The 288,358-nt window shown below is 37.1% G+C and overlaps 3 protein-coding genes, 1 long non-coding RNA gene and 1 other non-coding gene across 9 annotated transcripts; 2 read left to right on the top strand and 3 right to left on the bottom strand.

Moving 5' to 3' along the window:
- Positions 1–40,873: 40,873 nt before the first annotated feature.
- On the bottom strand, positions 40,874–83,526 carry IL33 (interleukin 33). Of its 2 annotated transcripts, XM_030294161.1 has the most exons (10): positions 83,482–83,526; positions 74,584–74,685; positions 61,829–61,988; positions 59,009–59,115; positions 48,626–48,748; positions 47,955–48,086; positions 46,247–46,354; positions 45,417–45,467; positions 44,378–44,475; positions 41,237–43,020 (listed from the first exon to the last, which is right to left on the bottom strand). In XM_030294161.1, the coding sequence occupies exons 4-10, from the start codon at positions 59,103–59,105 to the stop codon at positions 42,823–42,825; spliced, it is 807 nt and encodes a 268-aa protein (XP_030150021.1). In that variant the 5' UTR covers positions 59,106–59,115; positions 61,829–61,988; positions 74,584–74,685; positions 83,482–83,526; the 3' UTR covers positions 41,237–42,822. The 2 variants fall into 2 exon arrangements, with proteins under 2 accessions (XP_030150024.1, XP_030150021.1); XM_030294164.2 differs by lacking the exons at positions 61,829–61,988; positions 74,584–74,685 and having other exon boundaries at positions 40,874–43,020; positions 83,482–83,523.
- Positions 83,527–132,488: 48,962 nt separating this feature from the next.
- Positions 132,489–136,784, top strand: RANBP6 (RAN binding protein 6). Of its 3 annotated transcripts, none has more exons than XM_030293598.1 (2): positions 132,489–132,718; positions 133,834–133,990. In XM_030293598.1, the coding sequence occupies exons 1-2, from the start codon at positions 132,583–132,585 to the stop codon at positions 133,902–133,904; spliced, it is 207 nt and encodes a 68-aa protein (XP_030149458.1). In that variant the 5' UTR covers positions 132,489–132,582; the 3' UTR covers positions 133,905–133,990. The 3 variants fall into 3 exon arrangements, with proteins under 3 accessions (XP_030149458.1, XP_030149456.1, XP_030149457.1); XM_030293597.1 differs by having other exon boundaries at positions 132,610–132,718; positions 133,243–136,784; XM_030293596.1 differs by having other exon boundaries at positions 132,503–136,784.
- Positions 136,785–140,995: 4,211 nt separating this feature from the next.
- Positions 140,996–276,574, top strand: KIAA2026 (KIAA2026 ortholog). Of its 2 annotated transcripts, XM_030294259.1 has the most exons (8): positions 140,996–141,612; positions 162,940–163,140; positions 204,894–206,308; positions 216,284–216,363; positions 232,041–232,130; positions 247,912–248,027; positions 270,166–270,353; positions 271,456–276,574. In XM_030294259.1, exons 1-8 carry the CDS (start codon positions 141,020–141,022, stop codon positions 275,085–275,087), a joined length of 6,315 nt encoding a protein of 2,104 aa, XP_030150119.1. In that variant the 5' UTR covers positions 140,996–141,019; the 3' UTR covers positions 275,088–276,574. The 2 variants fall into 2 exon arrangements, with proteins under 2 accessions (XP_030150119.1, XP_030150118.1); XM_030294258.1 differs by lacking the exons at positions 140,996–141,612; positions 162,940–163,140; positions 232,041–232,130 and having other exon boundaries at positions 204,875–206,308.
- Positions 225,972–236,105, bottom strand: LOC115499974. The gene is made up of 3 exons (XR_003964331.1): positions 236,095–236,105; positions 232,568–232,570; positions 225,972–226,096 (listed from the first exon to the last, which is right to left on the bottom strand). It is a non-coding gene; the product is annotated as an uncharacterized LOC115499974 (long non-coding RNA).
- LOC115500220 lies at positions 267,888–268,026 on the bottom strand. Its single transcript, XR_003964457.1, has one exon. It is a non-coding gene; the product is annotated as a U4 spliceosomal RNA (small nuclear RNA).
- Positions 276,575–288,358: the final 11,784 nt, after the last annotated feature.

The raw sequence follows: 288,358 nt of genomic DNA, 5'->3' as shown, positions 1-288,358 counted from the left end.
GTTTTCTTTTTCAACCTTACTTTGGCTATTCAGGGTCTTTTCTGATTCCATATAAATTTTAGAATAGTTGTTCTAGCTCTGTGAAGATTGCTGGTGTTATTTTGATAGGGATTGCATTGAATACGTAGATACTTTGGGTAGTAGCGACATTTTAACAATATTTGTTCTTCCAATCCATGAGTATGGGATGTTTTTTCCATTTTTTTGTGTTTTTATTCATTTTCTTTCATAAGCTTTCTGTAGTTTTCAGTGATAGATTTTCACCTCTTTGGTAGAGTTTATTCCTAGTATTTTACAGTTTTTTGATGCAATTGTAAATGGGATCGATTCTGTAATTTTTCTTTCTGCTGCTTCATTGTTGGTGGTATAGAAATGCAGCTGATTCTGTACATTGATCTTATATCCTGCAACGTTCTGAATTCATGGATCAGTTCAAGCAGTTTTTTTGTGGAGTCGTTGGATTTTCCAAATTGAGTATCATGTCATCTGCAAAGAGTGAAAGTTTGAATTCCTTCTTGCTGATTTGTATGCCTTTTATTTCTTTTGTCTGATTACTGAAGGTAGGATTTCCAACACTATGTTGAATAACAGTCGTGAGAGTGGGCATCCCTGTCGTGTTCCTGATCTCAGGGGGAAAGCTCTCAGTTTTTTCCCCATTGAGGATGTTATCAGCTGTGGGCTTTTCATAAATGGCTTTTATGATGTTTAAGTATGTTCCTTCTATCCCGACTTTCTTGAAGGTTTTAATCATGAAAAGATGCAGTATTTTGTCAAATGCTTTCTCTGCATCTATTGAGAAGATCATGTGGTCCTTATCCTTTCTTTATTAATGTGATGTATCACATTGATTGATTTGTGGATATTTAACTAGACTTGCATTTCAGGAATAAGTCCCAGTTGATTGTGGTGAATAATTCTTTTAGCATATTGTTGATCCTGTTTGCTAGTATCTTGTTGAGAATTTTTGCAACCATGTTCATCAAGAAAATTTGTCTGTAGTTCTCCTTTTTAGTGGGGTCTTTGTCTGGTTTTGGAATCAAGGTGCTGGCCACGTAGAATGAATTTGGACGTTTTCCTTCCATTTCCATTTTTTGGAACAGCTTCTAAAGAGTAGGTGTTAACTCTTCTTTAAATGTTTGGTAGATTTCCCCTGGAAAGCCATCTGGCCCTGGAGTCTTGTTTGTTGGAAGATTTTTGGTTACTGATTCAATTTCTTTACTGCTTATGGGTCTGTTCAAATTTTCCATTTCTTCATGTTTCAGTTTTGGTAGTTTATACGTTTCTAGAAATTTGTCCATTTCTTCCAGATTGCCCAATTTGTTAGCATATGATTGCTCATAATATTCTCTTATTTTCTTTGTATCTCTGTGGTGTTGGTTGTGATCTCTCCTCTTTCATTTGTGGTTTTATTTATTTGAGTCCTTTCCTTTTCTTTTGGATCAGTCTGGCTACTGGTTTATCAGCTTTGTTAATTCTTCAAAGGACCAGCTCATGGTTTTATTGATCTGTTCTGTTGTTCTGATTTCAATATCATTGATTTCTGCTCTAATCTTTATTAATTCTCTTCTTCTACTGGTTTTGGGGCTTTATTTGCTATTCTTTTACAGCTCTTTAAGGTGTAAGGTTAGGTTGTATATTTGAGACCTTCTTCCTTCTTTAGGAAGGCCTAGATTGCTATATACTTCCCTCTTGTGACTGCCATTGCTGCATCCCAGAGGTTTTGAACTGTCATGTTTCATTTTCACTGGCTTCCATGTACTTTTAAATTACCTCTTTAATTTCTTGGTTAAATTTTCTCTTTAATTTCATTCTTTAGTAGGATGTTCTTCAACCTCCAAGTAGTCACAGTCTTTCCAATTTTTTTGTGGTTGATTACAAGTTTCATAGTGTTGTGGTATGAAAATATGCAAGGTGTGATTTAGATCTTTTTGTACTTGTTGAGGTATGTTTGTGTTCCAGTATGTGATCTATTCTGGAGAATGTTCCATGTGCACTAGAAGAATGTGTATTCTGCTGCTTTAGGATGAAATGAGCTGTGGCAATTTCTTAAGGTAAGACAATAGTGAATTTTGCCATATTGATTCCTTTCATGAAACTCTTTCTTTGCAGCATGCAGTGCTGTTCCATAGAATTTTACCACAGTAGAATTTCTTTTAATATTATAATCAACCTTCTCAAAACCTTGTTGCTACTTTATCAACTTAGTTTATGTAATATTCTAACTCCTTTGTTTGTCCTTTCAACAATCTTAACAGAATCTTCATCTAGTACAGATTCCATCTCAAGAAACTACTCTCTGCTCATTTTTAAGAAGCAACTCCTCATCTGTTAAAGTTTAGCCATGAGTTTGCAGCAATTCAGTCACATCATCATGCTCCACTTTTTTTATTTTTATTTTTTATTTTTTTATTTTTTAACTTTAGAATTTATTTTTGTGTTTTTTTCAATATATGAAATTTATTGTCAAATTGGTTTCCATACAACACCCAGTGCTCATCCCAAAGGTGCCCTCCTCAGTACCCATCACCCACCCTCCCCTCCCCCCCATCAACCCTCAGTTTGTTCTCAGTTTTTAAGAGTCTCTTATGCTTTGGCTCTCTCCCACTCTAACCTCTTTTTTTTTTCCTTCCCCTCCCCCATGGGTTTCTGTTAAGTGTCTCAGGATCCACATAAGAGTGAAAACGTATGGTATCTGTCTTTCTCTTTACGGCTTATTTCACTTAGCATCACACTCTCCAGTTCCATCCACGTTGCTACAAAGGGCCATATTTCATTCTTTCTCATTGCCACGTAGTACTCCATTGTGCATATAAACCACAATTTCTTTATCCATTCATCAGTTGATGGACATTTAGGCTCTTTCCATAATTTGGCTATTGTTGAGAGTGCTGCTATAAACATTGGGGTACAAGTGCCCCTATGCATCAGTACTCCTGTATCCCTTGGGTAAATTCCTAGCAGTGCTATTGATGGGTCATAGGGTAGGTCTAATTTTAATTTTTTGAGGAACCTCCATACTGTTTTCCAGGGTGGCTGCACCAATTTGCATTCCCACCAACACTGCAAGAGGGTTCCCATTTCTCCACATCCTCTCCAGCATCTATAGTCTCCTGATTTGCTCATTTTGGCCACTCTGACTGGCGTGAGGTGATATCTGAGTGTGGTGTTGATTTGTATTTCCCTGATGAGGAGCGACGTTGAGCATCTTTTCATGTGCCTGTTGGCCATCCAGATGTCTTCTTTAGAGAAGTGTCTATTCATGTTTTCTGCCCATTTCTTCACTGGATTATTTGTTTTTCAGGTGTGCAGTTTGGTGAGCTCTTTATAGATTTTGGATACTAGCCCTTTGTCCGATATGTCATTTGCAAATATCTTTTCCCATTCCGTTGGTTGCCTTTTAGTTTTGTTGGTTGTTTCCTTTGCTGTGCAGAAGCTTTTTATCTTCATGAGGTGCCAATAGTTCATTTTTACTTTTATTTTTTTTTTAATTTTTTTATATATGAAATTTATTGTCAAATTGTTTCCATACAACACCCAGTGCTCATCCCAAAAGGTGCCCTCTTCAATACCCATCACCCACCCTCCCCTCCCTCCCACCCCCCATCAACCCTCAGTTTGTTCTCAGTTTTTAAGAGTCTCTTATGCTTTGGCTCTCTCCCACTCTAACCTCTTTTTTTTTTTTCTTCCCCTCCCCCATGGGTTCCTGTTAAGTTTCTCAGGATCCACATAAGAGTGAAACCATATGGTATCTGTCTTTCTCTGTATGGCTTATTTCACTTAGCATTACACTCTCCAGTTCCATCCACGTTGCTACAAAAGGCCATATTTCATTTTTTCTCATTGCCACGTAGTATTCCATTGTGTATATAAACCACAATTTCTTTATCCATTCATCAGTTGATGGACATTTAGGCTCTTTCCATAATTTGGCTATTGTTGAGAGTGCTGCTATGAACATTGGGGTACAAGTGCCCCTAGGCATCAGTACTCCTGTATCCCTTGGATAAATTCCTAGCAGTGCTATTGCTGGGTCATAGGGTAGGTCTATTTTTAATTTTCTGAGGAACCTCCACACTGCTTTCCAGAGCGGCTGCACCAATTTGCATTCCCACCAACAGTGCAAGACGGTTCCCGTTTCTCCACATCCTCTCCAGCATCTATAGTCTCCTGATTTGTTCATTTTGGCCACTCTGACTGGCGTGAGGTGATACCTGAGTGTGGTTTTGATTTGTATTTCCCTGATAAGGAGCGACGCTGAACATCTTTTCATGTGCCTGTTGGCCATCCAGATGTCTTCTTTAGAGAAGTGTCTATTCATGTTTTCTGCCCATTTCTTCACTGGGTTATTTGTTTTCGGGTGTGGAGTTTGGTGAGCTCTTTATAGATTTGGATACTAGCCCTTTGTCCGATATGTCATTTGCAGATATCTTTTCCCATTCCGTTGGTTGCCTTTTAGTTTTGTTGGTTGTTTCCTTTGCTGTGCAGAAGCTTTTATTTTCATAAGGTCCCACTAATTCACTTTTGCTTTTAATTCCCTTGCCTTTGGGGATGTGTCGAGTAAGAGATTGCTACGGCTGAGGTCAGAGAGGTCTTTTCCTGCTTTCTCCTCTAAGGTTTTGATGGTTTCCTGTCTCACATTCAGGTCCTTTATCCATTTTGAGTTTATTTTTGTGAATGGTGTGAGAAAGTGGTCTAGTTTCAACCTTCTGCATGTTGCTGTCCAGTTCTCCCAGCACCATTTGTTGAAGAGACTGTCTTTTGTCCATTGGATATTCTTTCCTGCTTTGTCAAGATTAATTGGCCATACATTTGTGGGTCTAGTTCTGGGGTTTCTATTCTATTCCATTGGTCTATGTGTCTGTTTTTGTACCAATACCATGCTGTCTTGATGATTACAGCTTTGTAGTAGAGGCTAAAGTCTGGGATTGTGATGCCTTCTGCTTTGGTCTTCTTCTTCAAATTCCTTTGGCTATTCGGGGCCTTTTGTGGTTCCATACAATTTTAGGATTGCTTGTTCTAGCTTCCAGAAGAATGCTGTGCAATTTTGATTGGGATTGCATTGAATGTGTAGATAGCTTTGGGTAGTATTGACATTTTGACAGTATTTATTCTTCCAACCCATGAGCACAAAATGTTTTTCCATTTCTTTATATCTTCTTCAATTTCCTTCATACGCTTTCTATAGTTTTCAGCATACAGATCTTTTACATCTTTGGTTAGATTTATCCCTAGGTATTTTATGCTTCTTGGTGCAATTGTGAACGGGATCAGTTTCTTTATTTGTCTTTATGCTGCTTCATTATTAGTGTATAAGAATGCAACTGATTTCTGTACATTGATTTTGTATCCTGCAACTTTGCTAAATTCATGTATCAGTTCTAGCAGACTTTTTGTGGAGTCTATCGGATTTTCCACGTATAATACCATGTCATCCTGCAAAAAGTGAAAGCTTAACTTCATCTTTGCCAATTTTGATGCCTTTGATTTCCTTTTGTTGTTTGCTGATGGTAGAACTTCCAACTTTGTGTTAAGCAACAGCGGTGAGAGTGGACATCCCTGTCGTGTTCCTGATCTGAGGGAAAAAGCTCTCAGTTTTCCCCATTGAGGATGATGATTAGCTGTGGGCTTTTCATAAATGGCTTTTATGATGTTTAAGTATGTTCCTTCTATCCCGACTTTCTCCAGGGTTTTTATTAAGAAACCTTGCTGAATTTTGTCAAATGCCTTTCCTGCATCGATTGACAGGATCATATGGTTCTTCTCTTTTCTTTTATTAATTTGATGTATCACGTTGACTGATTTGCGAATGTTGAACCAACCCTGCAACTCAGGAATGAATCCCACTTGATCATGGTGAATAATTCTTTTTATATGCCATTGAATTCGATTTGCTAGTATCTTATTGAGAATTTTTGCATCCATATTCATCAGGGATATTGGCCTGTAGTTCTCTTTTTACTGGGTCTCTGTCTGGTTTAGGAATCAAAGTAATACTGGCTTCATGGAATGAGTCTGGAAGTTTTCCTTCCCTTTCTATTTTTTGGAATAGCTTGAGAAGGATAGGTATTATCTCTGCTTTAAATGTCTGGTAGAACTCCCCTGGGAAGCCATCTGGTCCTGGACTCTTATTTTTTGGGGAGATTTTAGATGACTGATTGAATTTCTTTGCTGGTTATGGGTCTGTTGAAGCTTTCTATTTCCTCCTGATTGAGTTTTGGAAGTGTGTGGGTGTTTAGGAATTTGTCCATTTCTTCCAGGTTGTCCAGTTTGTTGGCATATAAGTTTTCATAGTATTCCCTGATAATTGCTTGTATCTCTGAGGGATTGGTTGTAATAATTCCATTTTCATTCATGATTTTATCTGTTTGGGTCATCTCCCTGTTCTTTTTGAGAAGCCTGGCTAGAGGTTTGTCAATTTTGTTTATTTTTTCAAAATACCAACTCTTCATTTTGTTGATGTGCTCTACAGTTTTTTTAGATTCTATATTGTTTATTTCTGCTCTGATCTTTATTTATTCTCTTCTTCTGCTGGGTTTGGGGTGTCTTTGCTGTTCTGCTTCTATTTCCTTTAGGTGTGCTGTTAGATTTTGTATTTGGGATTTTTCTTGTTTCTTGAGATGGGCCTGGATTGCAATGTATTTTCCTCTCAGGACTGCCTTCGCTGCATCCCAAAGCGTTTGGATTGTTGTATTTTCATTTTCATTTGTTTCCATATTTTTTTAATTTCTTCTCTAATTGCCTGGTTGACCCACTCATTCTTTAGTAGGGTGTTCTTTAACCTGCATGCTTTTGGAGGTTTTCCAGACTTTTTCCTGTGGTTGATTTCAAGTTTCACAGCATTGTGGTCTGAAAGTATGCATGGTATGATCTCCATTCTTGTATACTTATGAAGGGCTGTTTTGTGACCGAGTATGTGATCTATCTTGGAGAATGTTCCATGTGCATTCAAGAAGAAAGTATATTTTGTTGCTTTGGGATGCAGAGTTCTAAACATATCTGTCAAGTCCATCTCATCCAATATATAATTCAGGGCTCTTGTTTCTTTATTGACCGTGTGTCTCGATGATCTATCCATTTCTGTAAGTGGGGTGTTAAAGTCCCCTGCAATTACCACATTCTTATCAATAAGGTTGCTTATGTTTGTGAGTAATTGTTTTATATATTTGGGGGCTCCCATATTTGGCACATAAACATTTATAATTGTTAGCTCTTCCTGATGGATAGACTCTGTAATTATTATATAATGCCGTTCTTCATCTCTTGTTACGTCCTTAATTTAAAGCCTAGTTTGAAAAAAATAAAAATAAAAAATAAAAAAATAAAGTCTAGTTTGTCTGATATAAGTATGGCTACTCCAGCTTTCTTTTGACTTCCAGTATCATGATAAGTAGTTCTCTATCCCCTCACTCTCAATCTGAAGGTGTCCTCAGGTCTAAAATGAGTCTCTTATAGACAGCAAATAGATGGGTCTTGTTTTTTTATCCATTCTGATACTCTATGTCTTTTGGTTGAAGCATTTAGTCCATTTACGTTTGGTGTTATTATAGAAAGATATGGGTTTAGAGTCATTGTGATGTCTGTATGTTTTATGCTTGTAGTGATGTCTCTGGTACTTTGTCTCACAGGATCCCCCTTAGGATCTCTTGTAGGGCTGGTTCAGTGGTGATGAATTCCTTCAGTTTTTGTTTGGGAAACCTTTATCTCTCCTTCTATTCTAAATGGCAGACTTGCTGGATAAAGGATTCTCGACTGCATATTTTTTCTGTTCATCACATTGAAGATCTCCTGCCATTCCTTTCTGGCCTGCCAAGTTTCAGAAGAGAGATCCGTCACGAGTCTTATAGGTCTCGCTTTATGTGTTAGAGCACGTTTATCCCTCGGTGCTTTCAAATTTTTCTCTTTATCCTTGTATTTTGCCAGTTTCACTATGATATGTTTTGAAGAAGATCAATTCAAGTTACGTCTGAAGGGAGTTCTCTGTGCCTCTTGGATTTCAATGCCTTTTTCCTTCCCCAGATCAGGGAAGTTCTCAGCTATGATTTCTTCAAGTACACCTTCAGCACCTTTCCGTCTCTCTTCCTCCTCTGGAATACCAATTATGCATAGATGTTTTCTATTTAGTGCATCACTTAGTTCTCTAATTTTGCCCTCATACTCCTGGATTTTTTTATCTCTCTTTTTCTCAGCTTCCTCTTTTTCCATAATTTTATCTTCTAGTTCACCTATTCTCTCCTCTGCCTCTTTAATCCGAGCCGTGGTTGTCTCCATTTTATTTTGCAGCTCGTTTATAGCATTTTTTAGCTCCTCCTGACTATTCCTTAGTCCCTTGATCTCTATAGCAATAGATTCTCTGCTGTCCTCTATACTGTTTTCAAGCTCAGCGATTAATTTTATGACTATAATTCTAAAATCACTTTCTGTTATATTGTTTAAATCCTTTTTGATCAGTTCATTGGCTGTTGTTATTTCCTGGAGATTCTTTTGAAGAGAATTCTTCCGTTTTGTCATTTTGGATAGTCCCTGGAGTGGTGGGGAACTGCAGGGCACTTCCCCTGTGCTGTCTTGAATAACATGGGTTGGTGGGCGGGGCCACAGTCAGACCTAATGTCTGCCCCCAGCCCACAGCTGGGGCCACAGTCAGTCTGGTGTGTGCCTTCTCTTCCCCACTTCTAGGGGTGGGATTCACTGTGGGGTGGTGTGGCCCATCTGGGCTACTTGCACACTGCCAGGCTTGTGGTGCTGGGGCTCTGGCGTATTAGCTGGGGTGGATAGGCAAGGTGCACAGGGGCGGGAGGTGCAGGCTCAGCTCGCTTCTCCTTTGATGATCCACTTCGGTAGGGGCCCTATGGCAACAGAAGGAAGTCACACCCACCACCGGAGGGATGGATCCGCAGAAGCACAGTGTTGGGTGTTTTGGGTGTTTGCGCAGTGCAAGCAAGTTCCCTGGCAGGGACTGGTTCCTTTTGGGATTTTGGCTGGAGGATGGGCGAGGGAGATGGTGCTGGCAAGCGCCTTTGTTCTCCGCCAAACTGAGTTCTGTCGTCCAGGGCTCAGCAACTCTCCCTCCCATTATCCTCCAGCCTTCCTGCTCTCTGAGCAGAGTTGTTAACTTATAACCTTCCAGATGTTAAGTCCCGCTTGCTGTCTGAACTCACTCCGTCTGCCCCTCAGCTTTTACAAGCCAGACTGGGGGGTCTCTGCTTGGCTGGCGGGGTGCCCCTCTGCCCTGGCTCCCTCTCTCCAGTCTGCGTAGCACGCACCGCCTCTCCGCCCTTTCTACCCTCTTCCATGGGTCTCTCATCTGTGCTTGGCTCTGGAGAATCCATTCTGCTAGTCTTCTGGCATTTTTCTGGGTTATTTAGGCAGGTGTAGGTGGAATCTAAGTGATCAGCCAGACACGGTGAGCCCAGCATCCTCTTACGCCACCATCTTCCTCCACTTTTTTAAAAAAAAATATTTTTTTATGTTTATTTGTTTTTGAGAGAGACAGAGAGAGCAAGCACAAGTGGGGGAGGGGCTGAGAGAGAAGGAAACATAGAATCTGAAGCAAGCAAGCTCCAGGCTCTGCGATGTCAGCACAGAGCCTGACAAAGGGCTCAAACCCACGTACTGTGAGATCATGGCCTGAACCTAAGTTGGATGCTTAACCAACTGAGCCACCCAGATGCCTTTTTAATGCTCCACTTTTAATTCTAGTTTTCTTCCTATTTCCACTACATCTGAAGATATCTTCTCTCCTTAAGTCTTGAGGGTTGGAATCAACTTATTCCAAACTCCTCCTCCTGTTGATATTTTGACCTCTTCCCATAAATTACAAATGTTCTTCATGACACCTAGGATGGTGAATCTTTTCCAGGAGGTTTTCAATTGACTGCCAGATGCATCAGAGGAATCACCTGTCTATGGCAGCACTAGCTTCATGAAATGTATTTATTACATAATAAGATTCGAAAGTCGAAATTACTCCTTAATCCATAGACTGCAGAATGGGTTTTGTGTCAGCAGGCATGAAAACAACATTACTCTTTTTGCCCATTTCCATCAGAGCTCTTGGGTAGCCATGTGCATTGTCAATGAACAGAGGTATTTTGAATGATTTTTTTCTCTGAGAAGTGGGATTAAATATTCAGTAAATTATATCATAAGCAGATATGCTGTCATCCAGGTTTTTTTCTTCCATTTATTGAACACAGGCAGAGTAGATTTAGCATAACCTACTCTGTAAGAATTTTAGAATGGTAAATGAGCATTGGCTTCAACTTAAAGTCACTAGCTGCATTAGCTCCTAATAAGATAATCAAACTGTTCTTTGAAGCTTGACACTGACTTCTGTAGCTATGAAAGTCTTAGATGACATCTATTTCCAACATCAGAGTGTCTCATCTATATAGGAAAATCTGTTGTTTTAGAAATAACTTCTTTCTTTATACCTATGGATTAACCTCTGTTAGCTTCAAACTTATCTTCTGTAGCTTCCTCACTTCTCTCAGCCTTAATAAAATTAAAGAAAGTTAGGGCCTTGCTCTGGCTTTAGTTTAAGGTAATATCGTGGCTGGTTTTATCTATCAAGACCACTAAAACTTTCTCCATCTCAACGGTAAGGTTGTTCTGTTTTGTTTTTTTTTTTAATTTTTAAAAAATCATTCATGTGTTCAGTGGTGTAGCACTTTTAATTTCCTTCAAGAAGTAGTCCTTTGCGTTCATTACTTGGTTAACTATTACAGAGGCTTAGCTTTCAGTCTTTCTCAGTTTTTGACATATCTTGCTCACTAAGCTTAATCATTTCTAGCTTTTGATTTAAAGTGAGATGTGTGACTCTTACTTTCACGTGAACATTTAGAGGCTTTTGTAGGGTTATTAACTGGTCTAATTTGAATATTGTGCCTTAGGGAATAGAGAAACCTGAAAAGAGGGAGAGAGATGAGGAAATGGCCAGTTGGTAGAGAGGTCAGAGCACACACATTTATCTATTAAGTTCATTATCTTATATAAGTGTGGTTTGTGGTGCCCCAAAACAATTACAATAATAACATCAAAGATCACTGATCACTATAAAAATATAATAATAAGGAAAAGTTTGAGATATTGTGAGAATTTCCAAAATGTGACACAGACACAAAATGATGACATACCTTTAGAAAAATGTTGTTGATGGGCCTGTTTGATGCAGGGTTGCTACATTTCAATTTGTGAAAAATAAAATATCTGGTAAGCACAATAAAACAAGATATGCCTGTATTGAAAATTATTATTAATTAATATCCATAGTTGACATTAGAGTTTACTCTGTTGCACAGTACTATGGGGTTTTACAACTGCATAATGTCATGTATCAACAATTATAGTATCCTACAGAATAGATTCATTGCTCTAAAAGTCCCCTGTGTACCATCTCATATCCCTTACTGTTCCATTTCCTTCCTGAGCCTCTGCTATCATTGATCTTTTCACTGTCTCCATAGTTTTGTCTTTTCCAGAATGTCATATAATTGGAATTTTACAATATGTAGCATTTTAGACTGCCTTCTTTCACTTAACAATATGTATTTAGAGTTTCTACATGCCCCATTGTGGCTTGATAGCTTGTTTTTTATTGCTGAATAATATTTCATTTTATGGATATATTATGCTTTTTTTTATCCTTCACCAGTTGAAGGACATATTTGTTGCTTCCCACTTTGGAGCAATTATGAGTGAAACTGCTATACCCATTCATATGCCAGCTTTTGTATAGACTTAAGTTTTCCAACTCATTTGAGTAAATACCAAGGACCAAGATTGCTGGATCATATGGCAAGACTACATTTAGCTTCTTAAAAAGTGGCCAAACTGTCTTCCAAATCTGCTATACCATTTTGTATTTCTACTAGCAATGAATGAGAGTTCCTGCTGCCTCACATTCTCATTAGCATTTGGTATTGTCAGTATTTTGGATTTTAGCCATTCTAGTAAGTATATAGTGATATCTCATTGTAATCATTTCTTTCCTTTAGCCACTCTCTTCTACCACCTCTCACTGGAAACAGTTTATCCTCCTGTTATTCTAGGCAAGAACAAATTCCAATTTTACTGAGGAATTTAGCATTCTGACAAGTTTAAATCAGCTTTTAATGAAAACAACAAAATAAAACAACCAAAACACCATTGTATTTTCATCTCTAAAAAATGCTAAATGGTTTCACTTATAGGCTGGCAGACTGAGTTTACACTGCATGGTATCAGGCCAATTGCTGTTTGACTTTATTATTTTAGTCACATTTATCGAGGGATAATTTTCATACAGCAAAATTCACTTATTAATTGTACAGTTTGATGAGTTTTGATAAAGCATATAGATGTATAATCACCACCTCAGTCAAGATATGAACATTTTCATCACTGAAAGAAGTTTCCTTATTGCCTTTTGTAATCTATCCTCATCTTAGGCAACCACAAATCTAATTTCTGTCTATATAGTATTTGACTTTACAGAATGTCATATAACAAATATCATACACTATATGCCCTTTTATTGATGGCTGTTTTCACCTAACAAATGCTATCGAAATTCACCCATGTTGTTGCATGTGTTAGTAGTTTGTATTCTACTGAATGGATATATTACATTTTGTTTATCCATTCACCAATTGGTAGACTTTTTGGTTATTTCCAGTTTTTGGCTATTATGAATAAAGTTGCTATAAGCATTTACAAACTGCTCTTTATGTGGAAATATGTTTTCATTTCTCTTCAGTACTCAGGAGTGGAGTATTTTGTAAGAAACTGACAAATTATTTTCCAAAATGGCTGAACAATTTTGCATTTCTTCTAGCCATGTGATAGAGTTCTAGTTACTCTTCATCCTTGACAGCACTTGATATTCTTAGTCTTTTAGATTTTATCTATTTTAATAGTTGCATAGTGTTATATAGTAGTAGTTGGTATGTCAGTGTGGTTTTAATTTGCATTTCCCTGATGACTAATGGTATTGAGCATTTTTTTCATGTGCTTATTTGTCATCCGTATATCTTCTTCAGTGTCTGTTCAAATCTTGTGTCCATTTTTATTTATTTATTTGTTTTTAATTTTAATTTTTTATTTTTTTAAATTTACATCCAAATTAGTTAACATATAGTACAACAATGATTTCAGGAGTAGATTCCTTAGTGTCCCTTCACCATTTAGCCCATCCCCCTCCCACAACTCCTCTAGTAACCCTCAGTTTGTTCTCCATATTTATGAATCTCTTGTTTTGTCCCCCTCCCTGTTTTTATATTATCTGTTTCCCTTTCCTTACGTTTATCTGTTTTGTCTCTTAAAGTCCTCATATGAGTGTAGTCATATGATATTTGTCTTTCTCTGACTAATTTCACTCAGCATAATACCCTCCAGTTCCATCCATGTAGTTGCAAATGGCAAGATTTCATTCTTTTTGATTGCCGAGTAATGCTCCATTGTATAGATATACCACATCTTCTTTATCCATTCATCCATCGATGGACATTTGGGCTCTTTCCTTGCTTTGGTTATTGTTGATAGTGTTCCTATAAACATGAGGGTGCATGTGTCCCTTTGAAACAGCATACCTGTATCCCTTGGATAAATGCCTAGTAGTGCAATTGCTGGGTTATAGGGTAGTTCTATTTTTAGTTTTTTGAGGAACCTGCATACTGTGTTCCAGAGTGGCTGCACCAGCTTGCATTCCCATCTTTTGTCCATTTTCAATGGGTTATTTGTACTGTTGCTGTGTTGCAAGAATTCTTTATATTTAATTCTGAATATGAGTCTTTTACCAGATGAATGTTTTGTAAATATATTTTCCAGTCTGAAGCTTATCTTTTTATTTTCTTAATGTCTTTTGAGGAACAGAGGTTCTTAATATTTGTTACCTACAGTAACATTTTTTCTTTATGGTTTGTGTTTTTTGTGGGTTTTATCTAACCAATCTTTGATTGACTTATTGTCACATATTTTGTGTGTGTGTGTGTGTGTGTGTGTGTGATGTCTTAAAGTTTTGTATTTTTAGCTCTTACATTTAGGTCTATGATCTTTGCAAATTAATTTTTGTGTCTGGTGTGAAATAGAATCAATTTTATCCCCTCTTCCTTCCTTCCTTCTACATATGGACATTCAATTGTTCAAGCACTATTTACGGAAAAAAAACATCCTTTTTCTGCTGATTTAAATCTTTGTTGAAGGCACCTGATCTCGGTTATTATATATAGGTTACATATATGTTGATTAAAATCTCTACCACAATCATGGCAGAGTTTTGAGAAGCTGGTTCTAAAATTGACTAGATGCCTTGGTGCCTGGGTGGCTCAGCCAATTAAGCATCTGATTGATTTTGGCACAGGTTATGATCTCATGTTTGTAAGATCAAGCCCTGAGTTGGGCTCTGCACTGACAGAGCATGGGTTGCTTGGGATTCTCTCTATATATCCCTGTCTCACTTGCATGGATGCTCTCTCTCTCTCTCAAAATAAATAAACATTAAAAAAGATAAAAGGGAGAAATCGGTGAAAGAGAAAACAAAAAAAAAAGGAAAAATCAAAGATGCTAAAAACTGGTTTTTTGAATAGCTCAGTAAAACTGATAAACATGTCACGAAACTAATCAAACAACAAAAAGAAAACCCACATTATCAATATTGGAAATGAAAGAAGGGACATCATTATAGATCTTAAAAGATAAGAGAATATTTTGAACATCTTATTGCTGATACATTTGATAGCTTAGATAAAAGGAACACATTTCTTGAAATAAGTTAATTACTAAAGATAACATGAATAACAGCATATCTATTAAAGAATTGAATTCATAGTCCAAAATGCTGCCACAAAACATCTCCAGGCCCAGATTGCATCACTAGTGAATTCTACCATGGAATTAAGGAAAAAATAATAATAATTTATACAAAATCTTCCAGGAAATAAAAGAGGAGGTAACACTTAGCCACTCATTTAATGATGACAGCACTATTCCCAGTAGCAAAGTCAAATAAAGATATAAAGAAAATATACTAACCAATATCCCTCCCAAACCTAACTCAAAAAACTTAAAAAAAATTTTTTTTAACTTTTTATTTATTTTTGAGAGACACAGAGAGACAGAGCCTGAGTAGGGGAGGGGCAGAGAGAGAGGGAGACACAATCTGAAGCTGGCCAGGTTCTGAGCTGTTGGCACATAGCCCAACATGGGGCTTGAACCCGTGAACTGTGAGATCATGACCTGAGCCAAAGTTGGACACTTAACCAACTGAGCCACCCAGGCCCCCCCTTTTTAAAAAAAGTTTTTTTTTTTCAAAAATCTGAATAAAGTACTGGTAAATTAAAATGAGTAATAAAAACCTGAGAAACTCAACAGAAGACCAGGGGGGAGGGAAAGGGGGGAAAAGAAAGTTACATAGAGGGAAGGAGGCAAACCATGAGATTCTTAAATATTGAGAACAAACTGAGGGTTGATGGGGGGGGAGGAAGGGGAAAGTGAGTGATGGGCATTGAGGAGGGCACCTGTTGGGATGAGCACTGGGTGTTGCATGGAAACCAATTTGACAATAAATTTCATATAAAAAAATACTTCAGCAAAAGGAAAAAACCCAGATTAAAAAAAACCAGTAATATACAAAAAGATCATACATCATAAAGTAGGACTTATCTCAGTTATACAATGTTAGTTCCACATTTTAAAATCAATTATTGTAAGTTACTATATGAACAGAATAAAAAAGAAAATTATATCATAATCTCAATATGTACAGAAAAGCATTAGCAAAATTCAATATTTATTCAAAATTTTAAAACTCTCAGCAAACTAGAAATAGAAGGAAACTTCCTGAACCTGATAAAAAAATATCTACACAAAACAGATTTAACTTTATTTTTAATCCTGAAAGGTTTAATGCATACTTTCAGACCACAACACTATAAAACTTGAAGTCAACCACAAGAAAAAAATTTGGAAAGACCACAAATACATGGAGGTTAAAGAACATCCTACTAAAGAATGAATGGGTCAGCCAAGACATTAAAGAAGAAATTTTTAAAAAGTACATGGATGCAAATGCAAATGAAAACAACAGTCCACTTTGGGATATAACAAAGGCAGTTAAGAGGGAGGTATATTACAATACAGGTCTTAGTCAAGAAGCAAGAAAAGTCTCAAATTCACAACCTAACTTTGCACCTAAAGGAGCTAGAAAAGGAACAGCAAATAAAGCTTAAAGCCAGCAGGTGATGGGAAATAGCAAAGATTAGAGCAAAAATAAATAATATAGAAACAAACAAACAAAAAAACCCAGTAGAATAGATCAACAAAATTAAGAGCTGGTTCTTTGAAAGAATAAAATTGATAACCCCCTAACTAGACTTATTAAACAGAAAACAGAGGGGTGCCTGTGTGGCTCAATCAGTTGAGTGTCTGACTTTTGATTTGGGTTTGGGTCATGATCCCAGGGTCATGGGATCAAACCCCACATCAGGCTCCACTCGGCAAGAAGCCTATTTAGGATTCTCTCTCTTTCTCTGCCCCTCTTCCCTACTCGCATTTGCTCTCTCTCTATAACAAAACAAAACAACAAAACAAAACACCCAAATAAATTAGGCCAATTTAGTTGAAAGTGTTGCATATTTTCTATTTCCTTACTGTTTTATTTTTTTTCTTTTGGTCTGCTTGCTCTGTCGTATACTGAGAGAGAAGTCTTATGTTTTCAACTCTGTGATCATCCTACATTCTTTCCCAAGTGTGCCTTTTTTGGCTCAGCAGTACAAAGGCAGGGCCTGTAGTAGAGCAGGCATCAGCCAGGCAATTAAATGTCAGTCCCCTCTGGCAGGCTCCCAAAATTTATCAGCGATTTTATGGGAAATGTTTACTTTTGGTTTCTAAGAGATGAAGGGAGGGGATTGTTTTTCTTCACGAGTTTAGCATTCCTCGAACACTTGACTTTTCCATCCCTTATCAGTCCTCTTTTGCATTGAAATGGATGAAATGGTTTGTTCAAATAACTGAATTTCAAATATTGGGTAATTACTGGTTTTCTTTCCATCTATGGGGTCTTGATGACAATTCAAGGAAAAATAGGAAAAGTTCTGTTAAATAAGTTACACTTGCATGGAACTGAATACCAAATCAGTTCATACTGATTTGCTTAAAATCCTATATTGCAATTAATAAGACTTCTCAGGGCACCTGGGTGGCTCAGTTGGTTGAGCATCCAACTTTGGCTCAGGTCATGATCTCATGGTTCGTGAGTTCGAGCCCCACGTCAGGCTCTATACAGACAGCTCAGAGCCTGGTACCTACATAGGATTCTGTGTCTTCCTCTCTCTATGCCCTCCCCTGCTCATGTTCTGTCTCTCTCTCTCTCAAAAATAAACATTTAAAAAAAAGACTTCTCACTGAGGAAGGACTGTTTATGTCAAAGAGGTGGTGTGTAAGCTGAAACTCATTCCAAAATTCCCAAGTGTTTCCTTAGAGAATGTAGAGTAATCACTCTTTTAATAGAAGAAAAAGCCAGTATGGTGCAATGGTAGTATGTTATCAGCAGCAAAAAGCAGAAATATATTTATTTTTCTTCTTGTCTTTGTTTAATTTTACAAAATGCCTCTAATAATGAGGCAAACTAATAATGAGGATCCCATTCAACTGCAAAATTCTGACCTGATTTAACAAGTTTTGTTTGTTTTCTTTGAGTGTGGTTCTTTGAAAAGTATGCCTCCCTTGAGGAAAAAAAAAAGTTCTATTGGATATTAAATTGCAAATGTATGTCAAAAGGAGGAAATAGGATTAACTTTTGTTGATCCCAATATAGTCCAGACACTGTGCTAGGTGCTTACAACCATTTCCTTATTCCATCTTCTCAAGATCCCTATCTGGGAGATATATTAGCTCTATTTAACAGGCAATGACACTGAGATACAGAGCAGTGTGAGGTCACATAGATGGCAGAAATTAAGATTAGAACCAAGATCTCTCTAGTACCAAAATTCATACTCTTGCTGTCCATCATGCTTTCATTAATATGGAGGCCTGACACAAAAGTAACCCATTGCTGTTTTTACTGATTAGTTCTGTGGTTTCTGAAATGGTTTCATCTAATTGTAGTTGGCATAGAATGAGATCTTTCTCTTTATATTCATTGTATTAGGAAAGCTTTGATCATACCATGTACTTTAAACAGAACTTGATATTTTGGTCTTTGATAAATTTGACATTATACAATATAGACATCTCTTTAGACTTCAGTCTTTGCAAATGTTAGGCTTACTGTGAGGACTGAGCAGAGGGCATTTTAGGGCCTTTGGTCTAGGCAAGGAGGGACAACTAGGAAAATTCAAAGAGTGTAGCAAGATTGGTCAGTAGAAATGAGGAAACTGGCATGGAGGCAAGTACAGATATCAGAATTCAAGGCAAAACAGATATCAGAGACCCAAAAGAACTTGTTACAAGAAAGAATAATCATGCAGAGAAATGATTCCAAGCATAGGTCATCAGTGATGTGGTTTGAAGTGTTGAAGTTTGGAGCCGATGGCTAAGAAAGAATTCTTGAGATGTTTTTGGTGCAGAAAGGTGGTTTTATTAAAGCACAGGGACAGGACCTGTGGACAGAAAGAGCTGCACTGGGGTTGTGAGAGGTAACTGATTATACACTTGGGAGTGGGGGAAGATAAAGGGAAGGGGAAGTTTCCAAAAGGACTTTCCTATGTTAAATAAGATTCACAGGATCCTGGAGGTCTAGATATTGTCAAGCTAAAGTTATTTTTCCCTCTAGCAAAGCATTAACATTAAGACAGTTGGGAATTCCTGGAAGAATGTCATACTCTGCCTGTCTCAAGTTATACGCCAATGGGCTATGGGTTAAATGGAAATTTAATTTTATCTACAGTTCTTCTGCCTTTGTTTCCCCCATTAACCAGTGGCCATGCACTTGTATGAACTGGAACATTGATTTTCAGATATGATCCTCTGACCAGCAGTATTGCCATCACATATTAACTTCTCATAAATACAAATTCATGAGTTCCACTTTGATCTACTGGATCAGGATTTCCATGACTGGGACTCAGGAAACTGTGCTTTAACAAACTTTTCAGATTATCCTTATTCATGTTAATATTTAGGAACCTCTGAACTAGAGGTACAGAGCATCAAGTAGCAGGAAAGAATAAACTAGTCATGGAGCCTTGACTCACTCCTTCATATACTTAATAAAAAAATTATTAAAAGTGCCAGACACTGTGTTAGGTACTGGTTATACAAAGATGAAGGCATAAGAATGACTTTGTTGATGAGATAGAGGAAAAGAATACATTTAGTCAGAGTTGTGTTAAGTTTGAACAATCTAAAGTACATCTAAATGGTAGTGTCCCATAGGCAATAGGAAGCACAGTTGGCCTTTAATCAGAAAAGATATCTTGTCTAAAAAGTTACCAGTCCTTAAAAGAAGAGCTAAACTTCTGGGAGCTAATGGCCTTGTGTGGGGTGGGGTCTAGTTGGGGGCTGGCAATGTGGAGTGAGGAATGAGAGGGTCAAATGTCTGAGATTCCTTGAGACCTTGTTAACCACTCCATTCCCAACCAGATTCCCTGCCAGATGTTCTACCTTCTATTTACTCTATTAGTGAAAGGGGGAGATTATTCCTTGCCCTAAGTAGTATGAGATGCCCAAACACGCAATACCTGACATGATCAGATGAGATCAGCAATAGTTTATTAGTCACATATACTCACAGCCTGGGGAGAGGAGGACACGATATGCCAGGGCCCACAGGGGTTTCTCTTGGGAGCAGAGTGAACAAGCAGGGGCTATGGGAGGCAAGATTTATAATGACATGAGAGTGAGGTGACCCTTGATCCCTGTTGGAGGGTGTGGTTTATTTGAATAGTAACTTGGGCTGTCAAAGAGATGAAACCTGTTAGGTTGGAGAGCCGGGTAGTGTGTAGCTAGCTGGGCTGACAGGTGAGCTAGCTGGGTGGGGAGCAAGGGAACTCATGGTAGGCCTTTGGGATTCTGTGAGGCTTAAAGCTGTCAAGGCAGCACATGGAATTTCAGATTTTACAATTCACCAGCATACATGGGAAGTGCACTTCAACAACCGTCTTCTTTTAAGGGAGTTTATCTGGGCTAAAGCCTTCTTGTTCTCTTTTGGTTTTCATTCCACAGCCTGATATCTCTCTGCCACCTGTTAGAAATAAGCCCATCGACACAACCAAACAAGGGACACAGAGGGAGCACAGTGAAGGGAGGCTTTAATCAACGTTCTTGCAAGAGCAGGTGTCTGATGAACAGGCACACTTAGGGCAGTTACAGCAATTTATCTCCTAGCATGCAAGTCCCTCCCCTGGTTCCTCTTTGGCTGAGTACTACAGAGGTTACAGCCTTACCCATGATGAGGTTTTGGGGTGATGGTGGGGGGTCCAGAGCCAATGACCAAGAAATAATTCTTGAAGACGTCTTTGGTGCAAAAAGGTGATTTTATTAAAGCACAGGGACAGGACCCATGGGCAGAAAGAGTTGCGCTGGGGTTGTGAAGAATGGCTGGTTTTATACTATGGATTTGGGGAGGTAAAGTCAAAAGAGAGGCTTCCAGAGGGACTTTGATATGCTAAAGAGGACTCTTAAGGTACCTGAGGCCTTGCTATTGTTAAGCTAAGGTTGTTTTTCTTCTGGTAAGGCATTAACATTAGGACGGTAGGGAGTTCCTGGAGAAATTTTATACTCTATTTGCCTCAAGTATTTGTCAATGGGCTGCAGGTCACCAGAAAATTTAATTTTACCTGCCATTTCCTTCTTGCCTTTGTTCTCCATATCGTTATGGAGGGGTGATGTTGGGGCCCCAGGAAACTGAGTCCATAGGTTTCTGGAGATTAGGCTTTTTCTTGCCTAATAAGATTGCCTTTTTCTTGTAATTTATTAAGATAAAATCATGGAGACCAATGTCCTGTATGACTGTGATCTCTATCAGTTGGCCATTTGTTTTCTTTCCTTTCCTTTGTCCTGGGGCAGACAGGAGTGCCTGAAAAATATCACACATCCACCTGGGGGGGGGGGGTTGAGTGTGCTAGCTTGCACTTGGTCAGCCCGCCCCATGCTCCCTTATCACCTGGATGTCACCCATGCCCATGTAAGACAAAAAGTAGTCTGATTGGAACAAATGTACATTCACTAAGGTGACACAGAGATTTTCAGTCCTTCCTCCCTTTGTTCTTTGGTGCATGCTCTTTGCAAAGCCCATGAAAATAAATCCGGGAAAATAAGTCCACGAAACAGAGAGGGGAAGAAGAACCAGGAAGTGAAGAGTCTAAGGGTTTGGGACTCCACTGTGGTGGGGAGAAGTTGTACATATTTCCAATAGGTTGTAAACCTACTGTTAACTAGACAGCACAGCTTTTATTTGGTATTTCTGAAAATGAATCATCTCCCTTCTCACACTGTTATGGAATCAGGCTGGAATGCTGGCAGAAAAACCAAGCAGCACTTGGAGACCCTGGTGGATTGGAGATTTACTTAACACCAGCGGGCTCAGAGGAGATCGTTTCTCCAAAGATCTGAGCCCTGAATGCGAACGGGAAGGGTAATTTATAATTATCAGCCTTCATATTTGTGTGTGTGTGTGTGGGGGGGGGTGGTTTTCGCGCGGGCAGCAAAGGAAGAAGAGCCCGGAGGAGGGGGTCTCTAAGCTAGAGACCAGAGTTTGTTTTAGTCCAATCAGCCATCTTTGGTGTACATTATCCACTTCTCCAAAATTCCCCCCTTTGATGCCTTTAAAAAAAAAAAACTTTTAATAGGCATCACCTTTCAGTTTTACAGGTTGGTACTCTCAGAAGGCTAAGATATGTGCAGTAGTTTGGCAAGCAACAGTGTTTTCAATAAAACATACCATGGCATTCAGTATACAGGAGCCGATGGATACAAGTAAAATTATGGAGAGGAGGGGCCCTGCCAGGGCAGGAAGCAGGATGCCCAATCTGTGAGATCCCATCCTTTCCATTGATTGATATTTTCCTATTGTTTATGTTGAATTCTTTCCTTGAATTTCTTAACCTTAGTTGTAACTATTCTTGACTGGTTTAGGAGATAGCAACATTCCTCCCCCCAGAAAGATGCAAGTCCCTCCTTTTTCCGAAGTGAGGAGGTGGAGGGCTCACCTATTTTGGAGGGTCACTGCCGCCAGAGAGTTTATTTGGCTTTGTAAGGTTACCAGAGAATCTGCCACCTGTTCCATGTCTTCATTTAGCTCTTGAGATAGTCTATGGTATAGTCCCACGGATGAACCTATGCCCCCTATTCCAGTTCCTATTCCTGTCTCAATTTCTGCTCATATCAGAACAGGTAGCAGGACTGCCTGTTTAGTCTGGGACTTGGGGCTAAAGGCTGTTAGGAGCTGATCTTCAGTGTATGCGGATATCTCTGGGGTTAGGAAGATGGAATAACATCTGAGTCCAGTTGGCTTCTAAGCATCGGTAGCTGAAGTAGAACATAGATAGAACACCCTAGGGGTTGAACATAGGGTTGCATTCCTTTTTAAGGTTATATTTCTTCGTTATAGAGAGGTACCATTCATACCCTCAGGGACTGTACAGATTAGATTGTTGGCATTTGTGAAACGGAGCCCAGTGGTCAGGATCCAATTAAGACAGAAGTGTTGGATTTGAGATTTTCAGGAGCTTCCCAGGTCAAAGGGATAGGAGTGGCTAAGCAAGCCCTCCAGCTGAGGGGCAAACACATCCAGCAGGTATGGGTGTGATCATCTATTTGATGGAGGACTTTAGAATAGTGTTAGTCCAACGCTGGAGTGGGGAATTGGTAAGCATCTGACTAAGGGCTGAAAGCCTCAAACCCTGGTAGGCTGCTGGGGGAGTGGTCGCCTTTATGGCTTATATTACCCTATTCTGGGTATCTTTTATAAACTTTTGAAGGGCCCTGTCTTGCATTCCTCCCCTGTCTGAGATCCCCCATTGAGGAAGCTAAGTGTAGCAAGCTTCCCTCTCTGGAGGCCCTTGTTGTGACATGGGTTTCTGACATTTTGGGTTATCCCCATAGTCCAAACCTTAGTCCTTGGGGCCCCAGGGGGCCTGACAGAGAGTGGGTGTTTTTCCCTTGTAGCAATCTTTGTGGAGGGAGGTGAAAGTGCTGAACGACCTTGACCCCCTTATTGTCATATAACAATCCTGGGGGCAAAGTGGGTAAGTGGCAGTTGTGAAAGTGAGAGAGGTTATCATAATATACAGACAATACCCATCTAGAGGAGGTATATGAGATCCAGCATACATCTTTTGTCCCATGTCCAGCTTGTTGGTGCAGTCTCTATCAGCCCAACAGTAAGAAGTAAGATCAGGGCTATGACACCAGTGAGAGGCAAGGGCTGGCAGAGTTGTATCCAAACCCCTGGGTTCGGTGCATATATTGATTCCTCAAGCTTCTGCCATGCACAGGCCAGCCAACTTCTGGGGTGTGGTTGAAGCAGGGCTGGAGATCTCAGGGGCCAGTGTCTTTTTGAGGGTCAGTTTAAGCGAGTTCCCTGGATCTGGATCACTTCGCCAGGTTGAAGGTTCTTCTGAGTTGGCCTTCTTAGCTCTGGAGTGATGGACCCATGGGGTGATACCTGAAACTGAATCCTCTATTTGGTTGTATGTCTGTAAAGTCCACCTCCAAGTCTTCCAAAGGGATAGGTTTCTGGTAACTGTCAGATCAGGTTTAGGGAAGATATGGTTTGCATATTTAGAGATCCATAGTGTTTTTCAGTTGTTTAAATAATCATATGCCCATGGGGTCTTATTATTATCCCCATAGTATAACAAGCACAGAAGATTGCCTATATATGAAATACTGTGACAATTTTCTGAAGTTTATCTCAAGTTGTCTAGTTTAGGCAAACAACAAACATTTAAAGGCAATCATAACTAGAATTTAACATCCATAACGGTGCATTGTTGAAACATAGTTGTTCTCTCTAAACACCCCCCCCCCCTTTCCAGAGATAGCCAAATTGAGACCAATGCATTTGTAGAACAAATCCAGTCTTAACAAATCTGGCCTAATTATTTACATAAGCTCAGCAAGAATGGCGATTGATCATGAGGATCTTTTAAAGTTTGCTTTGTTGGAACCTTTTATAAGGAATCCTCAGGTTGAACTTTTAGTAGCCTCTCCAGGCCAGAAGTCAAGCCAAATACATGCCATCAGACAGGCCTGCAATACATGTAGAATTGGGCGAATTCCTCTTCATGAGGTCCCCAAGATATCCTCAGGTTCCTGCACCTGCCAGGAAGTGACTTTCTTTACTTACCTGGTGAGACTGCTGGTAACTCTGTAAGCAGGGACCAGGCCAACACTTCCAAGGGGCTTTATGGCTCCATGTTTTATAAAGCCAACCCTAATTCCTTAAAGCTGTCTGGTCATATCTGAGTCTATGAATGTCATCCTCAAATATGACATTCCAGTCAAAGCCTTGGTAAAATAACCAGTATTTCCAAATGGTGACCTGTTATAAGATGAACAGATTCTTATTGAACTTTTGCAAACAATTGTAATGGCCATGAAAGAAAGAATACTCATTGAGAGTTTTGAATTTCAGGGGAATTATGTAGAGAGAAAAGATAAATGCTTCAGTTTACAAATGCATACTTTATGACATTTTTATATATCATAGTTATCTTAAGAGAAAGTTTCCTTAATCTGGAAGAGGAAACATTAGGGAACCAGCAATATTTTTAACAAGAATCACAAAACTATAATCTTCCTCAGTTCATTTAATCTCATGTTCCTAATTCTTATTCAATTTGAATGCAGCTTTTTAGTTCTGGAAATTTTTACCCATTTTAGTATTAATCTTAAGGATGTTGAATACCTGTATTTGTCCCCAAATTCCTTTTTATAAATCTTCTTGAAGAAGAGACATGTTTTGTGAGAGAATAAGAACAATTATAAATGGCAAAATCTCAGAAATAGACATCATTAAAGATCTGATGAGAGTTCATTATGATGCAATTGACAAAGAAATTCGGTTATTTCTGTGACACATAACACCTCAAGTAATCAGAAAATTAAGTGATAACCTTATATCAAAACATTAAAATTTTAGGAATTGCATATATTCAGGAAGTTACAGCATTTACCTGTGCAATACAATCTAAGGTTTATTATTGTATGACAGAGCTTTTCCAAGTAACTTAACATCCCAAATAAAAGAGCTTAATTGGTCAAGAAGACTTCATTTACCATTTAAATCTTGAGAAGTTTGTTAAAACCCCAAAAGTCATAAGTGCATCCTAAATAGGATTACAGATCATTACAAATCTTACAATTTTATATATTCAACCAAAGTGGCAATAAAAGGTCCCAAAGGTGAATATATAGCATTATACAGTTGTTATCAAAACATAACTCCTTTAACATTCAGAAGTTTTAACTAAGTAATCAAAGACCTGATAGAGATGAGACCTAAAACTTTGATTTTCCTGGAGGATAAACCTTTGTTTGCATTGTCTTATCAAAAGCAGATCAACAGTTTAAGAAAACTTTGTCATTTGAGCAGAGAGAAAAGCAGGATTTCAACCTTATACTAGTGTACTTTTAAAGTTCCATTCATCTCAACCTTCTATAACTTTCTTTTGCTTCTAAATTTTGTCCCAAAGCCATTTCTTTCCAAATAACCAGTTTCATTCAGGACAAAATTATTTTCTTCTACCCTCGACCAAACTGTATTTCCATTCCTTATATCTTTCTTATATACCTCCTATTTTCCTACATACAGAGTTGCTTTCTTTATTTTCATCAGTCTTAAGTATATTTAGCAAAATTTAAACTCTTAGGAAACTTTAGTCTCCAAATGAGGACTTGGTAACCAATTAAGAGGTGTTTAATCAGAATTTTTTTAGATGGTAAATTCATGAATCAATTAAGTACAAAGCATGCTTTCCAATAGGTCTGAATAGCCTTAATTTCTCAGCAATAAGAAGTTAAAAACACAAACCTATGTTCAATAATCAAAGCTTTAGCATTCCATACTATTTGGAAAGTTTCAGGTTGCCAAGGACCTTGAAAGTTATCTTAACAATTACCCATGAAAACTTTGAGACAAACAAAATTAACTATCATTAACAAACTGCAACAGAAATAACATGAGCTTATTTGACCTTTGCTGATAACTTTAAAGACAGGTCCAATAAACTTAAATTAGTTTAAACATCGAATATGTTTAACCTGCATCCACCTAAAAGTCAATCAACTTTTCCCCATTGTCAATTTTCATTTGGGGCACCAGTGGAGATATCTGAAATGGGTGGTCCAAATAGGGTGCACTTTGCTCCTTGACTTGGAGGGTGGGAGGAGGAACCAATGGTGCCTGAGACACTGAGGATGGTATAGGACCACACCTAAGTTGGTGCAGAAACATGAGGGGAAGGGGAAGGCAGAAGCAGCAGCTACTTGGGAATATTCCTTAAAGTCCCTGTCTTCAGGTAGACTAACCACAGTTGGCTCCAACTATAACTTTTAACCTGGGAAATGAGGGAGAATCCCTCACATCTATTAAGCAGAGGAACAGGGAGAGAGAGTCAGTTTCCCCTTTTAGTCTGGTTCTGTCACAGCTAGACCAACAAGGTCCCCTTCTGGAGGTTCCTCCTGATTTCCGCTGGGTTTTTAGGACTTTCCCTGGTTGGGACACTTATTCTTTTTAATGTCCTTTCCCCTTGCAGTAGGTTCATTGACCCCTTGCTAAGGATGTTCTGGGCATCCCCCCTTGCTACTGGGCATATTTATGGCTTTGTCAGACCCCTGCTCTGATCTTCCTGAGAGCCTCTTGATATCAGTGGATGTGGACTGCCATCTGGAGAGCGCCTGCCCCTGAGCGCCTGTGCCTGGCCTAGGATGTAATCTGGCCATGAGCCTTGTGGGGGAGGGTTCTCTGGCCTGGAAGGGGAGGAGAAATGGGCGGCTGCTGCAGCAGCAGCAGCAGCACTCTGGCTGGGGCAGCAGTGGCAGCAGTCCACCAGGGGAGGAGTTTCAAGCTCAGGGGAGGGGAGAGGGAGCCTAAAGAGTCATGAAGAGGGTAACATTAGGGGAGGGGTGGGTCACTCCTTTGGCTCCCTGGGTGAGTCTCCGGATAAAGCAGCTAAAACCTTTACCTGGCTCTCCTTGTTCTGTCCCAACCCCACAATGCTCCTGTGAGGCAGAGTCACAAAGACAGAGGGACAGGGGCATCCCCTCCAATGAGGAGACCAGCCAGATGCCCGCCTGGCTGTGTCTTGAAGGAACCCAGGTGACGCTCAGCCCACAGGTCCTAGCCCTGCCACCCACGATCAGAAACCATTCTGTATCACCACACCGAGTGCCATCCATCATGGAATCACAGATGGGCCCACTCAGACTCCGTGGCCCCCTGGGGACCCCAAGGGCACCTGCCTGTGGAGCCACAGAATCTAACTCAGCAGGCAAGCTAGACTGAGTCACACATTCACATTCACATACACACCAGAGGTCATTATATTCCCTACCATAAAATCCCTACCTGTAAGACTTCTGAAGTCTCAGGGAGTGATCAGGTCCCCCTTCCACTCTTGCAAGTGGGCCTGACTAGATTGGGCCCCAGCCTTATGGTTCGATGTCGGGTCCAGGTCCTCACCTGCCAAGTATCCTCAAGTCTGGTGGGAACGGTGGAGCGGGCCAGCCTAAAGGGGACAGACAAGGAGACTGCTGAAATTTAGGCAGGGTGCACACTCTCCCTTGTGATCCCTCATTCTGTAACTGCCTCGCTCTTCTCCCAAACTGGTGGCAACAATGGGCCAGCGCGGTTGGGTTTCCCAGTCAGGGAACCAAATTTGTTATGGAATCAGGCTGAAACGCTGGCAGAAAAACCAAGTGGCCCTCAGAGACCTTGGTGGATTGGAGATTTATTTAACACCAGCGGGCTCAGAGGACACCTTTTCTCCAAAGATCTGAGCTCCGAATGCGAGCGGGAAGGGTAATTTATAGTTATCAGCCTCCATATTTGTGTGTGGGGGGGGATGGTTTTCCCGCGCAAGCAGCAAAGGAAGAAGGGCCCAGAGGAGGGGTCTCTAAGCTAGAGACCAGAGTTTGTTTTAGTCCAATCAGCCATCTTTAGTGTACTTTATCCACTTCTCCAACAACACCACCCGCCTTCTGTCTCTCTCTCTCTCTCTCTCTCTCACACACACACACACACACACTTTTATATTGACAATAGGTTTGGATAGTCCTCCTTGATGTGGGAAACAAAGGCAAAAGGAACTGTAGATAAAATTAAATTTCCATTTAACCCACAGCCCATTGGCGTATAACTTGAGACAGGCAGAGTATGACATTCTTCCAGGAACTCCAGCTGTCTTCATGTTAATGCTTTGCTAGAGGGAAAAACAACCATAGCTTGACAATATCTAGGCCTTCAGGATCCTGTGAGTCTTATTTAACATATGAAAGCCCCTTTTGAAACTTCCCTTTGCCTTTACCTCCTCCAACTCCCAAATGTATAATCAGTTACTCCTCACAATCTCATGCAGCTCTTTCTGTCCACAGGTCCTGTCCCTGTGCTTTAATAAAATCACCTTTTTGCAGCAAAGACATCTCAAGAATTCTTTCTTGGTCACTGGGTCTGAACCCCAACACTTCAAACCACATCACTCCTGGCTGTAAATTCAGCTGGCAGGTTACCACCCCAGACTGTAGAAGAAAGTGCCTTGTGTTTCTTAAATGATCCATATACTCAGACGTGGTATTCCCAGCCTGGGTCTAGGATCTAAGTAAGCTCTTGCTTATCTGAGAAAGTGGGTCTCATATTCTTATATAGAAACACAAATACTCAAGATGGCAGAGAGAAAAAGAGCATGTTTAGGAAGCCAAGAAGAGTGGTAAGAGAAGTTGGAAGAGAAGCTGGGGAGGTATATCAGAGAAATCAAACTAAAAGAGACTACCCAATAAGAATGGGGTGGTTGAGAAGAACACATGTTGCTGGGAGCAGTGGAAGAAATGGACTGAAAAGTGAATATTGGATTTTTCATTTCAGATGTATTCATGCTACCTTGTTAGAACAGTTTTGATAGAATATGTGTGAAAAGATATGTGTGGGGAAGAGTAAGGGGAGGGGTAGGAGAAAGAAAGATAAAACCATAGAACAGTGAATTCAGAGAGAATGGATACTAAGGTATTTATGGGAGAAATTACATCCTTCAAATACTCCAGCAACAACATCAAAAATTTAGTGGGATTGAAATGGGGAATTAACTAAATAAGAATGGAGGATTATTGATTATTCTCCATTAGAGCTATCTGATGGGTCCTCATTATTCTATTATGAGACTACTTTTTAAGCTTATAATGTGTTTGAAATGGTCAATAATAAATGTCTGAGTGTTTCTTGAGGACCAGAAGGGGCCATGCAGGAGAGAAAGCCATCAAGGGGACATTTGTGAGAGGGCAAGGAGACCCCAGTGGAAAAAAGATAAAGGTGTATCAGCTAATGACAAGGGGCTGAGGAAGAAACTGTAATATATTCCAACACTTCTAACCCTACAGCCTTTTTAGGAGAGCAGCAGTAGAGAGGAGACCAGCAGATCTTTAAAGGGCACTTTGAAAGAAAGTATCAACTTTAATCATCTGCCAGTCTGGTTCAGGGATATATCAGCTTTAATTGTCTACTAAGACTGGCAAACTTGAAGCCATACAAGTAATAAAGAACAGTTTTATCTCTTCACCTCTCCTCTCTTCTTCATTCTGTCTGTTCCCCACTCTCCACACAACTTTAATCCCTAGGGAGAGCAAGTCTTCAGGTAGCAAGTGAAGGAGAATGTGACCAGAAGGCCAAGTCCCTTTCCTCACCCCAACTTGAAGCAGGATTTTGGGGTCGGGGGTAGGAAGGGTAGGGGTGGGGAAAAGATGTGATGCTAAATTAAGTTCAGAGATTTGAGTATTGCACTGAACTGGACATTCTAATTATTGTATTGAGACTGTTTACAATGTAATATGACAATAGGACTGTCTATCAAGAATAAGTGGAAAAGTATAAGAGGCAGGATTGAATTAAGGGATGGTGGAAGACAACTAATGTTTTGATCACCAATTATACTTAAGGTTGTGGACTACACCATTTTTATTTCTGGTTTTATTTCCTTATCATGATCATTTCAGCTCACACTCAAACTATTCCAACAAACCCATTCTCTTCCTTACCACTAACTCCTGTTTCCCACCTCCTCATTTCTGTTTCTGGCGACTTCATTTTTCCCAGTCTCTCAGGCTCAATATCTAGGAATTAATCTTGATTCTTCAGCCATCAGGTGTATTGATTTTTCTTTCTCATTAGGTTCTCTGACTCCACCACTCACTGACTGTGGGCCTGGCATAAACTAGGAGATGTGTTCTAGGATGCCTACAACTCAGCCATTTCAATTGGTAGTCCCTGATGAAGGTGTTCATATCTATATTATGAGAATGCGACCCCATGGCCATAGTGACTGGATGGACCAGCAATCAAGTACAGCTTGATAGGTAGATATACTGGGGCAATATGATTCTCTTTCAAGAATGTGAACCAATACCAGTTTTTGTTGTTGTTGTTGTTGTTGTTGTTGTTGAACAACTTTGAGAAAGTTTTTATTCCTAATGGCCAAACTAGGTCTGAAAGGAAGAGAGTCAACATTTAATCCCTCTGAGCCTTAATCTTCATATTTATAACATTTAATCCCTGCTCTATTATTTATACTAGTAGTGGCAAACTAAGTAGCTTACTACTTCTAAACAAGGTCATTTTAATTTTAAAAAAATTTAATGTTTTAATTTAAATTCCAGTTAGTTAACATACAGTAATACTAGTTTCAGGTGTACAATATAGTGATTCAACACTTCCATACAACACCCAGTGTGCATCACAAGTTCAGCAAAGGAAACAATCAGCAAAACTAAAAAGCAACCTATAGAATGGGAGAAGATATATGCAAATGACATATCTGATAAAGGGTTAGTAATCAAAATCTATAAAGAACTTAGCAAACTTGGGGCGCCTGGGTGGCGCAGTCGGTTAAGCGTCCGACTTCAGCCAGGTCACGATCTCGCGGTCCGTGAGTTCGAGCCCCGCGTCGGGCTCTGGGCTGATGGCTCGGAGCCTGGAGCCTGTTTCCGATTCTGTGTCTCCCTCTCTCTCTGCCCCTCCCCCGTTCATGCTCTGTCTCTCTCTGTCCCAAAAATAAATAAACGTTGAAAAAAAAATTAAAAAAAAAAAAGAACTTAGCAAACTCAACACCTTGAAATTGAATAATCCAATTGAAAAATGAGTAGAAGACATTTTTCCAAAGAAGACATCCAGATGTCCAACACACACATGAAAAGATGCTCAACATCACTTATCATCAGGGAAATGCAAATCAAAAGTATAATGAGATACCATCTCACACCTGTTAGAATGGCTAAACTCAACAACACCAGAAAGAACAGGTGTTGGTGAGGATGTGGGAATAGGGAACCCTCTTGTATTGTTGGTGGGAATGCAAATTGGTGCAGGTAGCCTGGAAAACAGTATAGAGGTTCCTCAAAAAAGTTTAAAAAATTGTTACAATCCAGCAATTGCACTACTAGGTATTTACCCAAAGAATACAAAAATAACTAATTCAAAGAGATACGTGCACCCTGATGTTTATAGCAGTGTTATCTACAATAGCCAAATTATGGAAACAGCCAAGTGTGTCCATTGACGGATGACTGGATAAAGAAGATGTCACACACACACACACACACACGCACACAAACTGGAATATTACTTAGCTATAAAAAAGAATGAAATCTTGCCATTTGCAATGACACGGATGGAGCCAGAGAGTATTAAGCTAAGTGAAATAAGTCAAGCAGAGAAAGACAAATACTAAACAGGGTCATTTTTAAAAACTATGTGTAATTCACACTATAAAATTCACAATTTTAAGCTGTACATTTCAGATGTTTTTATTGTATTCACAATATTGTGGAGCCATCCCTGTCTCACTCCAGAACATTTTTATCATTCCAGAAAGAAATTTCATACCTGTTAGCAATCACTTCTCATTCTCTTCTCCACTGGCCTTGGCCCACACCCCCTTTCACTGCAAACCACTAATTTTCTGTCTCTGTGGATTTGAATATTCTGGGTATTTCATATAAATGAAACCACATACTATGTGGCCTTTTGTGTCTGGCTTCTTTCCCTTAGGGTAATGCTTTCAAAGTTTATCTATGTTGTAGCATCTATTGGTACTTTATTCCTTTTTGAGGCTGAATAATATTCCATTGTATGGTTATTATCTGTTGATGGACATTTCTATTTTTGGGCTACTATAAACAGTGCTGTTATGAGCATTTGTGTACAAGTTTTTTGTGTGAATATGTTTCCATTTCTCTATGGTATACACCTAGGAGTAGAATTTGGGTCAAATAGTAACTATGTTTAACTTTTTGAGGAATCAACAAACTTTTCTATACTGGTTGTACCATTTCACTTCTTCACAAACATTGTATGAAGGTCTCAATTTTTCCATATTCTGGCCAACACTTGTTATTTTCCTTTTTTAACCACCCCCCCCCCGCCTTGATAGGTATAAAGTGTTTTTTTATTAATTTTTTCAATCAATTTCATTCAAAATGGAAAAAACTATTTTTCTCACTATCTTTGCTCATTGTAATGCATTCAGGTAATGCAGTTAGCTATCAAGATAAGCTAATATCAAGATAAAAATAAAAATTGTCCACAACTCCATCAATCCAATGATAGCAACTGTTAGCTTTTGGAGGAGGGCAATAGTTTGAAGTGCTATCTCATCTAGGTCTTGGAAATACCTACACTGTGGAATATATCTCTGTATGAACTGAAGTTCTTGTTTGCCAGAGTTCTAAATAAATACTACCCAATTTTTGGAAATTATCCATTTCCACCCCTACCTCCTGTTTACACAATCTTGAGATAATTGCTTAGAAACAGTTTTATTTAGTCAAATGCTTCTCCCATCCAGATTATGTCTGAAAAGTGAGAAGAAGAATAACCATGTATTGAACTTTTGTGAGACAACAGGCATGGCATTAAGGCACCTTCCTTGTATTACCTTATTTAATATTCAGAACAGCTTTGTGCAACAGATCTTATTGTCATTCCCCTTCACAAACTGAAACAGATGCTGAATGATGTTAAAAGTAACTTACTGATAAATCTAATGATTTTCCAACCTGGATCTGAGAACCAAAAAACTATTTTTCGTGTTGTTGTGTTGTTCAATTCAACATGCAACATCATTTGGTGGGTTACTTCTTTCTTCTATTGCAGTTTTTATTAATTCAGTTAATCACGTATTTTAAGCAGTTAGTGGTGAATAACTTTAAGGACAATGCAATAAGAAACTGAATAAGAGAAAATATGTCAAAAATACAGTTATTAATTATTGATAGTGTAGCCTATTAAATATCTTTAAGCATTCTGATAGTTTCATTGAAGCTTAATAGATAACCAATAAACATAATTTAAGATGGACAATTTGGTAAGTTTTGATATGTGAATGCTCCTGAGACACCTTCACAGCACAGTCAAGTTAGTGAGCATATCAATCATGCCCAGAGTTTCCTCTTGATCTACGGTAATTGCTCCTTTCTTTCCCACTCCTGTGCACTTCCATCCTCAACCAACCACTAATGTGCTTTCTGTTACTATAGTTTGCGTGTTCTAAAGTTTTTATAAATAGAATCATTTTGTATGTACTCTTTCTTTTTAATCCAGCTTTTTCACTCAGCTTAGTTATTTTGAGAATCATCCATGTTGTAGTGAATCTCAATAGTTTATTCCTTGTTGGTGGTGAGGAGTAATTTTATTGTATAGATACACTATAGTTTGTTTATCCATTCACCAGTGAATGGATATTTGGGTTCCAGTTTTTTACTATTGCAAACAATAGCATTCATGTTTTGTATAGAAATATGCTTTTATTGCTTTTGGGTAAATACCTAAGAGTGGAATGGATAGATCATATGATAGATGTATGTTTACTTACTTTAAACATCTTTTTTTAAATTGATTTATTGAGGTATAAATTATATACTTTAACATTCATTCATTATAAATGTACAGTTCAATGAATTTTAATATTACAGAGTTGTATAATCACAATCCAACTTTTGGCTATTTCCATCACCTTAAAAAGACCGTTGGTCCATTAGCAGTCACTCTCTGCTTCTACCCTAAGCTCTAGGCAAACACTAATCTACTTTTCATTTCTATAGATTTTCTGTTTTAAGCTTGAGGGCTGGAGATGGAGTGGGCTGGCAAAGGTGTGTGTGTGTGGAAGGACTAGGGCATGCTGCAACAGAGCTACCTTGGGGGGGACAGCTGGATTTGGTATGGGCCAGGGCCCAGGGCAAGCTGGGGTGGCCCTACTAGTCCCTCTAGAGCTCCTAGATCATGCTTACTCCATGCTATCAAGGTGGAAAGGGAATGTAAAAAATGGCAATTGCCAGCACCTCCAACCCAGGAGAGAGAGCTTTCCAGCAGTTCCTTGTTTTGCAGATGCTCTAGAGTTAGTAAATAGGTTTCTTTAACTTATAGTCTCATTGTCCCTTTAAACTAGGTGCTCCTTGAAAGTTTTGCTGTGCCAAGATGGGGAAGCCTTATTGACTTGATGTCCCTACCTACTTCAGATTGCTGCCTGGGGGGTGGTGTTCCCATAATTATTGTGTCACCATCTGTCTAACCCTTCTCTCTGTGGTCCCTCTATCATTTGTTATACAGAAACTGTTCAATCAGCCCTCAGTTCTCTTAAGGAGGGATTGCTGTATATGTAGGCATTTAGATTTTGTGTTTCTGTGGGTGGAGAGGAGTTCAGGGTCTTCCTATGCCACCATCTTGGACCACTTCATTTTTTTTTTTTTTTTTGGCATATGGATATCCAATTGTATGAACACTATTTGTTGATAAGACTTCCTTTTTCCATTGAATTGTCTTTGCAGTTTTGTAAATAATCAGTTGTGTATATATGATTAAGTCTATTTCTGAACTGTCTATGCTCTATCTTTATGGACATACCACATTGTCCACATAAATGTAGCTTTATAGCAAGCCTTGCAAGTAAGTAGTAGACAAAAAAAATTTTTTTTCAAAATTGTTTTGGCAATTCTAGGCCCTCTGAATTTCCATATAAATTTAAAAATCAGCTTGGGGTTTTGATTGGGATTGCACTAAACCTATATACCAACTTGGGAAAAATGGACATCTTAACCATATTATGTCTTCTTTTTTTTAAGTTTACTATTTGTTTTGACAGAGAGAGAGAGAGTGAGCACATGAGTTGGGGAGTGGAAGAAGGAGGAAGAGAGAGAATCCCAAGCAGGCTCTGCTGACAGCACAGAGCCCGATGTGGGGCTCAATCCCACAAACTGTGAGATCATGACCCTAGTCAAAATCAAAAGTCGGATGCTCAAAAGACTGAGCCACCCAGGCACCCCAACCATATTAGATCTTCTGACCCATAAATGAAGTATATCCCTCCACTTATTTAGGTCTTCCTTAATTTCTTTCAGTTGTGTTTGGTTGTTTTCAGTTTATAGGTCTTGCACATCTTTGTCATATTTCTCCCTAAGTATTTAAAAATTTTTAATTGTATTATAAATAGTATTTTAAAAATTTCAATTTCCAGTTTTCTTTTATTATACAGAAATACAGTTGATTTCTGTGTATGGATATTGTATCATTCTGCATCCTTGCTAAATTCATTAGTTCTATTAGCTTCTTGGTAGATTCCATTGGATTTTTTGCATGGATGATCATCTTATTTTTAAATAAAGGCAGTTTTACTTTTTCTTTTCCAATTTGGATTATTTATTTCTTTGTCTTGCCTTATTGCAATTACTAGAACCTCCAGAAAAATTCTGGACAGAAGTAGTGAGACTGACTTCCTTTTATTGTTCTTGATCTTAACCAGTCTTCTATTCAGTCTTAGACTATTATGATGCTAGCTGTAAGTTTGCTTTGGTCTCTGCCCTTTATCAGGCTAAGGAAGTTCCCTTATAGACTGTTTTTATCAGGAATGGATGTTAGATTTTGTCAGCTTCTTTTTCTGCATCTAGTGAGATGATTATATGGTTTTTCTCTTATAGCTTATTAAAATAGTAAATTACATTAATTAATTTTTGAATATTAAACTAACATTGTATTCCTGGGATGAACCCTACTTGATCATTATATACCTTTATATCCCTTTAATACATATAATACATATCCTTATATACATTATATATCTACTTTTTATATTTGTGGGTTGATTAACTAAAATTTTAGCATGTAAATTTTTGAATTTTTGTATCTACGTTCATGAAAATATTGATCTGTATTTTTCTTTTCTTGTAGTATCTTTGGTTTTGATATCAGTGTAATGGTTGCCTCATAAAATAAGTTCAATAGAATTCTCTCCTTTTTAATTTTTTGACAGAGTTTGCTTAGAATTGATAGTATTTCTTTATTAAATGTTTGAAAGAATTTACCACTGAACTGAAGTTTTTTTGTTAAAACATTTTAAACTATAAATTCACTTTAAAAAAATGAATATAGGGCTATTCATATTGTCTGTTTCTTCTTGAGCGAGTCTTAATATTTTGTGCCTTTCAAGGATTTTGTCTATTTTCACTGAAATTACCAAAATGTTGTCCATAGTATTCTCCTTTTCATCCTTTTAATATCTTTAGAGTCTATAGTAATGCCAATTCTCTTATTAATATTGGTAATTTGTATTATTTCTTTTTGTTTTTCTGATCAGTCTGGCTAGAGGCTTATCAATTTTATTAATTTTTCTCTAATATCTAGCGTTTGGTTTCATTGATTCCTCTATCATTTTTCCAATCTACTTAATAGATTACGACATAATTTTATAGTTATCTCTTTCCTATATCTTGAAACATCTGTACTTTTATCAAATTATCTTAAAATACTTTTTAATGTTTATTTTTGAGAGAGAGAGAGAGAGCACAAGGGGGGGAGGATCAGAGAGAGAGAGGGAGAGACAGAATTCAAAACAGGCTCCAGGCTCTGAGCTGTCAGCACAGAGCCTGATGCAGGGCTTGAACTCACAAGCTGTGAGATCATGACCTGAGCTGAAGTTGGACACTTAACCGACTGAACCACCCAGATGCCCCTATCAAATTATCTTTTGAAGAAATATGGGTCTTTTCATTTTTACTATTAAACTTTTTTACTTATAATGTAATATTTTATACTTATAAAATACTATATGTAACTTGTAGATAAAGAAGTATAATAAAATAAACACCTATGAAGTTGGTGGATTACTTCTATACCTGTCAGATCTCTTTAATTCTGATTCCTATCCTCCCCCAACACACACACTTTATCTCTTACAGGGTAACTTCTATTAAAGTTGTAGAGAAATTTGAGCATGTTTCTCTATGTGCTAATTGTACCTAAGAAACATTGTTCTCAGTTAATATCAGTCAGGTTTTCCTGCCTTTTAAAGCTAACATTCACTGAGAGCTTGCAATGTGCAAGGCAATTCTTATCAGTGTCCTAAGAAGCAGGTGTTCCCATCATCTCCTAGTGGTTGAAGTTTGCTTGAAGCCACATTAAAAAGAAAACCGAACTCTAGCTTAAGCACACATGGATTTATTTTTCTCTCTCAATAATAAAGTTTGAGAGGGAGGGAGCCAAAACATAAGAGACTCTTAAAAACTGCGAACTGAGGGTTGATGGGGGGTGGGAGGGAGGATAAGGGTGAGTGATACTATTGAGGAGGGCACCTGTTGGGATGAGCACTGGGTGTTGTATGGAAACCAATTTGACAATAAATTTCATATTAAAAAAATATATATAAACATAAAAAAAAGAAAGTTTGCAGTTAATACTACAAGACTGGCACAGCAGAAAACAATGGCACACATGTCCCGCTGTCTTACATTAGGCTCCCTCGATGTGGACCTGAGTTAGGGATTCATGAGTATGCAATTTACTAAGGAAATGTTCCCAAAAAAGATTGCTAAGGGAGTTGGGCAGAACAGGGATGGGCAGGAATCTAAGTAAGAATGTGATCTCATGCTTAAGTCCAGCAGAGGGTAGCTTCAGCATGAAGCTTCTAAGAGAATTTTTGAGTGAAATTTAAGATAGAGTTCTTTGACCCAAGCAAAAACTTCCAAAAGTCTCGTGAGGCTGATGGGAGGAATGCAAACTAGCAGAAATTTTCAACTCTCTGTGCAAGAGGGCAAAGCAACATCAGTACCATAAAAAAAATTCTTGTAAGAAAAACTGTAAGTGATGGATATTGAAAGTGCACAGAAGATGGTGGTGGTGGTGGTGGTGGTGGTGTTTATATGGGTGTATGGTACACACAGAAATGTAATAAAATAATTCAATATAAAGGGATCCAAGGGGATTTGGGTAGAACACCATTATTGCTCACAACACCAGAGTTCTTCCATATTTCCTTCCTACCATTTTTAATGTATTGACCTTTATCCCCATGTTCATTGCCCCATGGTCAGAAGTTGGCTGTTCTACATTCAGCCTCATATAGGTAAGAGGTCTAGGTCTAGGTCTAGGTAAGAGGAAGGCAGAGAGGGTGAAAGACAAAAAGCGCATTTTAGTTGAATATTTCCCTTTAAAAAAGTTTTTCTTGGGGCTCCAGGTGGCTCAGTCGGTTAAGTGTCTGACTTTATTTCTGGCTCAGGTCATGATCCCAAGGTTGTGAGATCGAGCCCCATGTCAAGTTCCGTGCTAAGCATGGAATCTGCTTAAGATTCTCTCTCTCCCTCTGTCACTCTCCCCCACTCGAGCTGGCTCTCTCTCTCTAGAATAAATAAATAAATAAATAAATAAATAAATAAAAGTTTTTCTCAAACCTTTATCCTGCCTATATTTTATTGTTCAGAACAGTGTCAAGTGGTTACCATATCTACTACATGGGAGTCTGGGAAGGCGTAATCCTGTTAAGAAAGTGGGGATAGTGGTGTTGGATATTAGGTAAACAACTACAATATTTGGTACCTTCTTACCTTACAGAGAATAAACAGAGATTGAGAGAGTTCACATAATTTGCTGAAGTTGCACAGCCTGTAAGCAGTAAACCAAACCTATGGTCTTTTTTAAAAAAAATTGTTTTGTTTCCTTGTTTCTGTATGTATGTATGTGTGTAACATCTACACCCAATGCGAGGATTGAACTCATGACGCTGAGATCAAGAGTTGCAGATTCTTCCAACTGAGCCAACCAAGTGCTCCCAAATCTATGTTCTTACTATGCTGGGTAGTGATTCATGCATTCTTCTTATGGGAATACCATATGGGCTAGGGACTATAATTGGACTTGGACAAGTGTTTCATAATCTTGGCACCTCAACAGGAAGTACCTCATTGATTCTATCTCTACCAATTTGGCTTTAACTTTTATCTCTTGCATCCATTTCTCAGAGTCCTAAGCCCCCTAATCCCAACCCTGACTGGGGCCTGTAGAAGGAACCTATATAACATAACCTTGAGGATGGATACATGAATAGATCAGGGTGGGTAGTAGGGTAGAGAATTCACTCTTATTTCTTTCTCTAATGTGAAACACACACTGATCTATCTTACCTTTGTGCAAATGTGTACTGCAGAGTTGGAGGTTAATACATAAATTGTACATGTTTTAAGTTCCATGTGGACAAGGAGCATAGTTTAGTTTTTTTTTTGGGGGGGGGGGAGCTGCTTTCACACTACCTAGCAAAGTCCAATATGCATGACATGTATTAAGGGAGCAACTGCTAGAGGACAAGTCTTCTGGGCTGTATAGGTCATTGTATGATGGGGATGGGGGAGGAATTTTGAGTACCCTTGTTTAAGATTTTTCCATCCATCATGCAATTTCTCAGCATGAGGCATAAAGGTTGAAATTGTTTTTATTTTTTGGCTTTTTTTTTTTTTTGCAGATGTGGTGGTTATAATTCAATTTTTTAAGATTTTAATCAAGCTGTTGCATTCTTTTTTTAAAAAATGTTTATTCATTTTTGAAAGAAAGAGAGAGAGAGAGAGAGAGAGATGCCACAAGTGGTTAAGGGGCAGAGAGGGAGACACAGAATCTGAAGTAGGCTCCAGGCTCTGAGCTGTCAGCACATAGTCCAATATAGGACTTGAACCCATGACAGCGAGATCATGACCTGAACTGAAGCTGGATGCTTAACTGACTGAGCCACCCGGGCACCCCGTCAAGCTGTTGCATTCTAATTAAATTAGCAATTATTTTTTCAAATTCCCTGAATCTTAACTCTTACTTCATTTTTTTTCCAACTCTAAGTCATATTACTTATTCAAATAAAGTTTTCTTGACAGTATTTCAAGGTATCCAATAAATACATAAAAATCTAATGAATATAAATAAAATGAGGGAAAAGTAAGTTTTGGCATAATTGTTATTCTGATACAATGAAATGGAAAAATTCCTTCCAGTTATGTCTGTGTTATCGACCATCAAAAGACATGAAAGTAAATGACAAAAGACCACCACACATTTAAATATTTTAAATAATACTCAGTATAGTAATGGCACAAAGTATTTTTTAGAAAAGGAGAATTGAACATGAAAAGTAAGATAACCAGGTTGAAAGATACCTAAATGATCAGAGGTCAGGTTAAATTTCCTTTGGCAGGTGTATGTTGGCTGTTTGATTTGGGGTAAAAGTCACCAAATAGCTCATCTGTGCTGGCCAGGATGATGGGCACTGGGAATATAAAGGTGTAAAAGACACAATCCCTTTTCTGGAATATCTTACTTAATTTCGAATGACCAAGAATATCAGACAAATGACCTACTTCATATACCAACATTGGTGGAGTAAAGTGTACTTACTTTCACTTAAAAACTTCAGAATATTGAGTCATTTTATGATAAAAACGTGGCCTCACAGACTTTTGAAAAATACAATTTATTCAAGAACTTAAACAATGTAATAGATATATCTGATTACTTAAAAACAATAATTTTAAGTATATCATAGAGATGCATATGATTAACATTTAGTGTTTTTCAGAGCGGATGATATAGATTCTGCATTTATTTTTGTCTCCATAATAAAATTGGCAATGAAAGCATAAGAGACTCTTAAAAACTGAGAATAAACTGAGGGTTGATGGGGGGTGGGAGGGAGGGAGGGTGGGTGATGGGTATTGAGGAGGGCACCTTTTGGGATGAGCACTGGGTGTTGTATGGAAACCAATTTGACAATAAACTTCATACATTGAAAAAAAAAGAAACTTGAAACAATATACAAAAAAATAATAAAATTGGCAATGTAATGAAAGATTTATTATTGTTTATAATTGCTTACCCTCACACAGTAATTCTCAGCCTTTTTAATCTTATGTTCCACCAGAATTATAATCTAATAGAACTCAACAATTAAAAATTAAAAAGCCTACACTTTCAGAAAAAGTTGCATTTTATAAGTATTGTCATTAGTTTTATCATTTACTGTCAGTGTTAAGCCTAGGAAAAATTATAGTAGAATTAAGGCCTTAAAATAAGCAAAACTATTCCTTTAGTAGTTGAAAAATCTTATTATATGGTTGAGTATGAATTTTATTACCTTAGTAATGTAAAATGCAAAGATGTTTAATAAAAAAATATTGCTCTTTAATAGGCTTATATGAAATTCTACAACATCAGATAGATGAAGTAAAATAAAGATGGCATCCAGATATCAGGTGATTTGTAATGAAGCTCAGGAGTCACAAAAGGTATATCAAGAACACATTTGGTCAAAAGAATAAAGAAGTAACAAAAGTCAAACAAATATGCCATAATAAGTAGGGTAATCGGAAAGCTGGACAAGAAAAACATTTGTATACATGGGAAGAAAGTATTAGAAGAAATTTTGTCCAGGGTGATATGTATATCAAAAGTCATAGATCCCTGGAGAATAGGGTCAGAAGGACATAGTATACTACAAACATCAGGAAGAGTCAGTTATTGAAATTGTGATATTAATCCTGTGTCCTATCTAGGCTCTAGTAGATTAGAGGATTTCTGAATTCACTGTGGTACTTGGATCCCATGGTACTTGGATGTCCTAAAATAAGTTGTGTCTCAGTGCTTTTAAAAAAACGTTTTAATTTGTTGGATATTCTTAATGATTTCAATTATATGTCTGAACTAAAATTTATTTCATTTCCTAATAGAAGAATGCTTTGCTTAAACTTAACTAAGTCTATAAAAAATTAGCAGTTTACAAACAATTAGAGGTAAAATTATTTACAAATACTGGATTTATTTTTCTTAATGTTTTGACTGTCTTTGTCATTTCATATATTTATATTATCTGCCTACCTATGTAGGTAGGTATCTGAAGTTTTGGGCATCTTCAAACAAATTTGGTGTTTTATTCCAGTTGTGAAATGGTCAGTCCAAATAGATTTGGTTGTCTTTTCACCAATAGCTTTAGTGTTTGAACTCATTGTTTGGAACCAGGGAAAATTATGTCTTTATGTAGCTCTTTAAAATGGATCCCTGTCTAAAATGAGACTTGGATTAAGGCCCTTGCTTCTCCCCAGAGGTCTCAGCTCTAAATATGAAGTTCTTTCTGTACTGAAAGTAGAAAAAATTAAAGTTCAGGTTGTACCTCTTCTGAGGTCTTTAGCAATACCTTATTGAATATGTAATGATACAGAAGGAAATAAAATGCAGAAATGAAAGACCATAAAAAAGTATTTACACATAATGAGAAAAACATTCCATAGCATACTAAGTACCCTCCATTTCCCTTGAATGTTACCTCTTTCTTTATTTCTCGATCATTTCTCCAGTGGTAACTATTTGAGTTATCCAACACAAGATCCACAGCTTTCCATACATTAAGTTTAAGAGAGTTTAAATATGATATTCTCTGTACTAAAATACTCAGTTTGATCCTCTACTTTAATTAGAGCAAGGTGGTTATTCTTTACTCCTATAAACACTCCAGGGTCATTCTTACATTCAAATGAAACACATTTGGAAGACTTCCTATGAAGGCGGAAGAAGGCCTGGTCTGGCAATGGTTTTTCACATTTTTGTAGCTGAGGAAACAAGAAAGAAAGCAATCGGTACGTGAGTGGGAAATCCATAGTCAACCTCACCTCCCTGTGTTAGAAACTAAAGAGAAATAATTATAACTTGGTATTTCTAGCAAGGCTACTTACTAAGTAGGGGATGGGAATGGGGTAGGAAGAAGCTAGTAGAGGGCTGAAGTGGGGCGTATTTAATTTAATTTACTGATGGTCTACATACTTTGAGATACTTTGTAGCTTAGAATGACTGGATTTGGATACAGCAGCTCAGGATTTGTGCCCCACTTTTGCCATGTACTATCTCTGAGTCCTGTGCACATTGCTTTACCTCTCAAGCCTCAATTTTTTAGCCTAATCTGTTTTCTACATGTGAGTGATATAAATGATTATTATTTAAGGCCAGTAAGTGTTCGGAATGGTTTGTTATACAATAATATCTGACAAAAACAATAATTCCATCATGGAATTACTACAAGAATTAAAGGAGACTGCTTGTAAAACATTTAGCATGGTATTTGGCATATAATAGAGTTCTGTATGGGTTAGCTCTTACTACTGAGTAATTATATATGCCAAACACTGTTATATACATTGAGGAGCATTTGTTAAGGAAGATGTGGGGTACCATCCAGTGTTTATGTTAATACCTTACATGGCTGTATTAGTTAGATTTATAATTTTGTATTTATGTAATTTGTCATCTATATTATACTCTTATGTTTTCTTCCTGGTCTCCATCTTTGGCTTGTTTGTTCCTCAAAATGTTTATAACTCTTCATCATGACCAATATTATACTAACATTTACTAACTGAAAAAGACTGAGTAGTGAATCCTATGATTAGAATGTAGATTATTATTTATAATGATAATTGTAAATCTTGGCAGATGGAAATATTTATGACTTTCCCTTTAGCAGGCTTGGAGTGTAAAATTACTTTTGCATTTGCCTAAGAAAACTATTTTATTAAGAAATGCTTCCTGGAAAAACAAAGTAGTTCCTAAAGCTGAGTAGATAGAATTTCAGATCATTCTACATAGTAGCACTTTTCAAACTTTAATGCACATATGAGTCTCCTGGAGATTTGTTAAAACACTGATTCGCATTCAGTTCTGAGGAAGCCTGAAATTCTGCATTTCTAACAAATTCGCAGTTGATTCTGCACTACTGGCAGAGCCCAGACTTTCAGTAGCAAGGCTATACATGCCATTTCCCTCCCTTCCCTACTCCAGAAGCAAGTTATTAGTAGTAACTGTGTTTTATGTACAATAGCAGAAACAAAACTTTTTCCTTGAACTGTGCCAAACACCCAAATCTGCACAAAAGAGTGGAGTCAATTATGACAGTTAAGTGCATATTTCTATTACCTCCACAGAGTGTTCTTTGTTATTGGCATGCAGCAGGAAGTCTTTGTCTTTTGTAGGACTCAGATTTACCAATAACATATGGCCATCATCAGCATCACCTTGCAATTAAAAAAATATGTAAATTAAAAATAATAAATTAATTTAAAAATCTAAATTATAAAGCTAAGAATTGAACAAGTAAGTTCAATTTAATGAAATGAATTTAACACCTAGGAAAAGAATCCAAGATGTGATGTAAAATAATTGCTTCATTAACCAACATGTCTTATAGAAGTATTTGTACCCAAATGAAACTAAAAAGTCACCGGATAATTTGGGGGTAATGTTAAGCTCCTAAAGAGTCATTGGACAATTTGGGGGTATTTTTAAGCTCCTTAGTTTTCTTATTTGGTTTCTAATTGTAGAATTATGACTCTATTGGTTATTTGTCTGGGTGTCAGCTTCCCTGTCTCCATGTAAAGCCACTGATAGTTTTCCTTCAATATCCCAACTACTCTCCTTGTGTAATAGAACATTTCCCAGTCTGTTTTCTTGTAACTAAGTGTAGCAATGTGACTAAGTTTTGACCAATGTGAGGTGAATGGAAGTGTCACGTGCAACTTCAAGGTTTTGTCCTTAAAGGGAAAGATAATTCATGCATCTGTCTTCCACTGTCCTGCTGATTGGGCATTGCTGAGGTAGCAAGTAATCTTGAACCATGTAGATGTTGGCAGAGTGACAAAGAGAGAAGGATCCTGGTCCCCGGACAACTTGTTGAGCAGCACTGCCATTCTCGTCCTGGCTAAGATAGAAATGAAGTTTTGTGTAGCTTAAACCACTATTATTCTGGATCTTTTTTAAATGTTAACCTTCATCCTAGCTATTAAACTGCAAATGGATGGGATGGAATAAATCCTCTAAGAATCTAAGAGCTAACCATGAATGTGGGCTGGAGAGAATCTTCTGAGACTGCCTTCCTTTTTTATGGGGCATTTTTGGATTTGTCCTTGCCCCAAATTCAAGAATTCAAGTACTACAGCTACCTAGTCTTCCAAATTACCTGTTTCATGTGAAGGAGGTTGGAAATCATAATAACGGAATAACACCTTATCTGAAAGAGAATGCATAAAATCCCTTCAGTGAGATACAATTTTATCAAAATGTTTCAGTTTTAACAAATACATAACGTCAGACAATATCCTCTTTTATTATACATCAATTAAAGAAATTTTGTGATTTTAAGGAAGGTCTCAAAAATGCATGAATATGCTCTGATGAATTCTCTAACACAGTTATTATTAAAATATTTAACAAATTGTCCATAACACTGGTATATTCTCTTATTTGAGATTGTACTTTGGTGATATTGATAGGACTGGAAAGATATAGCAGGTAATTAGCAGTAGCAAATATATGTGGTCTGTTCATCCATTTTTTTAAAGTTTATTTATTTTGAGAGAGAGAGAGAGCACATGTTGGGGAGGGGCAGAAAGAGAGAGAGAGAGAAAGAGAGAGAATCCCAAGCTGACCTGTGCTGTCAATGTAGAGCCTGACATGGGGCTCAATCCCATGAACGCTGAGATCATGACCTAAGCCGAAACCAAAAGTTGGATGCTTAACTGACTGAGCCACCCAGGAATCCCTCTTCCATCTTTCACAACAGATACCGCTTCTCAATATCAGCATCCTTTCCTATTAAATCCTCACTAAGCTTCTGAATTCTCTTCAACTTAGTGATATTTAGGCATGTCCGCCAATGTATTGGAGTTAGCACACAGTATGAAATCTATGTGTCATGTCTGAAGTAATACATTATTTATGGCTTGGTAAATTTATTTTTTACTTTACTAGTCATCATTATATCGTTATAGACAAAAGGAAATATTCTACCTTTCTCTTGGTCTTTTCCCAAGTCTTCTACATAGATCTCATAACTTCCATCCTCAAAAACGAAAGTAATAGATTGATCATTGTATGTGCTCAGGGAAGCAGAATATTCTGTAACAAGTGAAAAGCTTGCCATTAAAAATTCAAAATATCTTGTTCCCATGAACAATCCTCAGCAATTAAAAAAAACCACTTTGTTTAAGGTTTTTGGTTTTGTTTTTCCAATTTGAGCTGTACTTTGTCCACCATTGTTGGATAGATAAAAGCCTTTGGTGCAAGCTTAACATAGCTCAAAGGCAGAGGTATGTCGCTTGAATGGGATTAAAGATGCTGGTCTCCTTCATGAGGACTATAGGAGGTCATGTTAGTGTGCTTATGGCAGGATTTGATGGTGAGAAGTAAGCTGGAAAAGTGACAGACTTTGCCGGCTTCCTTGTTTCTTATGGTCAAGGGGACTGTGGACAAGAAGGGACTGTATTTTGAGAGACATGGTTAAATGAATACCCATCTGTAAGGTGTGGAGACCCATTCTGTCTTCTGGCTAAATAACAGAGACATTTACAGCAGCACTCTCAACTTTTAAAACAATGTCCCAGCACACATAGAAAATGATAGTATTTCTGTGGCACGCTGGGGTAAACTGGTGTAGAATTAGGACCTATGTTGGTCCTTGAAGGAAAAAAATCATTACATTTTCTTTATATTATAGAATTGTGCTAAGAGAAATAATAAACAAAATAGAAGAATGTTAAATATTGACTGTGTATATGAATTTCTGAAGTAAAATTATTTAAAAGTCTTTATTTAAGTTTTAGTTAGTTAACATACAATGCAATATTGGGTTCAGGAGTAGAATTCAGTGATTCATCACTTACATACAATACCCAATGCTCTTCACAACATAAGGGTACTCCTTAGTACCCATCACTCATCTAGACCATTTCACACCCACCTCTCTCCATCAACCCACAGTTTGTTGTCTATTATTAAGAGTTTCTTGTGGTTTGTTTCCCTTTCTTCTCTTACCCCCTATGTTCATCTGTTTTATTTCTTAAATTCCACATATGAGTAAAGTCATATGGTTTTTGTCTTTCTTTTATTGACTTATTTTGCTTAGCATAAATTCTTAATGAGAAACTTCAGTATGTTTCTGGAAACTTAAGATATTTATATCAGGAGTTATGCTTGAAATGGCAATATGCCATTCCTGGTCAAGTTTTCTTAATGATCTCCTCATTTCTTGATAGTTACCATCAACTTGGGGTTTACTTGCACAAGTAGGTGATACAACCTAAAACCAATTTAACAACTATTTAAAATGTTTATGAGCTGAAATTATATTTTAAAAATATAATAGTTCTTCATTTTCTTTCATTGTCAAAATGTTGACATTTGGGGAGGAAATGTGGTTTTTTTTTTCCCTGAAGGATTATGTATTTTCCCCAGGAATAATGTATATGGGATTCCAACCCATGACAAGCATTTCAAAATAATTATGGAGGGCTAACTATAGAATGCACATATATTGTTAGAGCAGCTACACTGTGACTAGTTTGGATACCACTAAATGGGTACAATGACAGCAACTGGACAGAAGTTTCTGTTACACAAGTAGGCATGGACTTGAAGCTGTTTCCTAAAGTGGCACTTGCCATGGTCCTGTGTCTTACCTCCCTCCTCACACCCACACCATGCCCATCACCAGGCATACCTTGGATACTTGGAACATCAGTTGTTCCAAAGCATTTCTGGACCATAGGCACACCAAAGGCTAAGCCCCCCACAGGCCGTTCCAGCTGCTGATGACGGGCAGTGAATACTAGATGTTCTTTATACTTTCCAGCTGTAGGATAAGGAGTGGATTGTCAGTACCCACTCTGCCCAAACCCCTTACCCCCACTTTGAGGATTCTGAGTCAAAGCTGCTTGCTGACAGTGATGACTGACCCCAGGGCTTTAGCCACCCCACAGTCTGAAGGGATCAATATTTCCTGGCACACTTATACCACAGTAGGGTACACTCATTGGAGTCCAGATGGGAGAAAACTAGTGACCCATGGTCTCAACACCCCAAAAAAAAAAACTGCTATTAACATTTTAGTTTAATACCTTTAAATGAAAAAAAAAGTAAAATACTGTAAATATATTTATAATTTAATATCCTCTGTTTTCACTTATTATGACATGACTATTTCTACCATGCTATAAAACTCTTTATATGTCCTTTTGAAAATGGCTAGAAAATAGTTCAGCATCCTTACTATTTTTCAGAAGGAAAATTTGGTCGAGGGAAAAAATTATATATCTAAGATGTGGTAAATGAAGGCTAATAGATGCTCATTACTATACTGAAAAATTACCAGGAAATGTAGTTTCCCCTTACCTCTTCTTGTTGAATGTCTTTTGGTGGTTTCTTTCTTAAAATAACAGGCTGTCTTTTTTATAAGGCCAGAACGTAGCTGCATAAAGTACATTTGGCAAACTTCTTCAGCCTTCTGCTGGGATTCTAAACAATTGAAAAATTTTGATACTGTTTCATTCCATCCATATTTATCTTTTTACAAACCCTGAGCATAGCAGTCCACGAAAGCAACTAAAGATCCACAGTATCTTATCAGAAAGCTTGGGGCCAATTGTGTTTCAAAATTCAGAGTTTTTTATTTAAAAAAATTTTTAATGTTTATTTTTGAAGGATAGAGAGGCAAAGCATGAGCAGGGGAAGAGCAGAGAGAAAAGGAGACACAGATTCTGAAGCAGGCTCCAGGCTCTGAGCTGTCAGCCCAGGACCTGACATGGGGCTCAAACTCACAAACCATGAGATTATGACCTGAGCCGAAATCAGACGCTTAACCGACTGAACTGCCTAGGTGCCCCCAAATTCAGAGTTTTTTTTAGATTTTAGAGTTGTCAGGTAGAGTATATGCTGTATATATGTAGTACTCCCAGCAGGGACTAGGGAAGCACTCATAACCAAATATTAATTCATGATTTAAAGTGAAATATAGGATTGCTTGTTCTAGTTTTGAGAAGAATGCTGGTGCAATTTTGATTGGGATTGCATTGAATGTGTAGATAGCTTTGGGTAGTATTGACATTTTGACAATATTTATTTTTCCAATCCATGAGCAGGGAATGTCTTTCCATTTCTTTAAATCTTCTTCAATTACCTTCATAAGCTTTCTATAGTTTTCAGCATACAGATCCTTTACATCTTTGGTTAGATTTATTCCTAGGTATTTTATGCTTCTTGGTGCAATTGTGAATGGGATCAGTTTCTTTATTTGTCTTTCTGTTGCTTCATTGTTAGTGTAAGAGAATGCAACTGATTTCTGTACATTGATTTTGTATCCTGCAACTTTGCTGAATTCATGTATCAGTTCTAGCAAACTTTTGGTGGAGTCTATCGGATTTTCCATGTATAATATCATGTCATCTGCAAAAAGCGAAAGCTTGACTTCATCTTTGCCAATTTTGATGCCTTTGATTTCCTTTTGTTGTCTGATTGCTGATGCTAGAACTTCCAGCACTATGTTAAACAACAGCGGTGAGAGTGGGCATCCCTGTCGTGTTCCTGATCTCAGGGAAAAAGCTCTCAGTTTTTCCCCGTTGAGGATGATGTTAGCTGTGGGCTTTTCATAAATGGCTTTTATGATGTTTAAGTATGTTCCTTCTATCCCGACTTTCTCAAGGGTTTTTATTAAGAAAGGGTACTGGAGGGGCGCCTGGGTGGCGCAGTCAGTTAAGCGTCCGACTTCAGCCAGGTCACGATCTCACGGTCTGTGAGTTCGAGCCCCGCGTCAGGCTCTGGGCTGATGGCTCGGAGCCTGGAGCCTGTTTCCGATTCTGTGTCTCCCTCTCTCTCTGCCCCTCCCCCGTTCATGCTCTGTCTCTGTCTGTCCCAAAAATAAATAAAAAACGTGGAAGAAAAAAAAAATTTAAAAAAGAAAGGGTGCTGGATTTTGTCAAAGGCCTTTTCTGCATCGATTGACAGGATCATATGGTTCTTCTCTTTTTTTTTGTTAATGTGATGGATCACGTTGATTGATTTGCGAATGTTGAACCAGCCCTGCATCCCAGGAATGAATCCCACTTGATCATGGTGAATAATTCTTTTTATATGCTGTTGAATTCGATTTGCTAGTATCGTATTGAGAATTTTTGCATCCATATTCATCAGGGATATTGGCCTGTGGTTCTCTTTTTTTAATGGGTCTCTGTCTGGTTTAGGAATCAAAGTAATGCTGGCTTCATAGAATGAGTCTGGAAGTGTTCCTTCCCTTTCTATTTCTTGGAATAGCTTGAGAAGGATAGGTATTATCTCTGCTTTAAACGTCTGGTACAACTCCCCTGGGAAGCCATCTGGTCCTGGACTCTTATTTGTTGGGAGATTTTTGATAACTGATTCAATTTCTTCGCTGGTTATGGGTCTGTTCAAGCTTTCTATTTCCTCCTGATTGAGTGTTGGAAGAGTGTGGGTGTTCAGGAATTTGTCCATTTCTTCCAGGTTGTCCAATTTGTTGGCATATAATTTTTCATAGTATTCCCTGATCATTGTTTGTATCTCTGAGGGATTGGTTGTAATCATTCCATTTTCATTCATGATTTTATCTATTTGGGTCATCTCCCTTTTCTTTTTGAGAAGCCTGGCTAGAGGTTTGTCAATTTTGTTTATTTTTTCAAAAAACCAACTCTTGGTTTCGTTGATCTGCTCTACAGTTTTTTTAGATTCTATATTGTTTATTTCTGCTCTGATCTTTATTATTTCTCTTCTTCTGCTGGGTTTAGGCTGCCTTTGCTGTTCTGCTTCTATTTCCTTTAGGTGTGCTGTTAGATTTTGTATTTGGGATTTTTCTTGTTTCTTGAGATAGGCCTGGATTGCAATGTATTTTCCTCTCAGGACTGCCTTCGCTGCATCCCAAAGCGTTTGGATTGTTGTATTTTCATTTTCGTTTGTTTCCATATATTTTTTGATTTCTTCTCTAATTGCCTGGTTGACCCACTCATTCGTTAGTAGGGTGTTCTTTAACCTCCATGCTTTTGGAGGTTTTCCAGACTTTTTCCTGTGGTTGATTTCAAGCTTCATAGCATTGTGGTCTGAAAGTATGCATGGTATGATTTCAATTCTTGTAAACTTATGAAGGGCTGTTTTGTGACCCAGTATATGATCTATCTTGGAGAATGTTCCATGTGCACTCGAGAAGAAAGTATATTTTGTTGCTTTGGGATGCAGAGTTCTAAATATATCTGTCAAGTCCATCTGATCCAATGTCTCATTCAGGGCCCTTGTTTCTTTATTGATCCTGTGTCTAGATGATCTATCCATTTCTGTAAGTGGGGTGTTAAAGTCCCCAGCAATTACCACATTCTTATCGATAAGGTTGCTTATGTTTATGAGTAATTGTTTTATATATTTGGGGGCTCCGGTATTCGGCGCATAGACATTTATAATTGTTAGCTCTTCCTGATGGATAGAGCCTGTAACTATTATATAATGTCCTTCTTCATCTCTTGTTACAGCCTTTAATTTAAAGTCTAGTTTGTCTGATACAAGTATGGCTACTCCAGCTTTCTTTTGGCTTCCAGTAGCATGATAAATAGTTCTCCATCCCCTCACTCTGAATCTAAAGGTGTCCTCAGGTCTAAAATGAGTCTCTTGTAGACAGCAAATAGATGGGTCTTGTTTTTTTATCCATTCTGATACCCTATGTCTTTTGGTTGGCGCATTTAATCCATTTACATTCAGTGTTATTATAGAAAGATACGGGTTTAGAGTCATTGTGATGTCTGTATGTTTTATGCTTGTAGTGATGTCTCTGGTACTTTGTCTCACAGGGTCCCCCTTAGGATCTCTTGTAGGGCTGGTTTAGAGGTGACAAATTCCTTCAGTTTTTGTTTGGGAAGACCTTTATCTCTCCTTCTATTCTAAATGGCAGACTTGCTGGATAAAGGATTCTCGGCTGCATATTTTTCCTGTTCAGCACATTAAAGATCTCATGCCAATCCTTTCTGGCCTGCCAAGTTTCAAAAGAGAGATCAGTCACGAGTCTTATAGGTCTCCCTTTATATGTGAGGGCACGTTTACCCCTTGCTGCTTTCAGAATTTTCTCTTTATCCTTGTATTTTGCCAGTTTCACTATGATATGTCGTGCAGAAGATCGATTCAAGTTACGTCTGAAGGGAGTTCTCTGTGCCTCTTGGATTTCAATGCCTTTTTCCTTCCCCAGATCAGGGAAGTTCTCAGCTATTATTTCTTCAAGTACCCCTTCAGCACCTTTCCCTCTCTCTTCCTCCTCTTGGATACCAATTATGTGTATATTATTTCTTTTTAGTGTATCACTTAGTTCTCTAATTTTCCCCTCATACTCCTGGATTTTTTTATCTCTCTTTTTCTCAGCTTCCTCTTTTTCCATAACTTTATCTTCTAGTTCACCTATTCTCTCCTCTGCCTCTTCCATCCGAGCCGTGGTGTTTTCCATTTTGTTTTGCATTTCATTTAAAGCGTTTTTCAGCTCCTCGTGACTGTTCCTTAGTCCCTTGATCTCTGTAGCAAGAGATTCTCTGCTGTCCTGTATACTGTTTTCAAGCCCAGCGATTAATTTTATGACTATTATTCTAAATTCACTTTCTGTTATATTATTTAAATCCTTTTTGATCAGCTCATTAGCTGTTGTTATTTCCTGGAGATTCTTCTGAGGGGAATTCTTCCGCTTGGTCATTTTGGATAGTCCCTGGTGTGGTGAGGACCTGCAGGGCACTTCCCCTGTGCTGTGCTGTATAACTGGAGTTGGTGGGCGGGGCCGCAGTCAGTCCTGATGTCTGCCCCAGCCCACCGCTGGGGCCACAGTCAGACTGGTGTGTGCCTTCTCTTCCCCTCTCCTAGGGGCGGGATTCACTGTGGGGTGGCGTGGCCCATCTGGGCTACTTGCACAATGCCAGGCTTGTGATGCTGGGGATCTGGTGTATTAGCTGGGGTGGGTAGGCAAGGTGCACGGCGGCAGGGGGGGCAGGTTTTGCTTGCTTCTCCTTAGGTGATCCACTTCAGGAGGGGCCCTGTGGCAGCCGGAGGGAGTCAGATCCGCTGCCAGAGGTTTGGCTCCGCAGAAGCACAGAGTTGGGTGTTTGCGCGGAGCGAGCAATTTCCCTGGCCTGAACCGGTTCCCTTTGGGATTTTGGCTGGGGGATGGGCAGGGGAGATGGCGCTGGCGAGCGCCTTTGTTCCCCACCAAACCGAGCTCTGTCCTCTGGGGGGCTCCGCAGCTCTCCCTCCCTTTGTCCTCCAGCCTTCCTGCTTTCCGAGCAGAGCTGTTAACTTATGACCTCCCAGACGCTAAGTCGCGCTTGCTGTCGGAACACAGTCCGTCAGGCCCCTCCGCTTTTGCAAGCCAGACTCGGGGACTCTGCTTGGCCGGCGAGCCACCCCTCCGCCCCGGCTCCCTCCCGCCAGTCCGGGGAGCACGCACCGCCTCGCCGCCCTTCCTACCCTCTTCTGTGGGCCTCTCGTCTGCGCTTGGGTCTGGCGACTCCGTTCTGCTAATCCTCTGGTGGTTTTCTGGGTTATTTAGGCAGGTGTAGGTGGAATCTAAGTGATCAGCAGGACGCGCGGTGAGCCCAGCGTCCTCCTACGCCGCCATCTTACTCCCATCATGGATTTTCAAACACACTTGCCCAAGGTTACAGATCTGGTGAGAAGTTGTAACTCAAGTATGTCTAGCATCAAAGCTACTCTTTCCATCCACTTCCATCTAAGAAAATGCTACACTGCAATTTTAGGAACTAACATAATACAAATCCAAATGAAGTCAAAGTAAAAAATTTAATCACCTACTTAGTAATTCTTTCATTTAGTCAAAGAAAAAGTCTCAAATAAAAAATTAAATTTTCTACTTGCAAATTCATAAAAGGTTTTTCAGAGTCAAATGGAAAAGAAAGTTGTAACACTTGAGTCATGGCATCTCAACTTTTAGTGTTTTGGTAAATGAATTATCAAGCAATTTGTATCAATACAGCCAAATTTCAATTATTCAGTGATTCAGAAAATGAAAATTATGATTTTAGGATCCATTCTATGATATATATTTTTTAATGTTTGCTTATTTATTTTGAGAGAGAGAGAGAGTGAGTGGGAGAGGGACAGAAAGAGAGAGGGAGAGGGAGAATCCCAAGTAGTCTCCATACTCAGCTTGGTGCCCAATGTGGGGCTTGATCTCATGAAACATGAGATCATTATTGAGCTAAAATCAAGAGTCAGACACTTAACAGACTGAGCCACCCAGGCACCCCTCCTCCTTTTAATTCTCTAGAAGATTTGTCTTCCTGATATACTTTTGAAAGTTAAGTAAACTTTTGTAACTTACTATTTTGAATTATCTATATCTTACCTCCAATTCAGATGGGCATCTGCCTTTAGGTATCTTCAACACTCTTAATGGGGCAAGAGCACTTAATTATACTAACATCTACATTGGAACACCCTAACATTGCATCAAATTTATAAATATCAACTGTAGTATCACATTTACGTAATGCTTTTACAATTGCAAGGATAATTTATAAACCTATGCCAATGCCAGCATTGAACTTAGTTTCCTGATGACTAATTTAATAAAATACTTTATTAAATGTTTCACATTGTCTCTCCAGAACTAAAAGGCATAAGATGATACTGAAGGCATGCTCATTCTTTACATGCTTATCTTTATGTTATATTCAGAATCCCATTGGACATAACTGACAGGCATGTCTAACATTGAGAGTGGACCCTGTAGGGAGCAGGATGTGGGTCTTGGGTAGTTAGCAGTAACAGTCATGATATTGAGGAAGTATTATGGGTGTAGAAGAGAGGAGCTAAAGATATTGATGTAGAGGCTATCATCTAGTGGGACGAACACTAGTGTAATTTATTGAGGGGTGACTACATTTGAAATATTGAAGATGGAGCACCTGGGTGGCTCAGTCTGTTAAGCATCTGACTTCAGCTCAGGTCATGATCTCACCATTCGTTGGTTTGAGCCCCGCATCCGGCTCTGTGCTGAGAGCTCAGAGCCTGCTTCAGATTCTGTTTCCTTCTCTCTCTGCCCCTCCCCTGCTCATGCTGTCTCTGTCTCTCTCTCTCCCTCTCCTTCTCTCTCTCTCTCACAAAATAAATAAACTTAAAAAATTCTTTGAAGTATTGAAGATAATTTACATTGGGAGAATTTGTAAGAAGGTATACTTTCGTGTTCAGGGCAGCTGAAAGTATGGTTGTGAGGGTTGTGTTCTCAGACAGGAAGCACAAAGCTGGCATGGCCTTGGGGACTCTGTGGGAGAGAGTTCTCTGCTGGGGTCAAAAGGCCAACTCAAGCTTATGTAAGGGCTGTTGCCACTTCCTATGTCTCTATCCTGCCTGATGTATGAGGGCAGTGTCTCAGATGGTTTTTAAAGAAATTCTCATAAGTAATTTCATCATAGCAACATGATGAAATCCTTCACGCATTTCTGGTGAGTAAATGGAAAGGGGCTTGGAAATCTTTCTGTACTTCTGTCACTAAGAGAGCCAGACTATGGCTGACAGGAACTACATAAGTGAATCACTCATCTTTCATTTCTTCCCGAAACACCTATTTCACCAAAGTCTCTCCTCACTGCTTACTACCCTTGATTTATCTGTGGCATTTGACTTTGGCAACCACATCCTTCTCTGAAACTCTTTCTTTTCTTGTTGTCATGTCACCAGTTTTCTTATGTTCTCCTTTTTTCTCTCTGATCATCCATCTCTGCTTCTTTGTTGGCTTTCTCCTTGTCTGACTGCTTCTAAAATATTGGTGTTCCTCAAAATTTGTCCTTTGCCTTTCCTCTCACTCTAGACTTTCTTTCTGGGCAAGCCTGCTCCAATGACATCTTTTTATACACTGATGACTCCCCAAACTGTAACTGTCCCTTAGTTCTGTCTCCTGAGTTTCCTATCTGTTGCTCTTTCTTCACAGGGTATTTTGACTTAAGTTATCCCACAGCATCTCTGTATCTATCTATGTAGAGCCACCAGAATTCTAGACGTCTCTACCTGGATGACCAACACCTACTCCAAATTCAAATATACTCATAAAAAAATCAACCCTTCGTTATCTTTTTCTACCCAAAATATATTCCTCCTGAAATCCTATCTTGAAAAACAGTACCACTTTCTACCATTGTCTGCTCATTCTTAAATCATCCTGAAAGCTGAGAATCATCTATTTTTCCATCTCTGTCCATGCCTCAATTTATGTGGTCTGTCATTAAATCTTATTGATTTCACTTTCTGAGTGTATCTGAAATTTAGTTCTTCCTTCCTATTCTGTTGTTTTAGGTTTGGCCCTCATCATCAGTCCCCTAGATGAATGCAGTGGACTTCTAACGCATTTTTGTTTCTATTCTTGCCCCTTCACTCTATATGCCACCATCAATGTGATTGATCTCTCTAAAATAAAAATATCCAGTGCCTGCGTGGCTCAGTTGGTTGAGCATCTGACTCTTGATTTCAGCTCAGGTTATGATCCCAGGGTTGTGGGAGCATCATGCTCCACATTGAGCATGGAGCCTGCTTGAGATTCTCTCTCTCTCTCTCTCTCTCTCTCTCTGTCTCCCTCCTCTGCTCATGCACCCTCCTTCTGCCTACCTCCTCTGCTCATGCACTCTCTCTACCTTAAAAAAAAAATCTTGCTATTCCCCAATTAAATGTTTTCAATGGTTTCTTACTGTCCATAGGATAAAGTTGAGCTCCATCACTGTAACAGAAGATATTCCATGGACATAACTCAAATTAAAGGGTGTGACCTCTACTCGCTTCTATTGCCAATTATTGCCATGTAGGGATATGGACCCAGTGTTGCTAGATTTTCAGATTTTTCAAGATATGGAGATTTTTATGCACAATCTTCTAATTTTTAAATGTTTCCTCAATTAAAAAACAACAATATACTGTTCAGGCCAGATAAAATACTTCTGCTGGATGGATCTGTCCCATGGCTCTCATACTGTGACTGGTGGCTAGATTCACTAGGAAGCTGGATTGTCAGGACAGAGAAAGTGTTGATGAATGTAGGGGAGAAGAAGTAGCAGAGGAAAATGGCCTGACTCTACAAGTAGTTTCCTTGAAACTAAGAAGGAAATGAGTTTGGGGAGGGGCTTTTGTCTAGCTCATTAAGTCCTGTATCTTATTGGTACTAGGGATGAAATACTTTAGTGGTGACCAAACTCATATGGAACCTGATTGTATGTATACCTCTAGCCGATAGATATTGAGTTTTCTGGCTTTGTGATTGTATCAGATCCTGCTAGTCCAAAGGAGAAGGAACAAAAATGAGCTTTCTTGCTTTGTTGCTTGGAGGCTCAAAGCAGTTAATTTAGAAAAATAAGATACAATATTACTTGCACCTTGAGTTTTGAGAAGTGCACCTGCCACGCACTTTATAGATATCTGTTGAAATTTTATCCAACAGTGTCTAAATAATGAAAATCTTAGTGTTAAACTGAGCAATATTATTGGAAAAGAAGATCTGCTAAGGGACAATAAGAATAATGTGCTGTATTCCAAAGCCATATACATGATTTGGGGATTATCTTTATCATGTTTCTCTAAATGGTATAAGTAAGCTGTTAGGGCCACTGCACCCTTAAAGGAGAGGCTACATTTTAATTTTTGCATCAATGCCAGCAACTCTGGCATAAACTCCAGCCTGCTCCTCCACTCCAGTATCTATAAAGTGGCCACATCTCCTGGTGTACAAAGAAAACACATTTATTAAGAGGACATAGAGTCAGTTCCACTGAGTCACTGTTTCTACACAGAGAGTTTTGATTCAGACACAAGTAAAAGGATTAACTTAACTGCGATTTTCTGGCCATTCAGAAACTACAATTAAATTAATGTTTTCCTTGGTTACTAAAAACAGCATGGGTGTGCCACAGCTTTAGGGAAGACAGAAAACGATATTCTTTACCACTGCTGTCTTCTAGCCTTAATGATGTTCAAAGAGATGAAGAGAACAAAAAACAAAGATATGCCAGTCCCCACTATCATTCCTCATCTATTTTCTCTCCAGTCTTGCCAGACTTCTATTAACTTTCTTTGGTGTTACCTCTTTTGTATGAAAAACATGAGTGTAAATTTGCATAATTCTTTCCTAGGATGATTTTCAGGATCAAAGATATTAGCTCTTTCATCTTAAAACTATGGCTACTACCTGCCTTTATTTACCCTTCAATTTATGCCAATTCCTTTGAGTTTTCAATTGGATAGACTTGAGCATCATTTGATCAACTCCGCTTTATTTGGGGCATGTATTATTCAAATATCTTCACTTATTATTCTCTCCCTTATCAGAAGTTGCAAGTCAAGACCACAGTACACCAAAGGTGTTTTATACATAATAAATGTTTGTTGAATGAAAGAAAATCAGTTTAAAATTTTATTGATCTGGGAAAAAGATTTTGGGTTAGGTAGAAAGAGGTGTGGGTAGAAAGAAGGGATTGATATTAAGGGTTATTCATGTTTATCACTATTAGCAGGTTTCAATTACCTAAACCATTCTTGTCCTGGTATGTATCAAATAAGCAAAAGTTGGCTATATATAGTTTGTCTAAAACCAAAGACTGCTGTATTACAAACTTATGAGCCATCCTTCCTAATTTCAGCTCTTGTATTCTTAGTAGCTTTTGGCAAGATATCATGTATGAACATCAGAATCATAAAGATTTGATAACAGATGAATATAGTGTGTAAAACAATCAGAAATGCTTAAGTTCTTACTTCCCAACTTGGGAGATTTTACCAAAGCCTTGCCTGCTGAGCTGTTCATCTTTGCTGGGGAGATTTTGGTGGTTGAATACTCCATTTTAGTCTTCATTTTCAGGCTTCTGTAGGTTAAAATGTAATATTAGTTCAATTGTCTCAACTTGAAAATAAACAGAAACAACTGTGGCAAACTCAATATTAATAACAGCCACATAAGGAAAGTAATTATTTCAATAATATTTGAACATAGTTTTCTGAAAATATATCTATATTGGAATATAGTCAGAGGTCAAAAAGAACTGCAAAGAAATCTTAAACTTTACTTACTGGGCTTTTTGTTGGTGGTATTACTGATTTTGGAATTCTGAAACAGTTTTTTCTATACTAGAGTATAGAACAAATAAGTAGATATGTTAATGTTACAGGATTTTTACCGCAGGGGAAAGGAGATACAAATATAAAATATAAGAAGCCAAAGGGAAATCTCTGTTGTGTTAAATCTGAATCAGCAGTATCAGTATGCCCATCTTAGTTTCTAAACAGTTTTTACACTAAAAGGAACCAGGACTCTAGATATGGGTTGGGAATGTAGAAGTGAATATGGAATATTCAGTAATGCCAAAAAGCCATGTGTCATTCAAAAATTTGTGAGGCTGTGTCAAAAGGACACAGGAGTCCCCTTAAAGGGTTTCCCACTGGCCAAATTTGGCATAATCTGAGCATCAAAAAGAAAAATGAAGGCAATTTACTATAAAGCATTTAATGTAAAAAGAAACCCACCAGTCTTGCATTTCTCAAGAAAGAATGAATGAGGGATTTATTCATTATAGAAAGAATGGTAGAATTAGAAAAACAACAGTCTTATAGCCCCCAATTTAATACTTGATTCATGCAAGGATCATCAATGGTTGCTGCACCTTGACTATCAAACTGGGTGGCAATATCTTACTGAAAGAATATTGTGTTCTCTATTATAAATTGCAGAAAAACTCAAATTCTTTCAGTAAGGTACCACAGACTGGCTTCATTATCAAGGTAAGGCAGTGGTGCTGTGATTTGTGGAGAGAGCAGCATTTCTCCAGCTTTATTTTTTTTTTTTCAACGTTTATTTATTTTTGGGACAGAGAGAGACAGAGCATGAACGGGGGAGGGGCAGAGAGAGAGGGAGACACAGAATCGGAAACAGGCTCCAGGCTCCGAGCCATCAGCCCAGAGCCTGACGCGGGGCTCGAACTCACGGACCGCGAGATCGTGACCCGGCTGAAGTCGGACGCTTAACCGACTGCGCCACCCAGGCGCCCCAACATTTCTCCAGCTTTAAATTCTCCCTTATATTGCCTGAAACTCTGCTAATAGTTATTTCTACTTGTATTAAGCATTGCCCTCTTTTTCCTAGATTACAAAAAAAAAAATCAGTTTATTCCAGGAGTGGTTATTATTTAAATCCCTTAGAAATTTTATATGAATCTGTTCTTCTAGCAGGGTAAGGAATGAGCATTGGGTTTCTGAATTAGAGGACTCCTTGGAAGATAAACTTCATACAACTTTGTTTTTGTCTCTGGACTTCACATAGGTTGAAATTCCATTGTTTTTGTTGTTTTTGTTGTTGTTATTGTTTAGATGGATAACATTACATGCAACCATCTTATTTACACTGGGTTTCATGAGCAAAATTCTTCAATGGTAAGAACACTTAGAAGCAGAGAATCTTTGATATCATTTTCCTGAGCCCCTAAAACAATGGATGAGTAGGATAAGACTGAAAGATTAAGTGGCTTGCCTAGGATCACAAAAGAAAAACTGGGACCAGAATCTAGTTTCCTGATTTCCTTCTTTATGCCAGAGTTTCCCACCCTATCTCCTCTCTTCCTCCTCCAAATGTAAGAAGAAAATAATCAAAACTGGGAATTTAGTTTCAAATGCTTAGCCAGTTGTCCAACTTCTTTGAAAATAATAAATTTCTAAATATGGTAGTTAATCTGTAATCATAACATGTGGAATAGTTTGGTATTATTGTAGTTAAATTTTAAATTTATAGAAAATAGTTCAAATAATACCTTGCACACAGTAGGTGTGCAGACAATACTGATAAAATGAAAATTATAACACTCATTTTTAAGTTTGTTTCCTTTTTTATCCAAGCATCCTTACATTCCAGGAAAAAAAACTACTCCTGGATGGACATAAAAAAAATAAAACCCAAAACAAACTGTTTCAAATAAATGTAGGAAATGTCCCTATTTATATTCCACCTCTTGTGAAGTCAGAACCACATTACCAGAGTGAAGAGGTAAGCAGTCTTTCATTGAAGATTCATAGGTACTTTAGCTTAATTATTTTGGGTAATTATTTGATCTTGTAACTTCCCCCACCACCTCTATTAACAACCCTGTTAACATGGACTATCTATTAGCATGGGCTAATTTGAGATAGCATACTTGGAGGAACTCAGCTTTAAACCAAAATTAGCTTTCTGATTTAAGCAACATAGATAAGCAACTGAAATACCAAATTTACAATGCAGTCATTGACACAGAGAAAGTTAGCTGCTTTTTAAGAATCAAATGGTAAGTCAAAAGCATAGTCAGGAAATATTTTCAAATCCTATTCAAAAAGAAAAAAAGCATTTCTTTAAACAACCTACATATCTTTACTCTAAAAAATACAAGCATTCTTTTCACCTTTTTTTCAGACTTAAAATTTACTCTTTATCTTCCTATTTTAAAATCAGAAATATTTCAGAAAATATAGCAATATAAACATCATTGGTTCTTTCATGCTGCTTTTCCCAAAAACATAGGCAAATATTCTTATACACCGGTTATGATAACTCACCTTAGTTATAAACGTGAAGGGCTGCTCTCAAATGATGAAGTTTCTTGTCAACATTTGGTAGTAGTTGATGCAGTTATATTTCAACTCCACTTATATATACACACTTGGATTAAGCAACATTGGGTGACAGCTTTTGATGAATGAGGCAGTGTAAATAGTGCTAGTTGAATGGGTTAGAATGAGTGGGAGTATATTTTATTTCCACAGCCAAATCCTAAACAGAACTTTTAGATTATTTTAACTGCAGCAATTTCAATGAGTTATACTCAGTTAATCATTAATTTTTATGAAACCTCTATGACATGGACTCTAGGTACTGTTTATTGCTCAATGTAGATCATACAAGGGCACAGATTGTTTCATTGCCTTTCTCTTTTCTTTTGGGAAGTTGAAAACTTTAGGTAATTTTTTTTCTGATTATAAAAATGATGTACATGCTCTCAGAAGATAGGTAAATGACAGGAAAGCATATATGTTGTATTTCTCGACATTCTTTTTCCAATGTAGAAATACTATGCATATCTATTTTTTCATAAAAATAGAATCTTCCAAAAAAAATAGAATCTTCCACAAATTTTATTTTATAAGCTGCTTTCTTGATTTTTCAATAATACTACATCATGAATACATGTCAGAAATATTCTTTTACAGGAAGCATTAAAATTAGCATTCAATTATATAAATATCCCATAACCAATCTTTTATTAACACTTTGGTTGTTTCTATTTTTTCCCCTTTCTTTTCTTCTTTTCTAATATCACCAATGTTGCAGCTGACATCTGTGTGTGTGTGTGTGTGTTTGTGTGTGTGTGTGTGTGTTGTGATTCTTGGTAAACCTTTGTACGTTCATTGGTAGCACAAATTCCTCGTACTGGGATTGCTGAATCAAAGGGTTCTTGCATCTTACATGTTGATAGATATTTTCCCATTGAATTCCAAATTTTTTCAACAATCCAAGTAAATGCCTTTTCATCATTGTCTTAGCAGCAATGGTGTCATCACCTGTAAGATATTTGCCTTTCTAGTGGAATTTAAGAAACAAAACAAAAGAGCAAAGGGGAAAAAAAGAGAGAGAGGCAAACCAAGAAATAGACCCTTAACTATAGAAAACAAACCGATGGTTACCAGAGGGGAGGTGGGAGAGGGAATGGGTGAAATATGTGATAGGGATTAAGGAGTGCACTTGAGATCATTTCCAGTGCTATATGGAAGTGTTGAATCACTATATTGTACACCTGAAACTAATATTACACTGCTTGTTAACTAACTGGACTTTAAATAAAAACTTAAAAAAATATTTGCTTGTCTAAAGAAAGGAAAATATTTCATGGTTTTGAATTTTATTTAGTGAAATTAAGCAACTTAACAAAATGTATTTGTTATTGGGGTGCCTGGGTGGCTCAGTCATTTAAGCATAGACTTTAACTCAGGTCATGATCTCATGGTTAGTGAATTTGAACCCTGTGAGTCTGAGTCCGCTGTCAGCACAGAGCCCACTTTAGATCCTCTGTCTGCCTCTCACTCTGCTCCTCCCCCACTCACACCCATGTGTACTCTCTCTCTCTTTCTCTCTCTCTCTCTCTCAAAAATAAATATTTAAAAATCTATTTGTCCTCAATTTCTGTCAATTATTGATTTATATGAATCCTTTGTAAATTAAGAAATGAAAGCCTTATCTCTGTGTGAGTTGAAATTTTTTCCATTTTTTGCTGTACATAAATTTTCAAATCTTATATGGTCAAATTTAATCACTGTTTTAGAATTCCTGGATTTTGCATCCTGCTTCAAAATACCTCCCGTCTTCTAAACTTATAAATAAATTTATTATACCATTTCCTAAAATTATATCGTTTACTACTTAACACCTAAATCTTTGATACACTATTACTTTTACTATGAAGAATAAGGTATTTTTTTCCTACAGTGCTTATCTCCAACCTCACATGTAATCCAATTTAGACAAAGTGATGTTTCATGTGTTATGTTGGAACTAACATGCAAAAGGCTATGAATGCAGAAATAAGGAGTTTGAATTTTATCCCATAGCTAACAGGAATCTTCTAAAAGTTTTTTAAATAAGTGAGAAGTGTTACAAAAACTGTGTTTTATGATTATATTATAAAAACTGTAATTTTATGGTTGTGTCTGGAGGAATGAAAGAAGAAAAGACAGGAAACAATGTCAGTCAGGAGGCCAATTAAAATAGCCCAGGCAAAAAGCAGTGAGGGCAGGGTCAGGGCAATGTTAGTGAGGCCAGTAAGGAGGGGATGAAGGTCATAGTCCTTAAATATTAGATTGATAAAAGGCCCCAGAGATCCTTGTTCTAGCTCCACTAAGTCACTTAGCTTCTTAGTGACTGAGTCAGGATTAAAACCCAAGTTTCACTCTCAGTTCAGGGTTGTGTCCACTACAGAGCCTCCATAGCTCTTTTTGGATGTGTTTGTATCAGCTCTGGACTGGGGTAGCAGGGAGGCAAAGGGAATTGAAGGGGGTGCCCGTGGTTCATGGTAGGAAACTCAGGTGGGGAGTCCATTGTCAAGCACAGGTAATGAGTATAATGTGGGGCAGATGGAGTTTGAGATACTTGAGGAGCACTTACATGGAAATTTCAGCACTGAGCTGGAATTAGGTTGTGGGTGGGTAGGGGAGGCCAGAATTAGCTGTGTGGATTTGTTCTTCATTACAGCATGAGAGTTGATGATGTAGGAGCAAATGAGAATGTCTCAGCTGAATGTGGAACAGAAAGCAGGCTATGTCTAGATGGAACTATAGGAAATCTTACATTTAAAGAGTAAGAGAAGATAAGGAGTTAGAAAAGACTAGGAAAAGAACCAGAAAAAAAGAGGTCATATATTATGAAGACTAAGAGAGAAGACCATCTCAAAAAGCAACATTTGGTGATGAGCACTACAGTGACCCAGCTGGGGATTAGAGACCTTTTAGAGAGACCATTAAGCGTGGGACTCTCCAAGAAACTGCAGTGGATTGCATAGTGTAGAGGAGGAACTGAGACTTTTTCAAGAAATACAGTAATGAAAGGGAAACAAAGAGACAATGGAATCTTGCCAGAGTAGCATGGAGAAGGGAAAATACTGCTTACTAGTTAGACAATCTTGGGCAAGTTGCTCAATATTTCTAAACTCTCAATTTCTTTATCATAATAATTTTCTTCACAATAATTTGAACTCAGTGGGTCATTGTGAGAATTATATGAGAAGGTATATTTTAAGCAGTTGGGACAGTACCTGGCACATAGTGGGAACTTAATACTTGTTATTATTATTGATGTTTTTTATTGGAATATGGGACTCTTGGGCATGTTACAATGCAAAGAGAAAATGAAAATGAAAGAGAGAAATGAAAAGGAGAAAACTGATATAATAAAGTCCCAGAAGAAACAGAGTGAAAGGAGAGAGCAGTAGTGGAGGGGTTGGCTTTGAAAAGGAGGAGGCATTCTTCTTTCTGTAGTAGAGGAGGAAAAGCAAAAGAATGGTAGAGATGTAAAGTTTTAAGGGACAAGAACTTGACAGTCTTGTAAAAATGGCTTGAATCTTCAGAAAGTAAGTTGTGAGGAGAGTTACAGAAATTAAGAGAAGTAAGCATGTGTTTTAATTTCCGAGGATGAGTAGGAAAAGTCTGAAACAGTTCCTTAGAGAATGTAAAAAAGAATTTACTAAGAAATGGGGAACCACTGTTCATGGATATCGAGTTTCAGTTTTAGAAGATGAAAAATGTTTTGGAGATGGATTGTGGTAATGGTTACTCAGCAGTATGAATGTACTTCATGCTACTGCACTGTATACATAGAATGGTTAAAATGGTAAAGTTTACCACAATTTAAAAAGTGATTTTACAAAGAATTTAAAAATTGGAGTGGGAGAAGTAGAAAGACTGGAGGTTGTTTGTAAACTGAGGAATTTGGGGGAATTCCGAGGAATGTTCTCTATCTTGGAGATTGCAAAGTTCTGATGATAATGGTAGTCAAGATTAGCTTTTGCAGGTGAACTGTAGAAGAATATTAAAGACTCATCAAAACAGGCACTGGAGTCACCAAAGGTGACCTCAATAGAGGCGCCATCAAACAGAAAAGGACGTTAGGGTCTCTATCAACCTGAATGGAAAGGAATTAACATAAGTAGTTAGGTAGTTGGACCCATGGTGAGGGTTAGCAAGAGCAGTAAAAAATAAGAAATGTGTCACTTCTCTATTGTCCCTGGGAGATGGGCACACAAAGAAAGGGTGTGGGTTTTGAGAATAGTGGTGTCACCAAGGGAAGCTGCATTTTAGTTAATAAAGGAAAATAGAAGGACCTTTTTAAGGAAAAAAAGGAGGGAGATGACATTCCAGAGGAAATGACACACATTTAAATTATGAAAGAAAAAAAAAACAACCCAAACAACCTGAAAGAATATTTTAATCTATCAAGAAATAATATCTTGCATGGAAATTCATTAGTTGGTGATTCACATCTGAGCAACAACAACAAAAATGTATGAAGTGTAGTCATTTCCCAAACTGCAGTGTTATGTTTGTCTCTTTGCCTGGCAAAGTCTTCCAGAAACTTACACATTCAACAAATATCAAGTGCCCATTACTTGCCAAGGACTATGTATTCCAACCCCATTAACCCATGGGACACTGCATGAAAATTTTCATTTCACTATGTCTTCTTATCTACATCTGATCAACTGGAAAATCATTTATTGAATTACCAACCACCTCTCATATGTCAGGCAATGCCCTTTGATAAGCAATTTCCTTTTTTTAAAATACCAATACCCTTTATAATGTTAAGTTGGCTGTTGGCTTTTCTTTCCTGATTGTGAATTTTACTTGTAAAATAAATTCATTTGATAGATTGATTTCTTGTGAAGAGGCTTGTCATTAACATGTAGAGTTTATAAGAAATTTTTATTAGAAATACATGTTAATTATGGAAATTTTGGAATACAAAATATAAAGTTCAACATTTGATGCCCTAGAAGGAGCTAAATGCTTTGGGGGAAAAAAAAAAGTCTTGGGACATCTGGGTGGCTCAGTGGGTTAAGTGTCCAACTTAGGCTCAGGTCATGATCTCTTGGTTCTTGAGTTTGAGCCCCACATCAGGCTCTGTGCTAACAGCTCAGAGCCTGGAGCCTGCTTTGGATTCTGTGTCTCCTATTCTCTCTGCCCCTCCCCTGCTCTCACTCTGTCTCTTTCTCTCAAAAATAAATATTAAATTTTTTTAAAGAAAGAAAGAAAAGAAACATGCCTAGTAATCATTGTAAAGAAATTCTGCCCTCCTAATATCCCAAGAAAAGTCCCAAATGATGTTGGATTTGTACATGTCTATACTATACCACAGAGTGCTGCCGAGTAATCATAACAACAGTAATAACTCAAACACTTGTCTAGTGCTGCATTAGGTGCTGGGGTATAGCAGTGAACAAAACAAAGTTTTTCCTGCCTCCTGCAGTTCACTCTCTTTTGGAGAAATAGATGTTGAACAAATAATCATGCAAATAAATCATTTATTTTATTTTATTTTTTAAAGTTTATTTTTATTTTGAGAGACCGAGAGAAAGAAAGAGAGAGAAAGAGAGAGTGTGTGCACAAGCGGGGGAGGGGTAGATAGAAGGAGATATAGAATTCCAAGCAGGCTCTGTACTGTCAGTGGGGCTCGAACTCATGAATGGTGGTATCATGACCCCACAAATAAATCATTTATAAACAGTGATAAATAAGAACTAGGCTGGTAAAGAAGATAAACAGTAGTATTAAAGTAGTGTGGTCACAGAAAGTGGCATTTATGTTGCACTCCAAGGGTGTGAAGAATATATGGAAGGGAGGGAACAGAGAGTGCTTTCTGGGCAGAGAAAACCCCAGGGTCAAAGGGTCTTACAGAATTTGTCGTATTTGGAAATGAGAGGGCTAGTATGGTTGGAGCACAGTGGACAATGAGGAGAGTATAATGTAATGGTGTTGGCAGTAGAAGAGGACAGAAGCCAGGTAGGGCTGGGCCCTGGAGACCAGATGGAGGAGCTTGGATTTTATTCAAAATTCAGTGGGAAGGCAATGAAGGGTTTTTAAGTAATATGGGATGTGACTTGGTTTTCATTTTTTAAAGACTGCTTTGGCTGTCATATAAGGAATAGATGGAGGGTAGGAAGAGGAAAGAAATGAAATCAGCAAGGAGTCTGTATTAGTTCAAGCTCTTAATAATGGTGGTGGTGATGATAATGGTGATGGCACTTACAGTGTCTTGGGCATCTTCTGTGGGCCAGATGCTTTACATATGTTATCTCTAATTGTTACCATGACCCTGGTATTTGAGTGCCATTTTAAAATTTAGGAAATAGAGACTCAAAGAGATTAAGTGTGTTGCAAAAGACCACATAGCTAGTAAGTAGCAAAGCTAGGATCTGAACTTAAGTCCATCTGGTTCTTTCTCTTATTCCATGGGAACTGTTGGTAAAATGAGGTGAAATTAAATTTTGGGGTTTTAAAGTCCATTCACCACCTTGTAAAGCTTACATACTTTTGCATGAGCAGAAGATCTATGAAGGTATAGAGGGGTCATCAAAACTCTTGTTGGGTACTAGAAAATTACTGGAAGAAGACAGTGCCCCACAACTTGGCTGGTAGGAGGGACAGGAAATGGGGAGAATGATTAAGTTTGACAACGCTATATGATTTCATTCTGGGAGATTTCACAGGGGAGCAGGAGGGAGAGGGTGAGGTGGGAGGGTGATCACATTATCCTCTGTTCCCTTGGGTATAGTGGTTTCACTTCTTTCTTGGGGGAGGTCAGAAAAAGTGATGTCGCAGAAGGGGAGGTTGAAATTTGGGGAACAATGAGATAGCATTGTCCTTGTTCAAACTGAATCACTTCCTGTCCCTGACTCCCTGGCACTCTGAAAGTTTCTACACGCCTCTTACCTGGACCCAGGAGAGAACATTTCTCCCAAGGAGAGGAAACACTACAAAGAAATTTGGCAAATCAGTATATGATTCAAGTAGAACTCCTTGTGACAGGAGGGGAGGGATGTTGAGATTTTAGGAAAACTTTCTTTTGTTCTTTACTTAGCATTTGTAAAGCACTTCTATGCTTTCCCACAGTATTCCTGGATGCATTCTTACCCAGTCATTTTTATTCACTGACACTACCTACCCCTTCAACCTTTGTAGCCTCACACAACAGTAACCCCCCTACTCCCACACAGACACACTGTACATTTTATACCCATTGGACTGCTTACTATTCTTCAATTCACCACACACTTGTATACCTCCATGCCTTTGTACAAGCTGTTCCTCTTGCTAGAGATGCCTCTTCCTCTTTGCCTGGGAAGCTTCTATTTAACCCTTAGAGCCCAGTTCAAATGCCTTCATTTCCCTAACCACACACAATCAAACAGAATTTATTGCTTCCTTTTCTTACTTGCTTATCATATCCAACTAAATTAGTTTTCCTATATCCTCTGCTGGAATGCTAGCTCCTTAGAAATAAGGGTTGTACCTTAGTCATCTTTGTTTCCCAAGCAGTTTTTGATAGCAGGCACTCAGTAAATGTGTACTTTGGATCTGTCCTTGCAAAAACCCGAAAAAAATAGGTAAGGAAGGTATTACCCACTGAAGAAATGTGGAGATCTTGTCCAAATCCCAAACATCTACTGAGTGGTAGAGCTGGAACTGTGAGTTGAACAGGATAGAATTGGCACTACTACATTTTGACCTACAAAGATGACAGTTTTATATGACTCAGTCTAATGAAACCCAGGTCTTCTTGTTCTTGGGTCAATGCTCTTTCTAAAGCATTCAAAGAAGCTGACTTTCTGTTTGGTCTATGGCCCTGTGGTTTTAGTGTGGCCAAACATTTCGAATTGTTCAGTTCAATGCATTGTTTTTATTCCCCTCCAGTGACCCTCCCCATGTCTCACAAACTTTGGAGATCTAGCTACGTGTTGAACCAAATCTTTAACAATTTTTGAAGAAACAGAAGAATGACCTCCATTCCTAAGTTTACATTCAAGATTTGCTCCCTCTCTGCAGGGCTCTTCAGCTTTCTCGGTCTTAGTTTCCTCTTCTCAAAAATGAAGAGGGTGCATGAAAGCCAGTGTCTTCCTATCCCTTTGACTCCTTCCTGTGCTCCTATACAGGATTCCACTTCAGCCTCTTCCTTCTCCTTTCCCTGGGCCTGCTTCTTCAATACCAGCAGCTGCACCAGCCCATTGCCCACCCAAAAGATGTTAGCCTCAGAAAACTGCACAAGTTCTGCTTCAGCCCTGTACCTTCCTCTTCTCCTTCCACTACCTTACAGCAAATAGCATAATGGGGTTAGACAAGGGGGCAATTAACTAACCTGGGGTCATGTCCTGGCAAAGGCAGATCTGAAATCCAGTTAAGCCATTGATTTGGGTACATTGTGTCTTAGGGCAAAATTATAGGGAAAGAGGAAGTCTATAGAGTCTGTAGTATATATTTTCTTTTTTATGGATTCAGGAAGCTTTTAAGTGTAGAGGAAAGCAATGTACAGGATAGAAACAACATGGAACAAATACGTCTTTGGTTTTAGTTAATTCTGAGGTTTAAAGTTGAGATCTTTTTTTGTTTACTTAAAAAAATTTTAAGTAAAGCTGGACAAATAATATACAAATTATGAATTTTGTAAAAATTTAGTGGAGCATAAAAAATGCAATAGGAGTATGCAGAGTTAAAAGTTCTGTGTTTTTAGAAATTTACCCTTGTATAGTGTTTACTATGTGCTAAGTATCGTACTGCATGCTTTATATAGTTAACTAATTCAATTATCATAGCAATCTTGTCAAAAGTGTACTGTTATTTTCCCTATTTTACAGGTGATGAAACTGGGGCACAGAAGGGTCAAGTAAGTTGCCCAAGGTCCCTTGGCTAAAACCTGAAGCAAATGTTTTCAGAATTCATGAGGGGCTCTAGAAAGGCGTTTCTTTTGGATTTCACATCTTCCCCCCGATCCCTCACACCAGAGCAGAAACTCCTTACCCATAGTTGGTTTCTGCTTAAAGTATACTTGGTCAAGAATATTTTGCTACAAGAAAACAAATTAAGGGGGTGAGAATATGGCCTAAATCCATAACACCTGGATTATTTAACCCTGAAAAGGGAGAGTGAGACTAAAGTCCAATTCGTATACATCATTGGTGGTCTTGTTGGTGAGGAGATTTAGCAACATCATAAGAAGAAACCATTATACTTTAAGGCTGGAAGAGGGAATTTTCAAAACTTTTTCATGAGTAGAAACCTTGTCTGAAAAAGAAATATTGCTTAGAAACCCCAAAAGGATTTGACAAATCAGTAACTTACTAATATAAATGTTGTTCATATGTTTAAATTTTTAATATTTGCTCATTATAATGTTAACTAACTAGAGACTTCTCTTTTCAGCATGATGGTGGATTAGTTATTATGACCAATCCTCCTTACTAAAACTACTAAAATGTTGAAAGAAATATTAAAAAAATCTTTCAAACTCATTTGTTGAACTGGAATGAAAGTAAAGAATGTATAGTGTTCAAAATACTGGGAGACAAGAAACCTTGGCTTTTTCCTAAAGTCATCTACTATATTCTAGAGACAGGTTAGACAACTACATGAAGTTCAGGGTCCAGGAGATAAAGTCCAGGATATGCCTAAAATGGGGATCCTAATAGGAAACTGCATGGCCTAAATCTGAACACCAAAACGGCTACACTTGAAGTGTAAGGGTGGTTGAGATAAATAAACCTCACCTGCAGAAGGGGACTGCTAGGAAGCTCTGTCACTAGATAGAGGGAAAATCATTCTTCTGAGGATGATTCCTCATGAAAAGTCAGCCCCCACACGGGTTTGTAGTTTGAAATCACACTACCTGTGTGTTTCCAAAAGCCTGAAATAGAGAATTAAATATCAAATGGTTTCAGGTTGGTAGTATCCCAAGACAAATGGGAAAGGCAAACACAAATCCTATCTTGATGAACTCAGCTGCAGCCCAAGCCATAAAGTATTCATCCACACAGAAAAATTTCCAGGGCAAATGAATAGTTTGCAGTCAAGATTTATAAAACAAATAAAAATACTTGGCAACATGATGAAAGCCACAGAAGGAACAGACAACAGAAGCCAACCTGAAAGTTGATTCATGTATTAGAACAATCAGAAATGACATATTGAACAACTGGTTTTAATATCTTTAGGTAGAGTTTTAAAAATATTGAAAAAATGAATAAGGAAAATTTAGAGTTGAAAAAGATCCAAATAGAATATCTAGAAATAAAAAATACAATGTTGAAATTAAAGCTTCATTAAATAGCAGATTAAATGGCAGATTACACATAGTGAATTAGATGAAGAATCATGAATTAGAAAATATATCTGAAAATATTCATTGGAAAACAATTTAAAGACACATAGAGATGGAAAATATGAAAAAGAGGGTGAGAAACTTGAAGGACGGAATTGGACAGTCTAATGTGTATCTATTTGAAATTTTAGAAGAAGATGATAAAATAGGGAAGGGAAAATATTTGAAGGTAAATAAAGATTAAGAACTTTCCAGAATTATTGAAAGACTCCAATCCTCAGATCTAAGAATCCCAAGCAAGTTTAAAAAATTAAAGAAATCCATTAAATAATGAGGAAGGTTTTAGAAGATGTAATTAAAGCTGAGTCACAGAAAATAGTTCTGGCAGAGCATTCCGTATAAGGTGGCAGAAAAACAAGGTGGGAGCAGATAGATCTAAAATCTCAGCCTGGACAAATGCTTTTCAGAGTCATGCACATGGAAAAAGCAGATGCCAAGCCACAGAATGTGTATTGACTTGAGTCACTAAGTTGTGAATTAGTTCTCAAAACTGGAGATGAAATACAATCTGTCTTGCTTCAGTTCACTGCTTTAGACCTGGCTTGTTTTACTTTTTAAATTTTTATTTGTACCTAGATCCACAAAGGAAGACAACTTGCAAAGGTAGTGTCCCAAGACAAATGTGTATAACATTTGTATATATTTTAAAATATGTCATCTCTGTTCATGAAAAGATAGTAATTGCATCTATGTATATGTATGTATGGGAGATTTATTTCTGAGTCTTGCCTAATTCTCTGCAAATATGTACCAACAAGTATTAAGAACATCTCTGAATTGGCAACAATATAAGCAAAACAGATTGCTTAACCAAGGATGAAAACTTGCCCATTAATATTAGTTTTGACTCTGGGGATAGTCCCCAGATTCCAAAGCCTAAAGTAATTTAATATTTTCAAAATTTGAAATCCTAACAAGGATACAAGTCTTTGGGAAGTATCCTAAATTCTATCAAGTGACTTACCATTTGTTATTCAAGAGAAACATACATGAGTTTTAGACAGGCAAAGATTTACATTTTGAAGCACATCTTCTGAGTAAAATGTAATGTATCTTTAACTTGGCTCTAAAGAGGTCGACTTGGCACATAAAACACATGAAACATTGATGAGGAGACTTTTATTCCAGATACCACAGATATATATATGTAAAGCCAATGAAAGTACACTTAACTTCAATTTCCAGTGCACAGGGATGCCACTTAGATACTTCTGGAATCGATTCTGGGAACTAATAGGCTTCATATGAAGGCAGCTTTGGAAAACTAAGGAATAACAAGAGGAATTTCTAAAAGGATGAGCCAGATATTTATGGAAATGTGGAAAGTGGAACTCAAGTCTCTAAAATTTAGAAGCAAGAGAAGGCAGCCTGAAGCAGCAGCTGAGATAACAAAACTTTGCATTGGTGGAAGATAAATGTAGCAGATCTCCTTTAAAAAAATAAGAAAAACATTAAAAACAAGTTTTCTCTTTAAGAATGGAAATCAACTACTTTTTAGTCAAGTGCTTGCTAGCTACATTATGAAGACTAAAGATAAGTTTCAAAAATAGATATAAAAGATAAGTTGCAAAAGATAAGTTTCAGACTCCTGACACCCAGCCAGAAGATAAGAATTGTCCTTGTGCTAAGAAACCAGTCAGCCAATGAGCCTTTACTATTTTGATGTCACATGCAGAATCTCAAGATGATCTGGTTTATCAAATGCTTGCGATAAATTACACAAAGCAGATACTTTGTTAAATTATACATCATTTGAACAATGTTTAAATCAAGAAAAATAATCAGGGTGGATTATTGTTAGCTCATAATGATTTAACAATACTTTAAACTTTCTTTTTTAAATTTTTTTTTTTCTTCAACGTTTTTATTTATTTTTGGGACAGAGAGAGACAGAGCATGAACGGGGGAGGGGCAGAGAGAGAGGGAGACACAGAATCGGAAACAGGCTCCAGGCTCCGAGCCATCAGCCCAGAGCCTGACGCGGGGCTCGAACTCACGGACCGCGAGATCGTGACCTGGCTGAAGTCGGACGCTTAACCGACTGCGTCACCCAGGCGCCCCACTTTAAACTTTCTTAAAGTATGTTGTGTTCAAAGTCTATAAAAAAACTACCTCCTTCTGCCATCTTGGAGCCTGAGGAGACCTGCTGGGAACAGTACTCCTAAAACGACAGAAGGCTGTAGTCCAAGGCCATTTTTGCTGGCTATCAGCAGGGTCTCTGGAACCAGAGGGAGCACACAGCTCTTCTTAAAATTGAAGGTGTTTATGCTCGAGATGGAAATGAATTCTACCAAGCAAGAGATGCATCTATGTGTACAAATCAAAGAACAACCCAGTGACTCCTGGTGACAAATTTAGTAATCTAAAAAATCCTAGTAATCTGGTAAAAATAACTCACGCTCATGGAAACAGTGGTACAGTCATGCCAAATTCCAAAGTCACCTTCTTGCTAAAGTCACAGAATCCCTGTGATGCTGTACTCCTTAAGGATTTAAATTTACTGAAAAGCAAATAAATAAAAGTGTAGGTTTGGGGCGCCTGGGTGGCGCAGTCGGTTAAGCGTCCGACTTCAGCCAGGTCACGATCTCGCGGTCTGTGAGTTCAAGCCCCGCGTCAGGCTCTGGGCTGATGGCTCGGAGCCTGGAGCCTGTTTCCGATTCTGTGTCTCCCTCTCTCTCTGCCCCTCCCCCGTTCATGCTCTGTCTCTCTCTGTCCCAGAAATAAATAAACGTTGAAAAAAAAATTAAAAAAAAATAAAAATAAAAATAAAAAAATAAAACAAAACAAAACAACCACACAGTCTATCGAAACTAAATTTGTGACCATGGGGTTAAGAGAATAATCCTTTTTTTTTTTTTCTACCAAGGTAGGACACTTAAAAAAAGTGGTTCCTGACTTTTTTCCCCCAAGAATCACAAATACAATATAATGGTTCTTCCTCCCCCCACCCATTAATGTTGCTTTGCAACTGGGACACAAAAAACAAATGCCTCAACCCCAAAATTACAATCTTAGGGAAGATATATATTTTTCTAAAGTGTGTCTGCTAGCTAACTCAAGTCTGGGGGAAAATTACTAGCTGCCCCAGACTGACATAATGCCCGCCTATCAAAATGGCTAAAATGAAGAAGATAGAAAATATCAAGTATTTGCAAGGATTTGGGACAAATGGAATTATACATGGCTGATTAGAGTATAAATTGCTACAATCACTTTGGGAAATAATTTGGTAGCATTCACTAAAGCTGAGCATGTGCATACTTTTGACCAAGCAATTCTACTTGAAGGTATATATGAAAGGCATAAAAATGCCAAAAGACATAGTAAGGGAATGTTCATAGCAGTCTTAGTTATATAACTCTAAACTGGAAACATGGAAAATGTTCATCTACATTATAACAGATAAATTGTAACACATTTATTTAGAGGAATTCTAACCAGTAATAAGAATAAACATATGTGCAACTACACAGAGGGATCTCACAAACATAATGTTGAGTGAAAAGCTAGACACAAAACATATACTGTATGAATTCATTTGTAAATAGTTCAAAAACCCCACAAATTGAATATGTGGTGTTTGATGTTAGAAAGTAAAATACTATTCTTGAGGTAGAGAGTAGTGACTAGAAGAGAGCATAAGGAGACTCTGAGTTCTATACTCCTATTTCTTTAAATAATTACTGAGGTTGGTTTACCTTGTAACAAACCATTAAGCTATACAGTCAGATTTGTGCAGTGTTTGTGTGTGTATGTTATATGTTAATGAATTTTTTTTAAGTTAAAGGAAAGAGAAGACTATCAGTGAATTCTAAAATGTACACGTTCCATATTCTTAAATGTGGTGGTCAAAGACACACTGACAGAATTAAATAAGCCCTCTATATTGTGGTTAAAAAGAATTAAAGCAGTGTCAGTGTCTGTGTTTAAGAATGCATTGAGCTGACTGGAAAATGGTCAGACAGGAAATGAACACATTCTCTTCTTCCCTTTGTACAAAATAAGTGGTTCTGATATGCCTGATTAAAGACTTAGTTTTCATACAGAGAAAGACAGATACCACATGTTTTCACTCTTAGGTGGATCCTGAGAAACTTAACAGAAACCCATGGGGGAGGGGAAGGAAAAAAAAAAAGGAGGTTAGAGTGGAAGAGAGCCAAAGCATAAGAGACTCTTAAAAACTGAGAACAAACTGAGGGTTGATGGGGGGTGGGAGGGAGAGAAGGGTGGGTGATGGGTATTGGGGAGGGCACCTTTTGGGATGAGCACTGGGTGTTGTATGGAAACCAATTTGACAATAAACTTCATATATTGAAAAAAAAAGACTTAGTTTTCTGACCTGAAAAAATTGAAAATTAATCAGATTAAAAGAGATTTTTCAGGTGTTTTTCGGAGTAAGGCAGAATCCTCAGGGTAACTTTGAAAAGAGTTTGACTGCCCTTTGCAGAAGTTCTTAAAAAGAAAAATGGTTTGAGTTCGGCAGAAATCAGAGGATGTCAACAACCTGGGAAGTTATTTGTTACCTAGGATGAATGTTGTTCCTTAGCTGACAAATCTCTTTTCTTTCACCAAAGACAAAATTTAGATATGCAGAAACATAAACCATTCATGGCAATCCTGTCTATCTGCCAACAGCGTCTAGGACTAGGCATGTAACCCAGATCTTGCCAATGAGACAAAGGGGTGGCGTATCTGGGACTTGTGGGACAATTTTTCTCCTTAAGAGTAAGAACTTTTTGACTTTTTGACTTTGCCTCTGTGAAGATGTAATTCTCAGAGCTGGGCCAACAATATCTCATAAAGGAAGAGACCATGGACAGTCTGAGGATGGCAGAGTAGAAGGATGAGAAGAGCCTGGGTCTTGGTGACGTCCTTGATTCTTTGCACCATCTCTGGTATTGCCCACTTCAGAACTTCTTGTTAAGTAAGCACCAAGTGTCCTTATATTTTAAGCCATATCTAATTCATTATTATATTTTTGCAGCTAAAGCATATCAAGTGATACAAATTCTCTTTGGCTTGTTTTTTTTTGTTTGTTTGTTTTTTGCCTAAATGTAATCTACATCGGCTTTTTCTAAATCCTAAAATGAAATGGCAAACAACTAATGTATTCTGGACATTGTCTTAATCATATCTTTAAATACAGCTGGATTATTTAAGCATTTCCCCTGCCCTCCCCCTGCCATGCTCAAAGTTCTTTTTTTCCTTTAGTTTTTAATGTAGTAAAAATATATATAACATAAAACTTATCATCTAACCATTTTTCAGTGTGCATTTCAGTAGTGTTACTAGGTCTGTTCTGCAGCAGGTATCTAGAAGTTTTTCATCTTGCAAAACTGAAACTATATTCATTGCACAACAATTCCTCATTTCCTTCTTCCCCAGGCCCCTGTCAAAACTGTCCTACTCTCTGTTTCTGTATGTTTGGCTACTGTAGATTCCTCACATAAGTGGACTGATATAGTATACAGTATTTGTGTCTGGCTTATTTCACTTAGAATGATGTCCTTAACGTTCATCCATGTTGTAGCATCTGACAAGATTCTTTCTTTTAACATTGAATAATATTCTATTGTATGTATATACCACATTTTCTTTATCCATTTATTGGTGAATGGACATTTGGGTTGATTTTACCTGTTGGCTATTTTGAATAATATGGCATTGAACATGGGTGTACAAATATCTCTTCAATATTTTGCTTTCAATTCTTTTGGATATATACGCAAAAGTGGAATTGCAGGATAATATAGTAGTTCTATTTTTTTTTTTTTAATTTTTTTAAATTTTTTTTTTCAACGTTTTTTATTTATTTTTGGGACAGAGAGAGACAGAGCATGAACGGGGGAGGGGCAGAGAGAGAGGGAGACACAGAATCGGAAACAGGCTCCAGGCTCTGAGCCATCAGCCCAGAGCCCGACGCGGGGCTCGAACTCACGGACCGTGAGATCGTGACCTGGCCGAAGTCGGACGGGTAACCGGCTGCGCCACCCAGGCGCCCCTAGTAGTTCTATTTTTAATTTTATGAGGAACCTTCATACTGTTTTCCATATCAGCTAAACAGTTTAATATTTAAATAATGTTATATTTAAAAAATTATGGCATAATAATATGGATATATAAATCAATATGTTATAAACAATAACATATTGTATATGAGAGAAAAAGCATGGTATGTCAGAAATAGAAAAGATAAACTGAAAATATTTTGTATCAGGACAAGATTTTGAAAACATATAAGTAACTGAGATGCTTTTTAAAAAATAAATTCAGATGGCCAGTAGCAGTACTGTTATTACTATTTTTTACAATTAATTCTATAGATTGCCAATATACTATTATATTATTATTTTTGCAAAACATCAATTGGATTTGTTTACCAAAAACTTTTACATGTATAAATTTGCCTAAATTTGTGTGTAAAATTGATTATGAAAATTACATATACATATACATATTGGTCATTGTGCTTGGACAAATAGTGACAAAATGAAATGACTTGTAAACACTTTGAACAAAGTTAACATTCTATTTATAAAGTGAACTTTTAAACAGGTTTTCATATCCTCCAGTAACTAATGTAGCTAACAAAGGGGCAAAAACAACAACTGTCAATAAGGTGTTAACATTTTCAAAGTTAAAAAAACTGAAACAATTGGGCCAAAGTATAAATAAAAAATATATTTTTAATTAAAATATTTGAATTTTATTATTTTTTTCAAGTGTAGAATTTCGTGATTTATCCCTTATATTCAACATCCCATGCTCATCACATAGTAAAATAGGTAAAAACTCAAGTAGGTATATAATAAAGTGATGTTGGAACTCCATTGAAATTGCCAAAATGAACTCGTGATTTTATATATACAGATTTTCTCCCCTATCTCTGTAACTGAACTAATTTAATGTCAGTGGTAAAATGAAATAATCTACTATATATCCCAGGGCCCATATTTTGTAATCTAATAATGTTCTCCACTAAAGAAATCAAAGTTCTTTGGAGAATAGCTGGTTTCTGTTACAGGTAGAAGACATGCAAGATGAGCCTGAATAAATTGTTGCCTGAAAGCAGTGATGCATTTTGTAGAGTTCTAAGGTGATTAATAAAAGAGCAAATGAACCAGCATAAAAAGGCTTCTAAGTGCCAAATAGTGGCAATTTGAGTCAAAACAATAAAAAAATTATAGCTAATCAAAACAAGTTAAGTTTGAAAATTTACAACAATGTCAACAAAAATCATGAGTCCATAATGATGCTCAAAAGAGAAAAGCACTAAAAACTGTTTTCTGTTCAAATTATCATTTCAGAATACCTATATTTGTAAGTTAATTGTAAATATTTTCTCATAATATGTGAAAGTTTTTCCTTGTACAAAGACTGAAATTACTGCTTGCATAACTTTTATAGGAATTTTCTCCTATGTTTGGGATATGTCTATCAAATAGTTACAGAAATACTGGCCAAATTATTAATACTTATGTAAAACTTTAGATATTCCACACCACCCTCACTGACACATTATCTCAGATTAGCTGGTATAGTCCAAAATCAGAATGAGAGTTCCTTCTAATGCTGATATTCAGCGGGCATGCTGAATATGCTCCATGTGGCTGGTTCTTTTATTTATTTCTGCTTATGCCATACCAGAACGTCAGAACATACATGAACATCATCACCCGTGGATAAACCAAGAGATATTTTTCACAACCAAATAGCCACCTAGTAATAAACTGTATCATATATTAGATGATATTAAATTTGATTGTTAAGAGAAATTTAAAAATTAACAGTATGGTAGCTTTCTTTCCTTTCTTTCCCTTCCTTCCTTTTTCCTTCCTTCCTTCCTTCTTTCCTTCCTTCCTTCTTCCTTTCTTCCTGCCTTTCTTTCTTTCTTTCTTTCTTTCTTTCAAATTACATTACATTTGAAACTTTTAAAAATCACTTACTCTCTTTAAGAAAAAAAAATATATAAACTGCTTGATAGCATTTCTTACTGCCACTGATAGAGCAATAGGTTAAGAAGTTAGAGTGGTTGATATTGAACACAGCAGAGATGCAAAACAATGAACCTCTGTCAAACTCTTTAAGAAAGCATTGAATCTTTGCTAGGAAATTCAAGAGAAGTAATGAGCAAAACATGATTGCTAAATGTCTCAGATGCACTAGTATTGTGAGGGAAAATTGTGGCAATCATCTAATTTTTGAGGTGTTCAGAGTGAAGAGGAATTAGATGTAGACTGTTGTGCTAATTAAAAGTGAAAGCAATCAGCCAAGTTTGTGGGTTCTGGCAATACCAACGGGAATGGCAAAAGAAATTTACATAAGAAAATGGTGGCTGGCAGGGAAACTTCTTCAGATGGCAATGAATGTAGACCTAAAAAAATAGGTGGAAAGTTTTAATGTCATCTCACTAATGTTTCTGTATTTGGAAATCATGGAAACTGAATTGAAAATCGCTTTACAAAAAGATTAAGGCCATACTAAATGAAGTTGTTTGGAATCCATCTTCCTTCTTGGTCCTTTTCCTTCATGGGACTTAACTCTGGATTTTAACCTCTGGTTTGAAATTTGCTGACTGCGTTATCTTGGGTTAGTACAATCTTCCCAAATCTTACTTGTTTAACTTTATACATGGAGAATGTTATTATCTTACAGAAGTGCTGAGGATTAAATGGGATAATGGGGGGAAAATAACTCATTTAGTACATGTTCAGTGATTAATAAAGGTACCTTTAATGACTACTTCTGGCTTGCTTTATCTTTATAGGTATCAGAACACCTCTCTAAGGTAGGATTTTTTGTTGTTATTATTATTGGTTTGTTTATTTTTATATCTTGCACCAGAGGAAAAAAATTCAGGGTCACGAAAGTTAAGATCCAAAATCACGCAGGTAGTCAATGATAGATGATGGATTTAAGGCCTGTCTGGCTCAAAAAATATGTGTATATTTACTATTACGCTATATTGCACTCTTAAAGCAAAAACAAAAACAAAAGTGTTCACAGATATAGCATGATCTACCAATAGAAGCAAGGCTAGCATGCGAGTATCTGCCAGGAGTTTGTTACAGGGAGGAAGTGCTCCAAACTCCTTATTTGCCCATAACTATCCTACAATAATGAACTTTGCCTGCCCTGTGAGGCTGTTTCCTCTTAAAGCTTTCTTTTGTATGCAGATGTCAACACCAGAGAACCCAGAGGGAAACTGAAAAAAAGATTAGAGGTTTTTACCATGATTTCCTGAAGTCCTTGAACCAAGCATCATTTTTTTTTTTGAAGGAATTAAGATTTCTTTCTGCTCTTCAAGGAGATTATTTTTGGTCTTGTTTCTAAATGTCCCTGCTATAAGCTGTGATATAAATAAGAAAGATTCTGACAGACGCTCTTGATTCTTACCATGTCTGCCAAAATTTCAACTTGTTGAATGAAAGATACATAGATTTTGGCACAGTCACACTCACATCTCCAAAAATGACCTCATGCTATCAGATTTACTGGCATAAAAATTCCCTGAATTTTCTTCCTCCCAATGCTGTCCCTTCTGCAGTACTTCCCTGTAAAGATTTTTTTTAATTTTTTTTAACGTTTATTTATTTTTGAGACAGAGCATGAATGGGGGAGGGGCAGAGAGGGAGGGAGACACAGAATTGGAAGCAGTCTCCAGGCTCTGAGCCATCAGCCCAGAGCCCCACCTGGGGCTCAAACTCACTGACCATAGATCGTGACCTGAGCTGAAGTCGGACACTTAACCAACTGAGCCACCCAGGCGCCCCTTCCCTGTAAAGATTTAATTCTGCATGAGTATCTCCAAAAAAGGCCTTGTTCTGTCAAATACTCACATAAATATTCCTTGGTGTTTATTTTTTCTCCCTTCTGTGCTTCACATACACACACCCAACAGTATTTGCTTGTAATGATTTAATTCCCCCATGAGTGAAACTTTTACAACTGAATCTCACACACATTCCCAGAAGTTAGTTGTAAGTTCTGTTTCTTTAACCCTCTGCAGACCCTAACCAGGAGTGGCAGTTTCCATTTCTCAGTCTCTTGCCTTACTTTTAGCCCTGTTTCAAACCCTAAGTAAAAATTCTCCTAAGAATTCTTCCCTCTCTATAAATGGGAAAAAGAAAGAGGTACATTCTGGCTGTATATATTGTAAGCTAAACAGTGATAGGAAATCGAAAAATAGGTCATTGCTGAGAAAATGCTTTATGTAGCTACCAGCCAAGGTTTCATGGGAAATCTAGGATCCTTTCAGAGAAGAATGGAGAAAATGTGAAATTTGAGCTGCAGAGTTATGCTTGTTCAGAGAGTTAACTATTTAAGCATATTACTCAATTATGTGATTCTTCTCAAGCACTCTAAACTTTGGGAAATAGAGGACTCTGAAGTTTTCTGAACACAGAGCCATGCCCTTTTGGGGCAAAATTTAAAGAGGGGCATCAAGTATTCTAAAGACAAATGTGAGAAGCAATAGGTAGGGATATTGGGAACAGCATAGGACCACAGTATACAGGGATGATTCTAAGCTGAAGAAGCACAGGGCTGAGGAGGGAGTGAGAGTCAGGAAGATCCAACCAAACTTAGTCCTAAACTCTCAAATTTCCAAAGACCTTCTAGAATCAACTTTGTGAAGCAACAGTACTTTTGGATTTGTGCCATTTTCTTTATTAAAATAGTCTGGAGGTATGTATTCATGTGTGGAAAGATAAGGCAGAGAAAAGTGCAAGGAGAAAAAAATTGCCACAAGGCAGACAGTAACAAATAAAGAGAAAAAAAAATCTTTAAATGAAATTGTCTAAATGAAGAATAGTAGCAAAACTAATAAGCTTTTTAGTTTAGTCATTTAGGATGTAAATTACTTATTTTTTCAAAAAATTGTTTATTTTTGAGTAGATGAGTTTGAAGGGATGACCCCTCTCGGTTCTTCTATTTGTCCTCCTTTTTTGAAACCACTGGTAAACAATTGGGAGTAGGTTTGTCTTGGAAGTACAGTTATCAACTTGTTTTATGAAGTTTTGTGGTGGGGGAGAAAAACTTACTATAAAGACTATTAATAATCAATTTTAGCAATTTATTAATGATTTTCCAAATCACCCAAAGGAAATCAAAGTGGAATTATAAGTTAGTAGCAACTATCATTATTATCAACTTTTACTAGTATTGGCAATAAATAACAACAATTCAGCCTAATCCTTTACTTTATAGAAATAAAAAATAGTTCTCCATGGTTCCCAAGATCTTATTTTGCCAAACCTGAGAAAAAAATCTACCAGAATGTTAGTCTTATTCTTACCGTGTAATCTTGTTTTGATTTCTCCTCTGAAAAGCAGCAGTTCTGTGTTCAGAGGGCTTGCAGATTCTATTTATTACTCAAAGTTTGGCAGAGAATCAAATCGCCAAAGGAGGGAGATCTGAGTGGGTGAGATTTTGGCAGGTTTTAATTGCATGTAAAGAGCCAATAGAATTACAATCCTGTTAACATTCAAGATTCCCTACTTTCTGCCTTCTCCTCATCTCCATCTTAAAATTTAATTAAACAATTATGGATTTTACGTTTTGTGGTTTTTTATTTCCAACTCACATCAGAATTATCTCACATGCAATCCCCACTCCCATCTGCAACTCACAATCCTCTGCCCCCACACATTACAACTTGGCTCTCTTCAAAGTTGAACTTCACCCCCAGCACTGTTCATACTGAAATTTTTGGAAGAAGTTTTAGGTGATGATGAGAAGTTCCCGAACTTACCTTCTTCTCCCATGAACACACCAAATCTACAGCTATATATGGATCATTTTCTTCTGAAATAGATATGAAAAGTAGATGAACTGCTCTTCAAAACAAAGAATAGCAACAAAAGGATACAACAAAGATAAAAAGACCACACAAAGATGGGTAGGAGAGGCAAAGACACAGTCTCACAAAAACCCCATCCCCTGGCATGGCAACAGGAAGGGATATCACTAGATTAATGTGGATTTATCAGAAGAGTAAAGGGTTAGAATCCAATATTGGGTGCTCCAGCCTGTGGGATCTACATGGGAAATACAAGGCCCCAGGAAATCTACAAGTCCCAAAATGCAAAAAGAAACTGAGATTCTCTTCTTGGAGAACTCACATGTGGCCTTACTTGCCCCAAGACTCAGTAAAAAAAGCCAAACCAAAACAAAACAAAACACAGCAGTTTGAAAAGCACCTAGACTCTATGTGAGGACATCCATTTGCTGATCTGGAAGTATTGGCTGGAGGGATGGGATAATTGAGGTGCCTCCTGGAAATGGAGACGCTGGTGGATACAGTTGTTGCATTCTCCACATAGCCTGCAAGCACAGGCAGGTGAGCTCAGATACAGCACCCTCTCACCAACTTGTGTGGGAGGGAGGAGGAAAATGGTTATAGCACTTGCTTAGGCCAGAGAGCGCAGGCAGTTGTAGTGATTCCCCACTTCCTGGCTGGAGTGAGCAAGAGCAAGTAGTTACCACATTCCACCTTTCAGCTTAAAGATGGTGTGTGTGCACAGACAAGGCACTCTTGCACTACATTCCTAAAGTATGTAGGGGCATGCAGTGAAGACATTTGCCCACTGCATTTCTGAAGCTGGTGAATGTGGCCTACCCCCTGTACTCTCTAGCTGCCTTGCCCAAACCAATGGGCATGTGCAATCCACACAGGGGACACACTTTAATTGCCTGGCCCTGGTGGCCAAGATTATAACAATTGGAAAGACAGTTCTTGGCAGGCCATTAGCCTTGGGCACTGCACAGACAGAAAAACCCCAATCTTCCTATGAAAAAGGCTTACTTAGCCTGGAGCTTCAGCCTGAGGGACAAGCATTAGTATCCCACACATCTAGAGAGTAGGAGTGCTTTCAGGGAATATAAGCAGGGATACAAAACCCTTGCACACCCCCTTGGCCTTGCTAGAGGTTGGTGAGACTTCCCAGAAGCTAATACACTTTTTAAAAAAATATATTTATTTATTTATTTATGTATTTGTTTGTTTGTTTTTAATTTACATTCAAGTTAGTTAGCATACAGTGCAATAATGTTTTCAGGAGTAGATTCCAGTGATTCATTCCCTATTTATAATGCTCAGTGCTCATCCCAACAAGTGTCTTCCTTAATGCTCCTTACCCAATTTGCCCATCACCCCACCCACAGGCCCTCCAGCAACCCTCGGTTTGTTCTCTGCATTTAAGTCTCTTCTGTTTTGCCCCCCTTCTTGTTTTTATATTCTTTTTGTTTTCCTTCCCTTACATTCATCTGTTTTCTATCTTAAATTCCTCATATGAGTGAAGTTACATGATATTTGTCTTTCTCTGACTGACCAATTTCGCTTAGCATAATACTCTTTGGTTCCATCCACATAGTTGCAAATGGCAAGATTTCATTCTTTTTGATTGTAATACTCCACATATATATTGTGTATATATACCACATCTTTATCCATTCATCTGTTGATGGGTATTTGGGCTGTTTCCATACTTTGGTATTCATAGCACTGCTAAAAACATTGGGGTGCATGTGCCCATTTGAAACAGCACACTTGCATCACTTCTGTATATACCTAGTAGTGGAATTTCTGGGTCATAGGGTACTTCTATTTTTAACTTTTTGAGGAACCTCCATACTGTTTTCCAGAGTGGCAGTACCAGTTTGCATTCCCACCAACAGTGCAAAAGAGATACTCTTTTCCCACAACCTTGCCAACATCTGTTGTTGCCTGAGTTGTTAGTTTCAGCCATTATGACTGGTGTGAGGGGGTATCTCATTGTGGTTTTAATTTGTATTTCCCTGATGATGAGTGATGTAGATCATTTTTTCATATGTCTGTTAGCCATCTGGATGTCTTCTTTGGAGAAGTGTCTATTCATGTCTTTTGCCCATTTCTTCACTGGATTATTTGTTTTTTGGGTGTTGAGTTTTATAAGTTCTTTATAGATTTGGATACTAACAATCCTTTATCTGATATGTCATTTGCAAATATCTTCTCTCATTCTATCAGTTGCTTTTAGGTTTGCTGATTGTTTCCTTCACTGCGCAGCTTCTTATCTTGATGAGATCCCAATGGTTCATTTTTGCTCTTGTTTCCCTTGCCTCTGGAGACGTGTTGAGTAAGAAGTTGCTGCAGCGGAGGTCAAAGAGGTTTTGCCTGCTTTCTCCTCTAGAATTTTTATGGCTTCCTGTCTTACGTTTACTTCTTTCATCCATTTTGAGTTTATTTTTGTGTATGGTATAAGAAAGGTCATTTTCTGCATTTCTCTGTCCAGTTTTCCCTTAACCATTTGCTGAAGAGTCTTGTTTTTATTCCATTGGATATTCTTTCCTGCTTTGTCAAATATTAGATGGCCATAAATTTGTGGGTCCACTTCTGGGTTCTCTACTCTGTTTCATTGATCGAAGTGTCTGTTTTGGGGCCAGTACCATACAATCTTGATTACAGCTTTGTAATACATCTTGAAGTCCAGGACTGTGATACCTCCAGCTTTGTCTTCTTTTTCAGGATTGCTTTGGCTATTGGGGTATTTTCAGGTTCCATACAAATTTTATGATTGTTTTTTCTAGATCTGTGAAGAATTCTGATGTTATTTTGATAGGGATTGCTTTGAATATGTAGATTGCTTTGGGTAGTATCAACATTTTAACAATTTTTGTTTTCCAATCCAGGAGCATGGAATGTTTTTCCAATTTTTTGTGTCCTCTTCAATTTCTTTCATAAGCTTTCTATAATTTTCAGTGTATAGATTTTTCACCTCTTTGGCTAGGTTTATTCCTAGGTATTTTATGGTTTTTGGTGCAATTGTAAATGGGATCGATTCCTTGATTTCTCTTTCTGTTGCTTCATTATTTGTGTATAGAATTGCAACCAATTTCTGTGTATTTATTTTATATCCTGTGACTTTACTGAATTCATGGATCATTTCTAGCAGTTCTTTGGTGGAATCTTTTGGGTTTTCCATATAGAATATCATGTCATCTGCAAAGAGTGAAAGTTTGACTTCTTCTTTGCCAACCTGGATGCTTTTATTCCTTTGTGTTGTCTGATTGCCGAGGCTAAGACTTCCAATACTGTGTTGAAAAACAGTGGTGAGAGTGAACATCCTGTCATGTTCCTGACCTTAGGGGGAAAGCTCTCAGTTTTCCCCATTCAGGATGTATATTAGCGATGGGTCTTTCATATACAGCCTTTATGATCTTGAGGTATGATCCTTCTATCCCTACTTTCTTCAGGGTTTTTATCAAGAAAGGTTGCTTGTTGTCAAGCTATGTCATCAAATGCTTTCTCTGCATCTATTGAGAGGGTCATGAGGTTCTTGTCCTTTTTTTTTTTTTTTATTGGTGTGATGTATCACATTGATTGTTTTGCAGGTATCAAGTCCTGTATCTTAGGTATAAATCTCATTTGATCATGGTGAATAATTCTTTTAATGTATTGTTGGATCCGGTTGGCTTCATGGAATGAGTTTGGAAATTTTCTTTCCATTTCTATTTTTTGGGACAGCTTCAAAAGAATAGGCGTTAATTCTTCATTAAATGTTTCGTAGGATGCCCCTGGAAAGCCATCTGGCCCTGGACTCTTGTTTTTTGGGAGATTTTTAAATTACTAATTCTATTTCTTTACAGGTTTTGTGCCTGTTCAAATTTTCTGTTTCTTCTTATTTCAGTTTTTGTAGTTTTCTATGTTTCTAGGAATTTGTTCATATCTCCCAGATTGCCCAATTTATTGGCATATAATTGCTCATAATATTATCTTATACTGTTTGTATTTCTGCACTGTTGGTTGTGATCTCTCCTCTTTAATTCGTGATTTTATTTATTTGGGTCCTTTTTATCTTGAGCCTAACTGGCTAGGGGTTTATCAATTTTGTTAATTCTTTTGAAGAACCAGCTCCCGGTTTCATTAATCTGTTCTACTGTTTTTTGTTGTTGCTTTGTTTTTGTTTTCATTTCGATAGCATTGATTTCTACTCTAATCTCTATTATTTCCTGTCTTCTGCTGGTTTTGGGTTTTATTTACTGTACTTTTCCCAGCTCTTTAAGGTGTAAAGTAGGTTGTGTATCTGAGACCTTTCTTCCTTGTTTAGGAAGGCCAGGATTGCTATATACTTCCCTCTTATGACCACCTTTGCTGTTTCCCAGAGGTTTTGGGCTGTGCTGTTATTATTTACATTGGCTTCCATGTACTTTTAGTTTCCTTTTTAATTTCTTCTTTAGCCCACTCATTCTTTTTTTTATTTTAATATGAAATTTATTGTCAAATTGGTTTCCATATAACACCCAGTGCTTATTCCAACAGGTGCCCTCCTCAATACCCATCACCCACCCTTCCCTCTCTCCCACATCCCCATCAACCCTCAGATTGTTCTCAGTTTTTAAGAGTCTCTTATGCTTTGGCTCCCACCCTCTCTTTTTTTTTTCCCTTTCCCTCCCCCATGGAATCTTCTGTTATATTTCTCAAAATCCACTAAAGAGTGAAAACATATGGTATCTGTCTTTCTCTGTATGACTTATTTCACTTAACATAACACTCTCCAGTTCCATCCACGTTGCTACAAAGGGCCATATTTCATTCTTTCTCATTGCCATGTAGTACTCCATTGTGTATATAAACCACAATTTATTTACCCATTCATCAGTTGATGGACATTTAGGCTCTTTCCATAATTTGGCTATTGTTGAGAGTGCTGCTATAAACATTGAGGTACAAGTGCCCCTATGCATCAGCACTCCTATATCCCTTTGGTAAATTCCTAGCAGTGCTATTGCTGAATCATAGGATAGATCTATTTTTAATTTTTTGAGGAACCTCCACACTGTTTTCCAGAGCAGCTGCACCAGTTTACATTCCCACCAACAGTACAAGAGGGTTCCCATTTCTCCACATCTTCTCCAGCATCTATAGTCTCCTGATTTGTTCATTTTTGTGACTCTCACTGGCGTGAGGTGGTATCTGAGTGTGGTGTTGATTTGTATTTCCCTGATGAGGAGCGACGTTGAGCATCTTTTTATGTGCCTCTTGGCCACCTGGATGTCTTCTTTAGAGAAGTGTCTATTCATGTCTTCTTCCCATTTCTTCACTGGATTATTTGTTTTTCAGGTGTGGAGTTTGGTGAGTTCTTTATAGATTTTGGATACTAGTCCTTTGTCCAATATGTCATTTGCAAATATCTTTTCCCATTCCATTGGTTGCCTTTTAGTTTTGTTGATTGTTTCCTTTGCAGTGAAGAAGCTTTTTATCTTCATGAGGTCCCAATAGTTCATTTTTGCTTTTAATTCCTTTGCCTTTGGAGATGTGTCAAGTAAGAAATTGCTGCGGCTGAGGTCAGAGACGTTTTTTTCTGCTTTCTCCTCTAGTGTTTTGATGGTTTCCTGTCTCACATTCAAGTCCTTTATCCATTTTGAGTTAATTTTTGTGAATGGTGTAAGAAAGTTGTCTAGTTTCAATCTTCTGCATGTTGCTGTCCAGTTCTCCCAGCACCATTTGTTAAAGAGACTGTCTTTTTTTCATTGGATATTCTTTCCTGCTTTGTCAAAAATTAGTTGGCCATACTTTTGTGGGTCTAGTTCTGGGGTTTCTATTCTATTCCATTGGTCTATGGGTCTGTTTTTGTGCCAATACCATATTGTCTTGATGATTACAGCTTTGTAGTAGAGGCTAAAGTCTGGGTCTCTATCTGGTTTAGGAATCAAAGTAATACTGGCTTCATAGAATGAGTCTGGAAGTTTTTCTTCCCTTTCTATTTTTTGGAACAGCTTGAGAAAGATAGGTATTATCTCCGCTTTAAATGTCTGGTGGAATTCCCTGGGAAGCCATGTGGTTCTGGACTCTTATTTGTTGGGAGATTTTTGATAACTGATTTAATTTATTTGCTGGTTATGGGTCTGTGCAAGCTTTCTATTTCTTTCTGTTTGAGTTTTGGAAAGGTGTGGGTGCTTAGGAATTTGTCCATTTCTTCCAGGTTGTCCAGTTTGTTGGCATATAAGTTTTCATAGTATTCCCTGATAATTGCTTGTATTTCTGAGGGATTGGTTGTAATAATTCCATTCTCATTCGTGATTTTATCTATTTGGGTCATCTCCCTTTTCTTTTTGAGAAGCCTGGCTAGGTGTCTATCAATTTTGTTCATTTTTTTAAAAAACCAACCCTTGGTTCCATTGATCTGCTGTACTGTTTTTTTAGATTCTATATTGTTTATTTCTGCTCTGATCTTTATTATTTATCTTTTTCTGCTGGGCTTGGAGAGTCTTTGCTGTTCTGCTTCTAGTTCCTTTAGGTGTGCTGTTAGATTTTGTATTTGGGATTTTTCTTGTTTCTTGAGATAGGCCTGGACTGCAATGTGTTTTCCTCTTAGGACTGCCTTCGCTGCATCCCAAAGCATTTGGGTTGTTGTCTTTTCATTTTCATTTGTTTCCATACATTTTTTAATTTCTTCTCTAATTGTCTGGTTGACCCACTCATTCTTTAGTAGGGTGTTCTTTAACCTGCATGCTTTTGGAGGTTTTCCAGACTTTTTCCTGTGGTTGATTTCAAGTTTCATAGCATTGTGATCTGAAAGTGTGCATGGTATGATCTCCATTCTTGTATACTTATAAACGGCTGTTTTGTGACTCAGTATGTGATCTATCTTGGAGAATGTTCCATGTGCACTCGAGAAGAAAGTATATTCTGTTGTTTCAGGATGCAGAGTTATGGATATATCTCTCACGTCCATCTGATCCAATGTATCATTCAGGGTCTTTGTTTCTTTATTGATCCTGTGTCTAGATGATCTATCCATTGCTGTAAGTGGAGTATTAAAGTCCCCTGGAATTACCACATTCTTATCAATAAGGTTGCTTATGTCTGTGATTAATTGTTTTATATATTTGGGTGCTTCCAAATTCGGTGCATAGACATTTGTATTTGTTAGCTTTTCCTGATGGATAGACCCTGTAATTATTATATAATGCCCTTCTTCATCTCTGTTACAGCCTTTAATTTAAAGTCTAGTTTGTTTGATATAAGTATGGCTACTCCAGCTTTCTTTTGACTTCCAGTAGCATGATAGATAGTTCTCCATCCCCTCACTTTCAATCTGAAGGTGTCCTCAGATGAGTCAATAGATGAGTCTCTTATAGTCAACAAGTAGATGGGTCTTGTTTTTTATTCATGCTGATACCCTATGTATTTTGATTGGAGCATTTAGTCCATTTATATTCAGTGTTATTATAGAAAGATATGGGTTTAGAGTCATCGTGATGTCTGTAGGTTTCATGCTTGTAGTGGTGTCTCTGGTGCTTTGTGGTCCTTGCAACATTTCACTCACATAGTCCCCCTTAGGATCTCTTGTAGGGATGGTTTAGTGGTGATGAATTCCTTCAGTTTTTGTTTGTTTGGGAAAACCTTCATCTCTCCTTCTATTCTGAATGACAGACTTGCTGGATAAAGGATTCTTGGCATATTTTTTCTGTTCATCACATTGACAATTTCCTTCCATTCCTTTCTGACCTGCCAAGTTTCAGTAGATAGGTCTGCCACTACCCTTATGTGTCTACCTTTGTATGTTAGGGCCCGTTTCTCCCCAGCTGCTTTCAGAATTCTCTCTTTATCCTTATATTTTGCCAGTTTCACTATGATATGTCATACAGAAGATAGATTCAAGTTACATCTGAAGGGAGTCTCTTCCAAGTGCCTATTGGATTTCAATGTCTTTTTCCTTCCCCAGATCAGGGAAGTTCTCAGATATGATTTGTTCAAGTACACCTTCAGCCCCTTTCTCTCTCTTCTTCTTCTGGAATTCCTATGATACGGATATTGTTCTATTTGATTGCATCACTTAGTTCTCTAATTCTCCCCTCCTACTCCTGGATTTTTTATCTCTCTTTTTCTCAGCTTCCTCTTTTTTCCATAATTTTATCTTTTAATTCACCTATTCTCCCCTCTGCCTCTTCAATCTGCGCTGTGGCTGCCTCCTTTTTATTATTCACCTCATTTATAGCATTTTAAATTCATCATGACTATTTTTTAGTCCCTTGATCTCTGTAGCAATAGATTCTCTGCCGTCCTGTATGCTTTTTTCAAGCCCAGCAATTAATTTTATGACTATTATTCTAAATTCTTTTTCAGTTATATTGCTTAAATCAGTTTTGATCAATTCGTTAGCTGTCACTACTTACTGGAATTTCTTCTGAGGAGAATTCTTCCGTTTCATCATTTTGGTTAGTTCTCTGTACCTTGTGTGTTTTAAAAGCTTGCTGTGTGTTCTGCAAGCTTGTTGTGTGTTCTGCACCTGCGAGCATGGCTTTACTAATGGAGGGTCGTACACTGTACAGGGCCTGGCCTTTCAGGAGGTGTTTTTTCAGAGATTGTTGCTTGCTCTCTGTTGTGACTTTGGTTATTTTATTATCCTACTTGTAATAACATTTTGGACCCTCCACCAGGTGTGCTTTGACTTGTTCCTTGGCATAGCCCTGGAAAGGAAAACAGACAAACAGGAGACAAAAACACACAAACACCCAAACAAATAACACAAACAAATAAACAAAAACAGAAAACTAAAGACTAAAAACAAAACACCCAAAGACACTGACTACAAGTAAAGAAGAGGGTGGAGGCGGTGCTGATGGAAGAGCACATACAAAGAAATGACAGGAGTGGAGGGCTGGGGGGTGGGGAGGAAAAATAAACATTGGTTAGAGAGACTAAAAGGCTTAATCCAGAGAGAGAGAAAGGAAAATAAAGTAGGAGGTGGGGAAAATGAAACGAAGATAAAGTTACTCAGACAGAGAAACTATATGGCTTGATTATTCCAGAGAGAGAGAAAAGAATGTAAAGAAGGCGTGTAGAGGGGCGCCTGGGTGGCGCAGTCGGTTACGCGTCCGACTTCGGCCAGGTCACGATCTCGCGGTCCGTGAGTTCGAGCCCCGCGTCGGGCTCTGGGCTGATGGCTCAGAGCCTGGAGCCTGTTTCCGATTCTGTGTCTCCCTCTCTCTCTGCCCCTCCCCCGTTCATGCTCTGTCTCTCTCTGTCCCAAAAATAAATAAACATTCAAAAAAAAAATTTAAAAAAAAAAAAAAGAAGGCGTGTAGAACATGTATCAAGACAATGGATTAAATATGTCTGTTTAGACATACCAATAACCAGAGTAACCAGCCTAGGGCATGGAAGAGATAAGGAGGAGAAATGGCAGCGGGGGGGGGGGGGGGGGGGGGAAGAATATATCTATATATCCAGAACTGACCTAGAGTTAATCCAGGCAATGCTGCATCTCTTGTTGGGAGTAGCTGTCTGCAGGGTCTGTGCCGCTTAGGTGGATATGCAGTTACCCAGTGCAAAGGGGCATGGTTTGGTGTAATCTGGACCCACCTCCACTCTGGGCCCCAGGAGTGATCCCTGAGGCTCCAGCTTGGTGGTGGTGGTGTGTGTGGGGGGGGGGGGATGGTGGTCCCCTAGTCTCCTCCACAGAGTGGAGCTGGACCGGTGGACTCCATTTCAGTCGTCCTCACTGTGCTGCAGGCACAGAGGGTGCAGTCCTTCTCTCCCCGCCAACTCCCCTGACCCTGTGCTTGGCTAGGATTCAAAGTCCTACTCCGTGCGCTTTGGCACTGGGGAAGCGCCTCTCAGTGTGGCCCGATATGTGGTCCTGGCTGGCTTTGTGCTGCCACACTTCAGGGAGGACAGCCTTCTCCTACTGTGGACTGAGAGCCGCTGCCCTTGCCGCAAGCCCCAGGGGTGGCAGGCACAGGCAGGCTTTGTCTTTTCCCACAGCACTCCAGAGAGACGGCCGCCTTTTCCTCCTGCAGACTGTGCCCTCAGCCCAGCCACTGAGCCCGGGGATGGTGGACGCAGGCAAGTTTGTACTCTTACACAGCCCTCCAGGGAGGGAACCGCTTTTTCCAACTGCAGACAGCCCCTGACCTACCACCACACCCAGGCCCCTGGCTCCTCTCTTCCCCTGGTGTGCAAGGGAGCTGGCTCCAGTCTGAAGAAAGCCCTGCAGAGATTGGATCCCTCTCAGTGTCAGTCCGAGGTCTTCCTCATGTCCAGATGTGATCCTACACTTCCCTAGACACTCTTTCTCTTCACTTTGTCTCTCCATAGCAGGGGGTCCCTCCCCTCCATGCCCACGCAGCCTTTTTTTTTATCTCCCCCAGTTCACAGTTACCCACCTATCTTTTTTCCAGCTTTCCCATTTTCTTCCTAGTAGATTCAGTCTCTTTTCCTCCCAGGCTCTGGTGTTCAAAGTCCTTTGGCTTTTACACTTCTTTGAGAGACACAGGAAGTATGGATCTCCCTATTCTCTGCCATGTTGGCCTCTCCCAGTATCAGATTTTTAGGGTTTCTGTCTCTTTATTAAACTTCTCATCTTGTTTGTGTATTTTTTTATTTCATTGTATTGTCTTTCTGTGTTTTCTCATAGCTCTTTGAATTTCCTTAAAATAGCTATTTTGAATTCTTTAAATTGTAGACCTTCATGTCTTTGGAAATGTCCCTGGAAAATTATTGTGATCTTTTGGTGACGTCATGTTTCTTTGATTTTTCATGTTACTTGAAGTGTTGCATTGTTGTCTTTGCATTTGAAGTAGCAGTCACCTTCTCCATCTTTACTAACTGCCTTGAAGTGAGAAATACATTCCTTTAACCCTGCTAGTGTTTCTGGAGCTTTCTTAAACCTTCTATAGATACACCTTCTCCATGCTTCTTTCTCTCTTGTGACAGAATTTTTGAGTTTATATGCCTTCTCTCCAGTAGGCTGAGTGCTAATAGCCACCCTTGTTTTCCCAAAGATGGCACTAAAGCTTAAATTTATGGTCTCTGCCTGGCCCTCAGATTCAGGCCACCTTTCCCCACATGCTCACATGCTTCTGCCAAAGCTCACTCCCACCACTGCTATCAGGAGTGACCATGGGGTTCTGGTCATGGGCTGGAGTGGGCAAGGCTCATGAAATGCTGAGGATGCCTCTGGGCCAGCTGGGGGCATCCACAGGTGTGGCATTCCCAGTGGTCCATAGTAGGCTTTTTGATAGGGTGAATGATGCAGTTAATAAGGTCTGTGCCCCTTTACTGCACTCTTAGAGTCATATCTGCCTCTTCCATGCCTAAGTTTTGTATCTCATGATTCAGTACTCTGGCTGGGCCAGAGAGAAATGAGTCCCTTTTTAAGTGTCCTGCACAGCTGGGGAAGCCAGTGCTCACTCACATGCTCTCCTTTCCCCCACAGGATAAATCAAAGGTTGAGGAAGATCTTTCCTGGCCCTTTACTGTGCTACCTGGGGTGAAGTGATGTTGGTAAAATCAAGCTGTTTCTCTTACCCATTTCAGTATGTCCAAATTCATTTTTTTTTCTTCAGCAGTGTGCTGGAACTTCTCCTCTGGAAACCTGGACTTCCACAAAGTCTCTCTCATCTGTGGGTGATTGTCTAAGGCAATGTTTTTCACGGAGTCCCAGACTGTGGCCAAGAAGGACTGGAGCAGGTCCATGGGTCACTGCAGAGTCCACAGCCAGGATTTAAGTTTGTATACCTATTGCTCAATACACATGTGGGTGAGACTCCTCCTGGTTCTCTTGTTATATGGTGCTTGATCCCACAGTTTTAATAAAGGCACTTTTGTCTGTGGATAAATGCCAAAATTATTGTCATTGAGTGGGGGGACAAAAACAAGGGAAGTATTATTATTCTACCATAATGCTGATGTTACTCTCTCTCAGCCATCTTCTCATTTGGTCTTGTAACACTTCTACAGTGCAGCTTAACATACAAAGTTGCCCTCTGTAAGCGTGACTCTATTAAGAAAAAAGAAGAAATATAGATTTGGATATAGATATTGATTAAAATAAACATTTCTCTGACCATTTTTGGAGAAAAAAGCTGGTGAAAATTGTCAATGCTAGAAACCTTGTAAATGAGAATGAAATGAGATGGAGATAACAGAGGCTAAGTGAATAAGTCTGCCAGTTCCCCACCACCACAGCTGCATAAGGAAAACTGTTCTTGCCTGAGGGGATAAAATGGATTGTAGAAGAAATGCAATTTTTTGATCTGTTGTTTATTCTACCTCTTCAGTTTGCCTAGGTCAGTGATTCTTTGTAAGCTTGATTTTATGACTAATTTTACACTAATATAGATGGGATAGAATAGAGTAATACCATGATGCAATTAATAATTTATTACTTTTCCCATAAAAGATTATTTTATTGCCAATTTATTTTTTCCTAAGCACAATCTCTGCCTGAGGAATCTAGCACAAGACAAGATTTTTGAAATAAACAAGTTTATCCTCAACATTCATTCCTGCTATTTCTCTGCTTCTTCTTTTTCAGGCACCCATTGCTCTCAGGCTGCCTCCCTACTATGAGGTCACCACAATTAAACATTGCTTTCTGTCCCATATGAAGTCTTCCCCACCTCAATTTCTCCATGGATGTGACACATACTAATTGAGGGCATTGCCACCAAGAGGGTCCAGAGCATACAAGAGGACACAGAGGACAGGTCTCATAGGCCAGTGTTCCAATATGATCCACTAATATATGTTGTAATATAAATGACACCATACCCTATCCTTTAAGCAGTATATGCATTTTAAGAAGATCTCCAGAGATGCAAAACTCATCACTCACCAAAGGGATTATTCCCTGGTGCTGGAAATTTTAGTAGGCAACAAGCTAATGAGGGAGATATGCTGGGGCCAGAAGATGTATTTCAAGCCACACCATGAAGAGAATTGTTTACTCCAAGTCAGACTGAGAAGTGGTCTCCACAAAACAAGTGAAGTTCTTGATAAAAATGTATTGATGAGCTAAATAGAAAGATATTTAAATAAACAGAAATACAGATGGATAATAAGTGAACAGATGATATGGGAAGTTTACTGATGATGACTTACATGACATCTGGTCAGATAGTTAATATAAAGTATTAACAGGTATTGGAAAACTGAAAAGGCAAACAGGGAACAATGAAGCTATTGTGGAAATGGATATTGACATAAGCAGCTATTCTATTGCCAGGGCTATAGAAAAAAGAGAAGAGTTTGTAAATTAAATCTAAGAAGCTTAAAGGACATTTTTCAGGATAAGACTCAGACCTCTGAGTAGTGGCTGCTGCTCAGCAGTTAGTGGAGCTCTAGGTGTTTTGAGAAGGAACCAGATAGAAAGACAGACCTCTGAGGAAGGCACATGAGCTAGCTGTGGCTGATGTCCCTGGAAGGATGTAACAGAACTGGTTCAAGGAGTTTGGGGATAATTACAAACTAGAATCAACTGTGGCTCATGGAAGTTGCTACACTCAAAGTGAAGAGTCTTTGCTAGTGTGATGAGAGAGGAATGGGAATCAGACAAGAAGGAGCCAGGGTTTTCTGCTCCTCCAGATTTCCAATCTCCCTCCAGCACTCGCTATTGACTGGGTTTAACAGGGGACAAGCTGGCAAAGGAGTAATGGGGTTTGTAGAATCCCAGCCCCAACATTATGAAGGCAAAAGAGAAGGATGGGTTTGATGCTAAGTGATATTAGCTTAATAATCCACACACACACATTATCTTAAATGTTAGGGTTTTCCACTTCTGTTTCCCAGAAATACCTTTTCTTTTAAATAAATAATTTATAATTTTAAGTTATATTTTGTAATTATACTTTTTAAAAGTTACTTCTGACTGATATAAGAATTCAGTTTGTCAGTTATCATCTTTCCATGTGGAAATTAAACCTTCATTTATTGAGAAAATATATTCACTTATTAGGAAATGTTTCCTCAAGGAAAGTAAATATAATGTCTAAGGGGTTGTTCCTTCATCATAAGGTTTGGAAGAGATATTTTTTTCCAGAGGGACGTGAGCAGGATTTGAACTGCATAATAAAAATATGGAGGTTTCTCAAAAATAGACAAATCAAAGCACTCAGAACATATCAAAGTGAAGTTTCAAAAGGAAATGATTCTGCCAGAAAGTTTTGAGGACTTCAGTGTACATAGTCAGGTTTGGGGGAATAAATATATTTGTATTTATATATTGCAAAATATACCTTCAACAACATAACATCAATAAAAACTTAGAGGTTACCATATGCTGGGGACTTTTCTAAGTACATAACACAACTTAACACATCTGATCCTCATGGTGACCCTAGAAAGCATCTCTATTGTATAGACTAATTAAGTTGTCCAGGGTCACACAGTTAGTGATATAGCCAGAATTTGAATTCTTAAGTCTAGTTCCAGGACCCAAACATTTTATTTCTCAAAAGTGTGGTACTAAATCTAAAGTTATCAAATGTCTTTTCTTAAAGAAAGAGTTACAAGAATAAAGAAAACTTGCCAAGGAACACTGCCACAATTAACCATTTAGTGAAAAAAACATATTCAGCCCCTCTATCAGCAATACACCACCTAAGATGGTGAGATGTGAACTCAGAACTCTGAAGTGGGTTCTGTGCAGTGGGCTGGTGCCACCATCCAGTTCCTACAATAACACTACAGGAACATTGTGAACCAGAACACTGAGTGTAGGAACACCCAATACAGGCCTAAAATGTGGGGAGAATACTCACAAGTCACACCATGACATAAAGACAAAAAAACTTACATAAAACAAGAAACTTACTATAAATCATTATCTCTAAAACATTAGCAGAGCAAAAACAAACAAAAAAAACTCAGACTCAAAATTAAGTACATATTGTATGATCTCATATGAAACTTTAGAAAAGGCAAATCTAATCTATACTAATAGTACATTAGTGGTTTTCTGGGCCTGGGTTTGACTGAGAAAGAGTACAGGGAACCTTTTGAAGTGATGAAATTGTTCTATATTTTGGTTATAGTGGTAGTTACATGGGGAATAATGATTTGTCAAAACTCATGGAACTGTACTTAGAATAGATACGTTTCACTGTATGTAAAACACCTCAATAAAGTCGAGAAGAAAACATTACTGCATATTATTTCTAGAGAAAGGAGTTTAGTCATTCAACAAATATTTATTGAGTGCCTCCTATGTCTGGTTCTTTTCTGTAAGTTTTATATCATCAGTGATTAAAACAGGTGAAGATCCCTGCCATCATGGATTTTACATTCTAGCAAGGGGAAAGAGAAAATAAACACAAATAGGAATAAAAGAAAGAAAATTATAAACCTGCATGATTCAAAACCAAGCATTTGGCAATACTAACCAAGCATTTGGCAAAAAAATGTTGAGTTGTAACCTTGGGTAAAATACCTCTCATTCATTCAATAAATATTTAGTAAAAACCTATCATGTGTCAGACATTTCTAAGAGCAACCACAGTTACAAAAATCATAAGACAGAAATATATTCACTTTCTATCCTAGAGGTGTCAAGATTGTGGAGCACCATGGAGCCCCTTGAGCTTGTCTCATCCCTGAAACACAGCTAGATCAGCACCAAACCATTTTGAACACCCAGGAAATTGATCTGAGAATTAACAAAACAATCTGCATAACTTGAGCCACAAACTGAGTACAGAATGGTGCATAAAGGTGAACTGGGGGAGAGAAAAACTTCAGAGGGTAGGGAGCCATCTTCACTGAGTGAGGACAGAGAGAGAAAGAGAAATGGGGAGAGTGCAGCACATGGGGATTGTGAAGGAAAAGCATTCCCCCCAAAAATAGTTGGAGAGAAAGAGCGAAAATACTCATAGGGGACTGAACAAGAAATCTGTTCCCCAAAACCATTGATGATGAGAAAGGAAAGGGTTTCAATAACATAGAATAGGATTCTATAAAGAGTAGAGCACAGAATCTGAAGTTCTGGAGCTCAGTACCTGGTGGTGCTCTGGTGATGAAGTAGGTTAAATCCCCAGGAGCAGGCAGTGTGGTCTGAAGGGTTCGTGTACCACATGGAGAGAAGTGGATCTCCTGCTTGGAGTGAATTTGGTAGAGGTCATATGGCTTCCTCACAGGCAAAGGTCCCAGTGGACCTTGGAGAACAGCCATGTTTGATGGTATTGGAACAAAGATGCCAGAGTGCAGTGAAAGCTGGTGCTGGCTGTGTGTTGTGATTTACCATAACCTCTGAGCCTCTGCCACTATGCAATTGCATGAATGTTTTCTGAGGCAAGCTGGCACCCAGCCATTGCTCAGTGAGACCCTCTCCCAGAGAGTCAGCACAGATCCAAGCCATGGGGCCTTATGAAGTGTGGGGTTTTGAAACACAACCCCATTTAGATAAAACTCTGGGGGGAGTGTTGCTTGGTAGGCAGACAGCTTGGACACAGAGTAGAGATAGGGAATGGATGGAAGACCGAGACAAGGGAGGGGTGTTAGATCGCAGGTCAGTGAGAGCCTGAAGTTCCTGTGCCAACACTAGGGAGCTGGGTGAGGTCATTTCCACCTCTCCTACACAATAGCATGTAGGCACAGGCAAGTGCACCTACTGATCCACCCCAGTGAGCTAAGCAGCACCACCTGATGGAGAACAAGTCATTATAATAAGCCCACCCAACTGCGACCTCCAAGAACATACCCCAGAAGACCATCAAAAGTCACTCCACCTGCTTAGTGTACGGACTAAGTGCTTCATAGTTTGAGTTCTAGGGGAAACTGGATGTAACTTCATTTGTGTTTCATTCTTTTTACTGGTTCATTCATTTGTTAATTTTCTTACCTTCTGCTTTTGCTTAAATTGTTTTTGTTTTTCTTTCTTTTCTTTCTATTTCTTGGATAAAGAAAGAAGGAAATTAATTTTATTTTTTTACTTTAGTTATATTTTTATTTTTATTCGATTTCATTTTCTTTATTCTATTCTATTTTATTATATATTTTTTTACTTTTTAAATTTTTTACTTTTTCCCCCTTTTTCTTCCTTTTTTTCCCTCTATTCTATCAAGCTTCTTTCAACAAAAAAATGGAAACACATCTTCCTTTATTTGATTTTTTGTTTTGTTTTTCAGTTTTTACTCTATTAATTTTTATCTTCCTCCAAAATGGCAAAATGAAGGAATTCATCCCAAAAGAAAAAATAGGAAGAAATAACAGCCAAGGACTTAACACAGAAATAAGTAAGATGTCTGACCTAAAATTTAAAATCATGATAATAAGAATACTAGTTGGGGTTGAAAAAAGCATAGACACCAGAGAATCCTCTTTTTGCAGAGATAAAAGAAAATCTAGGCAGGCTGAAATTAAAAATGCTATAACTGAGTTGCAATTTTGAATGGATGCCATGACAGCAAGGATGGATGAAACAGAGGAGGGAATCAGTGATATAGAAGATAAAATTATGGAAAATAATGAAGCAGAAAAAAAGAGGGAAACAAAGGCAAAAGATCATGATACAAGATTTAGAGAACTCAATGACTTATTAAAAAGGAATGACATCTGAATCATGAGAGTCCTAGAAGATGAAGAGAGAGAAAAGGGTGCAGAAGGCTTATGTGAGCAGATTATAGTGGAAAACTTTCCTGAACTGGGGAAGGAAATACACATCAATATCCAAGAAGCACAGAGACCTCCCATGAGATTAAAAAAACCCAACCATCACCAAGGCATATCATAGTCAAATTCAAAAAAATACGCAGACAAGGAAAGAATTATGAAAGTCCTTAACATATAAGGGAAGACATATCAGGTTCACAGTAGACCTAATCACAGAAACTTGGCAGGCCAGGAAGGAGTGGCAGGATATATTCAATATGCTAAATCAGAAAAATGTGTAGCCATGAATCCTTTATCCAGCAAAGCTGTCATTCAGGATAGAAGGAGAGATAAAGAGTTTCCCAGAAAAACAAAAACTAAAGGAGTTCATGACCACTAAACCATCTGGCAAGAAATTTTAAGGGAGACTCTTTGAGTGGAGGAAAGACAAAACCAAACAAAAAAGACCCAAATCAATAAAGACTAAAAAGGACCAGAGAACATCACCAGAAACACCAACTCTGCAGGCAACATAATTGCAATAAATTCATATCATTCAGTATTCACTCTAAATGTAAATGGTCTAAATGCCCCAGTCAAAAGACATAGGGTATCAGAATGGATACGAAAACACAACCAATCTATATGCTGTTTGGAAGAGATTCATTTTAGACCTAATGACACCAGCAGATTGAAAGTAAGGAGTTGGAGAACAATATATCATGCTAATGGTCGTCAAAAGAAAGCTGGTGCAGCCATTCTTATATCAAACTAGATTTCAAAATAAAGACTATAAGAAGAGATGAAGAAGGACATTATATCATAATTCAGGGGTCTTTCCACCAAGAAGATCAAACAATTGTAAATATTTATGCCCCCAAAGTAGAACACCCAAATATATAAATCAATTAATCACAAACATAAAGAAAATCATTGACAAAAATACTGTAATAGTAGGGTACTTCAACACCCCACTTACAGCAATGTGATTGTGTAAGCAGAATATCAACAAGGAAGCAATGGCTTTGAATGACACACTGGACTGGATAGACTTAACAGATACATTCAGAACATTTCATCCTAAAGCAGCAGAATACACATTCTTCTCAAGTGCACATGGAACATTCTCTAGAATAGACCACATACTGGGACACAAAACATTCCTCAAGTGCAAAAAGATCAAGATCGTAACTTGCACGTTTCAGATCACAAGGCTATGAAATTCAAAATCAACCACAAAAAATTTTTTTCAAGAGACCATGAATACTTGAAGATTAAAAAACATCCTACTCAAGAATGAATGGGTTAATCAAAACATTAAAGAGGAAATTAAAAAATACATGGAAGCCAATGAAAATGAAACACGACAGTCCAAAACCTCTGAGATGCAGCAAAGGCGGTTATAAGAGGGAAGTAAATAGCAATCCTAAAGAAGGAAGAAAGGTCTCAACACACAACCTAACCCAAAGCTAAAATAGCTGGGAAAAGAACAGCAAATAAAGCCCAGAACAAGCTGAAGAGCTATAATAAAGATAAGAGCAGAAATCAGTGATACAAAAAAACAGAACAAACAAAACAAACAGTAGAACAGACCAATGAAACCCAAGAGTTGTTTCTTTCAAAGAATTAACAAAATTGGTAAACCCTTAGCCAGATTGATTCAAGATTGATTCAAAAGAAAAAAGAATGGACCCAAATAAATAAAATTACAAATGAAAGGGAAGAGATCACAACCATCACTGCAGAAATATTATAAGAGACAATAATAAGAGAATACTATGAACAATTATATGCCAATAAATTGGGCAATCTGGAAGTAATTGACAAATTCTTAGAAACGTAAAAACTACCAAGACTAAAACAGGAAGAAATAGAAAATTTGAACAGACCCATAACCAGTAAAGAAACTGAATCATAAAAAAAAAAACATCTCCCAACAAACAAGATTCCAGGGCTGGGTGGCTTTCCAGGGGAATTCTACCAAACATTTAAAGAAGAGTTAACGCCTATCCTTTTGAAATTGTTCCAAAAAATAGAAAGGGAAGGAAAACTTCCAAACTCACTCTATGAGGTCAGTATTACCTTGATTCCAAACCAAAAAAAAAAGACCCCACTAAAAAGGAGAACCACAGACCAATTTTCCTGATGAACATAGATGCAAAAGTTCTCAATAAGATACTAGCCAACCAGGTCCAAAAATATATTAAAAGTATTATTCATCACGATCACGTGGGATTTATTCCTTGGAAGCAGGGTTGGTTCAATATCTGCAAATCAATCAATGTGATATATCACATTAATAAAAGAAAGGATAAGAACCACGTGATTCTCTCAATAGATGCAGAGAAAGCATTTGACAAAATACAGCATTGTTTCTTGATAAAAACCCTCAAGAAAGTAGGGATAGAAGGAACGTACCTCAAGATCATAAAGGTCATATACAAAAGACCCACAGCTAATATCATCCTCAATAGGGAAAAGCTGAGAGTTTTCCCCTTAAGTCATATGTCCATTATTACCACTGTTACTCAACATAGTGTTGGAAGTCCTAGCCTCACCAATCAGATAACAAAAAGAAATAAAATGTTTCCAAATTGGTAAGGAGGAAGTCAAACTTTCACTCTTTACAGACATGATTCTTTATGTGGAAAACCCAAAAAACTCCACCAAAAAACTGTTAGAACTGATCCATTAATTCAGCAAAGTTGCAGGATATAAAATCAATGTACAGAAATTGGTTGCATTTCTATACACCAATAATGAATCAGCAAAAAGAGAAATCAAGGAATCGATACCATTTATAATTGCACCAAAAACCATAAAATACCTAGGAAAAAACTAACTAAAGAGGTGAAAAATCTATCACTGAAAACTATAGAAAGCTTATAAAAGAAACTGAAGAAGACACAAAGAAATGGAAAAACATTCCATGCTCATCAATTGGAAGAACAAATATTGTTAAAGTGTTGATACTACCCAAAGCAATCTATGTATTTAAAGCAATCCCTATCAAAACAGTACCAACATTCTTTACAGAGCTAGAACAAACAATTCTAAAATTTGTATGGAACTAGAAAAGACCCCCAAAACCCAAAGTAATCTTGAAAAAGAAAACCAAAGCTGGAGGCATCACATTTCTGGATGTCAAGCTGTATGACAAAGCTGTAATCATCAAGACAGTATGGCACTGCCACAAAAACAGACACATAGATCTATGAAACAAAATAGAGGATCCAGAAATGGACCCACAAATGTATGGCCAACTAATCTTTGATAAAGCATGAAAGAATACCCAATGGAAAAAAATACATTCTCTTCAGCAAGTAGTGCTGGGAAAACTGGACAGCAACATGCAGGAGAAGGAACCTAGATCACTTTCTTACACATACACGAAAATAAAATCAAAGAGAAAGACCTAAACATAAGATGTGAAGCCATCAAAATCCTAGAGGAGAAAATGGGCAACAATCTTCAACCTCAGCCATAGAAACTTCTCACTTGACATGTCTCTGGAGGCAAGGGAAACAGAAACAAAAATAAAGTATTGGGACCTCATCAAGATAAAAAAGCTTCTGCACAGCAAAGAAAACAATCAGCAAAACTAAAAGACAACCGATGGAATGGGAGAAGATATTTGCAAATGACTTATTGGATAAAAGGTTAGTATCCAAAATCTGCAAAGAACTTATCAAACCCAAAAAATAAATGATCCAGTGAAGAAATGGGCAAAAGGCATGAATAGACACTTTTCCAAAGAAGACATCCAGATGGCTAACAGACACATGCAAAGATGCTCAACATCACTCATCATCAGGGAAATACAAATCAAAACCACATGAGATACCACCTCACACCTGTCAGAATGGCTAAAATTAACGACTCAAGCAACAACAGATGTTGGCAAGGATGCAGAGAAAGAGGAACCCTTCTGCACGACTGGTGGGAATGCAAACTGGTGCAGCCACTCTGGAAAAATCTATGGAGGTTCCTCAAAAAATTAAAAATAGAACTGCCCTTCACCCAGCAATTGCACTGCTAGCTATTTATCCAAAGGATACAAAAATGCTGATTCGAAGGGGCACATGCACCCCAGTGTTTATAGTAGCACTATCGACAATAGGCAAAGTATGGAAAGAGCCCACATGTGCATCGATTGATGAATGGATATATATATCACTTCATACACACACACACACACACACACACACACACACACACACACAATGGAATATTACTCGGTGATCAAAAAGAATGAAATCTTACCATTTGCAACAACGTGGATAGAGCTAGAGTGTATTATGCTAAGTGAAATAAGTCAGTCAGAGAAAGATAAATATCATATTATTTCACTCGCATGTGGAATTTAAGAAATCAAACAGATGAACATAGGGGAAGAGAAGTAAAAATAACATAAAAACAGATAGGGGGGCAAACCATAAAAGACTCAAATACAGAGAACAAAATGAGGGTTTATTTTACAAAATTAAAATTTTTTGCTCATCAAGAGATGCTGTTAAGAAAATGAAACACAAACCATAAATTTGGAGAAAATATTTGCAATTCATATGTCTGAAAAAGGGTTTGTATCCTAAATTTATAAAGAACCCCTCATAAAATTTAACATGAAAAAGACAAAACAGTTTCATCGCTTAAGTTCATTTTAAATAGGTGGCCAGGTGGTTACAGGTAGCTCTTAGAAGAGAGCTGAATGGATTTGTTTGGTATGAAGCACAAACATTCTTTCCCTAGAAGATGTACAATCAAGGAAAGGATGGGGCGCCTGAGTGGCTCAGTTGGTTGAGCATCTGACTTCAACTCAGGTCATCATCTCACAGTTCATGAGTTCAAGCCCCGCATCAGGCTCTGTGCTGACAGCTCAGAACCTGGAGTCTGCTTCAGATTCTGTGTGTCCCTCTCTCTCTGCCCCTCCCCTGTTCACACTCTGTCTCTCTCTCTCCTAAAAATAAATAAACATTAAAAAAAAAAAGGAAAGGAAACAAGGAGTGAGGGATCATCTCAAGACATAGTAAGTAACTGGAAAATCCAGGTCATTATAACTAAGTTGGACACACTTTACTTCAGCTTACAAGTCTGTATCAGTCATCTTTTGCTGTTTGATAACCACAAAATCTCAGTGGCATATAATATGCATGGCATTTATTTCCCAAATAGCTGAAGCTGGATGAGTCTGTGGTAGATGGGGCATCTCTCATACTTCTTCAGATCAGCTGAGGTGGTTGTTCTTTGTGTGTCTCATTCTAGAGCCTAGGTTAGAGAGTGAGCAGTTAACCTGGAGACATTTTTCTTGTGGCAATGGAAAATGAACAAAAGATCAAACTTCCTATATAAGTATATTTCAATCTCCTCCTTAACCAAAGAAAATCACATTGACTCCCAAAGTCAGTGGGAGAGCTATTCACCTTTAGAGGGATGCCTCTCAACTGGGGCAATTTTGCCTCTAGGGGAGGATATTGACAGTGTCTGGAGGCATATTTGTTTTTCAGAATGGCAGGGAGTGGGAAGTGATACTGGCATCTTGTAGGTAGAGGCCAGGGATGCTGCTAAACATCTTCCAATGCACAAGATCACCCCACAGCAAAGAATTACTCATCCCAAAATATCAATAGTGTTTAAGTTGAGAAATCCTGTTTTAGAGGGAAGAATTGCAAAGTTAAGTGGCAAAGGCATGGATACAGAAAAAAAATCAAGAATTTAAGTCACTAATTCAATCTACTAAAGATCATAAATGTGAATACCCTTATTAGAATTCTTTTTGAAAATATTGTAATGAGGGGCGCCTGGGTGGCGCAGTCGGTTAAGCGTCCGACTTCAGCCAGGTCACGATCTCGCGGTCCGGGAGTTCGAGCCCCGCGTCAGGCTCTGGGCTGATGGCTCAGAGCCTGGAGCCTGTTTCCGATTCTGTGTCTCCCTCTCTCTCTGCCCCTCCCCCGTTCATGCTCTGTCTCTCTCTGTCCCAAAAATAAATAAACATTGAAAAAAAAATTAAAAAAAAAAATGAAAATATTGTAATGAATTATCACCTAAAGATTAAGGAGATATGGAACTTTTTGCCCTAAATTTACAAAACATATATTAACCTGGGCTCCAAAATTTTGAGTAGTTATGTAATCACAGCAGCAAAAATATATGTCATTGGAGAATGTTCACAATATCACTTCTAGAGAAGTTCTATCTAAAAATAAAAAAAACTTCAGAAAATATTCTCAAAAGGCAAATCCTAACAACATTGCCCAATATCAAAACCAGTATCAATTAAATCATGGAAAGTTGGAGAGTGAGGTCCCCTTGAACACTGGGCAGTCAGGCTAGAAGTTGTTGTTGCTATTAAGGTTAAAAACATTTCAGGGAAAAACTCACCTAGGGTGATGGGTAGTCAAGTACTGAAATCTGGTTTTTATCATAAATGACGTTTCTATTGGTCAAATTTTAATATGGTATGACCATGGCTGAAGTTTTGACTTTGAAATATGCCTTTTCAAAAAAAAAAAAAAAAAAAAAAGACGTTAGAGTGGGAGAGAGCCAAAGCATAAGAGACTGTTAAAAACTGAGAACAAACTGAGGGTTGATGGGGGGTGGGAGGGAGGGGAGGGTGGGTGATGGGTATTGAGGAGGGCACCTTTTGGGATGAGCACTGGGTGTTGTATGGAAACCAATTTGTCAATAAATTTCATATATATATATATATATATAAAAAAAAGAAATATGCCTTTTCATAGTATTGTGAAGCTGAGGCATCACAGCTTCAGATATCACATCTTGAGATATTTTCACTATGATGTAAGCCATTAAACAATGTCTATGGAAAATGGAAAGTGAATGTAAGACATGAGATGGAAATTTAAAGTAAAAGTCAGGATATTAACAAGTGAAAATTCCAGAGTATTATTAGTATCTGTAAGGTGATATGGGTTTTTGCTGACTACACTTGCCTTTCATGGGTATAGTGGTCTTAGCAATCAACAATGGAATTGTCTCTAGATAGTTTAAGGAAGAAAGAAAGAAAAGAAAAGACAGAAAGAAAGACCCAGAAAGGAAAGAAAGAAAGAAAGAAAGAAAGAAAGAAAGAAAGAAAGAAAGGGAAGAGAGAGAGGAGGGAAGGAAGGAAAGAAAAGAAGGAATTCATTATAGGATAATAGTTCACAGACTCACTTGGAGGATCCAAGGCCAGACTCTGAGGCCATGTAGTCAAATACAGTGTCCAGACACACATTGTGGGGGGAGACTTTTCTTAGTACATCACTACCTCTGCCATTTAGTACCTGTACTGCTCAGGAGAGAGTGCCAGAGTCCTGTTCCTACCAGAGCCTAACACTTCTGTTGCCACCTGTGCCAGGTCAGTCCTGGTATGTGCACTATTTCTTTACATTGCACTTGGAGACCTCTGACCCATGTGGACTTAAATGATTAATAGAAATTAGGTTACATGTTTGCAGCCTAACTTTAAGGGAATCTGACCATGAACATTTTCTGAGATGGTTGTACCCATAATGTGGAAATTACTAAAATAAAAGAGAATATTTGATATCATTGTGTGGCCACTAATACAGAATATTCACTACAGGAAGAAAGACTATCAAGGAGAAGAAAAAATAACCAATGTTCCACATCAGGAATCAGCAGGTGAAGGTAAACCAATAACTTATCAGGTCTGCAACATAGGGTGCTAGAGGTCTGGAAGATGTGATGGTGAAGGATTCTAGTTGGTCTCAGTAAGTCTCCTGACTCTCTGTCTCCTTGTCAAAAGAGCTGACCACTCCTCAGGACTCACAGATGTTACAAGGGTCCACAGTTGCAGCCTGTCTTTGAGAAGGCATTAGTTTCTATGAAATTAATTCTTTTGTCTCTATAAAATTACTACTCCATAGATTGAGACTCATGTCTTTGGCTTAAGCTTTGGCCTCATGATAAAATAAAATTATTTCCAAAAAGAGTATTTTGTGGCTATTTGCCATTTACACCCAAAGGTGGATGACTCAGATTCTTTCCTAGAAGCACACCCCTTTCCTTTAAGTTGGATGTTCTGTTGCTTACAACTGAAAGCATTAGAATTGATATAATTATTGATAATTCTCTCTATATATAATTGATATAATTATTGATAATTATTGATAGAGTTGATAGAGTAGCACTCTTAAACCATCAATAACTCAGTTAAAATTACATCATCTCAAAATAAAGAGTTGAGTGGTAAAATCAATGCTGAGCTATGCTCTCCAGATCCACTTTCAGGACTAGAGGATATAATCACCAATATGCTATAAGTGTTGGCTAACAGACCTCCTCTGTCATAACTGGGCAGCACTTTCACTATAGAGATCTGTCTGCCTCAATCAAGTTTGATCACTCCCTTCCCTGGGAGCAGCCCAGTATGGGCTGGCTATACCAGTGCCTGGTCAACATGAAAACATAAGGGCTAGGCCACCTATCCCCAACAGAGGACAACTCTCAAGGACTATCCTAGTGTCAGAGCTTTTCATGGGGTCAGCTGAAGCCTTTGCAGTAACTACATTACAGCTCATTTTCTCCCTCTATGCAATTCTACTTCCTTTCTTCCACAACTGTAGTTTCCAAGGACACTCCCATACACTACACTTCCTACATGCCAATTTCCATTTCAGTCTGCTTTCTGAGGAACCCCACCTATGATAAATGGTCTCTTTATTAGTTAGTATTAGGTTCAGCTTCAGGCTATCAACAACCAACAATAATAATGGCTGAAATAGTATCTACACTTATTCCTCCCAAGTCCAAGACTGTATCACAGATCTAAATGTGATATGGTGCATCATGGAATGGTGCAGAGACAATATTCTCTATGTCTTCTTGCTCTTCTCTGAATAGATTTGACATCATGGTCCAAGATGGCAGTGCATATGTGCTAAACAAGATGGAGGAAGGGACAAAGAGGAAACAAAAAACACACTTGTACCCTCTTAAAGACCATCCTGTGAGTTGGGGGATTCAGGGAATAAAACTAATGTTCCTGTTAAAACTTCAGGCATTTACTATGTCTGCCATGGTTTTAGTTTTCTTGGCCCTGTGATAATCATGTCATGTTTGAACATGCTTTGACTACAGACCTCTTCTTTGGACTCATGCTTACTAGGATGGCTCTTTTCAGTATCCATTCATTCTACCTGGGCCAAATTCCTGCTTCCTACACTTACCACCATTCACTTCTGACCCCAGAATTATACCAAGTACTTAAACTCACCATCAACAGACCATGATATGACACATCAGTAACAAAACATGACCTAAAGCAACATAAGTTATAATTTGCTCTTTTCTGATCCTTGTATGGTGGGCAGAATCATTGATTCAAGAAAATGGTGTGATCTTTAACCAAACTGTGGATTCATTAGCAAATATACATCTACTTTAGCCACTTAAAATTATTTGGAATAATGGGTTTTTATTTTTAGAATTTATTTATTTTTATTTTCTATTTGTGTAAATGAAGTTTCAAAACAGGAGTCTCTCCCACTTGTTGAAAATGTATCTTGACTCCATAATAAAGGATATAATTATGCACTGCTCTTTTTACCAGAAGATGACAATGTATAACAATAAGTAACAGCATGGGCACTGACCAGTCAGAATGGATGCCAATCATAGGTAACCTTTGTAGTTGTCCTGGTAGTGACCAGATGAACATTGTGGTGCTTGTTAGTTGCAGGAAGGAGTATCATGTGACAGGCAAGCATACAGGATTGAATCTCTACTCTGCTTTTTACTAACTCTGGCACCTCTAGAAACTTTTCCTCAGTTTCTTTATCTATAAAATAAGGATAATAAAGTCCCACCTTCAGAGCATTTATTAGGAACATTAGAGAAGATAATTCATGTGGAACATTTGACATGATATCTGACACATTGCAAAAAGCTCAAGCTTCTTTTATCCTATGTAAAAGCAATTTTAATTATTTGGGCTCTTATGAAAAATTCTTGTAAACATTAATGAGCATAATGTCCACTGTTACTTTCCATAAATTCTTAGTTCAGTTCCTGGCCACCTGATAAAAAAAATCTATTTTAATTGACCTTATGGTACAGCAAACTAAGTTTAATTTCGTTATAAAGACTATATTAGCTATCTTTGGATATAATTGCTCTTTCCCTGAGGTATTTAAGTTTTTATTCTAATAGCATAATGGTTACAAACACAGGGAGGCTAAGTAGTTTGAAGCCTAGCTCTTCCACTTCTTAGCTGGGGTAACTTAGGTGTATTGCTCTCCCACTCTGAGCATTCTCTCTCTCTCTCATCTGTTAAATAGATATAATCCAAAGAATTTACCTTATAGATTCAATAACATAATTTAGAACATTTAAAATAGAAAGAAGAATCATTCAATAAATATTAGCTATCATTATTTTACTACAAACTATTTCAACTCCTTTTGTGAAGTAGAGGCAGTATAAACAATAAACTATGAATGGAGTACGAAAGGAACTATTCACTAATTTTTTTCATCATATACAGTCCTCATTTTTTTTAAGTTTTTATCCTCTGTAAAGAAAATGTCCATACTTATTTGTAGTTGTATAAATAAGGTTCAAAAGAATTCACACTACACTCAAATGTGTAGAAAAGCATGTAATTAATCTGATTCCCTTCATATGCCCCACTTGTCAGACAGTAAAGCAAGGACAGTAGCCCAGGTATACTGGTGACAGCGGAGATGAGGTAAAGTTCTCAAATCCTAGTGGTGACTTCTGTATCACTGCTTGTCTCTATCAATGAGTGATTGTTTTGGGGTGCTCCCTGGTGCGCTGAAGAGTGACTGGTCCCATGCCTATGGATTCTCCTGGCTGCTGCTTCTGAAGTCTGCAATGAGATAGCTCATGGTGATATCTCTGGTAAGAACTTGGTGGTGCTTGCTAGATGGTTCAGCCTGGCCTTTGCTCTCAACTGATGCTAAAGATCCCTCTAAGACCGCTCCTTTTCCCTTTTCAGCCCTGACCTGTGATGCCTACCTAGGCTGTGCCATTTGCTACAGCAGGCCTCATGGCAGGCCCACCTTCTGTGTGCCCTTTTTGGATATGTAGGAGATTTCCACCTTTGCTGCCTGGAAACCACAGGCAGCTCAGGAAAACTAAACTCAAACCCACCCTCTGCAATCAGTGCCACAGAGATCTTTGCTGTAGCTGTCCCCAGGCTAGTGTAAGGGCCTCCTCTGGAGACCCAAATGTGTAATGAGGCAAAGCCCTGTGCCAGGGATGATCCCATTCTGGCCAAAGCTCAGAGAGGAGAGACTAGGCCATCTGACCCTTACCCCTTATCTCTCCTCAATCTGTCTCCCTTCTTCTACATCATAATTCCCAGGGGCTATGTGATAGTTAATTATTTTATGTGTCAACTTTATTGGGGTAAAGGATGCCTACCCCGATAGCTGGTAAAACATTGTTTCTGGGTATGTCAGTGAGGGTTTTTTGGAAAGAGATTAACATTTGAATTGGTAAACTGAGGAAAGAAGATCATCCTCACTGATGAAGGAGGGCCTCATCCAATTCACTACTATTCTGAATAGAAAAAAAAAAAAGGTAGAGGGAAGAACAGTAAATTTGCTGTCTTTGAGCCTGTGACATCCATCTTCTTCTGCCCTTTGACATCAGAATGGGTGCTTCTAGTTCTTGGGGCTTTGGAATTGGACTGGAGCTTATATCATTGGCTTCTCTGGTTCTCAAGCTGGGAACTGAATTATACTACTGACTTTCCTGGCCTGTAATTTGCAGATGACAGATTATGGAACTTCTCAGCCTCTGTAATCATGTGAGCCACTTGTTATAATAAATCTTATGTATGTATGTATGTATGTATGTATCTATCTATCTATCTATCATCTATCTACCTATCCATCTATCATCTATCTACCTACCTATCATCTATCTATCTATCTATCCTGTTTGTTCTGTTTCTTTGAAGAACACTGACCAAAACAGGCCAAAAGGAACAACATTCGGACTTGACACTTCCTGTAAGTCAGATACTCCTTCCAGACTCCAAATTCATGGCTATGGTGGACAGGGTATGGGAGCAAAAAAATTAGTTTACCAATGAGATTACTTAAATTGGAAGTAATCCAAAATATTATCTCCCTCAACATTTGAACTGATTGCTGTTGTAATTGGATTATAAATTATTTTTGTTTTAAATAAAAACATAATACATTATTGCTAATAAATTGGTTCTGTTATTCAAGAGGATAAAGTACTACTCTTGTATTGACAGAAAGTAAGTTCTGACTCCTACTTCTCCTTATAAAACTAAGAATATAAATGGCTTCTTTATGTTATCCTGCAAAAAGCAAAAATTGAGGGGGTTTCTGACTGTTAAGAAAAATTACACTAAAGGCATTTTTTTCTTCTTGTGGTTAGATCAGAAATTGAGGTGTTCATGGATTAAAAACCATTTTCATTTAACTTTTCAAAAATATTAAATCCCATAGACATACATTTGTAACAACCTGGGAAGATCCCCTTTTGTCAGTGGAGATGAAATTGATTTCTTAAAACAAATATCTTCGAGTGGACCATAGATAATAAAAATAAACTAAGTATTCTCTTCTTAAAGCCATGAAGAATTTACAAAGCTAATTGGAAAAACCAACTTTCTTTCAGCCCCCTTTGCCTAAAAATGCTGAAAAGAGTCTTTTGTGTTTCCTAACACTTAGTTCTTTGCTGACCCTCTCACCAATCCTCTTACCCCCAAACAAAAGGCCAGGAGAATTAAAGTCTCATTAAAATTGATTTTTAGATCTGATAGAAAAATGTTGTAAAATCTTTTTCTTGCCAAAAGAATTAAATGAGAATTGAGTAATAGAAACTCAGTAAAACACTTCCCTCCAGTTTATTCATTTCCCGTACCTCACAACATTTTTTACATCAATATTCATCCTTCCTTCCCATTTATTCTGTGACTTGGTATGTATTTTCACATACCTAACTCTTATCACCAAAAATTCATGTATGCATCTTTTTAGCATTTTGTTATATGTATATTAACTTTTATGAAAAAATCAAACTATACAAAAATAAAGGTATTGTATAGGGACTCCCATTTACCTATCACCTTGTTTTAATAATTATCACATGGTCATCTTTTTCCATCTATACCACCAGCCACTTCCCACAAGCACCTTTTCCCTCAGATTCTTTTGAAGCAAATTGTTTCATTGTTTTTAAAGCAAATATTTCAAGTATATGTTGCTTTTGTCAGCATAACCATCTCAGTTTTATGTTTCTTCCTTTGGTTCTTCCTGCAATTTCAATTATATAACTTTCTATTTTCACTTTTTATTCAGGAGTTGTATCTTCTACTTTGAACTTGCCATGTGCATCTAATAAATGGATTGAATCTAGCTGGAATTAATTGCATTTTAAGTATGATATCTACCTACAAAAACTTAGAATGGAGCCAATGGGAGAAATAAAACCCAGACAACTTTGGCAAGAAAAATAATACCACAATGAGCCATCTGTGTATTGGAGAAAATCTATATTGTGTAGAAGAAATCTTTAGGGTATAGGTTAACAGGTTCCCCAAACCTAGCATTTTTGTGTTTTATACTTCTTTAAAGTAGTAAAACCCATTACCAATCACATTTTATATACTAGATTATAAAGTGTTAGTTAATGGGTTTGTGTTTTATCTGCTAAGGATTTGAAACTTCCTCTTAAGACTAAGACTACTATAACTGTGACCACGTGACCCCCTTGTTCCTCTGAGGTAATCTGCATTATCTGCCAAGAGGTTGCCTTACTCTTCCTTACTTAAAGCAATAGCACCACCTAGTGGTAAGATTAAAATGTTTCCTCACACTAGTCCTAGAACTTTTTAGAGCTGTTCTTAACAGGCCCAGTAAAGTAAGCAGTCTGGTGAAATTTTGAAGGCCTTCTCAGACTAACGTTTTTAAATGCATAAAACACAATACATAAAATTACAAAGAAAACTAATTACATGAAATGCTGTTGTAGCCAAGTGTCCATAAACTTCTATTAAGAAGCCACAATAGGATATTAGGAACATGAAATTATAGTTCCCTCAGAAGCAGCTCCTATTATTTGTAATTAAGGATCATATTTTGCAGATAGGTCTTAAGGAATTATACAATGGTTTTGGTTTAATCTCTATGAATATTTAAATACAAATATTATAAGGGAGAGGGTACTGGAGCCAGAAGGGGAGTATCTATGTAATAAAAACAGTCTGAACAGTGAAAAAATGTTGGGTTTTGTATCCTGAATGCTTTTATTAGGCCTACAAATGGGGAGCAAGCTGGAAAATTAATGCTATTACCATTAATACTATTATTAGCTCTGCTAGGTAAATTCCACTCTGGAAGGTGCAGAATTAAGTTCCCACCAAGGACTAATGAAGTAGCTTTAGATATCACTAGAAAGCACTGTGAGGATTCTGTTGTCACTGAAGTGAGGGGTGGTTATTGTACTGCATACCCCTGAAATGGAGGCTCAAGGAAGAGGCTAGGGGCACAGAAAGGAGGACTATTAGCATCACGAATCTTAGGTTATAATAGCAATAATAAAGATTTACCAAATACTTCAGGCTCTCATATCTCCTGAGCACATGGGAGGATTGCACATTCTGGCCCCCCTTGTAAGTAGTAAGTGAGGCCATGTGATTGGCACCTGTCAATGAATTGTCTGTGAGAGTGACATGTATCTCTTCTGGGTCACGCATTTAATTGTCAGCAAGAGACCTTCCAGAATTCTCTTTCCCTTTGACACTGGGAAGGGAAGTTTTCCAGATGGTAGCTACTCTGCCTGGTTCCCTCCCTGAGTAACTATAATGGGACAAGTTCTCCTGCTGATTCACAATAGACATGTAGCATGATTGAGAAATTTTAAACCACAGATATTTGGGAATTATTTATTGCTGTAGCACAACATAATCTATCTCAACTATCACAGCCAGATATTCAACTAAGTGCTTTAAGTATTTTCAATTGATTTACTCACTTTTCCTCATTCTTCAGATGAAGAAACTGAGCCTTAAAGCATTTAAGGACTTGCCAATGTCATGAAGCAGGGTAAGTCCTTTGACTCTGTATTATGTCTCTTTAATTACTATATTATCCTACCTCCAAAGACCTGTTAGAACCTGCATTGTGTGGTTTCAACAGAGAAAGAAGAAATGTATGGAACCAGGAAGCCAAGAGGAAGGAGTGCTGAAGCTACTTTCTAGAAGACAGATCCCAAGTCATCCTCAACATTTAGTAGATAAGAGTTCTACTAACCTCTCCTCACTGATTTGAACACGATTCCTCTTCTTTTTCCCATAAACCCTCCCCAGGTTTTGCAAGACTTCTACCTGGATTCCTTGCCTCATTCTCTGACTCCTCCTAGTCATCTCACTTCTCATTCTGCCTCCCAAATCATCTTTCCAGTTAGTGGATTTTAGCTCTAGGCAGGCATCAAGAACACTGGTAGAGCCTTGCAAATACATATGCATAGGTCAGTAGGAGCGTGGTCAAGTGTTTTTTTTGTATTTGGCTACAACTAAGGACCATTATGAAAGACCATGACGTCATGTTTCCATACTATCAGGTCCCGCTTAACCTTTTCTAACTTATTGCCCACATAACCCTCTCCCCATGTTTCAGTTGCAGTAGAGAAATTATTATTCCTTGAAAAAAAGCAACAAAGAATATTTTTCTGTCTCCAAACCTCTCCTTCACTTGTTCCCTTTATCTGAAATTTCTTCCTCTTCCCCATAGGTAAAAATTCTACCATCCTTCAAGTGCTACCTCCTCCACTTAGTTTCCCCATGCTGCCTCATGTCAGAATAGATCCTTGATTCCTTGGGTCCCTCCTGCCTTTATTACATTTATTTATACATGTCTTACTTGCCCACTAGCCTGTCAGTTCATGAAGGGAGGGCCCAGTGTTGTTTTTTCTTCTTGCCTGGTGGTATTTTATCTTAGTATTCCACAAAACACCTCTCACAATGCTTGGTACCTAGCAAGTGTTCAATATTCTTTAAAATGCAATTTAGATAGATGAATTAAATATGTCTTTGGTCATTTAACAAATATTTATTGAGTGATCATTCTGAGACAGACATTACAGATATAAGCAGACAAAAATCCCTGCCTTCATTTATTGTTTGTGTGATACAAACAATAAATGTGATAAATAAGTTATATATGTAATATGTTAGAAAATGGTAAGTGCTGAGAAGAAACACAAAACAGAGATGGTAGATGAGTTGTCTATTTGAATTATTTGTATGCAGGTTAAAGTTTGAGGAGCTGCACTATAAATGAAGCATTATTCTTTATAGGGATTCTTTACAAAATAATAAGTGGATGTACACATCAGACCCCAAGCCAGCTCTTTTGGGAAGGCAGGGAGATCCTAGGTCAGTTTCTTGGATTTTCGAGTCAAATGCTAGCATCACACAGGTATAAACTCACAATGGAATCAAAACACTTCCTAAAAATTCTTCCTTTTATTTTAAGACAAGGATGTATATATATATATATATATATATATATATATATATATATATATATTATGTGTGTGTGCTTATATGTATTGATATGTGATTAGAGGAAGGAAAGTAACCTTTTTTGTGCTACTGTACCAGGGTTAAACCTTATACTGTAAATAAGGAGATACTAAAAAGATTATATTTGTATTTAACCAAATTAAATTAGTTTCTACTCAAAAAATATATCTATTATTTTAATCAGGAGGAAAATAAATTTCTAAAAGTCTCTCCACCCGATATTGCTCAGTCATTACTGAGTCTCTCCTTCTGATATAGACACCTTCACATCCTGTGTGCCTCAGCTCTGATTCCTGCCATGGCTGTGGCAAACAGATCCCTGCAGGCCTCCTTCCTCTTGGCACTGATAGCACCTCACCTCAAGACTTGTTTCTCTCACTTCCTGCCTCAGAGCTCCTCTGGTTCCTTTCTGTGAGTGCCCATACGTGCCTGCTTTAGTACTCACACATGTGCAAACCAAAAAGTTTAATGTCTCAAACAATGGGAGGTAGGAGCAGACTAATGAGTCTCCCTTTTGTCCCTAGTCCCTTCAGCAGGCAATTTGATTTGAGTTCATGCCAGTAACCAGCTCAATAATGCAACATTGCACTGACTTTCCCTCATTCTCTATCCTATACACTTGCTCCATAGGATTACTTTCCAAATAAATTACCTACACCCAAGCCCTATCTCAAGCTGTGATTTCAAGGAAATACAGGTGAAGACACACTCCCATCCGATTAAATTCACACAAAGTCCTTTGGGTCTTGCAAAGAGTAAGACCAGCCTTATGACCAAATGGACCAGCCTTTGGTCCACACATTGGGCCACCGCTTGAGATATTCATTACCCAACGCCAATATGCAGTTATGGTAGTATGGTGGTATGCACTTATGGAGTATTCCCACTTCCTTTTGGGCATAGTAATATTTACTAGGGCTGGGAGCCTCAGTATTAGCATCCAGTCTTACCTCACCTGTATACCATATACCTGTGGGGATCCAGCCTATTGAAGAAACATAGTTCCCCACTCTCATGGAACATCCCTCATCATTTCCATAAACCTGAGAGTAATATCCACTTCCTCTCTGTTCCTATTTCTTTCTCTGTAAGGATACCCACCTCCCTTTGTCCCCATCCCTCACAGATCTAAACAATCTTGATGTGTTTAAAATTTCACAGAGGGAAAACCTTTGTCTTCAAAGAGCTGCTTCCTTCCTTATAAATTACTCCCAAAAAAGGGATACACGAAGGACCTCCCTAGAAAATGGAGAAGAGGAAGAAATAGGGAGGAAAATCCTACATTAATTAATATTGCAAAAATCCCTATATTTTTATTCCATTTAGATGTCATAATGACCCAATGAATTAGGTCCTATTATTCCCCATCGAATATGAGCAAACTAGGCTTGAAGAAATTTAGTAACTCTCCCAAAGTCTCACATCTCTTTTTTTATTTAATATTTTTATTTTAATTCCAGTAGAGTTAACATATAGTGTTATATTAGTTTCAGGTGTACAATATGGCGATTCAACAATTCTGTACCTTATTCAGTGCTCATCATGGTGAGTGTACTCTTCAATTCTCATCACCTATTTCACCCATCCCTCCACCCACCTCCCTTCTGGTAGCCATCATCTGTTTTCTAGAGTTAAGTGTCTGCTTCTTGGTTTGCCTTTCTCTTTTTCTTTATTCCACATATGAGTGGAATTTATTCTTAAATTCCACATTTGAGTGAAATCATATGGTATCGGTCTTTTCCTGATTGACTTATTTCACTTAGCATAATACTTTCTAGCTCCATCCATGTCATTGCAAATGGCAAGATTTCATTGTTTTTTGTGACTGAATTGATATAAAATCACTTCTTCTTTATCCTTTCATCAGTTGATGAACATTGAGGCTGTTTCCATAATTTGGCTATTATAAATAATTCTGGTATAAATATTAAGATGTGGATAGCCCTTTGAATTAGTGTTTTTGTATCCTTTGGGTAAATACCTAGTAGTGCAATGGCTGAGTAGTAGGGTTGTTCTATTTTTAGTTTTTTTGAGGAAACTCCATACTGTTTTCCCAGGGTGGGTGCACCAGTTTGCACCAATGCTGCAAGAGAGTTCCCTTTTTTCCACATCCTCACAAATGGCTGTTGTTTTTGTGTTGTTGATTTTAGCCATTATGATTGATGTGAAGTGATAGCTCATTGTGGTTTTTACTTGCATTTCCCTGATGTGATCATCAGGGTGATGTTGAACATCTTTTTATGTGTCTGGATGTCTTCTTTGGAAATGTATCTGTTCAATTCTTTTTTTAATTGGATTTTTAATTTCAGCAGCATGTTTTTATTTTTAATTGGATTATTTTTAATTTTTAATTGTTTTTTTAATTGGATTATTAATTGGATTAAATTTTCAAAATTGGACTATTTGTTTTTGGCGTTTTGAGTTGTATCATTTCTTAGTATATTTTCTATACCAACCCTTTATCGGATATCTCATTTGCAAGTATCTTCTCAAAAAGGTTGCCTTTTAGTTTTGCTGATTGTTTCCCTCACTGTGCAGAAACTTAATTTTGATGTAGTTCCAATGTTTATTTTTGCTTTTGTTTCCCTTGCCTCAGGAGATGTATCTAGAAAAATGTTGCTAAGGCTTATGTCAGAAATATTACTATGTTCTCTTTTAGGATTTTTATGGTATGAGATCTCACATTTAGGTATTTCTTCCATTTTGAATTTATTTTTGTGTATGGTGTAAGAAAGTGGTCCAGTTTCACTGTTTGGCATGTAGCTGACCAGTTTTGCCAGCACCATTTGTTGAAGAAACTGTCCTTTTCCCATTGGATATTCATTTCTGCTTCATCAAGGATTAGCTGATCATCTGCTTCATCAAGGATTAGCTGTGGGCCTATTTCTAGGTATTTTATTATGTTTCATTGATCTATGAGTCTATTTTTGTGCCAGTACCATACTGTTTTTTTAAAAAATATATTTTCGTTCATTTTTGAGAGAGACAGACAGAGCATGAGTGGAAGAGGGGCAGAGAGAGAAGGAGACACAGGATCCAAAGCAGGCTCCAGGCTCTGAGCTGTCAGCACAGAGCCTGATACAGGGCTTGACTCAGGAACCTCAAGATCATGACCTGAGCTGAAGTCAGATTCTTAACCAACTGAGCCACCCAGGGGCCCTGATACTGTTTTGATCACTATAGCTTTATAGTATAACTTGAAACCTGGAATTGTGATACTTCCAGTTTTGTTCTTCACTTTCAAGGTTGCTTTGTCTATTCAGAATATTTTGTGGTTCCATACAAATTTTAGGATTATTTGTTCCACTCCTGTGAAAAATGTTGTTGGTATTTTGATAGGAATTACATTAAATCTGTCAATTGCTCTCAGTAGTATAGACATTTTAACAACATATTATGATAGGAGAAGACAGAATTCAGTAGACAGAGAGGGAAAGATTAGGGCCTGAGGTCCCTGGGTGGGGAAAACACATATTTTGGAATGATGCTGGGAGTGTCTGACCACAGCAAAACCCCTCAGGCTAAAGTTCCTCTTAAGAAAGTAACAGACCCAGGGCACCTGAGTGACTCAGTGGGTTGAGCGTCCAACTTCAGCTCAGGTCATGATCTCACAGCTTATGAGTTCAGGCCCCATGTCGGGCTATTGTGCTGACAGCTCAGAGCCTGAAGCCTGCTTCAGATTCTGTGTCTCCCTCTCTCTCTCTGCCCCTCCCTGGTGCTCTCTCTCTCCCTCTCTGTCTCTCTCTCAAAATAAATAAACATTAAATTTTAAAAAATTAAAAAAAAAAAAGAATGTAACAGACCCTACCTATTCCCCCTCAGGTTTCCCTCAGGAATTTGACAACAGACCTACATATGACCATAGACCACCTCTCATTCAATGAAAAGGAGCCAAGGAATGGACAACCCAGCACCTAAAGCTGAGAAGGAACAAGGGGGAAGGGAAGGGAGAGGGCTGACTAGAACCTTACAAAACAAGGACCCTTGCCTATAGTCCTCAGGCATTCACTTTTGAATGTCTCCTCTCTATAAAAAGAGCTTTCCTACTATTCTTCTTTTCTAATAATAATATTCTATTAAATTTTTGCCTGCTCCTCATTTTGTGTCCACATCTTCATTATTCAGAGCAGCGAGACAATGAATCCTGGGTATTGTGGTAAAAGAATCCTGCAACAATTTGATTTGATTTTCCAACCCATAAGCATGGAATGTCTTTCCATTACTTTGCATCATTATTACTGAATTTATTTATTAGTTCTAGTAGTTTTTTGGTGGAGTCTTTAGGGTTTTCTATATATAGTATCATGTTATCTGTAAATAGTAAAAGTGTTACGTCTTTCTTAGCAATTTGGATTCCTTTTTTTTTTTCTTTTGGTTGTCTAATTTCTAGTTGGCTAGGACTTCCAGTACTGTGTTGAATGGAAGTGGTGGGAGTGGACATCCCTATCTTGTTCCTGACCTAAAGGGAAAACCCTCAGTTTTTCCCCATTGAGTGTGATGTTCACTGTGGATTTTTCACTTAAGGGCTTTATTCATATAAGGGCTTTACTTCACATAAGAGCTTTAAGGTATGTTCTCTTAAACCTACTTTGTTGAGAGTTTTTATCATGAATGAAAGTTGTACTTTGTCAAATGCTTTTTCTGCAACTATTTAAATGATCATATGGTTTTTATCCTTTCTCTTATTGATGTGATGTGTCATGTTGATTGATTTGCAAATATTGAACCACGCTTGTAACCTGGGAATAAATCCCACTTGATTGTGGTGAATAATTTTTTTAATGTATTGCTGATTTCAGTTTGTCAATATTTTTTTGAGGATTTTTGCATGCATGTTCATCAGGGATATGGCCTTGTGGTTCTTTTTTTTTTAGTGGAGTCTTGCCTAGTTTTGGAATCAGGGTAATTCTGGTCTCCTAGAATGAATTTGGAAGTTTTACTTCCATGTCTATTTTTTGGAACAGTTTGAGAAAAATAGGTATTAACTTTTCTTTAATTGTCTGGTAGAATTCCCCTGTGAAGCCATCTGGCTCTGGAATTTTGTTTGTTGGGAAATTTGTGATTACTGATTCAATTTCTTTGCTGGTTATTGGTCTGTTCAAGAGTTCTATTTCTTCCTTTTTCAGTTTTGATAGTTTATCAGTTTCGACGAATTTGTTGTCCATTTCTTCCAAAATGCCCAATTTGTTGGCATATAATTTTTCATAATATTCTCTTATAATTGCATTTCTGTGGTGTTGGTTGTGATTTTTTTCCTCTCTCATTTGTGATTTTATTTATTTGGGTCCTTTCTCTTTTCTTTTTTATAATTCTGTCCAGAGGTGTGTCAATTTTATTAATTTTTCCAAAGAACCAGCTCCTAGTTTCATTGATTTGTTCTACTGTTTGGGGGTGGGGGGGAGGGTTGCTTGGGTTTTTGGTTTTGTTTTTGTTTTTATGTTTTTTTGTTTTAGTTTCTGTATCATTTATTTGTCCCCTAATACTTATCATTTCCTTTCTTCTGATGGCTTTAGACTTCATTTGTTGTTCTTTTTCTAGCTTCTTTAGGTGTAAGGTTAGGTTGCTTATTTGAAATTTTACTTATTTCTTGAGGTATGCCTGTATTGCTATACACTTCTGTCTTATGACTATGTTTGCTGCATCCCAAAGGTTTTGGACTGTCATGTTTTCATTTTCATTTGTTTCCATGTATTTTTTAAATTTATTCTTTGATTTCTTTGCTGGCCCATTCATTCTTTAGTAGCATGTTGTTTAACCTCCATGTATTTGTGGTCTTTCCAATTATTTTCTTTGGTTGACTTCAGTTTCATAGTTTTTGGTTTGGTATGATCTCAGTCTTTTTGTACCTGTTGAGGCTTGATTTGTAAGCTGGCATGTGATCTATTCTGGAGAATGTCCCGTGTGCATTTGAAAAGAATATGTATCCTGATGTTTTAGTATGGGATGTTCTAAATATATCTGTTAAGTCCATCTGGTCCAGTGTGTCATTCAAAGCCATTGTTTCCTTGTTGATTTTCTTCTTAGATGATCTGTCCACTGAATAAGTTTGGTGTTAAAGTCCCCTTACTATTATTGCATTATTATCAATGAGTTCCTTTATGTTTGTTATTAATTGTTTTACATATTTGGGTGTTCAAGTTGAGGGCATAAATATTTATAATTGTTAGATCTTCTTGTTGAATAGTGTCCTTTGTTATGACATAGTGCCCTTCTTCATCTTTTTATAGTCAGTGGTTTAAATCTAGTTTGTCTGATACAAGTGTTGCTACTCTGACTTCCATTTGCATCATAAATTTTTCTCCATCCCCTTACTTTCAATCCTTGTAGGTCTAAAATGAGTTTCTTGTTGGCAGCATATGGATGTAGTTTGTTTGTTTTGTTTTTAATCCATTCTGACATCCTATGTCTTTTGATTGGAATGTTTAGTCTGTTTACATCAGAGTAATTATTGATAGATATATAATTAGTGCCATTTTATTACTTATTTTGTCATTGTTCTTGGAAATTTTCTCTGTTCCTTTCTAGTCTTTGTCATTTTTGGTCTTTGCTTCCCACTCAAAAAGTTCTCTTTAATATTTCTTGCAGGACTAGTTTAGCAGTTGCAAACTCCTTTTTTTGTTTTTCCTCCAAAAACAAAATTCTCCGAAAATTCTTTATCTTTCTTTCTATTCTGAATGATAGCCTTGCTGGATAGACAGAATATTCTTGGCTGCAGATTTTTCCCATTCAGCATGATGAATATATTATGTCACTCTCTTCTGGCTTGCCAGGTTTCTGTGGAGAGATCTGCAGCTAGCCTTATGGGTCTTCTCTTATAACTTAGGGACTTCTTTTGTCTTGCTGCTTTTAGGATTTTCCTTTATCACTATGTTTTTGCGAATTTAACTACAATATGTCATGGTGTTGGCCTGCTTTTATTGATTTTGATGGGAGTTCTCTGTGCCTCTGGACTTGGATGTCTGTTTCCCTCCCCAGATTAGGGAATTTTTTAGCTCTTATTTCCTCAACTAAACCTTCTGCCCCCCTTTCTCTTTCTTCTCTTCTGGGACTCGTATGGTACTAATGTTATGCTTGATGGATTTCCTGAATTCCTTAAGTCTGTTTTCATGATCCATAATTCTTCTTTCTCTCTTTTGTTTAGTTTATTATTGTTCATTATTCTGTCTTACATATCTCTTATTCATTCCTCTCCTTCTTCAGTCCTGTCGTCGCTATATCCAGTTGGTTTCGAATCTCAGTTATTGCATTTTTCATTTCTGACTTTTTTTTTTTAACTCTGCATTAAGAGTTTCCTGATGTCTTCCATACTTTTCTCTAGCCTGGCTAGGAGCTTTATCATTCTTGCTTTAAATTCTCCATCAGTCATGTTACTTATATCTGTTTCAGTTGTATCCGTAGCTGTGACCTTTTCTTGTTCTTTATTTTGGGATGAATTCCTATTTCTTGGCATTTGTCTAGGTCTCTGTCTTCTGTGGGTTAAAAAAAGCCAATTGTGTTTCCTGCTTCTGAGAGTAATGGCTTTATGAAGAAGAGGTCCCAAAAGAATGAATAATTTCCCCTCACACATCCCAGGCATTTTTCAGATTACTGTTTTCATGCTCTCTATCTTGGGGTTGCTTGCCTGCCTGGAGCAGCACAGTGCACTTTGGGCTCTATCCCAGCCGAGCCTGCTGACTTCTAAAACTCCAAACTTTAGGGATGTGGTATGGTGGAGGCCTGTGCTAGTCCTCTGAGGGAGGGTCTCACCATGCTGGGACTGATGCAGGTTTGACTGAGAAGGGCAGTCATGCCAGAGCACAGGGTATGGGATTTGGAACAAAGCAGGGTAAAAAGCCATATCCTTGTGAACAGCCTTCAGCAGGTGTCTCGTGTCTGAGCCTATGCTGAGGGGCAGGGGAGGAAAATGGAACCAGCTGGCTCTTTTGTCCCTGGGGAGGTGTGTCTGTGAACCCTACCTCTCACAGATACACTCCAAGAAGAGCAAAGAGTCTCTCCTTGTGTGCCTTAGGTGATCCTCAGATTGTACCATCTGTCCCCTGGGTTGCTTTCATGACTTCTCTCCAGGAATACGGCAGCACCCTCAGGGCTCTATCCCAGTCAAGCCCAGGAACTTCTAGAATTCCAGTCTTTGCACCCCACTGGTTGCAAAATCTCATGAAAATCAGCCCCTTTCATTTTGCTAATTAGTAGCTTTGGAGAAGTGTTCTTGTGTGACTCCCTGTGCACTCTTCTCTCATGCCTTTCTCTATGATGAGGGCTTGCTCCCCTCCAGAACACTCATGATCCATTTCTCCTCCACACCATGTCTCTGCACTTCTTACCTTCCTTGATGTGGCCTTCTCTCCATCTAATTGTGCAATTCATTTTGTCAGTCTGTAAGTTAATTTATTGGGTATTTGGAATGATTTGGTAGCTTTCTAGCTGTGTTTGAGGGACAAGGCAAGCCTAGGGTCCTTCTACTATGGCACTACCTTATCTCCCATCCAGAATCTTATTAATAATGATTCTTCACAATAAAGCTAAAAAAAAAAGACCCAGGTTAATAAGTTGGGTTATGGATGTTTCCTATTTATTTTAAAGGCAAAATTAGAGCAATTAAAGGAAATGGGCTCATAACGAAAGAGATATCAGAATGAATAACTGAATAAACAAAAATAAATATCTTCATTAGACATTTTCCTAAGTTAACATTTTCAACGGGAGGGGTGATTTTATGTCTCTTATGTCTTTTATTATGTAACAATTTTTCTTCTCCTTTTGGATGAGAAATTGGGTCATTTTTCAAAAACAAAATGAAACAAAAATAATAAAAGACTATAACTACTTGGGTCAAGATTTATTGTAAAGCTACAGTAATCAAGACAGTTATTGTGGCATTGAAGTAAGGATAGACATAGATTAATGAAACAGAATAAATGGTTCAGAAATAGGTCTACATATATATGGTCAATTCACCAAAGGTATCAAGGTAATTCAGTGGGAGTAAAAGTGGAGCAACTATAAATCCAAATGCAAAAAGAAATGAACCTCAACCCATGCCTCACACAATATACAAAATCAACCTGAAACAGATCCCATATATAAATGTTGTATCTAAAACTATAAAGCCATAGAAAAAAATACTAAAGAAAATCTTTGTGACCTTGAGTTGAGTCCTATTTAATTAAGTAGGACATAAAAAGCCTTAAAAAATGTAAAAAGTGATAAATTAAACTTCACCAAACTTTAAAACTTTTGATTATTGTAAAGACATAGATAAGAAAAAGGAAAGGACAAAATATTTGAAAATATATATCTAATTAAGGATTTGTACCAAGAATATAAAAATAAATCTTAAAACTCAAAAATAAGAGGACAAAAAAACTAGAATTTTTTAAATGGGCAAAAGAGGGGCACCTGGCTGGCTCAGTTGGTAGAGCATGTGGCTCTTGATCTCAGGGTCATGAACTTGAGTCCCATGTTGGGTAGAGATTACTTAAAAATGAAATTAAAAATGGGAAAACATTTTGAATAAACACCCCACCAAAGCAGATACACAAGTGGCAAATAAGCACATACAGAGATGCTCAACACTGTTCGTTCTTAAGAAAACGCAAGCCAAAATCACAGTCATATTCCACTACATACTCACTGGAATGACTGAAATCTTAAAAAATGAGAATCCCAAGTGCTGACAATGATGTGGAGCAACTGGCACTTTCATACATTTTGCTGTTGAAACGTAAAATGGTATAAACACTTTGAAGAGCACTTGACAGTTTCTTATAAAGCTACACTTACCCTTTAACCAAACCATTCCTCTCCTAGTATTTGTCAAGAGAAATGAAAACATATTTTCACAAATAAATTGTTCTCATATGTTCATAGGAGCTTCATTTATAATAGCTTAAAACTTGGAACAATCTGGGGCACCTGGGTGGCTCAGTTGATTAAGCATCTGACTTCGGCTTAGGTCATGATCTGGACATTTCTGAGTTCAAGTCCCGCATTGTGCTCTGTGTTCACAGCTTGGAGCCTGGAGCCTGTTTCAGATTCTGTGTCTCCCTCTCTCTCTCTGCTCCTCCCCCACTCACGCTCTTTTTCTCTCAAAAATAAATAAACATAATTAATTAACTAACTAATTAATTTAAAAAACTTGAAACAACCCAAATTTCTCTCAGTTAATGAATGCACAGATTGTGGCATATTCATATAATGGAATAAAAAGGAAAAAATATGCAACAGAATGGATGAATATCGAAACATTGTGCTGAGAGAAAGCATCCAGTTACAAAAAGTCACACACTAAATGATTCCATTTATATGAAATTCTGGAAGAGACAAAGCTATAGCAACAGAAATCAGATCAGTAGTGGCTTGGAGCCAGGAGTGGAGAAAGGAGATTTTCTACTGAGGGACTGACCCAGGGAACTTTTTGCGGTAATGAAAATGTTTTCTATATAGTTGTGGTCATGGTTACTGGACTGTAATCTAATTATATAATTATAATTGGTGAATTTTATTTCATATAAATTATTCCTCAATAAACCTGATTTAAAATGAAAATACTTCATAGGTGGTGCAGTGCACTTCCTATTGCATCACTTAATGCCTGTTATGAGCCAAGGACTACTTGGGAAAACAAACCACACTAAGTACTTCAAGAGGAGATTTTATTTAAGGGATTGGTTATACAGGTGTGGGATATCTGAAAGAGTAAATAAAAAGCACTGAAAAAACCAAAAGATGATAACTGAAGGAACTTCCCTAAAGTTAACTTCCCTAAAGCTGAGGGAACAAAATTGAACTGGTATCTTTAAACTCAGTGGAGGGACCTCCCAGAGTTGAAAGTGAAACCTCTGAGGAAGGGGTGCCCCTAGGCTACTGCTGGTATCTCTGCAGAGATGAGCGAGATTAGACTTTTTGAGTGTTACACAAGGGAGGGAATGGTTGCCACCAGGAGGAAGGGCCATGGTTAGGGCAGTCCAGGCAAGAAAAGGAAAAATGGAAAGGAATAATCCCGTTTCTGTCCTTTTCATACCCTCCAAATCTCTAATGGCTCTTTTTGGTGAAATCTATCAGGGACTCATTTATGGAAAGAGAATATTTTTTCCAGAGCCCAACCTCAGAATCAGAGAACAAATTATAGGAAGTATGGATGTGGACCTGAAAGACAACAGTAAATGATGCCTCTCATTTATCCCACATTTAATAATATTAAGATTAATCAGTAATTTCAGTTGGTTTCATCTTAATTCCTCTATTATTATATTCCTAGTCAATATTTAACATTCATTGGTTGTTATTTCCTAAATTCATGATTTATTTTGGGGTTATAACACAGAAATTTTCTGATTTTAGCATTCTTATGCTAATTAGTGCACTTATTAGTTGGAATTCTGTAAAGAAGAATGTACCCTCATTATCTATTTGGTTATCCTGAAATACAGTTTGTACAGGAAAGGCAGGAAAAGTCTTGATTATTTTATCCATTTCATAGTTGGTGACCTGGCAACTTCCAAAAATGGTTAATAAGTTAGTGGCTTTTGTTAGTATTGGAAACTCAGCACTTTTGTGCATATATTTGATGTTTTTAAATCCATTATAGGCATTATTATTCTCTTTTAATATTCAGATTGTCTCATCTTAGGCCAGTGGGAGCCTTGGTGGGTTTCTTGTTATTGTTGTTGTTGTTGTTGCTGCTGTTTCCTGTATTTTTATTCTGGATTATTCTTGTTAAAATATCAAATATGTCCAATTTAATTCTGCCCCCCCCCCATTTGACTCTAAATCTCTCAGATCTCGGAATAAATTTGCAATTTATTTTGCACTTTTCTCACTTAATAAGCTGCTAATGAATACTTGAATTGTCTGGTATTGAGCTACCTTATGGAAACATTCTTAAATGGCCTGTTAATAGTGCAAACAATTTTAAAAGCCAACTTTAATTATAAGGCTTAATAAAGTTCTTCAACTCTAACCAAATCTGCAAGTCCAGTCTTGATCCTGGGTATTATGCATGTTCCTGGGGCAAGGTTGGGGGAGGAAATGGTGCAAAAAGTAAATAGAAGAGAATTATACAATAGAGGAAGTACCTTAAGATTTTAAATCAGTATGTTTTTCTAAAATAAAAGATCATAAGTAATTTTCCCGAAATGGATTCAGTTTAGCTCCTACTGTTGATATGAAGACCATCACTATAGCACGTGGGAGCAAAAAGATAGCAAAACACAAATTCTGGGAGTCACTTTTTTGGGAAGCCTTTTTTTTCCTTCAGGAAGAGTTAACAGTCTTTTGGTTTGAATTGTCACTGCTGTTTATCCATTTCTAGGTAAATAAATAGGTACATTGCAGTACCTCCAACCAGATGCCCAAACTAAAACTCGGGGAAATTTCCTAAGCTGTTTCTTCTCTGAGTGCCATTGACACACCTCTTAAAACCTTCCAAATCCTTGATAGTACCTCCAAAAGTATAACTGAGTTCCCTGTTGCTCCACATCCTCACCAACCATTGCTATTATCAAACTTTTAAATTTAAAGCATTGTGTGTGGTATGTCTGTGGTGGTGTCTCATTGTGGTTTTTAATAAGTCTTTAAAATACTAGTAGATATAGTATTAAGAGAAGACTCCCCCCTCCCCCATATAATTTTTAATATATATGTATGATATATTTGCTGAAACAGCAAATGCAAAGGCCCTGCAGTTAGACTTATTTAAGAAACAGTAAGAAAACCAGTCATCTGGAGCAAGATGCAAAACTGTAGTCAAGATCTTGGAATCAGAACCAAAACTAATCTAATCAGCGGTTCTCAATTTTGGTATTTACAGGAAAACTCAGTGTGTTTGTTAAAATTGAACATTTGGGGGTTGCATTCCTCAGAGATTGATTCATTAGTTTAGACCTTGGTCTCTAATATCTAAATTTAAAAATAAGTATCTCAAGTGATTCTGATGCAGCTGGTTTTGGTTCACAGCATGAGAAACACTACTTAGAGAATAATGCTTCTTCCTAAATGAGTATAGTATTGCATATTACAATGTAATTTATGAGACTATTTTGTCTATCATCTGGTTAACCCTAAAGCTGTGATTTTCTGTCTTTGAGGGTATATGCAGCAGTGTTTTACAAAATTAAAATTAGGCCCACTTGGAGAAGTTTAAGACAGACTTTGCAGTAAGTGAAGGCCTCTGATCATGTTGCAAAATTAAGAGTAATTATGGGGAAGTGGTATGGTGAAAGATCACTGGTGTTGCTTTCAGAAGAGGTAGATTTGAGACTCAGCTGTGTCATCTTAGGCAGAGTCCTTAACCTCCCTGGGTTTCTATTACTTACCTAAAATTAGTATTAAAACTTTCCCACCGACTTTGCAAACCTGCATAAGGGTCAAAATGACTGAGTGGCAAAGTGCTAATACAAAAGTAAGATCTAATTATTGTTAGAGGAACGATCATTGTTTTTGATTGACACATCTGCTTGAATTTAAAGAAACAATATTTGACTTCAAGGACATTTGTTTCTTACAATAATCTCAACATCTTCCTACTAAAAGGAAAACCATAAAAGCATTTTACAGTGTAGGCAACATGCAAAGAAAACTTTGAGTGACGTGACCAAGGATACAAAATTAATTTATAGATAAGACCAGGATTCAAGTCTTCTGATTACTAGCCCCGATCACTTTCCACCATACTTTATTCAGTTGTTTTTCTCATTCTTTATTATTATCCACGGGCCAGGTGATTCTGACACAGCAGGGTTTGAGCACCACTGTTTTTAGTGCTTTAGATGTGGTAGTGGGATGGCAATCAATGTCTTTACCTTTTATTGTACTTATTTGATAAACAGCTTTATTGAGGTATTATTCACAATACCATACAATCCACCAATCTAACAATGCAATGGTTTTTAGTATAATCACAGAGATGTACAACTATCACCACAATTAATTTTAGAACATTTCATCACCCCAAAAGAAACCGACTATCTGATAGCAGTCATTTTACATTCTCTCCTTCCCACTGCCTCTGTAAATCTACTTTCCGTGTAGATTTGCCTTTTCAAGACCCTTCATATAAACGGAATCATACAATATGGGACCTTTTGTGACCGGCTTCTTCCACCTGGAGGGTTTTCAAGATGCAATTATTGCGTTAAAATTACCGGGGTAACAACAGAGCTAGTTTATTAATATAACGGAGGTAAAAAGTCACCCACAATCCCATTCTAATACATTCAAATCATACTTTTCTTTTTCTTTTTTTTCTTCTTCTCTGCAGGTGCCTTTTCATCTTATTGGAAAACAGACCGAGGATGTCCCTCATCCCCACCCTATCTCACTTATCCCCCCCGCCCCCAGGCCCAGCAGCCCACCTCCGGGAGCTCAGACACAGCACCCCGCCAGCAGTGGATAAGCAGCCCCGCCCATCCCCCTCGGGCGCCTCCCTTACGTCACTGTTTCTGGCCGCAGACCCCCTCCCTCCATCTCCGTCGCGGTTTCTTTGACAGAGCGCTATGGCGGCGGCCGGGTCTGCAGGGGTACCGGCCACCGTGTCGGGAAAGCAAGAGTTTTACCAGCTTCTGAAGAACCTGATCAATCCAAGCTGTATGGTGCGGAGGCAGGCAGAAGAAATCTATGAAAATATTCCAGGTCTGTGTAAGACTACATTCCTCTTAGATGCTGTCAGAAATAGAAGAGCAGGTTATGAGGTGAGACAAATGGCTGCCGCGCTGCTACGACGGCTTTTGTCCTCTGGGTTTGAGGAAGTCTATCCAAATCTGCCTTCTGATGTTCAGAGGGACGTCAAGATTGAACTGATACTGGCCGTTAAGTTAGAAACACATGCTAGCATGAGGAAAAAACTTTGTGATATTTTTGCAGTGCTGGCCAGGAATTTGATAGATGAGGATGGCACTAACCACTGGCCTGAAGGTTTGAAGTTCCTTATTGATTCAATCTACTCTAAAAATGTAGTTCTTTGGGAAGTTGCACTTCACGTTTTCTGGCACTTTCCTGGGATTTTTGGGAACCAAGAGCGGCATGATTTGGATATCATCAAACGTTTGTTGGACCAGTGCATTCAGGATCAAGAACATCCAGCAATCAGGACATTATCTGCTAGAGCTGCAGCTGCATTTGTACTTGCTAATGAGAATAATATTGCTCTTTTCAAGGACTTTGCAGACTTGCTTCCTGGAATCTTACAGGCTGTGAATGACTCATGCTACCAAGATGATGATTCAGTGCTAGAATCCCTTGTTGAGATTGCAGATACCGTACCTAAATACCTGGGTCCTTATTTAGAAGATACTCTGCAGTTGAGTCTGAAGTTATGTGGAGACTCTAGACTTAGTAATCTGCAACGCCAGTTGGCCCTTGAAATAATAGTGACCTTGTCTGAAACTGCAACCCCAATGTTGAAAAAACATACAAATATAATTGCACAGGCAGTTCCTCATATATTAGCAATGATGGTTGATCTACAAGATGATGAGGACTGGGTAAATGCCGATGAAATGGAAGAAGATGATTTTGACAGCAATGCCGTTGCTGCTGAGAGTGCACTAGACAGACTGGCTTGTGGGCTTGGTGGGAAACTTGTTTTACCAATGACTAAGGAGCACATCATGCAGATGCTTCAGAGCCCTGACTGGAAATATCGACATGCTGGATTAATGGCCTTATCTGCCATTGGAGAAGGATGCCATCAGCAAATGGAATCAATTCTAGATGAAACAGTTAACTCTGTTTTGCTTTTTCTTCAGGATCCTCACCCAAGAGTGAGGGCTGCAGCCTGTACTACACTTGGGCAGATGGCTACAGATTTTTCTCCTAACTTCCAAAAGAAATTCCATGAAACAGTGATTGCAGCTCTGTTGCGTACCATGGAAAATCAAGGTAATCAGCGTGTACAATCACATGCGGCTTCTGCACTTATTATTTTTATTGAAGACTGTCCGAAAACATTGCTAGTTCTATATTTGGATAGTATGGTGAGAAATCTACATTCCATCTTGGTGATTAAACTTCAAGAATTGATTCGGAATGGAACTAAATTGGCCTTGGAACAGCTTGTGACAACCATTGCCTCAGTTGCAGATACAATAGAAGAAAAATTTGTTCCATATTATGATATATTTATGCCATCACTAAAGCACATTGTTGAGCTTGCTGTTCAGAAGGAACTCAAGCTTCTGAAAGGAAAAACTATTGAATGCATTAGCCATGTTGGTCTTGCTGTTGGGAAGGAAAAATTTATGCAAGATGCATCAAATGTGATGCAGCTATTGTTGAAGACACAATCAGACTTAAATAATATGGAAGATGATGACCCTCAGACATCTTACATGGTTTCAGCATGGGCTAGAATGTGTAAAATTCTTGGAAGTGATTTTCAACAGTACCTTCCACTAGTTATTGAGCCTCTTATTAAGACTGCTTCAGCTAAACCTGATGTTGCTCTCTTAGACACACAAGATGTGGAAAATATGAGTGATGATGATGGATGGCAATTTGTAAATCTTGGAGACCAACAAAGTTTTGGAATTAAGACTTCAGGACTTGAAGCAAAAGCAACTGCTTGCCAGATGTTGGTTTACTATGCTAAGGAGTTAAGGGAAGGATTTGTGGAATATACAGAACAGAGTGTAAAGCTGATGGTTCCTTTATTGAAATTTTATTTCCATGACAATGTTCGAGTGGCAGCAGCAGAGTCTATGCCTTTTCTCCTGGAATGTGCAAGAACTCGTGGCCCAGAATATCTTGCACAGATGTGGCAATTCATATGTGATCCCTTAATCAAGGCTATTGGGACTGAACCTGATACAGATGTACTCTCAGAAATAATGAATTCTTTTGCAAAGTCCATTGAAGTAATGGGAGATGGGTGCCTTCTTGATGAACACTTAGAAGAACTAGGAGAAATATTGAAAGCAAAACTTGAAGGACACTTTAAAAACCAAGAACTGAGACAGGTTAAAAGACGGGAAGAAAACTACGACCAGCAGGTTGAAATGTCTCTGCAAGATGAGGATGAATGTGATGTTTATATTCTGACCAAAGTATCAGATATTTTGCACTCATTATTTAGTACTTACAAGGAAAAGATTTTACCATGGTTTGAACAGCTTCTTCCATTAATTGTAAATCTAATTTGTTCGAGTAGGCCATGGCCAGATAGACAGTGGGGATTGTGCATATTTGATGATATTATAGAGCACTGCAGTCCAACCTCATATAAGTATGTAGAATATTTTCGGTGGCCAATGCTACTAAATATGCGAGATAACAACCCTGAAGTCAGGCAAGCAGCTGCTTATGGCCTGGGTGTTATGGCACAGTTTGGTGGAGATGATTATCGTTCTTTATGTTCAGAAGCTGTCCCATTGCTGGTAAAAGTTATTAAGTGTGCAAATTCCAAAACCAAAAAAAATGTCATTGCTACAGAGAACTGTATCTCAGCAGTAGGGAAGATTTTGAGGTTTAAGCCTAACTGTGTAAATGTAGATGAAGTTCTTCCACATTGGTTATCATGGCTTCCACTGCATGAGGATAAAGAGGAAGCTATTCAGACTTTGAGTTTTCTCTGTGATTTAATTGAAAGTAACCACCCAGTTGTACTTGGTCCAAATAATTCCAATCTTCCCAAAATAATCAGTATAATTGCAGAAGGAAAAATTAATGAGACTATTAATTATGAAGATCCTTGTGCTAAACGCCTAGCTAATGTTGTGCGTCAGGTACAGACTTCTGAAGAATTATGGTTGGAATGCATATCGCAACTTGATGAGGAGCAGCAGGAAGCTCTACAAGAGTTGCTAAATTTTGCTTGATGCACGTTAATGTCATTTGAATATCTTCTACCATAAAAGTAATTCCAAATAACTATTGTGAATGGATTCCATTACAATTGTGAGAACTGTTCTCTCCTTGCCAAGCAGTTTATATTCCTTCCCTATGTGTTTCTCCAGGATTAGTCAGTGTTACAGCCTTGTGTTCACCTTGCATGTTTTATCTTTTAAATATAGAGCTTGGTGATAACCATTGTCTTAGTGTTTGTCACCTTTCCCCTAGTTGATGTGAAGTACATAAATTGTTGCTACTTGTCTGAATTATTGATGCTGGGCAAACAATATACTTGTGTGAAGATGTCATGCTGCCCATCACAAGGTGCTGAGAGCTTACAAAGATAGGAGAACTTCCAAGGCAAACTATTTGGAATTGTGGGTGAAAGATATAGTGGCAAGCTTATTCCTCCGGGTGCTTTTCATAGTAATGGGAGGATGCTGAAATTGGGAGATACTGCCTTGGATGTGGGGAGATTTCTCTATATATTATGTGAACTTTTTCATCATGTCCTCCTGAGAACTGGGTGAAGCATATCCATATTCTAGTCCTCAAGGTGTCCAGCTGAGAGTTAAGAGAATTGTAAAATCTTAGCCTGACTGGTCTCTATTTTTCAAGTTACCCAGGACTCTAAGAACTATGGTTACTGCAAAGGGTATCCTGGTACATGGAACATTGGTAACATGTAACATACTATTCTGCAGTGTTTGACAAATAGTAAGTAATCAATATTTGTGGGACTCAATCAGTATTATGTGTTTAAGCAGAATATTGCATTGTGTATATATGCCATTTTCCCCCTGAAAGCAGCCCAACAAGGAGAGAAGCCCTGATTTAAAATGGAGTTTAAATAGATTTCTATTTTGAAGAAGTTCTTTTTTTTTTTTTTTTTTTTTAAATTTTTTTTTTCAACGTTTATTTATTTTTGGGACAGAGAGAGACAGAGCATGAACGGGGGAGGGGCAGAGAGAGAGGGAGACACAGAGTCGGAAACAGGCTCCAGGCTCTGAGCCATCAGCCCAGAGCCCGACGCGGGGCTCGAACTCACGGACCGCGAGATCGTGACCTGGCTGAAGTCGGACGCTTAACCGACTGCGCCACCCAGGCGCCCCTGAAGAAGTTCTTAATAGATTCTATAGTAGCACTGAAGATGAAAGGGAAGCAAAATCAATTTTATCTTTAAACATGAGAAAAAACAGCTTTGACTCCAGTCAAATAGCAGTAGATGTGCATTTTAAGAAAACAGCTAATCTAGAGTTAATTAATTGGAATGTTGATCTTTAATGTCCAGCTTTTTGTAGGGTAGAAAAAAGCTTTCTATTCAGTGAATCATTGACCCAAAATTTAAGAACAAATGTATCTGTCATGATTTCCTGGGGTATTGTGAGTACTGTGTATGTAAAGTATTTAGCAAATATTTAAGACCTAGTAAGTGCTTAATAAATGGTACCTGTTAGTGTTGTTGTTTGTTTGCACCTCTGCTGTGTGTGTGTGTGTGTGTGTGTGTGTGTGTGTGTGTGTGTGTGTGTGTGTTAATGGTTTGGAATTCCTTTTACATTAGAATTTCCCTGATTCACTCCCTGCCAGTTCAGATGAGCAGGCCATGTAGGCTGTTGTGGACAGAAATATGAAGTTGAGATTTTAGATATGGATTTCCCATCCATTCCCTGCAATGATTTATTATTTATTACAATAAATAATAGGAAAGGACAGTAAGTATAGTATAGTCACAATTTTATTTAAGATAAATAAAAGTATACATAAATTAATAGAAAAATTCTGCAACAAGATATTAATAAAATTTTCTCTGGGTGGTGGGATTAAATGGCAATTTTTCTTCTCACTAATAATTTACCTACAACCAACATATTTCTTGTATAATAGTTTTTTTAAGCTTAAGGATCTGATCCTACTTTCATAAAAGCTAAGATCACAATCATTGTGGCCTCTCCATGACCTATAGCTGTGGTTCCTTCAACTCCTACCTCTTTATCTTAATTGATATCCCATCAGAAGCCCTTGATCAAATTTCTAGCAATTCCCTACACTCTTGTGCCTGAAAATTGGAAATTCTGCCAGGTGGCCTTGGAGAATTAGGTACCTTGGAGAATTTTGAAGTGTGACAGACCTAGATTTGGATTTTGGCAAACTACTTTCTTAACCTAAGCATCAGTTTCTACATCTGTAAAATAGGCATAATACCTATGATTGTTGTGAGAATTAAAGGTGATAATGAATGTAAGGTGCTTAGTGGCACAGGAGTCAATAAATACAATCTATATTATGAGAGAGTCATGAAATAGAGTTGGTGGCTAAAGATAAAGAGGGGATATTTGCTGGGGGAATGGTCAAAGGAAATGAAGGATGCTCAATGAGACTCATTTTGGGTTGCCATTTGCTGAAATTAGACTGTTCCCTGGCTTTGTTGCTGTGAGCTGAGGTACATCTAAGGGCTCTGAGGAGAAAGCGAAATGTCTCATAAATTACAAATGACTGATGAGAGGAGACCTTGAAAACTGGATAATGGGTGTGTGGGAGCGTCAATACTCAATAAGTGTTCTCATTTAACTATTTTACCTAATTCTGCTACTTAACTTACTGCTACTCTTTCCCCCCCTTCTCCCAAAAGCTTTGAAGTTTTGACTTTTATTGGTTCATTAAAGGTTCACAATAATCAAGGATCAGAATATCCTGACCATTTGTTTAGATGACTTGTACTTTTAAAATGCTTGATTTCTAGGACATAATTGCCAGTTTCAAGCTAGAGCATTCTGTGTAAATAGAAACATATGTGCATCTTTCTCTTTTTACACAAATTTTTAAATGCTTATTTATTTTTTGAGAGACAGAGAGAATACGAGCGGGGGAGAAGCAGACAGAGAGGGACACAGTATCCGAAGCAGGCTCTAGAGGCTGCGAGCTGTCAGCACAGAGCCTGATGTGGGTCTGGAACTCACCAGCTGTGAGATTGCAACCTGAGCCAAATCGGTTGCTTAATCGACTGAGCCACCCAGGCACCCCAAGATTTGCATCTTTCTAATAGAACATAAGAAAATAGTAATATCTGCTTTATGGAACCATTACACTCTTTCACCCCACTTACTTTAAGCATTACCTAATTAAAGTGAATGAGGAGTCCACGTTTTAGACATTCAAAAGTAATTTTTAAATGTATGGTGACATTGTAAGGCTAACGACCTGACTAATACTGTGCAGCTGAGACTTGAAATATTTCAAAACTTTATAACCCCAAGGATTTTTAGTAAGTTTCCATTCCCTTCCTTTATTCTTAGCAGATCTCAAGAATGGAGGTGGGAATATGTTAATTTTAACTGAAAACAAGACATTACTTAAAATAGGAATTGGTCAAGAACTGGACCAGAGTTTTAGAAATTAACAGTTTTACAAATTATCTTTTTTTTTTTTTTGCATGTGAACATATGTTTTAGTTGGTCGAGTCCTTGAACCTGTTTTCTAAACTATAAAATTCTAGTTTTATATTAAAAACCCGGCAGTTACATGGGGGAAGGTGGGTACAGAAAATATGAAATTTACAACAGGATAGGATTTACATTTTGTGCCTTCTCACTATTCATTTGCCATTAACAAGGGTTTTATGGAGCAAGGTCCTTCAGAATTAATTTTAGTTTTTCTTCCCCCCCCCCTTTTTTTTAACATTTATTTATTTATTTATTTATTTTTTATTTAAAAAAATTTTTTTTCAACGTTTATTTATTTTTGGGATAGAGAGAGACAGAGCATGAACGGGGGAGGGGCAGAGAGAGAGGGAGACACAGAATCGGAAACAGGCTCCAGGCTCCGAGCCATCAGCCCAGAGCCTGACGCGGGGCTCGAACTCACGGACCGCGAGATCGTGACCTGGCTGAAGTCGGACGCTTAACCGACTGCGCCACCCAGGCGCCCCAACATTTATTTATTTTCGAGAGACAGAGCAAGAACAGTGGAGGGACAGAGAGAGAGGGAGATAAAGAATCTGAAGCAGGCTCCAGGCTCTGAGCTGTCAGCGCAAAGCCTGACATGCGGCTCCAACGAAGGAACTGTGCGATCATGACTTGAGCCAGAGTTAGAAGCTTAACTGACTGAAGCACCCAAGCGCCCCAGGATTAATTTTAGTTTTTAGGGCTTTTAGGGTCTTGCAAAAGGAAAAAAAAACTCTTTCACTTTCTTTAAAAGCCCTTGGGCCTCTTCGGCAGTGTCGAGTACTCCTGCGCAGGCGCCTTGCTTCTCTCCCCACTCCGCCCCTTAACAGTAGTCTACATGCTGATGACATAATTGGTCCGCGCAACGTATAGGCCTCGGAGCCGGTCGCGCAACCCAAGTCAGTGCTTTTGCGTAGCTGGGCGAGACGCGAAGGGGGTGGGTGGGGCTGTTCTACTACGCATGCGCACCGTGGATGGCGACGGTGCCCTTTTTTTGCCTCTTTCCAGAGCCTTGGGGGTTGCTTGAGTGCCCTCCCTCTTCTTCTCCGCCCCTCCCCTTCCTTCCCCCCGCCCTCGGCCCAGCGGGACTTCTAACTGACAGTTGTCGCCGGGGCCGTTCCGCGCGCCGCCTCCTCCTGCCCGGGTACCCCGCAGGTAGAGAGGGGGCGGGAGCGGGTGTAAGGGGAGAGGAGGAGGAGCCCCAGCCTCCGCAGCCCAGTGCTGCAGCCCCCTTCGGGGCGGCTAGAGAAGAATCCTCACTTCCTCTTCGTCCCCTCCCAACCCCCTTACGGCCGGCCCGGAGAGGGTGGGGCGCCGAGGCCGCGGCAGCCAGGCCTAGCCTGGCCGGTGAGGAGCAGGCGGGCGGGGCGCGAAGGGGTGAGGCAAAGGAGGGCCTGGCGCGCTCCGCCGCCGGGGGGAGGGGAGAGGAGGGCACCTAGGCTCTCCTCTTCTCTCCCCCCTCCCCAGCGCGCCATGTAACCCCGCCCCGCCGGCTACAAGCTCAGGACCCCCGCGGGTAGCTAGCGGAGCAGGCGGCTGAGAGGAAAGCCCAATGCGGCTGGGGCTGCGGGGCAAGGCCGAGCCCTAAGGAAGCGGCCCGCGCTCACGCGTTCCCCGGCGCCTCGATCGGCGTCTCCACACGGCCCAACGTGGTTCTGCCGGGGCCATGAGCGTGCCCGAGACGCCGGGGGAGATGGAGCCTGCCGGGGAGGAGGAGCGGCCGCCACCAGCGACCAAGGAAGAGGACGACGAGGAGGAGATGGCAGTGGCGGTCCCGGCCTCAAGGCCGGCTCAAGGGAGGGGTACCTCGTCGCAGGAGGAGGAGGACGACGAAGAGGAGGAGGAAGAGGCGATGGTGGTCGGGGGCGGTGGCTGCAAGGAGCAGGACCTGACCTATGAGCTGCAGCAGGGCTACCGCATCCTGGGCGAGTTCCTGCAGGAGAAGCACCGGGGCCTCACTGCCCCCTTCCTGCAGCCCTTGGGGGGCGTTGTCTTCGGGGAGGCTGAGGTGGCTGAGGGGCCGCGCAGCGGGGGCCGGGGCGGTCGCGCCCTCCCGCAGCAGGTCGGGCAGGGCATGTGTCTGCTACAGATGGAGGAGAAGTTCGCCGGCGGCCTGTACCGCGGCATCACCGAGTTCGTGGCGGACTTCAGGTTGATGCTGGAGACATGCTACCGCCTGCATGGAGTGGACCATTGGATCTCCAAACAGGGCCAGAAGCTAGAGATGATGCTGGAGCAAAAGTTGGCGCTTCTTTCTCGGTAAGTGAGTCCTGTCCCCAGTGGGACTGATGGAGTGACACAAACATCGTCGCACGTGTCCGAGGATGGGTTGGGCCAGGGGACGGGGGGCGTAGCTGTTACGTGCAGGGTTGGTGCTGCAGAACCCGGGAGGAGGAGCAGGCCTGAGTGGAGGCCCACAAAGGTGTGGTGGGTGTGTGGTGAATGTACTCATTACCCAAATGGAAAGCTGAAAGGGAGTCGAGTCCTGAGCGCAGAAGAACAGGTAAAGTTTGTAGATAGAAAGTAATATGGTACCCATAGGAAGAATTACGGGGGTAGGGTAGAGGGAAAGAAAGTTTTAGTGAGATGGGAGATGGACCCGCCACTTTTAGACAGTTTTAACATGACGTTAGAAAAGGTTTTAGGATGAAGTATCGTTAGAAAAATGTGTTTGGCTTATGTAAAAAGATGGTCGTTTCAAACCGTTTAAAAAATGTATCTTTTTTTCACTACCCATGTCCACCGTCGGAAATTTACGGATTGTGTTTAAATGGTTAATGATTACTCTGGCGTATTCCTGATCTTTTCTCTCAGCTTCATATGAGGAGGCCGAATTTTTGTGATAATAGTGGATGCATCAACACAAAATTTTTAAAACGTTTAGACTTTTGTGTTTATTCTACCAGAAATCAGAGTCAATTCAGATGGCACTGTGCTCTTGATATAATCCACACAAATAGCCAGAGTCAATTATTTTTCTTTAGTCAGAGAAAATAATGTAACACAAGAGATACTAAAATAAACATATTTATAAATATATATTTGATGTGAACCAAATTAATTTCTCAAGTGGAAATTCTTCAGGAATAGAAAAATAATTGAATGTTGGAAATGGTAGTTGAAGTGGAATAGTAGTTTGATTCTTTACTAGCTGAGTGAACTTGAACAAGTCACTACCTTTTTGGCTTCAGATAATAATAGTATCTCATGGGGTTGCTGTAAGATTAAATGAGTTAATAAGTGTAAAGTCAACAGTGTCAGTTCCATAATTAGTCTGATATAAGTTGTAACCATTACAATATTAGCAATAGTAGTTGAATAAATGAATATTTTCCTCATTTCCTGGGCCTTATACTAGTGCTTTTATGGAATAGTTTCTGAGAAGTTGTAGGTTTTTGGTCCTTGATTTATTTTATTTTTATTTTATTATTTTATTTTATTTTATTTTATTTTATTTTATTTTATTTTATTTTATTTTATTTATTTTTGAGAGAAAGGAAGAGAGAGAATCTTGAGCAGGCGCCACACTCAATGCAGTGCCTGACGTTGGGCTGGATCCCATTACCCTGGGATCATGACCTGACCCTAAATTAAGAGTTTAATGCTTAACTGATTGAGCCAACCAGGTACCCCTGGACCTGGATTTATAATGGTAGTTTAAAAATAATCTAATATGTCATTGGCTTCCCATACGATGTTTTCAAGACTATCAGTGACTTCTTTCACTGAAAACAATAGTTAACCTAGTGCTTGACTCATTAGAGGGCCTCTATTTAAGGAATTTCTTCTTGAATCCTTTCATAAAATACAATCATTTGGTAATGATTATTCACAGATTTGCTTTTAATACTTTATTTAATGTTATTATACTTGTGTAGTGTGTTTGTTACTATTGTCTCCACAGAGTCATTATAGTTATGACTTACAAAGAAAAACAATCCATTCACACGTCACTTTTTTAAGTGGTAAAATATACTCCAAGTTGATGTCACAGGATTTTAGACTTGGAAGGCACCATAGCGTTCATCTAGTCCAAGCATCCAGATTTACAAATGTGGAAACGGCTTTAGCATGAGATTGCATGAAAGTGCTAAGAAGTAGCATATTGGTTTGGATGAATTACAGGTCTTTTCAAAAGTGTATGTGTGTAATAAATACTTTTTGAGCCCGACAAAAGAACAAGAAGACTGTTGAACATAAAGTTAATTTCTAAATGCTTAGTTAGAATGATTCCTGGTGGCTAATGCTCAGAATGCTGTATTCCCATATGGTCTAATAGCATCCATACTTAGAAATTAAACTTAAGGGGCCCCTGGGTGGCTCAGTCGGTTAAGTGCCCGACTTTGGTTCAGGTCATTATCTCACAGTTCATGAGTTCCAGCCCCAGGTTGGACTCTGTGCTGATGGCTAGGAGCCTCGAGCCTGCTTCGGATTCTGTGTCTCCCTCTCTCCCTTTGCCCCTACCCCGCTCATACTCTGTGTGTGTGTGTGCACGTGTGTGTGTCTTAAAAATAAACATTAAAGAAAAATTAAACTTAAGACCTTCTCAGTTGACTCCATAGCTCCGGGGTTAGAGCACTGGTCTTGTAAACTTAAGACATTCTGTTGTTTATAAACATAATGACATAATGTATTTCTGACATTATTAGTTCAAGAGATAAAATTCTTGCATTTTAGTAGCAAAAACTAAAAATATGATGGTCTCAGATGAAGTTTTGAGTCCTTCAATTTTATTGTATTTGATGTAAGTAAACATTTTGTAATTAATTATTAATAAGTTTGCCAGACCACACTTGTAGAATTCATTTCTTTTTCTATAATAGCCTAAAATCTGAGTTATTACTAAATAAATGCTTTGAGTGGGCATAACTTTGAGAAAAGTGTGGGTTATAACTGGTATAAATTAAGATACATAGATGTTCCAGAACAACATTCTGTGAACCGGCCACATGAGTATGATTTTTAGCAGTTGACTCAGATACCTTGTTTGAAAACACATGGTATGTGGTATTTTAGTAATAAAAAAAAATCTCTTAGATATTATTTAAGTTTTCTTTTGTCTTATATATATTTGTAAAACATTGAATTCTTATTTTTAGATTATTGTAAAGAGAACTTTACAGCTGCTCCATATACCGAGCTTTTAGCGAGCAAGAAATGAGATACAGTAAAGAAAATGACACATTATCATGGTAGAGCAGCCCAATAGTTTTAGTACCCTGGACTATGGACACAGTGTTTAATTTGAATCTCAGTCTAAGTCATTTGTACTATCAGAGTATTAGGCTAGATTATTTGTACAGATTAGTATCTGCCAAAGCTAGACATTCAGCTTCCTGAGATCAAAAGATAAGCCCAAGCCTATAAACATAGTTTAGTAGGGAAACAGAGACTTAAAAAGATAACGATTCTATAATGGACATATAGACAGGTACATGGGGAATTTAAGAGGGAGACCTGGGGCGCCTGGGTGGCGCAGTCGGTTAAGCGTCCGACTTCAGCCAGGTCACGATCTCGCGGTCCCTGAGTTCGAGCCCCGCGTCGGGCTCTGGGCTGATGGCTCAGAGCCTGGAGCCTGTTTCCGATTCTGTGTCTCCCTCTCTCTCTGCCCCTCCCCCGTTCATGCTCTGTCTCTCTCTGTCCCCAAAATAAATAAACGTTGAAAAAAAAAAATTTTTAAAAAAAAGAGGGAGACCTAAATCTGAATGGGAATAAGTGTGGGGATGGCAAGTGAGAAGAGGAAATGAGAAGGGGGAAAGAGATTAGGTAAAAGATAACGTAAAGACATTTATACCTGAACAATTATTGAAGATTGCTGCTGTATATTTTTTGGAGGGCTTCAGGGTGGCATTGTAGAATGCTCAACTATAGTGAATGCAAGGTATGAAATGCAGTGTTTCTGGGAACTACAGGTGCTTCTGTATAGCTACAGTGTGGTCTCCAGAGTAGAGTTTGCACCCCAGCAGGTATGCAGGATGATTGACTGGGGTGAAGGAAGAAAATATTACAATTTCAATATATTTGTTTTTTTTTTAATTCTTTTTAAATCTCTATTTTAGTTTACTTTTTGGTGTATATAATAGCATTGCATGTATAAAGTATAAACTTATAAATATACTTTTATATATAAATATATATTAGTGACATATAACAATTTGTTTTATGTATATATTATTTATGATAAAACTAGGATTAAGATTTAGACAACAAATCTATTCTCAAAGTTTTATATATACATATATATATATATACACACACACACATATATAGTGGCTAATATACAATGTGTATGTACAGTGTGCTCTTGGTTTTTGGGGTGGATTCCCGTGGTTTATTGCTTACATACAACACCCACTGCTCATCCCAACAGGTGCCCTCCTCAATGCCCATCACCCATTTTCCCCTCTCCCCCACACTCCCATCAACCCTCAGTTCTCTGTATTTAAGTCTCTTATGGTTTGCCTCCTCCCTCTCTGTTTGTAACTGTTTTTTTTTTTCCCCTTCCCTTCCCTCATGGTCTTCTGTTAAGTTTTTCAAGATCCACTTATGACTGAAAACATGTGATATCTGTCCTTCTCTGACTGACTTATTTCACTCCGCATAGTACCTTCTAGTTCCATTGACATTGCTGCAAATGGCATGAATTCTTTCTCATTGCCAAGTAGTATTCCATTGTACATATAAATTGCATCTTTATCCATTCATCAGTTGATGGACATTTAGGCTCTTTCCATAATTTGGCTATTGTTGAAAGTGCTGCTATAAACATTGGGGTACAAGTGCCCCTAGGCATCAGCACTCCTGTATCCTTCGAATAAATTCCTAGTAGTGCCATTGCTGGGTCATAGGTAGTTCTATTTTTAATTTTTTGAGGAACCTCTACACTGTTTTCCAGAGCGGCTGCACCAGTTCGCGTTCCCACCAACAGTGCAAGAGGGTTCCCATTTCTCCACATCCTGTCCAGCATCTACAGTCTCCTGATTTGTTCATTTTAGCCACTCTGACCAGTGTGAGGTGGTATCTCAGTGTGGCTTTGATTTGTACTTCCCTGATGAGGAGTGACGTTGAGCATCTTTTCATGTGTCTGTTGGCCATCTGGATGTCTTCTTTGGAAAAGTGTTCATGTCTTCTGCCCATTTCTTCACTGGATTGTTTTTCTGGTGTTGAGTTTGATAAGTTCTTTTGTAGATTTTGGATACTAACCCTTCTTCCGATATGTCATTTGCAAATATCTTTTCCCATTCCATCGGTTGCCTTTTAGTTTTGTTGATTGTTTCCCTTGCAGTGCAGAAGCTTTTTCTCTTCATGAGGTCCCAATAGTTCATTTTTACTTTTAAGTCCCTTGCCTTTGGAGATGTGTCAAGCAAGAAATTGCTGTGACTGAGGTCAAAGAGGTTGTTGCCTGCTTTCTCCTCTAGGGTTTTGATGGTTTCCTGTCTCACATTTAGGTCTTTCATCCATTTTGAGTTTATTTTTGTGAATGGTGTAAGAAAGTGGTCTAGTTTCATTCTTCTGCATGTTGCTGTCCAGTTCTCCCAGCACCATTTGTTAAAGAGACTGTCTTTTTTCCATTGGATATTCTTTCCTGCTTTGTCAAAGATTAGTTGGCCATACATTTGTGGGTCCAATTCTGGGGTTTCTATTCTATTCCATTGGTCTATGTGTCTGTTTTTGTGCCAATACCATACTGTCTTGATGATTACAGCTTTGTAGTAGAGGCTAAAGTCTGGGATTGTGATGCCTCCCACTTTGGTTTTCTTCTTCAATATTACTTTAGCTATTTGGGGCCTTTTCATACAATACAGATTCCACACAAAGGTTAGGATTGTTCTAGCTTTGAGAATTATGCTGGTGCAACTTTGATTCGGATCTCATTTAATGTGTAGATTGCTTTGGGTAGTATTGACATTTTAACAATACTTATTCTTCCAATCCATGAGCATGGAATGTTCTTGTGTCTTCAGTTTCGTTCATAAGCTTTCTATAGTTTTCAGCATACAGGTCTTTTACATCTTTGGTTAGGTTTATTCCTAGATATTTTATGGTTCTTGATGCAATTGTAAATTGGGTCAGTTTCTTTATTTCTCTTTCTTTTACTTCGTTATTGGTGTATAAAAATGCAACCGATTTCTGTACATTGACTTTGTATCCTGCGACTTTGCTGAATTCATGTGTCACTTCTGGGAGTCTTTTGGTGGAGTCTTTCAGGTTTTCCATGTAGAGTATCCTGTCGTCTGCAAAAAATGAAAGTTTAACTTCTTCTTTGCCAGTTTTGAGGCCTTTTATTTCATTTTGTTGTCTGATTGCAGATGCTAGGACTTCCATCACTATGTTAAACAACAGTGGTGAGATTGGACATCCCTGTCGTCTTCTTGATCTCAGGGGGAAAGCTCTCAGTTTTTCCCTACTGGGGATGAGATTAGTTGTGGGCTTTTCATAGATGGCTTTTATGATGTTTAGGTATGTTCCTTCTATCCTGACTTTCTTTAGGGTTTTTATCAAGAAAGGATGCTACGTTTTGTCAAATGCTTTTACTGCATCTATCGACAGGATCATGTGGTCTTATTCTTTCTTTTATTAACGTGATGTATCACACCGACTGATATGCGAATATTGAACCAGCCCTGCAGCCCAGGAATGAATCCCACTTGATGATGGTGAATAGTTCTTTTTATATGTTGTTGAATTTGATTTGCTAGTATCTTGTGAATTTTTGCATCCATGTTCATCAGGGATATTGGCCTGTAGTTCTCCTTTTTTGTGGAGTCTCTGTCTGGTTTGGGAATCAAGGTAATTCTGGCTTCATAGAATGAGTCCGGAAGTTTTCCTTCTGTTTCTATTTTTTGGAACAGCTTGAGAAGGATAGGTATTAATTCTCCTTTAGATGTCTGGTGGAATTCCTCTGGGAAGCCATCTGGTCTAGGACTTTTATTTATTGGGAGAAATTTGGTAACTGATTAAATTTCTTCACTAGTTATGGGTCTGTTCAAATTTTCTATTTCTTCCCGTTTGAGTTTTGGTACCGTGTGGGTGTCTAGGAATTTGTCCATTTCTTCCTGGGTGTCCAGTTGGTTGGCATATAATTTTTCATAGTATTCTCTGATAATTGCTTGTATTTCTGAGGGATTGGTTGTAATAAATTCATTTTCATTTGTGTTTTTATCTGTTTGGGTCCACTCTCCTTTTTGAGGTGTCTGGCTAGGAGTTTATCAGTTTTCTTTATTTTTTCAAAAAACCAGCTCTTAGTTTCATTGATCTGTTCTTCCGTTTTTTTTGTTGTTGTTGTTGTTTTGATTCTATATTGTTTATTTCTGTTCTGATCTTTATTATTTCTCTTCTGCTGGGTTTGGTGTTTCTTTGCTGTTCTGCTTCTAGTTCCTTTAGATGTGCTGTTAGATTTTGTTTTGGGGATTTTTCTGTTTTTTGAGATAGGCCTGGATTGCAGTGTATTTTTCTCTTAGGGCTACCTTTGCTGCATCCTAAAGGGTTTACATTGATGTATTTTCATTCCATTTTTTTCCATATATTTTTAAATTTCTTCTTTAATTGCCTGGTTGACCCATTCATTGTTTAGTCGAATGTCCTTTAACTTCCATGCATTTGGAAGTTTTCCAAACTTTTTCCTGTGGTTGATTTCAAGTTTCATAGCATTGTGATCTGAAAGTATGTATGATCTCAATTCTTTTGTATTTATTGAGGGCTGTTTTGTGATCTATCTTGGAGAATGTTCCATGTGCACTCTAAATATATCTGTCAAGTCCATCTGGTCCAGTGTATTATTCAGAGCCATTGTTTGTTTATTGATTTTCTGTCTAGATGATCTGTCCATTGTTGTAAGTGGAGTATTAAAGTCCCCTGCAGTTACCACATTCTTACCAGTAAGATTGCTTATGTTTGTAATCAGTTGTTTTATATATTTGGGTGCTTCTGAATTCAGTACATAAACATTTAGTTAGCTCTTTACAACTGTCACAACTTTACTGTCTTCTAGGGAACTTGAATATAAATGCACTGTATGAGAGTTAGTGACCCAGGGAGCCTTCTGTTTTGCCTGTGCTGAGAAGTGATTGCTTCTGTATGATAAGGAATAGCTGTAGTGGTAGGTAGTAAGATGTTCAGCAGAGCAGTCCTAACTTAGTAAAAATGCTTACCAAAATTGTTGACGTTGGTAAGGCACTGAATGCTATTTTCTTGTAAATAAAAACTTAACCTTTGTGTGTACCTTAGAGAAAATCAAGAAATGGAAAATTATTCTGAGCAAAATATTCTTATTAAAAATTAATTATGATAGTCTGCAGTTCTTTTGGAAATTTAATTTTTTTATTTGGTGCCACTGCAGTTACAAATATAGGCCTTGAAAGTTTTGTTTTTTGTTTTTATAAGGACTTTTGCAATTCCTGTTGAACTTGCCATCTTGCATTTTGCTAATGAATGCCTTCTTGTTTAATCCTTTGCTTTCACTTTCCCCTCTCCATCTGTTTGGTGAATGAAATAGTTTAGATCACTTCGTAGTTACAACTTTTCTCCTTTCCACTCTATTGTGCTATTACTTAAACTGTTTATCTTTTGAGTCTTCCTTTGGCTGTGTTTTTCATTATAACTGTGGATAATCTCTGAAGTTATGCCTTTAGATCTTTTTTTTTTTTTTTAATTTTTTTTTCAACGTTTTTATTTATTTTTGGGACAGAGAGAGACAGAGCATGAACGGGGGAGGGGCAGAGAGAGAGGGAGACACAGAATCGGAAACAGGCTCCAGGCTCCGAGCCATCAGTCCAGAGCCCGACGCGGGGCTCGAACTCATGGACCGCGAGATCGTGACCTGGCTGAAGTCGGACGCTTAACCGACTGCGCCACCCAGGCGCCCCTAGATCTTCTTAAATCTATTCTTGTATGGCAAGAGCATTTATTTTTTATAACTTTATCAGTAAGACTCTCAAATCAATATTTTGAGCTTTCCCTTTTGTTTTAGTTTCATATTTCTGTCCACAGAACTTTTCCAATGGGTTGTACAACTATTGTATCTGAAAATGTTAAAAACTAAGTTTATTTCTAACCCAGATCTCCTTCTAATTTTTCTGTTTTTCTTTTCAGCTTTCTCATTCTTCTCCGTGGTGTCACTATTGTTTCAATCTGAATATATCAAATTCATCTTTGATTCTTACACTTTTCATTCAGTACATACACACTATCATCATGTTCATTGCTGAGTTCCTGTTGCTCAGCAAATATTTTGAATGAATGAATAACGGGAATGAATATAATTAGTATTCTTTCTCTACTCTTTCCTACTGATGTAAAACTGTTCTTTCTGCAAAGTCCAAGTCCTTGATGAGAAAGTAATCACACAGTATAGAGCAGTTGAGTAAATATGAATGAAAAAATATCACATGGGAAGCTGGGAAGATGGCAGAGCAGGAGGACCCTAAGTTTGCCTTGTCCCACAGATACAACTAGGTAACATATCATATCAATGTAAATACCCCAGAAAACTACTGGAAGACTGGCAGAACAAATTCTACAGTTAAAGGTAGAGAACAGGCCACATGAAAGAGGGTAGGAAGGGTGGAGATGCAGTGGGAAGCAAAATCCTGGCCATCGCGGGCAGTAGGAAGTCACAAGTGCGGAAAAGGGCAAGAAACAGAGTATCACCCTGGGGAGTCTGCATGGGAAAGCTGAATCCCTATAACATTTGGCTTTGAAAATGAGAGGGGCTGAATTCGTGGGTTCTTATAACTAACGGAACATAAAGTTTGGAATTTTGAAAATCAGTGGGCTTAGTTCTGGGAGAGCTCAGAGGATGTTAGGAAGCTGAGACCCTCCCTTAAAGAGACACCTTGACAAGTGTAATATTCCCATTATAGGTATTTCAGAATAAGAAGAGAGAGAAAAGGGAGCAGGAAACTTATTTGAAGAAATAATAGCTGTAGACTTCCCTAATCTATTGGGGAAGGGCACAGATATGCAGATCCAGGAGGCACAGAGATCCCCCAACAAAATCAACCCAAGGAGGTCCACACCAAGACAAACAGTAATTAAGGTGGCAAAAATTAGTGACAATTTTTTTTTTAAGTGGCAAGAGAAAGGAGATACACACAAGGGAAACTTCATGAGTTTGCCTGTCAGCAGATTTTTCAGCAGAAACATTGTAAGCCAGAAGGGAAGGGCATGAAATATTTAAGGTGCTGAAAATGAAAGATCTGCAGCCCAGAATACTGTACCCAGTTAAGACTATCATTCAGAATATAAGGAGAGATAAGAGAGTTTCTCAGACAGAAACTAAAGGAGTTCATGACCGCTTAATCAGTCCTACTAGAAATCTTTGAGTGGAAAAGAAAGACTATAAATAAGAGAATGAAGTAGGAAACACAAAAGCAGTAAAAATAAGTATATCTGTAAAAATCAGTCAAGAGATTCACAAAATAAGAGGATGTAAAATGACAGTATATACCTAAAATGTAGGGGGAAGAGGAATAAAGAACAGGTTTAAATTTATGAGACCACATATATAGAAGATATTATATGCAAACTGAATGGTAACCACAAATTCAAAAACCAGTAATAGAGATGTAAAGAATAAAAGAAAGAAATTTAAGTCTATCACCAAAGAAAGCCAGCAAACCATGAGAGAAAGACAAGAAAGGATCAGAGAAAAATTTCAATAACTATTTTGAATGTAAATGGACTAAATACTGTAATCAAAAGGCACAGTGTGACAGAGTAGATAAAAAACAAGACCAATCTATATGCTGCCTACAGGAGAGTCATTTCAGAAGAAAAGATGCCTGCAGATTGAAAGTAGGGGATAGAGAAACATTTATCATGCAAATCGTTGTCAAAACAAAGATAGGATAGCAATATTTATATTGGACAAACTAGACTTTAAAACAAAGACTGTAACAAGAGAGAAGAGAGAAGGATACTATATGATAATCCTACAAGAACATATAACAATTATAAATATTTATGCACCCCACATGGGAGCACCCCAATACATAAAAAAATAACAAATATAACAGAACTCAACAATAATAAAACAACAATAGTAGGGGACTTTAACACCCCACTTACATCAGTGAACAGATCATCTAAACAAAATCAACAAGGAAACTGGCTTTGAATGACACATTGAACCAGATAGATTTAGCAGATATATTCAGAGCACTCCACCCTAAAACAGCAGAATACATATTCTTTTCAAGGGCACATGGAATATTCTCCAGAATAGAGCATATATTAGGCCACAAAACAACTCTCAAGAAATTCAAAAAGATAGAAGTCATATGATGCATATTTTCTGACAATGCTATGAAACTAGAAATCAACCACAATAAAAAATCTGGGAAGACCACAAACACGTGGAGGTTTAATAATATGCTAGTAAACAATGGGGCAACCAGAAATCAAGAAGAAATTAAAAATTACATGGAGACAAAAATAAAAACAAAATGGTCCAGAATCTTTAGGATGCAGAAAAGCAGTTCTAAGAGAGAAATTTATAGCAATACAGGCCTCCTTAAGAAGCAAGACAAATCTCAAACAACCTAACCTTACAGCTAAATGAGATAGAAAAAAGAACAAACAAATCCAAATCCAGCAGAAGGAAGCAAACAGTGAAGATTAGAGCAGAAACAAATGATACAAAACTAAGAAAGCTAGGAGCTTGTTCTTTGAAAAGATCAATAAAATTGATCATCCCCTAGCCAGACTCATCAAACAAACCTAAAACAACAACAACAACAAAAAACCCAAAACTCAAAATCACAAATGAGAGAGGAGAAATAACAACCAACACCACAGAAATACAATTATAAGAGAATATTATGAAAAAACTGTATGCCAACAAATTGGACAAACTTAGAAGAAGTGGATAAATTTGTGGAAACATAACTAACCAAATTAGAATCAGGAAGAAATAGAAAGTTTGAATAGACTGAACCGGGAAATAAATTGAATCAGTAACCAAACAACCACCCAAAAACACAAGTCAAAGACCAGATGGCTTCACAGTTGAATTCTACCAAATATCTAAAGAATTAATAGGTATTCTTCTCCAAGTATTTCAAAAAATAAAAAAGGAAGGAAAACTAACAAATTAATTCTGTGAGGCCAGCATTATCCTGATAGCAAAACCAGATAAAGACACCACTACAAGAGAGAACTGCAGGCTATTATCTGTGATGAACATAGATGCAAAAATTCTCAATAAATACTAGCAAACCGAATTAAACAATACGTTCAGAAAGCCATTCACCTACATAAAATAAAAAAAAAAAATCATTCGCCACAATCAAGTGGAATTTATTTCTTGGTTGCAAGGGTGGTTCAGTGTTTCCGAATCACTTAATGTGATACGTCAAAAACATTTGACAAAATACAATATCCATTCACAATAAAAACCCTCAACAAAGTAGGTCCAGAGGGAATATATGTCAACATGATAAAGGCTTTATATGAAAAACCAACAGCTCACCTCATTCTCAGTGGGGAAAAACTGAGAGCTTTTTGGCTAAGGTCAGGGGGAAGACAAGGATGTCCACTCTCAAACTGCTATTCAACATAGTACTGGAAGTCCTATCCACAGCAATCAGACAACAAAAAGAAAAGGAATCCAAATCGGCAAGGAAGAAGTGAAACTTTCACTATTTGCAGATGAAATGATACTGTATATGGAAAATCCGAAAGACTCCACCAAAAAAGCTAGAACAAACAGTTCTAACATTTATATGAAATCATGAAAGACCCCAAATAGCCAAAGCACTATTGAAAAAGAAGCAAACCTGGGAGCATCACAATTCTAGACTTCAAGTTATTACAAATCTGTAGTAATCAAAACAGTATGATGCTGTCACAAAAATAAACACACAGATCAGTGGAACAGACTAGAAAACCCAGAAATAAACCCAAACTTTATGGTCAATTAATTTTGACAAAACAGGAAAGAACGTCCAATGGGAAAAGGACAGTCTCTTTAACAAATGGTATTGGGAAAACTGGACAGCAACATGCAAAAGAAAGAAGCTGGACCACTTTCTTACACCTATTAAAAAATAAATTCAAAATGGATTAAAGACCTAACTGGGAGACCTGAAACCATCAAAATCCTAGAAGAGAATACAAGTAGTAACTTCTTTGACATCAGCCATAGCAACTTTTTCCTGGATATGTATTGTGAGGCAAGGGAAACAAAAGCAAAAATACACTTTTGGGACTACATAAAAATAAAGAGCATTTGCACAGTGAAGGAAATCAAACTGAAAGGCATGTCGAACAAAACTGAAAGGCAACCTCTACAGAATGGAGGAAGATATTTGGAAATGACATATCTGATAAAGGGTCAGTATCAAAAATATATAAAGAACTTATGAAACTCAATGCCAAAAAAAAAAAAAAAACGCAATTAAAAAATGTGGAAGACATGAACAGACATTTCTCCAAAGAAGAATACATATGGCCAATAGACACATAAAAGAATGCTCAATGTGACTGATCATCAGAGAAATGCAAATCAAAACTATAATGAGCTATCCCCTCACACCTGTCAGAATGGCTAAAATCAACAGCACAGGAAACAACAGGTATTGGCGAGGATGTGGAGAAAAAGGAACATTTGTGCATTGTTGGTGGGAATTCACACCGGTGGAGCCACTGTGGAAAACAGTATGGAGGTTCCTCAAAAGTTAAAAATAGAACTACGATTCAGCATTTTCACTATGGGGTGTTTATGCAAAGAATACAAGAACACTAATTCAAAGGGATACATGCACCCTGATGTTTATAGTAGCATTATCTATGGCAGCAAATTTTTATCGTAGAAACCCAAGTGTCCATCAGCTGATGAATGGATAAAGAATAATGGTATGTATCTACAATGGAATATTATTCAGTCATAAAAACAAAGGAAATTTTGTTATTTGCAGTGACATGGATGCAAGCTAGAGAATATAATGGTAGGCAAAATAAGTCAGAAAAAGACAAATACTATATGATTTCACTTGTGGAATTTAAGAAAAAAAACAAGCAAAAGGAAAAAAAGACAAACCAGGAAACAGACTCTTAAATATAGAGAACAAATTGATGGTTATCAGGGAGGAGGTGAGTGGAAGAATGGGTGAAATAGAGGTTGGGGCTTAAGGAGTGTACTTGTGATGAGCACTAGGTGATGTATGGAATTGTTGAATCAGTAGTGTATACCTAAAACTAATATAACAGCATATGTTAACTATACTGGAATTCAAATAAAAAAATTCATAAAAATATTTTAGGTTTAAAATAAATCATTTAATTATTTATTTTTGAGAGAGTGTGAATGGGGGAGGGGCAGAGAGAGAGGGAGACAGAAAATCCTGAGCAGGCTTCATGCTGTCAGTGCAAGAAAGATGGAATGCCTGAGACGGATAATTGGTTAAGAGAGATGAGATCAGCAGTTTGTCAGGTATGATGGGTCCCAACTACCTGATATGTGGATAGCTAAAAGGCTGAATTAAAAATTTTTTTTTTCAACGTTTATTTATTTTTGGGACAGAGAGAGACAGAGCATGAACGGGGGAGGGGCAGAGAGAGAGGGAGACACAGAATCGGAAACAGGCTCCAGGCTCTGAGCCATCAGCCCAGAGCCCGACGCGGGGCTTGAACTCCCGGACCGCGAGATCGTGACCTGGCTGAAGTCGGACGCTTAGCCGACTGCGCCACCCAGGCGCCCCAAGGCTGAATTATATCAGTGCAAATGAAGGAATCAAATAAGGGATTGGAGATCTGGATGATGATGGGTTAAAAATGCAAGAGGAATAAGAGTAATAACTGGGAGAATAGTAGGTAAGGAAGATCAAGTAAGAAATAAATTTCATAGCCTAATAAATACCTTTTTTTGTAGGCATGAAGACTTTTTTTCTTAAAACTTTTCTGGATATTCAGTACAGCTGAATATGAGAGTACTTGTTTCCAAACTTTTATGATCTGGCTTCCCAAGCAGAAAATATTTTGAATAGGTACCCCCAATGTATCTATATTTATTTATCAATCATTTAATCATATTCTGTACTATTATATTTTGTATATTATAAAGTGTTACAATCTAAATACTTAAACATGAGAGATAAGCATATTTTATTTTTTATTTTTTTTTTTCATAAGACAGTTTCTTTTATTTTCTTTCTTTTTTTTTTTTTTATATATATGAAATTTATTGACAAATTGGTTTCCATTCAACACCCAGTGCTCATCCCAAAAGGTGCCCTACTCAATACCCATCACCCACCCTCCCCTCCCTCCCACCCCCCATCAACCCTCAGTTTGTTCTGTTTTTAACAGTCTCTTATGCTTTGGCTCTCTCCCACTCTAACGTCCTTTTTTTTTTTTTTTTTTTTTTTTTTTTTTTTTTTCCCCTCCCCCATGGGTTCCTGTTAAGTTTCTCAGGATCCACATAAGAGTGAAACCATATGGTATCTGTCTTTCTCTGTATGGCTTATTTCACTTAGCATCACACTCTCCAGTTCCATCCACGTTGCTACAAAAGGCCATATTTCATTTTTTCTCATTGCCACGTAGTATTCCATTGTGTATATAAACCACAATTTCTTTATCCATTCATCAGTTGATGGACATTTAGGCTCTTTCCATAATTTGGCTATTGTTGAGAGTGCTGCTATGAACATTGGGGTACAAGTGCCCCTATGCATCAGTACTCCTGTATCCCTTGGGTAAATTCCTAGCAGTGCTATTGCTGGGTCATAGGGTAGGTCTATTTTTAATTTTCTGAGGAACCTCCACACTGCTTTCCAGAGCGGCTGCACCAATTTGCATTCCCACCAACAGTGCAAGAGGGTTCCCGTTTCTCCACATCCTCTCCAGCATCTATAGTCTCCTGATTTGTTCATTTTGGCCACTCTGACTGGCGTGAGGTGATACCTGAGTGTGGTTTTAATTGAGATAAGCATATTTTAAAATAAGTGTTAACATTAATGTTACAAAACGTTAGTTTTGGTGAGGGCATTGTGATATTTCATTAGTTTTGAAAACCTTGGTTAATACTTGACTGTAGAACTATTTGAAAGTTTTGTTTTATATTAAATTTATTTTAATACTTGGCTTTAATGACTTTTGTAGTTCAGAGCTCATAAAGATGCATACATCCAGATGGAATGGCATTGTAAGCTGGGCTGACTATATTAGACAGGCAAAAGTTTTTGTTGAAATAAACCAATGAGAGTTTTGTCTTCCCTAATTTCAAATAGTTGTTCTTGAAGTCTAGTAATACTACGGTTCTACTTTGATGGATAATTTTCATTTGCCCATCCAAATCTATTCTCCACTTTTGTGCACTGTGCTGTGTCCCAGGAGGCTGATTTCTAAGGACTGCATCAACTGGTCTGCCTTGTGTTCTGGCTTTTGATTGGGTTCAGTCAATGGGAGGCACTGACAGGAGGACTGGAGAGAGGTCAGGATAGCCTAATGGCTTTCGCTTTGCTGGGCTATATGTCATCAGTAACTGTGCTCCATCATTCTGTGGCCCTCTTCTGTAATTATAGCTTCCTTTGTTCTAGTAATGATCCCATCTTTTTCCCCTTTTGGGTCCAGAGTGATTGATAGCTCCCTAGCTAGCCCAAGAGTGCTTCACCATCCCTTACTAATTTCCCTTAACGTTGGCTACGCATTTGTGAATAGTCTTTTCATTAAACATTACATCCGTTTTAGTATTACCTGGCTAAAACTCTGAGGGCTGTAGTCGCATTTAAAAATTTTGACTGAAACTCTTTATTTAGAATATTTTTAAACAGATTAGATAATTTTGTTTCCAAGTTTTAGTTGTACAGATAGAGTTTTTATAGGTGACACATTTCTTTGTTTTGATAGCAACAACGAAAATCACATAATAAGGGAAACTTTTTCAAACATCTGTTTTTTTGGGGTGGGCAGTGTTAGTGCATGTATTAACCATAAGTAAAGCTTAAATAGCAATTTACTTCTTTATTAATACTTAACTTGAATAATTTGAAACAGAATTAAGCCTCTGAATTCTGAAATTTGGAATGTGTTAACAACACGGAAAAGACCTTTGATGCTTTATGTGAAAAAAAAAAACAAAAACAAAAACAAAGGGTAACTAAAACTCAATGAGTCCACTATAATTATTGCTTAGCTTTTGCTTATAGTTAGCAATCTGTTATTTTCAAACTATTGCCAGAGTGATTTCATAAACTAATTTTCCTAATAGTACAAAAGCTTGAATTTTGGAAAGGGAGAGTTATTTTAGTGTATGATTTGATTGTTGATTGGTTGTCTGACAATTCTTATTTGGAGGTAAGATTTATTTTTGTCTTACTGCATTTTATTCTCTGATAAATGAAACCCAAGTAGTTAGTAACAATTGTTTGATAGGTATTTCACTCTGGAGAAAATAGATGGCTGCAATTTTTCAACTTGAATTATGTCTGTAAATTTAAAATGAAAAATAGCTTGGCTTGTATCCTTCCATATATCTTTGTGTGTGTGTGTGTGTGTGTGTGTGTGTGTGTGTGTGTGTGTGTGTGGCTCTAAAGTTACATCCATTAAAAAAACAAAATCCTTATTCTCCTGGAGCTTTTATTCTGGTGAGTTGAAAAATTACCAAATAAATAGGTAATTATACAATATAATGTCGTGGTAAACAGGAAGGAAAAGAAATGGGTAAGGGAACAGAGTAACAAGGGATCCTTTACCAGTTATGATGGTCAGGGAAGTCCTCTCAGGAAGTCCTCTCAACTGCTGTTGAACAGACATTAGGATAAAGTGATAATGCCTAGCCATACAGATACCTGGGGGAAGAGTGCCTGAAGTGAGGATGAGCTTGATCAAAGGCAAAGCTGATATTGGTGTGACTAAGAATAACAGAGACATTTGTGGCCAGAACACAAAGAGCAATGAGCAAAATGGTATAAAATGAGGTTTGGAGTGGTTGATAAGGGTCATATCACACTGGTCTTATAGGCCATCAGAATTTTGGTTTTTATTTTAAGTGTAACTGAAAGGCTTTGGAGGAGACAGAGCAGGGGGATGACATGATCTGATTACCTTTCGAAAGGATGACCTGGGTTGCTGCATGAAGAATAGACTGTAAAGAGATCAGAGTAGAAGCCAGGGTGCCTGTCACAAAGAGATTGCAGTAGTCAGATGAGACTTTGAACTTGTATACAAACACACATGCTACTTGGTGCCATATATATGTTTACATATACTCATTTATATATGATTGCTTTTGGCTTAAAAGATATATTCAGAATTTTTTTCACATTCAGCAATGTAATGTAGACATCTTTTATAGTGAGTACATACAGACTTCCTTACTCCTTTTGATGGATGGATGTTATTCCATGTTATGGTACACATTATTTAATCCATGTTGTATAGAAGGACATTTATGTTTACAGGATATTCTTTTTACTTTTTTATTTAAGTTTACCTATTTATTTTGAGAGAGACAGAGACAGCATGAGCAGGGGAGGGGCAAAGAGAGAGGGAGAGAGATAATCCCAAGCAGGCTCTGTGCTGCCAGCTGCAGAGACTGACACAGGGCTTGAACTCACAAACCATGAGATCATGATCTGAGCTGAAACCAAGAGTTAGTCGCTTAACTTACTGAACCACCCAGGGGCCTTGGGGGTTATTCTTTTTAAAAGTACTCTGTGCAAACGTGTGTGTGTGTGTGTGTGTGTGTATTATTGCTCACAGTTGTGGAGATACGCCTGTAGGGTAAATTTCTAGGAGCATGAAGGGTCAAAGGATATGTGCACGTTAAATTTTAATGATTCTTACCAAATTGACTTATAAAAATGGTGTGCCCATTTTACACATCCAATATTGTATAGAATTATTCTTTTCTTAGATTCTCCCCAACACTGAGGAATATGTCTTTTTAATCTTTACATGTTGATATAAAAGGTACATTACAGTTTTCTTTCTTGTATTTTAATTATGAATGATAACTATCAAAGCATATCCATTTTTATTTCTGATGAGTAGTAAAGGATATTAATTTCTCTTTGAATATTTCTCTAAAGGATAATTTCTGAAAAAATACTGTTTAAAAAGTAGTTTATATAACTTCATCTTTTCTACTTGTAGGACTTCTCTACTTGAAGTTAAAGGGTAAAATTTGGTTGCTGACTTGTTTACGTAACAATTTAGCTGTGTGTCTTACTATTTCCCTCAACTCTCTGCATATACTGTGACCTCTGAGAACTCATGTTTCAGTGCATTAATGTTCTCTTCCATTAGTATTGATGAGGAAGTAATTAAAATTACTTTTATCACCAGTCAGTTTATTAACTTTTGGTCCACATTCCTTATTCCCAGCCCAATTAGCCATCATACAGATCTACGCTATTGTGCATAAAATAATCACAGCCTGAAACAGTGTGGCTACATTAGCCCAAATTCTTCAGGATTAGTTGAAAACTAATTTAAAAGTTCATGACCTACTTAAAGCTAAATCAGTTACATTATTATCCCCTATAACAAAGAAAATACATAACAGTGCCATAGTTCAATAGAACCTTGTAGTTGTACCATTCATGGGATCTAGATGGCCTGAGACTAAGATTGTTATAAAAGTTCTTCTAATTTAAAGTAATAAACCACTGTGAACAAAGTCCAAGATGGACAGGCATTTGATTGTATTTCATGCCACTAAGGTTTGTTTTGTTGAACCTTACCCTATTTTAAGAAAAGCTTGTAGGAAAGCAGGAAAATTTGATTACAGGGTCAACTTTTAATTTACATAGATTCTTATCGAGCGTGTTGAATGCTTACCTGGGGTATTGACTTGATTTTGCCATTGTAGAAACAACACCATGTACAAAACCTTCAGAGGCTCTGGAATATTTTGCAAGGTAGAAGAGTAGGTATTTTCCCTGATGCTTTTTGTAATTCTCCCTTTTACAGATAAAAGTTCAGAAGTCAGGTTTTAATTTAAACTTTTTTTTTTTTAATTTTTTTTTCAACGTTTATTTATTTTTGGGACAGAGAGAGACAGAGCATGAACGGGGGAGGGGCAGAGAGAGAGGGAGACACAGAATCGGAAGCAGGCTCCAGGCTCTGAGCCATCAGCCCAGAGCCCGACGCGGGGCTCGAACTCACGGACCGCGAGATCGTGACCTGGCTGAAGTCGGACGCTTAACCGACTGCGCCACCCAGGCGCCCCTAAACTTTAAAACTTGATAAGATTAATGTTTTTTTCCCCAGTGTAAATTTTTTTTATGTTTATTTACTTATTTTGAGAGAGAGAGAATGAGTATGCGTGTGCTCACCAGCAAGAAAAGAGCAGAGAGAGAGAGAGAGGGACAGAGAGACTCCAGGCATACTGCACACTCAGCGCAGAGCCTGTTGTGGGGCTTGATCTCACAATCGTGAGATCATGGCCTGAGCCAAAATCATGAGTTGAATGCTTAAACGACTGAGCTACCCAGGCATCCCTTCCATTATATATTATTTTAATCAGTTATTTCAAATTCATTAAGGGGATATATGGATAATTAAACTCCTGAGAAACTTTTTCAGCAGTATTTTCAAGTCCTAGTCTAATATTAATAGAACATTATAGAGTAGAGAGACATTTGTGGTGACATTGAAGAGGTAATCTTAATTCCTAGATTCTTATTATAGGTTAGTCAGTTTTCTGAATTTGCACTTATATGTTGTAATACTTCATTTGTTTAGAATTTCTTCAAAGTGTTTATGTACCATGAATTTACTCCCTCAAAATGTTTTTGTAGTATCGTTTATTCTCCTATACCAATGATAAGTAGTATGAAATACATGAAGAAATGTAAAGATGAGCTGCATTTAATTTTGCAAACAATAAACTTTTTTTCCATTAAAGAGGTAGTGTTTTAATGCTTAATTTTAGTGCTAAAGATTTATATATTTCTTTTTTTAAATTTTTTTAATGTTTATTTATTTTTGAGAGAGGGAGAGAGACAGAGCATAAGTGGGGGAGGGGCAGAGAGAGAGGGAGACACAGAATCTGAAGCAGGCCCCAGGCTCTGAGCTGCCAGCACAGAGCCCAACGTGGGGCTCGAGCCTGCTGACCACAAGATCATGACCTGAGCTGAAGTCGGACCCCTAACCAACTGAGCCACCCAGGCGACCCAAGATTTATATATTTCTTAAATGTAGGGAAGGGACTATCACTCAGAGTGATTTTATGATATGGGTAAGGAAAACTAGAAATTAACGTAGGGTGAATAAAAATCTGGAGCTTAGGGGCACCTGGGTGGCTCAGTCAGTTAAGCATCTGGCTTTGGCTGAGGTCATGATCTTGTGGCTCTTGAGTTCCAGCCCCATATTGGGCTTTCTGCTTTCAGAGAACCCACTTCAGATCCTCTGTCTCCCTCTATCTGTCCTCCCCCTGTGTGCTTGTTCTGTCTCTCTCTCTTTCTCTCAAAAATGAACATCAAAAAAAAAAAAAAATCTGGAGCTTAGTTAGTTAAGTAAGGTTTAACTATATACTTTTTATATAATTAGCAAAAGGGATTATTCTTAAGATGCTGGCTAAGTGGGTTTATTGCTTACCCAGAAGGTTTAACCTTATGAATTGACTTATTCTTCTCCAAGGCACCTGAGAGAAAAGACAACGATAGCAGTCACATCTAGAGGCTATTATGGACTGGAGGATGAGAAGGGAACTGCATGTACCTCAACAAGGCGTCGGTCAACACCACGAAGTTTGGCAGGCTTGACAAGTGGAGTTTTTGAGTCAATAATGGTTCAAGTTTTGAGACAGGAAGAACAGCTGAGAGCAAAAGAAGAAAAAAGGTAAATGTTAAAAAAAAAAGTTTCATGTTTAAATTTCTAGGAACTACTTTTCAAAGAGTAGCTTATATAACTTGTGTGCCCATGTCAATTTGGGCCCATTTTAGTAGTGATGCAAAATACATGGTCACCAAGTGTATAAATTCATAATGAAATAATCACAGTGAAATTTGTTTAAAAATATAATTTTAAATTTTAATCCAAATTACTTTGAAACTATAAAAAATAATTTTGACAGAAGATTTCAGAATGCCTTCTAGATTTCTAGAATTATAAATGGAAATAGATGTATTATCAAATTTTAAATTAAGAGAGTTTTATATAGATTTGTATAGCCTTAGAATAGTTTCACATACATTTAAAATTAAAAGAAATTACAAAGATTATGTAGTTCAAAATGACACATAGGTTTACCTCTGCTAGTTTCTCCATTGGTATTAATTTTCTGGATACTCAGCTTACTCTGGGCTCATCAAGAAAGAATGTTGTGCTTAATTAGTGTTACCTTCTAGGATCTGGGAGCATGGACTAATGGCATTTATATAACATTTTATTTATAACAAAGAGACAAGGGCCCAGAGAGGTGAGTGATTACTCAGAAAAGACTGGTGATTTTTATACTAAATCAAATCTCAGACTCAAACTATGGTAGGAATGATTGCTGATATAATAGGGAACTGCTAATGCTTACTCAAAAGCAATTTATAATATGTTGTTGCTACTTTCATAGTAATAAATTTAGCTTGCTTTGATAACTGTATGATTAAAACTCAACTTTGAGACTTTCTTCTACCATACTTTTTATTCTAGTGATTAATTCAGAACCCACTGTGAAATGCTTTTTTTTCCTTCTACAAAACCTCATAGAACTACTCTTGCTATAAGAAAGGGGATTTTATGGAAAGGGATAAAGATTAATCCCACAATAGAGTACAATAGATTGGAATGGAGAGAAAATGAAGAGGAAGGCTTGTAGGAAGAAAGCTGTAGTAGTCTAGATCTCCACTACTGATGACCAGAAATAGGGAGAGAGAGGTCAGATTGTTATGGGAACAAGTAACAAGACTTACTTAATACCTTCCTTGATACTAAGGGGGAACAAAGATTAAAAAAAGACAAAGATAAGTCAGGACACAGTTATAATCATGGTGATTGAGCAGTTACGAAGGAGAAAAAAGAATGGTAATCATTTATTGAATATGATTATTTGCCAGGTTTAGCTCTAGGCATCTTACATGTATTTAACATTTGTCCTGAAGCACAGAGAGATTAACTTGCTCAAGGTTAGGCAGTTTTTGAGTGGTAGTCAGTATTTGAACCCAGGCAGTTTGGCCCTGAAGGTTGTGCCCCTAAACAGTATGCTGATTTATGACTTGTAAAATGATGGAATGAACAAAGAAAACAGAAGAGTCTAAGTCCATCGTATGGGGAAAGATCAGTAAATTCTTTTTAGTTAGTTGTTTGAAGTGATAAGAGAAACATTTAATCATTCAAGTAGGAATGACTAGTAAAAAACTAGAAATATAACTGAATCTTTTTGCTTCCTCCGATTTTACATGTGTTTATGTATTAAATGTCTTAGTGTTTATGTATTAAATGTCTTATTTTTTATATTTTATATTTTTTATATTTTATATTTATATTTTATATTTTAATACAGTAATTAAATGTATTAAATTATGTATTAAATGTCTTAGTGACTATGATAGTTTCATAGAGTAATATGAATTAAAGTTTTTCTTTGGGTGTAGTGTTAACTTTTGATTTTTAAGTTGTAAATATTTTAAAGATGAAGCAAAGAATAAATAAAATTATAATAAAGGCCTATGTACCCACTACTTAGCAGTTTTTAAAGAAATTAACGTAGATAAAATTGATCCCCTGTGTTTTCTCTTTGTCCCCAGAAGAAACTGCTCTTGTCATTCTCATGCCTTTTATTATTGAATTTTAATAATTCTTTTGTATATTATGAATACAAGTACTTTGTCAGATATATATGTATTGCAGATATTTTCTGTCTATGGCCTTTCATTTTCAGTGTTTAATTTTAAGAAAAAGAAAATTTTAACTTTGGGTTTGTTCTTTTTTTTTTTTTTGATGTTTTGTGCTTTTTAGGACTTAAGAAATCTTAGCTTACCCAAGATTATGAATTTTCTCCCTTTTTTCCCAGAAATTTCTAAATTTTTATTTTATGGTTAGGTTTGTGATTCATTTGAACTTAATTTTTTTTAACTTAATTTTTATATGTGGTTTGAAGTAAGGATAAAAGTTTATTATTTTTCCCATATGGATAGTCTATTGTCCCAGAATCATTTGTTGAAAAAACTGTTCTTAGATTATAAATTAGATTTGCATTTTAGTTGAAAATCAGATGAACATATATTTGTGAGTCTTTGTGGACTTTATATTATTTCATTTATCTATAGGTCTGTTCTTAGGCTAATAATATATTGACTTGATTGCTATAGCTTTTATAGTAAGCCTTGAAATTTGGTAATATGAGTCTTTGTTTTTTGTTTTCAAAATTGTTAGGTTATTCTAGGATCTTTGCATTTATTTCTATGTGATTCATATCATATTGTAAGCTCCTACAAAAAAAACAGCCTGAGGAAATTTTGATTGAGATTGCATGGAATTTATCAGTCAGTTTCCAGATAATTGTAAATTTCTTTCAGTGCTATTTTGTAATTTTAAATTGTTTACATTTTCCATATATTTGGTTAACTTTATCCATACATATTTTCATGTTTTTAATGAGATTGTAAATCATTTTTTAAAGTCAATGTATTAGTTTTTAAATAGAAACACAATTTTGTATAGATATTTTGTATAGAGTTTTGTAGAGATACACAGTTGATTTTAGTATAGGGCCTTTTGTCTGTACTCTAAGTTCTGAAAGATTTTGATGCTTAGGGTTTTTTGATGGGTTGGTGTCCTTATTACTATGAGTATCTCTTTTTATCCCTGATAATATTTCTGACACTGTTTAACATTGCATGTATCTCCACTGTTGGCTTTTGAGCCATCATTGTTTGAATTTTTTTTTTTTTTTTTTTTTTAGTGGCTTCTCTAGGCTATTTATCCCATTTAACTTCAAATGTTATACTACTTTACAGTATACTACTATTTACCTCTTCTCATACTTTGTGCTGTTGTTGTCATTTACTTCTACAATGTATTGTAAACCCCAATGCTCCATTATTGTATGTTCTTCAAACAGTTACTTGTTGAAGAACTTTAAGAATGAGGGGGAAAACGCATTTTAAATTTATCCATACATATACTCTTCCCAACAATCTGCCTTCCTTTGTATTGATCCATGATGCCATCTGGTGTCATTTTTCTACTGCCTAAACAACTTTCTTTATCATTACTCATAATGTAGGTCTGCCAATGAACTTTAATTTTTTGGTGTGAAAACAGTTTTTAGTTTTCCTTTCATTTTGAAGGAGAAAGATCTACATTGACTTCATTTTTTTTCTCCCCTATCAGTACTTAAAGTCTGACATAACTATATGTAATTTTTTCTTGAGTTTTAATTTAAATTCCAGTTAGTTAACCTACAGTGTAATATTAGTTTCAAGTGTACAATGTAGTGATTCAACACTTCCATACATCACCAGGTGCTCAGCATTCCTTAATCTTCATCACCTATTTAACCCATCCTACACTGCACTTCCCTTCTAGTAACCATCAGTTTGTTCTCCATAATTTAAAAAATTTTTTTTTTATTTTTTTAATGTTTACTTTTGAGAGAGAGAGGGAGACAGAGCATGAGTGGGGGAGGAGCAGAGAGAGAGGGAGACACAGAGCTGTCAGCACAGAGCCTGATGCGGGGCTCGAACTCACAAACCATGAGATCCTGACCTGAGCCAAAGTCGGACACTTAACCAACTGAGCCACCCAGGCTCCCCTTGTTCTCCATAATTAAGAGTCTCTTTCTTGATTTGTCTCTTTCTTTTCCCTTTGTTCATTTGTTTTGTTTCTTAAATTCCACATATGAGTGAGATGATATGGTATTTGTCTTTCTCAGACTGACTTATTTCACTTAGCACAATATTCTCTAGCTCCATCCATGTCATTGCAAATGGCAAGATTTCTTTCTTTCTTTCTTTCTTTCTTTCTTTCTTTCTTTCTTTCTTTCTTTGATGTCTGAATAATATTCCATTGTCTGTATATCCCACATCTTCTTTATCCATTCATCAGTTGATAGACATTTGGGCTCTTTCCATACTTGGTAGTTATTTATTATTGATAATGCTGCTTATAAACATTGGGGTGCACGTACCCCTTCAAATTTGTATTTTTGTAACCTTCGGGTAAATGCCTAATAGTGTAATTGCTGGATCATAGGATGGTTCTGTTTTCAGGTTTTTGAGGAACCTCCATACCGTTCTCCAGAGTGGCTGCACCAGTTTGCATTCCCACCAGCCGTGCAAAAGGGTTCTCCTTTCTCTGCATCCTTGCCAACACATGTTGTTTCTTGTCTTGTTAATTTTAAGCCTTCTAACAGTTGAGTATTATCTTATTTTTGTTTTGATTTGTATTTCCCTGATGATGAGTGATGTTGAACATTTTTTCATGTGTCGGTTGGCCATCTGGATGTCTTCTTTGGAAAAGTGTCTATTCATGTCTTCTGCCCACTTCTTAATTGGGTTGTTTGTTTTGTGGGTGTTGAGTTTGATAAATTCTTTATAGATTTTGGATACTAACCCTTTATTGGATTTGTCATTTGCATATGTCTTCTCCCACTCTGTAGGCTGCATTTTAGTTTTGTTGTTTTCTTTGCAGTGCAGAAGCTTTTTATCTTGATGAGGTCCCAATAGTTCATGTTTGCTTTTCTTTCCCTGGCCTCTCGGCTACATGTCTGGTAAGAAGTTGCTCCAGCCAAGGTCAGAGAAGTTGCTGCCTGTGTTCTTCTGTAGGATTTTGATAGTTTCCTGTCTAACATTTGAGGCTTTCATCCATTTTGAATTTATTTTTGCGTGTGGTATAAGAAAGTGGTCCAGTTTTATTCTTCTGCATGTCACCATCCAGTTTTCCCAGCACCATTTATTGAAGAGACTTTTTTCTATTGGTTTTTTTTCCCTGCTTTTTCAAAGATGAATTGACCATATAGTTGAGGGTCCATTTCTGTGTTTTCTATTCTCTTCTACTGATCTATGTGTTTGTTTTTGTGCCAGTATCATACTGTCTTGGTGACTACAGCTTTGTAAAATAGTGTGAAATTCAGAATCCTGATGCCTCCAGTTTTATTTTCATTTTTCAAGATTGCTTTGGCTATTTGGGTCTTTTTTGGTTCCATATAAATTTTAGGATTGTTTGATCTAGCTCTGTGAAGGATGCTGGTGGTATTTTGATAGGGATTGCATTAAATGTATAGATTGCTTTGGATAGTATAGATATTTTAACAGTGTTTTTTCTTCCAGTCAGTGAACATGGAATGTTTTTCCATTTCTTTGTGTCTTCTTCAATATCTTTCATAAGTGTTCCATAGTTTAAAGAGTATAGATCTTTTACCTCTGTCGTTAAGTTTATTCTTAAGTATCTTATTGTTTTTGGTGCAGTTGTAAATGGGACCAGTTCCTTGATTTCTGCTGCTTTGCTATTGGTATATAGAAATGCAAGATTTCTGCATGTTGATTTTATATCCCACGACTTTGCTGAATTCATGTATTAGTTCTAGCAATTTTTTCGTGGAGTCTTTTGGGTTTTCTACATAGAGTATCATAGCATCTGCAAATAGTGAAAGTTTGACTTCTTCCTTGGCAATTTCTATGCCTTTTATTTGTTTTTGCTATTTGATTGCTGAGTCTAAGACTTTCAGTGCTATATTAAGTAGTAATGGTGAGAGTGGGCATTCATATCTTGTTCCTGACTGTAGGGGAAAGGCTCTCAGTTTTTCCACATTGAGGATGAGATTAGCTGTGCGTCTTTCACACATATGGCCTTTATGATGTTGAGGTATGTTCCATCTATCTGTACTTTGTTGAGGTTTTTTAAATTTTATTTTTAATTTTTTTTAATGTTTATTTATTTTTGAGACGGAGAGAGAGCATGAACGGGGGAGGGTTAGAAAAAGGGAGACACAGAATCCGAAGCAGGCTGCAGGCTCTGAGCTGTCAGCACAGAGCCCGACGCGGGGCTCAAACTCACAGACTGTGAGATCATGACTTGAGCCGAAGTCGGATGCTTAACCGACTGAGCCACCCAGGCGCCCCTGTTGAGGTTTTTTTTAAATCAAGAATGGATGCTGTATTTTGTCCAATGTTTTTTCTGCATCTACTGAGAGAATTATATGGTTCTAATCCTTTCTTTCTTTCTTTTTTTAATGTTTATTCATTTTTGAGAGAGTGTGAGTGTGGGAGAGGCAGAGAGAGAGAGGGAGACATAGATTCTGAAGCGGGCTCCAGGCTTCAAGCTGTCAGCACAGAGCCCGACGTGGGGCTCGAACCCACGGACCGTGAGATCATGACCTGAGCTGAGGTTGGATGCTCAACCAACTGAGCCACCTAGGTGCCCCTAATCCTTTCTTTTATTAATGTGGTGTATCACTGTGATTGTTTTGCAAATATTGAACCAGCCCTGCAGCCCAGGAGTAAATCCCATTTGATCATAGTGAATACTTTTTTTAATGTAATGTTGAATTCTCTTTGCTGGTATCTTGTTGAGAATTTTTTGCATCTAGGTTCATCAGGGATATTCGTGTGTAATTGTCCTTTTTAGAGGGATCTTTAGCTGGTTTTGGAATCAAGGTAATGCTGGCTTCATAGATTAAGTTTGGAAGATTTCCTTCCATTTACTTTTTTGGGGACAGTTTGAGAAGACTATGTATGAACTCTTCTTTAAATGACTGGTAGAATTCCCCTGGGAAGCCATCCGGCCCAGGACTCTTGTTTCTTGGGAGATTTTTTGATTACTGATTCAATTTCTTTCCTGGTTATGGGTCTGTTCAAATTTTCTATTTCTTACTGTTTCAGTTTTCGTAGTTTGTGGGTTTCTTTTCTTTTTCTTGCAAGTTTATTTATTTTGAGAGAGAGAGAGTGCAAGAGTGTAAGTGGGGGAAGGGCAGAAAGAGGAGAGAGAATTTCAAGCAGGCTCTGTACTGTCAGCACAGACTCTTGGTTAACCAACTGAGCCATCTAGGCGTCCTGGTAGTTTATGGGTTTTTAGGAATTTGTCCATTTCTTCCTGATTGCTCAGTTTCTTGGCATATAATTTTTCACAGTATTCTTTTATAATTGTATTTCTGTGGTGTTGTTTGCACAATCTCCTCTTTTGTTTGTGATTGTATCTATTTGGATCCTTTCTTTTTTCTTTTTGATAAGCCTGGCTAGGGGTTATCAATTTTATTTCCAAGAACTAGCCTTTAGTTTCATTGACCTGTTGTATTGTTTTGTTTGTTTGTTTCTATATTGTTTATTTCTTCTCTAATCCTTATTATTTCCCTTCTTCTGCTGGCTAAAGCTTTATTTGCTGTTCCTTTTCTAGTTCCTTTAGGTGTAAGGCTAGGTTGTGCATTTAGGACCTTTCTTGCTTCTTGAGATAGGCTTTAATTGCAATATACTTTGCTCTTAGGATTGTCTTTGCTGCGTTCCAAAAGGTTTGGACTGTCATGTTTTCATTTTCATTGGCTTCCATGTATTTTTTAATTTCTTCTTTAATTGCCTGGTTAACCTATTTATTTTTTAGTACGATGTTCTTTAGCCTCCATATATTTGAGGACTTTCCAAATTTTTTCTTGTGGTTGACTTCAAGTTTCATAGTGTTGTAATCGGAAAACATGTATGGTATGATCTTGATCTTTTTGTACCTGTTGAGGGCTGATTTGTGACTCAGTATGTGATCTGTTCTGCAGAATGTTGTATATACACTCCAGAACAATGTGTATTCTGCTGCTTTAAGATGAAATGCTCTGAATATATCTGTTAAGTTCAGCTGGTCCAGTGTGTCATTGAAAGCCATTGTTTCCTTGTTGATTTTCTGCTTAGATGATCTGTCCATTGCTGTATGTGGAGGAGTAAAGTTCCCTACTATTACTGTATTATTATCAATGAATTCCTTTATGTTTGTGATTAACTGATTTATATATTTGGTTTTGTCCAAGTTGAGGACATAAATATTTACAATTGCTAGATTTTCTTGGTGAAAAGACCCCTAATGATGATATAATGCCCTTCTTCTCTTGTTACAGTCTTTGTTTTAAAATCTAGTTTGTCTGATATAAGTATAGCAACTCTGGCTTTCTTTTGACATCCGTTAGCATGATAGTTGGTTCTCTATCCCCTCACTTTCAGTCAGCACATGTCTTCAGGTGTAGATATCTCTTGTAGGCAGCATATACATGAGTTTTGTTTTATTATTTTTTTCTGATACCCTGTGTCTTTTTGATTGAAGCATTTTAGTCCATTTACATTCAGAGTGATTATTGAAAAATAAAAAGTTAGTGCCATTGTGTTACCTGTAGAGTTGGTGTTTCTGGTGATGTTCTCTGGTCCTTGGTAGTCTTTGCTGCTTTGGTCTTTTTATTTATTTATTTTTAAATTTCATTCATTCATTCATTCATTCATTCTCTGCTCAGAGTACCCCTTAAAATTTCATGCAGGGCTGGTTTAGCAGTCACAGACTCCTTTAGTTTTTGTTTGTTGGGGAAACCCTTTATCTCTTTCTATTCGCAATGAAGTCTTGCTGAATAAAGAATTGTTGGGTGCATGTTTTACCCATTCAGTACGTTGAATATATCCTGCCACTCCCTTCTGGCCTGCCAAATTTCAGTGGACAGATCTGTTGCTAACCCATGTGTCTACCCTCGTAAGTTAAGGACATTTTGTCCCTAGCTGCTTTCAGATTTCTTTCTTTACCTTTGTATTTTGCAGTATACTACAGTATGTCATGGTATTGACCTGTTCTTGTTGATTTTGAGGGGAGTTCTCTGTGCCTCTTGGACTTGAATGCCTTTTTCCTTCCCCAGATTAGGGGAGTTCTCAGCTATAATTTGTTGAAAGAAAACTTCTGCCCCTTTTCCTGTTCTTCTTCTTCTTCTTCTTCTTCTTCTTCTTCTTCTTCTTCTTGGACTCCTGTTATATGGATATTGTTCCATTTTATGGCATCACTAAGTTCTCTAAGTCTTCCCTTGTGATCTAATAGTTTACTTTCCCTCTTAAGCTTCATTATTTTCCATAATTTTATCTTCTATATCACCTATTCTCTCCTCTGCTTCTTCAATCCTTGTTATGACTCTATCCAGTCAGTTTTGCATCTCAGTTACAGTATTTTTTTATTTCAGCCTGACTACTTTTTAGGTCTTTGATCTCTGTAGCAAGGGTTTCTCTGGTATCTTCTATGCTTTTTGTCAAGCCCAGCTAGTAGTCTTATGACTTGTACTAAATTCTTGTTCAGATATATTGCTTATATCTCTTTTGAGCAAGCCCCTGGCTTTGATTTCTTCTTGACTTTTCTTTTGGGGAAAATTCCTCTCTCTTGTCATTTTGGCTAAGTTTCTGTCTTTTGCATGCTTTAAAAGTTTGTTGCATTTCCTACACCTAAAAGTAATGCTATATTTAAAAGAGGTCATATACTGTCTAGGGCCTGGCACTTGAGGAAGTGTTTCTGGTGTATGCTGCGTGCACTCTGCTGTTGTGTTTTGACTGCTCTTTCCCACTGGTCAGTCCTCTCTGGAGCCCCTCCTTGCTTGCAATGGGGAGTGTTTGGACCTTTAACTAGGTGTGCTTTGATTTGTTTGTTAAAATAAGCCTGGGAAAAAGGGGGAGGGAACCCCAGAGAATAAAAAACTAAAAGGCTGATTCCAAAGAAACAGAAAGGGAAAACAAGAAGAAAATAAAAATAGAAGAAAAAAGAAAAGAATAAAGAAGCCTGATCCAAAAATAGAAAAGGAAATGAAAACAAACAAACAAACAAGAAACTGTGAGACTGATTCCAAAAGAAAAAATGAAGAAGAAAGAAAAAGAAGAAAAAAAAGTAAGCCTAGTCCTAGTTCCACCAGGACTGCAGGTATAATTTTGAAGCACTGGATTTTCAGTACACTTGGTACATGATGGGTGCTGGTTGTGCTGGTCTTCTGGAGGAAAGGCCGGCTGCCTTGGCTCACAGTCAATCTTGCCCTGGTTAATAAGCATTTGCCAAGCATAGGGGGACAGGGTTTGGTGTAAGTGGGCCCCACCTGTACCGGGGGCCTCTTTGCTGCCCAGCAAAGTCCATTGTGTTGGTATTGGGGGGAGGGGGGAGGAAATGGCACCACCCAAATCTCTTGTCCCCAGACAAGGAATCTCACACCCCCAGCTATTCAGGCAGCCCTCACAGAATATGAGGGCAGTTCAGCTCTCTCTGCACCACAGCTCTCCTGTGTTCTTTCTTTGGTGCACTGCTGGGATTCAAAACTTGACATCTTAAAGAACCTAGCACTTAGCGACCCACCCTCCTCCTCAGGAGCAGAGCCTTTCCACACTGTGTCTGATGGCCTTTGTCCCAGAAAAATAGTTCTGTGCGTTGCATGGAATCCATGGCAGAGCACCACTAAAAGCAGCAAAAAGTTTACATGTTCTCTGGGTGCAACTCTGTCCCCTGCCTATGAAAGGCCTTTTGCTGAGCTTACAGGGTCTTTTGTCCTTGGAAAGGCAATATACCCTCTTCCAAAAGTACACCAGGCAGGGGAATGCGCTCTCCTAGTGTGCATGGGAGATCTCTATGCCACACTGTGTGCTCTGGGGCCAGTTCCCTCCTTCTCCTAGGAGTCTCTGCCACAGCTCTGCTCCAGAGAAAGTTGCACACTTCCAGAACCTCAGAGTTTGAGCTCTAAACGCTGTTTCCAAAAAAACAAAAAACAAAAAACCTGCAACATTCAGTACTTCTTGCTCTCCATTGTGTTTGTCCAGATGGGTTTTCTTCCTGTACAAATCCAGTGCTGCACTCTCTCAACTCCTCCTTTTCTCTTTTTTGTCTCTCCACAGAAAGGGTTCTCTCCCTTCCACAGCACTGCCATTTTTCTCTCCCCCAGTTCACTTCCACATACTTTGTACCTGCCATGCTGCCTTCTTCCAACCATGGAGATCCTTCTGCCAGTCTGCAGATCAATTTCCTGGGTGTTCCAAGTGATCTGACCTCAATACAGCTGTGTTTGAGGGACAAGGAAAGCCCAGCTTTCCCCTACTTCTGCATCACCTTAATTCCTTCGACAGTTTTATTTCTTAAATCTTTCTTGAATCTGTCCACTTTCCTCTATTTTTCTACTTCCATCTAGTTTCTTCATTTCTCACTTAAGCCTATGATAAATTTCTCTTAGTTGGTTTAACAGTGTCCATGCTTGCCTAATTCCAGGCTGTTTTTACATTAAAACTAGAATGAACTTTCTGAGATGCAAATTTGTTGATGCCACTTACCTATCCCATTACCTATGACCTCCCCAAACAAAGCAAGTACACACAAAAACTTTAATGGCTTAATATTATTTATAAGGCTCTCTTTCACCTTTAAGTTTCAGCATACTGCTCTATCTCCTATCTTTCTTTCCCTCATACTTGTTATCCTAGCTACAGTGGCCTTTTTTCCTTCTTTTCAGTGCCAGGAGATTGTTAACTTTATGTGCATCCAAATGTAGAGTTCACCTAAAAACACATGAATGGTGGACTTCTTTCAACCTGTGATTTCTAAATTTTCTAACATAAGTATGCTTATTTTTTTTATAGTTAAACATAAATATTGAAATTTGTAATGTGCCAAATAGGTAGTGGGACAGGCAGGTTTTTAAGTGTCTTTTTAACCTATCCCATGATTTCTTTGGAATCCTCAGAAGGAAAGTGTGACATTTAGGCAGCAATATGTGGTATGATAGGTGGGAGTGCTAAACAAACACTTCCTCCCTGTGTATACCTAACTTGCCATCTATCATGATACTTTACATTCTGTCAATTTCAATTCTATGTAATATTTGTTAAGAGTTGGTCAGAGACTAGCTGAGAATATAGGCACTGTAAAGTCAGTTCTAGACAGGAACTTTGAAATCCTTATAAGGAAGGGTCATATTGGAAGATAGGGAAGTGTGCAAAGATCACATGATTACTGTGGTTATACTTCAGTTCTGGGCATAGGCATTGGTGACATCTTAGTCTTCTTCATCTTTGTCTTGGTCTTCATCTTGGTCTTCTTCATCTTTGTCATCTTCATTGTCATCTTCTTCTCTTCCTTTCCCGCCCCTCCCTCTCCTCACTCTCCTTCCCCTCCCTTCTACTTTTTCTGTTAAAACTTTTGGCATAAGAAGTGAGAAGATAAATTTTCCATACTGTTAAGTAGGTTAAAACAACATTTCTATCAGAAATTCAAATTGACGGCAAGCTGAACAATTCTAGTGCATATTTTCATATTGTAATATTTCAGTTATGGGCATTTGATAATTTTTAGCTGATCACCTGAGCAGACACAAACATAAAAGTAAATTATTTTTTAAAATCTTGTAAATTTCATAGTTAAGTCTGTTTTGTGATCTCTTGAGGGAAGGGAGTCTCCACTTTCTTTGAATTTTTATATAGTAGCTAGTTTCCCATTTTTGTATGGTACATGCTATTAAAATAATGGTTTCTTTTTTTTTTTTTTTTTTAATTGTTTTCAATGGTTTATTTTTTTTTTTTTCAACGTTTATTTATTTTTGGGACAGAGAGAGACAGAGCATGAACGGGGGAGGGGCAGAGAGAGAGGGAGACACAGAATCGGAAACAGGCTCCAGGCTCTGAGCCATCAGCCCAGAGCCCGACGCGGGGCTCGAACTCACGGACCGCGAGATCGTGACCTGGTTGAAGTCGGACGCTTAACCGACTGCGCCACCCAGGCGCCCCAAAATAATGGTTTCTTAAATCACATTGCAAAAATCCAAAATCCTGGCATTCTTCTACTACTATATTTATTTGGAGAGCATTGGAAACTAATGCAAAGGAGACAACAGATTGTGTGTATTGAACAGAAAGGAATAAAAGTTCAGTAAAGCTTAATAGTTTGTCCATCTTCACATAAATGCTGCAGAACAGTAGGCAATCTTGGGGCTGCTTGGTGTACGGGGCACTGTTGATTTAAGAGACAACAACACTACAACCCAAAATTTTGGGAAAGTTGAGTGAGAGGGCTGATTAATTTATAGTTGCAGAAATAGTCTTTAAGCCACTCGTGATCACTGCATTCTGTTTATAATGGTGACCTTGAACTGTTAAGGGAAGTTTATTACATTTTATATATCTCATTTATTATGTAGCAAAGTATACAATATGTTTTAGATAGGTTTTTTTTAAAAACAAAATTGTTTATAATTGAAAGTTACCTATCCTCAAGGAAATTTCTGTTAATTTGTTACAATATAATCATATGATTAGGTGGCAGTTTGGGTTGTTAAAGTCTATTTTAGCTCTATTAAAAATATTGGGCCTGTTCACCATTCTTTTTTGCAAAACTATATGGATTCCAGAATAGTAGCTAGTTTCTCATTTTTTTATATATTTTTCTTATAATGTTTCTTATAATTTTGTTTCATATATTTACATAAGCTCAGTGCATTTTTCTTATGTTTCTTATAATTTTGCATGTTTCTTATAATTTTGTTTCATATATTTACATAAGCTCAATGGTATTTTGTTGATTTGGAAATCACTGGAGTTGAAAATATTTTCTACATTTTTGTGAAATAAAAACTATCACTTATTAAGTGATTTATTTTCAATTTCTCTGCACCGTAAAATAACAATGACTTAATGCAATAGATATTATTTGTGACCACCTAGCATTTTGGATAGCTTCCCTACATTTTTGTTGATTTTTATATTACAAGTCCTGGCTTCCCAAAATAGGTGGTAGAAAATTTATATTCTCGTTCCCACTCACAGCCAGGACAGAGGCATATGACCAGTCATATACTGTCACCTTTAAAATTGCGTGAGAGCAACATGAGGTGGCAGTCTTGGGCAGGGGTTTATTTTTTGGCAAAGATGGTGGTATGAGCTTCTGGTTTTCTATGTTCCTAGTATCAGAGGTATCAAGGTGTGGTGGCAACATAGTTTTTCCTGGAGAACCTCTCAAAGTATGGTTGGGATTCCTATTTTCATACCTACTATGTTTGGCTTCCTGGCCCTTAACAGGGCTTCCATAAACTCCCTACTAATCTTTAAATAAATTCCTTTTCTGCTTTAGCCAGAAGAGATCTTCTGTTGGCAGTTAAGTAGAAAGCTTGACTGAATACCTAATATTACTATTTCTATTTTAGAAAATGTAAACAGGGGCGCCTGGGTGGCTTAGTCAGTTAAGCGTCCGACTTTGGCTCAGGTCATGATATCGCGGTTCGTGAGTTCAAGCCCCGCGTCGGGCTCTGTGCTGACGGCTCAGAGCCTGGAGCCTGTTTCAGATTCTGTGTCTCCCTCTCTCTCTCTGACCCTCCCCCGTTCATGCTCTGTCTCTCTCTGTCTCAAAAATAAATAAACGTTAAAAAAAAAATTTAAAAAAAAAAGAAAATGTAAACAAATGCCTTGCTTTCTTTTTTCATGCCTTCAATTTGCATACATTATATTGTTTCCTTAATTGATGGATTATTTTGGATTAAATCTCATACATATATATATATTTTTTCTTTTACCAGATTGTAATCTCTTTAAGAGTGGAGCCCATGCTTTCATTTCTTTGTATCCTTACACATGGTAAAGATTCAATAAACATTTATAAAACTGGTAAAGTTAGGATACTTTGAAACATTATTTATTTTTTGTAAAGCTTTTCACTCACTAGCAATGTTCCTTAGTTATACATGACCAAAATAACTTTAGGCATAGCTTCTGTTATTGTTTCACACAGTAACAGGTAAACACTCTCTAAGCCAAAAAAGAACAACATCAAAAATGAGACTTGTCCAGTCAAAGAAAAATTTTGGACCACTTTTTCTGTTCATGTGTTGTTGTTTTTCTTTTATTTTCTTTTTATTTAGCAAATATGGCTTTTAGAATTATCTTCAGACAATTTTTTAGCATGTCTCCAACACGGAAGGCTTAATTTTTTGAACTGACATTTTAGAAATGTGCACTACTATATCTGATTGTAGAATTCTCCTTTGAGCAAATTTTTAAATTGAGAATAACCTTGAAATCTGGTGAATTTTATCTGTCCTTGTCAGCAAAATGTGGTTTGCTCCAGCATTTCAGAATACAGTATTAAAATATTTTTTTAATTATGTTATGTTTGACAAAGGTTTCAAAAATTGTTGAATTATAGACATTAACTCTATAGTTCTTTGGCAGGCCTCATTTCTACTGAGGATTAGAAGAGACTCACACTTCTAATTCTAAGGAACTATTCTGTGGTATGCTTGCGTATACCACACTGGACTTTGTTTTTCTTCCTCGTGCCTTTTTATACTCTATCTATCATTCTTCCCTGAAAGGTACCATTTATAAGGAACAGAAGTGTGAGTAGCAGCCCTTGAGTACCTTCAGGCAATACCCACAGTTGGCAGTATCATGCCCCAACTATATCATAACTTTTCCAGGCACTTGAGCCAACAGACGTGTGTATCACACCATTGCCTAATTTTCTTCTTCCAAGTGTAAACCAATTGATGCTGTGTTTGGTGCTATAAATGGCAAACTGTATTTCTGGCATTTACACTAACCCACTATCTACACCTGAGGAAGTTTTCTTACCCTTCTATGTCCTTAGTGTCCCTATCAATAAGTTGAATTGAGTAATTAAAGAAATTACTGTGTCACTAACCTTTATTGACCAAAGGTTGCTTATCACTACTGTAGGCAAAAACAAGTTCATAAAAGTGTTTTGGTCTGTTCCAACTTCCCCTTTCATTTTCTTTCTCAAGCACTAGTTTTACTCTTTCACTTCTGCAGAAACAGAGTTGATTGTGACAGGGTTGACCAAAATCAATTTTAATGCTAAGAGTACTAAATTACCTGCATTGTGATGGTTGGTGTTCCAATAGATACAGTTTTCTATACCAAACTTTTAAAGAAACTCTGAGTTATATTCCATGAGAAATAATTGGACAACCTTTTTGGTATTAATAGCAGAATATTGAAGAAGAAGTGACTACTCTTCTTAGTATCTGAAGTGTAGAGAAACTCATTTTCATGGTAAAAGACACAATATCTATAAATTTAAGATAAACAGATTCTTTAATATTACCTGGCTTATATTCTTTAGCTTTTGAAAAGTTGGTTTAAGAATTTTTTTTCATTTCACAGTCCTTTTAGTTTAATTTTTTAATTGTTTATTTTTGAGAGAGAGTGAGAGAGTGTGTGTGCGTGCACGTGTGCACGAGTTGGGGAGGGGCAGAGAGAGGTGGGGATACAGAACCTGAAGCAGGCTCCAGGCTGCAGGCTCTGAGCTGTCAGCACAGAGTTGACAGGGGGAATCGAACCCGTGAACCGTGAGATCATAACCTGAGCCGAAGTCAGACGTTTAACCGACTGAGCCACCCTGGTGCACCACACAGGCTTTTTAGTATAAAAGTCAGGTGGTTCTATTAAGGTTTATAATGAAAGACAGCAACCTTACTTCAGCTCAACCTCAAGTCGATGAGTCAGAAATTATCCTCCTTTAGATATTTCTTTTAGTGATTGTTTCCACATTTCAAATTGCATGCTTATATTGCTATTTCTTGATGTTTTGTTTTGGCATTATCTAGTGTGAAGTCCATCTGTGGAAGATGAAGATTTTATTCGCTTACAGCCATTTCCACTGATTTGGAAGTTCCATGCTCTTTATGTCTGTTCTTAATTTGATCTCTTCTGCCTCATCAATCTTACATATTATTGTTAAATGATAATTTAGCTCTGTCTCATTTTTTACCCTAAACTAGACATTATTGTAATTACTGTTTTTTGTAACATGGTTAACAGTTGATTTGTTCTCTCATCCTTACATCTTAGAACTTCTTTCCGTGGTCATTTTTTTTTCTTCCTGAATTATATACTCTAGAAGTATTTTCTCTGTATCTTTAAATTGGGGTAGTTTCTATCACTGTCTTCAAGTTCACTAATCTTTTCTTCTGCCATGTCTACTTTGCCATTAGTAAATATGGTATATTTTCATCTCAGACATTGTAGTTTTCATCTCTCAAGGTTTGATTATTGTCTATTTTATATCTTTATGTCTCTAGTTAATCTTTTGACTGTATTGATTATGGTTTAAATAACTACTTTAATGGCCTTCTTTGCTAATTCTAACATTTGTTTTCATTTCTGGGCCAGTTTTGATTGATTTTTCTCCTTATATAGGTCATGTGTTTTCTGGTTCATTGTAGGCCTGGCTTTGGTTTAGGTGGCAAACATGGTTTTGTCTTGGAGGATGCTACATGTTTTTATTCCCATATTTTATTCCTGTAAATCTTAATGGGTTTTTTTCTGGAATGCAATTAAATTACTTGGAAACAGTTTGATCATTTGGATCTTTTAGGATTTGTTACCTGCGTCCAGAGCAATTGCCAGTTTAGGGCTAATTATTTTCTACTACCAAGTATTCTATTTACTGTCCCATGATTTGTGAGTTCTTCTAGTATGTCTAGTAGGAATAGATATTGTTTTCTAATTTTGGGGGTATTTTTCCCCTACCTAGCCTTGGCTTGTTACCTAACATGCATGCACTAATTAGTACTCTGAATATCCAAGATCTTCTGAACATCTTTGGTATTCTCATTTCCTTCAGCTGTCTCCTCTTTGGTGTTGTGCCCTGAAGACTCTAGCTGCCTTCCTATCTCTGGACTCTTGCCTGGGTTTCCCCTTCCTGCATCATGGCCTGGAAAATCTCAGCAGGCAATAAACTGCCACAGTTGCTGGGCTCACCTTGTCTGCTTCCCATTTCTTAGAGGATCATTGTCCTTTGCTTGATACTTAGGTTCCTATAAACCATCCTGTTATCTATTTTGACAGGATTTTTTTGGTTGGTTCAGGTGGGAGAGTAAATCTGATTCCTTGTTATTTCATTTAGGGTGGAAGCAGAAGACACTTTAGAAGTTTTTACTTTTGTTAGAATCAGTTCTACTTTTTTTGTCCAATTGGAAACATTAATTTATCTTCATTCATGAGTGGTACTGTTTCAGGTTTATTTTGTTGCTGTTAATGTGTCTTTCAATCCTTTTGTCACTTCTGTGTATGTAATCTTTTTTTCTTCTCTGCTTGTATGATTTTTTTTTGCCTTTGATATTTTATTGTTTTATTATGATGTGCCCAAGTGTGGCTTTCTTAATTTATTTTCTTGGGTTTCCTGAATTGAAGATTTGTGTCCTTCAGTAGTTCTAGGAAATACTTAGCCATTGTGTCTTCAAATATTGCTGTCATCACCATCTTCCTACCCCTCTTCTCTATTCTTATTTTCTGAAGCTCCAATTGGTTGGTTGTTAGATTGCAATCTGTCCTTCATTGGTCTTTATATCTCTTCCATACATTTTATACTTTTGTCTTTTTGCACTGAATTCTTTGAAATTTCTTCAGCTCTGCCTTTTCCTATATACAATCAACTGTTTAACCTATCCATTGAATATTTTATTTTTGTGTTTATACTTTTTTATTTCTGAAAGTGTCTTTAAAAAATTTTTTTTAATGTTCATTTTTGAGAAACACAGAGAGCACGAGCGGGGCATGGGCAGGTGGGCAGCAGAGAGAGGGAGACACAGAATCCGAAGCAGGCTCCAGGCTCTGAGCTGTCAGCACAGTGCACGATGCGGGGCTTGAACCTGAGCTGAAGTCAGATGCTCAACCAACTGAGCCACCTAGGAGCCGCTATTTCTAGAAGTTTCTTTAGTTTTGTTTTCAAATTGCCTAAATAAAATCCAAATCCAAAAGATGGTTCTTCGAAATTCTCTGATAATTTGTTACTTACTTTAATTCCCTCTTTTATTTCTTTAACATGTCTCTTATATTTTGTTTCTAATATTGCATTCACTAAAATTTTTGAGGTGAAATCGTGTAGTGAAGGCCTTAGGACCCCAGTTTTTCAATGTGGGGAAGATTTTAAATTATGTTTCTTTAATAGATAAACATTATGTAAGTTTTCATTCTTCTTCCATCAGTTTTGTTAATTCATGTTTTTCGAAAGACTTGGCTGATTTATTTAAATTGTTATCTGGCATAAAATTGCTCATAATATCCTTAAATCATTTATGTCTGTAGGATCTACAGGATGTGACATTTTCATTTTTTGGATGGAGTGTGTGTGTGCACATGCAAGCACACACACACGTGCTTTCTTGAGTGACCTTGCTAAGCATTTATCAAATTTTGTTAATGTTTTCAAAGACCCAACTTTTGGATTTAATGATTTTTCTCTTGTATATTTGTTTTCTATTTCATTGACTTCTACTCTATATTTTCTTTTTTCAACTTTGATTTGCTTTTTCTTTTTTTCTAATGAACACTTATGTATTTGATTTTCAACTTTTCTAAATGTACATTCTTTTTTAAAAGAAGTATTCATTGATGTATAGTTGACATACAGTGTTATGTTAGTTTCAGGTGTCTGACATAGTGATTCGACAATTCTGTACATTACTCATTTCCATAAGTGTATAATATTATTACAGTATTGACTGCTGTATGCTGTACTTTTCATCTCTGTGGCACATTTATTTTATAACTGGAAACTTTTTACCTCTTAAATCCCTTCAACTATTTTCTCATCCATCCACTTCCTCCCTTTTCAACTACCAGTATAGTCTCTTTATTTATGAGTCTGTTTTTGTGTTTGTTCTTTTGGTTTTTTTTTAGATTACATATGTGAGTGAGATCATATGGTATTTGTCTTTGTCTGATTCATTTCACTTAGCATTATACCCTCTGGATCCATCCATGTTGTTGTAAATGGCAAGATCTCATTCTTTTTTTTAAGACTGAGTAACATTCCATTCTATGTATCCACCACATTTTCTTTATCCATTCATCTGTCAGTGTCCACTTGGGTTGCTTTTATATCTTGGCTGTTGTAAATAATGCTGCAGTAAACAGGGTGCATGTATTTTTTCAAATCAGTGTTTTTTGTTTTCTTTGGGTAAATACCCAGTAGTGGAATTATTGGATCACATGATACTTCTATTTTAATTTTCTGAAGAGCCTCCATACTGTTTTCCACAGTGGTTGTACCAATTTACATTCCCACCAACACCATTTATTGAAAGAATTATTGTTTCCTCATTGTATACTCTTGCCTCCTTTGTTGTAGGTTAATTGATCATATAAGTGTGGATTTATTTCTGGGCTCTCTTACCTTGTTCCATTGATCTATGTGTCTGTTTTTGTGCCAGTGTCATATTGTTTTGATTACTATAGCTTTATAGTATAGTATGAAATTATGGAGCATGATTCCTCCAGCTTTGTTTTTCTTTCTCAAGATTGCTTTGGCTGTTTGGGGCCTTTTGTGGCTCCCAAACAAATTTTAGGATTATTTGTTTTAGTTCTGTGAAGAGTACTATTCATTTTTTGATAGGGCTTACATTGAATCTATAGATTGCTTTGAGTAGTATGGATATTTCAACAATATTAATTATTGCTGTCTATCAGCATGGTAAATTTTTCCACTTGTGTTGTTTTCACTTTCTTTTATCAATGTCTTATACTTTTTACAGCAAAGGTCTTTTCACTTCCTTGGATAAATTTATTTCTAGGTTTCTTTTTTGTGCAATTGTCAGTAGGATTATTCTTTTAATTTCTTTTTGCCACTTTGCTATTAGTGTAGAGAAATGCAGTAGACTTATGTATGTTAATTTTGTATCTTGAAACTGTATTGAATTTACTTATTGTAATAGTTTTGTGATGGAGTCTTTAGGGGTTTGTTTTTGTTTTTGTTTTTGTTTTTTCCTATAAGTAGTATTATGCCATCTGCAAATAGTAAATGTTTTACTTCTTCCTTACCAGTTCGGGTGCCTTTTAGTTTTTGGGGTTTTTTTGTTTGTTTTGTTTTTTGTTTTTTCTTTTTTAAATATATTTTTTTTAACGTTTATTTATTTTTGAGACAGAGAGAGACAGAGCATGAACTGGGGAGGGTCAGAGAGAGAGGGAGACACAGAATCTGAAACAGGCTCCAGGCTCTGAGCAGTCAGCCCAGAGCCCGACGCGGGGCTCGAACTCACATACCGCGAGATCGTGACCTGAGCCGAAGCCGGACGCCCAACCGACTGAGCCACCCAGGCGCCCCTGTTTTTTTGTTTTTTCTTGTCTGATTGCTGTGGTTGGGACTTCTAGTACTATGTTGAGTAAAAATGGTGAGAGAGAACATTCTTGCCTTGTTCTTGATGTTAAAGGAAAAGCTTTCAGTTTTTTCACCATTATGATGTTAGCTGTAAGTTTTTTTAACATAGCCTTTATTATGTCGAGGAATGTTCCCTCCATCCACTTTGTTGATAGTTCTTTTTTTTTTTAAATCAGGAATGGATGTTATATTTTGTCAAATGCTTTTTGTGCATCTATCAAGAGGATCATATGGTTTTTATCCTTCTTGTTAATATGATGTATCATGTTGATTGATTTTTGATATTAAACCATCTCCTTGCATTCCTGAAATAAATCTCACTTGTTTGTGGTGAATGATCTTTTAATGTATTCATGAATTTGGTTTCCTAATACTTTGTTGAGATTTTCCACCTGTGTTCATCAGGGATATTGGCCTATAGTTTTTTTTTCTTTGTAGTGTCTTTGGTTTTGGTATCAACGTAATGATGGCCTTATAGAATAAATTTTGAAGTTTTCCTTTCTCTTCTTTTTTTTTTTTTGGAAAAGTTTGAAAAGAATGGGTATTAACTCTAAATGTTTGGTAGAACTGTTCTGTGAATCCATCTGATCTTATACATATGTTTCTTGGGAATTTTTTAATAACAGATTCAATTTTATTACTTGTAGTCAGTCTGTGCAGAATTTCTATTTCTTCCTGATTCAGTTTTAGAAGATTTTTTCTGGGAATTTAGCTATTTTGTTTAGGTTGTCCAATTTGTTGGCATATAATTTTTCATAGTATTCTCTTATAATTCTTTGAGCTTCCGTGGTATTAGTTCCTACTTCTCTTTCATTTCTGATTTTACTTATTTGAGTCTGCTTTTTTTTTTCCTTGATAAATCTTACTAAAGGTTTATAAGTTTTGTTTAAAGAATTAGCTCCTGGTTTCATTGATCTTTTCTATTGTTTATTTTTAGTCTCCATTTCATTTTCACTCTAATCATTGTTTCCTTCTAATAACTTTGGGCTTTTTCCTTTTTCTAATTCCTTTAGGTGTAAGCTTAGATTGTTTATTTGAGATCTTTCTTGTTTCTTGAGGTTGGCCTATATCGCTTTAAATTACCCCCTTAGAACAGCTTATGCTGCATCCCAAAGATTTGGGACTGTTGTGTTTTCATTTCCATTTGTCTCCATGTATTTTTTTATTTCTTCTTTGATTTCTTCATTGACCCATTAGTTGTTTAGGAGCATATTATTTAGCCTTCGTGTGTTTTTTCCTTGTAATTGATTTCTAGTTTCATACCATTGTGTTGGAAAAGATGCCTGATATGATTTCAGTCTTCTTAAGTTTATTGAAACTTATTATGTGGGCTAACATGTGATCTGTTATGGAGAATGCTTCATGTGCACTTGAGAATAATTCATTCTGCTATTTTGGGATGGAATGTTCTGTATATATCTGTTAGGTTCATCTGCTCTAATGTGTCATTCAAAGCCATTGTTTCCTTTTTGATTTTCTGTTTGCATGGTCTACCCACTGATGTAAGTGGGATGTTAAAGTCCCCCTACTATTATTGTATTGCTTTCAGTTTCTCTGTTTACATCTGTTAATATTTCCTTAATGCATTTAGGTGTTCCTGTGTTGAGTGAAAACATATCAACAGTTGTTATATCCTATTGTTGGAATTATATCTTTATTATTATGTAATATACTTCTATGTCTTTTGTCACTGTGTTTGTTTTAAAGTATAATTTGTCTGATATAAGTATTGCTACCCAGGACAGCCAGCTAGCTAGCCACCCTGCCTGCCTGCCTTCTTCCCTCTCTTCCTCCCTCCCTCTCTTTCTTCCTTTCTTCCTTCCTTTGCTTCCATTTGCATGGAATATGTTTTTCTATTCTTTCACTTTCAGTCTGTATGTACCTTTAGATCTGAAGTAAATCTCTTGTAGGCAGCATATAGACAGGTCTTGTTTTTTTTTTTTTTGTCCATTCAGTCACTCTATGTTTATTTATTAGAGCCTTGAGTCTATTTATATTTAATGTAATTATTGACAGGTATTTACTTATTGCCATTTTGTTAATTATTTTCTGGTTGTTTTTGTCGTTATTCTCTGTTGCTTTCTTCTTCTCTTGCTCTCTTCCCTTGTGGTTTCAATGGCTTTCTTTAGTGTTATGCTCGAATTCCTTTCTCTTCTTTTGTATGTCTTACAGGTTTTTGTTGTGTAGTTACCATTGGGTTCATATATAACATCCTGTGTGTAATAGCAATCTATATTAAGTTGATGGTCATTTAAGTTCAAACACATTCTAGAAGCATTAAATCTTTATTCTTCCCTCCATGTTTTATGTTTATGATGTCATATTTTACATCTTTTTATTTTGTGTATCCCTTGACCAATTTCTAGATATAATTGATTTTTCTACTTTTTTAATTTTAACCTCCATTACTTTATAAGTAATCTACTGCCTTTACTATATGTTTATTTTTGCCAGTGAAATGTTTTCCTATTATAATTTTCTTTCTTCTGTTATGGCCTTTTCTTTCCACTTAAACAATTACCTTTAACATTTCTTAGAACACTGCTTTAGTAGCAATTAACTCCTTTAACTTTTGTTTGGGATATTCCTTCTCTGTCTTTTTATTCTGAATGATAACCTTGTTGGATAGTTATTCTTGGTTGTAGTTTTTTTCCTTTTAGCACTTTGGATATATCATGCTATTCCCTTCTGGTCTGCAAAGTTTCTGCTGAAAAATCAGTTGATAGCCTTTGGGGTTTCCCTTGTATATAACTTCTTTTACTGCTTTTAAGAGTCCTTCTGTATCATTAATTTTTGTTATTTTAATTATTAAGTATTCTGGTGTGGACCTCTTTGGGTTCATCTTGTTTGGGCCTCTCTTTGATTCCTGGACCTGGATGTCTGCTTTCTTCCTCAGGTTAGGGAAGTTTTCAGCCATTATTTCTTCATTTAGTTTTCTGCCCCCTTTTCTCTGTCTTCTCCTGATCTTGTAAGAAGTGACCTCCTGTAAGGGGTGCCTGACTGGCTCAGTTGGGAGAGCATGCAACTCTTGATCTTGGGGTTGTGAGTTTGAGCCCCATGTTGGGTATAGAGATTACATACATACCTACATACTAACTAAATAAAAAAAATAAATAAAAAAAAAAAGAAGTGGTCTCCTGGAGAGGTCCTGAAGTGACCTGTAGCACAATCCCCGCTAGTCACTATAATTAGAAACTCCAGGGATGTCCCTGTGTAGGCTGCATGTGCCCTCCAGTTGTGGCTGAGCCACAATTGCTAGGAGCACAGTGGTGGATATAGTGGGGACTCAGCCTGGCTGGCTACAGTTTGCTTCTGCAATAGCTACAGGCACATTGAAGATCTGTTCTTGCTCCCTGTACAGCCAGCTCAGAGGCCTAGCTGCAGAAACTACAGACATGCTGGCATGTGTGGTTATCTCCTCATGTACACAACCTTCACCGCCACCTAGGGAGTCAGTTTGGAGTAGTGCCAGTACCAACTGAGACTGCCTGATGGTATGGCAGTGTAGAAGCTGTTGTGGAGGGGTTGCCTTCTCATGTAGGCATGTTGGGTGGTGTGGGTCTGCAGGGTAATGTCAGGGCAAGGCCTGTGGTGCTGGCAAGGTTGATGAAGAGTGATAGCATTGGCTCTCCAAAGCATCTGGCTGTCTACACTGGGGAAAGGTAAGAAAAATGGTGCCTGCCAGCACTTTTGTTCCTGGAGAAATCTGCACATCCTTGCCCTTCTGGCAAAAGTCCTAAGATTAGTGAATATCTCCTTCATGTATACCCTAGGTACTTTCCAAACTGTTGATATTGTGCTGTGTCTTGGACCAAACTTTTTAGCATGCTGGCTTTTTAGGGGCAAGGACTCGGCTTCCTATCATGTGCTTGCTCTCTTGGAGTTAAACCCTGTTGATTTTTTTTAAAGTTCCTAGACTTAAGCCCCACTAATTTTCAAAGCTAGATGTTACGGAGACTTGTGAGTCCCCAGGGCCAGTGTGTGGTAACTGCTATCCCTCACTCCTCTGTGCTTGTGATTATCCCTCCCATTTGTGGTTAGGTTCACCGGGAGTTTGGTTCCTGATTGCGTGTCTGCCCCTCTTACCCTTTTTAACGGGTGGCCTTCTCTCTGCAACTACCTATAGAAGATCTGTTCTGCCAATCTTCATGTCATTTTCAGAGTTAGTTGCATGAGTTAGATGTAGTTGTTGCCTTGGTGTCCATGGTGCAAGGTGACTCAGGATGACTCTGTCATCTTAAATATACCTTCTTCATGTATAAATTTCCCTCATAATACTCTTTTAGCTGAACCCACCACTTTTGATTATTGTATCATTTTTTCTTAAATGTTTCTATTTCTGCTAATTTGAATGTTACAAAGTTTAAAATCAATCAGCATTTTTACCTTCCTGATTAATGCAAAGACTTTGCAATACATTTCACTTTAATCATTTTTTACCAAGCTTATTTCCTGTTGTTGTAATGTATTTTAATTCTGTCTTCTTTTTAAAATCTATAAGACATTTTTATCATTACTTTATGCCATGTCTATATAGATATATATCACCACTTTTTTTCTCTTTTCCTATCACTACTTTTTTTCTCTTTTCCTGTATCTGATCTTGAGTCAAGAATCACTGTCCTTCCATCTTTAGATTTCATTCTCAAGAATTTCTTTAAGTGGGGCTCTGTTCATCACAAATACTGAGTTTTTGTTTGTCTGAAATATTTTTATTTTTGTCTTTATTTTTTGAAAGGTCTTTTTGCTCTAAATGGAAATTTACATTGATTTTTTAAGTGCATTAATGATATTCCATTGTCTGTTGGCCTCCATCGTTGCTGTTGAGGAGTTAACTGTAAATCTGTTTTTTTCTTTTAATATTTGTATTTTTCATATCTAGAAGTTCTGTAGTTTCTTTTCACAACTACTTTGTTGCTTTTTATAGTCTTTTTTTTTTTTCGATCCATGTTTTCACTTTCTTTTCACTAAACAATATATTTTCTATTTCCTGTAATTCCTATCTATGGTTTTGGGGGACTAGATTTTTTCCCAGTCCCTTACAATACCTTATTTCTTATGTTTTGTAATCTTTGGCTGTGAACTAAATTTTTGTCAGCTGTATCAGTGGGAATTTTTTAAGATAGGTGTAAGATACATTTCCTTAGAGATATGATTTTTTTTTTTTCTGTTCAAGTACCAGACAACAAATTTGGCATGAGACCACATTAAACTTGGTTCTTAGTGTGATATTTTTCTGAGCACCTAGAAATGTGAATATCAGCAATAAATCCATGTGAGAGTCAGTTTGTAGTTACATATTCTTAGGAGAGACGTTACTTTTTCCATCTACCACTTCTGTTGGGAGAACAATTTTTGTTATAGCCCTATAGTTGGGGACAAGGGAGGGGACTCTTGTTTCTGGTACACCCTTCTACTGATTGTGTGGGCTTTTGAACCCACATTCTAACCAGCCCACCAATGCTTCCATTCAGTAAAAGGTTTAAAGTCCTCAAAACTATAAGCACATTTGAAAAAAATTTGAGTTTTATGAAGAATACCTAACATTGCTTGTTCAAATATAATTAATATGTATAAATGCTAAATCACAAATGACAGTTTCTTTTAGTTGTTGAAAATGAACCAGTACTATTTGATTAGATAATTTACTGTATCTGTATTAGCAAGGTAGTTGTAGTGTGATCTCTTAGCCAAAAATATAAAAGTAGGCTTGTTCTGTAAAAGAGAAAGTTCTGATATTGCCAAAGTGGTGTACTTAACTGTGTATTGGTTTTGTAGGTTATAGTGGGATAGTACAGAAAAATATCCGGTATCAGACATTATTTTGCCTCAGTTTTCATTTAGAGTCCAGGAACTAGTCCTATCTCTGTACTTTCATACATCTTTTCTAGAGGAACAATTCTCTTGAATCACGAGCAAGATAAATTATATTTTCCCTCCTTTGTTGTTGTTATTCTTATTTCTGCTTCCCAAACCTTATGTGTTTTCCCCTTTTTTTTTGACAGCTTTATTGAAATATATGATACACCATACAAATCACCTATTTAAAGTGTAAAATTCAGTTGCTTTTAGTATATTCACAGACTTGTTCAACCATTACCACGGTCAATGTTAGAACATTCATCACTGTGGAAAGAAAGACTATTGATAGTCATTCACCATTTCCCCTGACCTTCCTAATCCTAGGAAATTCCTAACCTATGTTCTGTCCCTATAGATTTCTGGACATTTCATATAAATGGAATTATACAAAATGTAGTTTTTGTGGATGGCTTTTTTCACTTAGTATCATGTTTTCAAAATTCATCCTGTGTTGTAGCATGTATCAGCATTTTTTAAATTGATAAATATGCCATTGTACAGATATGCCACATTTTCTTTATTCATTGAGCAATTGATGGCCATTTGGGGTGTTTCCATTCTTTGGCTATTGTGAGTAATGCTGCTATGACCATTCATATACAGGTTTTTGTGTAGATATGTCTTTTCATTTCTCCTGGGTATATACCTAGAAGAATTGCTGGATCACATGGTAACTGTATGTTTAACATTCTGAGAAACTGATAGTGGTTTCCAGTTTCTCCACCTTTGGACCAATACTTGTTAACTCTCTTGTTACAGTCCTCTTAGTGGGTATGAATAGCTGTCTTACAGTGGTTTTGATTTACATTTCTGTAAGGAATAATAATGTTCAGTGTCTTTATGTGTGCTTATTGTTCATTTGTATATCTTTGGAGAAATGTCAATTCAGATCCTTCACCCATTTTTTAAACTTGGGTTGCCTTTTATTATTACTGAGTTATAAGTGTTCCTTATATTTTCAGGTTATATGTCTCTCATTAGATATATGATTTGCAAAAATTTTCTTCCATTTTTGGTCTTTTCACTTTGATTATGTCTTTTAAAGGCACAAAAGTTTTTGACTTTGATGGCTCCACTTTATTTATTTAATTTTTTTTTTAATTTTTTTTTTCAAAGTTTATTTATTTTTGGGACAGAGAGAGACAGAGCATGAACGGGGGAGGGGCAGAGAGAGAAGGAGACACAGAATCGGAAACAGGCTCCAGGCTCTGAGCCATCAGCCCAGAGCCTGATGCGGGGCTCGAACTCCCGGACCGCGAGATCGTGACCTGGCTGAAGTCGGACGCTTAACCGACTGCGCCACCCAGGCGCCCCTGATGGCTCCACTTTATTTTCTCCTTCATTGCTTGTGCTTTTGGTGTCGTAAGAACATATTGTCTAATGCAAGATTACAAAGATTTATGGCTCACTTTTCATCCAATCTTAATTTTTAAAAAATTTTTTAAGTTTATTTATTTTCAGAGAGAGAGCAAGCAAGCAGGGAAGGGGCAGAGAGAGAGAACCTCAAGTAGACCGCACACTATCATCACAGAGCCTGACATGGGGCTCGACCTATGAACCGTGAGATCATGACCTGAGCTGAAATCAGGAGTTGGGTGTTTAACTGACTGAGCCACCCAGTGCTCCCCAAGTTAAAAAATTTATTTTATTTTATTTTATTTTATTTTATTTTATTTATCTATTTATTTATTTATTTTCAATACATGAAATTTATTGTCAAATTGGTTTCCATACAACACCCAGTGCTCATCCCAAAAGGTGCCCTCCCCAGTACCCATCCCCCACCCTCCCCTCCCTCCCACCCCCCATCAACCCTCAGTTTGTTCTCAGTTTTTAAGAGTCTCTTATGCTTTGGCTCTCTCCCACTCTAACCTCTTTTTTTTTTTCCCCCTTCCCCTCCCCCATGGGTTTCTGTTAAGTGTCTCAGGATCCACATAAGAGTGAAAACATATGGTATCTGTCTTTCTCTGTATGGCTTATTTCACTTAGCATCACACTCTCCAGTTCCATCCACGTTGCTACAAAGGGCCATATTTCATTCTTTCTCATTGCCACGTAGTACTCCATTGTGTATATAAACCACAATTTCTTTATCCATTCATCAGTTGATGGACATTTAGGCTCTTTCCATAATTTGGCTATTGTTGAGAGTGCTGCTATAAACATTGTGGTACATGTGCCCCTGTACATCTGTACTCCTGTATCCCTTGGGTAAATTCCTAGCAGTGCTATTGCTGGCTCATAGGGTAGGTTTATTTTTAATTTTTTGAGGAACCTCCACACTGTTTTCCAGAGTGGCTGCACCAATTTACATTCCCACCAACAGTGCAAGAGGGTTCCCGTTTCTCCACATCCTCTCTAGCATCTATAGTCTCCTGCTTTGTTCATTTTGGCCACTCTGACTGGTGTGAGGTGATATCTGAGTGTGGTGTTGATTTGTATTTCCCTGATGAGGAGCGACATTGAGCATCTTTTTATGTGCTTGTTGGCCATCCAGATGTCTTCTTTAGAGAAGTGTCTATTCATGTTTTCTGCCCATTTCTTCACTGGGTTATTTGTTTTTCGGGTGTGGAGTTTGGTGAGCTCTTTATAGATTTTGGATACTAGCCCTTTGTCCAATATGTCATTTGCAAATATCTTTTCCCATTCCGTTGGTTGCCTTTTAGTTTTGTTGGCTGTTTCCTTTGCTGTGCAGAAGCTTTTTATCTTCATAAGGTCCCACTAGTTCATTTCTGCTTTTAATTCCCTTGCCTTTGGGATGTGTCAAGTAAGAAATTGCTGTGGCTGAGGTCAGAGAGGTCTTTTCCTGCTTTCTCCTCTAGGGTTTTGATGGTTTCCTGTCTCACATTCAGGTCCTTTATCCATTTTGAGTTTATTTTTGTGAATGGTGTGAGAAAGTGGTCTAGTTTCATTCTTCTGCATGTTGCTGTCCATTTCTCCCAGCAACATTTGTTAAAGAGACTGTCTTTTTTCCATTGGATGTTCTTTCCTGCTTTGTCAAAGAGTAGTTGGCCATACGTTTGTGGGTCTAGTTCTGGGGTTTCTATTCTATTCCATTGGTCTATGTGTCTTTTTTTGTGCCAGTGCCACGCTGTCTTAATGATTACAGCTTTGTAGTAGAGGCTAAAGTCTGGGATTGTGATGCCTCCTGCTTTGGTCTTCTTCTTCAAAATTACTTTGGCTATTCGGGGCCTTTTGTGGTTCCATACAAATTTTAGGATTGCTTGTTCTAGCTTCGAGAAGAATGCTGGTGCAATTTTGATTGGGATTGCATTGAATGTGTAGATGGCTTTGGGTAGTATTGACATTTTGACAGCATTTATTCTTCCAACCCATGAGCACAGAATGTTTTTCCATTTCTTTATATCTTCTTCAATTTCCATCATACGCTTTCTATAGTTTTCAGCATACAGGTCTTTTACATCTTTGGTTAGATTTATCCCTAGGTATTTTATGCTTCTTGGTGCAATTGTGAATGGGATCAGTTTCTTTATTTGTCTTTCTGTTGCTTCATTATTAGTGTATAAGAATGCAACTGATTTCTGTACATTGATTTTGTATCCTGCAGCTTTGCTAAATTCATGTATCAGTTCTAGCAGACTTCTGGTGGAGTCTATCGGATTTTCCACATATAATACCATGTCATCTGCAAAAAGTGAAAGCTTGACTTCATCTTTGCCAATTTTCATGCCTTTGATTTCCTTTTGTTGTCTGATTGCTGATGCTAGAACTTCCAACACTGTGTTACACAACAGCGGTGAGAGTGGACATCCCTGTCGTGTTCCTGATCTGAGGCAAAAAGCTCTCAGTTTTTCCCCATTGAGGATGATGTTAGCTGTGGGCTTTTCATAAATGGCTTTTATGATGTTTAAGTATGTTCCTTCTTCCCGACTTTCTCCAGGGTTTTTATTAAGAAGGTTGCTGAATTTTGTCAAATGCCTTTTCTGCATAGATTGACAGGATCATATGGTTCTTCTTTTTTCTTTTATTAATGTGATGTATCACGTTGACTGATTGGCGAATGTTGAACCAGCCCTGCAGCCCAGGAATGAATCCCACCTGATCATGGTGAATAATTCTTTTTATATGCTGTTGAATTCGATTTGCTAGTATCTTATTGAGAATTTTTGCATTCATATTCATCAGGGATATTGGCCTGTGGTTCTCTTTTTTTAATGGGTCTCTGTCTGGTTTAGGAATCAAAGTAATACTGGCTTCATGGAATGAGTCTGGAAGTTTTCCTTCCCTTTCTATTTTTTGGAATAGCTTGAGAAGGATAGGTATTATCTCTGCTTTAAACGTCTGGTAGAACTCCCCTGGGAAGCCATCTGGTCCTGGACTCTTATTTGTTGGGGAGATTTTAGATGACTGATTGAATTTCTTTGCCGGTTATGGGTCTGTTGAAGCTTTCTATTTCCTCCTGATTGAGTGTTGGAAGTGTGTGGGTGTTTAGGAATTTGTCCATTTCTTCCAGGTTGTCCAGTTTGTTGGCATATAAGTTTTCATAGTATTCCCTGATAATTGCTTGTATCTCTGAGGGATTGGTTGTAATAATTCCATTTTCATTCATGATTTTATCTATTTGGGTCATCTCCCTGTTCTTTTTGAGAAGCCTGGCTAGAGGTTTGTCAATTTTGTTTATTTTTTCAAAATACCAACTCTTCATTTTGTTGATCTGCTCTACAGTTTTTTTAGATTCTATATTGTTTATTTCTGCTCTGATCTTTATTATTTCTCTTCTGCTGCTGGGTTTAGGCTGTCTTTGCTGTTCTGCTTCTATTTCCTTTAGGTGTGCTGTTAGATTTTGTATTTGGGATTTTTCTTGTTTCTTGAGATAGGCCTGGATTGCAATGTATTTTCCTCTCAGGACTGCCTTCGCTGCATCCTAAAGCGTTTGGATTGTTGTATTTTCATTTTCGTTTGTTTCCATATATTTTTAAATTTCTTCTCTAATTGTCTGGTTGACCCACTCATTCTTTAGTAGGGTGTTCTTTAACCTGCATGCTTTTGGAGGTTTTCCAGACTTTTTCCTGTGGTTGATTTCAAGCTTTCGTCTGAAAGTATGCATGGTATGATCTCCATTCTTGTATAGTTATGAAGGGCTGTTTTGTGACCCAGTATGTGATCTGTGTTGGAGAATGTTCCATGTGCACTCGAGAAGAAAGTGTATTCTGTTGCTTTGGGATGCAAAGTTCTAAACATAATCTGTCAAGTCCATCTGAGCCAATGTATCATTCAGGGCCTTTGTTTCTTTATTGACCGTGTGTCTAGATGATCTATCCATTTCTGTAATTGGAGTGTTAAAATCCCCTGCAATTACCACTTTCTTGTCAATAACGTTGCTTATGTCTATGAGTAATTGTTTTATATATTTGGGGGCTCCCATATTTGGCACATAGACATTTATAATTGTTAGCTCTTCCTGATGGATAGACCCTGTAATTATTATATAATGCCATTCTTTATCTCTTGTTATAGCCTTTAATTTAAAGTCTAGCTTGTCTGATACAAGTACGGCCATTCCAGCTTTCTTTTGACTTCCAGTAGCATGATAAATAGTTCTCCATCCCCTCACTCTCAACCTGAAGGTGTCCTCAGGTCTAAAATGAGTCTCTTGTAGACAGCAAATAGATGGGTCTTGTTTTTTTATACATTCTGATACCCTATGTCTTTTGGTTGGCACATTTAGTCCATTTAGGTTCAGTGTTATTATAGAAAGATACGGGTTTAGAGTCATTGTGATGTCTGTAGGTTTCATGCTTGTAGCGATGTCTCTGGTACTTTGTCTCACAGGATCCCCTTTAGGATTCTTGTAGGGCTGGTTTAGTGGTGACGAATTTCTTCAGTTTTTGTTTGTTTGGGAAGACCTTTATCTCTCCTTCTATTCTGAATGTCAGACTTGCTGGATAAAGGATTCTTGACTGCATATTTTTTCTGTTCATCACATGGAAGATTTCCTGCCATTCCTTTCTGGCCTGCCAGGTTTCAGTAGAGAGATCGGTCACGAGTCTTATAGGTCTCCCTTTATGTGTTAGAGCACGTTTATCCCTAGCTGCTTTCAGAATTTTCTCTTTATCCTTGTATTTTGCCAGTTTCACTATGATATGTCATGCAGAAGATCGATTCAAGTTACATCTGAAGGGAGTTCTCTGTGCCTCTTGGATTTCAATGCCTTTTTCCTTCCCCAGATCAGGAAGGTTCTTAGCTATGATTTCTTCAAGTACACCTTCAGCACCTTTCCGTCTCTCTTCCTCCTCTGGAATACCAATTATGCGTAGATTATTTCTCTTTAGTGCATCACTTAGTTCTCTAATTTTCCCCTCATACTCCTGGATTTTTTTATCTCTTTTTCTCAGCTTCCTCTTTTTCCATAATTTTATCTTCTAGTTCACCTATTCTCTCCTCTGCCTCTTCCATCCAAGCCGTGGTCATTTCCATTTTATTTTGCAGCTCATTAATAGCATTTTTTAGCTCCTCCTGACTGTTCCTTAGTCCCTTGATCTCTGTAGCAATAGATTCTCTCCTGTCCTCTATACTGTTTTAAGCCCAGCGAATAATTTTATGACTATTATTCTAAAATCACTTTCTGTTATATTGTTTAAATCCTTTTTGATCAGTTCGTTAGCTGTTGTTATTTCCTGGAGATTTGTTTGAGGAGAATTCTTCCGTTTTGTCATTTTGGATAGTCCCTGGAGTGGTGCGGAACTGCAGGGCACTTCCCCTGTGCTGTCTTGAATAACTTGGGTTGGTGGGCGGGGCCACAGTCAGACCTGATGTCTGCCCCCAGCCCACCGCTGGGGCCACAGTCAGACTTGTGTGTACTTTCTCTTCCCCTCTCCTAGGGGCGGGTTTCACTGTGGGGTGGTGTGGCCTGTCTGGGCTACTTGCACATTGCCAGCCTTGTGGTGCTGGGGATCTGGCGTATTAGCTGGGGTGAATGGGCAAGGTGCACGGGGGCAGGAGGGGCAGGCTCAGCTCGCTTCTCCTTCCGTGATCTGCTTGGAAAAGGCCCTGTGGCAACGGGAGGGAGTCAGACCCGCCGGAGGGATGGATCCGCAGAAGCACAGTGTTGGGTGTTTGCGCAGTGCCAGCAAGTTCCCTGGCAGGAACTGTTTCCCTTTGGGATTTTGGCTGGGGGATGGGCGAGGGAGATGGCTCTGGTGAGCGCCTTTGTTCCCCACGAAACTGAGCTCTGTCGTCCGGGGCTCAACAACTCTCCCTCCCATTGTTCTCCAGCTTTCCCATTCTCTGAGCAGAGCTGTTAACTTATAACCTTCCAGATATTAAGTCCTGCTTGCTTTCAGAACACACTCCGTCCGGCTCCTCCTCTCTTGCCAGCCAGACTCGGGGTCTCTGCTTGGCCAGCAGGCTGCCCCTCCACCCCGGCTCCCTCCCGCCAGTCCATGTAGCCTCTCCGCCCTGCCTACCCTCTTCCGTGGGCCTCTCGTCTGCGCTTTGCTCCGGAGAATCCGTTCTAGTAGTCTTCTGGCATTTTTCTGGGTTATTTAGGCAGGTGTAGGTGGAATCTAAGTGATCAGCAGGACGCAGTGAGCCCAGCGTCCTCCTACTTCGCCATGTTCCTCCTAGTCGAGGATAATGTTTTTAAATGTGTAGACTAAACCTTGTTTTATTCTTAAAAACAATGCTTAAGATTACAGGAGAAAACAATCCGAAAGCATGGGTAACCGAGTCAAACGGAGATGCTGGAAGTGTCCATAATCTCTTGCTCTGTGCCAGCAAAGGCTAGATGGGAAGTAGTGTTCCCCCAAGGCAGGGCCAACATCTGTTGTTGCCTGAGTTGTTAATTTTAGCCATTCTAACAGATGTGAAGTAGTATCTCATTGTGGTTTTGATTTGTATTTCCCTGGTTATGAGTGATGTTGAACATCTTTTCATGTGTCTGTTGGTCATCTGGATGTCTTCTTTGGTAAAGTGTCTAGTCTGTGTTTTCTGCCCATTTCTTCACTGGATTATTTGGTTTTGGGCGTTGAATTTGATAACTTCTTCATAGATTTTGGATACTATCCCTTTATCCAATATGTCATTTCAAAGTATCCTCTCCCATTCCGTAGGCTGCCTTTTAGTTTTGTTGATTGTTTCCATTGCTGTGTAGAAGCTTTTTATCTTGATGAAGTCCCAATAGTTCATGTTTGCTTTTGTTTCCTTTGCCTCTGGTGATTTGTCTGGTAAGAAGTTGCGGCAGCCAAAGTCAAAGACGTTTCTGCCTGTGTTCTCTAGGATTTTGATAGTTTCCTATCTCACATTTAGGTCTTTCATCCATTTTGAATTTATTTTTGTAAGAATGTGGTCCAGTTTCATTCTTCTGCATGTCACTGTCTATAGAGTTTTCCCAGCACCATTTGTTGAAGAAACTGGTTTGTTTTTTTTTTTCCATTGGATCGTCTTTCCTGCTTTGTTGAAGATTAATTGACCACATAGTTCTGGGTCCATTTCTGAGTTGTCATTCTGTTCCATTGATCACTGTGTCTCTTTTTACACCAGTACCACACTGTTTGATGACCACAGCTTTGTAATACAGCTTGAAGTCCATATCGTGATGCCTCCAGCTTTGCTTTTCTTTTTCAGGATTGCTTTGCCTATTGTGGGTCGTTTGTGGTTCCATACAAACTTTAGTATTGTTTGTTCTAACTCTGCTAAATGCTGTTGTATTTTGATAGGGGTTGCATTAAATGTGTAAATTGGTTTTGGTAGTATAGACTTTTATATTTTAACAATATTTTATTATAATATTTTATTATAATATAAAATATTATATATTTTCTTTTATGTTTTAACAATATTTGTTCTTCCATGAGCATGGAATGTTTTTCCATTTCTTTATGTCCTCTTTAATTTCTTTGATAAGTGTTCTATAGTTTTCAGAGTACAGATCTTTTACCTCTTTGGTTAGGTTAATTCCTAGGTATCTTAAGGTTTTTGGTACTGTTGTAAATGGGATTGATTCCTTGATTTCTCTTTCCGCCACTTTGTTATTGGTGTATAGAAATGCAACTGAGTTTTGTATGTTGATTTTATATCCTGCAGCTTTGCTGAATTCATGTATTAGTTCTAGCAATTTTCTGGTGGAGTCTATCGGGTTTTATACATACAGTATCATTTTGTCTACAAATAGTGACAGTTTGACATCTTCCGTGCTGATTTGAATGCCTTTTATGTCTTTTTGTTGTCTGAATGCTTAGGTTAGGACTTCCAGTACTATTTTAAATAACAATGGTGAGAATGGACATCCTTGTCTTATACCTGATGTAAGGGAAAGGCTCTCAGTTTTTCCCCATTGAGGATGAGTTTAGCTGTGGGTCTTTTGTGTATGGCCTTTATGATGTTGAGGTATATTCCTTCCATCCTTACTTTGTTTATGGTTTTTATCAAGAATGCACGCTGTGTTTTGTCAAATGCTTTTTTTGCATCTATTGAGAGGATCGTATGGTTCCTATTCTTTCTTTTATTAAAGTGGTGTATCACGTGATTGATTTACAACTATGAACCAGCCCTGCAGCCCAGGTATAAATCCCACTTGATCATGGTCAGCAATTCTTTTGATATACTGTTGTATTTGATTTGCTAGTATCTTGTTGAGAATTTTCTTGTTCATCAGGGACATTGGTCTGTAATTCTCCTTTTTATGGGGTGTTTGGCTGGTTTTGAAATCAAGGTAATGCTGGCCTTGTAGAATGAGTCTGGAAGTTTTCCTTCCATTTCTGGTTGGTTTTGTTGTTGTTTTGTTTTTTGTTTTTTTTGGAACAGTTTGAGAAGAATAGGTATTAACTCTTTAATTGTCTAGTAGAATTCCCTGGGAATCCATCCAGCCCAAGACTCTTATGTCCTTGGGAGATTTTTGATTACTAATTCAAATTCTTTGCTGATTATAGGTCTCTTCAAATTTTTTTTCTTCCTGTTTCAGTTTTGGTATTTTGTATGTTTCTAGGATTTTGTTCATTTCTTACAGAATACCCAGTTTGTTGGCATATAATTTTTCATAATTTTCTCTTGTAATTGTTTGTATATCTATAGTGTTGGTTGTGATCTCTTTTATTCTTGATTTTATTTATTTTGGCCCTCTTTTCTTTTTGATAAGTCTGGCTAAGGATTTATCAATTTTATTAATTCTTTCAAAGAGCCAGCTCTTACTTTGTTGATGTGTTCTACTGGGGCTTTTTATTTTTGTTTCTATATTGTTTATTTCTTTTCTGATATTTATTATTTCCCTTCTGCTGGTTTTAGGCTTTATTTGCTGTTCCTTTTCTAACTCCTTTAGGTATCAGGTGTGGTTGTGTATTTGAGACTTGTCTTGCTTCTTGAAGTAGGCCTGTATTGCCATATACTGCCCTCTTATGGCTGCCTTTGCTGTATCCCAAACGTTTTGGACCACCATGTTTTCATTTGCTTCCATGTACTTTTTTTTTTTAATATATATTTTTAAACATTTATTCATTTTTGAGAGAGAGAGAGAGTGTGAGAGGGGAGGGGCAGAGAGCAAGGGAGACAGAATCTGAAGCAGGCTTCAGGCTCTGAACTATGGGCACAGAGCCCAACACAGGGCTCAGACCCACGAACTGTGAGATCATGACCTGAGCTGAAGTTGGATGCTCAACTGACTGAGCCACCCAGGCGCCCCATGCTTCCATGTACTTTTTAAATTTCTTCTCTAATTTTCTGGTTTACGATTTATTCTTTAGTAAGCTGTTCTTTGACCTCCATGTATTTGAGGACTTTCTAAATTTTTTCTTGTGGTTGACTTCAAATTTCATAGTCTTGTGATCTGAAAATATGCATGGTATGATCTCAATCTTTTTGTACCTGTTGAGGGCTCATTTGTGACCCAGTCTGTTCTGGAGGATGTTCATGTGACATTGAAAAGAATGTATATTCTGCTGCTTTAGGATGAAATGCTTTGCATATATCTGTTAAGTCCTTTTGGGCCAGTACGTCATTGAAAGCCACTGTGTATTGTTGATTTTTTTGCTTAGATGGTCTGTCTGTTGCTATAAGTAGAGTGTTAAAGTCCCCTACTGTACTGTGTTATTGTCACTGAGTTTCTTTATGTTTGTAATTAATTGATTTATATATTTGGGTTCTTCTAAGTTGAGGGCATAAATTTTACAATTGTTAGATCTTGATGGATAGACCTCGTAATTATGATATAGTGCCCTTTTTCATGTTACAGTCTTTGGTTTAAAATCTAGTTTGTTGATATAAGTAAGTATGGCTAGTCCAGCTTTCTTTTGATGTCCATTCGATGGTTCTCCATCCCCTCACTTTCAATCTGCTTGTGTCTTTAGGTCTAAAATGAGTCTCTTGTAGGCAGCATTGTGTGTGATAGGTCTTGTTCTTTTTATCTTTTCTAATATCCTATGTCTTTTGATTGGAGCATTTAGTTTATTTACATGCAGAGTCGTTATTGAACGATATGAATGTAATGCCATTTGTTACCTATAAAGTTGGTGTTTCTTTTTTTTTTTTAACGTTTATTTATTTTTGCGACAGAGAGAGACTGAGCATGAACGGGGGAGGGTCAGAGAGAGAGGGAGACACAGAATCTGAAACAGGCTCCAGGCTCTGAGTGGTCAGCACAGAGCCTGACGCGGGGCTTGAACTCATGAACTGCGAGATCATGACCTGAGCCGAAGTCGGACGCTTAACCGACTGAGCCACCCCAGCGCCCCTAAAGTTGGTGTTTCTGATGATGACCTCTGGTCCTTTCAATCTTTGTTGCTTTTGGTATTTTTATCCCCAAAGAGTACCCTTTAATTTTTCTTGAGGTCTGGTTTAGTGGTCACGAACTCCTTTATATTTTTGTTTGTCTGGGATACTCTTTATCTCTCCTATTCTGAATGATAGCCTTGCTGGATAAAGTATTCTTGGCTGCATATTTTTCACATTCAGCTCATTGAATATATCCTGCAAGTCTCTTTAGCCTACTAAGTTTCTGTGGATAGATCTTCTGTGAATCTGGTCTGTCTTCCCTTGTAGGTTAAGAACTTTTTTTCCCTTGCTGCTTTCAGGATTCTTTCTTTGTGTATTTTGGTCTTGTATTTTGTGATGGTCGTTTTTATTGAATTTAATGGGAGTTCTTGCACTTCTTGACTTTTGATGTGTATTGTCCTTCCCCATATTAGGGAAGTTTGCAGCTCTAATTTGCTGAAATACTATAACTAAGTTGCAAACCCAACTGGATGACATGACAATAAGGATGTATGAAGTAGAGGAATGAATCAGTGATATAGAAGACAGAATTATAGAGAACAATGAAGCAAAAAATAAGAGGGCAACAAAGGTATTGGATCACGATGGTAGACTTAGGGAACTCAACAACTCCTTAAAGCATTTGTATCACATTTGTATCACAGGAGTCCTAGAAGAAGAGAGGAAAGAAGAGGAAGATTTATTTCAGCAAATTAGAGCTGCAAACTTCCCTGCAGTAAAGGATTCTCTAGTATCTTCTATGCTTTTTTCAAGCCCAGCTAGTTAGTATCCTTATAATCGTTGTTTTAAATTATGGTTCAGATATCTTATGTCTGTAATGATTGAATCCCCAACTGTGACTTTTTCCTTTTCTTTCTTTTGGATGGATTCCTCTGTCTTGTCATTTTCTTTAGGTCACTGTTTTTTTGTGTGTGATTATTAGGAAAGCCTGTTCTATTCCTGCTCCTGAGAGTAATGGCTATATTAAGAAGAGACCAACAAAAGGGGTATCCTATATGCAGTTTGTTGTTGTATTTTGGCTTTTCCTACCCTCAGGCCGGTCCTCTGTAGAGTGTCTCCTTGCTTGCAGTAGGGGGTGTTTGGACATTGTCCACTGTGTGGTAGTTTTTGTCTAGGTCTGTAGGTGTGTTTTGATCTGCTTTTGAAAAGATGTGGGATCAAAAAAAAAATGAAGCTAGACCTTATTTCTCCTAAATTGAAGCTTTGAAGCACTCTGTCAGTAAACTCTGTGCGTGAGGGGTGCACTGGGTTTGGGGGAGAAGCCTGCTGCGCTGATTTTCAGGTGGTCTTGCCCTAGTAGAGATGCACCTGCAGGGCACAGTGGGATAGAGCTTGTTGTAAGCAGCTCTGGTCTCCACTGTGGAGGCTGTTTAGCTCATTGAATTTGGTCAGTACTGATGGGGGAGAGCAAAAAAGTGATGTTGCCAGCTCTCTTCTCCTGGGAGCAAGGAGTTCTCCCCGCCACTCCTCAAGAAGTCATTGTAGAAGAGCAAAGAATCCCTCTCTACTGTTCCCAGCTTCTGTCAGATCCCTGCCTTCACCTTGTCTGAGTCCCAACTGTCTGCCTTCCAGGCAGCACAGTACTCTTATGTTTTATCTGTGCCATGTGGCTGGGTTTCAGAACTCCAGATTTTAGGGAACTGTGTAGTCCGCACCAATGCTGATGCTTTGGGAGAGGGTCTTGCTATGCTTTTGCCATTTACCAGTTTGTCCCAGGAAAGCAGTTGCATGACCACACAGTGGTTCAGAGTTTATGGTGAAGTGCAGCAAAAAGCTGGCACCAAGACTTGATACCTTCAGCCTGTGTCTTTGTTCCTATGCTAGGGAATAGGGCAACACATTGGCACCATCAGTTCTTTTGTCCCGGGAGAGTCCATGCCACCACTCCCAAATGAACTCCCAAGAAGGGGAACTGTTTCTCCCAGTTGGACCCAGGGGATATTCAGATCATGCTTCCTACTCCTGTATCTCCTTCCTCCTTCCTTCCCCACTGGGGCACTGCTAAGCCTGCCAGATACAACCCAGCAATGGTAGGGTCTTCTGAAACTTCAGACTTTGAGCTCCACTGCTCATAAAAACTAACAGTCAGCCCCTCTCTTTTTCCCAGTCACTGGTGTTGGGGAAGAGTTTTTCTTGTGCAGTCCCCTGCCTGTTGCTTCACTCTTTCTCTCTCATTCAGGCACACCTCCATGATCAGGGCTCCCTCCTCTCTGCAGCACTCACAGTTCTTTTCTCCTCCACAACAATTGTCTGTAGCTCCTACCTTCCACGAGGTGGTCATTTTTCTTCTTGTAGATGTGAAGTTTTATTCTCTCAGTCCTCAAATCAATTTCTTAGGTGTTCAGAATGATTTGATATTTATCTAGCTATGTTCAAGGGATGAGGTAAGCTTAGGGCCCCCCTACTCCTGTGCCATCCTCCTCCCATAATTTTAGTTGTTAAGGCTACCTAATAATAGCCAGCTTATTTCCCAATTGTGTAACTTTTTTATAACTTTACAAAAGTTTATAAAAACTTCTTTATAACTTTTTTTATATGGTTAAAGTTAACTCTGTCAAGTTAATACAAACAAAAACTTTCTAGGAACGGAATTACCATGTCAAAGGATTTAAATATCTTTATAGTTCTTATATGACATCATACTACTTTTAGAAAGCACTACCCTGTGCTTTTGTTTAGTACACATGTTTAAATTTTTTTCATTTACTTTGAAATTGATACACATCCTAAGTTGAAGAATTTTACTTTGGATGAAGAAATGTCAGAAGACTCAGTGTCAAGTTATATATTTATTTCATCATCTGAAGAAAATAATGGTACATCTAATGAGATACTTTGTAGCCATTTGCCTTGTTGATTAAAGATTAATATGACACCAAATATTTAGTATTTAATGGTACTTTCTACTTTAACAATAGTATAATTTGTTAAACTTTCTTTAGGCTTCGGGAGCAGGAAAGAAAAGAAGCAGAAGAAGCTAGTCAAAAGGAAATGGAAGAATGGGAAAGAAAACTCCTAGCTCAAGCAGCTCCAACTTGTATGGAGACTATGTGGGAAATTCCAGCTATTGGTCATTTTCTTTGTTTAGCCCAACAAATTCTAAATTTGCCAGAAATAGTCTTTTACGAATTGGAACGTTGTCTTCTGATGCCTCAGTGTAATGCTTTTCTTTCTAAAATAATGACTTCTCTGTTAAGTCCACCTCATCGCAGACCTACCTTACATCGAAGACCTACTTTGCCTTATAGGACCTGGGAAGCAGCACTGAGACAGAAAGTACAGCAGTGGTATACTGCTGTAGGACAGACTGAAAATCCTGATAACTGTGCTGAAAAGCTTGGGTTATGTCCTCAGTTTTTTAAAGTTCTTGGAGAAGTTAATCCATTGGAAGAAAAACCTTTTCATGAACTACCTTTTTACCAAAAAGTATGGTTACTTAAGGGTCTTTGTGACTTTGTGTATGAAACACAAAAAGAAGTTCAAGATGCTGTACTTGGACAGCCTATTCATGAATGCAGGGAAGTTATCTTGGGTTACGATTATTTGGAGAATGCTTATGTGCATTTTCCACAGTTCTGTGGTGCAGATGTACGGATTTATAAACAGAGACCTTTTCAAGCCCCAGAATTTCCAGTTCCACCCATTAAAATACAAAGAGTACCTCGGATTAAACTGGAGAAATTGAAATGTGACTATGTTAGTACGAGTAATGGAGAACATAGGTGTAGTATAGGCCTCTCCTCTGCCTTCAAGAAAGAGCAGGAAACTAATTTTGATACAACTTGGGGCTCTGCTAAGATGAACTTGGATAATCATGACATCCCTGTTGAAATGGAAGTGAAATCCAGCTGTGAAATTAGAATTTGCAGGCCCTGTGAAATTAAAAAAACTGATTGTTATAAAGAAAATTTAGGGGAACCAGGGAGTCCAGGGGAAGTTACTGGCTTTGGAGAGCCTCTTAGTCCAGGTGAAATAAGGTTTATAGAAAATCAAGAAAAATATGGTGAAGCTTCCAGAGTAAAGCCTGAACCCAGTCCATTAAAAGAAAATGCTCTAAAATCTTGCCAAATACATGTAAATGGAAGTCACAGTGATCATCCAGAATTTAACTGCCACAAAGTTGTAAGAGACATTCTATTAGAGCAGTCACTGCAGAGTCACAAGAAAATCAAACTAACTAAAATGAGGGCAAAAAAGAAGAAAAAGAAAAAAAAGAAATTGAAAGATGTTTTAAATGAAAACTTACAGAGAAAGCGTGAAAGTCTTCATTCTCTTGCATTCAAATCTTACAAACCTGAGATCCAGAATAAGTTATTGATCATCAAAAAGAAAGCAAAACACAAGAAGCACAAATCTGGTAAGCTAACACAAATGGATGAGAATTACATTTAAGCATACTTCATGTTGTTCTTGCAATTAGGCATGAGAGGCACTGATTAACAGAATGAAAAGTGTGTGTGTGTGTGTGTGTGTGTGTGTGTGTGTGTGTGTTTAAGAGATCAAGTTTTATATTCTTCCACTGATTAAAACTCAGAGCAGAAGAGGTTTTGTATACTCAACAGAAAAAAATACTGTCACAGTACATTTTAATTTAATTTTCAGTTGAAGATCTTTGGACATAATGTTTTTACATTCTCTGGACCAGATTCTTGATAAATAATGCTTCCCATCATTTTTGAGAAGTGTTTTTCCCCCCAGGCTAAGACCAGTACAGCAAATGGAAAAAGCACTGATATCAGGAGATACCATTCCCAATACTATATAGAGTACATAGCAACTTAAACCAAGGCAAGTCAGATTATCTTTCTGGGTGTTGTTTTTTTCCCACATCATATATTTTTTAGCACTCTATTTTCAGTATATATTTTCATACCCAGGAAAAATGTGAAATACAAGGAAAAACATTGCATCAACTAATAGGACATGAAGCATATTTTGTAAGAAGATTTGCACATTTGTCTTACATCAAATTTGAATACCCCGTGTATTTGTTGCAAGTCTATTTAAAGAATAACAAAAAATTCTGTAAATAAAATCTTCGGTGGTTGGTTGCACTATCTTTTCATTACTCAGGTGTTTTTGCTTTTTCTATTGTTTGCCTTTTAATCAGTTTCTGTGTCTTGTTTGTCAAGAAGATAGGTGAGATAAAAGCAGATGTTGAACTCCGCTTATAAACTTTGCCTGGTTGGGAAAAACTTGAATTGTTTACTAAAATGAGTTGTGGTTTATTGTCATTATTTGTGGATTTCCATTTTTTATATCTTCCCTCAGTAACAAAGATAATTAGGATTTGACAATAATTTGATAATGAGTTGGTAAATGAGAGAGTGAAGTTTGTTTAGTTGATATACTTGCTGTTACTTAAATGAATACAGTTAAGTATATTTTAAAATGTGTATGTAATATATCATTGATAAACATAAAATTTACTATTAAGAACAGGCTTAATTTGATGAACTGATAATTGCAAAGTTGAACCACTACACTGGCCAGATGATGAAAAACTACAATTTTTTAAAGTAACTTTCAGAAATAAGCCTTTTAAATTTTGTAATAATCCACATATTTAGGCTATATAAATTTAGTTTGATTTGGCACGTTTTCCTCTCAAAAATATTAATTAGTAGTTTAAGTTGGAAATATTTTTTCCAGTGCTAAAGTATGTAATACTGTTTTATTAGTACTGTTGTCACCTGAAACCTTTTGTTTATTTATGACCTACTATTCATGTGTTCAAAGGTAATTGTGACTTATGGGGGTAAATACTGATGTAGCTCCTATACAGGCTTTACCAATAGCAGAGTAAAAATATTAACTGTAAGGATTACTTTTAAATTTTTTTTTTCAACGTTTATTTATTTTGGGGACAGAGAGAGACAGAGCATGAACGGGGGAGGGGCAGAGAGAGAGGGAGACACAGAACCGGAAACAGGCTGACGCGGGGCTCGAACTCACGGACCGCGAGATCGTGACCTGGCTGAAGTCGGACGCTTAACCGACTGCGCCACCCAGGCGCCCCTGTAAGGATTACTTTTAAATGTATTTTTATGGTAAGCAATTAAAGTGTTGCCACATTTTTTAAATGGTAGTTCAGAATATTTGTAGATCAGAGAGAATATTTGTGGGGGTGTCATGTCCAGTTGTCCAAGTGAATAAAAAAAAAGAAGCAAATTCAGCAAGTACTTATGTACCCTCTCTGAGCATCTTCAGGTGGGTATAGACAGCTTACAGGGATGAAATAGAAGAAAATAATGCACTAGCCTATATACTAATTTTATCTTCAGAGCAAATTTAGGAGGTTAGTCTTCAGTAACAAAAATACTTGGATCTGGCAAATACAGTTTCTCTCTCCCTTGATATTTCTGGGTAAGCATATGCCCACTCTTTCTTTATAAGATACTAAACTCCTTTCTGTTATAACAGCAGTACATAAAATGATATTAAAAAAATTTTTTATTAAGTTTATTTATTTTGAGAGAGAGGGACAGAGAGAGTGAGCAAGCCTGGGGCAGAGAGAGGGAGAGAGAGAGAATCCCAAGCAAGCTCTGTGCTGTCAGCACAGAGCCCGATGTGGGGCTCAAACTCATGAACCATAAGATCATGACCTGAGCCAAAACCGACTGAGCCATGCCTTTTAAAAATTTTTTTAAATTACATTTATTTGTTTGTTTGTTTATTTAATTATTTATTTATTTAGAGAGGGAGCTGGGGAGGGGCAGAGAGAGTGAGAGAGGGAATCCCAAACAGGCTCCCTGCTGTCATTATGGAGCCCTATGCAGGGCTCAAACTCACAAACCGTGAGATCATGACTTGAGCTGAAACCAAGAGTCGGAGGCTTAACTGATGGAGCCACCTAGGCACATAACAACAACAACGACAACAACAGAACATTTGTTTTACATCATTTTCAGTACACTTGTCTTCCTGAGGCTTTGCCCTGGGCTCCTTTATTAGTTATGAGGCATTGTAGCCTTTTATAGTCAGTTTTGGGCATACTCTAATCCAGTGTTTTCTCTTTCACTATTTTTAAAAGGGAGTTCCATGGTGACATGTTTGGAAAATGTGGAAATGCTCCTCTTCTAGATTCACATTGTGCATTAGTGCAGGTCCACAATGCATTTTACAAAACTCTTGTATCAGATATGTTTTGGAATTCAGAAATCATCAGATTATAGAAGGATATTATGATATATATGTTTATTAAATAACATCCCCAGTTGAGTTTGGTGTAGCCCCTGTAATTACACACATAGTTTTTACAGAAAGATATGTGAATGGGTTAAATGAGATGAAAACTATAAAGAACCTTAGAACAGTTCATGTCATGTTTATTTTTAAAATAAACTTTTAGAACTTTTTGAGAACTTTTTGAACTTCAGAATTGTGGAAAAGTGATTTGGGGCCTTTATTTTAAGGACTCTGGGAAGTCTTGAAGAAAAAAAACTGTTTAGTTTTGTTTAACCTAGTATTTTTAAGTTTACTTGAACACAGAGATTTTTTTTTCAAGTAATAGCATTCTGTAGAATATGCTTTGGGATAAAGTGTGTCATCCATGAGCGTTCACTTAGGATAGAGTAAATTCTACATGTGGTTAATGTGGTCCATTTTATGTTGATTATACAGGCTTTAATTTTTGGTGGACTCTCTAAATTTAGCAGGTGGGAGATAATTTTTAGTAGAAGGTGCAAAGACAAATTGGTTGAGAATGATTTGATAATTTTAGGGAACTCTGGGGCAGTTTTGCAACTTTTAAGCATTTTTATCTATTTTTTAGAATTGGAGTTTGCTTTCTGCTTTTTAATTGAATTCATTTTTAGTTATTTAAGCCTTTCCTTACTCTTAGAAATATTATAGAATAGAAAAACGTTGGAATATCCCCAGTTGTGCATGCTTATAGCATCAGATACTTCTCCTTTATAATGCTTATAACATTTATTTATAATGGTTGCATTTATTTCTTTGTAAATTATTTTGATGATTGTCTTCCCTGATGATTGTCTTCCCTTGGGGACAGAAGGTTAGCACAGTGACGAACACATTGTGTAGGAATCTGTCGAATAAATAAATGAACACACATAATATAGTTTACTCAGCTATAAGTAAGATTAGCTCCTTAAAATGTATCTTTTATATCCTTTTCAAGGCCTATATATTTTTAAATTAGCATTGTACTATCCATACCATTTTACAATCTGTTTTTTCCTTGCGTAACAGTGCACCGTGAACTTCTGTGTGATCAATAGATCTTTGCACCATCATTTTGTTATGTGTATTTTGTAGTTATTTTTCCAACCTCCTTATTAGACATTTTGGTTGTTTTCAATAGTATTCTGTTATAGATTTTGTGGAGTAGAGTTGGCTGAAATAAAATAGGTTTTAAAAACTAGAGGACTTTTTATAAAACCTGAAAAAAATGGGCAAAAATTATTAAAGATACATTAATTGTTACAAAAAGCTTATGGTGTTTTAAGTTACTCATTTTAGCCAATTTGGTTTGGAGGGTTTTTCCCTCTTCTCACATGTTCATTATTTTCAACGAAATCATTTTGTGTTAGCTCCTCTGAACTGATTAAAATAAATAAGACAAGTGGTGGTGTTATTCTTTTATAAGTGAATAAACTAAGGCTCAAAGTGGTAAACAATTCATTTTAATAATTGTTAAGTATATAATAGAGTAAAAGGTCAAGTCGAGAGTAAATCAGTCAGTGTTTGCTATAGTTGTCTTGGAAGGTTTTGCAGAGGATATAAGACTTTGAAGAATAGTGGGAATTGGATTAGATGAACAGTGGTTAGTAATGTGAATAAAAGCATGAGGGTATAATTAAGCTGGTGTCACTGAAAACACAGAGAAAAACATAAGGAGAAAGGTGAAAAGTTGAGGTTTTAGAAGCTATGTGAATGATGAGACTGTGCCAGTTATGGGTGATCTCTTTCTGGACAGGTGGTGCTGTTTTAAATAATTGCATCAAGTGCCTAGTGCAAGGAAATGACCTTACAATAAGAGATAATGTGTAAAAAGCAATAAGATCCTTTATAGGGAATAACTAAAAAAGCAGTGTAATCTACAATATTTGGTTACATCCAGACCCATTATTGTGAAAAAGTTTTACAGTTTTTTGTTGTTGTTGTTGAAAACCCAAAGATCCTAACTATGTGTGTCTGTATGGGGAAAATTTTAGAGGACCAACTCAAGATGCCAAGATATAAGAGAGTGGAAGGATCGATAGAATATTTTGTCCTTTTATTTTAATGCTGTATACTCATAAGTGCTAACTGTATGCCAGGCACTGTTCTAAGCCTTTATATATATTTTCTCATTTGATTTTCATAAAAACTCCATTAAATGGTATTATTATTCCTCATTATATAGATTTTATAGATTTAAAAAACTGAGGCACAGAGATGTTTATTAACTTGTCCAAGGTTACATAGCTAATAAGTGGCAGGATTAGGAGAAAGGATCTTGCAGAATAGTTAGGACCATTAAAGAGTTATAAAAGAAACTGGCAGGGTTTTCATGAAGGGGTTGAAGGTAAGTTTAAGAAGAGGAAATTTCTAAATCCAGATAGAGAATGACTGACTATATGACTTTTCTTTCACATTGACAGAAGAAAGTAATGTTTTGAGAGAGATGTTACAATAAGTAGCAGAATTTGACAGCTGATTCAATATTTTAAGCTAAAGGAGAAAAAAATCATTGTTTAGCAGTTATTGAATTATATGATAGTGGTAAAAAGTTAACAGTATGATGAGAAATTTGCTAATAGGCAAGAAGAATGGAAAGAAAATCAGCTGTTTTGTTAAGGTTAAATTGCTTACTTAAGAGATACAACACTCCAGAAACTTGTATAGACTAAATATTTGCTTAGGACATGAACATTTAGTACATAAAAAGTCAAATTTAGACTCTGGTTCTGTGACTTCACATTCCAGCCACTTCCCAGATTTCTATTTAATAATATAAATGCCCTTGGCCTTTTGTTTTTTTTTAACAGTGATTAATGTCTTAGTATCCATTCATTTGTTACGATTCCTAAAATGTAAGCACTGAGAAACTAGCGAATGTGTTAGGATAGTTTTTTTTTTAATGTTTATTTTTGAGAGAAAGAGTGCAGGTGGGCAAACACGAGCTGGGGAGGGGCAGAGAGAGAGGGAGACACAGAATCCAAAGCAGGCTCCAGGTTCTGAGCTGTCAGCACAGAGCCTGATGCGGGCTCAAACCCAGGAACTGTGAGATCATGACCTGAACCGAAATCAGACGCCCAACCAACTGAGCCACCCAGGTGCTCCAGGATAATTTTTAACATAAGAAGGCCAAATCTAGGAGGGCTTTGAACTAGAAGTCTCTGAATAGTTCAAGGGGCCAAAGAATGAAGACAGTCAGGTAAGGCAGATAAAGGAGAAGGGAAAGATGGAGAATAAGAGACAGGAAAGAGGAGTTGGATTGGGGATAATAATCACCTGCATTTTGCTAGTTAAGAGGTATATCTCCATGTTCTGGAAGACTAGAGTTTTGTGCCTAAGTTATAAAATATATTTTTAGTTACATTGTTTTCTCTCAAGTTGGGCTTCCTTTACTACAGCTGTTCTCAGCATACTTTTAAAAAGCTTCCTTAGGCCACACTTGAATACTAATTACTAGGCCATGTTAAGTTTTCCTTCTCTATTTTCCAGGTACAAGTTGACACTCATTTTTTGCTCATGTGTGTATTTTAGGCCCAATAATTGTGTCAAAATTCTGTATATGCTTTAAAGTGATTCTGACTTTAGCACAGCCCCAGATCTGAAAATTGTATTCTGTTTTATGGGATGAGATGATTTAGGGCTGGGGTGGGGGGGCGGGGGTAAAGACCTGGTGTATCATCAAGTGAGTGGTGGAAGAATGGAAGCCCACTAGGGGGCAGTATGTACCTTGCCCTATATGTATCTTGCCCTGGAACAAAAGCAGATTACCAAATAAAGCCTGTGTGGTTTTGTAGTATCCATGCTACATTTTAAAAGTGGTATAATAAAAAGGAAGAGCCAGTTTTTACTGAAGAATGAAGGAAAATTTGCATTCAAGTTTTTATGAGGATATAGTCTGAAGATACTAATAGTGAATATGTGAATCTTATAATCCTAATCAAAAAAGGAATGCTCTGAAATCAGTCAGAAGCAAATTACATTCCTGCAGAAAATTTGAAAGAATGCAATATTTTATCATAAAAAGCACGCAACTTTGAAGTGAGGCAGATGTAGTGCAAATATATGTCCAGTGCACATTAGCTATAAGTCCTCCATCAGTTTATTTGCCTGTTGATAGCCAGTTTTTTTATCTGTGAAAAATGAGGTAAGACATACCTTGATGTAATCATTACAAAGATTAATTGGAATAGTGAATGCATAGTACTTAACATGGTGCCTGGCATGTGGTAGGAATCAGTAAATGGTAACTGATTTTCAAGAGGTAGAATTATATAATGGAAAGAACTTGGACTTTGGAGTTAGAATCCCTGGCTGTGGTGCTTGCTTACAGTGTAACACTTGAATAAGTTAAGTAACCTTTGATTTTCAGTTATCCTACATTAAAATGAGGTGTTGCCTACCTTGAGGGGTTGTTTTGAGTATTAATTGAGATAATTTATATAAATTATCTTGCTAAGTGTCTGACATAATAGGTTCTCAATAAAAATTAGTGTTCTTACTACCACTCCTAGGTCATGTTGTGAAACTCTTTGGTAAATTGCGTAAATTATCTAGTTATTGCCAGTGCTTTCTTTATTTAAAAATGGACTCAGAGAGACCTTAAGAATTATAAACAGTTACCTGCCTCCCTTTTCCTATCTCCAGACCGGTGAAATTTCTGATTAAAATTAGGATTTTTCTATTTAAGGATCATTTCTCATAACTTCTTGTATGAAAAATGCTGTAAATAAAAAATGAATAATGTGACTTCTGTCATCAATAATTCAGTCTAGTAAGGATGAGAAACCTATAAATGGATCATTACAATACTGTATGATGTGTTACATAAATTTTGTAGGAAGTAGAGTGGTAGCACAGAGGATATATGAGCAAGAACTAAGATGAAAGAATAAGTTAATAAAAGAATTTGAAGAAGGTAAAATGATAATATTTGTTTAGACACTTATCATAATGCCTTAGCTAAGGGAGATAATAACAACTAACATTGATCACTTAACCATGTGCCTAACAGTAGTCTGAGTTTTTTTTACGTTTTAATTCTCAATAAGAAAGTAGGTAATATCATTATCTCTGTTTTATAGATAAACTGCACAAGGAAATAAAGCAATTTGTAGCTAGTAGGTGGTTAGAACTGGTATTCAAACCCAGGTAGTTTAGTTCCAAAACTCAAGCTTAAAACCACAACAGAATACTACTTCCATTTATTTAATCTACATTTAGGTATCCTAATCATATAGTGAAAGGAAATACCCAGTAACCACTTCAGCTGCTTAATCCATTAAAATAAGCATGGCTGCTAGAGTGAACTTGAGCATTTAGTACCCAAATTTAGTGCTTATGTGGCAACAATATAAACTTTATTGGAAGTTATCAAGGGTGACCTCTGTTGTGCTTACAAATGAATGCAAAATCAAACGATATTTATTTACTCATTTATTTTCACATGGTTTTTAAAAAGCTAATTAGAACAGCGCTGGGGCTGGGGTGAGGGTGGGGGGATAAGGAAGGATTTCATTTCCTTCAAATTGTTTTTATAGCTTTCCCAAAATTCGTGAGGCCATTAAATCTTTTCCTATGAACTTTAAAAAATGTAGTTTATAGAAGAAAGTCATTCTTGTGTCCAGACTCATGAGTCCCTTTGAGAGGTACCTATTGCATCCAATTAGAAATCAGTTATTCTAGCTGTGTTATAGAGATACCAAGAGTTGAATCACTTCTTCCTGAATACTGGTTAAGCAGACCACGCATTTGCCTATTTTTGTGGAAGTTTAGTTCCCGTATAGATTCTGTGTAAGCACGGAAACAAGTAACAGTGATAAGAAAAGAAATAAATGTTAGGTTATTTTAATTAAAAACAAATGTCAAGTGGCAGCAGGCTGATACTTATTAGAACTGGACAGTGAAATCCATGTGAACTTCAGCAACTCAAAATTTGTAGTAGTTCAAGCATAGTATACGTGCATTTTATTGAGTCAAAAGTTAGAAATGATCAAATGATAGTTCTGTGATATGGTTGTAAAGGAATACAGAAGAAAATACAATTATATTTAAATTAGAATTGTGCCTACAAGTTGAATAAAATGTTGCAATCAAATGAACTCTTTGCATGGAAGCAGATCATATCTATATAGGAAAATGTTCAGAAAGGGATTATGTAAAAAAATAGTAACTTTTAAGCTGATTTTAACCTACAAATGATTGTGAACTAAAATTAACTTTTAAGTGTTTCTGATTAATTTTTATTCCCTTATATAGATTATCAGCTCCTGGAGGACAGGATTTCCATTTTATAATTCTTTGTTATTCCCATAAATTGTAAAGTGCCCTGTATCTCATGTTTGTTGAATAATTAACAACCAGTTTATTAACTGATTTTGCTAAATGCAAATGTAGACAAAACACTTTAACATGTTCCTTTCTAAAAACAGAGGCTATATGCATTTATGTATCTCTGTTATGTTAAATACAGAGTAGATACATTTCAATCTGTGCTAATGAGTTGGATTTCTTTAAGAATGTGGATTTATTTTTTGTAGTGATTTCTGATTGCATAAATGACTAGATGCACTTTTTAAAGGGAGATTTTTACCTTGTTTTTAAAGTGATTATTGAATCTGCCAAAGGCAGCCTCTTAGGTGATAAAGAGATAAAGAGATAGAAAGACCTTGTTTCCTAAGCTGCTGAGAGGATTTTCACATTAGATTGGTTTAAGACCATAGTCTTCAGAGTATAGTTTTATGCAAGTTCCTGACTATGGAAGTCATTGTTAAAAGGTAAGATTTTTTTGTCTTATAAAATTTCATTTTAAGTTGTGAATTAGATTTTTAACTGAGCAGTAGTAATGTGCCTTTTTTTTTTTTTTTGCCAAATCTTATTACAGTAAGTTCTGATACTGTGAAATTCATCAGAGATTTTGATAGTTTAGTTCATGTGTAAAGAAAACAGCATTTGTTAATATACTTGTTACAGGTAGTTATAGTTTAATGTTTGCTTTTACTACGGCTTGTTTTGATTCATCACTTTTATTTGACTCACTAGAAGCCATCTGTTAGTTATATTTTAACTTTCAAGGTTCTATGTAATTTGGTTCTTGTTAATGAAGTGCTATAAACAGTATTATGAAGCTTTTCTCTTTTAATCTTGAAAGGAAAAAAATCCATATCTAAAAAAGCAATCACAAAGAAGAGGAAAACTGTTACAAAGTCACCCACTGTACCAGAATTTCAGGTAAATGTTTCAATTTTGTCTCAACATTTTTAGTTTAACTTTTTTAGTGTTTATATTGTTCCTCAAGAGATTGGCTGAATTCCACTGTAACACCCATACTTTAAATGAAGTGTTTCCAACTATGACTTTTTTCCCTTTAAGTGCAAGGCACGGATGGCTAAGATTTAATCTAGTATTTCAAATTTTTTTACCTCTATTTTTGTCTCTTTGATAGTCAAAAATCTCTGGTTTTTCTTATGTTATTCTACTTTGTAGAAGTAGTTTAATAGAATATATACTATATATTATAAATATAATATAAATGTTTAATATATGATAGCAAATGTGTACATGAGAGTCTTCCAAGAACAAATCATAATTTGTAAACAATTTGTAAATAGGTAATTTATTTTCACTTATTTGGGCACTGTGGAAATAGTAGACTTATTAACTTAAAAACAAATCTTTTAACTCTTAACTATATATGAACTTCAGAGAGAATATTAAGTAACATTTAATTGAATGGTCTTTACACATTTCTGCAAAAAGAAATAACTATATTTACTGCCGGATTATTATGTGAAAAATTTTTCATTTGTAGCTGGTACTAGAATCAGCAGAGAATTTCACCCTAAATAATACTTTTATTTTAAATCTAATAAAAGATGTTTTTTCATTCAAATGACTCTTCTTTTAAAATGTCTTTGTATTACCATGTCCAGTCCAGTTCTAACAATACTTAATTGCCAAAAAATAAAAATGGTGTTAAAATAAATTTCTGTCAGTCTCAAGTCAAGAAGAAAACAAAGAACAATAACTATGAAAATATTGGTAATATGTAATGTGAGTTTAATAGTTACATATATCCAAAAATGTGAACACATTTATTTTTCAGTAAAAATCTTATTTTTAGAAGTGTTCTTATGGAAGTTACTAATTGGTAAAAATACAATTTTAAATGAACAGTGAAAGAAAATAGGCATTTTCTTTTAGTATTTTAGGATAGAATATATTTTTTTAAATGTTTATTTAGTTTTTTTGAGAGAGAGATGGAGAGAGAATTCCAAGCAGGCTTCACACAATTAGAGCAGAGCCCGATGCAGGGCTCGAACCCATGAAACTGTGAGATCATGACCTGAGCAGAAATCAAGAGTTGGACATTTTAACTAACTGAACCACCTAGGCATCCCAGGATAGATATTTTTAATGACTTTCTTAGAATGAATTTCAAACATTTCTACATAATCTTTTTGTATAAAGTAACCTTGGTTACAGAATATTAAGTGAAAAATGTATATTTACTGTTTTACTTGGAGGCTTGTCTAACCATTGCTTATACCTGGTATTCAGTACTATAATATTGTCATTCTTCCATTGATATCATACCAGCCTTTGCTATTTTTCCCACTGATTTTTTTCCCCTCAATCCCTTAAAATATTCATCCTGGGAATATAAGTCTCAGAACAGATCTGACCTGCTGATGATGTTTGTTTCCATTCCTATCTTAGTGGATGGACTTTTATATGTAATAAGTGACATAGATAGCATAGTATTTTTAAAATTGCAAATGGTATTCATTAGTGAGGTATGAAATTAATCTAGCAGATTATATGACCACCATTCCTTTTATAAGCCAACAGTTAAAATAGAAAAGAAATTATGAATGTGTCAAATACAGTAAGGGTAATATCATTTCATGAAACTTTGGTTTTGGTCTTGTGTTTATTGTACTTGCTTGCACTGTAAAATATATTTTTGACCATGGGTAGAGCAAAAAATCTTGAAAAGCACAATACTAAGTGATGCTTTGTCAGTTACTGACCATTTGCTTACCACTCTCAGAAACTTAAGGTCAGAGTACATGTTTTGCCAAATTGAGCTGTTTAAAATAAATATTATATTAATTATGTTATGTTTTATTATGTTATATATAAATCCCCTTCCTGGTTCTTAAGGTGTCCTAGTGTGTGTGGGGGGTTGGGGGGGGGTGCTAGGATGGGCAATAGGCTTATGAAAGCAGTGGTTCTTATGCCTAGTTTATAATATGAATACCATGGTATTATCCCATGAAATTGATAGCTGTCTCCCAGGAAAAAGGTCATTTGCTTCAAATAAGCAAAGAACAGGAGATAAGACAGTATTAGTCACTAGTAAACTTTGTTGTTACAGACAAAACCTATAGTTTTGCCTTTCAAAATAACTTTATGTAGAATTTTTTTTCTTTGAAGTTCCCCACATGTAAGAAACTGATTATTATGTAATAAAGAAGTGAATTTATTTCTTTCCCAGAAGTTCTAGCAATATGTCATTTAGCACCTCAGATTCTGCAAATTATTCATTTTATCCAAGTTCTTTAAATATCCCATTTCTAGTATTAAACATAAAAATACTTTCTAAAATGGTTTCGCTGGGAGATTTTCTTCACCACATTTATTCTAAAATATTTTATTACTGAAAGTAATGAAGCTGTTAGTAGATAGAGATTGGATCCCTTTTGCAAAACCTGACTTAATTTGTATAAGGATTAGTCCATCTTTAAATAGACAATAAAACATGCTAAGAGAAAAATGTGTCCAGGGATTAAATTGTAAAGTTTATTTCTTGATAAGTCCTAATGAACTAAAAAAGTAAATCCTGTTTTGACCTCAGCTACTTTTTTTTTTAAGTTTATTTATTTATTTCAAGAGACAGAGACAGCATGAGTGGGGGAAGGGCAGAGAGAGAGGGAGACAGAGAATCCCAAGTAGGGTCTGTCTGCATCATTAGCGCAGAGCTGGCTATGGGGCTTGAACTTACGAAACAGTGAGATCGTGACCTGAGCTGGAACCAAGAGTCAGATGCTTAACCGACTGGAACCACCCAGGCACCCCGACCTCAACTACTTTTTAATTCGACGGTGTTTTTGTTGACTTTTTTTTTTTTTTTAATTTTTTTTTTTCAACGTTTATTTATTTTTGGGACAGAGAGAGACAGAGCATGAACGGGGGAGGGGCAGAGAGAGAGGGAGACACAGAATCGGAAACAGGCTCCAGGCTCCGAGCCATCAGCCCAGAGCCCGACGCGGGGCTCGAACTCACGGACCGCGAGATCGTGACCTGGCTGAAGTCGGACGCTTAACCGACTGCGCCACCCAGGCGCCCCTGTTGACTTTTTTAAATCTGGAAATTAACATTGCCTGTTTGCTTCATGTTTACTTATATTTACACCTAGTATCTATATCTCAGTTTAAACTTTTCTTAAGAAAAGAATTATCCTACCTTTATTTAAGGTATACACTATAGATATTCAAATAGTGGATTGGATTGATTTTTGTGTGTGTATTATAAAGAGACTAACCACATCTGTGCCACTTGTTCCTAAGGGTTATGTCAGTGGTTCTCATACTTTAGATAGTATAAAAATAATGTGATACCTTTATTAAAAATGAAAATTCCTGGGTTTTATGCACCAAGATTTCATCCTTGATTCAGTGGATCTAGGTGGGTACCAGTAATGTGCATAGTAGTTAAGCATGGATTCTGGAACCAGGCTATATAGGTTCTAATGCCAGCTTTACCACTAACTCTGTAACCTTAACCTCTTTGTGCTTTTCAATTCCTCATCTGTATAATGGGGTAACAATAGTACCTACTTATAGGGTTCTTGTGAGAATTAAATGAGAGAGTTAACTGTTTTATGTATTCTTTCTTATTTATTTTTTCAAATAAGCATGCCAGATTATTTAGACATAAGTACAGTGTTATGAGTAGGAAAATAAATTAAGAATTGGCTTAAAAGCATCTATTACTGACTTTTACCACATAAAGACTTTGCAGGGGCGCCTGGGTGGCGCAGTCGGTTAAGCGTCCGACTTCAGCCAGGTCACGATCTCGCGGTCCGTGGGTTCGAGCCCCGCGTCGGGCTCTGGGCTGATGGCTCAGAGCCTGGAGCCTGTTTCCGATTCTGTGTCTCCCTCTGCCCCTCCCCCATTCATGCTCTGTGTCTCTCTGTCCCAAAAATAAATAAACGTTGAAAAAAAAAATTAAAAAAAAAAAAAAAAAAAAACTTTGCAATAAATCTCAGATTTGGTCATATTTTATAAATCATGAAATGTTATGATTAAGCCTACAAGAATTTGAAAAGTGAAAAACCAAGTAATATTTGCATCATTAGATTTAATCAGGGGAAAAATTTATGCTTACCCACTATAGGGTTATGGTGATTATATAGTTGGCTTATTGGGAAATTTTGGGGTTTTTTAATTTAGCAATAGGTGCAAAAAAATTAGGAAATATTTTTATTTTTAGTATTTAGCATGTTGGTGATTTAAACTTTTAAATCATATTGAACAATTGCTTATGACTTTATTAAATTGACTAAAATTTTATTTTGTCAGTTTTGTAATATAAGACTGTTAAACTGAAAAGTAAATATCAATTTTCTTAATAAAATTAATATTTGCCAAAGCCTTTTAATTTGTTTATTTGAGAGAGAAATCTAGTATGTGAATTCTCTTTTTGAACACAGTTATGAGTCATAGGAAGTATTTTTAAAACAGTGTGTCAAGTCTCAGTAAAATTTTAAAATAATGTAAGAGCTTTAGTTGCCATGTCTTTGCTTTTCATTGGTAACCAAAATCTTTCATGTAATTTATACTTGATCCTGTTCTATATGTGTGGTTTATTCTAAAGGCTGGTTTATAGAGGAAATCCAGAATCCAGCTGCTGACTAGGACTTACATAGTGGTAGTATTTTTAAACATAAGCATAAACTCAGATCCTTAACATACCTGTGGAAAAGTTTAAAACTTTTTAAAATGTAAAAAACTATAATTTTCACAGGTATGTTAACCATACTATATTTAACCAATGGAGAAACTAAAGGATATGAAATAAAGTAACAAATTGAGACCCTCAGTATAACAAATTGAGACCAAAATTAGAGTTCACCTGCTTCACTGTGTTAAGGATTATTTTGATTATATTATTTTATTTTGATTATATTATTTTAAATTGCCACCTCTTAAATATTTTTAACTTCAGCTGTTTCACTTTTAAAAGTATGGGTTTTACTTTCCTCTTAAAATTCTTTCAATTTTTAAATATTGTGCATTGAGAGAAACATATCTCATTAATACAAATACTTTGTTAATCAGACTTATTTTTCACATCACATATGATATCCTATTTGCAGGTTTTGAAGCAGTCATTCTTGATAGTATGGTGATCATAAGAAATGAGAAGAAATTTTCTGTCCTCGTATTTTAAGATGTTAACATAATTTTAGTTTATTTATTTTTAAAAGTTTATTTATTTTTGAGAGAGAGAGAGAGAGGCAGAGAAGGGGGGACAGAGGATCCGAAGGAGGCTCTGTGCTGATGCTTAACCAACTAAGCCAGCCAGTCACCACATTATAATTTTAGTTTAAATACAATATGAAATTTGAATTTATACCATGAATTTAGTGTTTTGCTTACAATTTTTAGAATGAAGTGTAGGTTTGTTTTATTAGAATGGTAGTGAATGAGAGATCCAGTTTGGGCCTACTCATTTTGACTCCTGCATTGTTTTCCCTTTGCTGTTTAATGTGATTTATTATGTTGCTTTAGTTTTGTATGCTGCCTTATGCTCTTTTTGGAACAAATAAAGAAAATACCTCTCATACCTATTGAGTTTATACCCAAAGGCATAATTTCTAGCTTGAAGTAATGATAAAGTAAGGAATGATTTATTATGTTGTTTTTCTGATATGTGATCATATCAGAATTCTTTTGATCTCTACTGGACCTCCCCTCCCCCACTGTATACACACATTCCTACTTTCTGAGTTGAAGAGGAGACCGTTTAATATTTAACATTTAATAGAAATCAAAGCTTAGGGATAAATTAAACCTAAAACTATAATACATATTCAATTGTTATTAGATTTTTTATTTTGTTTTGTTTGGAAAGATCCCTTAAAGAATATAATATAATATAGTAGGAAGTAGATGAGTCCTATGTTCTATGGTCTCTTCTACCAATGTGTCATCTTAGGTTACCTCTGTTAGTTTTAATTAGTTTGTATGTGAACTGGAGATACATCTTTTTAGTCTAAAAATTACATGTTTTTAGTCCTTTCTGTTCTAAGATTTATGATTTTGTGGCTCTCATGGATTGGCCTTAAGTGAAAAGTTACCTTGAGGGAGAGTGTGACAGCTTTCAAGAGGTTTTCCTTAGGGGATCAAACTCTTTCGTAACTTCTGCAGTATGATTGAAAATCTTGTCTCGTGAGTATTGGCAGTGTGACCCAACTGTAATATGAGCTGCTATGGAGCTTTTGTTTTTCATCCCTGGAAGCCCTGAGCCTCAGATAACATCTTTCTAATTCAAGGTAATGGAGACTTTGATAAGATGTTTTGCTTTGTTCAAAAAATGCATCTGTTCTCCTTAGTAGGTGAACTTTATTTATTGATTCTGTTTTAAAAACACCATTTGAAGTTGAGTTTAAAGGCCATACATATGCCATATTATATAAAAAGAGAAGGAATAGAGGGTATATAAGGCAGAGTTGGCATTAATCAGAGTATTTTTTCTTTCAGTATTAGTAACAAAATTATGTATGTTCCTATACATGAATTTTCTCAGAGCTTAACTTGACTATATATTTTGAGTATCTGCCTTAGGTATATATCTATTTGTAGAGAGTTAGTATAGAAAGAGACTGTAAATTGTTATGTAGCTATTAATTCATTTTAAGATAACTTCGAAGTAAATATTGCTAAAATTATTTTCACCCTCAAATTCAACAAATTTATGTTGAAGAGTCCTGTCATTTAAGGAACATTTATCTTACCATTGTGCACTTAATTCAGTATTTCATCCACTATTTGGAAATTAGTCTTTTTGATCTTCATATTCAAGGACACTCCTATGTGGGCTTACTGGCCAGAGGGGGATAAACTGTTCCTTGCACCAGCTTCTGTTGAGGATGCAAGTAGTAGTAGGAAGGATGGGGGAAGTAGTCAACAGCTCATATTATTTATTTGAGGGAATGCTGTTTCTGGTGCTCCGATTACCAGAGGTATTAATCAGTTCCCCAAACCCCCAATTATAATAGGCATGACCATAAAAAAGATTATTACATTTACATGGGCTGTGACAATTACATTATAAATTTGATCATCTCCTAGTAAGTTGCCAGGTTGTCCAAGTTCGGCTCTAATTAGAAGGCTAAGGGCAGTCCCTACTACGCTGAATAAAAGGTAAAGAGTGCTTAAGCACCGAATAAAAGGTAAAGAGTGCCAATATCTTTGTGATTAGTGGAAAACAATCAGGGGTTTATGAACATAGGTAAAATGCCTGAGGAAAGCATTAGACTTTAAATCTAAGAACAGAGGTTTAAGTCCTCTTTTTGCCAGGCTCTGTGGTGAAATAGCATGTTGAATTGCAAATTCAAAGAAGCAGTTTCAAAAAAAAAAGAGAGAGGTTAGAGTGGGAGAGAGCCAAAGCATAAGAGACTCTTAAAAACTGAGAACAAACTGAGGGCTGATGGGGGGTGGGAGGGAGGGAGGGTGAGTGATGGGTATTGAAGAGGGCATCTTTTGGGATGAGCACTGGGTGTTGTATGGAAACCAATCTGACAATAAATTTCATATATTAAAAAAATAAATAAATAAAAACAAAAAAAACCACTCAGGATATTGCCTGACATATACTACATGCTCAATAAATGCTCGCTATTATTATTCAAAAAAAAAAAAAAAAAAGCAGTTTCAAATCTACCAGAGCTTCTCCTGCCTTTTTTTCCCTAGATATAGCAGGAGAAGATTGAAGCCAGTTGATTAGTTAGCGGTTGACTAAAATTTCATGGGATGGAAGCCCACCAATCTGTCAAGGGCTTAGCTAATTAAGTGTTTGATTTGCAGTAAATTAATGTAAGATACATTCTTGCGGTCCTTAAGGTTAAATATGCAGCAGTTAAATTGATTTAATTTACTTATGGCTTTGAACACCCTTGGTCTATTTTAACCTAAACTCCTAGTCCAGAATAGATATTATTGGTATAAGTGGGAGTAGCATAGTCAAGATTACAATAAGTGGGCGCAGGAAGTTTATCTTTTTGTGCTTTCAAATTGTCATTTTATTTTTATGTTATTTGTTGAGGGAAACAGTACTGTGACATATGTTAGTCGTATATAACAATATAGGTTGAGGAGTGCTGTGATGGCTAATAGTGTAGATATAATAATTTCATGTTTTTAATTTCTAGAATGGTTTTTCACTTTGGGATAAACCCTAGGAGTGGTAGAAGGCCTCCTAGTCATAGTATTAACACTAGGATGAGTGAGGTGATTAGGGGTGCTTTGTTTCATGTATGGGATAGTGATAATGTTGTTATGCCTGAGCTATGCGTAAATAGTATGAAGGTAGTGAGTGTTATTATGATATAAATTACTAGGTTTAAAATTATTGTGGGCCTGTATAGTATAATGACTGTTATTCATCCTATATGGGCAATTGAGGAATATACTAGGATTTTTCGTAGTTATGTTTGAATAAGTCCTTTTCGGCCTCCAATTAGGACGGATGTGATGGCTATTGTTAGAAGTAGATTGGGATTGATGGCAAGTGAGATTTGATACAGGATGGATAGTGGTGCAATTTTTTGTCATGTTAGCAGAATTAGGCCTGAAGATAGATTCCCTGTGCAACTTTAGGTACTCAAAAGTGAAATGGGGTTAACCCCTGTTTTATTGTTAAGGCAACAGTTATTATAGTCAATGCTATAGGATTGAGGGTTTTTTATGTTATTGCCCGGAGTATAGTAGGTTGATGATAATTCCTATTGTTAAGGGTATGGATGTGGTTGCTTGTGTTAAAAAGTATTTTGTAGATGCTTCTTTGGCTTGTGAGTTGAATTTTTTTTTAATTTATTTTAATGTTTATTTTTGAGAGAGAGAGAGAGACAGAGCATGAGCAGGGGAGGAGCAGCAAGAGAGGGAGATATAGAACTGGAAGCAGGCTCCAGGCTCCATGCTGCCAGCACAGAGCCTGATGCGGGGCTTGAACCCACGAACTGTGAGATCATGACCTGAACTGAAGTCAGACACTTAACCGACTGAGTCGCGCAGGCGCCTCTGAATTTTTTTTATAAGGATAGGGATGATAGCTAGCATAGTTATTTTGAAGCCGATTCAGATTATTAATCACTGAGAGTTTATTATTAAAATTATAGTTCCTGAGATGACTGTTGTAATAATAAGAATAGGGGGTTTTATTAATACAGGAAGGGTATAAGTCAACATTTTTGGGGTATGGGCCTGATACCCCAGGCTGTAAGGTATAGCTGACCTTACTATAGAATATGGTATAATGTAGCATGAAGAGTTTTGAATTCTTAAGACTAGGTTCGATTCCTATAATTTTAGAAATAAGGGGATTCAAACCTCTATTACTTACTCTATCAAAGTAACTCTTTTACCAGACATATTTCTTATGTTTGGGGTGGAATGCTTGCTATAATAATAGGTAGTGATGCATGTCATATACATAGGGTCAGTGTGAGGGGTAGGAAGTTCTTTTCCTAATAAATGTATTAGTTGGTCATATTGGAATCATGGATAGGATGCTCGAATTCATAAAAAGGTAATTGTCAGGAATAGGTTTAAACAGTAAAGTTGACTCTGTATAATTCTGGTAAATATGGGCTGTGGAATGCTCCGAAAAATAAGATTGAGGATGTTCATTATGATGATGTTGGTGTATTCTGCTAGGAAAAATAGGGTGAAGGGACCTGTTACATACACAATGTTAAACCCACATACAAGTTCTGATTCTCCTTCTGTTAAGTCACAGGGAACCCGATTAGTTTCTGCTAGAGTTGAGATGAATCAGATCATGGCTAAAGGTCATAAAGGGAGTGATGATTAGCATTGATAGTGTAAAGGATCCATTTATTAGCAGTACTGATAGTAGGATTATTGCTAATGTAACTTTGTATGAAATTGTTTGAGCTATGGCCCACAGGGCTCTGATTAAGGCGTAATCATAGGATTGAGTAAATGGCGAGACTTGACATAGCTAGTATAAATAATACTCCTAAGTTTATGTTGATGAGTGGATATGGTATTGGCAGGGGGATTCAGATGGTTAGGGCGAGTGAGAGGGCTAAAATGGGTGCTATAATAAATGTAGATATGGAAGATGTGAGGGGTTGCAGGGGCTCTTATTAAAAAGTTTCACCGCATCTGCAGTAGGTTGCAGTAGCCTGTATGTTCCTAAGATGTTTGGTACTTTGTGAAGTTGTATATATCCTAATACTTTACATTCTACTCGTGTTAGGAAAGCTACTGCAAGGAGGATTGGGACGTTCAGTGAAAAGATGTTAATTACAAACATGTTAGGGAGAGGAGTTGAACCTCTGATTATAAAGGTTTAAGTTTTATGCAGTTACCAGCTCTGCCACCCTAACAAACCTGGATTCTTGGGCAGTGGAAGTTAACAAAGTCTGGATTGAGATTATATCATCTAATGAGTTTAAGGCACTTTATGTGAAGTAGGCCTCATTTCTCTTGTCCTTTCGTACTGGGAGAAATTGTTTAATAGATAGAAACCAACCCGCATTGCTCCAATTTGAACTCAGATCACGTAGGACTTTAATTGTTGAACAAACGAACCTTTGATAGCTGCTGCACCATCGGAATGTCCTGATCTAACATCGAGGTTGTAAACTCTATTGTCAATATGAACTCTAAAATAGTATTGTGCTGTTATTCCTAGGGTAACTTGTTCCACTGATCAAGTTTTGGGATCAATAAGTGATGTAATACTTTTGACTAGTTGGTCTAGATTTCAGACCCTCAGAGGTTGTTTATTCTTTGAGGTCACCCCAACTTAAATTGTCAGTCCATGTATTGTCCCTGTTGGTTGAATTGAGTTGATTTCTTTGGACTGGTTAATTAAAGCTCCCTAGGGTTTTTCATCTTATTATTATATTCCCGCCTCTTCATGGGAAGGTCAGTTTCATGGATTGGAAGTAAGAGACAGCAAAACCCTCATGTGACCATTCATACAAGTCCCTATTTAGAGAACAAATGATTATGCTACCTTTGCATGATCAGGATACCACAGCCATTTAGATCAGGATACTGCGGCCGTTTAACAAATGTCACTGGGCAGGCTGTACCTCTAATACTGAAATGCTAGAGGTGATGTTTTTGGTATACAGGCGGGGTTTGTGTTTGAGTTCCTTTTACTTCTTTTAATGTTTCCTTAGTTGTGTGCCTGTGTTGGGTCAACAATTAGTTTGATAATTAGTTTATAGCTGGATTATTTTATCTTATTGTTAACTGTGTTATCTGCTCTAAGTTTATGCAAGGACAAGTATTAACATTGTTGCTTCTATTGTTAAATAGATTAACCCAGTGTTAAATTAGGAGTTGGTTGCATATTTTGGTATTAAGATGATTTTAACGCTTTCTTAATTGATGGCTGCCTTTAGGCCAATTATGGTTCTGTTTATGCTTATTCTCTAAACAAGGTTGTATTTTTTTCTAAAAAGCTGTAACTTTTTAGATATATTTTAAACTTATATTAGAATTTTTAGGTTTTTAGGGAAGTTTAAAGTTGAACTAAGATTCTCTTCTGGGTACCAGCTATCACCAGGCTCCTTAGACTTTTCACCTCTACCTACAAATCTTCTCACTTATTTTGCAACATAGATGAGTTTATTCTACACAGGTTGTTCATAGGTAGCTTGTCTGGTTTGGGGAGGACTAGCTTAACTTCTCTTTGTTAGGTTATTCTAGTTAATTAAGCAAAATGTACAAAGGGGTAATGTTTGCTGTTTAGAATTTTTAATTTTTCTTTTCATTGTTCCCTTACAGTACTTTCTTTATAGCGCCAATTTAAATATCTCTATCCTATACTTGTAAGAATTTATTAAATGTTTTGGTTGTTTCATGTTAGTTGAGTTTTTGGTTGTTTTGGCTAGCTTTGGTTCAAGATGATCATTTGATGTGAAATCTTCTGGGTGTAAGCCAGATGCTTTAACTACATCTTGGTTTATCCATGCATACTTTCCAGTATGCTTACCTTGGTATGACTTCTCTCCTCTTGTGTTTTTGTTATTTGAATAAGTTGTCTTTAGGTTTATGTCACTTGAGAGTGACGGGTAGTGTGTGCTTTCTTCGTGGCCCAATTCAATTAAGCTCTCTATTCTTAATTTACTACTAAATCCTCCTTTAGTTCTCAGTTTCATAAGAATTTTCATAGGGAATTGTGTTTTTACGTAGAAAATGTAGCCCATTTCTTCCTGCCTCATGAGTTACACCTTGACCTAACTTTTTGATATATGATAGTTGTTATTACTTTTCTTTCTTTGTAGGGTTTGCTGAAGATGGCAATATATAGACTGAATTGGCAAGGGGTACTGAGGTATATTGGGGTTTATCGATTACAGAACAGGCTCCTCTAGAGGGATATAAAGCACCCATAGTGGGGTATCTAATCCCAGTTTGGGCCTTACCTATAGTGTAACAGGAGGAATTAAAGTCATTTTTGTGACTTATTTTTATATTAATTGTAGCTTTTTACAGCCTAGTTAAGATTTAACTTTAGTGCAGGGTTCTCTTTAACACACTTTACACCCTAAGTCTATTAATTTGGGTTAATCATATGACCACCATGGCTGGCGCAAAATTTACCAACCCTGTTTAATATAGCTTAGTCTAACTTTCGTTCATGGCTTAATTTTTATCACTGCTGTATCCTGTGGGGTTGTGGTTAAAGAAGGCATCATGAGCCACATTTTAGTGTGTTTGATACCTGCTCCTTTTGATCACTGGTGATTTAGAGGGCATTTTCACCGGGGTGCGAAGACTTGCATGTGTAATCTTTTTAACAACCAGTGGAAAGGCTAGGACCAAACCTTTGTGTTTATGGAGTCTGACGACTCATCTGGGCATTTTCAGTGTCTTGCTTTACTCAATAAGCTATACTAACAGGTTTATGTTGATTTGGATTTGAGTTTATCAGTTGATTTTTATGGTACTTGTTTAGTGAAAATTAACTGTTCAAGAAGAAAGAGAGCTCAGGACTATGTATCCTAGTGTATTATATGGGAATTTGATGTTTGAGCCTTATATTTGGATGTGCATTTAGTCTTATTTTGGGGGTTTGGCAAGAAGATAATAAATACGTTTATCTATTATAGGGTTACAGGGGACTTGGGGGTAAGGGGAGTTTGGTTAAGCTAGTTGTTCATTATGAACTCTGTAGTACCAGAATGTTTCAGAAGCCATGAAGATTTGGAATTCTTAATCATTTAGAACCTTACTGCTCAAAAGTATGATCTGTATGTAGCCTATACCTGGAAACTTGTTAGAAATGCAGAATCTCAGGTCCCACCTCAGGCCCATTAAATCAAAAACTTCATTTTAACAAGATTCCCAGGTGATTCTTATGCACATTAAAGTCTGAGAAGCATTGACTTTTGTATACAACTTACTAAGCTGGTAAGCCACTTCGAAATACTATTTTAATATATTCATAATATTCATAGTTTGACTTCAAAACTGTGTTCCTTTAAATGGAATATTAAGTATTTGTTGATTCCTATGAACTGAAAGATTTTAAGTTTCTTAGAGTGTGTCTGGTTGTCGGGGTGCATGTTTTCATTGTTACTGTAAGTTTCTACAAACTATACATGCAAAATGTACCCTTATTCCTTGTATAATGAGACACCTAAGATGCAGGTGAAAATTCCTCTGTGCTTTGCCATGTGTGCAAATGAGAAATCTGTGCTGTGATATTAACTACCGCACGAAGTTCAGTGAAAAGGCATGTAACCCATCTGTAAGCTCTGGGGCAAATTTGAAATGTTAGTCAGAATAGCAGATTTTACAATGGGAAGTTTAGTTACCACTGAGTGAGTAGTTACTAAAAACCTGGTGTAGGACCAACAATGAAGCTTTATAAATGGAATAGAAGTTGAAGACATTATCAAATTTTAGAGGCACTCACATAGTTGTCCAGTCCACTGCCTATTAGCATTTCTTCCAGGACTCTAGATTTGGCAAATGGGAATGTGTAGTTTATAATAAAATATTAGCAACACTGTCCTACTACATCATTGTGTTTTATACCCTTGAAATTATTTGAGTTACTTAAATGCATATTTTCTCTTCATCGTCAGTTCTGTGTGTTTGAAAGTATGTAGGCATTTCTAATAATAATTGTTAATACTAATTATAATTTATAATATGTGTGATTTTTTCTTAGTCTGTTAGATTTAACTATATTGCCATTTAGGTAGATCAAGGGCATATCAGTGATTTCATATGGCTTAACCTAATAATGAAGCTCAAAGGGGTCCTACTTTCCCATTTTTGTCACACAGTTATCACTAGGAATAATCTTGTTGTAACCCACTTTTCTTTTGTTGTTGTTTTTTGGGCTTTTTTTTACAAAAAATATGCCTTTAGGAAAACAGTATCCTTACACAGAAATTAACGAATATAACAAATTTGGGCTGATAAAAACTTATGGTGAATTAATAGCTTTATAAGTGTAGTATTTTTTTTTAAATTATCATGCAGTGTAAACATTACAAGACTTTAATTAACCTAAAACTTTTCCTCTTTATGTAGTTGCAGTTGTTTTAGAAACATTTCTTTTTTATAATAGATTTTTTAAAATATGGGCTTAAATTATTTTAGGGAAAAGTTAAATATATTGGGAAAAAGTATAATTTTACAAGAACTAAAATGTAGTTATTAATATTTTTGCTGACACTCACTGTTTTTTACTTATTTTTTAATGTTTATTTATTTTTGAGAGAGAGAGAGGCGCAAAATGCAGGCAGGGGAGGAGCAGAGAGAGGGAGACACAGAATCCAAGCAGGCTCCAGGCTCTGAGCTGTCAGAACAGAGCCTAATGCGGGGCTTGAATGCATGACCTAAGCTGAAGTCGGACACTTAACCTACTGAGCCGCCCAGGTGTCCCAGACACTTCACTGTTTAAAGCTTTTAGTAGTTAAGCCAAACTAGTTTGATTATTCATAACTAAAAACCAATTATTTTGGCCATTTGTCAATATTACCAAGGTGAAGTAAAATTATATTTCCATATAATTATGAAAAGAAATAGATGCTGTCTATGGAGATGATTTTATTAAAGACTACAAGATCATATTAAGAATGTGTACTTAATGTCATTTATTTCTTTGAATATATGTATTACATATAGTGGAAATCCTTCTTTCTTGGCAGTCCCAACCATAATACAATTAGTTTGATCATATAGTTAGCAAACTAAAGCAAATGTATAATGACATTTCTCCAGGGACACATTTATTCATCAACTAGGATACTGCCTGATAAAGCATTTCTTAAAGGTGATTCGGTAATCTGTGAATTATAGGGTGAGTTTCCAGATCTTTGTCATTCTGGGCTGAAAGTTGATAACGTTAAGAAAGTACCTGGATTATAAAGCAAGCTGAGAACAGAGGGGTGTGGTATGAAACCACCAGGGTTGAAATTTCAGTTATTTTTATGCTATGCCTGAAGTTCATACATTATAACAAGTGATATATTTTAAAATATAAACTGTGGGATTTTTTTTGCTTTTTACTATTACAAATAATTGTGAATTTAGTGTATGTTAAATCAACTTCTGTTACCACATTTTGGGTGTTTCATATTATGTGTTATCAAGCTGTGTTTTTGTGTTTTATTTTAGCTTATTTGCACTAATCTTGATGAACTCAGGGAATTAATCACAAAAATCGAGAATGAACTCAAAGATCTGGAAAACAGTAGAAAAAAATCGGTAGGTGTTGATCCAAAAGTTCTATCTATTATTTTTAGCATTAAAATTTATTCCTGCTTTTTTCTAAAGCTTTCTTTTTTAATCTTGTTTTTCTGGGTTACATAAAAATTTGCAATGAAAAATAGAAACATTGTTCCTTTTATTTCTTCTGTGTGGTCTGGTTTTCATTTTTCATAGAGAAAAATGGTACCAGGGCAAGTAAATTAAATTTTGTTTGCCTGGTTTATATCAGGTATAGTTTTAGAATATTTCCCAATATACTGGTTGGTTGTTTGCTGACTGGTAGTTTTTAGGGTAACGCTTGCCTTGCAGATATTCTTAATTAATAATTATATGCTTTTAATGGAAGTTTATTGCTTATTAACATAAAAATTTTAATTAACTGTGACATAAATAATATATAAATTGTTTAATCCTGCCCCAGATGTTTTTGAAACATACTTACCAGTATGTCTTTTAAAACACCTTTATCAGTTAAAGTCTTTTTTAAACTTTATATATTCTAAATTCACAATTTTACCTTCATTTTTTATAGTTCTTGAGAGAATATAAAGAAAAGAATATTCACTCAACACTTGGTAAAATACTCATTTATGTTATTTATTAAATCAGTGATACTTGCTTAACTGGCATTAATAGTTCAGTGATATTACATATTTGAAACACAGTTATACACCAGTAAATGTGAAGGCTTTAAGCATTGGAGAAAATCAATCATTATTTTAAAAATACCTTTTTTTTTATGGCTTAGGAATGCCATGAAGCCACTTTTAGGTGTTTGCTCAGAACCTGTTAATCTAGAATTATGTATAAAATAAGGATAGTGATACATACAGCAAAGCTTCATATCAGCAGATTTGTAGTAGTCATTTTATATGCTGTTTAGGAGAAACATATTGGTAGCACTCTGAAGGGAGGAGACTTAAATGCCATTAAAGGACAACCTTCTGAGGTTATTTAACAGAGGCATAAAACAGCCATAAGCGTTCAGAAGTTTCAAGTGATACCTCTGAGAATATCGATATAATCTAAGAGATAGGATAATGTTCGTAGTGATAGCTATTAACAAAAAAACATTATGTTCAGTATACAATCTGAGAATGTGGAAAACTGTTATTTTTAGAAATATTTCTTCAACGTTTATTTATTTTTGGGACAGAGAGAGACAGAGCATGAACGGGGGAGGGGCAGAGAGAGAGGGAGACACAGAATCAGAAACAGGCTCCAGGCTCTGAGCCATCAGCCCAGAGCCTGACGCGGGGCTCGAACTCACGGACCGCGAGATCGTGACCTGGCTGAAGTCGGACGCTTAACCGACTGCGCCACCCAGGCGCCCCTAGAAATATTTCTATTAAAAATGGTTTAGACCCTTATTAGATTCTTATGTGTTCGTGTGTGTGTGTATGTGTGTGTATACACTCGTGTGTGTATACACGTGTGTGTGTGTGTTTACACATACACACTTTGGTATATGGGTAGTTGATGTGAAACACCAGGTGTTTTTTCAAACAACATTTATATTAAAATATTTTCTCAGCAAAGTTATTTTTAATATATCTGATGTTATATGATCATAAAGGACTAATTCTGTTCTTTAATAGGAAGAATAGTCTTTTAATCAGGGTGTTATCTATAGTTTTTGTAGAAGCTGTTTATTTTTAGTGAGTTGTCTGTTCTTCATGAGTCTAAATAGAATTCTGTTAAGTAAATTTGCTAATTGTTTTTTATGCTATGGTTAAACATAATGTATGCCTCTTGTTCCCATATTATAAATTAGGGTGTTGTTTTCAATAAATAGTTTTATGCATAACTGATTTATGTACTTACTTACAGCATACATTGTAAGAGAAAAAGACTTCTGCAAGTATCCTAGAGTTTTCTGTAAAGCCATCCACCTCACTTCCATTAGTGGTAGGAGGTATATGCATATTGCCTTCCTTTAACGGAACAAGTAGAAGGGTAAAAGAAAGTATAGATTACAAATATTTGACATTGTAGTCTGTGGAGGCATGTTTATCAGATAGTTTTAGGTTACATACAGGGTTTAATTTTTAAATTTTGTGACTCTAAATTTTTAACTTGTTTATGACTCGTAATATTTGCATATTAGTTTTTTTTTTTTTTTCAACGTTTATTTTTATTTTTGGGACAGAGAGAGACAGAGCATGAACGGGGGAGGGGCAGAGAGAGAGGGAGACACAGAATCGGAAACAGGCTCCAGGCTCTGAGCCATCAGCCCAGAGCCCTACGTGGGGCTCGAACTCAGGGACCGCGAGATCGTGACCTGGCTGAAGTCGGACGCTTAACCGACTGCGCCACCCAGGCGCCCCAATGCATATTAGTTTTAAAATATGTTTTCTGCTCTTCAAGAAATAGAAATTCTTGGGACTGTACTTAGTAGGGATAATCTTACTGAGATTACTAACATAAGAGCTATTTCCCTTTAAACTGCCTAAAAGGTTGTTTTCATGTGAAATGGCCACACAGCATAAAGGTAACAATAGACCATAAAAGTTTACATATTATTATCTGTCATTCCTTATTTTTCTATACAAGCTATTATTGAGTATGGTAGATGTTAGTTATAGGAACTAACCTTATTGAATGTTTATGTTAATATTAAATATCAATTTATTTGGCATCATTTTGGAATAAGATGTTTCACTGAACTGAATTTTCTAGGTAACTGAAACCTAAACTTTAGGACTAAATTCCTTCCTTCCTTTCTTTTTAATTTCTTATTTTAATCATTTACTGAGAAACTTCCCTGCCTCCTTGTACTGTATTCAACAAAATTTTAACACTTTTTGATGATTCAAGGATCATTATGAATATCCATAATTATACTGATACCCTAAAAGTGTATTGATATCAATAACTCTAAACATTTACCAAAAGACCTTTATGTTATATATTTTGAAGGTGTGTGTTTGTATTTTTGCTTTTGTTATCTTTTCTTGGTCAACCTGTTGTTTCTTGTGTTTGTCCATGTACTTGCCTTAGCTAATATACTGTGAATTACAAAGGAAGTAACAATATTTATAAGAATTGGACTTGTAGTAAGGACCTGAGAGACTTTCTTAATAATGAGAAATGCATGAACTTGGTGATGGTGGTAGCCATTTTCACTGATTCCTTGCCTGTGGACTTCCTTCACTATTGCCAGACAAATAGAGTATTAATTTTGATCTTCATAAGATATCACTGTCAAAACTAAAATAGTATTTAGAATCAAAACAATTCTGTTACTCATCGGCTTTTATATCTATAATGCTCCAGTAACAAAGAGGATTTATTCCATATAGACATTTATCTGTCATAAGCCATTTTTAAAAACAAATATTTATGTGATAGAGGATTTAATATGGATTCATACAAACACCTCACTTCTTTAGAGGATTTCTTCTCTGCAGAGCCTCTTCAGATAGTTTATAATCTTTTAAAAATCTGGATCGTTTACTCATTCTTGTAAGACAGCTAATTCCATTTATAGTTAATAATGTAAGGAGAAAAATGCTTTCATTTTCTTGAGTTTGTCTGAGCACACTTGATACCATTACTTCAATTTTGGAAGCAACTTTCAACATCCTTTAGATCCTGCAGTGTTATACCTAATTATTCACCTGAGATTTGTTTAAAGTGAGACATCTGGTTGAGATAAATAGAAATATATAGTTTGACAGTTTTTAAATTTTGTTTTCCTCATTATTGTTTAGATCATAGGATTCTTCAGGGAGCTAAAGGAGAAAATCATAACATTTTATTTTTATTTTGTGTTTTTAATCAAGAGATAAAATTCACATTGTCTATTTGGAAATTATATTTTTATCTTATTTAATTTTTAAATATTTATTTATTTTGAGAGAGAGGAAGAAGGGGAGGGGCAGAGAGAGCAAGGGAGAGAGAGAATTCCAAGCAGGCTCCATGCTGTCAGTGCAGAGCCTGACGCACACAAGGCTCAAACCCACAAACCCTGAGATCATGACCTGAACCAAAATCAAGAGTTGGATGCTCAACCAACTGAGCCACCCAGGTGCCCCAGAAAATATCTTTTTAGATTGAGGAAATGTATTAGTTTTCCAGAAAGATAGAGCTCAGATTATTGATAAATTTGCCTGATACTATTGTATTTGAAATATATTAGTATTGCTTTCAGTCAAAATTTTGAACAGTCAAAATTGGAAAATTTTGCCAGGCTGATATCAGAAGTGGTTATATTTTGCGTTTTTCATGTGACCTTTTTCTCTTTTTCATATCTCCCTAATTTCCTTATGTTTTAGATCATAATTTAGATTTTCAAAGAGGTTTCAACCTAGTTTTCTTCAATAAGGAAAGATTCCTATAGAAACTGGGTGTAAGGAAAAGTGTGAACAATTTGGCAAAAAAAAAAAAAAATTTTTTTTTATAAGAAAAGAAACCTTGTCTGGATTATATAGTGATGAATGATAGCCTTATCAATATAGAGAAACTAAAATTTAAAATACAAGACTTTTTCTTTTTTTTTTTTTTTCTTTTCTATCTTTTAGTAGTTAAGTAACTCAACACTTAGGATAAATATCATGATCAATATATAAGAAAAGCTATAAAACTGCCTTGCTATTTGAGCCTGTAATCCTGTTTGGAATTTAACTTTTACTTTCCCCATTTCATGCCCTATCTCCAAAAGCAATTTACACAATAGTGTGTTGAGCAGACTACCTCTAATAGTGGAAATTTGGAAAAAGCCTATATGTCCAACAGTAGGAAGATGTCTAACCAAACAGTATTAACACAGTAGTGTATCATAAAGCTAGTAAAATAAAATATTTGTAGGTCATTGTTACTACATGGAAATAATTTGTGAAATGTTAAATTTTTTAAATATATAAAATGATATGTGACTAATGATTATAATATATAAAAAGACATGTTAAGAATTGGAAAGGAATTTCAAGTAGTGAATAAAATTAATCTTTATTATGTTCTTAAGATAATTTAAATTCATCATACAATAATAATATTTCTCTTGCCTAACCAAAGGGTGTACATTAACAAGACCAAACGTTAGAGAAATTAGAAGCTTTTATCAGAGATGGTGAAACCCCTTTTTTGATCACAGAGTTCTGTATAAGCCACTGGTTATCAATCAGAGATGATTCCTCTCCCCACCTGGGAGACTTTTGGCAATGTCTAAAGACATTTTTGGTTGTTGAAGAGGTGGTACTGGCACTTAATGGATAGAGGCCTCAAAAATATCCTACATTATAATGATCCTATAATGCACATGATAATCTCCCACAATAAAAAATTATCTGGCCTCAAATGTCATTTGTGTGGAAATTGCAAAACCCCAGCATAAGCCTGTATTTGCTAAGGGCCCTATTCCCTTGCTTTGTCTGCTGCTGCCAACTTATTATGGAGAGAAAATAAGTTGATGTTTTGAAAGTTACGTAGAAATCAATGGAATCATATACTCGCTCCCATAATTGAGAGTACTTTTAGTAGACCATATACTTCTAATTCAGACTCACATTTGGTGAAACTTGTGAATGTTAGTATTAACATTTACCCTTTGTAGTTCATCAGATAGTTAAAAAATATTCTTGACCTTAGCTTCATATCCAGCTGTTTTCAATGTATTATGATTTATGACCTCTTTCAAGTATATTCACCATTTACCTTTACCTTCCTTTATATAGGAAATGAAGAAATTACAAATAACATGATTGTATATGTATTTTCTTTATTCATTTTTAGAAAGATGCTGTAATATATTCTTAAAAAGTGAAGATACAGTAAGGAGTAGAAACAAATAGAAAAATATAGTCAAATTATGTTTAAAAGTTATGAGACTTTATACGGGACCCCCAAAACATAATTGCATGTAGTATAGCCTTAATATGCAGCCAAGGGTTATTATATTTTAATCTCACTTTCTAACACCTGTAACAAATTTTATTATAATGAAAGATTATGGGATTTTTCCCTCCTCTCTGTATTCTGTATCCATGTGCTCACAGTGAAGCATCAAATCATAATTATTTTATAACCAGCTGTTGAGAGTGCGTAATCTATTTTACTAGAGTGTAAAGAATATTAGATACCTTCAGAGTCCTGAATATGCCCTAATTAACTTTATTTAATGGCTTTTCCTGTAGATATGGTTGCAGTAATCTCTAAATTGTCCTTAAAATTAATTATACTTAAATTTTTACAATTACATCATTATATATATCATTTTCTTATTCTAGATTTTCTGGTAAACTACTGGTTAACAAAACTGAAAACTATCTCAGCTGTGGTGGGGGAATCACGTCTTTAGTCATATGTAAAGCTTTTAAAAAATTAAAACGACCTTTTGGGGGCACTTAGATGGCTCAGATGGTTAAGCATCCAACTCTTGATTTTGGCTCAGGTCATGATCTCACGATTCTTGAGATCAAGCCTCCTCTCAGGCTCTGCACTGACAGTGTGGAGCCTGCGTGGGATTTTCTCTCTCCCTCTCTGCCTCACCCACATGTGTGTGTGCTCTCTCTTAAAATAAATAAACATTTTTGAAAAAAATAAAACAACCTTCTGGAAGGCCTGTGCAACAGATAAAATAAGTTTCTGTATGTATCTTAGTTATAGGTTCAAGTCTTATTCATAAGGCTTGTATTTCCTCACTGTCCTCTGTATGCTATGCATACTACCAGGAACTTGGTAGGGGTCCAGAGATTAAAACATAGTCCTTATCCTTAAAGAATCCACTTACAGAGTTTAAGATTTTATTCCCAACCCCGAGGATAAATTTTTAATTTTAAACAGGGTTAGTTGAGCTAGCTTCTGTCCTTTTATGAAAGACTTAATCTTTTCTTTTCAAACAGTGTTAATTCAGAAGTCACCAAACACTCCAGACACCTGCTTACTTCCCTTGTTTGAGAGTATAGTGGAGAGATAGAAAACATATGTGTTTTATGAACAATCAGATGGTAATTGACATGCTCAAAATAATAGAAAAGAAAGTTAGATGACAGGAAATATGAACCAGAGCAATATTTGGTAAGACAAAGCTTTAATCAACTAATTACTGAATTATCTAAGAATGCATTATCCATATTTATATCTATCGTAAATCTTGTTCTTTGGGTATTTTTTTTTTTTTGACCTTTAATAACTACTCAACCTAGAACTGGATTTTAACCCCTGTTAATAGATCTCACTGTTTCTACTTAATTACAGTTTGGCATAGTTTTAATCCCATTAGGGAAACTTTCATAAAAACAATTACTTGAAAACCCCTTTTCTTCAAAAGAAAGTTGCAATTAAAAGGGAAAAGGGTTATTTTGTATTTTTATATCAGGCAGATAATTGAAGTGAGCTTCAAAGGAAGAGTTGAACTAAGTTACAGATTCTTCTGTAGCTAGAGCTTCATAGTGTGGCTTAAACCCTTCTGAATTAACATATCACACACAAATATAAGTAACATTTATATGTCAAATACGTTTCAAAGCACCAACTAAATTTGTATTAGCTATTTAATAGTTACTACGTTCCACTGACAAAAGTTGTGGAAAATTGAATTGAAATCTTTGGGGTGATTAAGGCACCCCTCCATAAGCTTCACATCATTCCAACTTTTTATATTACAGAAGATATTGAACTCTTTGGAAAGACCCCAAAATTTAAAGATAGAATAGTTGAATGCATTTTGTGAATTGGTAAAAAATATTAAAAAAAAAAAACAAAAAAAACTGAGAGCATTGAACAGTAATAGAACTTCCCTACCATTTTACCAGACTTTAGGAAAAGAAAAAAATGATACATTACATATTAAAGAAAGATCAACTCAGAATCTGCAGAGAGTAGAAAGGAGCCTGCATAGAGGGTGTAAAGTGCACAAAAGAAACAAACCAAAAAACAGACTCTTAACTATAGGAGACTAAACAGATGGTTACCAGAGAGAGAGGTAGGTAGAGGGGATGGGTGAAAGAGGTGAAGGGGATTAAGAGTACACTTCTTTTGGGGCACCTGGGTGGCTCAGTTGGTTGAGCATCCGACTTCGGCTCAGGTCATGATCTCACGGCTCGTGGGTTTGAGCCCCGCATCGGGCTCTGTGCTGACAGCTTGGACCCTCGAGACTGCTTCAGATTCTGTGTCTCCCTCTCTGTCTACCCGTTCTTCAAAAATAAATAAACATTTTTTAAAAAGTACACTTGATGAGCATGTGAGTAATATGTGGGACTGTTGAACCACTATTTTGTACACCTGAAACTAATATAAAGTATGTTAATTACACTTGAATTAAAATTATTTTTAATATAGAAAAAGGCTTACCTGTAAATACTTTTTTTTTTAATTTTTTTTTCAACGTTTTTTATTTATTTTTGGGACAGAGAGAGACAGAGCATGAACGGGAGAGGGGCAGAGAGAGAGGGAGACACAGAATCGGAAACAGGCTCCAGGCTCTGAGCCATCAGCCCAGAGCCTGACGCGGGGCTCGAACTCACGGACCGCGAGATCGTGACCTGGCTGAAGTCGGACGCTTAACCGACTGCGCCACCCAGGCGCCCCTGTAAATACTTTTTAAACAATATGTGATGCTAACAAGTAGTAGTAGGTGCTTTTAATTAGGACAAGAGCAATTTAAGGCAGGTTTATTGACAGTAGCATGAAACACTGACAGGCAATTAGAAAAACCTGTAAGAGTATGTCTTGGTAGTCCAAAAATATAGTCAATAATCATTTGATGTAGAAATACAGATCATAGAGAAATGTGAACAGTCCCTGAGAGTCACTGTATTAAAATGTAACACAATAATTTGTTTATGATGATTCAAGTCATCAAGAGTTAAATTATATTCATTGTGTGTTCAGAAAATCTAGAAGACATATTTCCCTCAATTAAAAAATCTTTTGCATCTGAGCAGAAAACCTCAGTTAAGTAAGAAATTTACTTATGTAGTTTGAATACTTTTTGTAGGCCCACTCTGTGCTAGGCATTGTGATAGAACCTGAGAAAGTAAAAATAAGTAGGTTACTGTCCTTGCTCTTCAGATAGTCCCAATCTTCATGTCACTTATGTGGAATTTTTTTATGCTCTGATGATACGAAATGTAGCATTACTTAGTGATTCAGACTGTGCAGTGAATTGCTTGAGAACCCACCTTTCTGATATATCAGGTATAGATTGATCAAATTTTATCAATTTATTTGCTACCACCATTTACTTTTGAAAAAGGTCAAATTCAGATACTCAACCTGTGGTTAATTTCCAATCCAGAATTCGTTCTTCTTTGTAAATGAAAGTGGTTATATACCATCTGTACATACATATTGTTAGATTTTCTTCCCCAGTAGTAGTAATTACCTGACTAGGAATATGATCTGTTACCCAGTTTTCCTCTCTACAAAACTAAATGCCATTGAAATTTGCAGTAAATTTTCAGCATTGATGCAGTTGTTTGTTTTCATGCTTTCTAGTTAAATGCTATTATGGATATATAATGGGCATGTTGTATATGTTGTTCAGTGTGGGATGCCTTTAAAATAAAGTACAAATGCTTTTCTGTTAAATTAGTCTGTAAAAAAATTTTTTTTAATGTTTATTTATTTTGAGAGACAGAGACAGAGCGTGAGTGGGGAAGGGGCAGAGAGAGAGGGAGACACAGAATCCGAAGCAGGCTGCAGGCTCTGAGCTGTCAGCACAGAGCCCGATGCGGTGCTCGAACCCACGAACTGTGAGATCATGCCCTGAGACAAAGTCGGACACTTACCCGACTGAGCCACCCAGGTGCCCCTTTTTCTGTTAAATTAGTCTTAGGTGAAAATGGATGAGAGAAAATACTAGCATGAGATAGTTCATATTAGAACCTCTGGCAATGTTAATACCTTTTAACTTTTCTGATGTTAATATGCATATATTTCACTATACTGTCAAGCTAGCACTTTTCCAAGGGACTGTATACCAAAAAGGTGAATGTAATACTTTACCCCTAAAACTGTGAGTATGCAGGAATACATGAGTATGATGATAGTTTATTTAGGTAAGCAATAAGAAAAAGTAAATACTACCTTTTCATTTAATATTATTTAGACTAAGGAGAATGCCAAATAATTGGTTTATTAATATACTTAATTATAGTTAATTTGATTTGTGCTGTGTTTTTATACATAGGAGTTGAAATTATTTACAAGTTACCTTCAGATACTGCTAGTGATTTTAAATGAGACACCTTTGTGTACAGTTAGCTTTTCTCAAAGTTATTTGCATTTTATTTGAAAAGCTCAATATATTGTTATTTAATCCCTTTTCCAATCCCTTGTCACAATTTATGTGACAAGAGCCACGCCTGTAACAAAAAAATATTTTGTCATATGGTCCAGTTTCTGTGATCTAACATTTATAAATAAAGGAGTATAGAAAAATAGAAAAATAGTATTGATGTTTTTGTTATATACATCTTGTTTTTTTACTGTTCTTAACACATTAGTACCTTCTCAATTTATAAAAGCATTCTTTGTATATTTATATATGATTTTATTTTTTCTTCATATAGCTGTCAACAGCTATTTTGTTTACATATAATGTTATAAGAAAATCTATATAAGTAATAGGATGACTTGTGTAAACAAGTTACTTTCACCTAAGTTTAACATTCAAAGCATCTACAATTATTAAAATGTGTAAAATACATCCATGATGATGAGACATGTAAGGAACCTGGAATTTATTTGTTTTCCTTTTGTTCTTCTTTTAGGTGTCCAATGTCTCCAGCATCAGTAGATTGCCAACTCCCTGTCCTTGCAACACCCCAGCCAGCATTATGCTGGTTCTGTCATACCCATCCCTGATTACTGCAGCAGAATGGAATCGTTCTTTAGTTGTAAGGTAAGTTTCCCTCCCCACTCATTTCACACACATAGACTCAGCTTTTCATTTTATAATATTGTGTAGTTTTGTAAGTTTTTTTTCAAGTTTCTTTTCCTGTATGGTTCCTTAGGTTATTAGTGTATCTTATTCAGAAACTTATAAAACTGCATAATATAATAAAAGTTTTATCTTGTAACCATAGACCAGGTTCTTTTTGTAGTAATCCCTATGAGGTTATAATACCTCCATTGTTTGACATTTGGGGCATCTCATGGAAAGGGAGCTGGCAATCTGCAGCTGCTGTGGACATTGGATGAGAAGTATTGAAAGGTAAGCTTCAGATTTAGACCATATTAAATGCCTTTGGCTCTATGGTGTATGCTTGAAATTCATACTTTATGTTAAACTTTATATTAGATTCATAAAAGAAAAATATTACTCTCCTCTTTTAACGTGACCTTCAGTAAATGTTTGCATTATTAAGTTCACGTAATACATTGGGATTATCTTACAAGATAGTTTTTATCCCTGAAAATAGAATTCTAATATTGAATGAAATATTAAATGAAAATAATATTAAATGAAAAACAGTTTATTCTTCCCCCTTTTCACATACCTGTTTATAAAAAGTGTTAGGACTACATTTATATACATAAAGCTTATAAAATATTTTTTTATTAGAGAAATAGTTATAACGCTGTTTCACAAATGACCTCTTACTAGTCCTTCTATACCTACTGTCTTTATTTTCAATTCTGTGTTGATATCTACAGATAAAGATTGTAAGAACCTTTCTGATTTTTATTACATCCATATTCCCTCTTAAGTGTTTGAAGATGAGGAATTTGCTGTTTTCTGTGTTTTTTAGTCCAGTTTTAAACTTTAGAACAGTATAATTTTAAGTAATATTGCAAATAAACTAAATTTTATAGATTTTAATTTTTGCATTACAGAGACACCTACGTGTAAAGATAGGTACTTAGGTAATACAGTCTCTTATTCTTTAGGAATTGTCTGTATGTAGGCCAAGTGGGACAGCATTGTGTGGAAGAAGGGATTTTAACATTCAGAAGACCTAGAATTCTAGCTGAAAGTCTGCCTCTGTCTACAGGCACTTCCCTGTGTTTCACTGAGTCTATGTTCTCCTCCTTCCCTTTAGCTTTAATAATTTCATCCTAGAAGAAACACAGTATTTGTTCTCAGTTTTGCCTTTTTGTATATGTAAATAAAGCTGATCAGTCAGAAAAGCTATTGCTAGCTTTTAGTTAATGACCTGATTTAAATTCGGGAAATTTGATATTATATATCAAATATATATCAAATATATATTTGATTTTATATAAATTTTTACATTAGACCTAAGTTAAGGCAGATGGTTACCATCTCTAACTTCTTTTAAAAATTCATAACTTTTTTCTCTTTATATTAGTTTCATTGTATACTGTGACACTCCAAGACCACCACTAGGTAGGAGGGGACACGTTATATTAATTCCATTTGGTTTCTGTTGACCAAAGAAGATGGTAAATGAAACAGGCAGTGTGAGTTTCTTTTTTACTGTCAAGTGGTTAAATCACCTTACCTAAAATACCAGTCCCAGTGCAGTGATTCTGAACTTTTTTAAATGTGTATCCCCTTTTGGTAAACATAAAAACTGTGGACACACATACCCCATGACAGGATATAGTGATATCCTTTATTGAGGTCATTGTATTCTTTACATGTATCTTCTAGTTTTTATCACTCTTTCTATAATTTCTTTTATGAGAATAATAGACTTTTTGTTTTCCAAATATATAATAATTAAATATGCATTTTTAAATAATGAAATACCATACCATCACCACCCCAAGTTGAGAATATACAATATTAAAAAAGGGGAAGAAGGCCAAAAAACATATATAAAGTTAGAAAGCTATAGGCATTTTCAAACAGGTCAGCAGATAAGACAGAATTATATGAAAGTTAGAATTCTATTCTCTGATTAATATTTATGATCCCTTCTCTGTATATATAGTTGGATAGTTCAGTAATATATTTTCTGGACATTAGATTAATTAAAATTTAGTAATCAAAATCAAAAGATAAAATTCTCCTAATCTTTTTTAATGTCTTTTCTACAAAAATTAATGCTATAATTTAATAGAGACACAAACACAGCTGACAAGTGTCTTAAAATAATGACATTCAGCTACACAGACTCCTGTTCCTTTGCCTCACCTACCTAGTCTCAAGGTCCCACAATACTGCTCGTCCTTCTACATTCCCCACACCATCACCACTACACTAATCCAGATAGAAGCCATACTACCCAGGTTCATTCTGCATCTGCCATTCTTCCCCCATATAACCCTCAGTTACAAAAACTTCAGAATGCCTGGTGCTCTCGGGGTGCCTGGGTGGCTCAGTCAGTTAAATGTCTGATTTTAGCTCAGGTAATGATCTCGTGATTCCTAAGTTTGAGCCCCACGCCGGGCTCTGTGCTGACAGCTCAGAGCCTGGAGCCTGCTTCAGATTCTGTGTCTCCCTCTCTGTCTCTCTCTCTGTCTCTCTCTCTCTCTCTCTCTCTCAAAAATAAATAAAAATTATAAAGAAATTGAATTATAAAGAAAAATTGAAAGAAAGAGAATGCCTGGTGCTCTCTAGTCTTTTAACACTTTTCCAATTAAGTATACCACAAAGATGATAGTCTCCCTTCATTACTCATGCCTTTCGTCTTTCTGCTTCTATTCTTACCATTTCATTTTTGAGCCAAGTAGTAGTTAAAAAGTTGAGAAATAATGCTGTTGTATGCCCTGTTAAAGAAAAAAAAAAAAAAAAAGAATCTCTACCTTTTTTTTTTTTTTTTAACTGAGAGTACTACCTCATTCCACAAAGGATTTAGGGTGACTGTCTGTCATCTGCCTTTTCATCTTCCTCATTTACCTCTCCCTAAATAAAAGTATTGTTTATTGCTTAACAGTTTTGTTTTCATGGGTTAGAATAAGCACTTTATACTATCTTCTAACCCCCTTTTTTTTTTTTGAGAAAATAAACTTTTGAGATATAACTTACTGTTGAGTCCTTTGAGAAAGCATTTGACAAGAAGAAAAGTCTGTCTAGTTTATTATATGAAATATAATTGATATAATATATCATATAAATGATTGATACAATTGATATAATAATGATTGATATAATATATAAACGATATATGAAATAATTACTTTCCTTGAAATTTTTTCACAGTAGTCTGATTTGTCATGTCATTAAAAAGATAAGGGTTAATCATTGAGCCTAGGTTCCATACTCATTATGTGCACACATATAATCCCAAATCTTCCTACTTTTCTAATAAACAGTTCCCTTCCAAGGTATAAAAACCTCAGAAGCAAAAATGTACTTGTTTATTTCTACATGCATAAATATTCTGTTGGAGTAGGAACTACACTATTCATCATTTATGTTTGTGACTAAAATTTCACATACATAGATAAATTTCACATTTCAGTAAGTGGCTGAAATGTTGACGGTTATATATATATATAAAATTGGGAAATTTATGCACAGATTCAGAATACATTTTGCTTTAGGATGTGGTTATTTTTCTGCCGTAGTGTTCTACCTATGTGGTAAATTAACTCAATAGTTGCTATGAGATGAAGTCTAATTTTTGCATGTTAATTGTGATCCACAATATATATAGTTGTGTATTTTTTGTTACAAAAGAAAAAAATGAGTGGTCTGTATGGTATATGAATTATATCTCAACAAAAAAAAGAAATACCACATGGTTATAGAGCAGCAAATGATGAAGATGGTAGTGATGATGATGATGATGATGATGAAGATGGTGATGGTGATAGGTATACACTAACATTGTGGAAAAGGGAGGAGTTGACTACCTAACGATATAACTTCTGTAACCTTATTGTTCCTATGGTATTTGAATAATTTTATGGGTACTGGTGAAGTGTATCTTTACTAATGGTTTTTATAACCTATGTCATTGAATTTATGCAATACAGCTTTAAAGAGTAGACATGTAGAGTAGAGTGATGTAGTAGATAGAGTAGAGTGATGTAGTTCTAAGAACTTGTACTTCAACATAAGGTAGATCTGGATTCAAGTCATAGGACCATAAACAAGTCATTTAATCTCTCGGCCTTAGTTTCATTTGTTAAGTGAGACTAAAAAGGCACGTACATTAGAAAGGTTTTCATGACACTAAAGTACATGTGTACTCTCATGGTCATTCAACCCCTCCATTCTTTCCCCTCCTTCTCTTCCTCACTTTCCTCCTCCTTTTCCCTCCCTCCTTTTCCCCTTCTAGATAGAGATACAGATAGATAGAAATAGAGATAGATATATGAGTTAAATACTTTGGATAATACTTAACAAATGGAGAGGGGGTGTCAGTAATTATTAACTCAGTGTAGCTGTAGCATTATAGTGTTGAAAATTATGACCACTTATCTGTTTGTCTGTGCTGGAAATATTTTTAAGTAAAAATAATTGTAAAACTTCCTAAGGAAGTTTGTTAAGACTGTGCTTGAATATAACAATCCTGACTTTTTTCTCTTTTTTCCCACTCTTTGGGATAATTACAAAAACTTTACAGAAGTGAACCATACCATTTACATATTTAGTGAATTTTTATGAATGTTTGTATTTTTACATGTATTTAGAAATGACTTATTAAAATATTTACAGTTGACCCAATTAAAAACTTAAAAAAAAATTTTGTCTCCTTGTTTGATTAAATAGGTTTTAGATTTCTCTAGTAGAATTGAGAATCTTTAAAATATTATAAATTTATTACAGAATATTTTTCCTTTCTGCAACCTTCTAAAAAAGATACACTCATTTGATGAGTATTGGTGTTTTGTTTTGTGTTTTACTCAGAAAATAAGGCTTGACATTTACTTTTAGATTAAATCTAAAGGATTTACTTTAATATTGTGTTTTTAGGGCAAATGGTATCATCGGAGGCAAGCTGTAAAAGAATTGCATGGTACATTGATACGTCTTTTAAATGAGTTGCTGCCATGGGAACCAAAGTTGATGAAAGCTTTTCAAAGAAACAGGTACTTTGAGCTTTATAACGTTTTACTTATTTTAGGGCTCTTAACTTGTGATTATGGGAAGATGTTCTGGAATCATTTGGTATTTTTCCATTGATTTATAATTCAACAATTATTTTTGAGTGCCTGCTGTGTGCAAGGCACTTCTAAGCCCTGAAAAAGTAGTGCTGTTTAAACAGAACCCTACTATCTTGTAAAAATGAAACTGTACCTATTAAATAACTCCCCATTTTCCTTTCCACCCACCCCTCACAACCACCATTCTACTTTGTCTATATGATTTGACTGCTCTTAAGTACCTCATGTAATGTACAGCATTTATATTTTTGTGTTTTTGTGACTATCTTCTTTCACTTAGTATAATATTGTCGAGGTTCATTCACGTTGTAGCATATGTCAGAATTTCCTTCCTTTTTAAGGCTCAGTATTTCATTGTGTGTGTATACCATTTTGCTTATTTATCTGTCAGTGCTGATGCTTGGGTGGTTTTCATGTTTTAGCTATTATGAATAATGTTGCTAAGAACATGGGTGCACAAATATCTCTTCAAGATACTGCTTTCACTTCTTTTGGGTATATACTTAGAAGTGGAATTGCTGGATCATATGGTAATTCTATTTTTATTTTATTTTATTTGTTTTGTTTTGTTTTTATTTATTTGTTTATTTAAATTCAAGTAGTTAACATAAAGTGTAGTATTGGTTTCAGGAGTACAACCCAGTGATTCATCAATTACATATATATCACCCAGTGCTCATCGCAACAAGTGCCCTCCTTAATGCCCATCCCCCACCCATGGCTCCTCCATGAACCCTCAGTTTGTTCTTTGTATTTAAGAGTCTCTTATGGTCTGCCTCCCTCTCTGTTTTTACTGTATTTCATTTTTCTTTCCCTTCCCCTATGTTGATCTTGTTTGTTTCTTAAATTCCACATAAGAATGAAATCATATGATATTTATCTTTCTCCGACTGACTTATTTCAGCATATTCAGTGGATTTAGCATAATACACTCTAGTTCCATCCATGTTGTTGCAAATGGCAAGATTTCATTCTTTTTGATCACTGAGTAATATTCCACCACACACACACACACACATACACACACACACACACACACACATCTTCTTTATACATTTATTAGTTGATGGACATTTGTATTTGGGCTCTGTCCATAATTTGGCTGTCGTTGATAGCACTGCTATAAACTTTGGGGTGCGTGTGCCCCTTTGAATCAACATTTTCATATCCTTTGGATAAATACCCAGTAGTGCAGTGCTGGGTTGTAGGGTAGTTTTATTTTTAATTTCTTAAGGAACCACCATACTCTTTTCCAAGTGACTGTACAGTTTTCCATTCCCACCAACAATGCACAAGGATCCCAATTTCTCCACATCCTCACCAACATTTGTTATTTTCTGGGGTTTTTTTTTGTTTTTTTGGTTTTTTTGGTTTTTTTTGGTTTTTTTTACTAGTAACCATTCTAATGAGCACTAGGTGGTATATTTTTGTACTTTTGATTTGTATTTACCTAATGATTAATAATATTGAAATAAAATGGGTGTCTTTTCATGTGCTTATTGGTTACTTACATATCTTTGGAGAAATGGCTATTTAAGTTTTTTGCCCATTTTTGAATCTGCTTGTTGATTTATGTTGATTTTTAGGAATTCCTTGTATATTCTGGCTATTAATCCCTTATTGGGTATATGATTTGCAAATGTTTCCCTCCATTCTGTGTGTTGTCTTTCTGTTTTGTTGATAGTGCCTTTGATGAGCAATTTTTGAAGTTTTTCATGAGGTCCAGTTTGTCTTTTTTTGTTGTTGCCTCTGCCTTTGGTGTAATTCCCAAGAAATTATTAGTAAGTTTAGTAGTAAGTTTTGAAACCAGGAAGTGTGAGCACTCCAACTTTGTTTTTATTTTTCAAGGTTGTTTTGGCTCAAGTCCCTTGAGATGCCATACGAGTTTTAGAATAGGTTTTTCTATTTCTGTAACAAATATAATTGGGATTTTGATAGGGATTGCCTTGAATCTGTAGAGCCCATTGGGTAGTATTGACATCTTAAAAATATTAAGTCTTCTAATCCATAAACATGGATGTGTTTCCATTTATTTATGTCATCTTTAATCTCTCTCTCCAGTGTTTTGTACTTTTCATTGTACAGGTCTCTCACATCCTTGATTAATTCCTAAGTGTTTTATTCTTTTTTATGCTATTAAAAATGGAATTGTAGGGTTTGCTACATGTAAGATCATGTTGTTTGTGAAAAGATTATTCTTTTCAATTTGGATGCCTTTTCTTTTTCCTGCGTAATGCTTGGTCTAGAACTTCTTTTTTTTTTTTTTTAATGTTTGTTTATTATTTTTGAGAGAGACAGAGACAGAATGCGAGTGGGTTAAAGGCAGAGAGAGAGGGAGACACAGAATCGGAAGCAGGCTCCAGGCTCTGGGCTCTCAGCACAGAGCCCAATGCAGGGCTCAAACTCACAAGCCGTGAGATCATGACCTGCGCTAAAGTCGGACACTCAACCACCCAGGCACCCCTTGGTCTAGAACTTCTAGTCCTGTGTTGAATAGAAGTAGCAAAAGTGAGTATCTTTGCCTTCTACCCAAACTTAGAAGGAAAAGATTTCAGTCTTTCATCATTGAGTGTAATGTTCACTATGGGTTTTCCTTATGGCTTTTCTTATATTGAGATAGCTTCCTTCTATTTGTTGAGTGTTTCTATCATGAAAGAATGATGAATTTTGTCAAATGCTTTTTCTGCAATGATTGAGATGATCATGTGGTTTCTTTGCTTTCTTGTGTCAATGTGGTATGTTACATTAATCAGTTTTCATATGTTGAACTATCCTTGCATTCTAGCAATAAATCCCATTTGTTCAGGTCCTTTCAGTATGCTGCAGAATTCCATTTGCTTATGTTTTGTTGAGGATTTCTGCATCAGTGTTTATAAGAGATACTGGTCTGGGGGAGCATGGGAACAATGGCAGAGTAGGAGGATCCTGAGCTCACACCATCCCATGTTTACAGCTAGATATCATCCACCCAAGTCAATAAATCAGAGAGCAATCTGAAGACTGGCAGACCAAACTCCACAACTAAATATAGAGAAGAAGCTGCATCTGAAAGTTTAGGGAAGTCCAAAATGTAGAGGGAGGCTGCCAAAATGTGGAGGGAGGCTGCCAGCAGGAGGGAAAGGGCTGTGTACACAGAGAGGGTGAAGAAACAGGTACTTCTGCCAGGGAGTTCACAATGGGGAAGACTAATCCCCATAATGTTTGGCTTTAAAAACCAGAGGGGCTGAATTCCATGAGTTTGTAAAACCAGTGGGAATTGGAGCCTGGAGCTTTAAAAGTCTGCTGACTAAGCACTGGGTGAGCCAGGAGGGTAAGTGATAGCTGCTGGGTTCCTGCCTTTAAAGAGATAACAGCCTGTGCAGAGAGGCAACATAAAAACAGCAGTTTACACAACGCCAGGGGCAAACAGGAAACAGATCTGTTCATACTGATTTTAGACTTGGTGAACTTTTTTCAAAATGAGGAAGCTGGCAGGCACCATTTTCCTCCCTGACCCTCAGGATAAACATAGAACCAGCTATAGGAGACAAAGCTGCACAGATACCAGCACTCAGGGCAAGTTTTGTTAAAGTTGCATAGGTACCCTGCCCAGACTCCAGGTGCATATCTGCTGCTGCAGGCCATGCCCAGCCATCATCTTGCGCCCAGACCAGCTTCACATCCCCCACAGCCATAGCGCTTTGAGAGATCCTGCAGAGGACTAGTGGCCCAATATAATTTCGCTAACACCGATTCCCACTTCCAGGTTCCCTGGTGAGCTCTCCCCTCTTAGAGCTGGTCGGCCTGAGTCCCACTAATACCACAGAGTAAGCATAGCCCACAACAGGCAGAGGGTCAGCGCAGACGACTGCTCTGAAAGGAAAAGTGATTTGGACATTACAGTAAGGCATAAGCAATACACATAGGACATTCTCCTGAAGTGCCAGGTTCTGGTGAATAGGGGACACTGCACTTCAGGACACTCCAGAACCTCCTCTTCATAAAGTCACTTCTTTCAAGAGCAGAAGACATAGCTGCTTTTCTTAACACAGAGAAACAGACCCAGAGAGGCAGACAAAATGAGTAGACAGAGATACTTATCCCAGATGAAAGAACAGGACAAGGCCACAGCCAGAGATCTAAGCCAAACAGATATAAGTAATATGCCTGATAGAGAATTTAAAGCAGTGATCATAAGGATACTCAGTGGACCTGAGAAGAGAGTGGAAGACATGAGTGAGACCCTTAATACAGAGATAAGGAATAATAAAGCAGAAATAAAGGGCTCAATTAGAAGCAAGAAAAATCTCAACCTAACCTTACATCTAAGGGAGTGAGAAAAAGAACAACAAACAAACAATTAAAATTGATAGAAGTCTAGTCAGGTTTATCAGGGAAAAAACAGAAAGAACTCAAATAAAATCACAAATGAGAGAGGAGAAATAACAGCCAACATCACAGAAGTACAAATAATTATAAGAAAATATTATGAAAAACTGCATGCCAACAAATTGGACAACCAAGAAGAAATGGATAAATTCCTAGAAACCTATAAACTACCAAAACTGAAACAGGAGGATATAGAAGATTTGAACAGGCTGATAACCAGGAAAGAAATTGAATGAATAATCAAAAAATTTCCAACAAAAATACTCCAGGACTAGATGACTTCATAGGTGAATTCTACCAAATATTTAAGGAAGAATTAATACCTGTTTTACTCAAACTATTCCAGGGCACAGAAAAGGAAGGAAAACTTCCAAATTCATTCTATGAGGCCAGGATTACCCTGATAACAAAACCAGATAGACATACCACTAAAAAAGATAACTACAGGCCAATATCCCTGATTGACATATATGCAAAAATCCTCAACAGATACTGACAAACCAAATTCAACAGTATATTAAGAAGATCATTCACCAGAAACAAATGTGATTTATTCCTAGGTTGTAGTGGTAGTTTAATAGTTGCAAACCAGTCAACGTAATATACCACATCAATAAGAGAAAAGATAAGAACCATAGGATCATTTCAGTAGATGCAGAAAAAGCATTTGACAAAATACAACATCATTCGTGGTAAAAAACCTTCAACAAATTTTTCTCCCTAAGGTCAGAAACAAGATAAGGATGTCCATTCTCACCACTTATTCAACATAGTACTGAAAGTCCTAGCCACAGCGGTCTCAGACAACAAAAATAAATAAAAGGCATCTAAACTGGCAAGGAAGAAGTAAAACATTCATTATTTGCAGATGACATGATACTATATATAGAAAGCCCAAAAACTCCACTAAAAAAATGACTAGAACTGCTAAACAAATTTAGTAAAGCCACAGGATACAAAATCAATATACAGAAATCTGTTGCATTTCTATACACCAGTAATGAAGCAGCAGAAAGAGAAATTGAGGAATCAATCCCATTTACAATTACACCAAAAATAATAAGATACCCAGGAATAAACCTAACCAAAGAGGTAAAAGACCTGTACTCTGAAATCTATAAAACAGTGATGAAAGAAATTGAAGACACCAAGAAATGGAAAGACATTCCATGCCCAAGGATTGGAAGAACAAGTACTGTTAAAATGTCTGTACTTCAGGGGCGCCTGGGTGGTGCAGTCGGTTAAGCGTCCGACTTCAGCCAGGTCACGATCTCACGGTCCGTGGGTTCGAGCCCCGCGTCGGGCTCTGGGCTGATGGCCCAGAGCCTGGAGCCTGTTTCCGATTCTGTGTCTCCCTCTCTCTCTGCCCCTCCCCCGTTCATGCTCTGTCTCGCTCTGTCCCAAAAATAAATAAAAAACGTTTAAAAAAAAAAAAAATGTCTGTACTTCAAAAAGCAATTTACGCCTTTAATGCAATCCCAATCAAAATACCAATAACATGTTTTACAGACCTAGAACAGGCAACCCTAAAATTGCATGGAACCACAAAATATTCTGAATAGCCAAAACAGTCTTGAAAAAGGAAAACAAAACTGGAGGCATCACAATTCTGGACTTCAAGTTATATTAACAAAGCTGTAGTAATCAAAACAGTATTTATTGTACTGACACAAAAATAGACACATAGATCAATGGAATGGTATTGAAATGGAAATGAACCCACAGTTGTATGGTCAAGTAATCTTTGATAAAGCAAGAAAGAATATCCAATGGGAAAAGGATAGTCTCTTCAACAAATGGTATTGGGAAAACTGGGCAGCAACATGCAAAAGAAGGAAACCGTATTCCTTTCTTACACCATACACAAAACTAAATTCAAAGTGGATTAAGGACCTAAAGAGAAAAAATAAATTATTGGAACAACATCAAAAGACCCAAAAAGAAAAAATAAATGTTTGGGACATTAAAAAACCTAAAAAGAAAAAATAAATTATTGGGACAACATCAAAATAAAAAGCTTCTGCACAAGGAAGGAAACAGTCAACAAAACTAAAAGGCAACCTACTAAATAAGAGAAGATATTTGCAAATGACACATCTGATAAAGGGGTAGTATCCAAAATATATAAAGAACTTATACAACTCAAGAACTTACACAACTCAACACCCAAAAAACAAATAACCCAGTTAACAGTAGGCAGAAGACATGAACAGACATTACTCCAAAGAAGACATCCAGATAGCAAAGAGACATATGAAAAGATGTTCATCATCCCTTACCTTCAGGGAAATGCAAATCAAAACTACAATGAGATATTGCCCCACACCTGTCACAATGGCTAAAATCAACAGCATAAGATACAACAGGTGTTGACGAGGTTGCAGAGAAAGGGAAACCCTCTTACAGTGTCAGTGGGAGCAGGTACTGTTGAAAACAGTATGGAAGCTCCTCAGAAAGTTAAAAATGATGATCCAGCAATGGCACTACTGGGTATTTACCCAAAGGATACAAGAACACTAATTCAAAGTGATACAGGCATCCCTATGTTATAGCAACATTATTTACAGTAGCAAAGATACAGAAGCATCCCAGGTGTTCACTAATTGATGAATGGATAAAGAAGAAGTGGCATATAGATATAGATATAGATATAGATATAGATATAGATATAGATATACACACACATACATACATACAATGGAATATTATTCAGCCATAAAAGAAGAAGGAAATCTTGTCATTTGCAGTAACATGGATGGAGCTAGAGAGTATAATGCTAATCAAACTGTCAGAAAAAGACAAATACCATATGATTTCACTCATGTGGAATTTAAGAAACAAAATAAGCAAAGGAGAAATCTATCTATATCTATATATCTACATCTATATAGAGAGAGAGATGGACCAGGAAACAGACTCAACTATAGAGAAAAATTGATGGTTACTACATGGGAGGAGGGTAGAGGATGGGTTAAAAATGTGATGGCGATTATGGAGTGCACTTGTAGTGATGGGCACCAGGATGAAGTATTGAATTGTTGAAGCACTATATTGTACATCTTAACTAATATAACACTAAATTGTTAACTAACTGGAATTAAAATGTGACAAAAAAGAAAAAAAAAGAGATACTTGTCTAGTTTTTTTTGTAGTGTCCTTGTCAGGCTTTGGCATTAGCGTCATGCTGGCCTCAAAGAATGAATTAGGAAGTTTTTCTTACTTTTCAGTTTTTTGGGGGAAAAGTTTGCAAAAGAAAGGTATTAGTTCTTAAATGTTGGTAGATTTCACCAGTGAGTGCATTAGATCCAAACTTTTCTGTGTTGAGAGACTTTTGAATTAATGATTCATTCTCCTTTAATAGTTATAGGCATATTCAGATTTTCTGTTTCCTTGTAACTTAATCCTGGTAGGTTTTTGATTTTAGAAATTTGTCTGTTTCATCTAAATTATCCAATTTGGTGGCATACAATTTTTCATAACATTCTAATTATTATTTTTATGGGATTGGTTGTAATGGCCCCACTTTTATCTCTGATTTTCCTAATTTGAGTCTTCTCTCTTTTTTTTTTTTCTAAGTTGATCTAGATAAAGATTTGTTAATTTTGTTGATCTTTTAAAAGAAGGAAATTTTGGTTTCATTGATTTTTCTCTATTGTTGTTCTATTCTCTATATTGTTTACCTCTGATATCTTAGTTCCTTCCTTCCATTAGCTTTAGGTTTAGTTTGTTTTTCTTTTTTGAATTTCTAAAATTATAAAGTTAGGTCGTTGATTTGAGATGTTTCTTGTTTTTTAGTGTAAACATTTCTTTATAGCTCTAAATTTCCCCCTTAGCACTGTTTTTTTTCCCCACTGTGTCCCATCGTTTTACTATGTTGTGTTTTCATTTCCATTTATGTATAAGTATTTTCCAGGGTTTTTTAAATAATTTCTTCTTTAATCCATTAGTTGTTTAATAGTGTGTTATTAAATTTCCACAAATTTGCGGATTTTCCAGTTTTCCTTCTATTATTGATTTCTGACTTCATCTGTGGTGTACATTCTCGGAAGAAACAGACAAGCTCAAAATGTCAGTTAGTGATATGTACTATGAAGAAAATTAAATTACGGTAAGGAGAATAGGAAATGCCTGGTTTGGATGAGATGATGATTGCTCTTTTGTAGGGTGTCAGGGAAAGCTTCCCTGATGAGTTGATATTCAGAGACCTGAAATAAATGAGGAAGAGAGCCACATGGATATCTGAAGGAAAAGAAGATGCAGAAGCCCTAAGGTTGGCCTCATATTTGGCATGTAGAAGAAATGCAAAGGTTCACAGGTGTATCCAGAGCTGAGTGAGTGAGGATTAAAAGGCTAAGAGTCAAGATATCAGAGAAGTATAGGGAACAGTATCCAGATCATGTAAGTCTTAATGGACTTTTGTTTTTACTCTGAAATAAGACACCATTGAATGGTTTTAAGCAGAGGAAGGACCTGATCTGACTTATGTTTTAAAGCACTCACACTACCTGTCATGCTAAGATTAGTGTAGTGGGATGACAGGGAAATCAGTTACAAAAAGCAATAATCCAGGCAAAAACAAAAACAAAAACGATGATGGCTTGGAACAGGATAGTGGTTACTAGTCTGTAACCCTCTTAAGGAGTTTCCCTGGTGTAATCTGAAACTGGTGTCTGTATTCAGAGGGCAGGGAGAGACCAAAGGAAGAAACAGGCCACTCCAGGTGCGTAGGTGGCAGGTTGAGTAAGTAAAAGGAAATTACATTTGATAAGGCTTTTCTTGAGCAGCAGCAAGACAAATGGATCTCTGCACCTGCCCACCAGATCTTAAAAGTTCATATAAGGAGGCCTTACTTAGATGCAATCACATATATATCGTGTAGGTATTTTCAACATCACATCACTATCTCAAGGCTGTGTTCTTGGAGCAGTCTCTGGGGGGCAGGAAAGGCAAGTAGAACCTGCATTCCAAGGGTGGGGGAAGGAATGAGAAGCCTTTGAGTGCCTGGGTCCAATTCATGGGTCAATTGGTGGTCACCTGTTTTTCATGATTCTCCTTAACAGCTATTCAGATGGCAAGGGGTGGTTGGATTCTGGATGTATCTTGAAAGTAGGATAGGTAGAATTTTCTTAACATTGGATATAAAGTGTCAAAAAAAAAAAGAGGAAGAGTAAAAAGATGATGTTCTATTTTTGGTCTAAACTGGAATAATGGAATTGCCATTAATTTAGATAAGGGAAACTAAAGGAGTAGCAGGTTTGCAGGGCAGGGATTCAAGAGTTTGGATTTCAACATGTGAAGTTTGATATGATTTTTAGACATCTAATTGGGCTTAATTGAGTAGACAGTTTAGTGTATGAGTCCCTGTTCAAGGGAATAAACCAGACTGGAGGCATAAATTTAGGGTTGTCAGGATATAGATTATATTTAAGCTATGAGACTGGTAGAAATCACCTAGAATGTGAGCATAGAGAAAAAGACTGGGCCCTGGGGCATTCCAACATTTAGAGATGGTGGAGAGGAATAGGACTCAGCAGAAGAGACTGAGAAGGAATGTTCAGTAAGGTAGGATAACCAAGAGAAAGCGGGGTGTCTTGGAAGCCAGGTAAAGAAAATAATTTCAAAAAGGAGGGCTGCTTGTGATAGATTGAAAAAGATGAGGCCTGAGAATTAATTTTGAATTTGGCAACATGGAAATCATTGATGACCTTGATGAGCTGTGTTGGTAAAGTAGTGGGTAAAAGTCATAGAAGTCTGTTCAAGAGAATTAGGGGAGAGGAAGTTTTATCATAAAGTGGAGCAGATAAATAGGGCAGTAGCTGGAAGGACAAGTTGCAGTCAAGAGAAGGTGCTTTGGTTTTTTGTTGTTGTTTGTTTTAATTAATGGGGAAATAACTTTCTGTATGCTGGTAAAAATGATCTAATAAGCAAAAATGGACTCAGGGAAAGGAAGAGACATTTGGTAGAATGATATCATTGGATAGATGAGAGAGGATGCATAAATGGAGGCATTAGCTTAAATAGGAAGACAGAATATGAGTACAAATGAAGGTCATAAGTGGCAGATGAGATAAGAGCATATGAAAGTTCTTGTCTGCTTCTATTTTCTTCTTCTTTTTTTAATGTTTGTTTATTTTTGAGAGACAGAGAGAGAGAGACAGACAGACCGTAAGCAGGGGAGGGGCAGAGAAAAGGAAACAGAATCCGAAGTAGGCTCCAGGGTCTGAGCTGTCAGTACAGAGCCCGACGCAGGGCTTGAACTCACAAAGTCAGATGCTTAATGGACTGAGCCACTCAGGTGCCCCAGCTTCTATTTTCCCTGTAAATAAAATAAAACAAAACAGCTGAGACAAAGAAGAGGGCTGAGAAGGGAGGAATTTCATACAACCCCCATGAAGATATTTCTAAAAGGAGATTAATTTTACAATTATTCTATGTGCCACACATACTGTGAGGTAAGTACTATTATTATACCCATTATACAAAAAAGTAAACTGATGCTAGAAAGTTTAAGGTGCTAGGCGCCTGGGTGGCTCAGTTGGTTAAGCATCTGACTCTTAACTTTGGCTCAGAGCATGATCTCACAGTCATGAGATTGAGCCCTGCATCAGGTTGTGTCTGAGCGAGGAGCCTGTTTAGGATTCTCTCTCTCTCCCACTCTCTCTGCCCCTCCCCCACTTGGACGCACTCATTTGCTCTCTTTCTTTCTTTCTCTTTCTCTCTCTCAAAATAAATAAATAAGCTTAAAATAAAAAAGAAAGTTTAAGGAGCTTCCCCAAAGTCTCACAGCTATGAAGTGACAGAGGTGAGACTTAAGCTTCAGAATACTTAAATAAGAATTTGTAGTAAAAATAAATTGGAGAATGTATGTTCAGATCTTTTTTAATGTTTATTTATTTTGAAAGTGAGAGAGAGAGAGAGAACAGAGAGAGAGAGAGAGAGAGAGAGAGAGAGAGAGAATCCCAAGCAGGCTCTGCTGTCAGCACAGAGCTCGATGCAGGTCTCAAATCCCACAAACCTTGAGATCATGACCTGAGCCAAAATCAAGACTCGATGCTTAATGGACTGAGCCACCCAGGCACCCCCATTTCTTTTTTAAACAAAATGAAATAAGGTAAAGGTTAGTGGTAGAATAGAGAAATTCAGTTGAAAGCAAGAGGAATAATAGAGGATCTCTAAATTATGTGTCTTTGGAAATGTTTTCATCTCTCCATTGTTTTATGGAAACATAGCTATTATATTTTTATGTGAAAAGGATCTCTGAGAGATCACTTTTCAGCTTTCTCTGTTATATATATATATATGTGTGTGTGTATATATATATATATATATATATACACACACACACACATATACACACACACATATATAAAATATATATATATTTCTTTTATATATATATAAAACTTACTGTCAAATTGGTTTCCATACAACACCCAGTGCTCATCCCAACAGGTGCCCTCCTCAATGCCCATCACCCACTTTCCCCTCCTTCCCACTCCCCATCAACCCTCACTTTATTCTGTTTTTAAGAGTCTCTTATGGTTTGCCTCCCTCCCTCTCTAACTTTTTTCCCCCCTTCCCCTCCCCCATAGTCTTCTGTTAAGTTTCTCAGGATCCACATAAGAGTGAAAACATATGGTATCTGTCTTTCTCTGTATGACTTATTTCACTTTGCATAACACTTTCCAGTTCCATCCACATTGCTAAATGGCCAGATTTCATTCTTTCTCATTGCCAAGTAGTATTCCATTGTATATATAAACCACATCTTCTTTATCCATTCATCAGTTGATGGACATTTAGGCTGTTTCCATAATTTGGATATTGTTGAAGGTGCTGCTGTAAACATTGGGGTACAAGTTCCCCCATGGATCAGCACTCCTGTATCCCTTGGGTAAATTCCTAGCAGTGTCATTGCTGAGTCATAGGGTAGATCTGTTTTTAATTTTTTGAGGAACCTCCACACTGTTTTCCACAGCGGCTGTTTCAGTTTACATTCCCACCAACAGTGTAAGAGGGTTCCCATTTCTCCACATCCTCTCCAGCATCTATAGTGTCCTGATTTGTCCATTTTAGCCACTCTGACTGGCATGAGGTGCTATCTCAGTGTGGTTTTGATTTGTATTTCCCTGATGAGGAGTGACGTTGAGCATCTTTGGATGTGCCTGTTGGCCATCTAGATGTCTTCTTTAAAAAAGTGTCTATTTGTGTCTTCTGCCCATTTCTTCACTGGATTATTTGTTTTTTAGGTGTGGAGTTTGGTGAGTTCTTTATAGATTTTGGTTACAAGCCTTTTATTCAGTATATCATTTGCAAATATCTTTTCCCATTCTGTTGGTTGCCTTTTAGTTTTGTTGATTGTTTCCTTTGCAATGCAGAAGCTTTTTATCTTGATGAGGTCCCAATAGTACATTTTTGCTTTTAATTCCCTTGCCTTGGAGATGTGTCGAGTAAGAAATTGCTGCGGCTGAAGTCAGAGAGTTTTTTTCCTGCTTTCTCCTCTAGGGTTTTGATGGTTTCCTGTCTCACATTCAGGTCCTTCATTCATTTTGAGTTTATTTTTGTAAATAAAAATATTTCTAGTGAGATCAAAATGTGTAGATATGATTACTCTCCGGATTAAATGATGAGGGTTTTTTTTTTTTTGTTACTGTACTCTGCATAAGTCAAATAATAGTACTATTTCCTAGAATTTCTTGATTAACTTTTTAAAACATTTTTTTTTTTTTTGAGTATAGGTAGCACACAATGTTACGGTAGTTTCAGGTGTACAACGTAGTGATTGGACGTGTTTATACATAATGGTATGCTCACCAAAAGTGTAGCTACTATCTGTCACCGTACAACACTACTACAATATCATTGACTATATTCTTTATGGTATGCCTTTTACACTTGTGACTTATTTATTCCAAAACTAGAAACTTGTATCCCAAATTCCCTTCACCCATTTTATCCATCCCCCACACCCCTTACCCTCCAGCAACCATGAGTTTGTTCTCTGTACTTATAGGGCTTTTTTGTTGTTGTTGTTATTTTGTTTATTCATTTGTTATTTTATTTTATTTTTTTAATATGAAATTTTTGTCAAATTGGTTTCCATACAACACCCAGTGCTCATCCCAACAGGTGACCTCCTCAATACCCATCACCCACCTACCCCTCCCTCCCACCCCCAATCAACCCTCAGTTTGTTTTCAGTTTTTAGGAGTCTCTTATGTTTTGCCTCCCTCCCTCTCTAACCATTTTTTTTCCTTCCCCTCCCCCATAGTCTTCTGTTAAGTTTCTCAGGATCCACAAGGAGTGGAAACATATGGAATCTGTCTTTCTCTGTATGGCTTATTTCACTTAACATAACACTCTCCACTTCCATCCACGTTGCTACAAAGGGCCATATTTCATTCTTTCTCATTGCCACGTAGTACTCCATTGTGTATATACACCACAATTTCTTTATCCATTCATCAGTTGATGAACATTTAGGCTCTTTCCATAATTTGGCTATTGTTGAGAGTGCTGTTTAAACATTGGGGTACAAGTGCCCCTATGCATCCGTACTCCTGTATCCCTTGGGTAAATTCCTAGCAGTGCTACTGCTGGGTTGTAAGGTAGGTCTATTTTTAATTTTTTGAGGAACCTCCACACTGTTCTCCAGAGTGGCTGCACCAGTTTGCATTCCCACCAACAGTGCAAGAGGGTTCCCATTTCTCCACATCCTCTCCAGCATCTATAGTCTCCTGATTTGTTCATTTTGGCCACTCTGACTGGCGTGAGGTGATATCTGAGTGTGGTTTTGATTTATTTCCCTGATGAGCGATGTTGAGCATCTTTTCATGTGCCTCTTGGCCACCTGGAGGTCTTCTTTAGACAAGTGTCTATTCATGTTTTCTGCCCATTTCTTCACTGGATTATGTGTTTTTCGGGTGTGCAGTTTGGTGAGCTCTTTATAGATTTTGGATACTAGCCCTTTGTCCGATATGTCATTTGCAAATATCTTTTCCCATTCTGTCAGTTGCCTTTTAGTTTTGTTGATTGTTTCCTTTGCTGTGCAGAAGCTTTTTATCTTGATGAGGTCCCAATAGTTCATTTTTGCTTTTAATTCCCTTGCCTTTGGGGATGTGTCAAGTAAGAAATTGCTGTGGCTGAGGTCAGAGAGGTCTTTTCCTGCTTTCTCCTCTAGGGTTTTGATGGTTTCCTGTCTCACATTCAGGTCCTTTATCCATTTTGAGTTTATTTTTGTGAATGGTGTAAGAAAGTAGTCTAGTTTCATCCTTCTGCATGTTGCTGTCCAGTTCTCCCAGCACCATTTGTTAAACAGACTGTCTGTTTTCCATTGGATATTCTTTCCTGCTGTGTCAAAGATTAGTTGGCCATACTTTTGTGGGTCTAGTTCTGGGGTTTCTATTCTATTCCATTGGTCTATGTGTCTGTTTTTGTGCCAAAACCATGCTGTCTTGATGATTACAGCTTTGTAGTAGAGGCTAAAGTCTGGGATTGTGATGCCTCCTGCTTTAGTCTTCTTCAAAATTATTTTGGCTATTCGGGGACTTCTGTGGTTCCATACAAATTTTAGGATTGCTTGTTCTAGCTTCAAGAAGAATACTGGTGCAATTTTATTGGGATTGCATTGCATGTATAGATAGCTTTGGGTAGTATTGACATTTTAATAATATTTATTCTTCCAGTCCATGACCACGGAATGTTTTTCCATTTCTTTATATCTTCTTCAATTTCCTTCATAACCTTTCTATAGTTTACAGCATACAGGTCTTTTATATCTTTGGTTAGGTTTATTCCCAAGTATTTTATACTTCTTGGTGCAATTGTGAATGGGATCAGTTTCTTTATTTGTCTTTCTGTTGCTTCATTATTAGTGTATAAGAATGCAATTGATTTCTGTACATTGATTTTGTACCCTGCGACTTTGCTGAATTCATGTATCAGTTCTAGCAGACCTTTTGTGGAGTCTGTCAGATTTTCCATGTATAATATCATGTCATCTGCAAAAAGTGAAAGCTTGACTTCATCTTTGCCAATTTTGATGCATTTGATTTCCTCTTGTTGTCTGATTGCTGATGCTAGCACTTCCAACACTATGTTAAACAGCAGGGGTGAGAGTGGACATCCCTGTCGTGTTCCTGATCTGAGGGAAAAAGCTCTCAGTTTTCCCCATTGAGGATGATATTAGCTATGGGCTTTTCATAAATGGCTTTTATGATGTTTAAGTACGTTCCTTCTACCCCGACTTTCTCGAGGGTTTTTATTACAAAAGATGCTGAATTTTGTCAGATGCTTTTTCTGCATCGATTGACAGGATCATATGGTTCTTCTCTTTTTTCTTTTCTTTTCTTTTCTTTTCTTTTCTTTTCTTTTCTTTTCTTTTCTTTTCTTTTCTTTCTCTTCTTAATGTGATGTATCACGTTGATTGATTTGTGAATGTTGAACCAGCCCTGCAGCCCAGGAATGAATCCCACTTGATCATGGTGAATAATTCTTTTTATAAGCTGTTGAATTCAATTTGCTAGTATCTTATTGAGAATTTTTGCATCCATATTCATCAGGGATATTGGCCTGTAGTTCTCTTTTTTTACTGGGTCTCTGTCTGGTTTAGGAATCAAAGTAATGCTGGCTTTATAGAATGAGTCTGGAAGTTTTCCTTCCCTTTCTATTTTTGGAACAGCTTGAGAAAGATAGGTATTATCTCTGCTTTCAATGTCTGGTAGAATTCCCCAGGGAAGCCATCTGGTCCTGGACTCTTATTTGTTGGGGAGTGTTTTGATAACTGATTGCATTTCTTCACTGTTTATGGGTCTGTTCAAGCTTTCTGTTTCTTCCTGTTTGAGTTTTGGAAGTGTGTGGGTGTTTAGGAATTTGTCCATTTCTTCCAGGTTGTCCAGTTTGTTGGCATATAAGTTTTCATAGTATTCCCTGATAATTGCTTGTATTTCTGAGGGATTGGTTGTAATAATTCCATTTTCATTCATGATTTTATCTATTTGGGTCATCTCCCTGTTCTTTTTGAGAAGCCTGGCTAGAGGTTTATCAATTTTGTTTATTTTTTCAAAAAACCAACTCTTGGTTTCATTGATCTGCTCTACAGTTTTTTTAGATTCTATGTTGTTCATTTCTGCTCTGATCTTTATTATTTCTCTTCTTCTGCTGGGTTTGGGGTGTCTTTGCTGTTCTGCTTCTGTTTCCTTTAGGTGTGCTGTTAGATTCTGTATTTGGGATTTTTCTTGTTTCTTGAGATGGGCCTGGATTGCAATGTATTTTCCTCTCAGGACTGCCTTCGCTGCATCCCAAAGCGTTTGGATTGTTGTATTTTCATTTTCGTTTGTTTCCATATATTTTTTAATTTCTTCTCTAGTTGTCTGGTTGACCCATTCGTTCTTTAGTAGGGTGTTATTTAACCTGCATGCTTTTGGAGGTTTTCCAGACTTTTTCCTGTGGTTGATTTCAAGCTTCATCGCGTTGTGGTCTGAAAGTATGCATGGTATGATCTCCATTCTTGTATACTTATGAAGGGCTGTTTTGTGACCCAGTAAGTGATCTATCTTGGAGAATGTTCCATGTGCACTCGAGAAGAAAGTATATTCTGTTGCTTTCGGATGCAGAGTTCTAAATATATCTGTCAAGTCCATCTGATCCAATGTATCATTCAGGGCCCTTGTTTCTTTATTGATCCTTTGTCTAGATGATCTGTCCAATGTTGTGTAACTGGAGTATTAAAGTCCCCTGCAATTACTACATTCTTATCAATAAGGTTGCTTATATTTGTGATTAATTGTTTTATATATTTGGGAGCTCCCATATTCAGCACATAGACATTTATAATTATTAGCTCTTCCTGATGGATAGACCCTGTAATTATTATATAATGCCCTTCTTCATCTCTTGTTACAGCCTTTAATTTAAAGTCTAGTTTGTCCGATATAAGTATGGCTACTCCAGCTTTCTTTTGATTTCCAGTAGCATGATAGATAGTCCTCCATCCACTCACTCTCAATCTGAATGTGTCCTTAGGTCTAAAATGAGTCTCTTGTAGACAGCAAATAGACGGGCCTTGTTTTTTTTATCCATTCTGATAACCTTTTTCTTTTGGTTGGTGCATTTATCCATTTACTTTCAGTGTTATAGAAAGATATGGGTTTGGAGTCATTGTGATGTCTGTAGGTTTTGTGCTTGTAGCGATGTCTCTGGTATTTTGTCTCACAGGATCCCCCTTAGGATCTCTTGTAGGGCTGGTTTAGTGGTGACGAATTCCTTCAGTTTGTGTTTGTTTTGGGAAGACCTTTATCTCTCCTTCTATTCTAAATGACAGACTTGCTGAATAAAGGATTCTCGGCTGCATTTTTTTTTTCTGTTCAGCACATTGAAGATTTCCTGCCATTCCTTTCTGGCCTGCCAAGTTTCAGTAGACAGATCTGTCACGAGTCTTATCGGTCTCCCTTTATATGTTAGAGCACGTTTATCCCTAGCTGCTTTCAGAATTTTCTCTTTATCCTTGTATTTTGCCAGTTTCACTCTGATATGTTATGCAGAAGATCGATTCAAGTTATGTCTGAAGGGAGTTCTCTGTGCCTCTTGGATTTCAATGTCTTTTTCCTTCCCCAGTTCAGGGAAGTTCTCACCTATGATTTCTTCAAGTACACCTTCAGCACATTTCCCTCTCTCTTCCTCCTCTGGAATCCCAATTATGCATATATTATTTCGTTTAATTATGTCACTTAGTTCTCTAAGTCTCCCCTCATACTCCTGGAATCTTTTATCTCTCTTTTTCTCAGCTTCATCTTTTTCCATAATTTTATCTTCTAATTCACCTATTTCTCTCCTCTGCCTCTTCAATCCGAGCTGTGGTCGCCTCCCATTTTATTTTGCAGCTCATTTAGAGCATTTTTAGCTCCTCCTGTTTCTTAGTCCCTTGATCTCCATAGTAATAGATTCTCTGCTGTCCTCTATACTTTTTTCAAGCCCAGCAATTAATTTTATGACTATTATTTTAAATTCATTTTCTGCTATATTGCTTAAATCATTTTTGATCAGTTCGTTAGCTGTCCTACTTCCTGGAGTTTCTTTTGAGGGGAATTCTTCTGTTTTGTCATTTTGGATAGTCCCTGGAGTGGCGGGGAACTGCAGGGCTCTTCCACTGTGTTGTCTGGAGTAACTTGTGTTGGTGGGCAGGTGCAGTCAGACCTGATGTCTGCCCCCAGCCCACCGATGGGGCCACAGTCAGACTGGTGTGTACCTTATCTTCTCTCCCAGGGGCAGGACTCACTGTGGAGTGGTGTGGCCCCTGTCTGGGCTACTTGCACACTGCCAGGCTTGTGGTGCTGCTTCTATGGGATCTGGCCTATTAGCCGGGGTGGATCCGCAAGGTGCATAGGGGCAGGAGGGGCGGGCATAGCTCGCTTTGCCTTCAGTGGTCCGCTTCGGGAGGGGTCCTGTGGCACCGGGAGGGAGGCAGACCCATTGGAGGGATGGATCCGCAGAAGCACAGCGTTGGGTGTTTGCCCGGTGCAAGCAAGTTTGTGACGGGAACTGATTCCCTTTGGGATTTTGGCTGGGGGATGGGCGAGGGAGATGGCGCTTCCCAGCGCCCTTGTTTCCCACCAAGCTGAGTTCTGTCCTCCGGGGTTCAACAACTCTTCCTCCTGTTGTCCTTTAGCCCTCCCGTCTCCAAGCAGAGCTGTTGACTTATAAAATTCCAGATGTTAAGTCCCACTGGCTGTCAGAACACACTCCATCCGGCCCCTTCGCTTTTGCAAGCCAGACTCTGGGGCTCTGCCTTGCCGGGTGTGCTGGCTGCCCCTCCACCGCCCTGGCTCCCTCCCTCCAGTCTGTGTAGCTCGCACTGCCTCTCTGCCCTTCCTACCCTCTTCTGTGGGCCTCTCGTCTACGCTTGGCTCCGGAGAGTCGTTCTGCTAGTCTTCTGGCAGTGTTCTGGGTAAATTAGGCAGATATGGGTGGAATCTAGGTGATCATCAGGACGCAGTGTGCCCAGTGTCCTCCTGCGCCATCTTCTGAAAAGTCCGTTCATTTGTTTTTTAGATTTCACATGTGAGTGTAATCTTATGGTATTTTTCTTTCTCTGACTTATTTCACTGGGCAGAATATCCTCTGGGTTCATCCATGTTATCGCAAATGGCAGGATCTCATCCTTTCTCATGGCTGCATAATGTTCCAGTGTGTGTGTGTGTGTGTGTGTGTGTGTGTGTGTGTGTGTGTGTACACATAATATATACCATGTCTTCCTTATCTGTTTGTCTATCGATGGACATTTAGGTTTCTTCCAAAGCTTGGCTATTGTAAATAATGCTGCAGTGAACACAGGGGTGCTTATTTCCTTTATAGTGTTTTTGTTTTCTTTGGGCAAACACCCACTAATGGAATTATTGGATCATGTGTTATTTCTATTTTTAATTTCTTTTTTTCAAAAATTGCCAATGCTGACTATATTTTAAATCATCCTGGCAAGATACTGGGAAAAGTTTTCAATTAGCAGTAATCATGCCTCAGATAAACCTCATTGGCTATGATACTGCCACTGTGCAAAGCTTCTATCTTTAAATTTTGATAAACCTTCATACTGTTTTCCACAGTATCTGCCCCAATTTACATTCCCACCAACAGTGTACAAGGGTTCCTTTTTCTCACCAACTCTTGTTACTTCTTAACTTTTTGATTTTAGCCATTCTTACAGGTGTAAGGTGATATCTCATTGTAGTTTTGATTTGTGTTTCTCTGATGATGTTGAGCATCTTTTCATATGTCTTCTTTAGAGAAATGTCAATTAAGGTCCTCTGCCCATTTTTTAATCAGATTGTTTGCTTTTTGGTATTTGAGTTGTAGAAATTTTTTTTTATGTTTTGGTTAGTAACCCTTTATTGGATATATCATTTGCAAATATCTTTTTCCATTTATTAGGTTGCCTTTTTGTTTCATTGATTGTTTCCTTCACTGTGAAGCTTTTTATTTTTGTTTAGTCCCAGTAGTTAATTTTTGCTTTTGTTTCCCTTGTTTTAGGAGACAAATCTAGAAAAATGTTGCCATGCTGATGTTAGAGAAATTACTGCCTGTGTCCTCTTCTAAGATTTTTATAGTTTCAGATCTCACATTTAGGTCTTGATCTATTTTGGGTTTATTGTTATGTATTAGGAAGTGGTTCAGCTTCATTCTTTAAAAAATTTTTTTTAACATTTATTTATTTTTGAGAGACAGAGCATGAGCAGGGGATGGGCAGAGAGAGAGGAAGACACAGAATCTGAAGCAGGCTCCAGGCTCCAAGCTGCCAGAGCCCAACACGGGGCTTGAACTCATGAATCACGAGATCATGACCTAGGCCGAAGTCGGATACTTAACCCACTGATCCACCCAGGCACCCCCAGTTTAATTCTTTTACATGTGACTGTTCAGTCTTCCAAGCACCATTTATTGAAGAGACTTTTTCCCATTGTATATCTTGCCTTTTTTGTCATAAATTAGTTGACCATATAAGTATAGGTTTGTATCTGGGGTTTTTATTCTGTTCCCTTGATGTGTGTATCTGTTTTTGTGTCAGTACCGTACTATTTTTTTTTAATGTTTATTTATTTGTGAGAGAAAGACAGAGTGCGAGCAAGGGAGGGGCAGAGAGAGAGGGAGATAAAGAATCCGAAGCAGTCTCCAGGCTCTGAGCTGTCAGCACAGAGCCCGACATGGGGCTCAAACCCACGATCTATGAGATCATGACCTGAGCCAAAGTTTGACGCTTAACCCACCGAGCCACCCCTGTGCCCCATTACCATACTGTTTTGATTACTTCAGCTTTGTAGTATATCTTGAAATCTGGAATTGTGATTCCTATAGCTTTGTTTTTGTTTCTCAAGATTGTTTTGGCAATTCAGGGTCTTTGTAGTTCTGTACATATTTTAGTACTGTTTCCCCTAGCTTTGTGAAAAATGCTGTTCGTATTTTGATAGTGATTGTCTTGGAATCTGTAGATTGCTTTGGGCAGTATGAACATTTAATAATATTCTCCCAATCCATGAGCATGGAATATTTTTTTAGTTGTGTCATCTTCAATTTCTTTCATCAGTGTTTTAAAGTTTTTAGAGTACATGTCTTTCACCTCTTTGGTTAAGCCTATTCCTAGATATTTCATTCTTTTTGATGCAATTGTAAAAGGAATTGTTTTCTTAATTTCTCCTTATGCTATTTTGTTATTAATATATAGAAATACTATCAATTTCTGGGTATTCATTTTGTATCCTGCAACTTTACTTCATTCATTTGCTGGTAAAGTGTTTAGGATTTGATTAACTTTTTTAAATGGCATTTTTTACTATATTATAATCCGTAATTATGAAAATATTTCAAATCTATTTTTGTCCATGCAGCTAGAAAAAAAAAATTACCTTTCTCTCATTTAATAGGTCTAATAGCATTTAAAAAGACAAATTGGTGGTATATTCAAACACTATATTCTGAAGTTATAAATATAATCCTTTCTGGTTTCTTATGCCTACCCCCTGGGTTTTCTCTTCTTTAATAATTGTTGGTAAGACTGAACCAAGCATCTTAGACACACTTGAGATTAAAACATAGCTTTTAGTGACTTAATTGAAAATATTTCAAAATAAAGTTTAAATTACTAAAAGTTAGTTTAGCTTCCAAGAGTTTAAGATGTATGTGTTATTTGTTGGGCATTTTATTTCAGGAGCCGCCTAAAGAAAGACTACGATGATTTCAGAAGACAGCCTGATCATGATAAATTTACTAGAGAACTGTGGACTACTGAAGAAGGTGAAGGAGATCCTGGAAAAGAATCTCCTAAAGTAGAAATTAGTAAGTCTGTAGAGGTGACAGAACCTTTGGATATCCTGGAGAAAGATAACTTTGATTCAGGTAAGTATTAAAACTTTCTTTAAATCAACACTAAAACCACAAAGAGAAGTTTTAGTATCTTTTGTGGAGATAAAGGTTAATCTGGTTAATGATGTGTATTAATTAGGAAAATCTGCCATGTTTTGAAGGTGTCCTGTGTCCTTGTAAAGGTTCCTTGGAATCATTACATTTCTAGGAGTTTCTGGAGCCAGTGCCTGCCTCCAAACTTTAGGCATGTCTTTGCTCATTATAGACCACACATCTTTAATATACAATCCCTCTAAAATAAGTTCATCATCTTCTTTTTATTATTACTATTTTTGAAGCACTGTTTTTGATGTTTGATTTAAATGGAATTTGACAAGTCCCTAATCTGGGAAGATTTTTTATGAGGAATGACCAAGGTTGATGGCCTAATGAGACCCCAGAGTGGACATATCATCATAAGGGGGCTAGATTAGATTATCTATAATTCATTTCAGTTTATCAGATTATATTATTCTTTAAATCTAGTTAAATAACTTTATTTAGTTATATAATAGGTTAGTGTGAAAATTTGTGGTTAGTAATTTTTTAACCTGTTGTTTTTCATGTCCTTGGTGACTTGAAAAAGAGTAGCTTCTCATCAACCCAGTTTGACTGATAGGAACATAATTTTTTTACTGTAGGAATAATTAACCCCAGAAACTCCTTTAGAGTCTCTGAAAATTAGAATGGAGAACTATCTCTCTTTGATTTCATGATTTCCTTATCTAGAAGAAAAGAACTAGACTATATTCCTTTTCAGATCTAAATTCTGAGCTCTAATTGCTGGCCTGAGTATCTCTTTAAGAGATGTAAATTTTCCTTTGTGTTTGTATTGCAGCAGACTTAGCAGAGTTTGAACAAAAAAAAATTCTGTCATTAATACATAGTTGGGAATGGGTTGTGCTATCAAGATTGCCATGTCAAAGATCACCTTACCTTAATTTTCTAATCAGGGTGCTGAGACTTTGAAATCACCCTGTAGTAGATTTCTTAATAAAATTCCAGTTCAAAGATTGACTTGCTTTTTTATAATTGGTCTTATTGCTATTCAGTTGCTGTTTTATTTAAACACAGTGTTTGCTTTTATAATTTTCAGATGACATGAAACTGTCTGAAATAGATTTTCCTATGGCCAGAAGCAAGTTGTTGAAAAAGGAATTGCCTTCTAAAGATATTGCAAAGATACTGCCTAAAACACTTAAACGACAGTCAAAACAAACTAATTATGTGGATGATAGCACAAAAGATCTTTCCCCAAGGAAGAAAGCAAAGTTAAGCACAAATGAGACAACAGTTGAGAATGCAGAAGGTGAGGTGCAGATTGACTATTTGAATGAATTCAAGCATACAGAGCCACTGTTTCCAGAGTCGTTTGCCTCAGTGGATTCAACACCAGTACCTATTCTCCAGAAAGGGACCAAACCTATTCAGGCCTTGCTTGCAAAGAATATTGGGAACAAAGTGACCTTAACAAATCAACTGCCCCCTTCCACAGGTAGAACTGCTCCTGCTTTGGAAAAACCAGTTATATCTCCTCCAGAAGCAAGTCCTATAAAGCCAGCATTGACCTGCCACACCAGTACAAAAGGTCCTTTACAAATGGTATACAAAGTGCCCTGTGGCCAGTGGTTGCCCATAGATCTCCATAACAGCTCTGTAAAGATTCAGATGCAACCTGTGCTAGATTCTAAAACAGGAGAAAAAATCATGCAACAGGTTCTCATTCTGCCTAAGAATTTTGTGATTCAGCACAAGGAAGGGAAAGCAGTTGCAAAAGAAGTACCGCCACTTCAACAGAAAAGTACAGAACAACCTTGTTCATCTTTCCTGCAGACAACAAATGTAAACTCTTCTTTAGCATCAGTTCTTGTCAGCTCAGCAGGAACTGTTTCTGCCCAGCTACCTAATATACTTTTCAATAGGACAATTACACCTTTGTCAAATAGTGATAGGCCACAACCTTTGTCACCTGTAACCTCCATAAGTAATTTATTAACACCACCTGTTAAGACTAGCCAGAGTGAGTCAGGAAAAGTCAAGAATGCAGTTTCAGCAGCCACATTTTCCCAGCCCATTGTTTCATCCACCATTTCCTCAACAGTTCAGCCTCTGTTATCAGCAACAACACTAAGTGGATCTACAAATCCTGGTAGTTCCCTCAACTCTTTTGCACAACAAACTCCTGATTCTTCTGAAGTAAAGCAAGAACTGAAAACTGTGTGTATAAGAGATTCACAGTCAATTCTTGTTAGGACACGAGGTGGGAACACTGGAGTTGTAAAAGTACAGACCAGTCCAGATCAAAATTCACCCAATAGCTTATCTTCAAGTTCAGTTTTCACTTTTGCTCCTCAGCTTCAGGCATTTCTGGTACCCAAATCAACAACTTCATCATCCTCTGTTTTTTCACCCTCAGTTGGAGTGACTACTACATCTAGTCTCCCATCTTTTAGCCAAACATCAACTTCTGATTCCATTCCATCTGGCTTTAATCCATCAGTGGGAAAGAATCTCAAGCTTACATTAGGCCAGTCTTCCTGCGGTGGTAATTTGGGCCACATGATAGATAAAGCTTCACATATGCCACCTTCTCCCTTAAAGTCCTCTCTTTCTTCTGGCACTCTACTATCATCAACAGCAAATAATTCAGTAAATGTAATTAGTATATCAACAGGAAATTTTGGACAAACCAGTACGAATGTTATTCATACTCCAAATAAACAACAGGGAGATTATTTCACAAAAAGTTTCCCTGTTACAAGATCAGAAGCAACAGCAGCGACAAATGGTGATGTGATCAGTGCAACTGCAGTTCACAAACTTATGCTGGTGTCAGCTCCATCTGTTCTTTCTTCTAGCAGTGGAACTGCAATTAATGTGACACCTGCACCAACATCTACGGGTGTTTCTGCCCAGAAATTAGTTTTTATTAATGCTCCAATTCCCAGTGGCACTTCAACTCCAACTATTGTGGCAGAACCATTAAAACAAACTCTTTCTCCCCCCTTGAGTAAAACATATGTTAAGACTCCAGAACAACCCCAGATAGTACTAATTCCATCAACAGTGGGAGCACCAATAAAAATAAATTCATCACCAACTGTATCTCAGATAAAAGATGTGAAAATTGGACTAAACATAGGTCAAGCAATTGTAAACACTTCAGGCAGTGTGCCACCTATACCATCAATTAACATATTGCAAAATGTAACCCCAAAAGGAGAAGAAAAAAGTACCAAGGGCTATGTTTTGCCATTGTCAACAAGTAGTAATTCAATTCCAGTAAGCTCAAGTTTTGTGAGTCAAAATATTACTCCTCTTAATGAATCAATGGTTTCTGCAACAAGAGCAGTAAACATGTTTTCAGTAACAGGAGCAAACGTGTCTTTGGGTTCTCTTTCAGTGACCTCAGCCTCTGCTTCCGTTGGGACACGACCTCCTGTTTTAGTCAGTGGAAATGATACCTCTTCAAGAATTATGCCTATTTTGTCAAATAGACTTTGCACGTCAAATCTCGGAAACACTGTGGCTATATCAACTGTGAAAACAGGACATCTTGCATCATCTGTTCTGATTTCAACTACACAACCAACAGTGTCTCCTAAATGTTTAACATCAGCTTTGCAGATCCCTGTTACTGTTGCCTTACCTACACCTGTGACTGTATCCCCTAAAATAATCAACACAGTTCCACAAGTGGCAACTGTACCAGGAGCCACATGTTCTATATCTCTTTCTAAAAGACAGTCTCGGACTTCTGTCCAGATTCAGTCACCAGGGATTTTAACTACAGTGCCAACAAATATAAACACAAATAAACCTCAAGCTGAATTGCCATCCCTTTCACAAAGTCTAGGTAAAGTAATTAATATTTCCAATTTTGCTTCTCTGCCAAACCAGCAAATGTCCTCTGCTTTAGTAAAATCAACCTCAAGTTACAGTTCTGCTCCTGGTGGCTCTGCCATTCACACTGCTACAGCACCATCAAATGTGAATAGTGTGATAGGGGGTCAGTTCAGTGAACCTTATATTCAGCAAAAAATAGTCATCAACACCAGTACACCTTTGGCACCTGGTACTCAGATCATGATTAATGGAACCCGGTTTATTGTCCCACCACAAGGTCTTGGAGCTGGTAGCCATGTTCTTCTTATATCTACTAATCCAAAATATGGACCTCCCTTAGTTCTTAACAGTGGCCAAGGCCTTCCGGCTGTATCAGTAGATAACCCTGCCCAGATCACACTAGCATCAAATAATTCTTTAAGTGGGCAACCTGTGAAGCATTCTCTAAGAAGTTCTACAAAAATTATAAACTCTCTTGGGAATGTCAGTCCTCTACCCACAGTACATACAACATCACAGATCATAAACACAACTGCTAAAGTGTCTGTTCCACTTCCCGCACCAACAGTGTCATTGACTTCAGTAATTAAGTCTCCTCCAGCTACTCTTTTGGCTAAGACATCTTTGGTTTCTGCCATTTGTTCTACTAATCCTCCACTGCCAAGTAGCACATCAGTATTTCATCTGGACACATCAGTCAAAAAATTGTTGGTTAGCCCAGAAGGAGCCATTTTGAATACCATAAATCCTCCAGCATCTAAGGTTTCTTCTCTCTCCTCCTCTCTCTCTCAAATTGTTGTATCTGCTAGTCGAAATCCTGCCTCTGTCTTCCCTGCTTTTCACTCATCTGACTTAGAGAAGCCCAATACAGCTGCATCCTGAATTTAGACTAAATGAGCCAGTTTTTAAATAATGGGGCATTGTTTTGACTCCCATAAAAATTTTAACTTTATTATACTGTTGAAAACATACTATACATAGTTCTGTGTGTTTTAATGTATCTTTTCATTAGCTTGCAACAAGGCTTTGTTTCCTTTGGGAGAAAAAGATCTGTTCCATTTAACTCATTGGTATGAGTATGTTTTCCAAAGTTGTTTAAAATAGACAGAATCTACCTGTCTGTATTGCATAGATTGGACAAAGTCAAGTTTCACTAGTTCGTAGTAGGCTAGCTCTTTGCACACTTGAATTGACATGTTTCTTCTTGAACTTGGACTATGGCAGTGTGTATCAACAATATTGTATTCTGTGTCATTAGTGAAATCTTGTTTTTTGTTTTCTGTAAAAATATAAATGTATGTATGTGTGTGTGTGTATACACACACACACACACACATATTTATGCATTGTGAAAATGCAGTCCATGTTGTAAAATTGTACATATTCCTAAATCCCTAACAACCTGTACTAAACTATATGTACAAAGAACTATGCTGTCTTATTTATGTTTTGTTTACATAATGTATAGTTTTTTAAATATTTTAGTAATTTTGGACCAGTGAACTGTTAGCAACAATGCAGAAGAATCTGCATGTAATAAACTGAGTTGCTGTATTTCTTTGTTTGAATACCGTTTTTAAATTGCATTCTTGTTCCATTGAAAGAATACATTATATAAAATGAAGACAGCCCTCTACAAAAAGGAATTAAAGGTGGGAAATTTGAATTAATGGCTAGCATTTGTACAAGGTTTTACAGTTTACAAACTTTACTTCATATATCTTACTTACTTTTCACAGTAGTCTTGAAAGATTAAGTGATGTTGTCCGAGGTCATCCAGCAAGTGGGTGGTAGACCTGAGCCATTAGTTGAACCTGATGCTTTAAATTTCCATGATTGTACATTACTTCTATTATAAAATTTCACTTTGGATTTCATTGTTTTAAGTTTTTTGTCTTATTTCACCACCAAATTCCCCATTGATTAAGTAATCTTTCAGGCCAATGTGTTTGGTCTGTGTTTATGCACCTCAGATATGCTTTGTTAATTTTTTATTTTCAAATTTAGATTCACAAGAAGTTGTGATGGTAGTATGGAGAGGTCTTATGTACCCTATATATAGCTTCCCTCCTGATATGTCTGTTTTTATATTGAGGTATTATTTCATAGTTGACTGATTTTCCAAAATGATAAAACATAAGAATTTTCCTTTTTTTAATTTAGAATAACAAATGAATTTGAACACTTTCAGTTATTTATAAGCATTCTTTGCTTTTGTTTGCTGATCTTTTTTCAATCACAGCAGTCACTTATATTCTGTTGTAAAACAAGTGATTTTTATGGGGCAGCTTCTTCTCAGGGTTTGACTTTGTGGTATTTCAGAATATGCCTCATTTTAAATAAAAGATAGATTTTATTATCACAATGAACACTGAGTAGTGTATAGAATTGTTAAATCACTATACTGTGCACTCAAAACTAATATAACACTGTATATTAACTGTACTGGAATTAAAATTTTTATTTTTTTATTTTTTTTTTAATTTTTTTTCAACGTTTTTTATTTAATTGTGGGACAGAGAGAGACAGAGCATGAACGGGAGAGGGGCAGAGAGAGAGGGAGACACAGCATCGGAAACAGGCTCCAGGCTCCGAGCCATCAGCCCAGAGCCTGATGCAGGGCTCGAACTCCCGGACCTCGAGATCGTGACCTGGCTGAAGTCGGACGCTTAACCGACTGCGCCACCCAGGCGCCCCTGGAATTAAAATTTTTAAAAGTCTGGGAAAAAAGACACAGCATAAGGAATACACCAAAAAAGTGTATAATTGCTTAGTCATAAATAAATATCTTTTTAAGAAGGCAAAGCATAAAAAGTCAAAAAAAGATTTTATATTTATTGGATCTTTATCCATTATCTAAGATAGTGATTGTATATTCATCCAGATTAGGTTTATAATGACGTTAAACGTCATCACATGGAGTTGTAGTCTAGGGTTAAAAATGATGGGGAAGAGTAGGCCTGAAGACTTCCTTTGAAACTACACTGAAATGTATTAGTTATCAAAGTGGAAAGGGTGTGAGGATGTTCCTGGAAAGTTGCTAAAGGCTCTCAAAAATCTATACTTATGTTCTAAAACAGTGCCTTTGCCAATCATGTCTATGTTCTCCTCTGTAGTCACTGCCCCTCTTTCCCTGTCAGTTTAGAAAGACCTTGGATTTCAAGGGAATGTGGGTGATATTTGGGAATGCAATTGCATTGTGCATAGGTGTGCTCAATAAATAAATGTACTTACATACTCAACTTTTAAAGCAAAACAACCAGAAATTATTCATCTTTTCCCTTTAAAGAATTCTCCAAGCCATTTCTAGAAACTAATTTACTGAATTACCTATGGCCCAACTTTAATCCCAGTGAAGGACCTAAACTAATTATTAACCACAATTCTTTTCTAACTCCTAAATCCAAAATCCTAATATGACCTTTGAAACTCTGTGTGATGTGGTGAACCTTTTAGAGTGAAGCCCCAGTCCCCGACCCTGCCATCCCCTTGGGGATTAAAAGGGGCCTCAATCTATTGCTGCTTACCTCACCAGCTTCTTTTCAACCTATTCCCTTGCTTATTGCACTCTAGTTTTCTTTTAGTTTCTAGAAAGTTCAAGGCATTCCTAGAAGTTCTCTTTGACTTAATGTTTCATTACATATTCCCATTACATATTACATAACTCCCTCTCCTTACTTCATCCTAGCCAGCATCATGATATTGTAGTCACTCATAGATTGAGAAGGGCATAGTACTACACTACTGTAATGAGATTTGTATGCAATTATTGAATGTCTGTCTTCCTTTTTAAAGAGAGACCTTGTCAGTCATCATTGTCACCTCAGTAACTCGCACCCAGTAGACATTCAATATGTTTGCTGAATAAATCAGTGAGAAATGTAGGTAGCTTCTTAATATAACCAAAAGCCAAATTCTTTTTCTTTTGTTTCCAGGTTGGTAGATCATGTGGATTTCTGGGATCTTGGCCAACCAAAGAGTACAAAGTCAAATTCCTCAGTTCTTTGTAATCAGTGTTATCGTTAAGTATTCTTCAGCACTGTTTATAAAGGCATTCATGTAAAGGAAGAAAAGTCACTACAATGCTACCTGAAAGCTTCATGGTACTAAAACAGTATGTTTCCACACATAGTATAGAAATAGGACATTTGAATATATTCAGCATCATTTTCAATGCTAAGCTAAAACATGGGGAAATAACATGTCTTTCTGATATGTTAGCTCTTTCCTCTCATTTCCTATATGGTTTTTCCTCAAAAAAAAAAAATCAATTCTCCTTTGTGAATAGTAAAAACAAAATTATATATAAAATACTAAGGGACTCTTTAGATTCCTGCTTCCATTTCAAGCCTCCAATTTAATTTAGTTTATTTTTTTAATTTACATCCAAGTTAGCATATAGTGCAACAATGATTTCAGGAGTAGATTCCTTAATGCTCCTTACCCATTTACCCATCCCCCCTCCCATACCCCTCCAGTAACCCTCTGTTTGTTTTCCATATTTAAGAGTCTCGTGTTTTGTCCCCCTCCCTGTTTTTATATTATTTTTGCTTCCCTTCCCTTATGTTCATCTGTTTTGTCTCTTAAAGTCCTCATATGAGTAAAGTCATATGATTTTTGTCTGTCTCTAATTTCACTTAGTATAGTAACCCTTTAGTTCCATTCACGTAATTGCAAATGGCAAGATTTCATTCTTTTTCATTGCTGAGTAATACGCCATTGTATATATATATACCACGTCTTCTTTATCCCTCCATCTGTTGATGGACATTTGGGCTCTTTCCATACTTTGGCTATTGTTGATAGCCATGCTATAAACATTGGGGTGCATGTGCCCCTTCGAAACATACCTGTATCCCATTGGTAAATGCCTAGTAGTGCAATTGCTGGGTCTAAGGTGGTTCTATTTTTAATTTTTTGAGGAACCTCCATACTGTTTTCCAGAGTGGCTGTACCAGCTTGCATTCCCACCAACAATGCAAAAGATCCTCTTTCTCCGCATCCTCGCCAACATCTGTTGTTGCCTGAGTTGTTAATGTTAGCCATTCTGACAGGTGTGAGATGATATCTCACTGTGGTTTTGATTTGTATTTCCCTGATGATGAGTGCTGTGGAGCATTTTTTCATGTGTCAGTTGGCCATCTGGATGTCTTCTTTGGAGAAGTGTCTGTTCATGTCTTTTGCCCATTTCTTCACTGGATTGTTTGTTTTTTGGGTGTTGAGTTTGATAAGTTCTTTATAGATTTTGGATACTAACCCTTTATCTGATATGTCATTTGCAAATATCTTCTCCCATTCTGTTGGTTGCCTTTTAGTTTTGCTGATTGTTTCGATCACTGTGCAGAAACTTTTTATTTTGATGAGGTCCCAGTAGTTCATTTTTGCACTTTTTTCCCTTGCCTCCGGAGAGTAAGTTGTTGAGTAAGAAGTTGCTGTGGCCAAGGTCAAAGAGGTTTTTGCCTGCTTTCTCCTTGAGGATTTTGATGGCTTCCTGTCTTACATGTGGTCTTTCATCCATTTTGAGTTTATTTTTGTGTACGGTGTAAGAAAGTGGTCCAGGTTCATTCTTCTGCATGTCGCTGTCCAGTTTTCCCAGCACCACTTGCTGAAGAGACCATCTTTATTCCAATGGATATTCTTTCCTGCTTTGTCAAAGATTAGTTGGCCATACATTTGTGGGTACATTTCTGTGTTCTCTATTCTGTTCCATTGATCTGAGTGTTTTTGTTCCAGTATCCTACTGTCTTGATGATTACAGCTTTGTAATACAGCTTGAAGTCCAGGCTTGTGTTGCCTCCTGCTTTGGTTTTCTTTTTCAAGATTGCTTTGGCTATTCAGGGTCTTTTCTAGTTCCATACAAATTTTAAGATTATTTGTGCTAGCTCTGTGAAGAATGCTGGTGTTATTTTAACAATATTTGTTCTTCCTAACCAGGAACATGGAATCTTTTTCCATTTTTTTTGTGTCTTCTTCAATTTTTTTCATAAGCTTTCTATAGTTTTCAATATATAGATTTTTCACCTCTTTGGTCAGATTTATTCCTAGGTATTTTATGATTTTTGGTACAATTGTAAATGAGATCAATTTCTTGATTTCTCTTTTGCTTCATTGTTGGTGTATAGGAATGCAACTGATTTCTGTGCATTGATTTTATATCCTGCAACTTTACTGAATTCATGGATCAGTTCTAGCAGTTTTTTTGGTGGAATCTTTTGGGTTTTCCATATAAAGTATCACGTCATCTGCGAAGCGTGAAGTTTTGACCTCCTTCTGGCCAATTTGGATACCTTTTATTTCTTTGTGTTGTCTGATTGCTGAGGCTAAGACTTCCAATACTATGTTGAATAACAGTGGTGAGAGTGGACATCCCTATCTTGTTCCTGACCTTACAGGGAAAGCTCTCAGTTTTTCCCCATTGAGGATGGTATTAGCGTAGGGTCTCTCATATACGGCTTTTATGATCTCAAGGTATGATCCTTCTATCCCCACTTTCTTGAGGGTTTTTATGAAGAAAGTATGCTGTATTTTGTCAAATGCTTTCTGCTTTCTCTGCATCTATTGAGAGGATCATGTGGTTCTTATCCTTTCTTTTATTGATGTGATGAATCACATTGATTGTTTTGTGGATATTGAACCAGCCCTGCATCCCAGGTTTAAATCCCACTTGGTTGTGGTGAACAGTTTTTTCAATGTATTGTTGGATCCAGTTGGCTAATATCTTGTTGATGATTTTTGCATCCACGTTCATCAGGGAAATTGGTCTATAGTTCTCCTTTTTTAGTGGGGTCTTTTTCTGGTTTTGGAATCAAGGTAATGCTGGCTTCATAGAGTTTAGAAGTTTTCCTTTCAAGCCTACAATTTTATTGGTGCATTTAATGATTAATTGACCTCAATAGTTTTATAATTAAAGCAGTGATAGTAATATGTACACTTAGATAAGTGAAAATTTTTGCTTCCCCCAGTATATAATTGACAGTGAATTTAGAAATCTTTGATATTAAAAGTTTGAGAATGTAGCAAATTCTGAAAGTGATCTAAGAAATTTGATGAACTATCCAAGTTACAGTGTATTATAACATAGAGATGATAACAAATTACCTTAAGTCACTCCAAAAGTTGTTTTGCTATTATCTGAGCCTGAAGCCTGATTGTTGCTATAATGTTGTCCACTGTCCCAGGTATTTTTACTCATTTATTGAATAAGTATTTATTATGCATGCCATTACCAAGAAAGTTGAAGGGCATGGCACAGTTCAGGTTCTTATAGTTTAACATGGGGACAAAATCTGAGTGTGAGAAAATTCTATGGTTAAGTAATATATAAAGAAGTATTAAAGAAATGCATGTTTTTATGTGTGTAATCCTCAATATCATTCTTAAAGTAATTATCAATGTAAATGGAAAACATGATTGTCAACAAGCTTTAAATTCAAAGAGATGTAAATTAATTCTACACATTTGTTGAGAACTGTATAATACAGAAGATGTAGGATCAACATAGATGAATAAGATCACATCCCTGTCCTCAACACACACACACACACACACACACAACAACAACAACAACAACAACAACAACAAAAGAATGTAACAATAAGTTAAAAGTAAATATCAGAGGAATAAAGAACTCTTAGGAATTTAGTGGTAAGGTGCCAGAGGTTTCATATAAGAGGTGGAATTTGTGCTGGGACTGAAAGTATATTTAGAACTGGACTTGGAAAGAGTCTTTAAAAAGCACAGGTAAATTAACAGTACTATTTTGCACATTTGAAAGTTGCTAAGAGTAGATCAAAAGTTCTCATCACAAGAAAAATTATCACTGGTGATAGATGTTAACTAGATTTAATGTGATAGTTCTACAATATATACATAAATCATGTACACCAAAATGAATACAATATTATATGTCAATTATATCTCAGTTTTCTTTAAAGAAAAGCACAAGGAGCATTTAGGGAATAGCAGTTGAGTTTGAATAGAATATTATGGGTTGGGGGGCTGATGAGGAATGACTAAAAAATAGGTAGGGGTGACAAAGGACTGAAAAATATTCTGAAAGTCATTGGGATGGTACTGAAGCTTTTGAGGCAAAGGTATTAACATTCACATGTAAGATGAAGATCAGTTAATTTACCTTGCAGCGTTGCTGTGAAGATTACATGTAATAGTTTATGTAACACACTTGGCCCAAAGTCTGCCACAAAGTAAACGTTTAATAAATAGTAGCTGCTATCATTTACCTGACTAGAGACATGCCAATTAGGAAGTTACTAGGTAAGTCAAGAAAGTAGTATGAAGACCTTTTATCTGGCAGTGATGGTAGCTTGCAACAGAGAAGTGAGAAAAAGAGAAACTACAGGTTTCTGACCATTTTCGAAAGTTCACATCATGCTACTTTACTTTTACAAAAGACCTGCATTAGTACCTGTTTTCGCTAACCAAAAGAAGTCCAAAGAGGATTTTCACTTTTACAAAAAAAAAAAAAAAAAAACAGAGAAAAGCAAAAACAGCACTCATCATTTGTTTTGCATTGAGCCTTTATAGAAACAGCAGGCACCCCAAGCAGTGAGAGGCACCACCAAGCTCCTTCCCTGGGAACTTCTCAGCTTCAAGTCGCCATAGCTTTGACCTGTGAGTATCTGTGCTTTATGTCAATTTGCTTTGTATCTGTTACCAAGATGTGTCCTAAGGTATCAAAGTAGCCTAAGAGGTTATTTTGGGGATCTAGGATGGCTGAAAACTTTTCCATGTAGTTAATGGTAATCATCTCTTCATTTTACCCCATGTTGGCTTCAAAGTTTTCCTAAGAACTGTCTACTTTCAAATAATTGGGGAAACCTGTATTTGGATTGAGAAGGATAGAAAAATGTTTTTTAGGGGAAAGAATTTATTTTGATTGCATAAAACTTAGAAACATTGTAACAGCAAAGAATATCATGAACAAAATTTTATCTGCCCTAAATTATCTGAATCTAGTGCTAAAAAAAAGTTAAAAGACTAATAGGTTTAGTTGGGGGGGGGGTAATTTGGTTTAGGGTTTTGTTTTTGGTGGGTTTCTTGTTTTATATTTTTTTAAACCAAAATTTATTAGATAAATATTTTTACAGATTTCTTCAAACAGCTCATAACATATATAAATGGAATTTATTGATTAAATGTTTTTCCCTGATTATGTAGAAGTTAACTTAAGTTGTGGCTTAAGTAATAGTAGACCATTTAGTTCAATCTAAATACAATACTTATTTGGATCTAATTCTGTAATATCTAATGAAATGTTCTAATGTCCATAAGAATTTTATTAAAACCATCTAGATTGGTAAAATGCTATCTTAGGAATTATAATTCTGTCAAACTTGAATTTGGGCAAATATAGCATCAATTAAGTAACAATAGTTAAACTAAAAAGAGATTGCTCTAAATTATTTTTTTTTTAATGTTTATTTTTGAGAGACAGACAGACAGACAGACAGAGTGTGAGCAGGGGAGGGTCAGAGAGAGAGGAAGACACAGAATCCGAAGCAGGCTCCAGGCTCTGAGCTGTCAGAACAGAGCACAACACAGGGCTTGAACCCACAAACTGTGAGATCATGACCTGAGCTGAAGTCGGACACTCAACCGACTGAGCCACCCAGGTGCCCCTGCTCTAAATTATTTTTAAAGAGAAAAGACAGATGTCCTGCTGTGGATGTTTAGGACTTGGCTACTATGAACCTGAATCAAACTTACAGGTGACTCAGATACCTGAGCCCTTACAGTTCAATCTTCCTCTTTCCTTGCGGACCTGATGATTCAGGGAGTCCCCTGATACTCTCTAGCCTCTGCCCAGGACTACCTGTGGAGCAGTGGAGGCCACTTGGGAAAACTGGAATTTACACTTCTTCAGCTAATTTTTGTTTGTTGTGATTTTTTTCTTAGCTCAGTGAGATTTGACTCAGCCAAGGTGCTCTTTTCTCATGGGAGACAATCCAGCTTTGGTAAAAGGAAGTACTTCTTTCCAACTATTTCTCAAGACCATCTACCTATAGGAGTCATACTTCTGATGTATGCGGCTTCATATACTTTGGGAAGTTTCTTCTTTATTTCTAAACTGTAAAGTCTCTCCTTGATGGATTTTCTACAGATATGCATTGCATGTTCTTGGTGTAGTTCAGGTAGTATTTGAAGTTTTAGCTGAAGTTTTTGAATCTCAATTTCAAGCAGTATTTTTAGACTGTAAAGGTGTTTGTTCAGTTTGGAGACCTTTTATTTGAATTATAAGCAATTGATTAATTTTCTTCACTTTTTAGATTGTCTTTGTCATTCTCCTTCAAGCCTTGTTTAAAAATTAATAGCATCAATGTATTTGTCCAAGTTAACTTCTGATTGGCAGTTTAGGGAGTCTCAGTTTTCTTTCTCTTTGTCTGATTTCAAGTTGCCATCATCCATGTAACCTTCTCTAAAGAGAGCAGGCAAACTTGTCTTCAGTGCTGTTTTAGAGATTTTAATAGGCTCTCTTTATAATTTAAAGTCTCTTTCATTTGTGTTTTCAAGTTGTCAAGCATTGTCTTCTGTTCATTTCCTACACTTTTTCTTACATTGCACAACTTCTTAGAATAGCAGTTTTAAGCTTTCTTAAAAATGAATGTTTTTATCCAAATATGCCATGAAGAATGTTCTTCTGAATTGCTCTTAAGATGTTTTGGCATCAGTCACTTGAGATGACTTTTTTTCTCCTGAAAGGGTGTCTGCTTTTAACTGTAAAAACAATCAGACTCCCTCAGGGAATCTCTCAGTCCTCCTTGTTCATCACCTAGGATGCTAGTTTGAAGGACTTTGTGAAGAGAGCCTTTTTCCATGGGTAAAGGAGAGCACTCTCAGCAATGATGGTCTGGAGATGCTAGAGAGGTCCAGGGCTCAAGCCACACATACTTCTATAGAAGTGGAGGATTGAGGCTTAGACTAGGGATTGCAAGGAGCTGACCAAATGCCTGTTGATGTTTACTTTATTTAGAGCTCATTTGTTTGAAAAGGGAAGGGAAAAGGCTTCTTTTAAGTGGTAAGACAACAGAATCAGGAACAGTATGTAGGTATTTCAGCATTTTGTTCAATGATTTTTTTCAATGTGTAAAAGTCTGTTTATTCAGTGTTTTTTCTTTTCAGTGCAATCGTGTCTTTTGTAGAAAATGAAACAATTCTGCCACCCTAGTATTTCCGATGATACAAGATGACTTTAGGTGGTTTACTGATTCAGCATTAAAAAACGCTAAGTCATACAGTGAGGCAGTCATAACTTTCTCTTGCAAGTCTTTTATTTTTTTTTAAATTTTTTTTTCAACGTTTATTTATTTTTGGGACAGAGAGAGACAGAGCATGAACGGGGGAGGGGCAGAGAGAGAGGGAGACACAGAATGGGAAACAGGCTCCAGGCTCTGAGCCATCAGCCCAGAGCCTGACGCGGGGCTCGAACTCACGGACCGCGAGATCGTGACCTGGCTGAAGTCGGATGCTTAACCGACTGCGCCACTCAGGGCCCCTCTCTTGCAAGTCTTTTAATTATGTTGAAAGCTCTTTGATTCTTGCTAATCTCCCTCTTTAATAAAAAGAGCAGGTCTCAGGTTGACAGCCTTCTGTGATCATCAGTAACCTTCTAGGTGTGAATAAAAATACTTTCATTATCTTCATTTTTAGCATTATCTTCTACTTATGGAAAATGATACTGATTTTCCATTTAGGGTTGTGATGTAAATTCAAGACAAAAAAATTTTTTAATGAGTTGACTGAAAGAATAAATATTAGATAAACAATAGTAGAGATGACATGTAGATGTCAACAAAAAAAATTAATGTTATTATGCACCATTCCATACCATTCCAAAATCTCTGATCCTTTTTGATTACATATATATATTTTTTTTTTTTTTTGAGAGGGCTTTGGGAGCCCAAAGTAGCTAAACTACCATTGGAACATTTAAGGCAAGACATCAGCCAAACTACAGTATCTTTTTTTTTTAATTTTTTTTATATTATATGAAATTTATTGTCAAATTAGTTTCCATACAACACCCAGTACTCATCCCAAAAGATGCCCTCTTCAATGCCCATCACCTACCTTCCCCTCCCTCCCACCCCCCATCAACCCTCAGTTTGTTCTCAGTTTTGAAGAGTCTCTTATGGTTTGGCTCCCTCCCTCTCTAACTTTTTTTCCCCCTTCCTCTCCCCAATGGTCTTCTGTTAAGTTTCTCAGGATCCACATAGCAGTGGAAACATATGGAATCTGTCCTTCTCTGTATGGCTTATTTCACTTAGCATCACACTCTCCAGTTCCATCCACGTTGCTACAAAGGGCCATATTTCATTCCTTCTCGTTGCCACATAGTACTCCATTGTGTATATACACCACAATTTCTTTATCCATTCATGAGTTGATGGACATTTAGGCTCTTTCCATAATTTAGCTATTGTTGAGAGTGCTGTTTAAACATTGGGGTACAAGTGCCCCTATGCATCCGTACTCCTGTATCCCTTGGGTAAATTCCTAGCAGTGCTACTGCTGGGTCGTAGGGTAGGTCTATTTTTAATTTTTTGATGAACCTCCACACTGTTCTCCAGAGTGGCTGCACCAGTTTGCTTTCCCACCAACAGTGCAAGAGGGTTCCCGTTTCTCCACACCCTCTCCACATCTATAGTCTCCTGTTTTGTTCATTTTGGCCACTCTGACTGGTGTGAGGTGATATCTGAGTGTGGTTTTGATTTGTATTTCCCTGATGGGGAGCGCTGTTGAGAATCTTTTTATGTGCTTGTTGGCCATCTGGATGTCTTCTTTAGAGAAGTGTCTATTCATGTTTTCTGCCCATTTCTTCACTGGGTTATGTGGTTTTCGGGTGTGCAGTTTGGTGAGCTCTTTATAGATTTTGGATACTAGCCCTTTGTCCGATATGTCATTTGCAAATATCTTTTCCCATTCTGTCAGTTGCCTTTTAGTTTTGTTGATCGTGTCCTTTGCAGGGCACAAGCTTTTTATCTTGATGAGGTCCCAATAGTTCATTTTTGCTTTTAATTCCCTTGCCTTTGGGGATGTGTCAAGTAAGAAATTGCTGTGGCTGAGGTCAGAGAGGTCTTTTCCTGCTTTCTCCTCTAGGGTTTTGATGGTTTCCTGTCTCACATTCAGGTCCTTTATCCATTTTGAGTTTATTTTTGTGAATGGTGTAAGAAAGTGGTCTAGTTTCATTCTTCTGCATGTTGCTGTCCAGTTCTCCCAGCACCATTTGTTAAACAGACTGTCTGTTTTCCATTGGATATTCTTTCCTGCTTTATCAAAGATGAGTTGGCCATACTTTTGTGGGTCTAGTTCTGGGGTTTCTATTCTATTCCATTGTGGTCTATGTGTCTGTTTTTGTGCCAAAACCATGCTGTCTTGATGATTACAGCTTTGTAGTAGGGGCTGAAGTCTGGGATTGTGATGCCTCCTGCTTTGGTCTTCTTCAAAATTTCTTTGGCTATTCGGGGCCTTTTGTGGTTCCATATGAATTTTAGGATTTCTTGTTCTAGCTTCGAGAAGAATGCTGGTGCAATTTTGATTGGGATTGCATTGAACATGTAGATAGCTTTGGGTAGTATTGACATTTTAACAATGTTTATTCTTCCAGTCCATGAGCATGGAATGTTTTTCCATCTCTTTATATCTTCTTCAATTTCCTTCATAAGCTTTCTATAGTTTTCAGCATACAGATCTTTTACATCTTTGGTTAGATTTATCCCTAGGTATTTTATGCTTCTTGGTGCAATTGTGAATGGGATCAGTTTCTTTATTTGTCTTTTTGTTGCTTCATTATTAGTGTATAAGAATGCAACTGATTTCTGTACATTGATTTTGTATCCTGCAACTTTGCTGAATTCATGTATCAGTTCTAGCAGACTTTTTGTGGAGTCTATCGAATTTTCCATGTATAATATCATGTCATCTGCAAAAAGTGAAAGCTTGACTTCATCTTTGCCAATTTTGATGCCTTTGATTTCCTTTTGTTGTCTGATTGCTGATACTAGAACTTCCAACACTATGTTAAACAACAGTGGTGAGAGTGGACCTCTAGGTCGTGTTCTTGATCTCAGGGGGAAAGCTCTCAGTTTTTCCCCATTGAGGATGATGTTAGCTGTGGGCTTTTCATAAATGGCTTT

Source organism: Lynx canadensis, chromosome D4, assembly GCF_007474595.2.
Source record: "Lynx canadensis isolate LIC74 chromosome D4, mLynCan4.pri.v2, whole genome shotgun sequence".
Taxonomy (NCBI): domain Eukaryota; kingdom Metazoa; phylum Chordata; class Mammalia; order Carnivora; family Felidae; genus Lynx; species Lynx canadensis.
The sequence above is the reverse complement of the archived record's forward strand: the minus strand, read 5'-3'. Positions and strand labels throughout refer to the sequence as shown.

Excerpts from the sequence above, each read along its gene's own strand:
- IL33 (XM_030294161.1), bottom strand. The coding sequence starts at position 59,105 with ATGAAGACTAAAATGGAGTATTCAACCACCAAAATCTCCCCAGCAAAG. Across the intron at positions 45,468-46,246 it reads GGGAAAAGACCAAGAGAAAG|ATAAGGTGTTATTCCGTTAT; the intron begins GTAGAATATTTC and ends ATTCTCTTTCAG. Across the intron at positions 43,021-44,377 it reads ACAAAGAACACTCTGTGGAG|CTACAAAAATGTGAAAAACC; the intron begins GTAATAGAAATA and ends TTGTTTCCTCAG.
- RANBP6 (XM_030293596.1), top strand. The coding sequence starts at position 132,583 with ATGGCGGCGGCCGGGTCTGCAGGGGTACCGGCCACCGTGTCGGGAAAG.
- KIAA2026 (XM_030294259.1), top strand. The coding sequence starts at position 141,020 with ATGAGCGTGCCCGAGACGCCGGGGGAGATGGAGCCTGCCGGGGAGGAG. Across the intron at positions 206,309-216,283 it reads ACACAAGAAGCACAAATCTG|GAAAAAAATCCATATCTAAA; the intron begins GTAAGCTAACAC and ends TAATCTTGAAAG. Across the intron at positions 216,364-232,040 it reads CCACTGTACCAGAATTTCAG|CTTATTTGCACTAATCTTGA; the intron begins GTAAATGTTTCA and ends GTTTTATTTTAG.